This window comes from Silurus aristotelis (assembly GCF_946808225.1).
Source record: "Silurus aristotelis genome assembly, chromosome: 10".
NCBI lineage: Eukaryota > Metazoa > Chordata > Actinopteri > Siluriformes > Siluridae > Silurus > Silurus aristotelis.
This window is the reverse complement of record NC_139583.1, coordinates 24,785,200-25,031,575: the sequence shown is the minus strand read 5'-3', so window position 1 is coordinate 25,031,575 and position 246,376 is coordinate 24,785,200. Positions and strand designations below refer to the sequence as shown.

The 246,376-nt window shown below is 37.5% G+C and overlaps 9 protein-coding genes and 3 long non-coding RNA genes across 17 annotated transcripts; 6 read left to right on the top strand and 6 right to left on the bottom strand.

Moving 5' to 3' along the window:
• Window positions 1-27,671: 27,671 nt before the first annotated feature.
• On the top strand, window positions 27,672-46,677 carry LOC310732571. 2 transcript variants are annotated; one of them, XR_014535503.1, is made up of 2 exons: window positions 27,672-28,734; window positions 45,575-46,677. It is a non-coding gene; the product is annotated as an uncharacterized lncRNA (long non-coding RNA). The 2 variants fall into 2 exon arrangements; XR_014535504.1 differs by having other exon boundaries at window positions 45,572-46,677.
• An 11,132-nt stretch (window positions 46,678-57,809) lies between these two features.
• On the top strand, window positions 57,810-81,431 carry rasgrp4 (RAS guanyl releasing protein 4). Its single transcript, XM_083552967.1, has 18 exons — window positions 57,810-58,551; window positions 59,042-59,181; window positions 65,973-66,145; window positions 67,298-67,403; window positions 67,693-67,755; window positions 67,851-67,979; window positions 69,862-70,003; window positions 70,297-70,470; window positions 73,756-73,872; window positions 74,434-74,709; window positions 76,537-76,617; window positions 77,320-77,424; window positions 77,576-77,685; window positions 79,046-79,196; window positions 79,315-79,351; window positions 79,465-79,599; window positions 79,742-79,935; window positions 80,191-81,431. Exons 2-18 carry the CDS (start codon window positions 59,084-59,086, stop codon window positions 80,299-80,301), a joined length of 2,202 nt encoding a protein of 733 aa, XP_083409093.1. The 5' UTR covers window positions 57,810-58,551; window positions 59,042-59,083; the 3' UTR covers window positions 80,302-81,431.
• On the bottom strand, window positions 81,022-100,271 carry hnrnpul1 (heterogeneous nuclear ribonucleoprotein U-like 1). Of its 2 annotated transcripts, none has more exons than XM_083552946.1 (16): window positions 100,017-100,271; window positions 98,095-98,299; window positions 97,790-97,996; window positions 96,313-96,529; window positions 96,131-96,204; window positions 95,887-96,026; window positions 95,539-95,638; window positions 94,914-95,026; window positions 94,542-94,808; window positions 94,174-94,296; window positions 91,130-91,258; window positions 88,240-88,408; window positions 85,761-86,018; window positions 85,263-85,411; window positions 84,571-84,750; window positions 81,022-82,880 (listed from the first exon to the last, which is right to left on the bottom strand). In XM_083552946.1, exons 2-16 carry the CDS (start codon window positions 98,276-98,278, stop codon window positions 82,773-82,775), a joined length of 2,418 nt encoding a protein of 805 aa, XP_083409072.1. In that variant the 5' UTR covers window positions 98,279-98,299; window positions 100,017-100,271; the 3' UTR covers window positions 81,022-82,772. The 2 variants fall into 2 exon arrangements, with proteins under 2 accessions (XP_083409072.1, XP_083409073.1); XM_083552947.1 differs by lacking the exon at window positions 100,017-100,271 and adding an exon at window positions 99,107-99,258.
• A 1,902-nt stretch (window positions 100,272-102,173) lies between these two features.
• On the bottom strand, window positions 102,174-106,366 carry opa3 (outer mitochondrial membrane lipid metabolism regulator OPA3). Its single transcript, XM_083553196.1, has 2 exons — window positions 106,207-106,366; window positions 102,174-103,302 (listed from the first exon to the last, which is right to left on the bottom strand). The coding sequence occupies exons 1-2, from the start codon at window positions 106,346-106,348 to the stop codon at window positions 102,971-102,973; spliced, it is 474 nt and encodes a 157-aa protein (XP_083409322.1). The 5' UTR covers window positions 106,349-106,366; the 3' UTR covers window positions 102,174-102,970.
• Window positions 106,367-107,866: 1,500 nt separating this feature from the next.
• ppp1r13l (protein phosphatase 1, regulatory subunit 13 like) lies at window positions 107,867-130,297 on the top strand. Of its 4 annotated transcripts, none has more exons than XM_083552948.1 (14): window positions 107,867-108,056; window positions 119,024-119,082; window positions 121,031-121,117; window positions 121,918-122,036; window positions 123,740-124,322; window positions 124,747-124,839; window positions 124,986-125,065; window positions 126,114-126,447; window positions 127,420-127,889; window positions 128,080-128,214; window positions 128,668-128,801; window positions 128,983-129,149; window positions 129,416-129,609; window positions 130,065-130,297. In XM_083552948.1, exons 3-14 carry the CDS (start codon window positions 121,084-121,086, stop codon window positions 130,098-130,100), a joined length of 2,379 nt encoding a protein of 792 aa, XP_083409074.1. In that variant the 5' UTR covers window positions 107,867-108,056; window positions 119,024-119,082; window positions 121,031-121,083; the 3' UTR covers window positions 130,101-130,297. The 4 variants fall into 4 exon arrangements, with proteins under 4 accessions (XP_083409074.1, XP_083409075.1, XP_083409077.1 ...); XM_083552949.1 differs by having other exon boundaries at window positions 107,867-108,061; window positions 119,030-119,082; XM_083552950.1 differs by lacking the exon at window positions 107,867-108,056 and adding an exon at window positions 113,751-117,917 and having other exon boundaries at window positions 117,981-119,082.
• LOC310732594 lies at window positions 116,490-121,506 on the bottom strand. Its single transcript, XR_014535527.1, has 2 exons — window positions 120,724-121,506; window positions 116,490-119,964 (listed from the first exon to the last, which is right to left on the bottom strand). It is a non-coding gene; the product is annotated as an uncharacterized lncRNA (long non-coding RNA).
• A 382-nt stretch (window positions 130,298-130,679) lies between the features above and the next one.
• LOC310732562 lies at window positions 130,680-133,279 on the bottom strand. Its single transcript, XR_014535495.1, has 2 exons — window positions 131,539-133,279; window positions 130,680-131,477 (listed from the first exon to the last, which is right to left on the bottom strand). It is a non-coding gene; the product is annotated as an uncharacterized lncRNA (long non-coding RNA).
• Window positions 133,280-161,832: 28,553 nt separating this feature from the next.
• Window positions 161,833-197,425, top strand: tmem91 (transmembrane protein 91). Its single transcript, XM_083553172.1, has 4 exons — window positions 161,833-162,180; window positions 179,993-181,444; window positions 186,719-186,865; window positions 195,436-197,425. The coding sequence occupies exons 2-4, from the start codon at window positions 181,034-181,036 to the stop codon at window positions 195,589-195,591; spliced, it is 714 nt and encodes a 237-aa protein (XP_083409298.1). The 5' UTR covers window positions 161,833-162,180; window positions 179,993-181,033; the 3' UTR covers window positions 195,592-197,425.
• A 4,384-nt stretch (window positions 197,426-201,809) lies between these two features.
• exosc5 (exosome component 5) lies at window positions 201,810-210,877 on the bottom strand. Its single transcript, XM_083553180.1, has 8 exons — window positions 209,731-210,877; window positions 207,341-209,615; window positions 206,338-207,031; window positions 206,052-206,165; window positions 204,225-204,346; window positions 203,724-203,864; window positions 203,544-203,633; window positions 201,810-201,966 (listed from the first exon to the last, which is right to left on the bottom strand). Exons 3-8 carry the CDS (start codon window positions 206,429-206,431, stop codon window positions 201,871-201,873), a joined length of 657 nt encoding a protein of 218 aa, XP_083409306.1. The 5' UTR covers window positions 206,432-207,031; window positions 207,341-209,615; window positions 209,731-210,877; the 3' UTR covers window positions 201,810-201,870.
• A 940-nt stretch (window positions 210,878-211,817) lies between these two features.
• On the top strand, window positions 211,818-214,286 carry LOC310732526 (uncharacterized protein). Its single transcript, XM_083553168.1, has 2 exons — window positions 211,818-212,371; window positions 212,678-214,286. Exons 1-2 carry the CDS (start codon window positions 211,931-211,933, stop codon window positions 212,975-212,977), a joined length of 741 nt encoding a protein of 246 aa, XP_083409294.1. The 5' UTR covers window positions 211,818-211,930; the 3' UTR covers window positions 212,978-214,286.
• Window positions 214,287-222,926: 8,640 nt separating this feature from the next.
• Window positions 222,927-224,544, bottom strand: LOC310732511 (uncharacterized protein). The gene is made up of 4 exons (XM_083553134.1): window positions 224,199-224,544; window positions 223,622-223,891; window positions 223,369-223,464; window positions 222,927-223,231 (listed from the first exon to the last, which is right to left on the bottom strand). The coding sequence occupies exons 1-4, from the start codon at window positions 224,508-224,510 to the stop codon at window positions 222,962-222,964; spliced, it is 948 nt and encodes a 315-aa protein (XP_083409260.1). The 5' UTR covers window positions 224,511-224,544; the 3' UTR covers window positions 222,927-222,961.
• Window positions 224,545-229,280: 4,736 nt separating this feature from the next.
• Window positions 229,281-242,279, top strand: bckdha (branched chain keto acid dehydrogenase E1 subunit alpha). Its single transcript, XM_083553066.1, has 8 exons — window positions 229,281-229,442; window positions 231,639-231,815; window positions 232,415-232,501; window positions 232,603-232,711; window positions 234,598-234,759; window positions 239,001-239,207; window positions 239,405-239,546; window positions 241,016-242,279. The coding sequence occupies exons 1-8, from the start codon at window positions 229,329-229,331 to the stop codon at window positions 241,356-241,358; spliced, it is 1,341 nt and encodes a 446-aa protein (XP_083409192.1). The 5' UTR covers window positions 229,281-229,328; the 3' UTR covers window positions 241,359-242,279.
• The last annotated feature ends 4,097 nt before the right edge of the window (window positions 242,280-246,376 follow it).

Sequence of the window (246,376 nt, the reverse complement as noted above, 5' to 3'; positions counted from 1 at the left end):
AACTGTGTTTTAAACTTTGTTGCAAAATCTTAATGAAGGCCTAAATACAGATCCGATGTTTACTTTATGTGTCCACATACCTTTGGTAATTTAGTTTATTTCAAACTTTAAAAAGAAACATATAAATGTATTGCATTGAATACTTAATATATTCATACATACATGCACATATTTGAGTACCATTTTTTCTAAATGTGTATGAATATATTAAGTATTTATTGCAAGAGCACTGCTCTTTTAGGGATTTTGTTTCTGAATGGGAAGCTTTCTGTTGTAAAGTTTTACTTAAAATAATGAGTGCACTAAAGTTTTCTCTTAATCTATTTTTCTCTCTGAGAGAACTTTTTTTGGAAGCTTTTTTTGAGAACACGTGAAATTACAAGTGAAATTATTTTAAAACTTCTAAACTATTAATCAACAAATTGTAAATTTTGCCAGTTTATGTGATTCCAAAGCCAAAAAGAATTCTATACAGTATTGAAAACTCAGTAAACAAAAAATTACTATACATATTAAATATGTATATAATATGTTTACTTGGGCTGCTTATGTACCACTGACCTGTTTTTGGAACTACAGCGGTGTGAAATTAAAAAGGATTGTAAAAATTTAAATATACTTAATAACTTCTCATATTCTTACACTTGTTTGTCTTTATATGTCTCTGCTTCATGTGTACTGTGTAAGGATTTGCAATCACGCAGTGTCATTTAGAAGAGAATTGGCTCCCCGAAGTTTTTCATGGCTTCTGGGGGAATTGTTATTTGCCACTCTCGTCTGGTTTGTTCTTTAGGTCTCATTAGATCCAAATCTGAATTTCTTTAAAGTTGCTTTTTGACAATGTCTGCCATTAAAGAGCGTTATAAAAAATAAAATGCATAATTAATGCAAATTAATAAAGCTACATATATTTTATTTAAAATTTAGTCACCTAGCAAATGCTTTCATTCCTTGTGACTTACTGTTGAGCTGATTACTAGCTCAAGCTGCTAAGCCACTTCTATAATTAACTCAAATTTGCAAACGTGGAACTAAATGATCTTGAACCATCGTTATCCCATTGTGTTGTTCTTATTTTAGCTTTGTGGACCGAAGAGATTGTTCTGGGTAATTTGTGGAAGGAAATACAGTAAACCTAGTGACTCACTTTTTCACCATGTGCAGACCTTCTGGAAATGTTGTTTGTGTATTTTGGCTATGGTTTAAACAAAAATGTCTGAGAAGAGGATCTTCACTTATAAGAATGTTTGAAATCTTGCCAGTTGTCTACTTCGAGAGCTATTAAAAGTGTTTTTTAACTATTGTCAAGATATTTGGCCTTTTTAACTATTTTTTCATACTTTTTTGGTGACACAGACAACTGAGAATGTTTTAAGGTCTTAAGACTAATCACACAGGCATTAATCTGTCTCCTAAGGGTGACTCAGAAGAAAGGCATAGTTTTGGCCTTGCTATTATCACTCATACTAGGGGTTAGATCAGTGGAACCTGACCTTACAAGGTAAAATAAATAGTCAAGGCAAATGTTTTTAATGTTTTTTTTGCCACAATACTAAGAACAATCAGTATTTATTAAGCAAGGATATCTTTATAACGTATTTCAATGCCAACCATGTATATAGGCAAGAAAACAAAGGAAAAAATATAGATGAGAACATGGATACAAGGTAATTTCTTTTTAATAAACTTGTTTTTTTGCCATTGAAAGAATACGTTGCACTTTCATTAGAAACAACAGATTATTCAAGAAGCAGCACGATTCGTCGTGTGGTTGGCTGTAAGAAATTTGAAAAAAAAATCAGTGGTGGCAGTAACAACGTTAATGTATAGTAATTTGTGACTGTACTTAAGTCGTTTTTTCGTGTATCTGTACTTTACTTAAGTATTTCCATTTTACTTCACTACATTTCAAAGTCAAATATCGTAATTTTTACTCAACTACATGTCAAAAACATTGTTTAGGCGACATGGGCAGCCATCTATTGCGGCAAATCGATCATTTTTGAAAAAAATATTATTTATGTACTGCTTATTTGCACAGTCGCGTCCATTATTATATCATGTCACGGTGAATGAAACAACAAACTTGCCACAGCACCTGTGGCCTTATTTGTGCGATTATTCTGAATTTGGTGAAAAGAAAGTTTTGGGCTCATTATAATTGATTAGATGTCAATCAGTGTTTGACTCATTAATATCATTATATTAATAGACTGTTGTGCTAAGAGTATCATTAGAGTCTTTTAACATCAACAAGCAAAAGTCTTGTGATAAAAAATTTAATAAGGCATTATAGCCATAATCCATCCATCCATTTTCTCCCGCTTATCCGTAATTCGGGTCGCGGGGGCAGCAGTCTAAGCAGGCCCCCGCCTTCGACTGCTGCCCAATCCTCACAGCACCCTCCTTTACGGTCCCTCTTGCAGGTGGTGAGCCCACGGGATGGCGGCCCCACGTCACTCCGACGTCACGGACCTTGATATTTCCCTCGTAAGGGACCCCCGGAGCATAGAGGGTTAAGGGCCTTGCTCAAGGGCCCAAGAGTGGCAGCAGGCGATACCGGGGCTTGAACCCCAGACCTTCCGATCGGCAACCCAGCGCCTTAACCGCTGGAGCCACCACTCCCCCATAGCCATAATCAATAACTAATAATATAATATTAAACTAATAATTATAACTAAAATAATAGGTACTTGTATACTTAAGTAAATTTGAACTCAAATACTAAAAACAAAAAGTTTAAAGGCAGCAATTTTACTGGAGTAATATTTTACCTACTGTAGCTCAACTTTTACATTAAGTACAAGAACAAAGAACATTATGTACTTCGTCCACCACTGATAAAGATGAGCACATCATCATCAAAACAGTGAAGAGTCCTTGCACACTCTACACAGCAGTCTTGCAAACATGTTGTCCAGACATTTCCTTTAAAAAATACTTATATCTTAATTGGCGCCATTTATTGCCATGTAGAGCAATAAAGAAAATTATTGCTCATCATTAAATTACTTTAATGACAATAAAGTTAAATCTAATCTAATCTAATCTAATCTAATTATGCTAATGACAGTAACCTACAGTATTGTAACCTACTGTATCATAATGTTATCTAATAGCCTATAGTGACTAATAACCTATAATATAATAACCTAATAACCTATAGTAACTAAAGTAATGGTATAGTAATAGTATAGTAACCTGTAGTACTATTGCAACTTATAGTACTATAACCTAATAGGTGGAAATGCAAACATCATAGCCGATAAAATTATACATGTACATGTAAGGTGAATGCTTTATGTAATCTAAGGCTAAAATTTGTTATTAAATATTAACAAACGTATTAATGTTGATATTGTTAAATGTTAGGTGAAGTGGTAGCTCAATGGTTAAGGCTCTGGGTTACTGAAGGTTGGGATTCAAGCCCAAGCTGCCACTCTTGGGTCTTTGAGCTAGGCCCTCAACCTTCTGTGCTCCAGGAGCGCTGTATCATGACTGACCCTGAACTCTGACCCCAGCTTCCTAACATAAATGGGCTACGCAAAGAAAGAACTTCAATGTACTGTAATGTACATTTGACAGGTATAAAGCACTTTTATATGGTTATATGTTTTCTGTAAGTAGATGCTTAGTAAACATTATGGGAGGAGCCTCCAGTGTCAGATGAAATTGTACTTATTGATTTCTTTGCAACACAACAAGCTGTATTTGTATTATCAACTTTGAAACAGAGAAAAGGAGAGGATGGTAAAGGAATACCAATTTTTATGTTTGTATGTAGTTGCTTTATCAGCAGTGATAATAGAACCTAACAACGTTGTGTGATTGGTAAATTAGTATAAATATAAGTGTATGTAATTATGAGAGGAATGAAACACATTGGGTTCTGCTGTTATCAGGTAATGCTACATCACACCACACAGTCACTGATTTATTTCCTATAAGAGAACACATGTTTTATTCATTATTCATTTCTACTAAGAACATGAGTTCTGTGGAATCATATTTTAATATGCACAAATATGCATTAGGTTTGCAACAAAAATCCTACTATCCAAATAGTTTACAAAAAGAAACACCAAATGTTTTTCATGCATTAATACATAAATGCTAGCTGTAAATTAATTCATATTAAAATAGTATAATTGTGGTCTCTCACCAGCTGCAATTGTTATGACATTCCATTCCTCAGTTCAATGTACTGTACATGACATGCTGATTCATTTATTACTGCACAAGCTGATAGAGCATGCATAAAGTGCAATTATAAGATTTCCTAATGTCTGATAGAAGCATCAGTTAATAATTTTAAACAAGATGATGCCTTTATACACAAAGTGCACTCCTCTTACTATCAAAATAGCTTAAAGATTTTAAGAAGGCATTCCTATAATGTAATCGGGCAATATTTACTATTACAATTCCCAAATCTTCCACCTTTGAACAATCCCAAAGAAATAGGAACATCAGGAACATATAACAAAACATTCCTGGAAGCAAATGTTTAAAAAAAAAAAAAAAAAAGAAGAATGGGAAAACCATATGGATTTCTGGAACTGATTTACTTTAAACTAGCACATGAGAAGTGAAGTATAAAATACATATACATATTAATTGAATCATTCTTCTTATAAGGCTCTCACCACTAAGATGATGAACATGTTTGTTTTTTAAGATGTTGACATTTAGATTTTCCAGTGTTGGCTCAGTGGTCTTGCTGCATGATTAAAATTAAATAAATAAATCTTTATCTTTAAGAAGGAATGCAAATGTAATGTTTTTTTTACAGGATTGAAGCATGTTGATCTTTTAAATCCTTCTCTTTGAAAAGCATACTTTATTAAGTTAACCCAGTCTAGTTTAGACATAACTGTAGACATTCAGTAAAATAGCTTTACTAAATGTATCACTTTCATCTGGATTCAGAGACTCAACAACCTCATTAGTAAATTCATAGATATATCTGCAGACAAAATCTTTATAGTGTCAAAATTCCTTAGACTTTTCCTGATGTGCAAGCTCCAGCACCCTAAAAGGCAAAAATGATAGAACTTCTATATTACATAAAGTTGATTATGGACATACAATATATGGACAAAAGTATTGGGACAAGAACATTTTCCAGTAATATGTGGTTCTTCCCCAAACTGTTACCACAAAGTTGAAGTCTTCAGATGTTGGAGCCTTAACAATAAATCTTCCCTTCACTTAAATTAAAAAACCCAAACATGTTCCAGTTTGACAATGCCCCAGTGCACAAAGCCAAATTGATAAATATATGGTGGAAGATCTTGAGTGGACTGAGTGCTCTGACCTCAACCCTACTGAACACCTTTGTTATAAATTGCACAGATCTTCACAAGCACACTACAAAATCTAGTGGATCATCTCTCTAGAAGAGTGGAGGTTATTACTATATATATAGGAACTAAATGTAAAATGGGATGTTTAAAAATCACATTCGAATCTAATAGTTAGGTGTCCACGAAAATATATTTGCATTCTGTAGCATTACATTATCCCTTTATTGGAACTAAGAGGTTAAACCCATGAATATTTGAAGATGACAATGCTTATATGCAAAAAGTGAGATGGCAGTCTATAACAAGAGCACTGAATGGGAGGCAGAAAGACAACCTGATTGCAAGGGCAACATGCACACACATTCTCTCACTCATTCACACCTTGGGGCAAGTTAATAAGAATGATGATAGAGAAACATTGGATGTGTGTATTATTTGAGTTCCTAGGGGCAATGCAGCAGAATGACCCCCACATACTATACAAACAATGAAGAACAATAGGCTGGGGTGAAAATCAACCTTGTTGATTTACGTATAGTCAGATGTGAATCTGGTTCTGAGCTTTGATCTGTGCATGTCGACTTGATTGTGTGCTTGCAGCATTTTAAGGCACATTTCAAGGTGGGTGATAAACACCCATGCTTCCACTGACTCTTGATTCTAGCACATAGCCATACTGTTGTGTAGCATTGCGCTCTGGCACTCCGTTAAGATCAAACCATTGCATGAAATGGAACATACAATTATTAAGACTTATGACTAAGCCAAAATATGGAACTTTGCATCATTTTATGCATTTTAGTAATAAATAAACAGTTGCAAATATGGGTCATTCGACTTTAATTAGCAGTGTAATGCATTATATTTCTAGCAGTCTGGATGGCTGTATTGACGAGCTATACATACAGTGACCATTACTGTCCCAAATTGAATCCTCTTGAACAAAAACTGACCCTGTGTGACTGTATAGCCTCTTTGAACAAATAACATCTTTCACTAACTTTCGACACACTCACACAGCCAAACTGCTTATCTGATTAGCTTGTCAGTAGAGAGCTCTATAATATCACAATGAAAATGTTTTTATTGTTATTGCCTTCTCTGTTAAAAATATCCTTATAAACAAATATATACAGCTCTCAGGACCTTAATTCTTTTAATCTAAAATACTGAGATATATTCAGGATATGGATTATGCCATATTCCAGGATTTTATTATGCAAACATTTATTATTGGAATAAAGAAAGAAAAACGTTCAATTTTAACCTAGATTTGGGTCTAATAAGATGGAGACAAACGTAAATCCAGATGTCATCTTGCACATCACGTCTAAAAGGCACAGACACACACCACTGCCACGACCACAATGTTGCAGACAGTTGCAATGATGGCCACCCACAGCCAGATGGCGTCGCTGGAGAATTTGCCCTCGTCCTCATGCTCCACAGGCTGGGAGAGGTTGGCATTCAGGTTAGATGCAGATGTCTGGAGGGATGTGTTGCCATTCAACGGGGAGTCCATGAAGGCAACTGCATAATGCTGTCAAGAGATATAATATGATTATATATATATATATATATATATATATATATATATATATATATATATATATATATATATATATATATATATATATATATATATATATACATTTGTGGCATTTATCAGACGCCCTTGTCCAGACCGATGTACAAAAGTGCTTTGAGTCTCTTGCAATGAATAATTTGTTTATTTATTGATTTACTTATTTGTTTGAACAAAGCAAACATGGAAAGTGTTGGTTTGACTGTTTCAGAAAGAGGTAGGTCTTCACCTGTCACTTGAAGATAGCCATGGACAGACATCTAGAGGATGTTCATTACACCACCTTGATGCCAGAACAGAGAAGAGCCTTTAAGTATACTTACCTCTCATCCTGACCTACCGACCTACGAACGCCCGAAGAAAACTTTCAAAATCTCTGTGTGCTATTTATACAGATTTGACAATGACACAAACTAAGGGAGAGGAAGAAGGACACCTGGCAGGAATGCATTGTGGGACTGAGACATGTAAGTCTTACTGTTCTTGACTTACGAATAATCAACTTATGAACACTTTTCCATTCCCTATCTAATTCATAAGTCGAGGGCTACCTTTGTGTTTGTATATATATATATATATATATATATATATATATATATATATATATATATATATATATATATATATATATATATATATATATATTTACTGTAAATTAGAATCTTTAATTTTATTTAATTCATTAACTATATAAGACAGAAAATGCTGGTAAATTTGCAATAACAGCAGCTCAGTAGTTTCGGGTGAAGCTAAAATTTATGGTTTATATTATCACACTCATTCTACTATGTTATCGTTTTTATAACAATAGTGCATTGACTTTTGTTTAAATAATATAAAATATAGAATTTTAACTTCAAATAATTTTGAAATAATTGTAGTGTGTTTTAATATTTAGAATGATTTTGTTGAGTCAAAAAATGGTGGCATATGGTTAACAAACACACACACACACACACACACACACACACACACACACACACACACACACACACACACACACCTGGAGAACTCCATATGCCGTAGCAAACTGCTCACTGTAGAGCTTGAATACAGACAGCTAAACAACAATGTCATCATTAATAATTCTAATTCCAAAATCCTTCAGCTTGATGAAAAATAACTTGGTTTCTGCCTCATGTATTCCCATATATCATGCAAATGTCTGATAGTTCTCATCTTGGCCAGCCATATGGTGACACCAGTCTGCTAGCACAGGTGTTCTCTGAGTACCTTGGTCTAATTCAGTTCCCTGCTGCTCTCCACCTCATCGACTCTGGCTTCCCCACTGCAAGAGGCTTTATTTATCACTCAAAGCACTGACAGCAACACGGTGAAGGACACAGAGGAACTCTTGTTATCTTGTTAAGCTATCTTGTTAACAGGACGGATCTTAGCAGAAGTGATTGAATGTTTGTGAAATGGAAGTGGATATATGTGAGTAAACCAATACAATGTTTTTTTTTAATCTTGCCATCCGAGCAGAAATGTGAAAGTTTATTATATTGCAACATGATGTCTAAAATTAAGCCTCGATCTAATAAAGGTGCAACGCATCATGGTAGAAATGTAAACCGTCCCAAAAAAAAGCAACTTCAAAGAGAAAGATATTATGAAATACAATTCTTTAATCAATAAAGAATTTTGTGTGAGGACAAGTAAATGAGACTGGTTAACTAATTTAACTGTTTTTGGTTTTTTTTTTTTATAGTTGTTAATGTCACTAGTTTATGACAGCTTTTGATGCGTTGCTGTTTATTCATTGTGTGGAACGCAGGGGATCCATGGCACATCTTTGAATCCACCAGGATGGGAGCTGACAATCTATTACACATAAATATTCATCTACTCATTTCCCCCCTAGAGGCAACTTAGATCAGCCAATCCACCTACTAGCATAATGTTGGCAGGTGGGAGGAAACCAGAGAACCCAGAGGATACCCACACAGTCACAGGACGAGCTCCACTAACAGTAGAGAATTAGTTCATAAGTGTACCAGATTTGGTAAAAAGTCAAGAAATGTAAAAGTTAATGTAGTTGTAGAAAAGTGCAGTATTTTATGAGATGTACAAATCAAAGTTCCATTAGGTTTTTTTACTCCCCTCATGTCAAGCATCTTTTGAAAGACTGACATCCAAACATGCACAAAAATTCTTGACTAGTAGCTACTTTTCATAGTGGCTTCATAAACCTTTCCTAAGGCTACAGATTAATTCATTGATTTTTTTTTATTCAGTTCTAAAAAAAGTTCAAAACAGACTTCTGCACCTTTAAATTGAACTACAGAAACAGACTATATAGCATTAAAGACAAATCATTGTGTGAAGATTTAAGGGCTTAAAGGGAGTTTCAGTTGATTAAGTAACTCTGGCTACAGTTTCAGAGTGAAACTCATTGTAGCAAGATCAATCCTGGAGATTGTGGGGTTCTGATGGAAATGCTCACCAACCAAGCAACACTTCAATTTGAGCTGTGTTAATGGCAGAGTGAACTGCAATCTCTAAATGGATCGCTCTAAACAGATGATTGTTAAACTTCTAAAAGGCAATAGCTTTTAATAGCTCTTCTTTCACATAGTTGTATAATTACAACTCTTACAGCTACAGACAGACAGACAGACAGACAGACAGACAGACAGACAGACAGACAGACAGACAGAGAAGTGTGGAAAATTTACATGTAATACATGAGTCTGTCATGGAAAACTTAGGTACTGTAAATTCTAGAACATAAATCAATAAAAATAGATAGATAGATAGATAGATAGATAGATAGATAGATAGATAGATAGATAGATAGATAGATAGATAGATAGATAGATAGATAGATAGATAGATAGATAGATTGATTGATTGATTGATTGATTGATTGAACTGAAACGCTGATTACACCCCAGGCCTCCTCACCCTACATCAGTACATGACTTTACTAACGCCAAAAGAGTGTTGGGGCTAAATGTGAAATAATATGTTCAGAAAGCACATTTAAATTCCATGCTCAGGTTTACACAAACCTTTGTCTGTATAGTGTAGGTGCAATCTGTAGTTAACTTGCAGTTTTATATCTATTTTTATTTTCATTCAAAGCTGTGACGTCTGTAAGGTCATGTTTTTTACTCATGTTATCCCTCATGTTGTCTCAGCTATAAGCAGTGACCAGCTTGTCATTTCACAGATAAACTAGAACACATAGAGCAAGTCCTCTGCAAAGAGTCGGGTGCAAAAACTGTACAAAGCACTGATAAAACAAGCTTCCATGTCAAGAATAATACATGTTTTTCTTGATTAATAACACACAGTATATTCATTGATAGGGACTACAAAGCACTTTTGTAAGTTTCTCGGGATAAGGGTGTCTGTTAAATGCATTAAATGTAAATGTAGATATAAAAATTTTAGTCAGTTGATTATTTAGTTTTGATGATGTTGCATCTACAATTCAGGTCCCCTGTGAATGAGCTGTTACTATTGAAAAAATAAAACTATTAAAAATAAAAGCATTAATATTGGCACTGTAGATCTAGACCACCCGCTCTCTCTGGAAAGCATTTAACAGAACGATGGCATATTTTTCAGTAGTTGCCATCACTCATCAGCTAACCGAACACCTGCTTTAGAAACTATCATCACTGTCCCATGCTGTGCTAAAAGAACCAATGCCAAAATGCAATCAGTGTGAGATGGAACAAATTGTAACTATAAATTAGACTCAGCATTCATTACAAACAGATAAGACATTTGAATGCTTTACTTGTGCATACTGTATTGTAAAATAATTGAAGTGACCATTAACTATATTCCATTTTTACAACTTAAATGGACATGGCTTTTTAAGCTACATCCCACATTGGTGTCAGTACCCTCTTTATTACATTTATAATTACAGTACAGGAGCGAAGAGAACAGATGTGAGCTGGTGCACTATTTTAATACTGATATTCTGTCATTTTATTATAATGTACAGAAAAGGAATCATAATTAAATAGCTTTTCCCATCTGTTTATAACTAAAAATTCCAACCTGCTTTAATCAGGAATACAATTTGAAGAAATACATTAACGACTAAGAAATTAAGTCAGTATCCACCTCAAGCTGATATACCCAGTATAAGTTCTGTAAATTTACCCATAGAAGATAATGAGAAAGCAAAATCTAACACATAAATGAAAAGTACTATGATATAGACCATTTTACAGTTAAACATGCAAACATAAAGTTCAGCACCTTATGCTGACTTCAAAATCACAAACGGAAATAGTTTGAGAAATTATTAAGGAAAAATTGAAAATGATATGTTTCCATATAGATTTAATATAAATACTCATGACCAGCTAGAATGAAATAAAGCCCTGTCATTCTAAAGAAAAATACAATTCCTTTAAAACTCAAGTTGTCTTGTGTAAAGTTTCTGTGCATGTTCACCCCATGGAAAACAGTCTGTTTTATTGAGACTAGTAAATAAAGTTAATTTGTAGGCACCAACGACTACACAAACGGACAGACAGACAGACAGACAGACAGACAGACAGACAGACAGACAGACAGACAGACAGACAGACAGACAGACAGACAGACAAACAGACAGACAAACAGACAGGCAGGCAGGCAATCAGACAGACAGACAGACAGACAGACAGACAGACAGACAGACAGACAGACAGACAGACAGACAGACAGACAGACAGACAGATAGAGATATAAATAGATAGAAAGATGACAAATGATAACACTAAAACATATAAATTGCCAAGCTTTAGTTTCATGTTCACAAATCTGGACAATAAAAGGCTTTTACAGCAAGAAACCCACATATAAACTATCATTCCAGTCCAGAATGTTTTTTTAAGCCACTTTCTGCACTTTTGTGCTGAAGCCATGACTTTGACCATCATATTTGATCAGGTTTTACATATTAACTAGATAATTTACAAATAACAAAAATAAAATTGCACGTTTAAACGCTAACAGTGTTAATGCACAAAAAAAAGCCATTACATATATTAGTTCAAAACGGAAAAGCAGGTGCTCTTACCTGAGCTGGGATCAGAGAGAACTCCATCTTTTACAGATACGATTATAATAACTGACTTGTAAAATTGTAAGCAAAAAATTTTTAGCTGTTTAATAGCACATTCTATGTTTGCCAGTATATCTATTCGTTTGTCTTCATGTTATAAAATAGTTATAACTAAGGTGAGGCTTTGGTTTCACAGCCTGGAGCTGACAGTGTAAGCAGTGAAGCTGAGGAGTCCATCTGTGAGTGTGGATGAACAGCCTTACCACAGTCACAGTGAACGTAACTCTAAACGTCATGTTCATAGCCACACCCACAGATATTTTTTGACCAATCAATGTTCATGCTCACCGTGCAGTTCGACAGTGGAAACGCACACCTGCATGATTAGTGTAGATGTTCTTCTTCTTCTTCTTCTTTCGGCTTCTTCCATTAGGGGTCACCACAGCGGATCATCTGTCTCCACACCCCCGATTGGTCAAAAAATATGAGATGTGAGAATATGGGAAATGAGTGACCTCTGAAAAAGTGCTTCAAGTTGAGTTATTGATTAATTGATTGACTGATTTATGGATTGATTTGTTCATGGTGATGTGGTGGGCCGTTTTACATACCTGACCTTCCTCACATCTGTGTTAGCTTCTGGCTCTTCCTTATATTTATGTTGTCATAGCTAGTCTTGCTGGAGTTCCTACTTGAATTCTTATAACATTGTACATTTACATTAATGGCATTTGCTAGATGCTGTTATCAAGAGCGACTTACAGTTATCGTCGTTATACAGCTGAGTGATTGAGGGTTAAGGGCCTTGCTCAATGCCAGCTGTCACCCCATCTTCTCTCTCTCTCTCTCTCTCTCTCTCTCTCTCTCTCTCTCTCTCTCTCTCTCTCTCTCTCTCTTCACAGTCTCTCTCTCTGTCGAGTTAAACATGCTCCTGAAATACCAGTGATCCTAACAATTTCTTCTTTCCAGACCTGCCTGATTCATCCAATTTTATATTAGAGTATCAATCAGTGAACAGTTAAACATAATAAAATATATAATTATTAGGGTATTTTGTGTCACCAGGTGAGTTCCCTTTTGAATCTGGTTCAATATTAAAGTATTTTCAAAATAAATTATGTGTAATGTTTCTTTTTGTTTTAAATGTAATTTAAGAATTCGGGTTGGTTTGGATGGACACACGAAAGATCTCTAACAAAAATAAAGAACTGTTGATGAATAGTCAGAACGTGACCATGACTGATACATTCTAAATCATCTAAAAGCCACCAAGGTCCACAGTACATTACACTTCTGACATACTATTGTCAAGTGTCTGGCTAGGTGTTATGAAAACAAAAAGGCTGTATTTGCATGTATTTTTTGTAAATTTAAGATTCTATGTGATCACGTAATAGTCCCTTAAAACATGATGTGATAGTAGATTTTATAGTGTTGGGCTTCCACAAGCCACCAACTTCAATATACCTTCAAACAGCTTTACTACAAGTTTCTGGAACTGTACTGGAGCTGGAGAACTGGATATACTCTTGATTGCTGGTGGTATAAAGATCAGAGATTTTAGTTGGCTTAGATCTGGTGACTAGGTTATAGCACTTGTTCAGTAGAGTTGTTTTTTTTCCTTAAGGATAGGGGAGAGGTCATCCTAGAAGAGATCAGAATCATTAGGATATTCAATCAGCAGAAACTTTGTACTGATTCATAGTGTGCCTACTTTTTAAGGAGAAAAGAGCACCAATATTTAATTAATAATTGTAATTTTTGTGTTTTCAAAAAAAAATTTTTTCCCAGCTCTTTCCACCTTTTAATTTCATTTGCGAACCAAAGAACATGAAATAGCATTTGAGCTCTCAACGAGCGTAGCTTCAAGATGATAGACATCTGTGTTACTAAAGGCAGTGCTCTGTCAAGGACATCCAGCAGGCAATGTGTTCACTTGGCATGTTTGTCAGTCCCGTTTTCAAAATGTCCTACACATCTGTCAGATGAAATGATGCAGCGACCCTCATCTCGGTGTACATTTTCATGATGAAGCCTACAAAATAAATGACTGAACAATGTGACATCTGTTCCAACCAGGTGATGTCTGGAACTGCAGTATATTCTTCTACCTATTATTAAAATCTAATTACAAAGCAGAAGAATGAACAATGAGATAATATGTAGATATAGTTGGTCAGAATATAAAATTTAAAGAAAGATACATTCTTGTGAATACATTCCTATTATGGAATAGATCATGGATCTTTACAGAGTTTTTCTTACATCCACGTGTGCCTGTGTTTTGTATTGACAGATGGATGCCGCATGCTTCATTAAGTCAATGTGACCTAAAACATTAACACAAATAATGCCTCGAACACTTTGTGTGTATTGGTGTACACATGTTCATTTGTGCTGTAGGCAGTATACCAAGCTCAATAATACAATAGATTTCACTGAGTTAAGAGCATTCTATGGACACCTGACCTTAAGATTCATATGTGCTTTTTGAACCTCCCATTTCACATTTAGTCCCCATTTGCTGTTATAACCGCCACTAACCTCCAATAATCTCCACTCCTCTGGGATGATGTTTTATTAGATTTTGAAGTGTGCTTGTGGAGATTCATCTACAAGGGTGTTAGTAAACTCAGGTACTGATTGAGGGTAAGGAGGCTGAGGTGCTGAGGTCAGCATTTTGATTAGTCCCAAAGGTTTTTAGTAAGGTTGAGGTCAGAGCTCTATTGCAAGCCACTCAAGATCTTCCACTCCAACATATGTGAAGCATATCTTCTTACATCTCACTTCGTGCGCAGGGGCATTGTCATGCTGGAACAGGTTTGGGTCTCCTATTTCAAATGAAGGAAAAATGTAGTGTAATGCCACAACATCTAAAGACTTCATATACAATTGTGTGCCTCCAACTTTGTGTTGAAAAACCAAAAATAGCTGGAAAGGTCAGGTGTCCAAATACCTTTGTCCATATTGTTTATTGTTTGAGAAAATAAAAGGTAAATTCCTATTTCTTTAATTTGTGTATTTATTTAAAAGTAAAACTTTTACAAGATCTTATTTACGAGATATTTTTGCGGAGGTTTCGCCTGAGGCAGGGTGACCTGTGCAGGCTGTATATGCTGGGCAATTTGTAATGCAAATGTGTTATAGAGTAAATGAAACGAACCAAAAGAAATCTTAGTATAATGACTACAAGAACTGATTAATAATATAACAGCGATGTTTGCAGTGGTTTGGAAATGGGATGGAAAATGCAACTGATGGAAAACAGCAGTTGTCTTTCAGCATGACAATGCTAACAGCATACTGCATCTATTACAATAACATGACTGTGTAGTAAAAGAGTCCAGGAGCTGAACTGGCCTGCCTACAGGCTAAACCTTTCACCATTTAAAAACATTTGGTGCATAATGAACAAAAAAATATAACTAAGGATATAAAGATATATAATGGTATATATTTTTGTTTAAATATTTGATGCTTTTTTAAATTTTTATTATTGTGAATAGAACATTGATTTGGAGACAAGGTGAGGGAGGCACGATTGAGGTGGTTTATACATGTGAAGAGTAGACACATGGGGTATATCTGTAGACGAATGCTGAGGATGGAGCTGCCAGGACGGAGGAAAAGAGGAAGGCCATGGTTTATGGATTAGGTGAAGGAACACATGCAGGTAGTTGCTTTGAAAGAGGCAGATGTAGAGGACAGATTAGTATAGAGACGGATGAGCCGCTGTGGCGCCCCCTAACGGGAGCAGCCGGAAGAAGAAGAAGGTGTTGTATTACATTCCACCAGTGTAACTAGACATGTTTTTTTTTTTTTTTAAGCATGGACCCAGTTTTAATCACCATGGATCACCATGTGTCATGTATGAGTTCTGTACATTTGTTGTAAGTTTTAAAAGTTGTATGTAAAAACCACAGTGGTGTGAAACTGAATCCAATTCAATTTATTTTTATTTGTACAGCGCTTTTAACAATTAACAATGTCTCAAAGCAGCTTTACACAGATAATGTGGGGATAAAAGATTAATATGTTCTTTATAAGTGTAAGTTTGTCCCTGATGAGCGAGCCGGTGGAGAGGAAGAAATCCCCGAGATGGCATAAGCAGGAAACCTTGAGAGGAACCAGGCTCAAGAGGGAACCCATCCTCATCTGGGTTGCACCGGATGTCCATTTATTGCAGATATACAATGTTGCGGGATACAGCGATGGTGATCAGAAGCAAACTGTAGTCCTAAATCAGTGTATCAGACTGTTGACATTAACCACAGTCCAAATCCATCCTCAAAGCTCGCATTCTTACTCCAGAATTTCATGGAACCACCCAAGGCATTGATGAGAAACCTTCCCCTGCTGCACAGAGTGGCCTCCAAACGAAGAGGACACTATCCAGAGGCAGGCCTGGACAAAGTGGAAAGATATGCAGAGGGAAGTAGGGCAGGAACAGTGGTCACTGGAACCTCAGGAGCATATTTAATTGACAGAGAGAGAGAGAGAGAGAGAGAGAGAGAGAGAGAGAGAGAGAGAGAGAGAGGGAGAGAGAGAGAGAGAGAGGGAGAGAGAGAGAGAGAGAGAGAGAGAGAGAGGGAAAAGAAGAATATGGATTATTATGTATCCTTGTTGTTGTATGAAAGTTAATGTCACTGTGCATTTTGAACTCCGGCAAGACTCGCTATGGCAGCATAACTAAAAGGGAGAACCAGAAGGTAACACAGACATGAGGGATCTCTGGGATAAGAGACGGCCCACCACACCACCGTCAACAAACCCGAGTGAACGTGTGAATGTGAGGGGACGACAGCATACAAATATCCCAGTTCACCAAACACTCTATAGCCATGATCCCTCCAGATCTGCTCCTTTACCTAAGAAAAATCTACTGATAAAAGATTTGACTTAATAAATAAGTTTTCAGCCTCGACTTGAACACTGAGACTGTGTCAGAGTCCTGAACACTGATTGGAAGACTGTTCCATAACTGTGGGGCTTTATAAGAGAAAGATCTGCCCCCTTCTGTAGTCTTCATTATTTGAGGTACCAACAAATAGCCTGCACCTTTTGATCTAAGTAGGCGTGGAGGATCATATTGGTACAAAAGTTCACTCAGATACGTTAAGTGCTTTATACGTCAGTAGTAGTATTTTATAACCGATGCAGGATTTAATTGGGAGCAGTGTAGACTGATAAAAACACGGGTGATGTGGTCATATTTTCTAGATCTAGTGAGGACTCTTGCTGCTGCATTCTGAACTAACTGAAGCTTAGTTATGCACTTACTCGAACACCCAGACAGTAAAGCATTACAGTAATATAATCTAGATGTAACAAAAGCATGAACTAGTTTTTCTGCATCCTGTAACGACATCATATTTCTAACACTAGATGGCACACAAACACAACATTATGTGATTCCTTGTTGACTAGATCTGTTTTAGGGAATATGGATGGAAGTGCAAATAAAATAAAAAATTTTACTATTGTGGCCAACAACTTTACTTAATATTAGTTTAATGAATTCCCAGTGAGAAGGGAACCTCTCTCATCATGCAGCATGGTACCACTGTGATTGTTCTGTGCTGTGGGTTGGTGCTTTGTTCGATTTTGCTGATGTCATGTGATTATTTCTGTAGATGTTTTGATTTTCAGTCATATTTTCATCCAATGTCTTTTTATTGGTATGTGCACAAATTATACTCACCTGTTCTCAGTTGAACCTATATGTTATTTATATGTTGTTGCAAGCCCTGTCATTAGTTCTGTCAGGTTTTATTACTTGGTTCGGGCCCACAGCAGTGGTTTTCTAGTTGACTTATAATGAATACATTTTATTATTCTCTGCAGGTATTTTTCTGAAATAGTTTTCCAAGGTTTGTTATTAAAATTTGATGATGATGCCATAAATAAGAATACTATAAACAAGTAAGATTTTAACATGTCATAAAGGATAAAAGTAACAAACCCAAACCAGTGAAAATTGTCCAATATTTGAATCGCCAAATCAGTTGATATTTCACTTGGTTTAAGATTTATCTTTAAAGCCATAAAAACAATCCAACATATATGGCCAAATGTATTGGGATTGCCAAACTCTTCCAGCCATATTTGGTTCTTTTGTAAACAGTTACCACAAAGTTAAAGGCATACAATTGTATGTCTTGGGATGCAGTACCATAACATTTTCCCTTTAATCGAATTACTAGACCCAAACCTGTTTCAGCATGACTATGCACCTGTGCAAAAAGCCAGTTTCGTAATTTTTTTTTTAATAGATTGACCTTGAAGCTCATGCAGAACTTTCTCCCAACAACATCCTTGAAAAAATAATTACTTATAATCAGGTGTTATCCAGATGAGGACCGGTTCCCTTTTGACAGCACTTACCTGTCTTCTTTCTCATATTGCTTATTAGATCTAAATCTACATCCTGATTTCTGAAAAGTTCTGTGATAATACCTATTTTTAAAAGCACTATAGAATTGAATTGAAGTAAAATGCATTTAGTATATACCACAAATCCTTTGCTTAAATACAGTATAACCACACTGGGACAAATATAATGATAAAATACCAATCGCCAGACCCTTAACATAAATGCGCATTATTGTGAGGTATTTATGAGTGATTGTGGCTGCAGGAGATACACTGATGAAAACTTTATGGTCACCGATCAGGCATAACATTATGACCATTTGCCTAATATTGTGTTGGTCCCCCTTTTGCTGCCAAAATGGTCCTAACCTGTCGAGCATTAACAGCATTAACTTCTTCAGCAATTTAAGCTACAGTAGCTCCGGAACAGACTAATATATTCCACCCACTAACAGGTGCTAAGGTGAAGAGATAATCAAAAAATCATTAAATAATTACACTTGTCACTTATCTGACTGTATTTATAATATATATGCAGTATCACAGCCATGCAGATCTCCTGTTTGTGCGATATAGCAAAAATGTAATACTCTTTGTATTAAGGACTTTCATCGTACTGACTTATTACAGCAGTGTATTTTCACTGTAAATATCATTAATCTCAGGTTTCTTTTACAAGCATTACAGCATTGATATTTATTTTTTTATCTTTTATTAATTTTTTTAATTATAACTCAATTTAGATTAGTCACAGTTTTGGATTTTGTGCTTACAATTTAACAGAGAGTGAGAGAAACAGAGAGAAAGAGAGAGAGACAGAGAGAGTGAGATTGGAATATTTATGCTGTACTACTTCTTCTTTTTCTTTAGGCTTCTCCCATTAGGGGTCGCTACAGCGGATCATCTGTCTCCATACCCCACTGTCCTCTACATCTGCCTCTTTCAAACCAACTACCTGCATGTTTTCCCTCACCACATCCATAAACCTTTTTCTTGGCCTTCCTCTTTTCCTCCTTCCTGGTGGCTCCATCCTCAGCATTCTCCTACCAATATACCCCAATCAATGTAGTTATTTCCAGAGGCATTATTTTGAAAAGTGTTTGATTTTCATACCATAATATGAATTTGATGATTGCCCTTCGTAAGATTACAATGAACGATGAGTAGAAGATTACAAATTCAATGCTAACATATACAGCAATTTGTTCAAGAAAAGAATTACGTGTATCACATAGTCCATTTGAGTTGTTGAGGGAACAGGTATTTTTTGTATGTGTCCAATAACAGAGAGTGCAAGAAGACGAGATGAAAATTTTAAATTGTTGCATGTTCGACTGTACCCCTTGCAACCTGCTGAATAAGGCTCATAATCATGCAACTGAAACTGAAACATCTAACACCTACAGCCTCAATGGAAAATTACTTCTGTGTGGCTAGGTTTTTTAAAGAACTGACAGGAATACATAAAGTTTTCCATATATAATAAAAAGAAAATCTGTGTATAAAGCTGATAAGAGGTTATTTAGCTTTTTATTGTGAGAAAATCCAACTAAATAATGTTTCATGGTGTTAATAATGTTTCAATAATGTTAATTGGATATTTAGGAGGATTTCAGAGATGTCTTAAATTGTTAAGACTTAAATGTCAGAAGCACTGAGGCAGAAAACAGGATGTACTTATGTAAACATGTACGTAAATGATGTCGTCATTGTAATGAGGGATTTATCCATATCTCACTCGTAACCTATTATATCCAGTTATGTACAAACAATTGGTAACAGAAGTAAAATTATTTAAAAAAACACAATGATGGGATTACTCCAATAATGATCTCAAAAGTAAAAAGGCATCATGGACAGTATGTGGATTATATTAATATATAAATAAAGGCACATTTCCATGTATGGCTCAGCCAAATGCTCTACATATCACATGGCAGAGAGAAAAAAAAAAAGAGTATTAATCTGTACCTTTCAGTGACTAATGTGAATGGTGTCCTGTAATGGACTGATGTCCAGGATAGGCTCTGACCATGATAAAGTGGTTAAGATATATGAACTCTCTTTTCTGTAAACAGGAAACGTCACCTACCCTGATTTGTCTTCATGCTTGCAAATTGCAACAAGAAACAAATAATTGATGTGACAGCCTGAGCACTGGAGAGTTTTTTTTCTTGTATTCATATGAGACATTATTTATTACCTAAGCAGCCTGCTCATTGCAAACATGCAGCCATACAATGCAATCTCTCTCTCTTTCTCTCTCTCTCTCACACACACACACACAAACAAACACACACACACACACACACACACACACACACACACACACACACACACACACGCACACACACAGAGCAGGCTTATTAAATCATAGTTCCTCTTTACACACCACTTTCCTTTCCTAGGCGTCTCTGTAAATCTGTTAGCTCACTAGCCGAGGCCCACAGGACATTTGTACAGAGATATGAGATGTTCTGTGCACACTGGCTGTATTAATGTTTTATTAGTCAGTCCTCTGCAGATGCCCTCCCCTCCCTGGTACCTATTTCATCCCCAAACAGAGCAAAGCTGCTAACTACATGTTGCAAACCAATGCTAGCTCCCAAGTTAGCCTGTGATCTAAAAACATCTTTTCCTAACATTTTACCTAGCTACCTGCTTAGAATAAATATCTAGCTGTCATTTTTTAACCAACTTTCTGCATTCATTAGCATAATAAACACCACCTATGTTCGAATACTATTTTTATTTTTGTAGTCTCTTCCACCGGTATATGCTCTGTGTTCCACTCATGGTTTATGGAAGAAGACACATCCTGTGGGATATCTAATGTCTCATTGCCATGACATCCATTTTCTGGGGTTTATGTTAGTTTGAACATTGAGGCGAGACGCTCATGTTGATGCTGTGCACTTTAACACAGTTCTCCACTTGCATCTAACGTGTATAGTAACACAGCATGAAGGCACACATTCATAATGCAGTAATCTCATTCTCCTTTCCTTTGAACAATAAATTCTTCTCATCAGTGCAGCGGACTGAACAGCATGCATTCGCTTGATAAAAATAGAATGACAAATGGGTTGTTTATTAATCTTTTTCCCCCTCACAAATAATTCGGTGCATCGTGTACAGTTGCCACCTCACTGTGTTATGGTTTCCAATTCAATCCTGTGCTCAGGTTATGGGTTTCCTCCAGGTTCTCTGGTTTCTTTTCTCATGTTAAATACATGCAGGTAACTGTTATGCTTAATAGCCCCTAGGTGTGATTGACCATAAGAATATATGTGTATGGTGCCCTGCAAAGAACTGATATACTATCTGGGAAAAGCTCTCGATCCACTGTGACCCTGACAAAGAAAGGCAATTACTAAAGTTTCACAAATAAATCAATAGTTGTAAACAATGTATTTTGTTTAATTTGAACAAAAAGTTAGTAGTTAGCATGCTTCATCATTTTTTATATCAGTATTACCACAATTACACATTCACTTAATATAAAACATTATAGGAAAATTATGTATTAGTGTTTGCACAGTTCTGCAATTTCAGCATCAACATTTTGCAGAAAATAAACAAACAAATAATATACATATTAAGTTTGGTATAGAATATTTATAGGCATTATATTGATGTAGCCTATTTAAAGCTTATTGTGAAAGGCATATTTATTGAGACTGAGGTTATGAAATGTATTTAAGCCCCATGTTTTATCCCTTAGTACTTTTTTACCAAAGTTTTGTCATTTTCTATAATTATTGTTGTTTTCTGATCTGATATAATTAAATTAGTTTCTCCTTGTGAAATAGGAGCTTTTCATATTTCCAGGACATTTATATATTTTGTAAAGAAACTTGGCAGATACAAATTACGTAACTGTTCTATTATTTCAATCCATTTTCTTTTTTAAAATATATATAAATGCATGAAAAGGTTTTGCCCTGTTTCCTTGTGTCAAAACTAATTACATTTCTCACTAATACCAATGAAATCACATTACTTCAACGGTGTGTTTATAAAAATAAGCAGTTATTGTTCAATCAATCTACTGTATGTCATTGCATAAGGCATAAATGGGGTCACGGGGGTCGTATTAACCAGCAGGAAGACAACTACTGAGACAATAATGCCAAACAGACACAACAACATTTGCGATGTTCAGAGACATAAAGCACGATTCAATATGCTAGTCAATTATGTCATGCTAGTCATGTCTCAGGCATAAATTATGGTCTATTTGACATCAGTAGAGAGCCAGAATGGGAAGTTACACTAGCATGAAGGTCAGTGATGCACAAGTAATATTCGTGGACTGAGGCAAAAATTACAATAGCAGGCCTTTTGGAGAGTCTCATAAATCAAAGGTTTATTGCATTTTTCAGTTTCAGGCAATTTCTGCCTGTGTTTCATCTTTTTCCTTTGCCCCTTTATAATTTTTTATTTATCTATAGAGCTATCCAGGCCTGCTTGGACTATTATTTTTGGAAATTTGCAGAATTTTTTTTAATGCATTAATTCTTACACAACTGAGTCAGTATTTTACCTATTTAAAAAAACATAACTTCCTCAAAGTGCTAGTGTGCAAGCTGAACTATTCCTCTTTCAGTGCAATATAATGAAATTGATACTAGTGTGACCTTTGCCAGACTACACATTTTTTCCAATTTAAGGGAGCCTGAAACCAGTTACAGTAGAAGTTACGCAGGACGCATTCTACTGAACACCTGTGATTTGTTTTCCTATTAATCACTTCTTTTATTGTCTTTTCAAAAGTCGCACCGTCCTTGCAGATTCAATTTTTTCTATGCCCACTGTTTTGTGTGGCTTCTTGTTTAGTATTCTATGGGTTTGGCGATGTTAATCATTCTCCCATTACCATTGACGTCAATTCGAATACGTAATTCAACTGCCAGCCTCAGAGTTTGTCAATTTCCTTTAATAAAGTAGATTTTAGCAGGTTTTTACTTGTCTGTGTTTGGGTGAATTTTGTGGTCTCCTTCAAATTTCCGTCAAAGTCCTCTTGACATTTGACGTGTTTAAAAACCACATTTACCTTTTACTTTATATTATAGCATCTGATGCGTCACTTGCAAAGCATTACAACTGCATTTCTTTTCAGTTCAAAAATAATCCATCATCTAAGAACTTGACATGTGGGTTTGACTAACGTGTCTGCTCTGTCATGCCACTGTTTTTGCAAAGAATAGAAAATACCCTTTATTGATGCTTCATCAGATGAAATTTAACACTTGTGAAATGCATGGAAATATACCATTAGAGTTTCAAACATGAATGTCCAATTATATATAGTTTCAGTTTTATAACTTGAATAGCAAAATGATTTCTGACTGACCATGTGGAACAGTAGCTAATGTTTCCTCCTCATGGCACCAGGGTCTACACTTTAATTGTATTAATCTACTGTAAAAGATAACTAGAACATCATCAAGGTTCATCTTCAATGTTTTTAAACCAGTGTATATATTTTAGGGGAAACAAATTGAAGCTAAATAGTACTTGTAAAGGATTGGTGCAAGAAATTATCAAAAAACAACCAAAGTTAAAAAAAAAATAAAAATAAAAAACATAAAATAACATAAATAAATAAACATTTTCAACACATCTCAGTAGCTTTGTTCCTACAAGTGCATAGTTTTTTATAGCTTGTTTTGCACTATTCATGTGGTGAAATTGTTATATGTTTAAAGTCTTAGGGTCTGTTGAAAGGTTATAATATTTTGGTGGTTACTATAATTTTGATAGTATAATATTTGGGTGATTACTAGATTATTTGTACATTTAATCTACAGCTTCAATTTATATGCCACATATACTACAAGCCAACTTACACCGAACAGTCATAAATAGCCACTGAACAGGCATTTTATTATGACCACCTAACTAATGTATTTTGTTTGCCCCCTTTGCTGCAAAAACAGTTCTGACCCATTGAGCATTAACAGCATTAACGTCTTCAGCAATTTGAGCTACAGTAGCTTGTCTGTTGGATCGGACCTCACGAACCAGCCTTCGCTCCCCATGTGAATCAATGAGCCTTGGCCGCCTCTTACCCTGTCGCTGGTTCACCACTGTTCCTTCCTTTGACGATTTTTGATAGATACTGACCACTGCAGACCGGGAACAGCACACAAGAGCTGCAGTTTTGGAGATGCAGGTTTTTTTCCTGCTTCTAACACATCAGTTTTAAGAACAAAATGTTCACTTGCTGCCTAAAACATCCCACCTACTAACAGGTGCCATGATGTGATGAAAAGATCATTAGTGTTATTTACTTCACCTGTCATAATGTTATGCCTGATTGGTGTATATAACAGTTCCTGGACTGTTATGATTCTGTGTAACTATAAAAAAAAAAAAAAAAGGTTTCCTTTTTACTTAGTGTTGGTTCCTCATTAAGTTTATACTTCCCATCTTTTTTTTTTTTTTTTTTGGCTTTTCTACCATGTGCATTGTGTGGCTCTGTGGGTTTCCCTGTAACACCTGAAAATTATATTCTACATGATCCTTTCAAGCCATTCCACCCCATCAAATAAGTAGCAGCTAAAACAATTAGTTCTCCTTCTCAGTCTTTTTTAATTTCCCCACTGAGACAATCACACTTTTGATGCTTTGCAAGAATGCTTGTAGAAAACCACAATAAGCATCATACTGAGCATTAAAACTGGGTTAAAGCTGCCTCAATTATCTGATGTGTCTTTGATATCGCGTCTAGCTAATCTGCAATATAGGTCAACAGTAGCACATGGAATTTAGACTGGGAAAAATAAGTTTTAAAACATTAGTAGCTTAAATTGATATATCGAAAATGCTCCAGAAAAGGATTTTTATTATCATAATGTTACTAATGATGAGCAAAGGGATACATGACTACACTATCTGGCCAAAGCTTTTTTGAACATCACACCCATATCCAGGCCTTCCTTAACTGTAACACAATGTAGGATGTGATTGTTTCGAAAGCCTTTGTATGCTGTGGCATTTTGATTTCCCTTCTCTGTAACAAAGGCATTGAAACCTGTTCCAGCATGGCAATGCCATTGTCAGCAAAGCATAAAGACATGGTTTACCAAGTTGTATTTGGTCAGATACCCAATTTAATTCTATCTTAGTCCTATGAACTGGCAAGCTAAAAACCTAAAGTATACTCTTTCTCCTGCATGCACAGAGATAAACCAGTCAGAAGCTGTTTATTAGTCTGAAGGCCTATACACATATAGGTCAACTTTTCTGTTTAGTAAAAATTTTGAAGCAATTAGCTATTCAGTGACCTGCATACACAACTTAAGCAGGATAGTATAACATTTGGCTCAATGTTAGGGCGCTTGGCTGGAAATATTTTGAGTGGCAAAATGTTAAGTGGCAAGTCCAACCGAGTGCACTCTGAGCAAACAAAGTTCTTGAAAAGTTCTGCAAATTATTTATTCAGTTATTCTCTATTTTAATTACTCTAGTAATTTAAATAGTTTGTGTGACTTATTATTTTTCCTTCTATTTTGCATTGCTGCAACAATCATATCCTCATGATAGATGCTTACATTTGTACCAAGAACAGTATGACCTTCAACAATGTTTTTGTTCGTTATGTATTGATATGTAACGCAATGGTAGTCATCACAGATGTCTAATAAAGTAGTTATTAAACTTTGGATATCTTTTATAAATGTCCTGGTGTCCATGTTACTGATATTCCCAGGCCAGTATTAGAGAGACTGAACAAAAACGGTACAGTAGCGAAAAGTTCTAAAATTTCAGCAAATACCATTCTAAAATGGAAACACCCGAGTAGTGTCAGACAGGTGAGCAGCATTTTTAGTGTGGAATTGTAGTAATCAATATGGCAAGGCTTTTAGGCTATTAAACATTTCAGACATGTTGCAATTACAACAGTGGATCCTACAGGTGGATTTTGAATACGATAAAATAAATCTACCTATTAGACATGAAATAGACACAAACCACCCATTCCATACCTCACTATTTGCCCCAAAGCAGTTTAATCTTTCAGAATTCACTTTTAGTTCAAAAATGGATCAGAAGGGGGAGGTTTCCCATTATTCCTACTAGCAAGGTTTTCTCTGGAAAAGAAATGCAGTAAAAGCCAAAATAACCAGTGTTTCACTTGATCAGCTATTCAGGAAGACAAAGATAACATGTTCGAGAGGATGTTATTAGAGAGCAGTACAATTCCTTAGAGTCTTAACCCTAGGGCAAATGGAAAGGAACTTAGTTCATAAAAGGAAAAAAATCAAAGCATGACCCCTTAGAACTTCATAGCAATCGAAGCAGGCTGCATGGCATGAAAACTACTGTGTGTTTGTGAGAGCAGGGTAGACGAGTGGAGAGAGGTTGTTCTGTTGGTAAGAGAAATAGTCTGAATATTTTATCAGCCTCCTCTCTAAAAATACAGAGAAGGGGGGGGAAAGGAATCAGAATTTGACAGTATTCAGCTGTACTTTGCCTTCCATCCCCTGACCACCACATCCCGAAATATCACTCTATCACTCCCTTTTTGTCATTTCTGTGACATTCCTTCACTCCATCAATCTTTCTTAGGTTGTCTCACTCTCTCTCCCATCTTGTCTGACTCACATGTCTTCAGCAGGCTTGCTTGTGATGCAGGAAAGGTCTCCCTGGAGGCAGTTGCTAAGCAACTGGCTGCTGTTGGATTATGGGTGAAGTTCGAGGCAAAGAAACACGATCATGCTAGTTGGGGTGTGTGTGTGTGCGTGTGTGTGTGTGTGTGTGTGTGTGTGTGTGTGTGTGTGTGTGTGTGTGTGTGTGTGTGTGTGTGTGTGTGTGTGTGTGTGTGTGTGAGTGTGTAATGGTGAAACATAAGGCATTGCCTATAGTGTTGGACCATTTGTGTCGGCATGCACATGTCTGTAGGGGTGTGTATGAAGCTATAAGTCGAAAGAGTCAGTGCTATAAAGTAACTGGTATTCCCATTGCCATTTGTACACTGTACACATGTACAGTATTAGCTAATCCCAGAAAATTATTGCCTGAGATGGAGTAGCAATGATTTGGTTAGAATTAGTGACCGACTGATTCACAGAAAAAATTTTGTGACAAAAACAGAAAAAAGTTCACTTCAACTTAGAGCCAATATGGTGTATAGAGTAGAAAAAGGTAGAAACACTGCCTGAAGGAAATGAATATTTCGCTTAGTACCAGAAGCTCAGGCCCTCCTGGCATCTCACAGGTCTGAAATGTGGCGTGAATCGATGAATCAAGATATAATCCATGGTAAAATGTACAATATGACTCAAAAGCAGATTTAGCTTGGAAGTGATTTCCTTCAATCATTTACTCTCGTCCCTCACACTTTGAATTATGACCTCAAAATGTGTGGCTATGCTGAATGTTGTTCTGTGTGAGTGTGTGCATGTGTGTGTAGTCTGATGCTTGTAATGTGAATGAATTCTGCTGTCACTCTTTAACTGCCTGCTGTTCTGGGAGCTTCCAAATGGAAAGGGAGGGAGCAAGTGAGGGAAAAGAATGGTAAGAGAAAGAGAGCAACATCAAAATGGGAGGGAGAGAGAGGAACAAGTGAGGAAGAGAGAAAAGAAGGAGAGAAAAAGGGAAGAGCTTAGAGCTGTACTGAGAGTGAAAGAAGAGACAGACCAAACAGGAAGTAAAATGGGGAGAAAGAAGACTTTAGGAGGATTTTAAGAAATATTGCTCCAGGAATGCTAACCAAAATCCTCCTGTTTTTCTGAAAAAATCACAACGAGCAAACAGAATAGCTGAAAAAGAAGACAGATTTCGACAGATTCTCCCACTAAGCCCCTGAAGCTTGGATACATTAAAGTTCCTGAACGAACAGAGGAAAAGAAATGAGAAAGAATGAGGAAGAAGTGTGAAAACGCATAGGTATGGATACTCTAAGGAGTTTGAACCTGTAGCGCAAGGATGCTAAAGGATGTACGAAGGTTTGCTTGGCATACTCATGCAATTTCAGTTCATTTCAAGAGACTTTAAATGAATGATCTATGCAGACAGGCATGCTGGAAGACAACACCACGCAGTCTGATGCCTAAAACAGGTAAACACATACAGAAGACAATATATCAGCATCTTTGAAAAGACCAAACTACTCACAAGAATTGGCAAAATCTTCAGAGTATTCCCTTTTCCTGTTTTTATGACAGGCTATAAGTTTTAAGAACCTGTCAGTCGCCTGCTGAGTGGAAAAGCCTTTCCACTGTGAGTTTAGAACGAGAGAGAGAGAGAAGACCACCGAAGCATCGGGGAAAAAGACACAAAGACCCAGGAGAAAGGGACAGACATCTAGAGCTGGCTGTGGAAAGAACAAGGGAGTAAGGGTAATGGATGAAGGAGAGATGGGACCTCAGGGGCTTTTGTGAAGGCTTGAAAGAATGGAAGCAGCTCAGAAATGAAAAAGCAGTCTGCATAAAAAAAAATGTGTGGTGAGTAAAATAATGAAACTTAATAAGAATTCTATTGGAATGATGGAAAAAGTGAGCAAAAAGGCTTGTGAGGGTGTTTGCATCTTGGAAGGTACTTCTGACAGGTACAGGTTTTATATTTTAGTCAAAGTTTTACACATGTCAGTGCTCTGTTTAGGTTTCTCAATCGATCAGGATATTAATTTCCATTTCTGCATTTGTTATTTGGATTAAATGGGTTTTTTTAAGTTATAAAACCAAGAAGTATTTACATATTTACAAAAATGTAACGGCCTTCTCCTTACTGCATTTCCCATGAAGTCACAGTGTCAAAGGTCATGTGGACTCGCCTGACCCAGTACTTGGTGAATAATATGCCAAGTGCATTAAATGATCTTTAAATCCAGCTTCCTGTAAAACCACTGACTTTGTAAAGCTCTATGTCTTTAACCATCTCCTAACTTATAGTTTAGAAAACAAACTAACAGAAGCAGATAATTTCTATTCAATTAAAAGTCAATTATTAATAGAATTTTGTCAGCATATTTCCTCAGAACATTTGTTTTAATTTACCAATATGGCTGCACCCCCTTACTATTATTATATCAGCGTCACAGCTTTAAAAAATAGCACTTGATCCAACACAAACACAGCATCTGTGGGAAAGCCACAAATTATTAATATTATTATTATTAATATTAATATGTATTTATTTATTTATTTTACCATAAGATACTAAATTCAAGGTAATCCTAATGTGTGCGTTGCATATATGTTACTTTGTCATGCTTTTAATTAGCTAGATTTAAAAAAAAATGCTAATATTTTGCTTAATTCATTGTACATCCTGTACAGAAAACGCATGGTTTAACTGACCAATTATCGATCTGGAGTATGCTACAGCTGTAACCCAGCATTAAGTTTGGTTCATAAATTATATCCATATAAAATTAAATCAGTATATCTGATGTCTGATGTTTCTGCTTTCTCCTCTAATTTCCCCCATGCCAGGAAAAAAAAAAACACTGTGGCCTTTCCAGGGACAGCAAAATTAAGTGTTGCCCTCAAATGGCAATTCATGTTTTGGTGATCGTCCAAAAGCTAAATTAAAAGGGTCACATATTGCGGGTGCAACATAATGTCATACAGTGACATTGGATTTAATAGTTCACTTCACTCAAGCCGATCTTGCACAAGGACACATGAGTTGGGCACCGTATGATATAGGACTTGTGAAATGTTTAATGTGGATATTTGCTTTTTATTATGTAATATATTTAAAATCAAACAGTATGTAGTGGTTTTTGTACAGCGTTAATATATTTAACTTTTATTTCTGTCATTAGGAAGAGAAGTCCCACAGTTGTAATGTTCGTGATTAAATTCCTAAAACAACTCGAGTCTCAAAGGAGATCATTATAAACATATTGCCAAAATATTAGTTACAGCAAAACCTCATTCAGTGCAAAATATCTGTATTTTACTCATCTTTCTTTTTGAGAAGACAGTATTTAATCGCTTTAATTTCAGAATTTACAGACTTTCGGCCGTTTTATTGATTTACAGAACCCTGATCAATGTTTGCCCCGGAGATACATTAGTGTCTTCATTTGCTGCCTTTTTTTTTTAAAGTTTCATCTGTTGCTGGGGTTGCCTGTACTTAATAAGTGAATGTAACTGGCATGTGGGTTAATGTTGATGTATTATATTCTCCTGCTTCTCTTGCTCTCAGAAATCCTGGTCCCTCTGAGATGAAGGACTTAATCTACGATCAATATTTTTCTGTCCTACATTATCGTATGTTTGTGTTTAAATATTTACGCTGTTCAAATAGTCACTTGGGAGCAATAATGTGATACGTTAAAGTGTTGCATTGTGTAAAAGAGTAGTATCTGGGTTTCTGGACGATTCTTTGCGGCGTGCGTGAAATCTTTTTAGATTGTAGATGCTTTTTTTAAGGTTTTTATTTTCTTAAGTTTGATATGTGGAATAACATTAATTAAAAGGTTTATAATGTTACACATACTGCATGGAAAGATAGAAAGCTTTTTGATGAAATAAATATGTTTTTTCAAAGATAATGCGGACAGAATTGCTAATAAGAATTTGTGTTTTTTTGTACAATATGTGATTTGGTTTAATGAGGCAGCAGAGAAGTGTGGAAAATTTACATGTAATACATGAGTCTGTGGGTTAACTTAGGTACTGTAAATTCTAGAACATAAATCAATAAAAATAGATAGATAGATAGATAGATAGATAGATAGATAGATAGATAGATAGATAGATAGATAGATAGATAGATAGATAGATAGATAGATAGATAGATAGATAGATAGATAGATAGATAAAATGTCTCACAATTCATCAAATGAATTTCAAGACGGCTTCTATATTGTGTAAGACTGTAGGATCCAGTGGTAAAAAAAAACATCTGTTCAAAGAAGATGCTTCATCTTGCTAGCTCATGCTGTGAATGTCATACTGTGATCATGTCTTTAGACATGTCCCACAGCAAAATAGACATAAGCTTAATAGATTCGGTTTGTAAATGGTCTAAATACCAGCTGTCAAATTATTCATGCACATGTGTCATCAGTAACAATGTAGAAATGGCAGAGGACAAGGTTTGGGTTGAATACTAATTTAAATCTAGGACATTTAGCTAAATGAGGAGCCAGTGATCATTCAGAGACTCATGTATGTTTATCATAGTGATTACAAATTCCATTTCATAAATGTGTAATTGTTTGTGTCACTAATGTTATTTTTACTTTAGTGTTTTAAGTAATATTATAGATGTATTGCCTTAATATCTTTTATGGGAATATTAATAATTGTAGACTATCTAGCTAGTTTAGATTTAGTAGATTTTGATTTTTTATTATATAAAATTAAAACTAATTTTCACCATCTCATTATCATACATGGTCGAAAATGTAAGAGCTTTAAGAGCTTTGCCAGGCCACTGTGCAATAATTAGATTTTGTAATGTAGGTATTTGTTAAATAGTAAATATATTAGTAATAGTAATTGCTATTAATAATAGTAATAGTAAACCTCTTGTTTACTATAATGCAAATTTAGATCAAAATGTAAATATAGAAATATACAGCTCAGTGATGAATACAAACATTAAAATAATTAAAATAATTCTGACTTGATTACATATGTGTGCAAAGAGAGAGATTAGTGAGACAGGAAGTGTATGTCTGCAATGTGGCCTAGATTAGCTGTTCTGCTGCACGTCAACAGCAGCTGGGACCTTCCCACATTTTTAATCATTTTTACATTCAGCAAATTTGGTTTGGTACTTGGAATGTCAGTTTTTATGAAGAATTGTTTTTTAATGTTTACTCGAAAGATTTCTAAAGATGGAAGGAAAGTGAGGAGTGAGTCACTTCCTAAACCACACTGTGGAATAGCTACGCTAAATTGCCTGTGCAAATGCATATATGTGTGTGTGTGTGTGTGTGTGTGTGTGTGTGTGTGTGTGTGTGTGTGTGTGTGTGTGGCTGTGTGTGAGGTGTGTGTTATGCCCAGCAATGGACTGTGTAAGTTGCATCTTGTACTTTATTCATTTACAGTGAATTACACAACAGCTATTTGTCTTGGCTGCTACAGACAGGTGATTAAATTAGAGAAAAATAACAACATAAAATGTCTTAGTAAGGTGTTGGCCAACCACTAGCTGTCAGAACAGTACACCCAGATATTGATTCTACAAGTCTCAGGAACTGTACCAGAGAACTGTTTTCTTTCCAAAAGATAGTCCCTCATTTGATGGAGTGTGCTGACCCTTACATTATGTATATGGGGCAGTGGTAGCTTAGTGGATAAGATGTTGGAGTTCTGATTGGAACTTCATAGGTTCAAATCCCAGCAACACCAAGTTGCCACTACTGGGTCATTAAACAAGGCCCTTAATTGCTCAGCTGTATAGTTGAGATAACTGACATAAGTCGGTTTGGATAAAGGTGTCTGCCAAATGCATAAATGTAAATGGGTGAGGTCATCTTGGTTGAAACAACTTACATCAGTATAAACTCCCATTAGGGGTCGCCACAGTGTAAAAGTGTAAAAGCACAGTGTATAGTGTAAAAGCTATCAATCAAAAAAATCATTCTATTCATTTGCACTAATTACTTCCCTCATACCAGAGTCACTATTTATTCTTTTAAATTTGTCACAAATCTCTATCTAGTCATTTTATTCCAACTTTAGTGGCTCACTAAAGTTACACTGAAGTGGGTAATGTTTAGGGATACTACGACTTATCACAAATCACAGGTAATATAAAAAAAATCTGATCACATCACACATTGATAACCTCAGCCTTATTACCACAGTGTTGTCCCTAAAAGAAAGAATATTATATTGTTAATTATAATTAGGCTTAATAATTATTTATTAATTAATAATTATAAAGAGGCTGATAAAGAGCTTGAGCATGTCCTAGTATTATAAGTCTTGACTCACTCCAACATCACTATATGAGTCATCCGACGATGTGTGTGGGGGCAGTTTGAAAAGATACATGTGTATGTTTGTGTGTATACTAATGAATCTTCAACATCATCGATTTTGCCCTTTGAAGCTCAGACCACAAAAAGCAGTAATGACTTATCATTTCACTCATGAATATGTATAAAAAATGTATAATGCCTCATTTTGAACAATATGGTTATGTTCAGCATGAGTTATCATTCTCTCTAAGGAAAGCAGCAAGTTTCGGTTTTAATATAAACACTGACTATGTCAACCGGAGCTAACTTTAAAAGCATCAAGCTGAGCCTCGTTCTTCTGGAATGACACTGTACAGAGTGTTTCTTGCTCTTTTCATCACTCCTAATCTCTCTTTCTCTCTCTGCTCATTGGCCCATACTAATCTAATTACTTCCTCCGTTATGCAATAACCCCCAACTCTTTAAGGACTAAGCCACTATTTACATGTAGCAAGGATCGTGTATTGTTTTGTGTGTTTGGGTAATGAATATATAAATTTGCTCATCAATGTAAATATAAGACATAGTCAATGAAAAAAAAATTAATACATTATTAGCAATATGGATTACAATGTGAACAGTGATTATATGGTAGATTATCATAGCTTAAAGGCCAGTATTAAAATTGCATAAAAGTAAAAAATTTAAAGACAATAAATCTATTTTGTTACATTTCAAAATTATCTCAGCATCTCATAATAAAGAAAGAGTTCCTTGGAATTATTCTTTACACTTTTGTACAGGATCCAGAAAATGTTTAAAGCAAGGTGTGGAAGGGATTTTTTGATTTCCTTACATATACCAATCAACAGAAAAGGAAAAAGCTTTTTCATTCGATTTGCTTGTCTCATGTACCTGACAGCACAGTGAAATTCTATCTTTGCATATCCCATTAATGGGAAGCTTGGGTCAGAGCGTAAGGTCAGACATGATGCAGTGCCCCTGAAGCACAGAGGTTTAAGGGCCTTGCTCAGGGGCTCAAGAGTGGCAGCTTGGTAATACCGGAGCCTGAACCCCTGACCTTCCGATCAGTAACCCAGAGCTTTAACCACTAATGCAATCTTTTGAAGTGTCAGTGTTTTTAGTTAGCACGAGATTGGTGTTTATGGACATATAGCAATTTTGTTTTTCGCTTTTCTGGGAGCATTCAGTGAATCGACATGAACTGATTTTTGTAGTATTCATGCACATATGTTGACAAATGGCAACCCATGAAGGGCAATACATGTTTGTGCTACAGCTAAAATTTGTTATAATTCCAATAATGCAGCTCATTATATAGTGTTTCATGTTCCAGGTGTCCTTGCACTGCTATTCTGGTGGATGTAGGTAATCCACCAATGTCATGGTTTATAGTTCAACCCACCAAGTAGACAGATCATTTAATTCACCCCAGATCGAATTTAACATAAAATCTGGACAAGACGTAATTATTTCCCAACAAATTTTAATAAGAAAGTAAATAGTATTCTCTTTTTTTCAAAACTGCAAGCCTTATTGTGCAGTACATGGAAAACACTATCAGTATGAGTTAGTAGTATGCACATGGGATCATCCACAATTCTCAAGGTGCACGCTTAAATGTCTGAACGTGTTCACCCACGACATATCAAGTCTCCATGAACGTGAGAAGGGACACGTCTTCTGTGATATATTTGAATTCTGTAACTGCATCTTTATTGCGCGCCCAGCAAAGTCTCGCCGCTCTGCAAATCTCTTTAGTGCATCTCTGAGGATGTGTGTGGCATTACAGACGAGCAAACATCTCGCTTTTTCTCATATTTGTAGCAGCCTGGGAAATCCTGATGGCTGGCACTGTAGCTGAATTCTTGCAAACAGAATAAAAATAGATTCTTCTGCTAGTAACATGCTTTGACAGCTCTAATTCAAGAAGCCACAGAAACAGCATATTTCCCCGCAATAGCATGGATAACTGCCTAAAGATGTCTTAAACCTTGCTAGATACAGTAGGTGTGATTGCCTCACACACTGAATGACTCACTAAATCATTTGTGATTATTCATTTTCTTTATTTTTTCAATGTTATGAAAAAAAAATAGATCCCATCTCATGTTGTAGCACATTAGCTAGTCTTAATCATTAATTGTTTTTCCAGGAAAATGCTTTCTTTCTTCATTTTCATTGTTCATATTTGAAGTCAAAAGTATTCTTGGATTCTTGTATCCGTTGCTATGTCTGCTGCTTATCTAACTAACTTTGCTCTGGCTTATTACTATTGTTGGAAGTATCATTTTATGTGTTACAAACATCACTTATTGGGTTACACATGTATAGATTGACTGGGTATTGACTTTTTGTAGTCTGTCAACTAAGCATCATTTCAACTGACAGACTGATGAGAGTAAGTAAAAATGATTTCTTTCTTTTCGGCTTCTCCCGTTAGGGGTCGCCACAGCGGATCCTCCGCACGTTTGATTTGGCACATGTTTTACGCTGGATGCCCTTCCTAACGCAACCCTCCCCAATTTATCCGGGCTTGGGACCGGCACTAAGAGTGGCTGGGGATGGTTCCCTGACCGGGAATCGAACCCGGGTCGCAGCGGTGGGAGCGCTGCATCTTAACCACTAGACCACCAGGGGACCTTCAAGTAAAAATGATTTCTAATACCCTAAAATTAAATAACCTGTCAGAGACTAGAATCTCAGATAGAATTAGTTTGCATATTCATTTCTATGTGTTTTGTCTTACAAATGAACATAAATGCAAATGAATTCAATATACAACAGATTTTTGACAATCAGGGTTTTGGGCATTTTTCAGTGCAGTCTTGAAAAGAAATGCAACTTTCTCCTTTTCACATTTAAATGAATTTTAGGATGCTTAAAAACCTGTAGAGTATCAAGAGCATGTCCAAATTTAAAGGGGTTTTCCAAGGCCATTACACATATAAGGGCAAGGAGGATTTTCCTACAGTGGATTCAACTTGTGATTTTTTATTGGTTGTGCGAAATTGTTTATGTCTTATGAAAGCAATAAGGAGTAGGACATTGCTATGTCAGCTGCAGTGTTTTTTTATTGGGGTTGTGAAGGCAAGAACCCAGACATTCTTTCTCACCAAGCAGGAACACACCGTACTGCATCTCTAGGCACTTCTTAACTCAGACAACATGAAGCTCTGATTAAGCAATATCTCTCTCTGTCTTACCTACATGCAATGACCTCGAAGGAAGGTGGACAGAAGTTTTTGTGGATATCTGCCTTTTCGGTTTTTTTGCTGGCTAGTTAACAGCACCTTAGAGCAACCCTGTTGAAAATTGTATCAATTATATTATGCATTATATTATTATGATTATGATTCCCTTAAAAAAGCCAGGAACACAAGTTCAATGAACTAACCAGAGTACAGACCGTGTGTGGTATCAGGAGCACTCCTTCCATCATGCTATGGCTGAGGTGACTTTGGAGGCAAACTGAATTGGGCTACAGACGTCTCATCAGGGGAACCGATTTTCGGTCATTACAGGCTGAGAGGTCTGTCTCCTGGACTAATGGCTTTCACTGGGGATCTGCAGAGAAATGTTATGTCTGAAAACCTAAAAACACAAAACAGTAATCCAGTATCTATCCATTTCAAAAGATCTAATCATTAACACCAGTGTTTTTTTAGATGATTCTTGCTGGACCAGTGCCAAACCAGTCTCACATGATTTGCCCATTCGTCGCTGCTATAACACGACTAATTCAACTCATGAGCTAATTATTGAGCCTTTGACTTGCTGAGTCAAGCATATTAAAGCAGGGAAAATCCCCCCCAAAAAAACCTCCTAGATCATGTTGACTTGAAAGATATTCTAAGCACTGATGGAGAATTAAGTTAATCTTTTATTCATTTTAAACATGCCAAAAGGCAGAGAGAGAGTGCTGCCACTTCACATTCATTTCGCTTACTTAATGTCTTTGCTAAGCTATTTTTGTTCTCTCAGTGCAAACTGATACAATCTGTGAGCAGTTGGACCTGATAATGACTCTGCTCCAATCGTGTGCAGAGCTGCAAGGATTACCTCGAGAATGAAGCTTAATCCCAGTAATTACTTTGATTGATTAATGTGCCAATTAGTGTCTCTTAGACTTCAGCAGAGTTTTCTAGATCTCCTGAACTGGACTGACTGTCATTTCACAGTCTGCATTAAATTACACTATGTGAGAGTGGTATTGTCACTGTAGCACATTTTGACAATTTGAAATTTCATGTGAACGCCATGTATATGAGTTCATGTATCTTGAAATATCATTTTGACATTAACACATTTTGTTGTACTAAGATACTATTATTACTCCCTATATCATTCTCTCTCCATCAAACACACACACACACACACACACACACACACATAAACACACTACAGGCCTGATGGCAGAAATATGGAGGTGGTGTTGCCCTGACTGGGAGCTTATTAACTCGGGTCAAGGTGAGTGGTGTAATAGCCAGACTCTTTATTACATCCACTGAACACTCATTGAAACATTTGCCACAAATCTATACGCGTCTCGACCTTCAAAGGTACTCGTTTGTTTCCCAGCAGCAGATAGAGTGTGCAACAAGAAAAACATTCAGAAACCACTTTAGATCTCAAGTCATCATGAAACAACTTGACAGCCATGATTTTATTTTGTATGTTGACATATTTCTTTTTAAAACAGGAAGTCAGGGTAGTGTACTTGGAAAATTGACACAACGACTGATGGTGTCTGAGATACACCACACCCCATTAAATTTATAGTAGCTTAGTAAACTAACGTTTAAAAGACAGAACAATAAAAAGTTTTATGTCTTTAAGTTAAGTTTTTAATCTTGCTTTTGACTGTGGAGGAGATGAGATACTATGTGTTTTCAGATTTATGTCATTATTTTAAACTGCAAGGTTAGTAAAAACAAAAAATTTAAAAGAGTTGTTCTTACTGATGGAAAAGTCATGAGGGTTCGATGAACAAAGCATGGTCTGGAGCAATCTGAGCAAAATTCCATTAAACAGAGCAAATAGAATCCCATCCAAACTCTAAAAACAACAATCACAAAGCTGCCAACATATACAGATTACACCCTTCACAGCCATAGGTTAAAAAAATATATAGAATTCATAAAAACTTTATGCTAACAAGCTGCTAGTGAAGAGCAAGACACACCTCAAATGCATTTTAGAGAGCATTAATTTGACAAACACAAGTACCAGATAAATGGTATATATTATAATTATAATATAACATTATAATTAGTAATATTACAATGCCTGTAAAAAGTTTGAAAAAATTAAATTAAATTTTTTGAGAGACACTAGCAGGTTTTTTATTTATATGCAAATTAGGTAATGTAGTGGTATGAAGATTACCTTTGACCAAACAAATATACTATATACATTTACAGATGTTCCACTTTGTTTTCATTTTAAAAAATTCTTGCGATCCAGTTCATCCCAAAACGGTTAAATAGGATTTAGGTGTGGAGACTAGGCAGGCCATTCCATAATTGAGAACACTCCTGCTGACTGTTTGCTCTATAATAACTTTTGTTATTAACAAATGTGAAGCTTGAATGCATGCTTCGGGTCATTGTATGTTGACGTTGGTTCCAATTTGCCACAGTCCAGTTGGATGGTGTTGCATTTTGTTAAAGTATGGAAAGGTTGCTATGTTGATTCAGTATTCCTTTCATCTGGAATAAGTCTCCAACCTTCCCTGCTCCAAAACAACCCCAAACTATGTGGGGGCGGCAGTCTGCTAACATCGTCTCTCCTAGTCTCTGTCTTACCTAAGTTCTCTGTTAGGGCCAAAATTATTAATTTGGACTCATCTCTCCACAGAACTTTCTTCCAGTCTTTTACTGTTCAATGTGTTTTTGCATTTCAACAAAAGGTACATACATGTGTCTCCAAAACGATAACAAACTATATGTTTCCATACAATGTATTATATTTTAGAACATTTAAGCTGATTCCCAGTTCAATTTAAATTCAGAACATCTACAAAACATTTTATATTGTTGTATTGGTGTCCCTGAAATGTCAGAAGCACTTAAAAGAGACTATACAGTGTAAAAACAATAGGTACCTCAGGTATCTGTTTTTTTGGGGGTTTTTTTTGAAGATTGAAGCGATAGACAGGAAAAGTCCATTTTGTCAATCTGTTTAGGTGTGTGTTCAGTTCAGTCATTTAGAAACTTAATTTAATAAATATTCAATCAACTCTTTTTAGACGCTGTTTAAAAATACACAGGATTTACTAAAAAATGTCCACACAAAAGGTTTATACAACACAAGTATGATTCACATCAAAGCACGTCATGTCAGATTTAAAGCAATTGCATATTCATGACTCACTGAAGTCTTAAATTAAAGTCATAATTACTACTTGAAAAGTCCTGAAAGCTTTGAGTGACAGTTAAGGCAGGTGCTAAAAACACAAACTAAACATGGCAGCAACTTCCCTTTGAAAAATAGAATATAGAAATAGAAATAATATTTCACACTCTTGATTTTTTAGTAGGCTGCACATAACTTTCTTTTATGAAACAAATGTATACAATGGTTACACTTTGGAGATGTTGAAAAAAACAAATTTTCCCAGGCTGAGGAGATGACATGATGTGTTTCAACAAGACATAACTGCACAACTAAGGGCTTTTCACACAGGAGGCAACAAATTGCTCTCCACTTCCTCAGCACAGCTTTTCACACAGCAGGCAAAAAAAGAATAAAATGCTTGCATCTCTGTCACAATGATGATACTGACGGTAATGCAAAACACAGCTAGCATTTCTTCATAAGCAATATTGTTTAAAAAAGAAGCACAGGTTTTAAAAATCAGACTTTCATGAATTCGCCGGCATTGCTTTATAACAATGTTTTTGCATGCATGTCGTTTTCACAATGTTCAGAGTGTTGCTCTGCTCAATTATACATAGTGTTCATTTTATATATTAACACTATTATATTAATGTTACATTGACGTAAAAGGAATGTTCAGAAATGCTGCATTCCTATGGAAAAAAAGAGAAGAGTACTAAAACATGCAACTGCCATTTGGAGTCATGTAGATGGTGGTGTACCTTTTCTCCAACAAGTAGCCAATCATGTCCCTGAGAAGAGCTAAATTTAGCCATAGTAAACATATTCTTGTTCATCCAGCTTCCTCCCTTATGGTATTAATGATGCAACACAGGCTCATGTAATGTTGCTTGTGTTGGAAAGCCATCTCTAATGCATGCTTTGTGGACAGAATGGATTGCATCCTATCAGGCTTTCATCCAATATTCTTTGTGCCTACAGACTGGCCTGCCAGTTGATCAGAAACGTTCTCATGAATATTTTGATATTTTGTTTATAATTAGGAGACATCTGTTTGAAAGGATAATAGCAAAGGACACACATTCTCAGTAACAACTGCATTCTTTTTGTTAAAAAAGATGAGGATATGGAGGTTTAATGTATAATGTAAAGGATGCAAAGCTGCATTTATGCATGAAGCAACTTGCAGAGATAATGTGAACAGAGACCATTTAATCTCTGAGAGCTGCAAACTTCCGGTGATTTAAGTTAGTGTTACTATGGCAACCATTAGTAGATAGACAGATCATGTTAGTAATCTTACATTAAATAGGAGGTGCATTTATAGTACTAGTGATGTCAATGTACAGCAACTGGATGTTTATATAAATGGATAAATTGTTGCATATGTGAATGTAATGTCAGTGTTTCACCATCATCTTAGAGCAATAAAAGTAACTATAATTAAAATAATTTTCTTTTCATTAGCACATTAGTAGTTTTGACATAATATTGTCATATAAAAGAAATAAAACTACTGTTGATTAAAAGCCTGTCATAATTTATTTGTTAACATTTCATAATGACTAAATATCTAAATATACTTTTCTATATTAAGAAAATGTTTAACGTATTTATTCAAACATACAAAAGACTAATCTCTCAAGAGATAAGTCTGCATCTATAGATCAATTTAATAGTGTTGCAATTTGTTTAGAATAATAAGCAATTGGCAAAGATGAATTGAATAAATGAGCCAATATGTACAATTCAAGCATTGTACATATTGGCCCTTTTATTCAATTCATCTTAGAGTAAGATGTTTAAAATCTTTCATACAACTGAATTGTAGTTAAAGATGTAGTGAAGATGGCAGTCATTGTCTCATGTTGATGTTTATCTGCCTGACACTGGTTTCAGGCTATGTGGTGATTCAGACCCCACTGCCCTTCTTGCATGCCTCTCCTTTTAACTCAATCACAGTTCCTTCTTACTCATAGAAAACATCCTAACCTGCCTACTATTGTTTTACCTCCACATACAAAGGTTGTTTTATTCATCTTTTTATTTCACCCTATATATCTTTTCTCTCCACACCTTGTTTGGTGTAGTGTAGTAGTGCTCTATCTCCCTCAGAACTGTATGAGTCATTTGGGATGTGTGTGAGCATTTTTTCTGACTGCTTCCTCAAGCCCTCCCTAATTAGGTTGGAACTAATCAAGTTTTACTGCTGAATGGGTAAACAAAAGAAGAGAGCAGGAAGAGTGACAGGAGCATCTTGTAGGGTCTTCTCAATCTATATACTACAACAACTGTTTACTTCCACTGTGTTCCAGCGGTGTGATTGTGGTGGTGTTCTTGTGCACCTGATTAGTTTCCTAATAAAGTAGAGGCTCATGCATGTAATTCAGTTTGACAGGTGAAATGTGGGAAACAATTGATAGAGATGGAGGCATCTGTCCACAGGGATTTTTTTTCCATTTAAACAAATTCCTGTTGAACTGATCATCCATATAAGACAGCTTGCTCATGCGGAAATCTACATGCCTTCTGAAGAGCAGCTTATCAGAATATTAAGGTACCAAATATAGAAAATTAAGCAGTGCCAAGTCTGATGAACAAACTATTTTATGTAAAGCATGGGTGACAGAAAAAAGGTGACCCAAAAATATATATATATATATATATATATATATATATATATATATATATATATATATATATATATATATATATATATATATATATATATATATATATATATAATTCATTAGTTTTAATGAAGTTAATATAATTCATTAGTTTTGACCTATTATGAATTTTTGTTGTTGTTTTAGTATTTATTTTGTGTTTCTAGGGACTAGGTTCAGAGATCATATTTACTTGGAAAAGATTAATTAGAAAAATAGGTTTCTTGTTTACATCTACAAATGCTACCAGAGATGCTTGGATAACTTAACAGATACAGACATATATAGAGATTTGTAGTTCTTTTATTTTATGTAAAAATGCTCATCAAGGTATAAATATTTCATAAGTACAGTATACTCAAGTTGATATTGTGATTTGTGGTGAGAGTCGGGAGCAGGTTGGGAAAAGCCTGGAGAGGTGGAGATATGCGTTGGAGAGAAGGGGAATGAGAGTTAGTGGGAGTAAGACAGAGTACATGTGTGTGAATGAGAGGGAGGGCAGTGGAGTGATGCGGTTGCAGGGAGAAGAGGTGGAGAAGGTGGAGGAGTTCAGGTACCTGGGGTCAACAGTGCAAAGTAATGGAGAATGTGTTAGAGAAGTGAAGAAAAGAGTGCAGGCAGGGTGGAGTGGGTGGAGAAGAGTGACAGGAGTGATTTGTGATAGGAGAGTATCTGCAAGAATGAAAGGGAAAGTTTATAGGACTGTGGTGAGACCTGCGATGTTGTATGGATTAAAAACAGTGGCATTGAGTAAAAGACAGGAGATGAAGCTGGAGGTAGCAGAGCTGAAGATGTTAAGGTTTTCGTTGGGAGTGACGAGGATGGACAAGATTAGAAATGAGTTTATTAGAGGGACAGCGCATGGAGGATGTTTTGGTGACAAGGTGAGGGAGGCGAGATTGAGATGGTTTGGACATGTGCAAAGGAGGGACATAAATTATATTGGTAGAAGAATGCTGAGGATGGACCCACCAGGTAGGAGGAAAAGAGGAAGGCCAAGGAGGAGGTTTATGGATGTGGTGAGGGAAGACATGCAGGTAGTTGGTGTGAAAGAGGCAGATGTAGAGGACAGAAGAAGAAGAAGAAGAAGTACAGTATACTCAAGTATACTAAAAGAAGCTGTGGGTTAAGTTTCATTACATCTAAAAAAACACTCAGAATAGTAGAACTTCCTGAAATGGACATATTGAACTGGGTTAACAGCTTACATACCTCATCAGGTAGTAAGTAGGAGAACCCCACATGAAGAACCCCACATGGCTGGAATAGTCTGGTGTCCCAATACCTATAATGAATATTCAAATTTGTTGATATTGTTGGTGGACATTGGTGATTCCATGCTGATATTACAAGTGTTAGACTGAGGTATTAGCAAGAATTTAAGCTTTGGAACCTGGTCTACTTGGACATAATGTACAGATGAGGAGGTGGTTGAGCTGAAATATTTTACTGCACTATTTTGAATCAGAGAACCTTTTCACACAGTACACCAGCATTCCATTATGCAGAAAGAATAGACCATAACATACTCAAACAGTATAAACATTATCAGTGCAATGCAAGTCTTATAAGAAAGTTGGGTTTCTGTATGTAGAGTATCTTGTGTTTAGCTGTTGGTGAACAGGGCAAAGGAAAAAGCAAAGTTGTGAACTCCCTGCTGAGCAAGCAATTCACACCTCTCCACAATAACACGGCTAAAGAGATGAAATAGACAGCACAGCTAAAACATTTTCAATAATAAAATACAGTATACCATGCCACAATAAAATCTTACAGTTTTACAAATAATTTTTTAGATCTATTCTTTAGCTGTGTGGGAATGAGATCTACATATGAATATTAGGTTTTCCTAAAGTAGTGTTTAAAGCAATGCATTTCAATTACCAAATTTGAATCAACACTAATCCTTTTTAAGTTGATCCACAGAGTATACAGTATATTTCCCTATAAAGCTATGAAATGAAACGTGATCCATGCTACCACTTTTCCAGATATAAAGCAATTAGAAGAGTGCTACATATGTTCTGGTAATGCTCCACCAGCTCTAAGGTCAAGGTTGGCTGATGATTCTCTATTGCAGCTCTCTGTTTTACAGTGCTCTGTAAATTCTACTCTGAGAAAGACAACTATCCCCCATGTGTGGATTATGGCTAATCTGCCTTCATTAAACAATAGTATTTCTAACATTTTAACATGAAGAAAATACACACTGGGTAATTGTAAATGTAATTACTGCTGTAGTTTTGAAAGTGGTCCAGGGACCCTCGATCCAGGTAGACATAATACTGGAATACACCTAGATTTAAAATTTCATTTGTGGAAGGAAACTGGAGAATTTGGAGAATATACCAAATGTTGGACAGACAGAACCCAACCCTGTTACTATGGCTTTTATTAATGTTTACAAATTGCAACTGTTGTTGTTTCCTGTGGTAAAACCAGTATATGCTAATGGTAAATTATATGCATCTCACACATAATTATCCACTGCATTTGAAACATCTGTGTAAAAATATTCTTCCCAAGTTGTACAAGTGACATTTCTCATGTGTTTTGTATCTCTTATATACATTATATATATAAAGTGGTATCAAAAAGTTTAGAGACTAGCTCGGTTTACAAGAAAGTACTTTATTTATCTACGTTTACACACTATCACCTTCAAAATATTCCCCCTGACCTGCAATACAGCTCTCCCAGCTTTCCTGCCACTTCTGGAATGTGTCACTGCAAGTCTTCGTTTTAAAACGTGTCAAGCAACTTATGGAATTTGCGCCGGATCTCCACAATTTTGTCAAAACGGTTACCCTTGAGCTGGATCGAAAAAGAAGGCAAAGTCTGCAGGAGCCAAATCTGGTGAGTAGGGTGGGTACAGAAGTGAGATCATGTGGATTGTTCTCTGACAATCATCATGCACAAGTTGCCAAATGGTTTCGACATTTTTGGGGGTTGAGCTCGATGAAAGTCTTCCTGATCTCTTGTCGTCTTCCAATGATGTTCTTCCGCTCTGGAAGTTTGCATGCCACTCAAAACAGATCGAATCACTCATTGCAGAATCGCCGAATGTCAAACGTATGTCATGTCAAAAGCAGAATTAAAAGTTTGTTTTTTGTTCTTACTTGCTGTCCATAATGAAATTGCAGACATGGTAACGCAGGTGGTCTGAATAGCACCACTTATCACCATTAGTCTTGAAGCTTTTTGATACCACCTAATATATAAAAAGCCAAATATTTTAGACAGTTAAATGTAGTTTATAATGTATTTATCTGTCTAATAATCATAAAGGTAGTTCAATAAAAACAAATGCAAAAACTTTACAGACTTGCTCACAGAGCACTCTGTCTACACTCTAACACTTCTGTTTCCTGTTTGCTGCAGCAGGTGTGGTGCCCGCTGACAGTGGAAATCACTGATAATAAACATGCTCCCCCATGGCCTTTCTCAAGCGTGCCGGGCCATTGAGGAGGAACAGGACAACGACAGAGAGGAGAGGATCTTGGCTATCCTGGGAATAGTTGGCACCATTCTCAACTTGCTGGTGGTCATCTTTGTCTACATCTACACCACCATCTGAAGACTGGATCGGGACAAGGAGATCCATCCAGAGGTTTGCAAATAAAGAAAGACAGACTGGAACGTTTCAGTATGGACAGTGCAAGATGAATATAATGGACTACTTCATTTGCCAAAAAAACTGCTGTTATATTTCTGAATTATCATTTATACCAAGTAAATATAAAATAGTATCAAATATATAAATACTGTTAACCATGTTCACCATTCATTTCAAAATTATCCAAGTTTGAACTATTGTTATTACATTTGAACACCTTACATATTGAGTTATTCTGTAAATATTGGACCATGGCATGGCATCCTAATATACTTCTCATGGCATGACATACTAATATATTTCTTATGCAATTGATTTTAACATTAAGACATTAAGTGTTTACCAGCTTTGACATCAACCCTGTCAACACAAAGCAATGCAGATCATGGAGGCATCTGCACAGGAGGCATCTGCAACACTTGCTGGACGGTTTAGTTTGATCAAATCTGGCAAAAGGAGGGAAATTCCTCTGAATTATGCAAACAGGACAGCATCCTCCGGCTCCATCTACAATACTGGAGGAGTAAATCTCAACATGTTCTTTATACTTGATGAGCATTTCTCAACTGAGAAAGTTGACAAAACATGATTTTGAGAATCCTATAGAGAAGGCAGACGTGCTAAGAGGTAAACCTAGCTTCTTTGGTTTCCAATTTACGGTTAGTCCAATGCCTAAGCAGGACCTGCAGCAGTGTACATGCTTTGCATCATTCAATGAGCAGAGAAGTGGATAATATGGGATGTTCTGTTTCACATGGCTTTTCTGTAGTGCTTTCAAACCATTAATAAAGGGGTAGAGGTTACACAGTATTTGAAACACCTAAAGCAAAATGGATTGGAATAAAGCTAAAAAGTGTTGCAAAAGTTTACAGGAATTTATTGTATGTGTGAAATTATTTTTGATGAGACACCATATTATATCTAATTGCCTCTGCATGCACAAGCACAGAGAATTACCATTATATACATTATTATTGCTGATTAGGTGAAATTTCTCTTTTTATATAAAGTCTTCTTCTACTGAGACTTCTAGGTCAGGCTTACATTTACATTTAAATTTACATTTGTGGCATTTAGCCGTCGCTCTGGACACTTAATCTAGCACCATCTTCTCCAGGTTTGCTTTAAAAACTAAAATCCTCTCAACACATTTGTAGGCTGTTCAGAGGATTTTTATTTTTAAAGCAAACCTGAAGAAGTGCTAGCTTAAGTGTTTCAGGATAAGCTAGGTCTTCACCCATCGCTTGAAGATAGCCAGTGACTCCGCTGTTCGGACTTCTTGGATTCGGTGCCAGAACCTTGAGCCTTGAAGTATACTTACCTCTTTCCCTGAGTGAAGGTGGTACCAGTGGATCAGTGCTCGAGGATCTCGGACAGCGTGGTGCAGTGCGAGCAGGGATGAGGTAAGATGAGGTGCTGGTAAGATGCTTGTAAGATGGTGCTGGTCCATTTTTGGCCTTGTAGTCAAGCATCAGTGTTTTGAATCTAATACGTGCAGCTACTGGAAGCCAGTGGAGGGAGCGTAGCAATGGGGTGGTGTGGAAGAACTTGGACAGGTTGAAGACAACTCACGCTGCTGCATTTTAGATAATTTGCAGTGGACGAATAGCGTTCAGAGGTACCAGAAAAGAGTTGCAGTAGTCCAGTCTTGAATTCACAAGAGACTAAACAAGCACCTGAGCATCCTTTTTGGACAGAAATGGTCAAATCATTCTGATTCGCCGTTCCTGAAATTTTTCAATCAAAACAAAAGCACTACCTTAAACTCACAAATAAAACAATGCACAACACATAATGACATCTGAAAAAATGAGAGCAGACCAAATGTAATTTATCTCCCTCTCGGAAAAAATGTCAGGTAGGAAAGCCAGAAATTAGTGGTGTGGTGGAGTAGAACATGAGAGTACCGAGGGAAACAGAAGAGCCTGCAGCAAACACAGTGCCATCTGCTCTCCTCGTGGACTACTGCATCACCCCTACCACATTTCAAACCCACACACACAAACACACAACCTCTGGTGTACACTGAATTGCTAATTTAGCAGTCACTAGATTGGTGTACTGTGCAATTTAGTGTATGCTAACAATCATTCTAATTTTCCAGTCTAACAGTCAGAGAACCAATTTATTTTTTTTAGTGCAGAAAAGAAATACTAATATATATATTTAAATATATCCAAAAAATACAATGCATCCAGAAAGTATTCACAGCACTTCACTTTCCACATTTTGTTATGTGTTATTTGTTATTCCAAAACGGATTAAATTAAATATTTTTCCCCAAATTCTACAAAATAACCCATAATGACACCGTAAAAGAAGTGTGTTTGAAATCTTTGCAAATTTATAAAAAAAAAAATATATCACGTACATGAGTATTCAGCCTTTGCCATAACCCTCTACAACTTGTTTCTACAACTTGATTGAAGTCCTACTATGGTAATTTTAGTTGATTGGAAATGATGTGGAAAGACACACACCTGTCTATATGAGGTCCCACAGTCAACAGTGCATGTCAGAGCACAAATCAAGCCATGAAGTGGAAGGAATTGTCCGGAGACCACCAAGACAGGATTGTATTGCTGCACAGATCTGGAGAAGGGAACAGAAAATTTTCTGCAGCAATGAAGTGACCACCAAAAGGCACCTAAAGGACACTCAGACCATTAGAAATAAAGAATGAACCTGCCAAGCATCATGTCTGAAGTAAACCAGGCACCGCTCATCACCATCCACACAGTGAAGCATGGTGGTGGCAGAATTATGTGGGGATGTTTTAAAGTGGCAAGAACTGATAGACTAGTCAGGGTTAGGGGAAAGATGAATGCAGCAATATACAAAGACATCCTTCATGAAAACCTGCTGCAGAGCGCTCTGGACCTCAGACTGGGGCGATGGTTGATCTTCCAACAGGACAATGACCCTAAGCACACAGCCAAGATAACAAAAAAGTGGCTACAGGACAAGTCTGAAAGTGTCCTTGAGTGGCCCAGCCAGAGCCCAGACTTGAACCTGACTGAACATCTCTAAAAAGATCTGACAATGGCTGTGCACCAACGCTTTCCATCCAAGGATGATGGAGCTTGAGAGGTCCTGCAAAAAAGTGAGAGGAAACTGCCGAAAAATAGGTGTGTCAAGCTTGTAGCATCATACTCAAAATGACTCAAGACTGTAATTAGTGCCAAAGGGTTTTGAATTTTTAATAAATTTGTAAAGATTATAAACACAATTCTTTCAGGTTGTCATTATAAGGTATTGTTTGTAGAATTGTAAGGTAAATAATGAATTTAATCCATTTTGGAAAAAGTCTGTAACATAAAATGTGAAAAAAGTGTTGGGAATGCATTCTGCATACATTGTATTTTAATACATATTTCTCACATAAAACTTGACCTCTAGCCTCCAGGAATTTTAGCACAAATAAGATAGATGATTGACCTTTACAAATCAGGTAATGGATATAAAAAGGATCATAATCAGAAAGAGGTTTTTTTTTTTTTGCTCTTACAAGGAATTTGTTTTGGTGACAGAAGTTGCCCATTGTTTTTTAAAAGATAAATAAAATAAAATAAAATAAAATAAAATAAAATAAAATAAAATATACAATTTGTGGTATTGCACATTTTATTACATAAAAAAATAATAATAAAAAGTAGCATTGAACAAAAAAATGCAAAGATAATAAATAAAAAGTGGAGAGCATTTTAATTAAATGAAATTTTTATTAAAAAAATGCATTAAACACATTAGTAGTTAATACATTTATAAATTTTAAATATAAATCCATGTTTATTATTTGTATTATTTGAATAAAAAAAATAATAAAAATCAAAAGTAATTTTAAATTTTTTATTTTGACCAACAATTCATAAATTATGCTTTTACAAGTTTACAGTTTACTTGTCAAGCTTCAAAGTAAAAAAATATATAAATATACTTTCAAAACAAAAATTATCTTTTTCTTTAATGGCCTTTAGAACTCCCATTGGCAATGCTTAAAGTGGGCTGGATGCAGAGAAAAATATTGAGGTGGACCCTTGATTTGATGGGTATGATTTGTGGTTGAAGATTCAGGTGTTCTTGATGTTCCAGAACGAGCCGTTTCCTTTTGCTTTTTGTACAAAGCCATAACCTGGCAGGGTGTGCATTTGTGTATTTTTGTTTGTTTGTTTGTTTGTAATTCGAGTCATTATTGTCAGTTATGTCTTAATATAAAAGCAGGTGCAAAGGGATGTCCTCATTAACATGTTTTATATGAACATCTTGAGTAAATATGCAAAATAGTAGGATAATATGCATAATAGCATTTACATAGCAATAATTATAAAATAACAAATTTTGCTAAAAAAATTTTGTTATTTCATTTACTGATAATTTGACATCATTTCAGAATTTAAGTCATTATAATATAAACAATTAAAATGACCCTTTAAACTATACCTTAAAATTTAACTTTAAACATAAAATGTTTCGAAAGCTCACATTCATCTGATAAATATCAAATTGTACAGACATTCTGTCTTCTAAATTACACCACACAGGATAATATTTTACCTCTGCATGCAAAATCTTTACAACATTCGGTCTGTAATGTTCTTGTGTTCTTTGTCTCTTTAACACACACACACACACACACACACACACACACACACACACACACACACAGACACTTTCAGAGCATGACACTCTTTACTCTAACAGAAGAGTAAATAAATCATTCACTTGGAGCAGACTCTATGTGCACAGAGCAAATATTTGCAACCAGAATCTGTAGCTATGTCTACACAGCTCAGTAATGAGGATAAGAAAGTGGTGTTCTGGTGGCAATTAAACACAATGTGGAGATGTTTGTGTATCCTTTGCATTTTTTTAAATATGAACCAAGAAAAATAGGAAATACTTTATTTTTGATAAGATGTATATTTTATTCAATATTATAGTTATTTTCAGAAAAAGTAGTAGTAGTAGTAGTAATAGTAGTAAGCAGTAAAATATTATAATTTAGTATTAATTAATTTATTCATTCCTATTCTATACTATTAATCTCATATTCTAATCTTTTACATTGTATAATAATATAATAGTATAATATCACTCACTGACAATATAATGCAATTTAATCTTATATATCAATGTGAATATTCACTTCTCAGTGACTTCCTCTGTAAAGGTAGATTGAGATAACTCCATATATCTATGGAAGTGTAGGATTTTCATAGTCACCTGTCTGCCTGACATAATCCTTATGGGATTTCTGGGTAAAACCTTTTGTGTTTACGGGTCAAGATGGTAGCAACCATGTGTCACTTTTATAAATCGACACTTAGGCACATAGACAGTGGCATCCGAACGTGAATGCTAAAGCAGGGTTAATGGAAGCTGTGAAAGCTTACCTAAACAAAAAAGTTCAATCAAGACCACCTGAATCACACCCAGCCCCTTCACTGAACAGATTTTTAGAAGCACTAATACTGGGTAAAGCCTCTTTTTACTTCACCTACATTTACCAGGGAATGGATTTCACAAGATGGACATATATGTTTGTCCATGATAATATGACTGCTTCATGCAATAAAAGCAGATTCTTCAGGTGCATTTAAAAATTTTCAATTATACTTCGGTAAAAGTACAAAAGTATTTGCTCTCAAATGTACTTAAGTATCTAAAATACTTTGATGTATTATGGCTATAATATGGCTATAACACTTTGCTAAATAAACTCAGTTTATGTGAATAGACTCTAATGTTACTCTTAAGACACCAGTGTATTAATAGAATGATATTAATGATTTAAACACTCGTTGATAACCAAAAAAAAGTATTATGAGCCCAAAGCTTTCTTTTCAACAAGTAAAAAAAAAAATCATGCAAATAAGGCCATCGGTGTTACAGTCAGGAGTTTCTACCATCATTTTCTGCTCTGAAAATGTTTTTTTGAACTGAGGCTAAACTGTATGTTCGTGATAAGTAGATATCACCAAGCGGCAATCGAAACAAACAAAGCTCTACCCTGATTGGTGGTTTGCTGCAAGTTTGACCAGTTACTTTTTTATCCACTTATAATAAAAAGAAACAACTGATTTCACTAAATGTAAATGAGTAAAAAGTAACTTTAAATGTAGTGAATTTAAAGAAAATGTCTCCCCAAATGGAAATACTTCTATAAAATACAGATACATGATAAAGGAACTTAAGTACAGTAAATAATAACATTTACTTCGTTACTGTCCAACACTGTCCCCAATAATAAGCTAACCAGACATGAACTGTGTTCAAAAAACAGGTTGGGTCCATGGAGTCATGCGTTTGGCATTTAATTCTTATACTACCTCTGTGTGCCTGAGTAGAAATCAACATTTTTCAAACCAGTATACATTTTTCCAGTCTGAATTTGGTGGTGCCTACTGCAGCCACAGCTTCTCAGAACCTGATCTGTAGTCATCTGCTATAACCTTATAATAAGCTTTAAGGTTCAACATCCTGTACATTCTGATATGCTTTTCTGTTCACCACAATAGTACAAAGTGATTATCTGAGTAAATATAGCATTTCTGTCAGCCTGAGCCAGTCTAACCTCTGTGAACCTTTTTCATCAACAACGTGGTTTTACTTTTCTTTTTTTTTTTTTTTAAATACAGTGTCATACTTGAACTGAATGAACATAAGTAATGAAGTACAGTTGTCTCCAAACATTTTACATATTGGTGGTCTAGTGGTTAGGATGCGGTGCTCTCATCGCTGTGGCCCGGGTTCGATCCCCGGTCAGGGAACCAACCCCAGCCACTCTTAGTGCCGGTCCCAAGCCCGGACAAATGGGAAGGGTTGCGTTAGGAAGGGCATCCAGCGTAAAAACATGTGCCAAATCAAACATGCAGATGATCCACTGTGGCGTCCCCTAATGGGAGGAGCCGAAAGAAAGTTTTACAGAGAATTATAAAGTTTTAAAATAAAACTCATTTATTAACAATGCTATCACTATTTACTGTAAGGCAGCTTGTTAGAAACACTATTGTTACACTAGGGTTAGGGTACGTCTCACTTTTCTCTCAAAACAGCTTAAACCAGGGGTCTTCAATCTTTTCCAGAAAGGTCCAGTGTGGGTGCAGGTTTTTTTTTTTCCAACCAAGCAAGTCCACACCAAATTCTACCTGTTCAAATCTAATGATCCTCATTTTCAATGACTATCAGGTGTGACCATTGATTGGTTGGAATGAAAACCTGCACCCACACTGGCCCTTTCTGGAAAAGATTGGAGACCCCTGGCTTAAACAGTTCATTCGGCCCCAGACCATAAACTAACAGGGGGGCATGCAGATTTCAATTAGGGGGCACACAATCAACAACAATAACTAACATTTTCTAATATCCATATTTTACACGATTCATAAAAAGCTGTACAAAAAAAAACCACTTGTTGCTTTCATAATGCACAACCAATTAGAGAAATAGGCTTATTTTTTTATAAAAAAAAAAAAAAACACAACAGTAGTTTCTGTTTTTTTTTTAATTAAAAATCATGAAACTTTCAATGTTTAATATGTTTAAATAATTCTTGATACATATTAGATGAATTATAAACTGTATAGGGGTCACAACAACCTATTTGGAGGGCACGGCCCACGCCCCCTCTTTGTAGCTTTTCTTTCTAGTTTGATCCTTCTACTGCTGCCATCTAGTGATCAAATTAAAACATTGCAAGACGTTCTCAATAATTACTAAGAAAAAAAAAAAATAATGCACATTTGTGTAACAAGCAAATCCATGAACTACTGTTAGGCATGACTTCATAAATAGAAAATGTAAAAGATTGTCTTTTTTTTTTTAGGTTCAGCCAGAGGTCAGAGTGTTACACCTGGGGCAGGATGTTTAATCCATCTCAAGTGAAAAGAAGAGGAACAAGTCTGTGGAGGGAATATGCATTGTCTTGGATGTCACCACCACCATGTTTAACCTTGTTCTGTTGGTGTTTGTGTATGCTTACACACAATAGTGGGGAGTTGCCACTATACTCACAACGTGAGTTGTTAAATGCCACCCAAGCCACTATTTTAGGGTATTTTAACTTGTTCCTAACATTCACTCAAATTTGCAGCACAGTGGTTCAGACATTTGTGTTGGTGGCTTGTTGGCTTGTTCACCCTGTGAGTTTCTTCTTCTTTACCTTAACTGATAGTCTAAACTGCCCCTTACTAAGTGAAAATTATCTCTTGAAGATCAACTGGGTTTTGTATTTTTTCCATGAAACGCAATTGGAGCTCATCGGTTCTGTGACTTCAACTAATGGCCATTAAAAACCTACATTTTCTAGTCTCACCAAGTAACTGTGGGTGCTGTAACACCAATTATTATTTTAAAATCATCAGCGCAACATTTTTAATTAATTTCTTTATACAAGTTGCTAAACTCACAACTTTCATTTGACTTTATTCACATTATATGTAAGTGTATTAGCTGCCACACACATGCCTGAGACTCATGATCTTGCATACTATGACCCATGACCTCATCACATGATTTCCCAAAAGACTTGTTTACACTTGTTTGCATACGGCGGTATACGCTACATATCACCATTGTGCTACACGGTTCATGATGGCAAGACTGCAAACTGTGAACAAATAAAAATCATCAATTATTAAATATCATTTATGGCATTAGGCAGACGCCCTTGTCCAGAGTGACTTACAATGATCAGCTAAGGGTTGTTAAAGGGTCCAGCAGTGGCAGCTTGGTGGTGCTAATATTTAAACTCACAACCAAACAAAAGGCAAACACCTTAACAACCAGATCTTTAAAGAACTTACCAATACATCTGAAGGCTATCGATATTCTAGACCAGAGGGTAAACAATAACTTTTGTTTTTTTTTTATCATTTTCTTTTAAAATAATCAGTTGATTTAGTTTGGAACATGAAATAGAGAATAAACTCAAACTTCTCCATCTTTTTTTTTATAAACATTGTTTTCATTGTTGGGCTTCATTGTTCTTTTCTTTGCATTTCCCTTTTTTGTATTTTATTTATTTTTTTATTGTAACTTCACTAATCAGACAAGTCAGACCAGAGATAGTAACCAGAGAGTAAATGAAATGCAATGTCAAAGAAAATCTATTCCTTGGTCTGATGAGCTGTCAGTGATTGGATGTACATACTTTATACTAATTGCCTCTGTTGCAGTATTATTTCCCCTAAGATACTTTGCTTCACTATGCTGCACTTTGTACACATTTACGACTGAGGTGCAATATGCCTGTTCATTATCTATATCAGTGTAAGCCAGTTGTCATAATTAGCATTTAAAAACGGTAAATTAGCAGCAGTGGTTTTATCTTAAAATCTCAATCACGTCATTGAAACAAGTGGAAAAAGAATAAGTCTGGACCTGCTGACATTTCTTGCGAAGTGACACAGAAACCATAATAAATCTGATTCATGCAATTTGCTCATTTTATTTTTATATTTAATAATAATGTTATGCGCATTACTGTATGTTTATTATGAACCTAAAATGGGAGACCTGTAAAGGTCACATTGTTATAAGGTTCAGTTTTACTTCAAATATTAAGAAACAGTTGCAATGTAATAAAAATGTATTAAAAGACAATGATTGGAGTGATCACAATATTTCCATGCCATCTTTAGATGTTTACATTACTAAATGCTTATTTAAAAAAAAAGCTAAAAGTCAATGTAACTAAATGCTTATCATGAACAGTCAGTGTGACAAAATCTATCAGTGTATCAGTTCCAGTAAAAGAGAATGAATCACTGAATGACGCCTTATTAAATGATGCCACTCATCCACTCTACAATACCTTATGCAACAAGATGGGAACCTGAAGTTGATGTTAGGCTACAAAGAAAAGAGGACCTGAAAACAATGTGTGCAACCAGAGCAACAGGTTAGTGCACATGCGGGAAGATTTAAATTTATAATCAGACGACGGTAACAGCACGCAAACTAATCAAATTTTTCTAGCACGATATTGCAAGCATTGCTTAGTTCCATTCAGTGGATAAACTGACTGGTCTGTAGAGCTTTCCTTTATGTGTAATTCAGTTACTACACTACAACTATTTATGATTGTTGTTGAAGCTTCAACAAATATGAATTACCCAATAAATCTAAATTAAATATAAATCATGTCAATAAGTTTGAACAACTTTAGTTTTAAAAACATGTATAAACTCTTACATTTACTATCAGTAAATGCTGAAGATAATGTTTGGAAAAGTCACTAACATCAATGAGTTTATTTAGTGAATGTTTAAATTAGTGCATCTTTTACCAATGAACCAAGGAACATCTGGAAACATCGCTATCACCAAGAAAATATTTTTTTCCAGTATATTTTTGACATCTACTGTAATTATTCATTGTCTCAGTGTAGTCTCAGACTACTTTTCTCAAAAACGAAAGTAAATGGAAAGGGTTTTTTTTCTTGAAGTGTGAATATATACATCGATCAAGCATAACATTATGACCGTAAAACATTATGACAGTAAAGTAAATAACACTGATTATCTCTTCCTGTTAGTGGGTGGGATTTATTAGGCAGCTAGTAAACATTTTGTCCTCAAAGTTGATGTGTTAGAAGCAGGAAAAATGGGCAAGCGTAAGGATTTGAGCGAGTTTGAAAAGGCCCAAATTGTGATGTCTAGACGACTGGGTCAGAGCATCTCCAAAACTGTAGCTCTTGTGGGGTGTTCCCGGTTTGCAGTGGTCAGTATCTATCAAAAGTGGTTAAAGGAAGGAACAGTGGTAAACCGGCGACATAGGCGGCCGAGGTATACTGATGCAAATGGAGAGCGAAGGCTGGCCCGTGTGGTCCAATCCAACAGATGAGCTTCTGTAGCTTAAATTGGTGAAGAAGTTAATGTTGTTAATGGTCAATGGGTCAGAACTATTATGGCAACAAAAGAAGGACTAACACAATATTAGGCATGTTTGTAAATGTTGGGGTTTTTTGGAAAAAAAAACGTTATATAACATGAAAACCGTCTTCATGCCAAGACTGAAGCGAGCATTATGAATTTCCTTAAGAATGTTTCATGGATATCATGGATTGTAAAGGCATATCATCCTTTTTTCCCCTGGGAATTCAATGTAAAGGACTGATAGAGACAGACTTGATATGGCTAATTTGCTTCAAAATAAGCATGTTACATATGATTTACGAGGACAAAGCTCTGAATCAAGCAGGACTGTGAAATGAAAAGGCGCATTTATTCAGAATTGACATGCGGAGCATCCCCGCACCAATCCGGCTGGGTGTCCCACCTGTAGGCAAACACCCACCCACCCACACACACACACAAACATACACACAGACACCCAGGTTCCCACACCAATCACGTGCACGGACACCAGCCTTTCCTATCAGCTCCTGTGGCCTCGGCTCAGAACAAGGCCGTCTTTCAGTCCATCATACAGCTGCACATGGCCGAGACACACTGGTTCACTGTTAGAGCAGAACTCACAGATAAAGAGGCTGAAAAAGAGTTAAGGTGGAGGGAAAAGGGAGCGAAGTGTCGTCTGTGCAATGCGAAATGCCAGAGACGGTATGCACTGGATAAAAACAAGCAGAGGCAAGCCGTAGTTTCTTAACTATCCACTTTTAGGCTGGTCTACCTGTACCCTCAAGGCTAGGAAAAACCCACAACACATGACAGTAATACGTCATTCTCTCCATAGTCGATATGCCAGCACTCATCTAGTTCTGATTGCTTGCTCTATTTCCCCTGTACTCTCGCCCCTTCTCTCCCCTCTTCTAACTGTCATTTTCAGTGATGTTTAATTCACATTGCTCACTCTGCCGTGTTTTACAAGAACTCTCTAGTCACCCACTTGCTTTTGTCTCTAGCAGTCCAGCCCTCCCTTTTTTTCACACACACACACACACACACACACACACACACACACACACACACGCACACACGCACACACACACACACACACACATATACACACACACACAGTCACACACATACATATACTTAACCCTAACACATGACAGTTTCCTTATCGCTCAGAGCCAGTGTGTTTGAATCCGGGACTTGTGTGTACTGACCAGTTTTGGCTTGCTGCTCATTTTGTAAGAGATTCCCTTCTTGACACATTTTATTTCGCTGACAGTGTTTCACCACTCTGTACTTGTCGTCACTCGAGTGGGAGTTTTTCTTCTTCTTTTTTTTTTATCTTGTGGTCGGCTCGTTTGTTTTTGCACTGTTGTTTACTCAATTAGGTAGAGGTGTGGTAGAGAGAGAGAGAGAGAGAGAGAGAGAGAGAGAGAGAGAGAGAGAGAGAGAGAGAGAGAGAGAGAGAGAGAGAGAGAGAGAGAGAGAGAGAGAGAGAGAGAGAGAGAGATCTTGCAGCTGCTAGTGTACAGGTTTGGTGTTCTGTGTTTTGCTGAACAGGACAGAGAAGATCCTGTCAGGCAACAAGAGTGTACAAGAGAGAGAAAAAGAGAGAGAAAGAAAGAGAGCGAGAGAGAGCGAGAGAGAGAGAGAGAGAGAGAGAGAGAGAGAGAGAGAGAGAGAGAGAGAGAGAGAGAGAGAGAGAGAGAGAGTTGGCCCCAGCATTTGTGTTGTGGGCATAAACACATTGTGACACGGCCAAACGATCAACAGCACAGCCTCATGAAAAAGTAGGGGCCCCAGGACTTGCGAACAGATGCCCTTACGCGTCCAGAGAACCAGAAGGGACAAGATCATCCTTGTGCCATGACTCAAAAAGAAACCCAAAGGTAACAAGGGACTCCTTTGCTTTTTTATTTACTTATTTCTTCTCACCTCAAACAGATGCTTTCTACAGGTTATGTGTCAGCGCAGGTTTTGGCTGCATTGCTGTTTATGTGGTGTATTTGCGAGGTCCGTTAGATCTGCCTGTTTGCAGTGCAGTGCAAAGAGGCACGATAATTGTGGTTACCAGACAAGCCTGTGGCTTCCCTTTGCGTTCGTTCGAATCTGCAGTTCAATTCTCAGGTCTCTGTAAGAGACCCATTTCTGAGACACAAACCCAGATATGCAAAAGAAAAGACCTCTTGAGTTTCTGAACTTCCAATTAGTTTGATCCGATTTTAACACTTTTTTAAAAAAAAGAAGAAAAATAGATTTACATATCTGACACTTCTGCGTTGAATCATCAACTTTGTTATCTCTGATCAGTTTAAGAAGGGGATTTTCACATCAGAGTCACTTTTGAACTTAACATTTTGCTGCCGTCATCTGCTGCAGATAGAGACTCCTGCCTTAGGGCTCGGCTTTGAGATCCGGGCGATGTCGTTTCGCGAAGATCTTCGCAAAGTGAGGAAGAAGGCATCGTTTTGTGTCACGCACTGGACACAGCAGAACGGCTCCAGCAACACCTCCTCGCAGTGAGTGCTGCAAGCCATCAGTGGCTGAATTTACCTCGAAATACTATTCAGAGAGAAATGACATGAAAGATCAGAAATATCAGCATTTGTTATGATAAAGTTTATCAGTCATGATGTGTGTGTTGTTTTTTTTTTTTTTCATGAACTCTCTAGGCTTTTATCTGATTGCTGAGAAATGACAGTCATTGCAGTACTAGATACATGCTGATAGTCATCGGCCACTGAGAGAACTAATTAGGAAGTATGTAGGACGAATGTAGTGCAGTATAAACAAATAAGTTGTGCTGATCTATCAGACATACTGTATATTAGCACATTTTTCTACTGTTCTGTGATAGCTTGTTGTTTGGGATACATATATGCACGCTTAACTAGATATAGTGAGTCATTTTCTTGTGTATAACATTTCTCCTGGTGCATTTTGCTACGATTCAACCGTTTCACACTTTATTCAGAGCAGTTTTGTGACATCACTGAGACAGGTGCATCAGTTTTTTAAGCGATATTTAATTGACTGCCTAATTATAGAGATATGTAAATAACATTAGCTTATTGTGTTTGTCAGGGTAGTATTTTTTTGCAAACGAGAAGTCTGAGCAAGTAAGGAAGTATATTTTAATTAGATGGCACATTTTGAAAAGCAGTCTAATGTCAGTCTATTAGACCTAATGCAACATATATGACGTCAATGTACAGGGAAAAAACACAGTCTGACACAATCTGAGCTGTCATGTTTTAGAATACAAAAATAAAAGCAGGGTCAAGTCTTGAATTAAAAAAACTGGAAAAGAGGAATTGTCCCTAATGTTTTGTTGAAGGCTGCAACTTTAATTAAAATATGCTTTAGAGGTTTTAGGGTAAAGCAAGTGAGCAAGTAAATATAATTGGGAAATAAATATAAAAACAGAATATTATAATTAAACTTTATAATATATTCTGGTTATAAAGGTGATGAATGTACATCAGGACTCTTATAAATATAAGTGCTGGTGACCGGTCTGTCCAAACTGTGTACTAAATGTTTTAAACACTTCGATGGAATTTCATTAGACAAGATAAAAGCATGACTTGACCTTTTTCAAGTTCTTAAAAGGATAATATGACTTTGATGAATTTTTTTTTTTTTTGCTAAAAGCTATTGATAACATATCTGGGGTCAAGACTAAGACTGACATCACAATTTGTGGCATTTGGTTTAACAGTGTGGCATATTTCTGGTTTAGTGAAAATTAATATGTAGACATCTCCCAGGTATTAACCCAGAATTTTTGTAGACCTTTGTGGCAGGTTTGTGGGATGTTCATTTCTCAGACCATTTCAGCAGGGAGTTATTTCATGAACATTATTTAAATGTGTACAATGAAGCCACAGGATTTTTTGTATTACTTTTGCAATGATTGTTCAATTAAATAGTTTTTAAGGTCGGCTGGACAGACAGGCACATATCACTGTTTATTAAATTATAATTAAATCATTTGGTTTAATTATAATTGAATAAACATATCACTGTTTATTAAATTATAATTAAACCAAATGATTTAATAATTTAATGACTATAAAAAATAAAATATTTGAATAAACTCAAAGCTGCTGGTACTTGACAGAAGCATGAGCTTTATAGAGAGTGCTTTGAGACACATGCAAAAAATGATCTCAAACAAACAAACAAACAAGCGAATAAATAAATAAATAATACTGTTTCTAACATTATCAGTTTGTGAAATTTATGTAGATTACTTTTTTTGCATGTGTGTGCGTGTGTGTGTGTGTGTGTGTGTGTGTGTGTGTGTGTGCGTGCGTGCGTGCGTGCGACAGTGCGTGCGTGGTGTCTCACTTCGAAGTAGTTAAAAGGGCCTCACTTCAATTGTGTCTATCATCAATTAATCAATTACTGGGCGAAAAGATCTGACTTCCGTGTGTGTTTGTGTGTGAGTGTTGGGGGGGGGGGGGGGGGGGTTGGGGGTTGGTCGATGCTGGGCTGGGCTTGGGGGTTGTGTTGCCAGAGCTGCAGCCAGGAACTGGGAGTAAAAAAAAAAACAAAAAAAAAAAAAACGGCTTCTGTGTCAGGGAAGAGGAGAGGGGAGTGTTGGGGGGATTTCCAAAGAAAAAAGGAGAAGTTGTTTTCTGAATGACCTGAATAGAGCAAGGGTGATGAAGGAGAGGAAGAGAAAGTGTGTGAGAGTGAGTAGGTGCTCTATAAGCTTGGAACAGGACAGATTAATGCTGCTTTATCAAATATGGTGGCCTGGTGAATCATACAAGGCAACTCAGGCCTTTCTGCCAATGGCTAGCCCGGTTCTGAATAATCCTGTAGAATTTTCCTTACTCGTAAAGCTATGACAGAGACATCTGCATATCCAAAATGTGTGTGTACTGTATGTAGGTGAATATGTGTGTGAGTAGATAGGAGTCTTCTTACCTGTAGTGTGTGCACTGTTGGTTTAGGCAAATAAGGGACAAAACTATGAAATGAAGTGTTTTGCATTGGATTCGACTTATCTGCATTAGGACCAAGGGAAAGTCATGAGGAAAGAAAAATTAATTGAGGCATGTGGCACTTTCGGTAGAAAAACATGCTTATGAAATGTAAATATGTAGTCTTTTCACTCTTAACTGTCAGATGATTGAAGATGCAGGATTAAAAGTGCGCATGTATGTGTACTTATGTATGTACCGCTGACAGGTTTAGGATATGAGAGTCTAAGCAATCACAAGAGGAGAATTGAAAATGAGCAAGTGCTACTGGATGATAGAGAGAGAGAGAGAGAGAGAGAGAGAGAGAGAGAGAGAGAGAGAGAGAGAGAGAGAGAGAGAGAGAGAGAGAGAGGGGGAGGGGGGGAGGTGTTCATTCTAAGAACTTGTTCCCACTTCTCTACACAGTTAAGTTCCTGTTGGTGTTGTGAATTCAACCATGAAGTCTGACCACACTAATACATGCTACTCTTTTTTTTTAGAGAAGCCTTTATGTCCTCTACCTGCTCTAACATAAACAAAAAGTCCTCAGTGTGTGAATACCGAACCAGAATCGAATATTACGCCAGTACTTTTGCTCCTGGATGTTACTCGTTGCTCCTTGTACAAGATTTACTGTATATTCTGTGTAGTGAGCACACAGTAGGTAGTGAATAGACACGGTTTTTAAAAGAGGGAACAAAAAACGAAAGGCAACTGGAATACATATTGGAATTTTCATGCTTTTTATATCACAAAGGCATTATTTCTATCCAATGTGGTAAGCATTTGTAGTAAACAGACTGCATGAGTAGTTAGCTATTGTTTTGCTTATGGATGCCAGAACACCTAAGAAATGTAAAATTGATAAAAAATATCAGAGACAAAAAAATTACAAAAGGGTAATAATGTGTGATATTAATTGTATATAATAGAATAAAAATGATGGTATTGTTCATGTGATATTGCTGTACAGATAAGGGCTGTTAAAATTGTTAGAGTTTCATAATTCAGGAAAATCTAATAATCGAAATAATATTTGTAATTTCAGTTTGTGCAGTATTCTTATTTTTAATTACTTATTAGATAGTAAGATGTAATTTTGTATGCACAATGTTACATGTGCATACATGTGCATATCTACTACTTAAATACATTTTATTGTGCTTACAGTGCAAGTGCAAGTACATTCTGTGCATCCTATGTAGTGGTTATATAATTGTGAATGTAGTAAATGGACATTTGGTGCCACCCAGCTGAGGATGGGTTCTTGTTTGAGTTTGGTTTCTTTCAAGGTTTCTTCCTCATACCATCAAAAGGAGTTTTCCCACTGTCGCCACTGGCTTGCTCATTAGTGATATTATGACAGGCTCTAATCTTATAAATTCAAATTTTATAACATCTTTATCGTTATAAAGCTGCTTTACTGCTTATATATATATATATATATATATATATATATATATATATATATATATATATATATATATATATATATATATATATATATATTAGGGATGTCAATAGATTTAAATATTTATTTGCAACTAATTACATGATTTGCATGAGTTAACTCACGATATTTTAATGATTAAAAAGTTATATATATAAATAATCATTATTCTTACATGTATGTGATATGAATAAATATTGTATCACTGCTAATGTTCTGGGTCTGTGTTATTATTTAATCACCTTCACATAATGACTTTGTGTTTTCAGTGTTCAAACTTTTTTTTTTTTTTTCTGGCAGCCAAAGTACACACAGGTAATGAAAGTATATACAATAAGATAATAAGTATTATATCATACACTGCTGTGCATTTTGTAGTCAGTAGCAATGATGAACCTCAGAGGTCGAGTGTAGAGCTAGAACTTTATCACGTATTAACACAAAGGGCAAATGTCGTTAGAACGTGACAGACTGCAACTATGTGCAAGTAATTTTAAAGTTAAAGCTTCAGACCTTTGAGGGGTGTGGGGGGCTGACATTGACAGCTTTGCAAAGTGACATTCACACACTGTGACTACCAATACATTGTGACTACCAATATATGTGTGTGAATGTGTGTGTGTGTGTGTGTGTGTGTGTGTGTGTGTGTGTGTGTGTGTGTGTGTGTGTGTACTGTGATACCAGGCAGGTGATGGGACACTAGCAGCGACAACAAACAGTGCAGTGCTTTTATCAAAACAATAGTTGGGATATGATCAGGGCAAACACAGGAGCCGACTTATTCCATAAACATTAACATACATGCCATGGTGGTACTCACACACACACACACACACACACACACACACACACACACACACACACACACACACACACACATCTGTACATGCTCATACCTGATAACTGAATCTCTGCATCTCTGTTTCATCTGGGCTACAATTTCAGTTGTGTTTCCGAATTTAAACTGTGACGATCTCTATTATAGTAAACAAGGAACCTTTTGAGTTGATCAAAAGAATGCACATTGTCACAAAACAGCGTTACAGAATTCTAGACATAATCTTTTTTTTTATTCAAATGCATCCCTAATCGGCAAGAAAGTGATAAAAGTAAGACATATTGGCTCAAAATGGAACCATCCTCATCTGTGACAGTGGATAGTGTCTTAATAAATTATTCCACTGTATTAATAATTTGTGTTCAAGGTATTTTGTAGTCATGTAGTCAATGTTTTTCTACATGTACTTATCTATGCAAACTATTTGCAGAGGATTGGGCAGCATTTAGAACACTGATAATATCCAAGCGAGTAGAAAAGATATACTCACAGGTACCTTGCAAATTGAAAGTAAAAGAAATGGTTGAGTGATTTAGAATGCTACCCCAGCTGGTGCAGAATTATAGTAATGATCTTGCACCTAAAGGTAATAAGGCCCCAATTTGGGGCATAATAATGCTTGTGTTGGGTCCTAATAATGAAACCGTCAGTTTCAAGTAAAAGGAACTTTTGTGTCATTCAGAATGCACCCTAGATGATTCAGAGTGTCCATAATGACCTTGTAATATCTAAGATATAAAGATATATGTTGTTTGGTACATTATGTACATTAGGTATTAGGGACTAGGGTGAAATATAGAACATTAGGAATGTGCCCTAGCTGGAGCACAATCCCCGTATTGACCTTGAAATTTATATTGACTAAAGCAGCATTTGAGACACTCTTGGAATTTGTACATTCTAGGAACTAGCGGGTCTTTTTTAAACAACTAGCTAGTGCTGACACAACAAAGACAAAGTAGGTGTGAAGGGCTAGGGCACATTTGAGACAAGAGAAATGTACCCTAGCTTGCTTTGCAATGTGTTGGGAAGGGGGACTAGGGCACTATTGCATGAACACAGAAGAAAATAATGAATTGCATTCCCATTTTCTATAAATATTGGTGACGTACTTTTTATCAGTACACCAATTGCGCAAATTAACATTCTTTTGGAATTTCGAGCATTTCGTATGTCTCGCTTCAACACTTTAGCTGAAACGTGAGTGATAGAAAGTGACTACGCGTGCAAGCTCAAGCTCACGCAACCTCTCAGATCACAGGACGTAGTTCAGAAGTTGAAGCCACAATAATCAGATAGTTGAGGCCCTGCAAACAAACTTGCACGCTTCAGCTGCACAGGTCAGCACAGTTTTCTTTGGTTAAAAGCAAGTGTTTAAATATTACATGTCAAACTTTATAGCGAAGCATCTGTAAAGTTTATATGAAAGTACCTATGATGCTTATCTACAGTGTTGCAACAAAAGGTGGAAGTACACAACTGTATAGGGATGTCTTTGTATGCTGTAGCACTGTAATTTCCCTTCAATGGAACTAAGAGACCCAGACATGTTCCAGTATGGTGACGACCCTGTGCACAATGTGAGCTCCTTGAAGCCATGGTTTGAGTAAGAAATGCAAAGTGCAAAGACATAACCTCAACCACAATCATGCACATGCATATATTCAGTTGAGACCAAGTATGACAAACACCATGACCGTGCTTACATTATATTTAATTATTTAAAAAAAAGCGTATAGTTGATGTTCGATTCAGATATAGAAATGTAGATTAAATGTGACCAATACACTTAAAAAAAGCCAAGTTGCAGTGTGACATGATAGTACATCCTGTATCATCTGTATTATTCATCTGTGTTATTTATATTGGGAAATTAACACTAAGCCTTCTTTTTGTTGTTAGTTGGAATGGGTACGCTATATAGAGCAGCATTCTGGCCTTTTGCTGTTGCACATAAAATTAATAATTTAAGCTCTTTGTGTGATACTTTGACTTCTTGTCTATTTCTTCATAAATTGATAATATTATTGCGTCTCTTTTCAAAAGCAGGAAGTCACATCAAGAAGGAGGAAGCATGAAGAAGACGAGGAGGCCAGTGCAGAGAAGGATGACCTGTCCGAGTCCACAGGAGATCAGCCGGGTGCTGCAAAGTCCCACCATACCTACAAGTGCCCGTGCTGCTAGTCTGGATGAGCTCATCCAGCGCTGCTTGAACTGCTTCGGTCAGTTTGTCTACCAGTGTTTCTAGCATTATGACTCTCACTTTCACTGTCTAAATGACTGTGTAGCATAACGATTTTCACTTTCATTGTTCAACCATCTTTCCAGGTGTCTATCTCACATAATGACATTTACTCTCATTCTCTAACTGTCTGTCTAGATCACTCAGTATACTATCTATCTATTATATTAACATTTACTGTCCCTGACTACCATAATGACATTCACTCTCGCTGTTAAACAGTATGTCTATTATAATGACCTTTGTTCTGATCATCTGTCTAACTACTATAATGACTATCACTCTTCTTGTCTAACTGTCTGTCTAGCATAATGCATAAAAGCAACAGAAACTGCAGCTTGTTACTAACGTTAGTCCTGAAGACACTGCTGTTTCGAAAAGCTTGCATTTTCATTCTACAAAGTGCTAACACTGGAGACTACTTCCAAAAATCTAATGAATTTTCATTAAACTCTTACATCATTTCAATGATGGCACACTTAAAAAAAAAAAAAATCTGGTTATATGCATCCAATACAAGACCCTGAGTTTGCTGTAACTATGGAAAATACTTTAATACAACATGATGTAAAGCTTGCAGTAGGGACAGCTGTCAGTGCAGCTGCTATAGAAAGTGAATATAATTCTGAGAATTCCGATTTGAGAAGTGCTGTGGTATAGAGTCCACTGAATCGTTGCAGTGTGCTCTTTATAAGGGCTTTTTTACTATCTTGTCATCTATCATCCAACAATGTGTATCTCATGTCACCACAATATCGATTACTGTCTTGTACCTTCATTTTCACAGTGTTAAATGTCTTCTTTCGCCTGAAGCCTGTCGTGTTTGGTCTTTCTTATACGAGCGATGATGTAGTTTTTTTAAATGAGAAAAAAATGACTTGAAATTGTGTTTAGCAAAGAAAAAAATCTATTGCCGCTTTTTCATGCTCTTTGTTTCTAAGCCGAGGACCAAAAGGGGTTTCAAAACAGCAAAACATTTGAAATGAAATAGAAAGACCGTATAAGGCTGAACACAAAAAGACTAGCATGACAAAACATTTATGCATATTGCACCTGTCTCACTTCTTCTTCCCCTGTTGCATTACTCTTCATTTGTAAAGTTATGATAATTTATTTTGTTTGTGTGTTGCAGACTCTGATGGGAAGTTAATCCGTGGCATGCAACTGGTCAATATGACTCTGATGATGCACAACTGGGTTGTGCCATCACACAAGTTCGCCCATAAACTGCTCTCTCTATATCTTTTATTTGACTTGGATCTGACTATTCACTTCAAGAGCATTGTTTTATATTCATGCCACAGGGTATGACTTTACCTAATCTTAATACTGATAGGCTGAGGTCAGGGTGTATATAGTATGTAGTTACAAAGAGCATCACATGGCATCTAATCTCCAAAACAATGAAACAAGAGCCTTGTTTGGGCATATTTACAAATCTGTGCGCTAATAGACTGGTTCCTTTGAGTGTGTAGCAATAAGGGTGTGTCTGCACTCGTCTCCTATAATTCCTTGACTAGGCATTACCTACAAGGACTGTCCGGTGGAGAAAAGAGCCCAGAGACGACCTCAGATTTGCCAGTTTATCAGGTCAGTAAATGAAAGACATTTGCACAGAAAATCTGAAAGATAAATGGACTATTGGGTTTAATGTCCTTAATATTTGCACTTATCCTTTCACTCAGGCACTGGATAGCTCACTATCCTTTGATGTTTAAGACCGACCCACTGTTGAAGAAGGTCATGGGGGATATGTGTGCTCTGGTCAGGGCTGAAAAGGACTCCCACTGCCAACTGATTGACACGCCATACCCGTGAGTGAGCACAAACTGACTGATCTGAACTGTACACAGCTGTTTTTTTTTTTACATGACTGCACTTGTTCAGACTGACAGTAATGAAAAAAAACTCAATGAAAAGAGATTTTTAAACTGTCCAGGTGCCAAGATTTTTGAAATTTTTTCAAACTCTATCTATGGGTGCTTGTGCTTATGACTTTGATAACATATATATAAATGCTACTACACTGTTAGTACAAACATTTTCATGATTGTGTAATACACACATGCACTAAGAATGCAGTATGTGCGCTAATAACTAAGGTTTGTTAACTAAGCCTAGGTAGTATGTAGCTCTTCAGTCTTCCGTGGAAACACTGTTAAGGCACAGTGACAGAAAAACAAGACATCAAATAGCAACATTTCTCCATGACATGTTAAGAAGTGACTAAGAAAAAGTCCTGGATGACTAATATTCTTTTTTAATTACTCTTAGCTATTACTTGCTTACTGAACTGCCACTTTCACTCATCTTTTTCGAGTAGAATAAAATTCTGTATATACTATAATTTTATAAATAATACAAAAATAGGCTGTTGACATCAGATCATGTCATAGATATGCTATAATAAGCATAAGATGGTGATTTAACTTGAACTTGATTTTAGAAATATTCTAAGATTGATAAAACCTTCACCAAAAAGTTTCTATTACAAAAGGAAGACATACACCATAATCATTGATTTTGTAAAGTTTTCTGTGAGGAGATTTTTAATTAACATTATTGAAAGGAGTCTCTAGTGTCAGAGCATGGTAACAGTCAGAAGTTTATGGTTTTGCACCATGTTTAGAACATGTTTAGTTATACAGTGTTACAGTGAACTGTATCTATAGCTAACTAGCCTATGCATGAATGTTCTGTACTATTAAATGTAACTGTGAAAGACTAGAAATATGATCCCACTTCAGTATATTGAAATGTTTTATCATGCTATAAAGTTAATAAAACCCTTTAGGGAAGTATGACCCCATTTTACACTACACCAGAGATGGCAAAAGTACACATATCCTTTACTCAAGTAGAAGTACAGATACACATGTTTTAAAAGACTCTGGTAATAGTTGAAATATGACTACACTAATCACTCAAGTTAAAGTAAAGAAGTTTGGGCTCTGACATGTACTTAAGTAAAAAGTAGCCTTTACTACTACCTGTTTTAGTGTCACACTTGAAACTGGACCTCACGTCATATTAGTTATCTAATGAATGTTTGCCAGGCTAAATAAAAAACACCACAACACAAGTAGAGAAAATGATCAGGTGATGTCTCAGGAATGTCTCTGTTTTCAGTCATGTTTACATCGCTGGCTCCCTCTGTCCATCCACGTTAGCCAGACTTCTTGTTGCCTTCTGACTTGCTCATTGTGAGCTTTGTAAACTAGCCTGCATCTGTGGTGTGTGAGAGCCAGGAAATGATACACCAGTGGTAAATTGAAAATGCCACGCAATGACAAGAAATAGGTTGATGGGCAGAAAACGGCACACAATAAGAAGAAAGAATATTGATTATGTCATCGAATAGATTAAAACTAAAGTAACAATCATGGTTTGAAAATATAAGAAGTAGAAAGTACAGATATTTGTGTAAAAAATTTAATGAGTGAATGTAAATAGGTTTTAAGTAAAAGAAAAATCTACTAAAGTACATTAACAAAGTATATGTACTCCATTACTTCCCATTTCTGCAGTTCACTGATACACACCAACTTGTTGTTGACTATTTTTACAATAACACCACACCCCATTGTGTTTTGTTCCTTGTCCATGAATCTTAGAAAATAACAATAATTGTGCTGTAAATCATTTTCACTTAAACATAGAAATACATGATTCCTTCTCTTTTTTACTGAAAAGCAGTAATCCTCCTGAGGACATCTGCCTGGCTCCTTCACCCTCAGTAAAGAAGAGGAAGGTGTCTCTGCTGTTTGACCATATGGAAGCTGATGAGATGGCAGAGCACCTCAGTTACCTGGAATTCAAAAACTTCTGCAGCGTTTCTGTGCGTGGGCTGACCTTAAACACTCGCCACACCTTGATTTCCTCTAGACACAGACTGTTACACAGCACAGAGCAAACATTGCCTCATACTAGTAAAGTCAATATAAGTAATGACAAATGAAACACCACTGATAACATTAAGAAAATCTATATTTAATCTATAAATCTATATTTCTCATGCATTCTCTCATGCTAAGGTAATCGAAACATTAATGACTATCACACTCTGAATGGGAACATCATGAACTGTGGATGAAGTTGTGATTGCTAATTGCGTGATGTTTACTGTCTTAGTTCCTGGATTACCGTAGCTACATGATGCACGGCTCAGTGAGAAATAACCCGGCGCTGGAACGCTCTGTCATGCTGTGTAACGGTGTCTCGCAGTGGGTCCAGCTCATGATCCTCAACAGACACACTCCACAGCAGAGGGCTGAAGTCTTCACAAAATTCATTCATGTAGCACAGGTACAGACCCACCAATACAATACATACTCATAGTAGCCTGGGTTAAAGGATGTACCAAGCTCATTGGCTAGCAAGTGATATGTATTTATGTATTTGTTGTTGCTCACTAGTTAACAAATTAACACCAAACTTGAGAATGAACTCAAAATAGAGGCAGAATTATTGTAGTTGTTTCAAAATACAATCGTAAGCTAGCTAGATAAATTAGGTTGCTGTTTATATGGCTCATGACAAATGCTGACTAGACAAAGATTGCTATCTATGGTCATGCTAGAGTTAGTATAAATACACAGTGACAGTACAAATGAGACAAAACCATCCGGAATAACATATTTCTCAGATGTTTTTGTTTAATTGCTAAATACATATTCTGCATACACTGCAATTACAGTAGGAATTGCCTGCCAAACTTACTTGCATGGGTTCTAAATTTATCTGTAAAAATAATTTTAATACCACAAGCCTAGGTTGATCTCACATATTCTTGTACACTTTATATCTCTTTTTCTCTGGCAATATATGTTTGTGCACAAATGTGATCAGCAACATAACTGGCAGCTGCTAAACAAGAAATGTAGTCATGAACAAAAAGGTGGTAACCAGTAATTCTGCTTTCAAAGTTTCCTTTTGGTTAATTGGAATGTTACGCAAGATTCTAGACATTAAATATGAAGCATACTCAGTGATTTTTAAGTTTTTACATATGCTTTTTTAGTTTCAGTTTTGTATGCAAGTTTAATTCTGGGGTCAGAGTGAAACTTGCAAGGCTTTTTTTTGTGCGTGAGATTTGAGAGAAGTACAAGAATACCCACTGCACATTGTGTAACACTCATGAAACAGGCGCTTTTCTACTGACATTTACCATTTCCACACTGAACTGGAAGTCATGTGAGCATTGGACATTGCAACACTAAAAACAGAAATCAGATATTGTCTGCTTTTTATGTCATTTTAAGTTGGCATATTTAATTTAATTAGTATTATATTTTATTTTATTTAGTTTAAGGGATCACTTTCAATGGTCCCAATTTGACCTAAAGTCTTATAATGGGCAGTAGCTATGGTAGCTGGTATGGAAGGTGGTAGCTTAGTGGTTAAGGCATTCGACTGTGGATCCAAAGGTCCTTCTTCAACCCTGCGAGAAACTACATAAACATGCTTTCATTAGTTGTGATGTTGAGTTAACACAATAGCTGAGAAAAAATTAAATCATTCCCATGTTATGACAACAGCTTTTGTGTACTGAACATCAAAATCAGCTCACTTTCATTTAGAAAATACTCATACTCATTACTTCATAAAACTGTCATAGAAATATGAAACACCCTAAACGGACAGAAAAAACTCTGTCAATACAGCGTAATGAACATTATTAGTGATTGTCAATAACCATATACTTACAAATTTATGACTTTTATGAGCATTGTGTCACAATGACATGTAATCAATCAATACAAATCGAATAATTAATAAATGAATACAAAGCTAAAAATAGATCATCTAAGATCATATAAGTTTTCTTATATACAATAATTAGTAATAATGCATTGTGTATTTATATATACCATTGTGTATATAAGTGTTTCTATGTGCTGTAATAAGTAATATTATATTACCTATATATATAATGAATGAAAGGTGAATAATAATAATAATAATAATAATAATAATAATAATAATAATAATAATAATAATAATATTACAAGTGTTCTAAAATACATAATATAATAAGTACATACACTGAGGATAATAATAATTAGTGCTATTAATAATATGCTATTGCATATTAACACGTTATATAATTACTTATCAATGTATAATTGAAGAACATGCATTGAGGGTTCATACAATCATAAGTAATAATGCATGCACATTCTTCTTTGCATTGATGAATAATAATATGAGTGCCATTATATAGTAGTGAATAGTAATACGTTTTTTTCTATACAATAATGAGTAATAATGCAAGAGTTCTTGTATACAGTAATGAAAAATACGTAATGTAGTAATGAGTAATAACAAGAGCGTTCGTCAATTTTCTTATATACAATAAAAAGTAATATGGTCTGATATACAGTAATACTGCAACTGTATTACTTGTATTGTATTCTTATATAAAATGATGAGTAATAACACAAATGTTCTTATATACAGTAATGAGTAATAATACAATGTGTTTGCTGTATATATGGAGTTATGAGTCATAATACAAATTATGAGTAATGATATGAGCATTCTTATATACATTAATGACTAATAATACAATGTGTTTCTATATCCAGTAATGAATAATAATACAACGTGTTCTTATATATAATAATGAGTAATAACACGTGTTTTAATATACAGTAATGATTAATTATACGGTGAGTGTTTATCTATACCGTTATGAGTCATAATACGAGCTTTCTTATATACAGTAATGCATAATATACAAGTGTAGTATTATATGTATGTAATAATGAATAAGAATGTTCTTATATACAACAATCAAAAATAAAACGAGTGTGAGTATATACGTTATTGACTAATAATACTAATAATAATAATTAAATGAGTAATAATAGCGTTTTTGTGTTAAAATAACACAAAACAGTAATAATGCGTGTAAACATTGTCATTAGTAAAATGTTAAAATGAACCTTGAAATGAACCAATGGATTTTCAGCGGAAAGCTGACGCAAAAACAAGATATTCCATCAAGACTAAGAAACTGAGTTAGCATATCACTAAGGAAGTAACTGTCACAAGAATTCCAAAATGTCAATGTCTTGGGTAATATATTATCCAAACAAGACAGTCATTTGTATTTTTGCAGATTGTCTATTACAGAAACAGTCAGTCGTGACTCATTCTGCAGAAGCCAACACCCCTAAAATTAATAATTATATTGTGATGTTGTTGTACCATTTGCTTTATCACAGGAAGTGATGTCACTGAGAAAGCCCTATGTTGTGCCCTTTAGCTGTAGCTGTTTTGTTCTGTACTGTTCCCTACAAACACGCAGCGTACCAGTGCTGACACGAAAACCTGTGCAAACACATGGGAAGTGAGGCGCTGGTGTGTCATGTGGTTGGTAATTAAATAAGTATGTCATTCTGATACCATGTTCCTGTTAGATAGAATTCTTACATGAACTTCCTGAACATTTCAAAATTCACAGAAAGCAGTGTGCACTATAACATGCTTAAACATTGCAAAGAAAAGTGCAGTATAAACTTAAGCTCATAGAATATTCTTCTCCTTTCTCTCTCTCTGAATGTGCGTGTGTGTGTGCGTGTGCAGAAACTGCGGTCCCTGCAGAATTTCAACACTCTGATGGCAGTCATAGGCGGTCTGTGTCACAGCTCCATCTCCCGTCTCAAAGACACAGCCAGTCTACTTTCCTCTGACATCACAAAGGTTTGCACAATCCCTCAAATTTACCCACAAAAGACAATTTTGGAGCTCCCCAGTCACACACACAAACACACACACACATACACACACACACACACACACACACACACACACACACACACATCACCACCAAACCAAAAAGTCACAAAGCAGTATAATAATTTGACATATATTTGCAATAGCATTGCATCAAATCTAAAAAGTCTTCCTTCCAAATGTTCTTTTAGAGTTGGGTTCATAGTTAGGATTATCTTATGAAATTGTATCTTATCGTATCACATTATATTGAATCCTATCCTATTCTATCCTAGCCTAGCCTAGCCTAGCCTAGCCTAGCCTATCCTATCCTATCCTATCCTATCCTATCCTATCCTATCAAAGCAAACTAGTCAATTGTGGGTGTCTATGAGCTTGAGTATGTAAAAGAGGGCAGATAGCACTTTAGCCTGCTTGCTTTTGCTCTACCTGGTTGTTGGAGGTTTTATGATGAAAGTCCTGGTGCTTAAAAACATACAACCAGCAATGTAAACTTAACAGAATAATATTCTTACTTTCTGTTTGCAGGCGCTGAGTGAGCTCACAGAGTTGCTTTCCTCCTACAGTAACTACACTAACTACAGACGAGTGTACAACGAGTGCAGCAGCTTTAAAGTGCCCATCCTAGGAGTGCACCTTAAAGACCTTATCTCCCTGAATGAGGCACTGCCTGACTACCTGGAGGGTGAAAAGATCAACCTGGGAAAGCTCCAGCACCTGTACAGCAACATCAGCGATCTTCTAGCCCTCCACAAGTGCAAGCCACCATTCGAGGCCAACAAAGACCTGCTGCACTTGCTCACGGTGAGTAAATCAATTAAACAATGCTGCTGAAGGAGAGAGGAGAGGAGAGAGAGTACGACAAAGCAGTGCAACTTGAAAACGTACCTTCAGGAAAGTGTTTGTATCAGTCAGGTCACGAGCCATGGTGTTGTTATAAATACACGGTCAGTTCAATGGCACGAGACCCCGAAAATAGTCCAGGAAAACACAAACATTTCTATGCACGTATACCTGATTACTTTGTTGAGCCAACAACAGCTGGGTTTATTTTTAACCCGCAGCAGTATTTTTTACCTCTATCTCGACTTGTCTTGCTGGTTTGCCTCACTCTGTTGCTCATGTGTGATTCTGAGAGGGATTCATATAAGAATGCTAAAAGACCCTTCTGCAATAGTCACATGACATCATAGACATGACATCTAAATATAAACTAGCAGACAGGTTATTTAGGAGTTGCGTTCACTCATTAGTTTGCTCACCTAGGAAAGAATTAGATATGGTACTTTTTTGTTTACATCAAAAACACATCACACTATACAAATGAGGTATTTACTTGATTAGCCTGTGCTACTGTTTCTGGTTTGACTGTGTATAAGATCAGTATCATTTTGTTTTTGGGGGGTTTTCGGACTCAGTTCATGCTTTTTGGCTGTATGTTTCCCCAGATTTAAATATGCAGAAATGAATAATTGTCTAGGCTACTAAGCTTGTTTTTTAATAATGTACGCTAGTTAATTAGAAATTAAATGCATTAGCTAGCTACAATAGTTTACTTGGATAGAACAGAGCTGCAGTGAAAAAGGGGACGTTTTGATAAAGTTTTTAAAAAAGCTACATAGGGTAACTGTTGTTTTCACACAACTAGGGTTGTCTGTAGGCAATTGTTCTCACCTAGCTAGCATTTCCTGCTTCGCTGATTGCTGTCATGAGTTGAACTTTGTTACTTGACATGTTACTTGACAACGATTATCATGATTAATATCATGAAATCGAGTATATCACACTTGTCTTTGTGAATAGTGTGGTATTAGATGTTGTTATAAGAGCAATTTTTTACGTTACAATGAGTCAAGAACATTGTATCAGATGGACCTGACAGATATCAGTTTCAATATTAAACCATACGTAGCTTCGACCATAGTTTTTGGCAGTAGTAGTATTAGTGGTACATTATCTGTGTATCACTGAAGTTGATTTTCGTAAACATTTAAGAATATTTGGTGCACATTGTGGTTCATTCTGTTTTGAAATGAGTATGATTTGCAGTTATTCATTTGAACGTTTTAGCTCATTCGATCTTAATTGTCTAATCTCTGGAGCCATGTGTAAACAGTAAAATATGCTAAAAGTCAATTGTCACTTGAGCTTAATCAAAAGCAGCCTTAAAAAAAATAAAATAAAATAAACGAAATCCGGATGCAGACATATTGTAGATCCCTAATGACCAAACCAGAGGCGACAGCAGCAAGGACAAAATGAGGAAGAAAGCATGAGAGGAACCAGATTTCAAAAGGGAAACCTTCAGAGACTTTAGAGTCAAACCAGATTGTGAGACTACAAGACTAAAAGACAATAAGGAGGTGGTAGCTTAGTGATTAAGGCATTCGACTTTGGCTCTAAAGGTTGTTAGTTCAAATCCCAGCTACAATAAGTTGCTACTTCTGGAGCCCCTTAGCAAGGCCCTTAACCCTATATCTGCTTAGTTGTATGAATGTGATAAAAGTCCCTCTGGATAAGGGCGTCTGCCAAATGTAAATGTACTGCAAATCATTACACACATTGAAGAGCTCAAAACAACTGAATGATTTCGTTTGTTTTAAACTCAATCTTAACATCTTCTGCATGCAGCTTTCCTTGGATCTGTACTACACAGAGGATGAGATCTACGAGCTCTCCTATGCTAAGGAACCCAAGAATCCCAAAATACAGGTAAAATCCTGCATTATTAAATTAAAAAAGGAAACAAAATTTTTAAAGAATTAAATTTTAAATTATTCAGTTCAGACACCGAACCACAGTAAGGGATTCTTGGTGTTTTTTATAGTCTATGTAGTTTATGTGTCACTAAAGGTGGATGTGGAAGATCTTTGATTTTTTTTTTTTTTTTTTTTTTTACTTTTGCATTTATATCCATATTTGTAAACATTATTTCAATGACAAGAATTTCACCCCACTAAAGAAATCACCACCAAAATAGAAACTTTTTTGGTCCTCTGAAGGTCCTTGTGCACTGTGGATATTAGGTTTCATTGTAAAAGTTTTCATGGTAAATGTCTTGACCTTGTGCGTGAACTACTTAGAAACAGGGAGTATCCCTGAGTACATTATGAGTACATTGAACAGTGTGTTCTTCTTTATGCTTACACACTTCAAAGAAAACCACAAGAAAAGAGCTGAAGTGCTTACAGGCGACTGATTGCTATCTTTCACTTTGACTATGGGCTTATTACATATGAAGATTCTTCTAACACCTTCTGATGTCTCGGCCTGTATGTTACATGTAATCTCACAGCACTGCACGTTTGTATTTTTCCACCGCCTCGAAGACAGTTCAAAACGAAACTCAGTACATATGATCTTTAAGCATAATTGTCTCAATCTCTGGCTTTCTCTTTCTTTGTCTCACGCTAGCCTGTAACCCCTGTGAAGCCCCCTGTGGTAGTCGAATGGGGGTCAGGCGTGACTCCACGCCTTGACCCCCACACAATCTCCAAACACGTCAAACAAATGGTGGATGTAAGTAAAAAGCCTTCTCACAGTGGTGGTAGTGACTGTAGCAACGGTTCCTGACTGCTCTCTTTCACTTCCTTATAATGTATTGTACAAAATGTTTAGACCTGAACTAGAAATGGTTCTCAGCTCATGTGGACTCTGTCTCCCTCTGCAGTCGATCATGAAAAATTATGATCTGAACATGGATGGCTACATCTCTCTGGAGGACTTTGAGAAGATAGCTGCTAATTTTCCTTTCTCCTTCTGCACCCATGACAGTGACAGGTACAGACAACTTTTAACAAGTATCCTGTATTGTAATATTCTCTTACACATTACATTTCTTCTTCAGCATTTAGCCAGAATTTTACGTTTTGTATCAGCACCCTTCCACTGTATAATGAAAATAGTTATCTAGCATCCAGAATCTAGTATTTTATACCTTTAAGCATAAATTATTAGTTTTTGTTTGGTGATCTATATCCAGATTTTTGCTGAAAAAAACTCACAGAGATGACAAATAAAGAGAAATCCTATAGAGAACTTGTGAAGACTTTGGTACAAACATCAGACTCAGTTGCTTTTAGTTATGACAGTTATGACAGAAGCTTGGATTGTTTAGTTAGTGTTCTATGCAAATACGAGTGCAATTCCATTGACGATGGTATAAGCATGAACACTGATGCTTTGGGATAGAGGTCGACTGATGGATTTTACCGATACCGATAGCTAGGTTGGATCGTACTTGCCGATAACCAATTAATTAAACGATTAAATTTTTATCCAGTACCCATTTCAAACTTAACACTCCATATAAAGTAGTATTGAACTTTATAACAAAAAAAAAACCAGTACTAAATCATTTAAATGTGCTAAATTAAATAAATGATATTAATTTTATTAATAAATATTGAGAAAAATAAGACATGCATTTAAACTCCAACAAAAAGTAACACAACAAATAAATAAAAACACAAATTCTAAATGAATATAAGACACTTAAAATATGCAGCACGTAGCGTCAGTTCGCCTATAGAGAGCGCTGTTGTACAGTATAACGCAACCCGGAGAAACTATCGGTAAGGATTTTTGCCAATAGCCGATAGCTCCAGCAATCAACTATAAGTGGTGATTAATCGGCAAAACCGATTAATTAAAATCGACCTCTACTTTGGAAGCTAATATGTTGGAGTAGATGAAATGAAAAGGGGAAAGAGTGGGAAACTGCAAAAAGGACACGGTAACAAATGAAACTTTTCTGAATATAGTCACACTTATGCAGTATTTTCTATATTACAAGGTTACAAAAAACGTAATATGAGATTGCAAATCTTATTTATAAATATTTGATTAAATTTTAAGCATAGGATTTTCTGTCAGATAATTTGGCTTCCTTCTCAAAATAAATGCAAACTACTATTGGTGAAACTATATAAAAGAAATATGTTAAATAATCTTATAATAACACATTCTAGACTGGTGTGACTATTTTTATTCCTACATTATGTAAAAATTCGTGTTTAATTTCTTTTTAGAAATTGGAGCGAATATATTGTTTCCATTTTTATATGCTTAATGAAACTTGTTTTTGATGATTATACTGATGATACTGATTTGACATGTATTTCCTTTTCTTTCTCCCAAGGGAAGGAGAGATTAGCAGAGAAGCGATCACGTCCTATTTCATGCGAGGGATGTCAGTATGTGCTAAGCTGGGCTTCAACCTTCACAACCTTCACAACTTCCACGAGATGACATTCAAGAGGCCTACCTTCTGTGACACCTGCCGAGGATTTGTGAGAACATTATATATTTTTATAGTTACATCCATGTTTTTCACCTTCACAGTATACAATGTGCACAATTTAATGCGATTTATAATGATGTAAATATTTTTCTTTTTTTGTCCAAAAGTTATGGGGGGTCATAAAGCAAGGCTACCATTGCAAAGGTAAGACCAGATACATTGATGTGTAAGATTATGATCTGAAAGACACTCGATCAGAATATACAAACAACTAAACACCATCATCGCATTAACTCTCTGTGTCTTTTGCTGTATAGATTGTGGAGTTAACTGTCATAAGCACTGTAAAGACCTGGTGTCGATGGAGTGCATGAAGTTCCAGGTTTCTGGAGGTTCATGCCCCTGTACTCCAGGTCCAGGATCTGGGCTAAGGGCAAAGGGAAACAGTTGGAGTGAGTGTTGCCTTCATAATGAAGTCAAAGACATCAAACTTCCCAGGCTTCCACACATATTCAGTAAATTTTTTTCAAGAACAATTAAAAAAACACTGATTCATTAAACTGTTTTTTTTTTTTTTTTTTTTGTCTTAACAAGGTTCAGAGGAAGAAGCATTTGTGTTTCCTCATGGAAATGGATCTGACAGCTCCAAGAGTCATAACACACAACTGAGCATTGTGGAGAACGCGTCGTTGTCGGACCGCTCCACTCAGACAGACCCTGGAGTGTGGACACCAGTAGCAAACCGCAGAGAATTGCACCATTTCAAAACTTCCTCACCCACTGAAAAGGTACAACAAACACATCTACACTAGGAAATGTGGATTTCAGAGTCACTGTCGTCTGGAATTCCTAAACGTTTGACAGGCAGGCTACAAAGCATGAAGGGAAAATGTATTGCTACATAATGTGATAATGTGTATATGTGTTTTTTTTTTTTTTTTTTTAACAGATCACATGAAGCTTATTAATACATTTGCTTTTAGATCTCTAAAAATGACAAGCAGCTTCTTTAAAATCACTTTTGTTGTCCTGTGTCGTTCCAGAGTGCCACACTGCCAATCAGAATGAGAGGTTCATCTGCACCCAGCTCTTTCCTTCAGGAGAAAATGGAGGAGCTCCAGTTAAACAAAGACAAACGAAAGGAGCCAGACTGAACCACAGGGAAATGTCCAAGGCAAAAAAAAAGAAAAAAAAAGACTGTCTACATTTAGTATTTGGAATAGACTGTTTAAACACACTGAACACATATTTCATTACATGTAACAAAGAAATGAACTGTGTATACACCTTATGCAGATGCATTAACCTCAAGAAAACTTGAACTGGAGCATCGTGAGTTCAGCTACACTTTCAGAGCCATGTTGGACAAGCACAGATTTGAGAGATAATCACCAGCATCCACTGCCAATACAATATAAATGAATATGCATGAATCATTTTTCAGAAAAATCCAAAGGTGGATTACCAGAGCACTGTTTTCACTACTACTGCCAGCATCAATGACAAATTAAGGATCTTTCCTATGCACATCTACACCACAGGAGAAAAAAAAGGTGCTTACTGCAATAGCTGTGTTCATGTGCACCAAAAAAGTTTGACATGTAACCTTTTGTGTTCACACTGACGCATGTGTTTTGTACTGTGAATTACATCGAGATGTGTGCAGGGTGTCTTGTGAGTCTCGTATCATAGGAATGTAAATCGCTCTGGCTTGCCGAAAGGCCACATCGACTGGTGCTGTACTCCTAGAAAGCATCACTGTGCCTTATGCAATGACCACTTTCACTCAGAGTAAGGAAGAATGATACCGAATACCCCGATTGAGCCGATCGAGGGATTCTGGAATTGAACACTGTGGACTTAATGTGTTTTTGTTGTTTGTTTTCTTTAACAACATTCCATCGAATGTATGGTTCCGACTTGAATGTCAGTCTTACTAAATCTCAAACTGTAGATGTTTATTTATTGAGATTTTATTCATATGAATCTACAGTATTTTTCACCTTACAGCACTGCCAGGTTGCTGCCATGTCTGGTTTAAAAAAAAAAAGTAAAAAAAAAAAAAAAGAAAAAGAAAAGAGACATTTGTTTTATTGTGTGCGGTCACATTAAAAATCCTGAAGGATAACATGATTTTGCTTCATTCGGCTTTATTTGAACATCGAACCGGATCAAGCAATGGGTGTGTGTACAGGGTCGATACTGTATTGTCTCTAAACTCGTTACTGTATGTGAATTTAAAAATGAGAGAAAAACGGCACAATAGATTACAATGAAAAAATGACTCAGTACCACATTCTTTGAATCTTTTCAATCACTGCATTCAAATCTCAAAATTCAGCTTACAAGAAAGCTTTCTAGACAGACAGTAACAAAAAAACAAAAAAAATATAAAATCACATTACAGACATGCATGTTTTCTTCAATTATGAACCATTTACACTGCATGTAGATGTGATAAATCAACACTATCATTAAAGGAAAACTCCACCCTGAAATATATATTTTATAGGTTTATATTTGAATCCAGAGCAATTTACTTTCTTACTCATCAAGCAATGTACACCATATAAATAAAAAATCCAGCGCAGAATTAATGTAAGCAGCAACATCACGGTTTGCTCTTGGCTTTGCTAGATAGTGTTCTATAAATAATGTTGATGAAAGTGTTAGAATGAACTGCAGGATGTGAAAGAGCTGTACAGATTAAAGTATAAAAGTGCTGCTGCATCGCTCTCTTTATCCTCTTTATCCCACTGGAAACAATATAAACAGTTTTTCTAAGGGCATTGTGGGTAATGTTAGGAAAACAGTCAAGTTTAAGCGACTTAATTATAATATGCATGCAAGTTATTCAAGGTGGATTTTTCCTTTACACAAGTCAATCGAGGTGTTTTTTTCTTTCTTCTTTTTCACATTAAATCATTTCTGTAAGAGAAATACGCTATGCATGATGCAAAATAGCGACAAAATGAGCCTAATAGAAATGAAACGAGCTTATATTATATTCATAATGTACAATTCAAACTAAACACACACACACACACACACTGTTCTTTCAGAAGGGCAGTGATCGCTCAGTGCTTAGAGCTGCACAATATATTAGTGACTAATTGCTATCACAATAATAATAATAATAATAATAATAATAATAATAATAATAATAATAATAATAATAATAATAAAGAAGCCACACAAACCAAATCTCTGACGTTCTGTGAGCATGTCACCTGATTAAAGAGGGTCCGGATGATAAGGTGATCGGCAGGATCATAAAACAACGCGTCAAATGAAAGCATTATATTGCTAGTTTGTCCATATGTGCAGCACTATCTCTAATTACTGTATAAATTACATTTCAGGGCTTCCGACAAGCCGTCCAAAACACTGTCATTTATAAGTCTCTTATGAACTAAATTACAATAAAAAGTTCTCTGACTGGACCAGATCATCAGCATTTCACAAACCAACTACAAAACAAATTTATCCGAAAAGCAGCCTGCTTGGATGACAAGAATGGCTGCAAAAGACTGGATTTAAAGAGAAAGGGGAAAATAAAAACAGTGTGTGATGACACATGGAGGTGCAAGAAAGATTACACGAATGTATCTGGAAGATGGTCGCTTCACTGGCCCTGGTTGCTGCCCTGTTGCCCAGAGTAATTGCCATACTGGCTGTAATACTGGTTCCACTGGCTCTGGTTCTGGTAGTACTGTTGCCACTGCTGGGCATACTGGCGAAAGAGAAAAGAGAGAAACAGACAAAGAGATCAGTGAGCTATAAAAGGTTTCATCTGATTTCAAAGAGAATGTGTTTTTTCCCAGACATGTCTTTGTTAAGTAATGTTGCCAAAAATATTGTAATTTGGGTTTGTATAGGAAAAGCAACCTCTATATATATATGAGTTAAGAGGGTCGGATCCAAACAAGAAAACAAAAAATTTTTTATTTAAAACTGCTGAATGAACGTCAATGCAACTCAGCTAAGGTATTCAGTAGTTAAACATATTCAAATGCTTTCCAGTGACCACACTTTTAATATACTATAGACATTAGTACATGTGAAAAGTACACGTTTTTAATGTTGCACTCACATGCCAGTGTCCCAATTTTTTTTTTTATTGTGGTTGTACATGCATTAGTGCATGTGGAACGGCAGCTTGCACATTTGAAAAGGCTTTATCAATGCTGAATGGTATATACAAGTTTTAAAGCAACAAATCCTTCCATCCAGAAAATGGCTTTTTCAGGGAAGACCGTGCATATTTAAGCAAGGCAATGCTAAATGCATACCGCGCATCTATGACAATAGCATAACTTCGTAGAAGGAGAGATCAAATGCTGAACTGGCCTGCCTGCATTCCAGACCTTTCACAATTTTAAAACAGTTGGTGCATGACGAAACGAAAAATACAACAAAGGACACCCAGAACTGTTGAGCACCTAGAATTCTGTATCATACACATATGGGACAACATTCCTCTCCCAAAACGTCAGTAACTGGTCTCCTCATTTCCCAGATGTATACAGATAGAAGACATGGTGATACACCGTTGAAAACATGGTCCTGTTACTTTTTTGAGAGCTGTATTAGCTATTAAATTCAAAATGAATTTTTTTTCCTTAAAATAGTATATTATCTCAGTTTAAAAATTTAATTTATTATTATTTTTTTTGCTTGGTTTTATTGTGAACAGAATATGTATTTTAAGGATATGCAAATTATTGCATTCTGTTTTTATTTACATTTTACATAGTGTCCCAACTTTTTTGGAATTGCGGGTATAATTGAGAAGTTTATCTTGTAACGTTATATTGGAAAAGATGGTCTTTGGTTTTCTTGATTGTTTCTTTGTAAAGCTATATTTCTATCAATATGGATATCAGGTTTCTCTGTTCAGAATTTCAGGAACAGACGATAAACCAAACGACAAGGAAAAATGCTGATGATCAAACCATTGTGATTCGAGTCTTCACACACCTAATATTAATACTGCTCGCTTTTTCCTTCAGTATATCTGCTTGGTGAATGGCATTAGAGTGCAAGTACATCACATGAACTTATTGCATGTAGACTACACCTGTTGCAAGGTGATAGTTTAACTCTCCCCCTATCCCTTTAATTGTTGTCTGCATTTTGTTAGTGTTTTACATTTGGCTAATAGCCAGAGTTAATCTGATTTCTGTAGGAGTTGAAAGACAGAGTTGCAAAAAACTTCAGTAATATAAAGATTATTTTTCAAATATTCATATAATTCCTGAGATTTCCACCAGTCTAAATGACTGAAGTTGTCATTGTGTACTTTACCTTTAGGCCTTTACCTACCTTGTTAATGCGTCATCAACACAATTTTGAGAATCGCGGCTCATGAATGTATTGCAAAGAGAGAAAAAAAGATAAAAATAATCTGATTAGGGTCTTACCTGCTGGTACTGCTGGTTGTAGCTCTGTTGCTGGTTGTAACCAGAGGCTTGATTATCGCTGTAGCCTTGACCATATCCAGGATACTGGCTGTAATTGCCATAGTTGTAGGTTCCTTGGTTGTAGTTGCCTTGGTTATAGTTGCTCTGGTTGTAGTCTTGGTTATATCCTTGGCTGTAGCTCTGCATGGATCATATGTACGGGTTGCACAGATGTTACTTGTATATACTGAAGTATAATTTTAAGTATTTCATGTGTCAAAGGCTTTTATTAAGAGTCAATATTTGCATTGTTGACTGTTCTTTTTCAAGACATCTGCAATGCACCCTGGCATTCTGTCAATCAACTACTGGGCCAAATCTGAGTGATGGCAGCCTATTCTTGCATAATCAATGCTTGTTTGTCAGAATTTGTGGGTTTTTGTAGGTCCATCCACTTCTTGAGGCTTGACCAAACAATTTAATTGTTTTGTTCCCCAAGCAGAAATAATTTTTGGGGGAAATTATGTTAATTTTTATTAACATAATTAATAGGGACTTTGCAATTCATCTGATCACTCTTCACAGCATTCTATAGTAAATGCAAATTGGCAAAAACTTTGTGAAAACTAATATTTGTGTCCTTTTCAAGACTTGTGGCCACGGCTGTACACTGGCTCTTTACTGATGTTTTCTGATGGATGACACTTACGTACCTGGTTGTATCCGTCCTTATTGTAGGAACCTTGGGGGCTGCTGTTGTAGATTCCTCCATAGGTCTGGTTACGATTGTAGCCACCTCTCGAGCCGTTGTCTCTGTAATTGACACCCCAGCCATTCTGGTTGTAGCCGCCACGCTTAAAACCTGACCAATACATGTAATAAACTCCATCAAGTACTGACACTCACAAGATAGTGTTTGCTATTGTGAAAGAATTGTGTGCAGCAGTCAGCGATACGATAAATACAAGAGGACATTTTAAGAGAAATGTCATTTTAATTCTTATTTACTATTGCTCTTTAAAAAAAGAAAAGCTACTTCTTATCCGATTATTTGATTAATAATAAACGATGGAATAATCTTTAGAATAGTCGATTACTAAAATAATCGTTAGCAGCAGCCCTATTTCCATGTAAAGGGAAACCATGGAAGTAGAAAGAACACAGGTTTAAAATTAGATTTACAAAACAGGCTTGCTTAAATAATTAAAAACCTGGTCTGTATCCTCCTCCAGAGCCTCCACGGTTCTGATAGCCTCCTCGTGGACCTCCGCGGTTGTCATAGCGCTGGAAGCTGCTGCTCTGGCCGCGGTAACCAGTCTGCCGGTTATCGTAGCGTTTTTCAGGTGGAGGTGCAGCCCTCCGGCCCTCCTCGTTGTACTGCTTCACCAACTTCTCTGCCTCGTCTCTTTGCAGCTCAACAAAGATCACCTCGTCCAGGATATCTCCGGACTCCGGCAGCACAAAATTAGCTTCGTAAGGACGTCGGGCCAGAAAGAAAAAAGGGAGGACACACAGGACACAAAGAGGGAGGAAAGACAGACAGGGAGAAATGGAGTAACAGAGAAGGGAAGAGAAATGGTGGAGACAGGAGTCACACCACCAAGAGAAAGAAGAATCGTAATTAATATCATGCAAGAGGAGATATTTCATTACATCCGAAAAAAATTAATAATGACACATTTAAGTGAAGATGAGACGAACAATAAAACCTGGAGCAAACATGGCCTCCCATAAAGAATGGGATTCAATACTTGCTCTAGTTTACATAGACAAGAAGTGAAAACATCAATGATGCAAATAGGCAAAACTTTTCGATTTCAGAGATGGCAGAAATGAACACTGCCGCTGCAAACCAAGAGTTAACTCAATTTTGTGCTGAATATGAAGAAATTCGATTGAACCAAGAGCATTGCGTTGGATATTTCACTCGATTTAATGTCAGAGAATATGACTGATTAATTAATACTCTGCTCAGTTTGCAGTGCTTTAGCAAAAAGGGAAGATGGGGAAAAAGAGGTGGGCGATATAGCCAATATTATAAATATTATAAACGAAAGTCACGTATATACCTTTTTTCTTATGGAAATAATGAAGATAATCGTATACAATAAATAAAAGAATGACAAAATCAATTTCACACAATCTAACAAGCACAAGTCAATACATACAAGAATAAGAAATTCTATGGTCATCTACAATACAAATAAAATCAGAACCACTTGCAAAAATAGGTTCTTATTGTTCTTATTATTTAACTAACTTTCCCATTTAAATACCATTAAACCTTCATTAAGCAGGTGTTTCAAGAACACAAGGGAATTATCGCAGTTATGTTCAAGCACATCGTTATTCATTGTACTCAATGTATAATTAGTACAGTATATGAAATGTTCATTCTCTCCAAAATTAAGACTATAGGTTAAATGAAACAGACAGAAGAGGGTTTTTTATTCCTCTCAAACCACATCGATTTGCAAACAAGTACACAAGTTTTTGATTGGTTATAGTTAAATCTAATGTTGTAGAATGTCTGGAAAAAAAAAAAATCAGACATCAATTTAACTTATCACACACATCAATAGCAACTATTACCAAGATCTTTTTTTGTCTCTCTGTCATGTGTAGCATTAAATCTTCAAATCAGTCAAAAAATTAATAAAATAAAAATACACAGCTTTGCCCCTTATACAGATACTGTAAGAATCACATATTAGAACAAGTGTATTTATAGTAGAGTTTGACCAATAGTGGATTTGGCAGATGCAGATAGCTAGGTTGGATCGTACTTAATTAATCAACCGATAGTGTTTAAAATGGATACTGGATTTATGTACAAATTAAAAATAAATGTAATTTTAATGCTTTGGACTTTATGAAGACATTTTATACAGTCTGTGAAATGTTAACGTTCCATTTGTAACATTTACTGACGTTAGTAAAAGCTTTAGAAGTATTGTTTAATGTTTGCTGATTAATTTCCACATTTAATAAATTATTATTCATTTGTTTTGTTAAGTTTTCATGTTAACTTTAGCTAATGCACTTTGAGCTAACACAAATGAGATACAACACGCAAAACTAACAGCACGTGGCGTCAGTGATCCGCCCCTAGTGGCCGCTCTTGTTCTGTATAATGACAGCGGACCATCTTAGCCGCTCCAGAAACAGACGCAACCCGGGAAAAATAACGGTATGGATTTTAGCTGATGGAAGATGGTTTTAGCAATCAACTATCAGTGCAGAATAATCGGCAAAATCGATGAATCCGTCGACCTCTAATTTATATACATCTATCACTTGAATTACAGCCAATAATACCATTTTTTAGAGCCATGTTGCTGTACAAAACAAATTAACACTCGGATTTAAGAAGTCATCAGTGCTGTGGTTTCAGATGTTTAAAAGTAAATACATTAGTGCCTTTAGTGTTTTGCTCAAGCTTGATAGAAACCATTATACTGGTATACCGCCCACCACTAATGGGAAGGGGTGAGGAGGGAAAAATAAATAAATAAAAATCAAAGGCCATTGGCCCAACAGACAGTTCTTATTTCAATGATGAAAGGGGTAGGGGGCATCGTCCAAGTTTGACTATAAAATAAAAAAAATAATAAATATATATACAAATAGTTGAGCAGAGATCTTGAATCGGTTTTAAAAGTGGTTTGCTTTTGTCCACTGCATTCCTACCTTTCATTTCTAAAACAGCATGATCGGGCACATCCTTCCCTTCCACATCAGTTTGCTTTAACGTTCGCTCTTTTAAGTCCTCGTCCGTGGGACAAATTACAATAGCCTTGCGTTGAAACCCTTCAAAGGGACGCATTTTTCGTCTCTGGGCTGATCCATATACATTTGTCTAGCAATGGTGACAAGAAAGAAGTAGAAGCTGTTCGTTATTGTTACTTGGTGTTCTGGTTTGGGAAACGCTAAGCCTGCAATGATGAAGTGAGAGTGGGGTTTTTCTTGACGAGCTACTAACAGCCTCTCACAACTCCCCCCCCCCACTTACCTTGCGTATCTGCTCAGTTGCACCTTCAACAGAGCTGTTAGCAGGGACCCTTTCACAGTTCTAAGACGTAGCTTCACGCAGAGCAGAATCAGAAATTCTTACATTAACGACCTAAAGATGGGGTGCCAACTAATTTAAACTTAAAATAGTTCAGCACCGCTTAGTGAATTGTAAAGCATCTCCAAATGATAAGATTTTATTTTACCATCCTGGGAAAATTGCCAAACTTGGATCAACAAGTCTCAATTTAAATATAATTTACTTCGCTTATATACTGTACAGACCAAAACACACTTTCTCATTCAAAGAGTTTTCTTTATTTTCATGACTATGAAAATTGTAGATTCACACTGAAGGCATCAAAACTATGAATTAACACATGTGGACTTATATACATAACAAAAAAGTGTAAAACAACTGAAAAATGTCATATTCTAGGTTCTTCAAAGTAGCCACCTTTTGCTTTGATTACTGCTTTGCACACTCTTGGCATTCTCTTGATGAGCTTCAAGAGGTAGTCACCTGAAATGGTCTTCCAACAGTCTTGAAGGAGTTCCCCGAGAGATGCTTGGCACTTGTTGGCCCTTTTGCCTTCACTCTGCGGTCCAGCTCACCCCTAAACCATCTCGATTGGGTTCAGGTCCGGTGACTGGAGGCCAGGTCATCTGGCGCAGCACCCCATCACTCTCCTTCTTGGTCAAATAGCCCTTGATGCCTTTAGTGTGACTCTACAATGTTCATAGTCATGAAAATAAAGAAAACTCTTTGAATGAGAAGGTGTGTCCAAACTTTTGGTCTGTACTGTATATTTCGCTTTGCACAGTACAAATTGTTTAACGAACTACAAGGACTTTAGAATCAGAGCTTGCAACTGATTTATATTACGTGAATCTGTAAACAAATTTTCACCTGCCAAAATCTTTTCATGTAATGCAATAAAAACTATGTGGCAGCATCAGAAACCACTAGAGATAAAATAGGCCTAACAGATAGAAGATTAAATGTAAACTTGCTGTTTCTATAGGTTTTATTTTCAGGCTTGAGTCAGGTGTTAAAGCCTGAATAAGACACCAAACCAATCCTTACGGCTGGTCCTATCAGCTCATTATTCTAAAGAATGCAAAAAAAACCCCAACTTTGACCTATATAAAGTAATTTCAAAGAGATATTATAGGAAAAGCAGAAAGAGTTTCTGCTTTGCAATGTTGCATCCTTTTGCATTTGTAGGAATCAGGGTTTTCTTTAGCAAATAATTTACATTCAGTTTTAGAGTTTCTGGCAACGAAAAGAGAACTCAAAAAAGCTCATATCAAAAGTGTCTAAATGAGATAAGTTTAGATTTTTACATCATTTGCTTGAATGAATATATTAAAATATAGGGGTTTTTTTTGGGTTGACAAGCAAACCATGAACCTCAAATAAATAATTTTAAAAAAGCGCAAATCCCCATGCTAGCTAGCAGACATCATCAATTAGTATAATGAAAGAATTATAAGTAGCTATTGTAAGGTCTCAACTAAAATATAATGAGCAACACTAAATAAATGCTTTAAGTCTCGGTTGCAAAATGTACATGCATACACTCAACTGTCCAGCCTAGACCAAACCAAAGCTGCCAATCATCTCATCAACCACACCCTGTTTTTTTTACCATCAAATAATTCGTAAAAAGGTACTGGGAAAGACATGCTGAACTTGTAAAAACTGACAAGTTGCTATTCCCAGATATAATTTGTGGAAACATTTGCTTCAGTTTTAAATCCCTACTATGCCTTTCACCCTTAATAGAGTCACTGGTCATGACCATGCAACTACACACTTCAGTATTCATTTAAAATCACAGGGCAAACACTATTGTGTTTTTGCTTCTTTGTTTTTGTTTTTTTGTTCCTCAATATTACAAGTAATAGTACTGCAATATCCTGAAAGGGTCCCATATCTCACCCTTACTTACCTGTCCAGCACTGGTACTTCTGTCCCATAGACATATACACATATACACTACATACCTGATAATACTTACAATTTCCAAAGGCAAGCCAAAGCACATCCATCTAACCTGACTTACCTTACAAGCCCCATGAGAAGCTCCTAGAAATCGAACAATGTTAGTTCTCACTTACCTTGGTGCTTTACCAAAACATTAACACTTAACATTTCCAACTGCACATGATACTGAAGGTTACTTCTGGTAATTACCAAAGCAACAAAAGTTGTTTTTCTTACTCACCAGGTAGAGCTTACTTGTCTCTCAACATCTTAACACTGAAATGGATTTACTTGTACGGTATTGAAAATGCTCACAAGACAATATACAAAGTATGAGAAATAAAGGATGCCGAAAAATACTGCAGCAATAACAGCAATGACTTTCCTCTCATTTTATAGAATAGCATTTCTTTACAATACAGGGCAACAAATCTACGAAAAAAAAGAGAGGCTGATGCTTCTTCTACTCTAGCATATTTTGGCTCCCTGAAAGATAAATAAATAACGCATTAGAAAGAAGGCATTAAACTTCATCCACAGTTTTGTCTTGGTAGAGGATTAAGGGGCTGGATGCAGTACCTGGTCCAGAATGTAGTTGCGTTTCTTGCGGGCGGCGATCTGGATGAGTCGGTTCAGACACTGTGTGGCTTGCTGAATAAGAATGTCCCAGCGACCCGTGTAATTCCTCTGACGCCTCAGACCCATCACCTACAAAAACAACAAACATTTTAACATCAGGGGGATACTAAATAACAAATAAATAAATAACAACATGTAAAATAGTACTTAACGTTATTACAAGAAAAAAAAGTAAAAATCTGTTCTAAAACACACACACACACACATATATATATATACATACATACACACAGTGGAACCTCGGGTTACGAATTTAATTCGTTCCGGTACTTTATTCGTAACCTGAAAAGTTCGTATTCCGATACAAATTTCCCCATAAGAATAAACAGAAACTTCGGTAATTCGTTCTGGACAACCAAAAATATTACTTTAAAAATAAAAATAAAGCCAATATTCACTAATACTATTTACTTCTAACATGTTATATTGAAATCATATCATATAAAAAACATATAAGAGAGAAAAAAATTATCTTTACCTTTGAGAAGACTGGCATGCTGGCGTTCGTAGAAGGGGGAGGAGGGAGAGTTATTGTTTGGAAGGAGAATCTCCTTCCATTATGATATCGGGCAGACTGTCACCCAAATCATTGTCCTCACTTATTTTTCTTTTTTTCAATTCACTTTGCTTTGTTTCATTACGATGGCTTTTTTCAACTTTCGCAAAGAATTTTTCAATTGAAGGTTGCCTATGGCGACTTTTTAAAATATCACTGAAGTGAGACATAGCGCCATTAAAAGAGTTTATAGCCCTCATTGCTAGTGCCTTATCAGGGTGATTTTCCTCTAAAAATGACTGCAATTTTAACCAGATTGCAGTGTGTTCCCTGATTTCTGCCGTTGTCAATTTCATATTTTTCTCTTCCTCATCTCCTTCCCCTAATGCCTCTTCAAGCTGTTGGTGTTGCTGTCGATGCAGTTCCTTCAGTTCGTTGATAGTGAGATCTTCACTATGTTCTGCAACGAGTTCTTCCACGTCATTTTTGTCCACTTCAAGGCCAAGAGATTTTCCTAGGGACACGATTTCTTCGACAGGCTCCTTTTCGTTCACGAATCCCTCGAAGTCGCGTTCAAGAACACACTCCGGCCATAATTTTCTCCATGCGGATTTCAGTGTTCTCTTTGAGACACCCCACCATGCAGTATCAATGAGTTTAAGACACCCCACAATATCGAAGTGGTGAGACCAAAACTCCTGCATGGTAAGTTGTGTCCCCTCTGTGACATTAAAGCAAAGTTCAAAGATCACCCTTTGTGTACAGCTTCTTAAAATTTGAGATAACCTGCTGATCCATGGGCTGCAGTATAGGCGTGGTGTTAGGAGGAAGGTAGACTATTTTAATAAATTGATACTCTTCCAAGATGTTATCCTGAAGTCTCTGGGTATGAGCAGGAGCATTATCTATAACAAGCACAGCTCTCAGTGGCAGATTATTGTCTAGAAGATATTTTTTTATTTGAGGACCACAGGTAGAGTTTATCCACTCAGTACACAGTTCTTCGTTTACCCATGCCCTACTGTTTGATCTCCACATAACAGGCAGCCTGTCCTTTTGCACCTTACACCTCTTGAATGCTCGTGGATTCTCGGCTGTCTAAACAAGAAGAGGCTTAATTTTCAAGTCTCCACTCGCATTAGCACAAAACATGAGGGTCAGCCGATCTTTCATTGGCTTGTGTCCAGGCAGCTTTGTCTCATTTTGGGTGATGAAAGTCCTCCTTGGCATTTTTTTTCCAAAACAGGCCTGTCTCATCACAGTTGAAGACCTGTTGTGGAAGATACTGCTCCGAGTCCATAAGCTTCTTGAACTCGATCACAAAATCCTCTGCTGCCTTTACGTCAGAGCTCGCTGCTTCGCCGTGCCGTGTAACGCTATGGATACCAGTTCTTCTCTTGAACTTCTCGAACCATCCTCGACTTGCCTTAAACTCTGTAGCATCACTTGAAGTACCTGGTAAATCTTTCACTAGGTTCCCGTACAACATCCTGGCCTTTTCACAGATTATTGCTTCACTTACACTATCACCTGCTAGCTGCTTCTCGGTTATCCAAATGAGAAGCAACTTTTCCACTTCGTCGAGAACGCGTGGCCGTTGCTTCAACGAAACATTCATCGTAACACCCTTTGCAGTATCTAGATAAACTAGTTTATCCTTATTTTTTAGTATGGTGCAGATAGTGGATGCTGACCTGTTATAATGCCTTGCTATATCAACAACACGCATGCCATCGCGGTGTTTCTTGATTATCTCCTTCTTCATTTCCACAGTGATGGCTTCTTTCTTCTTTCCACCTTCTGCATCAGGCTTCTTCGTTGGCGGCATGGTGATAGGAATACGTACAGTATTTAAAGTTTAGTAATTCCACACTAAATAATACTGTACAATGGATATAATTTCTGTTACAGCGACGAGCTGCGTGAGAGCGCGTGGATGGCGATACGGAAAAAAAACCAACCTGTGATTTTTTGGCGCGCGTCGTTCGTATGTTCGTATCCCGAAATTTTGTTCGGAACCAGGGGAAAAAATTTAAAGAACTGCGATTCGTAACCTGAATTATACGTATGCCGGGGCGTTCGTAACCCGAGGTTCCACTGTGTATATATATATATATATATATAAATAAACAGCACATGGCATCAATGATTCACCTTAAGAGGCCGCTCTCGAATTGTATAACGCAACCCGGAAAAACTATCGTTATGGATTTTTACTACGTTATAGATTTCTACTTTAACAATTATGGTTGCTTTTCCTCAGTTTTCTGTAAACTACCACAGCTGAGAAGAGATCAATGTTGAAATTGTCTGGGAAGACAATGTTTTAGAGATTAAAAATGATTTTTAGTTTCTCACACACACACACACACACACACACACACACACACACACACACACACATATATTTGCACTGCGATTATATAGCATGCTTTATATATACTATTATCCAGTGGAATTACAACACATATAAAACTGTAAAGAGCACCTTCATCTTTTCCATAATGGCGTTGGTTCCAAGTATGTTGTATTTCTTATCAGGATTCATCTCTGCGTGCTTGATTGCCCAAGTGGTTTTGCCACATGCAGGCAGACCCACCATCATCAAGATCTAAATCAAAGGCACAACAATGATATCAGCAGGGAGAAATTATATGGAGTGTATTTGCTCAGCCAAAATACAAAAAATAAAATAAGAGCCAAGTCACACACAAAAAAAATAAATAAATAAATAAAAGCACTATGCAAATTAAGGTGCACAGATTTTACCCCACATAATGGAAAACGTGTCTAAATGAACACCTGAACAACCTGCAATTAATACAGAAACAAAATAAGACCACCATCAGCACTGACCTCACAGTCGGCCTTGGTTGCAGGACCCACAGTGCCTCTAGTCCTGTCCTCCAATGCAACATTTTGGATGAACACAAATCCCTCAAGTGAAGGAAAGAAACTCTCCTCCTTCTGACCAAAGTTAAACTCCACAGCACAGTTCTTCACCAGGATGTGAGGGAAAAGCGCTCGACCGGCCAATTCCTCTTTCCTCACACGGAACGCAACATCCAACCACTTTCCATTTTTTGAAAATGAAATCTCCACGTCGTGACTGCTCTCAAAATCCTGTAACATGAGCACACAATTGTATTATTGCACTCAGTCATTATGAAAATATTATTGCACAAGTCAAGTCAAGAGGCTTAAGTAAAAAATTCCTTAACAACTTACAATATAGCATCCGATGATGTCGTTTTCAACAAATTTCTGACCGTAATCTTCAAATTTGCAGTTGGAGGATTTTTTTCCTGTTCCACCATATCCGTATGAGAACGGCTCTTCGCCTAAAGTAGACACAGAAAGAATAAGAAAGTAAAAGAAAATGTGATATTTAGACCATCTGCAAAAGAAAGACCATAATGAGGGAAAAGGAGGAGATGTGTCTATATATTGCTAGTAATTTAATTAGACATTAGAAAAAAAAGCTCATATGTATTCCAAAATTTTTAGAAATAAATTATTACAATAAAACTGTAAAAATTATTTCAATACAAATATATATATATATATATATACATATTTTGAATCCAGATGATGGCACAGAAATTCGAAAGCAGCAAAACAGCATGTGCTCTTTATTATCTATACAATTAGATCAGTTGGTGCTTTCCTGAATGTGCTCTGCTCATGATCATGCTGTGCACTACATGATCAATAGTTCATAAAGACACAGAGACCAGCTTCAGATCTTCACGTTCCCTAGTTTGTAGATGCCGTATGATTGCAGAGCTCTTGCTAGGTTAGTGGGTGGAATTAGATCAAATTGGGTATGTGAATGTGTGTGTTTTCAACTCACCTAACTGTGTGCTGCAGGAATCCAGAGACCAGCCCACTCTCACTACATGTGGGTCAGGCTCACTGCTGGCAAGATGTTTGACTGAGATCTCTTCTGTTATCTGCCATAACAAACACATTTCACCAGGTTCAGTGTAAACACCCTTTACAAACACAATGAACAGGAAAGCATCTATAGATCGCAATTTTTTCCACCAAACTTCAGATTTCAGTGTAGTTCTGTGAGTAAATTCCTGGTGGAGACCACTGTGCTCTTCTCTTGTAGCTCAACACGCTGTGCATTTGGTGATGCTTCATAAATCTGTTTACTATGGGTGCAAAAGTGTGGTATTTAGGATCATAATCTTACCCTCATCTCATAGCAGACGCGGCCCTTGTTCACACCGTATGAGGCTCTTGCGCCGGACCACAGGTAAGCAAAGCCTTCAATGGTGAGAGGGTAGCCACTGTAGCGGTCTCGAGCTACTTTGAAGTGCAGGTCACAATTATCTGCAAGAGTCTCAGAGTCTTAGAGAAAAAAAACAAAACAAAGAAACTACCAAAAAAACACATTTGAAACCCTGCTCCAATAAAAAAAGAGAAATGACACTAACAGGTATCAATAGCCACCAGAGTGTCATCAAAATCCTCCTCGTCTTCTTCAGCTGGAGGTTGAGGCGAGCGGGACCTATAAGCAAAGAAAGAAAAGAAAGAGAAGTACAATGATGAAGTCTAAATCTTCTTTCAAACACACAACTGAAACTAGTGGATACTTTGGGACAACCACAATTTTGACCTTTTATCCTCTCGATGCTCGTAGTAATTATATCCGTGGGAGTCATCGTAGTGTCTTTTGCGGCCACAAGGTGCCTGGTTTTCCTGATGGGATGTGTAATGTGAAGCCTGCTGAGACTCTTCCCACTCGCTGGCTGTTCCAGGGTCCTGCTGCTCTTCTGGCTTTATGTCCTCCTCCTCCTCCTCCTCCTTGAGCTCATCTGGTTGTACATTTTGCTCTGTAGAGAAATATGAATATTGTCTATGTACTTTGAGATGCCTGGAATAAGAGTTTTCAGCTGGGTGGCTGTTTTTAAGTGTGTTAACTCAAACTTAGCCACTTTATACAACTTGTAGATGTAGTAACTGTAATTCTGTCTCATAATTTTGTAGACAAAGTCACAGGCATAGAGACTATGGATGGCAAGATTCGGCAAAAAAGTTACCAGTGTGATGCGGCGATTTAAAAAAGTTTACCAGTTACGGAGATACCAGTTGGAATTTGTATCACGATGCATCATTTATAACAAAATTGCATCAGTAAAAAACTAATTTATTTATAAGTAGGGAGTAAATTTAAAAGGTTATAGACGATGTACTACAACTTTTAATAAAATCTAGAGATAATCCCACGAGAACAGAACGATTTAGAATTGTGGGAAGGAACAGTTTGCACAGTTTGCGTAGAGGGAGAGAGGGAGAGAGGGAGAGAGAGAGAGAGAGAGAGAGATGAAATTTACAGTTTTATCAGTTGTGGTTAATGTATGAGATTCACCGCCCGGTGTTCAATGAACTGAGCGTTGATCTCCCAAGTTCTTGCCAAGAACCCACGAACAAACGCGGTAAGAACAGTAAAGCTAGCATAGAACACCATGCCGTTACATATATGATCGTTATTAGTGGATACACTATACTTTTATTTTTTGGAAAGGGACCAATCCCTGGTGAAATGCAATTTAAATCGATTTCTTTTTCCGCTAAACTGTTTCTCGAGAGCGTTCTCTTGTCATACGTGAAAATGACTTATCACATCACTACGGAGAGACCGTGAGGTGTCATGAGAGTAACATAGAATATAGATTAACATGGTAGAGGTAGAGCTGCATCTTTCTAGAGACAGAACAGGAAAAAACACATCTGATTTTATTGATTATTTTTGCACTCCAAAGGCCTGCTTGTGATGCAGCCATGTGTTAGAAGTCATAAGGCAAATATACGTTAATGTATGATTTGCTGTCCGTCTGAAGAAATAAAAGTGAACTATCTGTATCATAGTGAACTACATAGCATCAGATTTGTTTGTATTGCCGTGAATCGCATTGTGTTGAATCAAACTAAAATCGGATCGCAGTGTGTGTTAATGGGGCGAATCGTATCGCATGGGTAGCCGCATCATATGTATCTAATGCATCATATATTGGCTATGCATCGATGTGTGAATCTCATCGGCCTCAGTTATGGAGATGCACATCAATAATACAGACTGAACATAATCTGACCTTCTGTGTAGACAGGCAGCGTCTCCGTTTCAGGTTTAACTTCAGGCTCCTCGACACTCTCTCGTCTGTACACATTGACATCTACAGAGAATTCAGGAACATCATGATCTTGATCAGGGACGCCTTTTGTCTCATCCTTGATCTGAGTGCCCTCGTCTTCCTGCTGTCCCGGGGGAGAGACGTCTTCATTTCCAGGCTCCTCCTCACCTTGAACATGCAGTAGAATAATTATCTCGCACCACATTACGTAATTGGAAATTTTTTTTTCCAGCTGTTCTGATGGTTTTAGTGATTTTTGTTATTACCTTTTTTAGTTTGAGGGCCATCATCATGTGTGATTTCCTGAGCATCCTGTGCTGCAGTTTCACTCTCTAAAGCAGCTTTCAGTCTGTCCACCAGGTCCGCCTTCAGCCCGCGGGTGTCCAACCCCCTCTTCTGCAGCTCCTCCTTCAACTCGTTCACTTTCAGCTTCTTCACATCAACGTCCATGGCAGATTAAGATACACCGGTCTTCCAATTTTGCACATGGAAAAAGTTAACAACAAGATGTCATGCAAACTTTCAGAGAGATAACAATTTAAATTCAATTCAGGGTTGTTGTTGTTTTTGTATAGCGGTTTTAAAAATAAATCTTAAATGATCTTTAGGCTGTGGATAACCAGCTGAGGTAGATCAAGTGGATGACACGCAAATTTGTGAAGCGTTCCTCGTTTAGCATTCACCATCGACCTACAGAACTCTACCCTACGCTAGGACACAGATGCTTTACTAATTCTACTGCCAGTGATCATGCAGTTCTGCTCCATGCTGATTATTCTATATCATCCAGATCATTTATTTGTGTATAATTGTACATACATAGAACATTCTAGATTATCTCCAACATATCTATTTATACACTGTGTATACATTTGTACATATAAATGTACATCTCATATTGTGAATTCATATATCCTATATTTCTCTGCATATATTGTGCCTTAAACGCATCTTCGCTCGCCACGTGCATTAATAAACCTTAGTCGTCCATGACCCTGTCACCGGTTCACCACTGTTTCTTCCCCGGACCACTTTTGAGAGATACTGACCACTGCAGACTGGGAACAGCCCACAAGAGCTGCGGTTTTGGAGATGCTCTGACCCAGTCGTCTAGACGTCACAATTTGGCCCTTGTCAAACTCGCTCAAATCCTTACGCTTGCCTATTTTTCCAGCTTCTAACACAATAACAAAATGTTCACTTGCTGCCTAATAAATCCAACCTACTAACAGGTGTCAAGATGACGAGATAATCAGTGTTATCTACCAGTCTGCCTACCTATAAGCTCAATGTCACCCCGTAATCCACGAGCTAGGAGAGTTGAAGGGTTTAAATCACCAAGCTTCCACTTTTTGGGCCCTTGAGCAAGGCTCTCAACAAACTGTGCTACAGGGGCACCTTATTATGGCTGACCCTGCGTTCTGAGTGCAAAGAAAGAATTTAACTGTGCTGTAATGTACATGTGACAAGAACAAATCCCTGTTTCTTCATCCATCCATCCATCCATCCATCCATCCATCCATCCATCTATCTATCTATCTATCTATCTATCTATCTATCTATCTCCTAGTCTTTCACAAACTAGGTACCAGATGCCTAAAAAAACATCAAAGCACAAAAACAATAAATAAATAAATAAAAAAACATTGTTTTTGCTCATTCTTCAGTCACGTGTCAATGCAAAAAGGTGTATATATAAACCCCCTACATGCAATGCAACAGGCGATTGTGTTAATGATGCACCCTACATCCTGATCATAATCTGGGGACAAGGTAACTCAGTAAAGCTGCAGAATCCTGCAACATGGCTTTACCTGCATATTTAAAACATATTGTAAAAATATATATATATATATATTAGTTATTGTAGCAGTTCAGTTAAACTTCTTAATCCACCTGACTAGCTGAACAGTTTCTATCACTATTGCCTCAACATCATCATGTTTACCGTTACATCATAAGGCCGCATCACAAATAGATAGACATCCCCTTAGATAAGTGCCCTACGTAAACCCGGATTAGTCCTTTCCTACACCTTACGTAGTCTACTAGATGTACAAAAAAACCTCAATTGGAACACAGCCATACACCATAGCTAGCAACACAAATTAATGTGAGAAACGTATTAATGGCGCAGTGCATGCAAGTCAGCTGCTTTAAATAAATAAAAAAAACAGCAGGATATTACCTTTGGAAACAGCCACGTTAAAAGACTGGCCTTCTAAACAAGTCGCCAGCCCTTTATTATTGAACAGCCCCCGCCTGAACAACACTGAGCTAGCTGGCTGGTAAATGCAGTGATGTCATCAGGCTGCGCAGTCGCCCGTACTTGCGTAATAAGAAGTGTACAACGAACACCGTTCCACATAGACGGAAAAGTTCCCGGATGCAGCCTTTGAATACTTAATAGGAGAGTACAATTCAAGTATTTATTTTGACTGCTGGCTCTATGCTGACACCTACCGAGCTTTAAAGGTGTCGCTTCGTTTTCTAAAGGGCATTAATGTGTCCTACCTGAGCCTCTTAATACCAGCGTTATGACGATATTGTTATAGAAACCATCAATATTACCGAGAAACGCAGTATAACAGAGCGCTGCATTACATGCAATGAGAATAAAGGCCATTACTAAAGCGAGAAACCCAATGAACACAATTCAAAAGTCTTCTTTCACTGTAGCCACAGCTGCACCGCCCGCATACATAATCTCTAGCAAAAGCATAAATATTAACCTCATAAAATGACCCTGGGTTTTCAGAGAATTTTTTTTAGTGCATCACAGTTTTTCTGGGGATTTGAAATTTGAGCAAGTTGTGCGTCTTTGTGCAAATTCTACAGGAAAGAAAACGCAAAAGTACAAATGGTTCATGAAAAAAACACTCCTTCACCTTCGGCAAGGCAGTTGTCATCTTGGCGGGGTGTTTGGGGTCTGCCGTTCAGCCCAATTTCTGAATGGAGGGCTTTATGTTCTGTTTCAGAATGTCACAGTACATTTTACATTTATTTACATTTAATAAACCGCAGCTTCACAGTACCAGCAGCACTCATGCAGCCCCAGACCATGATGCAACCACCACCATGTTTGATAATTTTATATCAAACTTCAGACTTCGTTTGCTCGGCTCTTGACATAAACATTGTTTCTTTGTGAGCAGCACTTAATTTTTCTGTGTATTTCCCACAAAGCATGTTCTAGAGGCATCATCATGGATGATCGCTTTTGCTTTCACTTTGATCAGGGACTCCCTCAAACTGAAATAGCTGTGTGTATGTCAGTGATTAACAACTTACACATAAGTAATAGAAGGAGAGATATTCTTTACAGCAACGGTGTCATAATCAATCATAGAAAGGACCAAGTCCAAAAACTCAATATTTAATGACCAAGAACAGAGGGGATACAGAATAAAGTGTAAAAAAATAAAACATTAAGTTAAGTAAAGTAACAGTAAATTCTGCTTTTATGCACATTTGCCTGAGCAAGATGCTTAGTGTCGTTTTGGGTTGATTCTGTGGCTGTGGTGACTCTCAGGATACAGTGAAGGTGTGCATCAGTAACATGACAGCTGTGTGAGATTTAGTTCATCTAGAGAAATGTTTCTCACACAGATGTGTACTTTTAAAACCGCAGAGCGTTTAAGCAGCGGAAATGGGGCATCGTTTCAGGGATGACGGAGAAACTGTGCAGCGCCCACAGCGTAAACCTTTGCCAGTTATAATAAAAATAAGACATTACCTCTTGGCCAGGATATAATGGATCCGCAGGCTGAAAGGCCTTGAGTTTAATGTTTGAAGTGGTAAAAAGTTTTAAAACTAGCTCTGTTTACAAGAAAGTCCTTCTATGTTTGCACACTATCACCTTCAAAAGAGTCCCTTTGCACAGCAATACAGCGTTCCCAGCATTCCTGCCACTTCTGGAATGTGTCCTGCATGTCTTCTTTTTGAACAGCGAGCTTTGAGCTGGATCCTCATCGTCGGGAAAAGGGTGAAGTTCGCAGGAGCCAAATCTGGCATGCAGGGTGGATGCAGAAGTGAGATAGTGTTGTTTCCGGCAAAAAAAAAAAAAAAAAACTCACGTGTGAGGAAAGCTCAGTGTCAGGTGACAGGATTGGCAGACTAACTTATGAAGGTTGGTGCATCCTGTGACTGTGCGTGCAGCCTTGTGCTGCCATCTGTTGGCATGATACAAAACTAGTCTCAACACTTATTGAAACCGCCTTGTACATTATTTTTGTATTTTAGTTGCTAATAAGACTGAGAACACTCAGACCAAATATGTTCAAATATGTTTGTCAATCCTTTCACGATGATCACAACAAAAAACCAAAAAAAAACCCAACAGCTATTATACAGGGTATCCATTTTATTTTACAATCAATATAAATTTACATCCTTCGTACATCCTTTACGTCAGATCTCAAGACAAACAAATCACACAAATGGGGTTGAAATCACAAGTCTAATGTATACTGTTTTGTCAATCGTATTATTTTTGTAATTATCCAGAGTCTATTTGAATTGCCTTAAACACAACTAAATCATTTTTATTACCAATAATGAGTAAAATTGTATTGTATTAGATCATGAACCTAAAGGCATCACTAACTCAGCCGAACGCATAAAACAGTCCAAACAACCACCCGAGTGAATTGAAACATCGCTCTCTTTCATAGCTACACGCAACCAATATAGTTTAAACAAATGTAATAAAATGCAGCAAATTCTGATGCAATTATTAGCAAATTTTGAAAAGCAGAATGTCAGAGACTAATGTCAAGCTTAGGCATCAAATCCAAACCACTGGAATGAACTACACAGTTGCTAAAGGGAAATATAAATTGTATCCGCAGAGCATGTTAAGAGGAGAAATGAACTCGGGTTAAATTGGGCAGATAAATGAATATGTTCTCCGCACATGTAATACTGCACCAAGTTGCAAAACGAGTACTCGTATCAAACCACATGCCCACTTAAGTGCCGATCCCAGGCCCACATTATCGTGTGTATGTGGACGGAATTTCATTAAGTGTCATATATACAAAGGGCGTGTTTCTCTGTATTTTTGGTATTTTATTTATTTTACGGCCCACACACACAGATTGAGTTCGTCCGATCCACTAATGATAATTAATTAATGCACTATTATTTGCCACTCGGAGTAGATGGCAAGGACACTAGATGCCGGTTCATCTCCCGTAGCTGAGTGTCTAGAATTTCCGTGGTTAAGGCCAATTCTCCAATTTGAGTCTCCAGATTCTTGATCCAAAGGTTGAGCTCCTCTTCCTTTCTCCTGCTGTTCCACGCCTGCCTGCTGTATTCGATGACGAGGCATCCTCCGCCGATGAGAAAGATGATGGTCTCACCGAGCAGCTCGGCTCCCAGCTCTGCAGCCGATTCCTCGTTAAGTGGTTTGATGGCAGAGCCACGGAAGCCCATTATCCTCATTTTAGTTCTCATCTCGATCCAGTGGTACGCTTCAGAAGGAATAGAAACAGAACATGCTCCAATGCTACATTTATTAATATAAATTGCAATATATTAGCAAAAAAGGGGAAAAAACAATCAGGGTGTGCTGTTATAAGAAAGGAATCAATGATGCAGTAGGATGTTGAAGCGAAGGCTGTCCCAAAGAGTGTTATTCTTTGTATATAACAACAATTTGCCAACATTTTTTCCACCCACGTTATACTTTTATCAATTTGTAGTTGACTGGTGGTGGAAATTCTTCCACAAACACTGGAGTCTCTTTTTATAAATATTACATAAATGTCTCCTATCAGAAAGATTCACTACTTCAGTGAGTATACTATTTCTGTTGTTAAATGACAACGGTTTATTGTCCACCATATAAGTTCCTTAAGTTGTGAATGAGATATACTACGAAATATACCTGTGATTTGAATTACAGCCAAAGCCACTGTCAGAGCTGCTGTTATAGTAAGGTAAATACAAAACATTTGGGTCTAAAACTGTAGTAAAGATTATATATAACAGAAGTATAATTGGGGTTGCAAAGGAATGGAAACTGTCCATGGGAATTAATGGGAATATATGGGAATTAACAGTAACAAACTGTCAATTTACAAAACTGCAGGTTAGCCAATAACAGGGAACTTAAAAAAAATTGCAGGATAATTTTGGTTAAAACAACGAGATTTAATGCAATTTCAAGTTGAATTTTTCCCCTGCACATTTATCATTCACACAGCACATGGCACACTTTCTGCAGGGCTACTGAGGCCACACCCCCTACATGCACTGTGCATTCCTCCATCACATAAATCCTGCACACAGAGTAATGTTTAAAAAAAAAAAAAAACATTTCGGTAAGTGTTCATGTCAATTACATAAATCATACATACATGTATGTTTAAAACTTCCGTGTGCTGTGTGTTAGCTATTGTGCAAAAAAATTATACTAACAATTACGCCAAAAACTTTATTTTTTAAAATCTGTATTAGTTTGCATGCATGTCATCCTATGACCAAACTAAATTATACATACATGATACAGTTTAAATACATTTCCCAAAAATTTAAATTCCCAGAAATTCCTGCTAAGTTCCCAACTTGAAATATTTCCATAAGATGAAGTTTGCACAGAAAGTTGTCCACCCCTTTGCAACGCTATGTATAAAATTGCTTGATGATTTATAACATCAGGAGAATGTATCCATTTCTATCCACACAGACCACTCGAGTGCCTGTTTAATCCGTCATCATCTCATCTCAAGAGTAAACTAGTGCAACTTGTTCCCTGGCAGATTTTTCTTTAAAAGACAAAGACGCTGAATATGCTCCAGAATGCAACCCTCCAACCCTCTACTACACCACTCCACTGCTACGATCCCTCACGTTCCCTCTTATAGCTGCCCCAAATCAAATTTAAAACACTGATGCTTGCCCGGAAATCCAAAAACGTACCTGTAACCCCCGACCTCTCAGAACATATCCCATGCCACACTGCACCACCCTCACACTATTCTCAATCACCATTTGGCCAGTCCCATCATCTCTCAGATCACAAGGAAGCCATGCTTTCAAACTCTTTTTTGTTCTCCGATACTGATGTGATGGAACAAACTACCACTTGATGTGTGAACCGAAGAGTTTTCAGCAGTCTTCAAAGGACCTCTAAAGACTTACGTCGTCCAAGGGTTCTTAAATGAGCATTTCTTGGGGGAGAAATTTGTCATCCTACCTTTTTTCTCTCATAACTGAGTTTTGAACTGATGTTATTCTTAGTCTGTGAACCAGTATCAGAATGAATTGGGAAATTCATGTGGAAGCCTGGTGGTTTGATGGTATAAAGATTGGCAGACATCTTATTTTATGATAGAAATGATAAACACTTTGAGGCAGGATTATTAGTGATATGCCATATTAAATACACGTTTTCCATAAGCAACGTGTGACTATGCTAAGTCAACCCTTCCCTGATTCATAAAAACGAAAAATTCGATATTGTTCATGTACAGAACCAGTCCAAAGTTTCCATCAGTTTTTTCTTTATGTTTATTATTTTCAACAATGTACATCAATATGAAAGATCACGTGTGGAATTATGTAGTAAACCGAAACATGTTAAACAACCCAGAATACGTTGTATATTTTAGACTGCCATGACGTTCTCTCATCAGATTCAAAACGTAGTCATCTGGCATCAGTTCCCAGAGGTGTTGAGTGCTTGTTGGCTGCTTTTCATTTACTCTCAAACCAGATCGATTGGATTTTTTTATCAAGTGATTGTGGAGGCTGTATGGAGCACTCAATCTCTTACCCTTTCCTGTGTACAAGACGACTGATTATTTAAAACAAGTAAAGTATTCAACAAATCTCACACCTGAGAATTAATAATTGTTCCAAAAATTGACTGTGAATCTGATGAGAGGAAGCCATGAGTTTGCAAGCTGTCATCAAAACTACATGTAGATACTTTGAACAATCTAAATTATTAAACGTGTTATTGAACACTTTTTTGGTTTACTACATAATTCCACGTGTTCTTTTATAGTTTGAATGTCTTCAGTATTAATGCACAATGCTAGAAAATAATACAAATAAAGAATAAACAATAAAGAAGCAATCAAGGAGGTTGACTGGTACCATATACAATAAAGATATTTGGCATTTCAATAGAAGGCACTTTCAAATGTTCATTGCACCCTCAATGACGGCTCGGCTCCACCCCATCACATTTACTCAACGCCGATTGGTTGGTTTTAATGCTAAAGAATCCGCCCACGGCGTTGATTGGTTAAACGAGGTTTTTCCGGAAAAGCCTATTGGCTGCAAATAGTGCTGTTCTGCTTCCGTCTGTTCCCGAGTTCACGCTTACTATCGCACATTAAAATCTGCAACTCCGGAGCCGTTCTCACCATGTGCCGGAGGCAGACATATGTAAGTCTTGAAGAATTCACTTCTCCGCGCTCCTGCCTTAATCCTGTTGGCAACCGGTTTGCTGAGCTGGCGAATGCCCAGATAGAGCAGCTTTGCGATGGGAAAAGCGCCTACGACCATCTTGGCGGAAGCGCGTCACTAAACAGAGGCGGGACATAAAGAAAAAAAAAAGGAAAAGGGCAAATCAGGGCGCGCTTGAGTGCGAACTGGTTGCGTAAATTTTGCGCAAGATTGGTTTCGTAATGTCTAATTAATTGCTTTCTTTGGAATACTCGCTTCAGGAAAGAGGGTGTTTAGGAATGTTCAGATAACATATTTAACATACTTTAACATACTCGGATGTTCTGTGTTTTTTTAGTGCGCAAATCCCTGGAAATTCGTTTTATGTTATGCAGATAGATGAAATCTGCGCAAAGGATGCGTTGCTTTGTGGCTATAGTATTGTATTATGTATAAATTAATTAATTAAAAAGAATACAATGTTATAATAATAATAAAGGGCTAGTAAAGAGCAAAATGATAACATGTAAAATAAAAATTATAAAATAAGTTAAATAAAAACTATTTATTGTATATTTAATGCATTAATTTAAATGCTAAAATGCCTTAGACTGGCAAAAACAATATATAAATATATTATAATATAAAAATGCATTTGTAAATAAAACTATAAAAACATTTTTATAACCTATTTGATGTTTTTTTAGATACTTTTATTATTACTTTATATTTTAACTATTATTATTACTATTACATTTTGATACACTAGACTATTTATTTATTTTATGAACATAAATAAAGTATGTTATATATATTATACCCAAATAGTGTGTGTGTATATATATATATATATATATATATATATATATATATATATATATATATATATATATATATATATATAAATAAACTTATTTTATTTATTTATTGGGGTTTCAGTAAAGGGCTTTTGGAATGCAATCCTTTTTACTTGCAAAATATAGTTAAAATCTGAGCTCCGCCTCGCACTTTGAGTGCCTTTTTCAATTATTAATATAACACAATGCCAGGGGTATAAATAAGAAACTAAAGTTAGCACAGTGTCACTGTGGCTACTTACTCTGTACCAGAAATAAGATTTGTTTTGCGCATGCATGAAAAATAAAGAGTAAAAATAAAGAATCCATAGCGTTAGCTATGTTACATACACATCTGTATTACCCAAATAGGGTCTAGCAAAAGTAAACAAAAGTATTTGATAAATTAAATTTGTGGCAATTTAATTGATGACTTAATACGTATATATAATATATCTATATTTTAATACAAACATGTACACATACAAATATAAACAATAAAAATATAACTAGTTATAATAAATATTACTAATTCCAAATAGTATGAAATAATAATATCAATAATAATAACGAATATTATTATATTATTATTTTGTTTGTTTGTTTGTCCAGGGCAATAAATATGCATTTACAGTAATAATGCTCTTTTTTTTTTTTTTTTACAATAAAATAAAATGAAGACATAACGTTAGAGCTGTGTGTGTATATATACCTGTCTCTGAGTCCTGCACGCCCACGCCCACACACACACACACACACACACACACCTGGGTGGAGTTTAAGAGCAGTGAAAGCAGTCAGTGGGCAGGACTCAGTCCGACTCAAACTCCTGAGCTCTCAGAGGAATGTTCTGCTGTTTTCTCCACACTAAAGACATGCAGTGTGACACTGTGATCTGAAGGCCACATACTGCAGCTGTTATCCAGCAGAAGGAGAGTCTCTTTCCCTTCTCATCTGCAGGATTAAAGCCGCGGTGCGCTTTTCTAGGACAGGTAAAGTGGCGTGATTTTCCTTTTGGAGCGTGGAGAATAATCATGCGCGTGCGCATTAACTTCAGCTGCGTGTTAAAAGTGAACATCTGGAATCAGGGGGTTTTGGTTGCACCATCTTGTGGTACAGGGTGTAGTTTAATGTCATAGTACAAACAAAAGAACTGGATTTACCCCATTTTATACACCACCACACTGTGTGTTTGTATGTGTGTATTATGTGTGCGTGCGCGCGCGCGCTAGAACAGCGACTGTAAATGTCCAGACATTCCTCTAACTTTCTCTGTCCCTTTTTCTAGTTTGGGGGGTGTGTGTGTGTGTGTGTGTGTGTGTGTGTGTGTGTGTGTGTGTGTGTGTGTGTGTGTGTGTGTGTGTGTGTTCATGGGACCTTAATCAGAATCAGATGTTGGCAGATCTCAAGCATCCAAAAATGGCCCAATTGCCTACTGAAAAAAGAAAAGAAAAGGGGAAAAAAAGGACTATAGTTTTGTAGAGGGGAAGTTTATTCATCATACCTTCTCGTAAAACACCAACTAAAGTAATAACATGTGACTGCATCTACATGAGATGATAGAAATTGCTGTCAAGTAAATTGGAACGTGAGTGCACCAGGACCACCAATAGTTGTACTAAAAACATACAGTTTGGGGCTGATTCTTTTTAGTCCAGACAGTAGATTCATGCATTCATGCACTAGTAACCGTTGTATTAGGTGATTGTGATACGATCTTCCTTTGTGCTGATGTTTTGGTCACCATCACTAATTAAGGAAGAGATATGTGAACTTTAGCTGTGGCTGTAATTAACGTAAATGCTGTGTACACCGACCAGGCAAACATGACCAGTGATATTCTAACCAGTGAATATCACTGATTTTCTCATCATGGCACCTGCTAATGGGTGGGATTTATTAGGCAGCAAGTGAACATTTTGTCCTCAAAGTTGATGTGTTAGAAACAGGGAAAATGGGCAAGGATTTAAACGAGTTTGACAAGGACCAATTGTGCTGACTAGACAACTGAGTGAGATCATCTCCAAAACTGCAGCTCTTGTGAGGTGTTCCTGGTCTGCATTGGTCAGTATCTATCAAAGGTTTTTGAAGGAAGGAACAGTGGTGAACCAATGACGAACCAGCGACAGGGACCAACACAACATTAGGCAGGTGGTCATAAAGGTATGCCTTTTAGGTGTATTTAAAGTACAAATTACACATGAGGACAGATGACTGGACTGTTTGAACAAAAGGGAACCGACTTTTCTGTTCGCAGTGTTTGGTAGTTGGACGATACCCAGTCAGGTATTGCAGATTTGAAGAGATTTTGTGCTGCAGTGCTTTGCTCGATCCTAATTTTTATTTTTTTATTTCGTCTTTACATCTAATACCAGGACCAGCATCAGTCCATCAACCTTTGTTTACCTCATGACAACCTTTTGGGGGCTTTGTATTCTATTAGGACTAGAAGCAATCGCATTTGTTGTGATTGCTCTAAATGTTTATACAGCCCATGCATTCTCTCACACCAGTCACGTCACTGTATGCTAAGCTGTGTCATTTTTCCAAGATTTAATTTAGTTTTGCTTTTCACACCATATTACTCTTTATGGGATGTGCTGTTTTTTGATATATACTTTATAAAGAACAGGTGTACTCTTTTACCCATTTAGTGTTTCAACACTGCTGCATATTTTCAGATTCACTCCCACTGTGCTGCAATAGAGCTGTCTTATCCAGCTTTTAAAATCTTGGATCTAAAATGATCAGCCCTGTTTTTGTGCACCACCAGTTACTCCAGAACAGAGGTAAGGATCCAGGCTTAAAGGTTACAAATAAAACATAAATTATTCATCTTATGAATTTGACACTCCAGCAGGAGATGTCAAAATGCCCATCCAACTGCATTACTGGCACATTTGAAGGAAAATAAAAGACGTTCCCACTGTTGTTATCCTTTAGTTTTTCCAGATAGTGAGATGGATGGATGGATGGATAGATCGTTCGATCGATCTAATAATTTGTGTTCTTCTCCCTCTTTTAATGTTATGACTGGTATTAGATTACAAATGGAATTCATTAGGGTTTTGTCCTTTTTCCTACAGTTTGTAGTTCACCAAAAAGTCTATAAAATCATGAGAAAAACAAGGTTTTGGATTTCTTTGCCCAGACTGCCTGATTTACTCTTTTCCTAAATGTAATTGCAAAATAATTTCCGCTCAGTGTGGTTACAGCAACTATTCTCTACCTTACATATGTGTCATTAATCCTAGTCAGTGAATTTCTTCATATAACAGATTTTCTGCTGGTTGAGAAGCTTATTAAAGGAGTGCTAATGATTATGCACCAGAATTCCTATGTAAAAAAAAAACCTTATAATTTAGGATTAGACTAAATCTTATTTACACTGCACACATTTAAAAACGAAATACTTGTGTATTTTCTGTCCGTGTTGAACCATGTTTTTACAAGCAGTCTTTTGTTCTCTCCAAAGAAACAGGTTACGGTTCCATTAAGATGAAATGAGTGAACGTTCCTTAGGCATTTTAAGCAAAAATGTTTGAGAATTATAATATGTATAATATAATATGTAGAGAATTATAAGCTAAATCAGAATTTTGCGAACAGTCTGTTGTGGAAAGTGTTTTACTATTTTACTTGTAATGCATGAAGTAATGAAACATCAAATCTAGATCTAATCATGTAAATGAGTTTTGCCAACTAAATCCACAGTAAACATTTAGAAGAAACAAAGCTCATGTCAGCTCGTTTTTTTCCCTACACATAAAGTGAAAGGATTAAAAGTATATTTGTTACCTGGAATCCTTCGACAAACACATCTGGATGTTTCAACAAGCAAGTTTTGGCATATAGCCTGAAGCAATGAGATCCAGCTAAGCAGCATTGCTCTGTTGTTCTGTTTACCTGCTCAGACATGCATCCGATGATCATTTCCTTTGATATCTCACAAGTTTTATATGATCGTAAACACACACTTACACAAATACATATATTGTACCACATGTATTGTGGTTAAAGTACTGAGGCTAAACAATTCTGTAATCATATTAGAATACATAGAAGAGCCTTATCTTTACATCAAGTAGTGTTGTGACATACAGACCAGGAGGTTCATTTTCAAAAATGCAAATAACAATAATTTTAAATATATGAATCCTGAAGTCTCAGTCACAATAAATTAATTTGAATTGTGAAATTTCACAAGCTGAATCACATTAATTTGAGTGCAATTTGCTGCCATCTGAAGTAGTAGTGATTCAAAATGGAGGAAACAGCAAGTTTAGTTTATTTATAACAGTGGCTGTAATGATGAATACTCATTAAATTGGCAGTATTTCTGTCTGCAAGCGCAATTTGTATGCACTTGTTCTAATAAATTATTGTTTCTACGGAAGCAGCTTGCACTGGGAATTGGATGGTGGTTGCTCTGCATAAACAGATGAAACGCTGTGTAATTGTTTCAAATCAAATCCAATTTTATTTGTCACATACACATACATACAGAGTACATATACAACAGTAAAAATTTAGGGTGGTTGATGTGATTGTCCTTAAAGTGACCGTGTGTGCGGTATGGTGTGGTATAAAGTGCACTGTACTGTGCAAGTCCAGAGTTAAAAGTGACAGTCCAGAGATTAAAGTGATTGTTGACATAGTGAGATTTTCTGTGGGCAGAAGTTAACATTAATCAAATGAGTTTCCAGGTGCTTTTTTAAACACTTACTAAAAATTGTAGAGCTGTAGCAACTAGAACTTTTAACAGTAGATACCTTGTTGTTTTGTGGACGTTTCACAACATTTAACATAAGAGAAAATGCATTGAAAAAAGTTTAATCTTTCTTTAATATACAATAATAAACGCTGTTGGGATGTTGCAAAATAGCAAGAAAATCATCAGAAAAGTAAAAGTGACCTTTTCCCTTTTACTCTTATGGTGACCATTTTGTTATAACGCCAGACCCCATTGTGACTTATTCTCTACATTATTTAGAGTGTAGTGACTGATTTACACGTGCAGATACGTGCAGTTGATACAGCTCTAAAGTATGTGACCATTTCACCTGTCCCTGTTTTCTTTCTTTGTACAGTTTCCCCGCTTCCTCAGAGGGAGAAACTGATAACAAGCAAAGGAAGCAGGGAAAGGAAGTAGGAGGTGCCCATAGAATCTAGAATCTGGTCAAAAATACATAGATACAACTTCTAATGTCAGTGGATAGAACAGGTACACAGAAGCAAAATGCAATTTAGCATTTACAAGAAAAAAGTCTAACTCGGATGTATTAATGTGTGCAGAGAGCCACACACTTGTTTTGCTAGTCGAACTTGTCTGTAACTGATCAAAGGCAACAAAAATAATAAAGCATTATTGAGACATGTGTCCTAGGGGTATATTGTGAAGCTTACCATGGTGATGATTGTGGGGGAAAAACTGGACCTGAAACTGCCGGTTCTAATGTAAATGCTTCTGTATCTCCTTCTTAATGTAAGGAGGTTAAACAGGTTGTGACTGGGATGTAACGATGATGAATTTTGCATCTCCTGTGGTAAAGATGCTCAATGGCAGGTAGTTTTCACCACTCTTTGCAGGGCTTACCATTCACAGAATTTGCTTTGATGACCAACAAATGCAGAGAAAGTCTTTAAGATATGACCTCTTTTAGTTTCTAAGAATTTTTCTCTACTTGCTATTACTTGCAGCATTGCGTCAGTATAGATAATGTGCCGCAAAACAAGGTTTTTGGAATGCAGCCCTGATAATAATAATCCAGGAAATATCATTTGCGTATAAAAAACAACATTTTACTATTAAACTTTCTAAGGAAAGCATCCTGTATATGGGTCTATACCTGGGTCTTGGGTAATGGTCTCTTGTGCAGATTTCTCAGTGCTTCTTGAAGACATGTTGCACAGATATCATGCAAAAGGTAGGAAAAGAATAGTCAGGTTTTTAGTTTTTTAGGCAAACATGAAACAAATTCAAATATTCCAGACATTGGATTTTTTACAGATTTGAAAGAAATTCTCTTGTTTCTCATCATTCTTTGGACTAACATGATAAAGGTAAGACTGATGCATTGACTACTTAAATACTTTGTTGCAGGGTATGGAGTTGTTGTTAGGTTTAGAGGGCACAGCATTTACTAGGATTTAGTCCATGATTTTATTTTCATTAGTGTGTAAATATAATTTTTTTTATTATTGCAATTTTGTTGTTCAATGTTCACTAGGTCGGGGAACCAACCCCAGCCATTAGGGTTGCACAAGCCATGGTGACGGTCCCAAGCTTGGATAAGTTGGGAGGGTTGCGTTAGGAAGGGCATCCAGCGTAAAAACATGTGCCAAATCGGACATGCGATTGATCCGCTGTGGCAACCCCTAATGGGAGAACCCGAAAGAAAGAAATGTTCACTTTAGGTAACTTTTAATATCATGTAGCACTCCTCAGCAATTCGGGTTTGAAAGGAGACTGCTCCAAAAACAGAGATCCAACTCATGAAATGCTGCTATATTGTATAATGTGGTTGGCTTTGTGGTGTTTAGTTTTGTTTCTGTTTTACACATGAGCTACTACTATTAAATGGTTAAATTACTTTATTGTTAAAAAAAACACAAAACCATAACAGTTGGAATATCAATGAGTTAGCCACAAGGTTTATAGCCACTATGTACTTTATGGTGATTTTTGAACAGAGTTTGTTTTTAACATGAGTTTTTTGTGAATTAGCTTATGCTTATGCTATGGGATGTGGTTAAGATGTTGGATTTCTAAACGGAAGGTCTTTAGTTCAAATTCCAGCACCACTGATGGGCCCTTGAGTAAAACCCTTAACTGCTCAGTAGTAAAAATAAGAATGCCAGTCGTAAGTCGCTCTGAATAAGGGCGCCTACCAAATGTAGTGAATGTAAATGTTATGCAAATTAACATATGCTTGGGTTTATATAGGAAAGATTTTGTTTGAATTTAGTTTATATGCAAGATTTGCTTTAGCTCTTCTGGCCAGTATGTGAGTTTTGGTCTGTGTCAGTTGAGGTTTCTGATTTTGGAAGTTGCAGTGCAAGCAGTGCAAGTTTTTGACTCTGGGTTTGCATGTGAGGTTTTTTTTTTGTTTGTTTGTTTTTTTTTGACTGACACGTTTTCTTTTAAAAGAGAAAAGATACAAAAACAAACTGCTCAAAACAACATAGCATGGCACAGTGACAATAAAGCTAATAATAGATATTCACACTCAAAAGATTTATGAATTTGGGTTTGCATTTAAATTTGGGTAAATGTGCAAGCTTTGGTTCTATTGCATGCATAGGGTTTCATATATAGTTTGTATAGTATAGGAGTTATGAGTGATTAGTTTTATTAGATTTTAAGTACTTGTACAGATTTATTTTTGCCTGGTGTGCATTGTTCTTGTTCTGTGTATGTGTTCATTTTGTACTTCCTCCTGTTTGAAGATTTGTGTGTTTTCTAAAGAAGTGCCTTAATAGTAGCAGTGTTTTGGGTGGATACTTAGTGTAACTACTGAGGAATGTTTGGCACTCGACAGATTCCTGAATCACATGATGGTCTGCAGAGTGGACTTGGTGTGAAGCCATTGTACCACAGGAATGCCAGTCGATATGTCCTATCTGCTTATTAATGCTGGTGATGGTCATGTACTTCACCCGTTTAGTATTTTTCAAAATAGTATTTGCATTAATGTATGGTGAAAGCTTTTTTTTTTTTTTTTTTTTTTTTTTTTTTTTTTTTAGTGTAACCAGTTGCACCTGCTATCCAAGTTAATTTCCTAATACACCTTGCAAATAAATGATTACGGGTTAGAATGTTTGTGTCTACTGAATCAGTGGTGTGTCGAAGGACAGTTTTTTGTGATCTTTAAATATTAAAAATTCATTTTTATTTTTATTTTATATAAATATTGTCACACCCTTGAGTGTTTCCATTAATTGTTTCTCACCGAAACATGCTAATTAATGCAATGCTAAAACAGATAGTAAGCTAGTTAGCTATTTAAGTGCCTTAACTAGCAGACTAAAAGTTATAAAGACTAAGGAAAACTAATTGATATTATCCTCTTCTAACTAAATGATTGACTAAGAAAAATCATTCAGAAATCATTGGCCAACATTTACTATCTCACAGTCCACTCAAAATGTATCATTCACTTCCAGCTAGCATCTTTTCTTTTGTGTTTGTGTGTTGTAAGAATGTTACATGAAGATATATTACCTGATGCTATTAAAGCTTGTTTTAACAGTGTTTTTACATTCTTGTTCCTAAAGCATCCTAATCTAATCCGTTTGTTAAGTAAAAACATATTCTAGCATCAACTCGCTTGATGGTGTGTGGTGCGATTCAGAATAAGCTCCTGCTATAGTTATTTTTGAATAATTTATATTTAGCATTAAGGTGCATCATAGCTATGATAACTTTCGGATGTAGTTTGTTTTCCTATGGCTATATGATATAGCCATAGGAAAGCCATAGGATATAGCCATTCCTGGGCTTCTGATATGTCCATCCCTACCCTGTTGGTATGTCTGCCTTCCTGAGAGTCTGTGTGAAATAACTTAGCAAATGTAGGACTGTAGGTTTTTTTGGTCTTAGGCAGTTGGAAGCTGTTGAAACGTGTACTTCTGCAGATAAGAATCTGACTGTATGCCATAGGTGAAGGCATGTTAAGGAGTGACCATAAGAAGGTCAGGTTTCAGGAAGGCTAGTTGAAGGATACAGATAAACACTCCTGTGCAAAGAAAATAGGCCAAACCCAAAATGGTGAGATCGGAAGCTTTTACTGGTCTTAACAACAAAACATGGGTCTGGAAATGGGCAGGAATTAGACAAATAGATAAACACATTTGGTTGGTAGCTGTTTTTTTAATGTTTGTCTTGTGGTTAAATTTGCAGACAGCTTTTTAGAGAAAGAAAGGTCAATGTGGTTGGATTTTATGTTTTAATTAGTAAGGCAATCTTACTTAATATCCCTGTGTCTAGATTTTCCCAAACAATTATCAAGCTAGTGGGGGCACTTGGGGTGTCAGGAGTGCATTTGTTTAATTCTTCCAAAGTTTCTGACCAATAATTTGTTGCTAAGATCATCAAAGGTTAATATCTGGTCAGTTTAGGCCAGGCCTCCCCAGTTATAGTGAAAAGTATATGTTTGCTTTTAATGTTAGCAGGAATGGTCACCCTTAAATGTCATGAGAGGAAGGTATATGTTTACCTCATGCCTTGTGATTTTACTAATACTGACTCATCCTTAAATCATTTGTCTTGTTCCATGTCTCATATTTAATGCCTCCTACTTTTTTACTCTCACACCTTTCCTGTCTTTATCTCGCTCAACTAGATATGAATAAGAACCCTGCCTTAATATGACTCTCTACACACATACCTTTTGATCTCACGTATGGATTCAGTGCTTGTATCATTGTTTTTTTTTTTTTACATACTCTTGTCATAAGCTTAATGACTCAGTCCTAAAACCAGTTTAATTGCAATCACTTAAATTTCTTGAGCAATGGTGAGAGTAACAGTTTTGCATATAAAGGATTAAAAACTGAAATCTATGTTCAGTCACTAAAAGTGTATTAAGCATACAGTTATCGATATATATCAAATTTTGCCCAACCTTGTTTATACTTATCGCATACGAGCGCTCACAGTATCTTTGGCTAGCTTATGTAGCATGGAACGTAGAGTTTAATAGTTAGAAAAACTCCACAAGCTCAAATCTGAGCCAAGGAAATGGTTTGGGAAACAGAAAATTGCAAAGGCCAGGACGGGACCCTGTAGTGAAAGATCTGGATATGACGAAAGCTTTCCACTCTTTCCAGTTGCTTTGTTCTCACATAGGTGGAGAGAGAGAGTAATTCTCTGAGTGAATTACTGGGAATAAAAGACATGAGGGAATGTCAGATTTGATATATATTCGGATTATAATCCTAATCCGTTAATCCTCTTTGTCCTCCCACAGCAAATTTGTAATGAACTAGCCCCCCTTATCACCTGTCTGCCCTTCACCGAGGCTCAACGGTGGATTGCAATAGCACTGACTTCACCCAAATTATTAGTCATGCATCTGAGAAAGAGCTCTTATATGACTAAGAACTGCAGTATCGAATACAGCAAAGTACAATAAAGGGTGCAAAGCTGAATACAAAAACAGTGCTGTGAAATCTGATCTTAGATCAGACACATAGTTAAAGACATTGAATCACGAGCTACAGAAGTCTTTCAGAAGGTGTTGGCACTTAAGACGACTCTGTCAGATTGGTCTAAGTGATTGTGTGTGTGGGGGATGGTGTGGGAGAGTAAGTGAGACACTGTCAAATGTGCAATTGACAAGCACTGATAAGAGCAAAATACTGCTTTGCTGGAATGTACCACACACACCCACATGCACATATACTTCAATACTAAACCCAGATACAGTTTATGCATACTGAAGTTAAAGTTGAAGTTGAAGTTTATTTCAACTTTGTGATTAAAGTGAGGGGACCCTAGGGGTAATGGTAAGGTGTCCATATACCTTTAGCCTTTTTTATTATATATATTTTTTGTTATTAAACCAATTTACAATGGATGGTGCAAAACATAAGTAACTATTAGCCAATTTTTCAGGCAGAAATGCCCTGTTCAGGGGAGACTGGCCAGACTGGAAGCTTTCAGGAAGGCTAACTCAAATAATCACCCTTTACAACCGTGGCAAGCAGAAAATGCGTAATATATCGAACCTTGAAGTAAATTGGCTTCAACAGAAGAGGTACACGGTGGGCTACACTTCTTAAATCCAAAAAAGAATCTGACACCACAGTGAAAACAGGTTCCCCAAAACAAGGTAGCATAACTTCATCTGGCTCTTTTTTTATTTTTTTAACCTTGTCTGACCTAGTTTGATAAGATATCAAGTTACACAAAGTTTCGCATGAAGTATGGTTACCAGTTTTGTGTAGCATGTTGTTATTTAGGAGTTGTTGTTTTTTTTTTGTTTTTTTTTTACTTTAGATTGTCTCTCAGCTTATTCCTGATACACAGTTTTATAGATTACGGGTGCAGCCATATTATAAATATAGTTACTGGGTTACTGAAACCAATTTCATAGTCAGTGTCAACTCTTACTTTTGTAAATGACTAAATCTGTCTACATTTTCCCCTCCCTCTACATCCTGAATTAATATTCGTGCCAGACTAAGATTCATAAGAACTTTAGAAACCTGATTCATCCCATGAATAGCATGAAAACTTTAGCTAGTAGAAAGCTAACAGATGGTGTCTGGTGCTCCAGATGGAGGAATAGGTACACATCATCAGTTGCTACAGGTGTTTCAGGTTTTGGGTACATTTGTCTAGACTTGCAGCTTATCCACCCAGGATAAGCACAACGACAAGGAAAAAAGAGCCACTGATAATGAATACTGTGATTACAGAAGCACAGTCAGGCTGGAGCAATGGGGCAGGATCATAAATCTCGGATTTGTTATTGGGTGTTTGAATTCTAGTGGGATGTTTTGATGCGAGTTCGGTTATGACTCATGTTTGTGTGATTGTGAGGATGTGTGGAAGAATGATGGTGTTAAGCTCAGAGACTAAAATAGAGACCTGTTTGAACTTGAACTGCTTTCTCTCTCTGAGGTCACAAAATGAACGGGTGCCCGAGTTGAGTTTGAGTGTGCAATCACTCGCAGGGTGAGGCCAAGAGCAAGAGAAAGGAGGGAAAAAAAAGGAGGAGCTGTATGCCTCACTGATTTGGCAAAGCAAAACAGACCCATGGATTTATGGGATACTGGAGGAGGCCTAGCAGCACCTTCCTGAATAGAAAGCAGATTAAACAAAGCTGAAAGTTCAAGATTACAGAAGCGTTTAATAAATCTCTCCTGCAGCCTGCAACAGATTTCTAAAAGTTTCTATGTTTTGAAGAGTAGCCAGCATTATATAATCTATATTGTATTTGTTTTTGTTTAGGTGAAGGCATTTAGTTTGCATGGAGAAACTTGTGACATCCCAGTCTCAGCTTTAAAAAGGTAACATTCACTTGCATAGTCACATTGTTCTTTTAGTTAGATGTACAGTGCTTTTCACTATAACTGAAGTTGACACCAGTTATAGCTGTGGGTCTTCTGAGCTATGGCTCCATCAGCTTTACATTTTTGAATACTGTTTTTTTTGCCTATTCTTCTTGGGAAAATTTCTAAAGATCTGTAAAATCATTAGAGAACATTTTCACATCTTGCCAAAGATTCCTAAGTAGATTGAATTATACTTATTTCAGGTTCTGAGCTCACTTTGTCTTTTTGTTTCTAGAATTTGCACAATATCTCTTGCCCTTGACCCAGTCTCTGCTGAAGTCCCAATCCCTATTTCTCAGTTTCTGCTGATAAAAAAGCATCCCTTTAACAGAATGCTACCACCATCATGTTTCATTATAGGAACAGTGTCCTTAGAATGGTGAGCCAGTGTTGGGTTTCCACCAAATGTTCCGTTTCTTTGTTCCAATGTTAACATTTTGGAAAATCAGACAAAATAAAAATTTTAATGTATTTGAAGACACTTTAAGCTGTGTTTTTTTGTTCAATGGCTTACTGGATTGTCTGGGAGATGTCTGTGCACAGCCTTCTTTGACTTAAACCTTCCTAACTCAGTTCTAACCTTTTTTTCTCGGCAAATTCACATTTATGATTGACACATTCTTTTCCATTTTTTTAAATAATGGAAATACTGATGCTCTGTGGGAAGTCCAAAACTCAGCCTAACACCTGACTGGTGCTTTTTCCAGAACTTTGTGCTGGATTGTTTTAATAGCTGTTAGGTTAGGGATTTTCTAAAAACAAATGCTGCCACCTTCTAAGACGTGTGTATTTCTATTGAGAACAAGTGACATTTTAATTGCACGCAATAATCCTATACTTTTTTCCTACGTTTTGAACCCCGCAGCTTAAACAACGAAGCGGCTTATTTATGAATTTTTCCTAGGTTTTTCCCGGTTTCACAAACTTCAAGCCAAAAAAACTGAGCGACATAACATTAGACCAATGAAATTTCCGAACGGAAACGAAAAAACGCACCTCACCTGTGTTCTGAGCTGCACGGCATCAGGAGAAAAAAAGTTTTTTTAAACGCACGACGATGCCAAAAGATAAACTCCCGAGAGAAATAGTTGTGAAAGGAAGGAGCAAGACAGTGAACAATCATTTTCCTGGTCAAGTACTGTTTAGATACAAGCCGTTATAACTCGTTGAGTCAGGGTGAAGGGAGAGCTCGCTAACTCCAGTTGCAACAGAAATCATATAAGCACAGACAGGTTTCCAAAACTCGTGCTTTTTTATTTTTCTTGGCAACAGCGTTACGGGATAGTCAAAGAAACTTAGAAATGAGCTTTAGAAAATAATAAAGACATATTCCTTGTCTTGCACACACGCAGTAATACCGGAAAAAATGCAGCAGCAGGCAATTCCCAAAATACTGCTATGCTCCTAAAGGAAGTGCAACATATTTCACCCGTTACACCGCGTGTAACGTGTCTCTCGTTAAAGCCTGTGTAAAGTTCATTAGTGTAGACAGCGGCTTATAGACAGGTGCGGCTTATTTATGTTCAAAATAAAAATATTTGTAAAATTCAGTGGGTGCGGCTTATATAAGGGTGAGCTTTATAGTCCGGAAATTACTGTAATAATAATACTGTGACTCCTGATGGTAGCTGGTTGCACTAGAACTAAAACACTGGTTTAACAAACAGGGATAAATATATGTATATGTATATTCCCCATCAATATGATGCTTCGTAGTGTAGATTCATAACATATAATGCCAATTCTGTTCATTATTGTTTCAGGTTGTAACTTTATAAAATATGAAGCATTACAAGGGAAGGAATTATTATTAAGGCACTGTTGTGTACTTGGCACTGTACATGTTGTGGAGAAGGCTGTCTGAATTAAACTGTTCTAACTTATTGTCTCTTTAATCATCCAGGAAGTGTTTCGAAAGCATAGAAGTTCTGCAGAATCCTGACAGATCCTGAAATCATGTCGAGCAACTCGTTTGGCAGCGGCATACTGTGTGAGAAAAACAAACTCAATAATTATACAATCATCATTTCTAATAAACTTGTTTATGACCATAGTAACTTTTTCCAGTAAGTGCAATAATAGAGGTTGCATGCCAACCTTTTTTCACCATCAGGAAAACGGATGTTTGTTGAAAATATAGCAGATCCTAATATTTAGAAATCAAAGCCATTAACTCTTTGCTTAGTATTAGTAGTAAATGTAGTAGTAGTAGAAGTTTTGATTGTTCATTTAATATAATGCTCTCCTCAAGTTTTTAAAAATGTTTATATAATAACTAAAAAGATTTTAAACCACCCATAATCAATAATCACTTAATCCATAATCAAATATGGAGTGATGGGCCATCAGGCTTTTGATTAACAGATAGATAGATAGATAGATAGATAGATAGATAGATAGATAGATAGATAGATAGATAGATAGATAGATAGATAGATAGATAGATAGATAGAAATATGCCATGAATACATTATCATTAAAGTTAAATAACTATCTTGATCGTGAGTCTCTATTGAATTCCTGATCAATTCTGTGTAGGGAAACTCCAACTGCAGCACCTGTACTCAATTAAAATGATTTATTTGGCCAGAGTTCTTGATTTCTAGATTGTCTTCTCTAAAGTCTAACGAACGTCTTGAAAACATTAACGTTGGCTTAAAAAAAAAAGTAGAACTGGAAGCAGTGATAATAACATCTATTGTTGAAAGTAGTGCCTGTGAGAAGTGGTCTGTTCTGTGTAGTTTGGACATCAGTGTGTGTGTGTGTAAGACCGTTATTTTCGACTATTAGTCCAGTCCATCACAGACGACCTGAATGCGTCTTTGGCGACGGCGGATGAGATGTCACGAGAGTTTAGTTCCCTCCTGCAGGATATATCCTTGAGCGGCACTGAAAGCTCTACAACACAGGTAACTAATTATACTCATTCACAACCTCCTGCACTACTATGCAATTTTATTTACTTTAATTATAAAGTAACCATTGCAGAGTCTAGCTCAGGATTCTTAGAGTTTATAAGCAGACAAAACATATATAAAGAGTAGCGAAATGGCAGTTACATCAGGAAAGCAGGCAGTAGGGAAATTACATAAGTGCTCCACCAAAGATGGGTTTTTATTTAACTGCATGATCACTGGTTGCTTTTAAAGCGTCCTCGGACTTTAAATGGACGCTTTATTAAAGTGGGATAAACATGTTAAACATGTAGTAAAAAAACTAACAAAGCATGCAAGTATCAGTTGTTAGAAAATGTAGTACATACGACTTCAGTGAAGTATTGAGATGTTTATTGTGACCTCATCTCCTATAACGCTCAGCCTTGACTCGATCTCAGCTAGTCCTAGTCTTGAAATTGACAATAGTGCATATATTTTAAATATACACTGAGTGTCATGTGCACTTAGTATATACAGTGTAGGTATACATGTGCAGATGGTTCCCAAAGTTACGATTGTTCAACTGAAGATTTTTTAATCTTACGATGACGATCGCGAAACAGCAAAATCGTAAAAATGTTCGTCAGTCACGAACTGCCGCTCGTCCATAGTTCAATTTGTTAACAAATAACCGTATACTACCCAATACTGATCACCATTCTTTAAAACTCCTAAAAAGGCTAGGCCATGTCTCGACTTAAAGTTCTTCAAGTTACGATGGGGTATTCGTAACCCATCTCCATCGTGAGTCGAGTACTACCTGTACATTTTTTTTGTCTAGTGAAACTGGAATAGCTCTGACAATATATTATATGGGTGGTAAACTAGCTACAGCCAACAGCCTAATTTGTGGTTTGGTCAAGTTCATTCCAACCATTAATTTCACATCGTTTCATCCCAGAAAATTTACTAAACAAAATGTACTAAATGGAAATGTTGGCTGCCAAAAGATTACCTGCTTGTGAAATTAATTCAGCAGTCATGCTCCTTGGATACTACAGTGAACTAGCTTAATAGTATTTAACCAGCCTATATTTGGCCTTTTTTATATGGCTTTGCTCTGTAAAACATATTTATTTGTTTTGAAGTCCAAGGTGCTTCTGCCAGTCTTTTAAGATTTCAGTTTCTCCACCCCTCAAAATTATAATTTGAGCTTTGCATTAAAATCATTTGATGATGATTGAATCTATTGAATTATTTAAAAAATATGGAATTTATCTATATAATATTTATATTTTGATAGGCATCATACATTTGACCGAAACAACTCCTTTGTTTACAAGTTAATCCATTTTATTATTTATTTTGGTCAAATGTACATACCTAACTTATAGCCAATTTCCGGGCTGATATTTGTTCCTCCCTTGCAGACACTGACATAGTAGTGCGGTACAGTATTTGTGGTGTCTGGGTTTATGGTCAGACCCTGAAAGGGACAAATGTTAGTGGATCATAAGACAATTTGTCCATAAAGGAGCCTTTTAGTACCTGTTACTACCTGCAACTACCTTTATGCTGTGTTGAGAAAGAGGTACACTCTGAATACTATACAAATACCTGCTGCAGATTTCCATTTTTTATATATATTTTTTTTAATAATAATTTTGTTCAGTAGTCAGACAACCTACCAGGATCTGTTAACCTCATCATTGTACTCCTATTGCTTATTATGATAGAGCTCCAGCTCCAGACCACAGAACACCACCAACTACACTCAGAGTGGCACCAATGTCAACAGTGTTTCCTCTGCCAGTACCATCAGAGATGCAGTTGGAAGTGTCGTCAAAAGAGGCACCATGTCTTTCCCCCAAACCACACCACCCATCAGAACTCCAGAGCCCAGCACCCACTCATCAGACTCGTTCTTGACCAGTGGTAGAAACGTCTCATCCTCCCCGAAACCCCAGGTCTTTCAGTATGCATCTATTCAACCTAGAAACATCCTTGCATCTCAAGGATCCCTGACGCCCCCAAATCAGTCTCCGCATCTCCAACGCCGGGCATCGCCAAACCCAGCCAGGTCACACGAACGAAACCTGAGCGGCTCGTTCACTTTCACAGAGCTCTCACCTAATTTCAAATATGACCAGCAAGCTGTTGCTAGCATGCTTCAAATCCCGGCTAATCCAGTGTCTTTGCATGACACATCCACCAGTGGACGTAGGTCACCCAGGATCGACAGAGTTCCTTCTCCTGGACCTTTCAGCCAACCGACTGCGAGCACTTTACCACGAGGTTTCACTCCGTTTAAAACTACAGGTAGGGGGACGAAAAACTGTACAGCATAGCAAACAATGTTTTAAATGAAATTCAAGGTAAAACTCTTGCTAATTTCTTGAATTTGTTATAGTAACACAATAACTCAAATCTATGTCGTCTATTTTCATCGTTCTGTTTCACGCTCGTAGTTTGGCTACACCCAGGTCAAATGTCAAATACAAAACAAACAGGTTTTCTCTAAGAATTTCAGTCCAATGTTCAAATCGCCTTATTGCTGATTGTCGTGTGTGTGTGTGTGTGTGTGTGTGTGTGTGTGTGTGTGTGTGTGTGTGTGTGCGCGCGCAGTGTACGTAGTGGGTGTGAAGTGTGAGTTCTTTCTGAAAGCAGCATTGTCAAGGTGTGTCACATTTTTGTATTTCGCCTTTATAATCCCTCGTTAAATTCACTTTCAATGTTTTCTCAGATGAAGCTGTATCGAGACAGAACAGCTCTGCCAAATGGAACGAATCAGACCTGGATGTTTCATATGAAAGAAAGTCACACCAAACATATGACAGTGAGTGTACGAAACATAAGAATGCAATTTCCCATCAGTGCTCTGGAGCAAATCTTCAAATTTCTCTGAGATAAAACTAAGCCTACAATAAGTACTTGGTTAGAAACAGCAGAGCATCAACTGATTTTAAAAACCTCCAATTCCAGAGAACGAGTGGATCAGACCATCTGTCCCTAACAGCAACTGGAGGGAGTCCAACCTGGACTCACCCACTGTACCTCGGAAGGTATGTGTATGTATGTGTGTGAGTGCTTGTATGCATAGTTGCATGTCTGTTTAACGTCTGGTAGAATAGCAATATCAAGATCACTAACATGGTGTCCTGCCCTACAATTAACCTGTTAAGTGGATATCAGTTAATGTATTATTCATTCAATTCATTTTTATTTGTTTAGCCTTGTTTAACAATGGAGATTGTCTTAAAGCAGCTTTACAGAGATAAAGAGGTTATAAAAGTGGTATTATCAAGTGTTATATATGCTTTGTTTTAATCTTTTTGTCTTGAGAGTGACGGGGAATACAGACAATAAGAGGCTCTGGGGCATGTTTCAAAAACAATACTCATTTTATTTGGCCTTTTTTTTTTTGTAGAATAACATATCACTTTACATTTTTACATGATCTACAATTTAGTACACCTAAATATATTTATTAAATATAAAACATTAAATATTAAAATCATAAATTATGTCCCCCATGGCAACTTTACCTTTATTATAACACAGTTTTGTATAGCATATACAGTGTATTATAAAGAGACATATACATTCAGCTCACAGCCCTCAGTTAAGTTTGATTTTTGGCCCTTTATAGTTAAATGTTTGGGCACCTGGTGTGGTTTAAAACACATCCTCGTCACATAATTGCCCTCTTACAGAAAACATTTACATTTTACAACACTAAAAATGTTGATATGATGCTTCCTAATAGGATTAGTTATAGATTTAGTAGACTGTTAGGTAGAGCCTGTTTAATTGAAGCCCCAATAAATATTCCCTTCGAACATCAAAGTCATGCAATCAAACATCAATGCCTACTTTAGAATTATTCATTTATTCATTTATTTATTTCATAAACCGTCTGGTTGAGATAGAGGTGTCCATCAAGACAGGGACCCAATTGGACTCTAACATGTGCTGAATGTTGTAATTTTTATTCTGGTGAATTTTTTATTAGAATTTAATTAAATAATAATTATTATCTTTAATGATTATACTGTTGCCATAGAAGCAACCCACTTTCACATCTTCATCTTCTTTACATTGTGTCAACAGGACACCGTGCTCCGTCCGTTCGCATCAGCCATTGACTCCCTGCAAAGGAACACCCGTATCTATGTGCCCCCTGATAATGCTTTACCCACCCAGTCACCTTACAACCCTCAGCCAATCATCTCTCGTGTGTCCATTCCTCCTACATCACCTGGGCATCGCCCACATAGGCCCATCCCTCTGTCTGTCATCATGAGGCTTCAGAACCCATACTATGCAGCAACCAACAGATTTCCACGTGGGACAGAGGGACAGCCTTTGCCTCTGCCGCGCGAGTTGCTTTACCACTTTCAGTCTGTCTCTCAAGAGCAGAGACCTCTGGCATATTATGCAGAAGGTATTAAACAGTTTTTAGCTATATTTCTGTGGATGTACTGTGAGTTTGAAGTGTGATTTTCATTAGCAGGTGTTAATCAAATTCTTAAAATAATTTTTTTTTTTTAGTTTCTTCATGATCGTGCCTTGACAGTGGTACCTCAGAATATGAATTTAGTTTGTTCTGGAACACGATTCGCACTCTAAAATATTCGTCTACTGATACGAATTTCCCCATAAGGAATAATGTAAAGTGCGATAATTAGTTCCGTATGACCCCCAAATATTCATATAAAAAAAAAAAAATTATTGTGCACTAATATAATTTAATATTTAGCTTTTAATAATAGTGCCTTAACATCTAAAAGAGGAAAACATAATCTTTACTGGATACTTTACCTTTGAGAAGAGTTAATGCTGGCCTGATGGAGATGACGTTCGGAGAAGGAGGAAGAATTATTGTTTAGAAGGAGACGAATCTCCTTCCACTATAATATTCGGCAGACTGTCACCCGAATTACTGTTATCACTTATTTTTCTATTTTTTTATTTACTTTGCTTTGTTTCACTGCTTTCACTACTGTCACCTTTTTTCAACTTTTTAAAAAAATGTTTCTATTGAAATTTGCTTTTGGCGACTTTAAAATAACACTGAAGACAGTGCTCTCACTATGAATTGAAGACGCTAACTGAGGGTTGAGAGGGTGGGAGGTGGTACGGAAGAATGTATTTAGAATTTTTTTAGGAACATTTTTATACATTTTGATTTGTATTCCTAATTATATGTATTCTGTGGCATTCATATTCAGAGGTACCACTGTACTTTTATTATAACAGCCCTTCATATATTAGTCTTTCTACAATTTATACATTTAAAGTCATGGCCTTATTTTTCCCAGAATTATACATACTATTCCCTGGAGAATTTCAGACATTTTATAGGTAGTTAAACATTGTTCTACTTCTTAGGTTTGTGCAAATGTTTCTTTTTCAGCCTCCAAGCCCCCCTACATGGAGCTGATCAAAATCAACTCGCAAAACAAGCCGTCCACAATCCCAGAATCCCCACCGACCTCAGCTGAGCAAAGCAAAGAGCCCAAAGTAGAATCGAATAACGATGATCCTAAGGTGGATTTGGATTCTCGGCCCCGTAGCCCAACTCGTTTGCAACCGGTTTTGGACCCGGAGGCTCCTGTGGTCCCTGACATGGACGTGTTGATGCAGATCCGAGCCGAGATCCCACGTGCTCTGAAGAAACGTGGCTCTGTCGACCAGAGCAGCAAGACGACCCCCATCATTCAGCCCAATCAGTACAAGCAGATGATTAAAAAAATGTTTCACAGGAAAGGACCACAAACAAAGGACGAGACAGCGAATGAGAGCAGCTCCTCTGATGGAGAGGAGAACACACCGTCGATACCAAGCTCACCTTTACCAATCACAAATATGACCCCTCAGCAGAAGGTGAGTCAAGACTTCACAAGTTCAAAAAGTAGTTTTAAACCAATACAAATGATTCGTCACTGTGGTTAATACTAGAAACAATTGAATATTGACTATAAAAGCTGGTATAAGGTCAACTGACAAAAGCAGCATCACAATATTTCAGAATCAGTAGTATTTAATCATTTGTTTCTGTCTATGTGTGTATCAGGGTCTACAGTCAATCCTGCGGAAGCCAAAAGGCAGCAGTGTAAAGGGGCCCCGTGCTCGTCTCAGTCCTCTGGTCCTGCTGCTGGACGGATCTCTGGTTGGCGAACTGGACACAGTACAGAGAGCTGTGCAGGAGGTCAGCAAACACACCACACACTGACTCCCAACAGAAATGTATCAAAGTTGTCACGTAATGTCACATATACATCAATTAGGCATAACATTATGACCAATGCCTAATATTGTGTTGGTCCCCTTTTTGCTGCCAAAACAGTTCGGACCTTTCGACTATTAACAGCGATAGCTTCTTCAGCAATTTGACTTACAGTTGCTCGTCTGCAGTTTTGGAGATGCTCTGACCCAGCCGTCTAGACATCACAATTTGGCTCTTGTTAAACTCGCTCAAATCCTTACGCTCGCCCATTTTTCCTGCTTCAAACACATCGATTTTGAGGACAAAATGTTCACTTGCTGCCTCATAAACCTCTATCCGATAACCGGTGCCAGGAAAAAGAGATAATCAGTGTTATTCACTTCACCAGTGATAATGTTATGCCTGGTCAGTGTATGCCATTTCAATTTGCACTAGATGAGTGACCCGAGCCAGCCGAACGACGAGGGCATCACCGCCCTTCATAATGCTATCTGTGGTGGGCACTATGGTGTAGTGGAATTCCTCGTACGCATCGGTGCCAATGTCAGTGCTCCAGACAGCCATGGCTGGTTAGTTTCACAACTTCACTTATTTGTATTGTAGCTTATATATGAACAGAATACACATACCTAGCTGATTTCTACTTCATTTTTTCTGCCGATGTCCAGTGTTTCCAGGGTTTGGGTTTTATTTAATTTACAAAAGAAGCAATGAAAACCACTTTCTGTGTGCGTGTGTGTGTGTGTGTAGGACACCCTTGCACTGCGCTGCCTCTTGTAACGACCGGGCCCTGTGTGAGTTTTTGGTGCGTAACGGTGCAGCTGTCATGGCAGTGACCGAGAGCGACGGAGCCACGGCGGCACAGAAATGTGACCCATACGCTGTGGGTTATCAAGAATGTGAGAGCTTCCTCAGAGGTGAGGATGAGCACAACCTTCATGTACATGTCAAAGACAGAAATGCAGCAAAAAACAAACAGAACCAAAGACCTTATGGCATTTCACGTCTTTTATTAAAACGATATGATTGCAAATCAGTTAATCTGATTAAAGAGTGGCAGTATATTCAGAGTTTAATGATCCATCTCTGTAGTTCTAGCTCCTAAAATAGATGTATTGTTTTTAACAAATAAGAAGCCACATGCATTTCTCATCTCATTTGTATTTATTCTAAATGATGTCAGGAGTGGACGAGGCGATGGGTGTGGAGAACAGTGGCGTCGTGTACGCTCTGTGGACTTACCCAGCCCAGGCGCCTGATGAGCTGAGCTTTAAGGAGGGAGACATGGTGACCATCCTGCAGAAACCAGAGGGATTGGACTGGTGGTGGGCTTCACTCTGCGGCCGAGAGGGCTTCGTCCCAAATAACTATTTTGGGGTAAGGGGACATTTATTTATGAGATAAATGTAAGTCGTGCTGGACAAGGGCACCGCCAAATACCATATAAATGTAACCCAGAAAATCAAAAGCTACCTAGCTTTTGTGGGAGGGGGTATCTTAGTGATTAAGGCATTGGACTTTACATATGAAGGTCGAAAGATTAAATCCCAGCCACACCAAGCTCCACTTCTGGGCCCCTGAGCATGCCCCTTAACCCCATAGCTGCTCAGTTGTATGAATGAATGGATATAATGAATAAATATATTTGTCACTCTGGATAAGTGATTTAAAATGCATTGTACAAAAGAACTGTGATATATAGTATCACATAGTAAATTACCAAATACCAATATTGCTGTTGATCCATCCCTATCTTAGTGTGTTTAGCCTTTTTTTTCTTGTTGTCTGAGTTTTAAGGTTAATGTCTGATCTCGTATTTCTTTCCTTTACAGCTTTTTCCAAAGGTGCGGCCAAAATCACTGTGCTAGAGGTTCTTCTACATGCCAAGCTCCTTTTTTCCGAGGTCGCACAATCACTACGATATGTTTAAGATCCTTTTTTTATGTTGTCATTGTATTTTTGCGATTATGTTATAAGTTATAGCAAGGGTTTGGAAGTAGAGGTGTGCAAGTTACATTTCAGACAAACATATATATATATATATATATATATATATATATATATATATATATATATATATATATATATATATATATATATATATATATATATATATATATATATATATATAATGTGTGTACAAGTCTAAAATATTTAAAACTTCTGACAGGTTGAAAAATTAGGTTGACCTAATTTAGTCACATTGTTGTTAATGTTTGCTTTTGTTGTTTGGCAAATTTCCTTTTCATCCATTGGCATTTCCTGTTCTACTATAAATAAATATATAGATACCTATAGCACATTTCAAGCTGAGCAATTGTTTATTTAGAGCTTCTTTAACTTGCTTTTATGAAATGATTGTGACCTTGTGTGGTTCAACAAGTATTGTAAACAAAATAACTATAAAGCATTGGTGTGCAGGCCTGGGGAACCTCTTTTTTTTACTATGTAATATATGTAGATCTGAAAAATACATATAAAATGTTTCACAATAGAATTCTGGTTGATTCCATATCTAAATTTATAACAAGGTATAATAATGTAAAAACAACATTACAGGCAAAATTGAAAGACTTGAATGTGGGAAATTAGATCACACTGATTATATGCATCGTCCAGATCAGTATCTCTTCTATGTCTTAGGTAAATTCGCATGTAGTTCAACACCAAATGTCATCAATTTCGTCTTTTTAATTACTGTACGCTAAGATCAACCAGGAAATTGCTGCTGATTAGTTCAGTCACTTCAGTTCTACTGGGTTAATTTTGTTCTGAATGTTTTGTTTATCATCTACACATTTTTTTAAAACAGTATTTGGAAGTGCCCACAAGAGCTGCAGTTTTGGAGATGATCTGACCCAGTCGTCTAGACATCACAATTTGGCCCTCGTCAACTCGCTCAAACTCTTACGCTTGCCCATTTTTCCAGTTTTTTTAAAACATCAACTTTGAGATCACTTGCTGCCTAATAAATTCCAGGTGCCATGATGAATGTGATAGTGTTATTAATTTACCGGTCATAATGTTATAATGTCATAATATTATGTCTGATCGGTGTAGTTATCTAATAACTTACAGATAGCCTGAAATTTACTTTGTGAGGAAATTACATTTAGCTAGCAAGGGTTTAAATGGTAGAATGAGTAGCTAGAACGGTAGAATAACCTTTACCCAACATGATCTTCTGCTGGAAGACAGCCAAGGCACAATTGAAACCTACTCTAAATTAACATTTCCATATTAATCTTATTAATCCTATGTGTCATCTTAAACATGACATGGGAGACTGCGTCGATTCCAATTAACTCGGTATTTTAATTAATTCTGCATTAATTCCAATTTGTATAGTTCTTATAACAGTTCTAACCACACAGCATGATACTGCCACCACCATGCTTCACTGTAGGGATGGTATTGGCCAGGTAATAGGCAGTACCTGGATTTCTCCAGTCATGACGCTTGTCTTCCATCTGGTCACTACCATACAGGCCTGATTAGTGAAGTGCTGCAGAGATGGTTGTTTTTCTGGAAGGTTCTCCTCTCTCTACAGAGAAACGCTGAAGCTCTTTCAGAGTGACCATCGGGTTCTTGGTCCCCTCCCTGACTAAGGACCTTCTCCTTCAAATTTTCAGTTTCTGTCCTGGTGGTTCCAAACTGGTTCTGATCATGGAAGCCACTGTGGTCTGTGGGACTTTCAATGCTGCCAAAATTTTTCTGTACTCTTCCCCAGACCTGTTGCCACGATACAATCCTGTCTCAGAGGTCTACAGACAATTCCTTGGACCTTATGGCTTGGTTGGTGCTCTGACATGCACTGTTGACTGTGAGACCTCATATAGGCAGGTGTGTGCTTTTCCACATCATGTCCAATCAATTGAATGTACCACCTCTAATTAAGTTGTAGAAACATCTCAAGGATGATCAGTGGAAACAGGATGCAACTGAGCTCAATTTTGAGTGTCATGGCAAAGGCTGTAAATACTTTTTTCATGTTGTGGAGAATAATGAATTTAATCCATTTGAATAAGGCTGTAACATAACAAAATGTGGAAAGAATTAAGCGATGTGAATACTTTGCAGATGTGCTGTATTCGTTCTATTCAAACTTCCAGATATTTGAATGATGTTATTTCTTCCAGAATAATAAAAATTGAGCACATACTCAGTAACTGTTATCAATTTCTGTAATGTAGCTATAACAAGTCTCACCAGCAGAGAGCGCCATAGACACAGAAATGTATATCTGCGGCTTCAATCTAATCTTGTAATTGTGGCTGGATTAAAATGTCTTTTGTTGTAATTATAATAAAAAATCTGTGAATAGGAATATAATTTTTCTTTTGCTGCATGTTTAAGTAGTGTATTTTCTGAGTGTTGCATAGAAAGAAACTAGAGTCATTGTTGGCTGCTGAAGATTAACAAAATATTACTACTTATACTAAATAATAATAATAATAATGACATTACAGGCATTATCAACTTTTAACTGGTATGCTTTTGGATATTATGGCAATTTCTCAGATCTCCCAGATCTATAAAAAAAATATATATATAGAATAAATATGAATTACCTTAAACATGCATCAGTTACCATTGCTTTATCAAAATCATATATTCACGGTCCTGAGCAAAAGATTACCTTAATAGGTTAATAGTCCCAATAGTATAATGTTCAGAGTGCTCTGGATGAGATTTCAATTAAGGATGTATCTGTACATTGCTGCATTCATCTTTCCCTCTTTCCTGACCAGTCTCCCAGTTCATGCCGCTGGAAAAGAACCCCACAGCATGATGCTGCCACCACCATGCTTCACTGTAGGGATGGTATTGGCCAGGGGATGAGCGGTGCCTGTTTCCTCCAAACATGATGCTTGGCTTCCATCTGGACACTCTACAATACAGGGTTAGGGTTAGGGTGCTGCAGTGCTGCAGAAATGGTTGTTGTTCTGGAAGGTTCTCCTCTCTCCACAGAGAAACGCTGGAGCTGATTCAGAGTGAACATCAGGTTCTTGGTCACCTCTCTGACTTAGACCCTTCTACCCGAACTCTGAGTAGTATGTTTTGGTGACAAGGTGAGGGAGGCGAGATTGAGATGGTTTGGACATGTGCAGAGGAGGGACATGAGTTATATTGGTAGAAGAATGCTGAGGATGGAGCCACCAGGAAGGAGGAAAAGAGGAAGGCCAAGGAGGAGGTTCATGGATGTGGTGAGGGAACATATGCAGGTAGTTGGTGTGAAAGAGGCAGATGTAGAGGACAGGGGGGTATGGAGACGGATGATCCGCTGTGGCGACCCCTAGTGGGAGCAGCCGAAAAAAGAAGAAGAGATGAATTAGATATGCTAAAATGCCTCATGCTTACAGAAATCAAAACAAATTCACTATATATAGAGAAACATTTGTGGAGACTTAACCATAAGATTAGTCTGTGTTTTTTAAACTTCCCGTTCCAAAATTCAGTCCCATTTGCTGTTAAACCATTAACCTTTTCTGAGAAGATGTTCCACTAGATTTTGAAGCGTGCCTGTGGAAATTTGTGGAGATTTGTATTTCAAATCAGGTACTGATTTAGGGTGAGGAGGCCTGGGGTGCAATCAGTGTTTCAATTCAATATTCAATAGGTTTGAGGTCAGAGCTCTATAGCAGGGCATTTAAGATATTCCACTCTAACCCATGTAAACTATACCCTCATGGAGATAACTTGTCTATAGGGGTATAGTCATGGTGGAAGATGTTTGGGTCTCCTAGTTTAAGAGAAGGGAAAATGTAATGCTATCACATACACATTATATGCAATTGTGGGCTTATCACTTTGTGGTAACAGTTTGGGTTAAGAACCACATAAGGCTGGAAAAGTCAGGTGTCCCAGTACCTTTGTCCATATAGTGTATGAGATTATTCTTTCTTAGTCTGTTTAACTAGTACTAGCACATCCTTTAATAAACTGGTAGGCAAAATGTGTTGTTTTACGCTAGGCTGCTGATTCAAAAGGCTCCATTCAATGCCATCAATCATTCAGTCTCACTCCCTTCATTTTGTTATTGTGCTCCAGGAACACCGTAAATATTGTAACACTCAGGATAATAATTCGCTCTAACAACAGTAAACAGGCTTCATTTATTTCGTCCTCACATTCAAAAGTAACATCAATCAAAGTTCTGTCTTTTGATGAATGACTTCCCATAAGCTGTTTACTGCTGTGTGGTGGAATTCATATAATTTATCAAATACGTTGAAAAGCCAGTGACATGTTTATGTTTAATCAGTCAGCTGTGGAATTGTAATAGTGCCCATGAAATCTTGACTAAAACTAACTAAAATATAACACTATTTGAACAAAGGTTTTGGGACACCCAGCTAGGAGCACCCTGTGTTCCTTTTGAACATCCTATTCCACATTTATTCCACATTTGCTGTTATAATAACCTCCACTCTTCTAGGAAGATGTTCCACTCGGTTTTAAAGTGTGCTTGTGGAGATTTTTTGCTCATTCAACCTCAAGAGTGTTAATAAAGTCTGGTACTGATATAGGATGAGGAGGTCTGGGGTGCAGTCAGCTTTTCAATTCATTACAAAGGTTTTCAATAGGATTGAGGTCAGAGCTCTATAGCAGACCACTCAAGATCTTTCACTCCATCCCATGTAAAGGATATTTTCATGGAGCTGGTTTTGTTTTGGTTTTAAAGCATTGGCATGCTGGAAAAGTTTGAGTTTGAGAAAAATGTAATTGTCCCACATCCAATGATATACTATACAACTAGGTGTCTCCAATTTGTTGTGAATATTTGAAAGAAAAAAACAATTTGGCTTATTATCTTTACATATGTGGTATCTGCAAGAGTGAAAGGAGGAGTGTATAGTCAAGTCAAGTCAAGTCAAGTTTATTTCTAAAGTGCTTTTCACAACAGACTTTGTCTCGAAGCAGCTTTACAGAATTTTAAGTTATGAGGAAGAAACCTTGAGAGGAACCAAACTCAAAAGGGGAACCCATCCTCATTTTGGGTGACATCAAGAGTTTGATCATAAATCATTCAACAATACAGAACACTAGAGAGTGAGAACTAACATGAGCACTGGAATGTAAGATTATGAATAATGTTCTTTCTACAGTCTTATACAGTATTTGTGGTTATAAAACTAGGAGCTAATGAGCAACTCATAAAATAGCTGAACATTTGCAGTCATCATAGAACCAACAACAGCTTCTTAATGCCAGAGCCTTTAAACACTCAAGGGGGTCCAGTGTCCAAACTCCACATCCAATTGGCACTGGCACGTCTCTAGATGGTTCGGGTTATAGGACTGTGGTGGGACCTGCTATGTTGTATAGTTTAGAGACAATGGCATTGCCAAAAAAGATAGGAGATGTATCTGGAGGTGGCAAAGTTGAAGATGCCGAGATATTCAGTGGAATTAAGGAGGATGGGCAGGATTAGAAATGAGTGGGACTGTTTTGGAGACAAGGTGAGATGGTTTGGTCATGTGCAGAGGAAGGACAACGGGGTATATTGGTAGAAGAATGCTAAAGATGGAGCCGCCAAGGAGGAGGCTTATGTATGTGGTGAGGGAAGACATGCAGGTAGTTCATTTGAAAGAAGCAGGAAGCAGAAAACAGGGTGGTATAGAGATGGGTGATCCACTGAAAGAAGAAGAAAAAGAATAAGAAGACGACCTTGGGCTGCAATGCCAAAAAAGTATTACCACCTACACCTACATTTCGTACATAGTAGTAGCTTGGTTGACAAATTTTTTCTCTCAGCTGATAAAAACAAAACTGACTGGCATGGCATTACTACTTGCATTGAACTACCACTTATTAGCTTTTGAGAGGAACAGTGGTGCAGCAGGTAGTGCTGCCACCTTACAGCTCCAATGTTCATTCCCTAGCACAGATCACTGTTTGAGTTTTGTGAGTCTACATGGGTTTCCTCCAGGTTCTCCAGCTACTGTAAAAAAAAAAAAAAAAAGAAAAAAAAGCAACAACAACAAAAAAAAAAGCTGAACTGGCTTTTTATCATAAGTGTAAACATGTATGAGCATAGTGCCTGGTGATGAACTGGGCATCTTATTCAGGGAGTATTGTAACTCTTGCATGGGGTTCCTGAGAATACACTCTGGTTCTAGTAAACCAGCTCTCCAGTGCAATTGCAATTACCCAATTGCAATTACAATCAATACTCAATGAACACTTTTCATAATTGAGACTAGGATACCAAGACTAGACTTTCAGCTCTCAGCCTGTGTGGTGCTGATGTGTATTGCTGTTAAGAGCAGTGAACAGGAGAATGCATTAGTTGAGCTAAAGGTTTGATTTTGTGCAGTCAGAGCACATTGCAGCCTCATTGGAGATCCATTATAGCAGCAGCGAGGGGGCGGATGGAGGACTGCAGACGTGGGCTGCAGCCCAAAGCACCGATGTTTAACACATTCCTCTTAGAAACATGGACTGTGACCATGGAGTTGTGTGTGCTTGTTCTTTTTTGTATCTCCCTTCACTTTTTCTTTTATCATCAGTTAAATGTCTTTTCATCACATTGTGATTTACTGTTGGCTGTAAAGGTGTCACTTTTCAGTTACTTCTGTTTTGTGTTTTTATTTGTACTACATTTAGATATAGTGATGATTTTTTTTACAGCAGTATAAACCTAAAGAAGTATTGAGATTCCTTTTTAAGGCAAGACACGGATACATAATAATAATAATAATAATAATAATAATAATAATAATAATAATAATAATAATAATAATAATTTGTATTAATATATATTTTTTTAATATCTTACACTCACATAATTCACTGCATTCACAAAATTCTTCTTTTTGTTTCTATCCTTGTTTATTATTACTTTTTTTAATGGTGATGTGTTGTGGTAAATGACAATAAATGTATTTTAAAAAGTGTTTTTATAAAAAATAAAAAAATAAAAAAAATTTTATTCGAGTTTTATTGTGGACATTTACAAAAAATAGATAAAAAATAGATGAACCTCATTTGAAAAAATAACTGCAAATAATAAAGCTTGAATAAAAAATGTGTGCATGTGTGTATGTCAGCATTTGTGTGTTTTATCTAGATTTATTTAGTTAGGTCCCCTGGTGGTCTAGTGGTTAAGATGCAGCGCTCCCACTGCTGCGACCCGGGTTCGATTCCCGGTCAGGGAACCATCCCCAGCCACTCTTAGTGCCGGTCCCAAGCCCGGATAAATTGGGGAGGGTTGCGTTAGGAAGGGCATCCAGCGTAAAACATGTGCCAAATCAAACGTGCGGAGGATCCGCTGTGGCGACCCCTAACGGGAGAAGCCGAAAAGAAAGTTTTAAGTTTATCTAGATTTATTTAGTTATTTTTAATGACAATAATTAATAGTTTTTCTTTAATAAAGGTTCTTCTAAGGGTCATAAATATAAAACAATTATGCAATGTCAGTACTGTATGCCACGGCAATTGTACTGTTTAACATTTTTGTATTGCTGAAATTTTTGCAAATTTTGTCAAGAAAATATATATTCATTTGCATTTGTAATATATCAGGCATGCTATAAAACACATTTTACAATGTTAGTGATAACAAATCAAATGATGTAGTTTTGCATTTATATCTCTTCTGTCTCTCTGCCATGTCTTGCTGTGTGTTAATTCTAAAATAATTACTCAATAAATAAAGCAAAAAAATGTATGGATGTTCATGCTATCAAAAGCAATCTCGTAATACTTTGTGATGGTTATTAGACAGAGCAATAATCTTGAGTCTGATGATGAGATCAGTGATGATCAGCGATTGCATTTTAGTCCATCTCTTCCCGACAAGCCTGTTTCACATGGCAGGCTGTGTGCTCCAATAAATATATAAAAAATTGTCAACAGATGGGCTTTTTCTACAGCTTAGTGAAAATTAATTAGAGAAGAGAGGTGGTCTTCAACTACAGAAAATTCATTCTTTTACATACAAATTGGCCAAGTCTTTGTTAACACCTGACCAACATCTAGTGAACATTGTTGAAGAAGAGCTGGATGTTATTTTAATTTTCAGCATTTAGAATATGCCCTTATTCAAAGCAACAAGTAGGTTGTCATGTATTTGTGGGAATTGAACTCGTGACCTTCTGATCCAAAGGCTAATGCCATAACCACTGAGCTACCACCTCCCTACAAAGAGTGGTAGATTATGCCATATTTTTGGGTTAACTTCAACTTTTTAGTAGACACCTTTACCCAGAGGGACTTACATTTAACCAGGTAAGGCTAAAGAGCCCAGCAGTGGTAGCTTAGTGGTGCTGGAAATTGAACTTGTGACTTTTTGATCCAAAGCCCAATGTCTTAACCACTAAGCTACCACCGCTCCTATTCTTTCATTTGTTATTATAAGAGCAAATGGGGACTAAATGTTTAATGCACTGTTGAAAAAGCACATACCAACCTCTACAGTACATAATACATAATATATTATAAATATAAAAAAGAAATATATTTCACCTGGTGTATGAAACATTGATCTCAGTGTTCAAACGTCACCTCTGTATAACTCTTACATAGACCTCAACAACCAGCATTTCTTTCTATAGTCCTTCAGATGTGTTTGAATGGATCAACCTTGTGAGATATCGTCACCATGCACATATATTTATAACATCACCATAAAATAATATTTTAATCTAAGAGCAAGTTACTTTAGTAGTGTACAGTTCTGGGTTAACGATCATAGTGTGCAAAAAAAAGATCATAAATAATAAAATAAATAAATGATCATATTTAAATAAAAACTAATTTTTAAAAAATTGGAATTTGAATTTAAACATGATTCTTTAGCTTTCTTCTCTTCGGATCTGCCCGATTCATCCTGACCCTAACCCTAGTTCTCTTCAATTGGAGACCCCTCTGTGCAACTGAGGATGGTTCCACATCAACAACCTAAAGATCTATAAAGTTACTGAGTAGCTCAAGAACTTCGGATGAAATTAGATTGTCGGTAATATCAGCAGTCTTCTACAATGGATTAAGTTAACAGTATTCTTCTTCTTCTTCTTTCGACTTCTCCCATTGGGGGACGCTACAGCGGATTAAGTTCACCTTAAGTACACCTTAACAATGATGAAACTGTAATGAATAGACATTTGGTGGTTTTCCTGAAGGCTTCTTCCTCATGCCATCACAGGGAGTTTTTCCTGGCCACAGTTGCCACTTGCTTGCTCATTAGGGATAAACTTAAACATTTTAAAGAACAAAACTTATAGGCACTCAATTTATAACTTCTTTACTACAACTTTATAATCTTTTTGTCTCTGTAAAGCTGCTTTGGGAGAATGTCCATTGTTAAAAGTGCTATACAAATAAAAATGAATTAAACTGAATACATTCATTTGTTTGTTATTACTTGTCATCATGAATCATTTTGTCATGCATTTACTATCTTCTTAATTCCAGACCATGATTCTTGGATTCCTTCAAAAGAAACACGCTTTTTACAGTTTTTACACCCAAATCCTATCAATACAAGTGTTCATTTACAGTATATCTCTCATTATTTCCTGAAGCAGTTCTTGTTCTTGTTTCTGGACCTTATAGTAGCATGCATTAGTCTTGGTTTAGTATAAAGTGGTGAACCTCAAGCATCTCTTGGCTGATTGATTCTACCTTTTACTTCCTCTTAAATGGAGCACACGAGCAATGATGAAGTTTCCATGACAACAATATTGTGCAGTAACCGTTGAATATTGTGATATATTGTGCAGCGAATTATCAGCACATGCCTGTTAAAAGCAAAATCCTATATTTCCTTATGTAGGAGACTCACTAAGGCTAATATCCTGGCGTTATAATTTGCACACTAATCAATTACAGTGAAAGCAATTAGAATGAAGGATTTACCACACACACACACACACACACACACACACACACACACACACACACACACACACACACACACACACACACACACCATTAATATAATGTGTGCTCACATATTTAAGCTCCAGAGAGCCCCTCCTTTTCTCTGGCTCAGATCCAGGGTCATAAATGCTTTAATGGCTGTTTTAAAGTATTAAAGGTGTTAAGGCCTGTGTGTGTGGAGAGATTGCATCTGTCAGATCAGCACCACACAATTCTAATGTAAGCTCAACAAGTGCAGCTTTTAATTATTTAGACAACAAAATAGCAAGGGATACTGGTGGATCTGTAACCACTCTCTACTGAAAAGGAAGATCTGTGCTGCAAAGGAAATATAATGGTGACTGGACTATCGGTTTGTCGCTAATGAGCGAGTCAGTGACGCCAGAAAAAACTCTCGAGATGGCAGATGGAAGAAACCTTGAGAGGAACCATAAGGGAATATATCCTCATCTTGTTTGCACCGAATGTCTATGCATTACAGTCAGTGGTGGACAGTAACAAAGTAAATGTAATAAATTACTGTACTTAAGTTGCTTTTTTGCATAACTGTACTTACCTGTAGGAGTAGGAGACTTCAATACATTTTAAAGTCAAATATCTTACTTTTTACTCAACTACCTTTTGCTATCAGTCGTTCCTTTTTATTTATGAGTGGATAAAAACTGATCCAGGATGCAGCAATCCACCAATCAGGGTCGAGCGTGTGCTCTGTTTTAAACTTGTTTTAATTGCCGCTTGGTTTTATCTACTTATCACCAACATACAGTTCAGTGTCAGTTCAACAGCAAGCAGAACATTTTGATAGTAATAAATGATGGAAGGAACTCCTGGACACCTGTAGCATAATTTTTTACATACAGTGATCCACCCGAACTCACGTGGGTTACGTTCTAAGATCTGCGAATTTTGGACGAGCCCCCGCTTAAGGTACATTAGTGAATTCATCTAGATGTTATGTCACTTTAATACAATAATGTGTTTAAAATGTTTTTTAAGACATTTGTTTTTCGTGAAAACATAGTTTAAAATGTTATTCCTAACGTTCCTGATTTTAAGATAATGCTGTTAGTCAGGTTACAAATGAGAACCCGCAAATTTTCCGAGCTGCGAGTTCCCAACCGCAAATTAACGGGGGTTAACTGTAGTTGAAAAGAAGGTTTTAAACTCAGGATAATTTTAATAGATATAAATCAATGTTCGAACCATTAATATCATTCTAGTTGCTTAAACAAGAGTCATGTGACAAAAATAATAATAGGACATTATAGCCATAATAAATCATAGTACTTACATTTGAAGCCAAATAATTTAGCACTTTTACTCAAGTAAACGTTTAAAGGGAGCACTTTTACCTTTACTGTAATATTTACATATTGTATCTCTATTTTACTCAAGTACGTGGTTGTGTACTTCGTCCACCACAGTTCATCATTGTTACAGTGTGCAGTGTTAGGTGATTAAATGCAAATTGTGGTCCTGGTCCATTGTAGTAGACTGTTGATATTAATTACAGACCAAATCCATCCTTAAAAGTTCTTGTGTTGCTCAGTAACTTCATTGGTCTTTAGGCTGTTGATGTGGAACCATACCCAGCTGCATAGAGTGGTTAATCTCCAAATGAAGAGAACTCCATCCAGCAGTAGGGCGTTAGGATGCATCAGGCAGATCCTAAGGGAGAAAAAAAACAAGAGAGAGAGAGAGAGAGAGAGAGAGAGAGAGAGAGAGAGAGAGAGAGAGAGAGAGAGAGAGCAAATGGGTATTAATTATCTTTATTGTTATATAAAACAAAACATATGTTTTCATTGTTGTTCATAAACGTATTACTGTCAGTAATGAAGCTAAAAAAAATACCATGCAAAATGGTATAGATGATCTACCACTTCCTGTATGACTCACGACTTTCAGCACATGCCAAGTGCAGCTTTCATGTCATGCGTTTTGTTTACAATGCCATATGCATTTCTGATTTAGTCCTCATCTTGACATTGTTTTTTTACCCTATTTTTTACACCTGTTCCATGTTTCACCACTGATTCATTTATCTAAATTGCACAGTATGACGCCATAATAACATCGCTCTTTTTTTTTGTCTTGTTACATAACTAATACTTTTTTAATTTGCACAAATGTCACATGCCTTTCACTGGTAAGCTTGGTCTTTGTTTTGTGAGCTGATGGAGGGGGTTCTGGTTTTTTTTTTCTTCTATTTTTGGATTTATTATTGCGGTTTCAGTTTTAGTTTCATATCCTGTCTATCCAAGGGCACAAGCCAGTCAGACACTCTATCACACCCGGGGCAATCTTGAATATTCAATCAAACTTACTGGCATATTTTTAGAAGGTGGGAGAAAATAGCCCATGTAAATGTGAGGAGAACTGTGAAAAGTGAAACTCTACACAGATAGGAACAGGGGAGTTTTACAAGAAATGTATTATGTGAAAGCCCTTTTAAGGTTAACAATGAGATATAGCTGTAATCTTAGGTTCTTCATTTAGCATCCCAAAACACAGCTTTTAAGTCTTAATCACTGACCCTGGTATGTCTTTTCTCCTCTTCCCACCCCCACTCATCTTCCTCCTTTTACTCAGTCTTTTAGCCTTGTTCTATTAATTTCCTGCTTCCAACCCCCACCACATTCACCTAGACAATGTACACGATTGACTCTGTATCTCTCTATCTCACACACACACACACACACACACACACACACACACACACACACACACACACACACACGCACGCATGCACGCACACACACAGTTGCCACCGCAAACAGCACTAAAACAGATAAACCACAGCATGCTGTACAAAAATATCTCCGCTTTACTGTCCTCTCTTCCCTCTTTTCCTCTGGAGTGATGCATAATAGAGGGTTGCTTGTTCTCTCTCCCTCCCCCGGTTAATCAGGCCTTGCCTGGCTGCCCTCTTCTCTCCTCCGCTCATCTTCCTCTACACACTTTAATAAATCATTCAGTACTTCGGTAAGACAGGAGCATCGGCTTCAAGTAGAAGCGGCAAGCTCAGACTTACTGACCCTCTTTCTCTCTCACTATTTCTGTCGCTCACACATTCTCCCTGGGTTGTCTGTCTGTTCTCTTTTCTCTTCCTTTGCATTTATTTCTTTTCCAGTTTTTGGATGTGATCTTGTTGTTCTTGTGCTTTTACTGTTTACCATATCTTACTAGAAATCCCACAGGCTTTGTTTTGTACTAAAACAATGCTATAGTGCAGGAAACGTGTACCAGGACATGCACATTTGCTAGAAATAATTAATAGTAATAGCAGAGAAATAGAAAAAATAAAACACTTTATCTTGAAAAGTTAATACACAGTAAGAGAAACACAAGGTTCCCCAAATATGCTCTTTATTTTCTATCTCTCTCATTCTCAGTGGGTCTCCTGGGGAGTTTTTTTTTTCCATTTCAGCCCCATTTCAACCCCCTCTATTTTTAATCTACCTTTTTTTTTCTCTTTCTCCTTTTCTCACGGTCCCTTCTGTGCTCTGTGTTTGCTGGCCTACTCCCAGCAATTGCAGCATTCAAATCAACTCCTCTTTGGTGCCTGCAGGTACACACATGACAAAATAACCTTTATTCCCTTTTATTATAATGAACTGTCAAATGTACTAATCCATCATGAAGGTGAGAAGAAGAACAAGATTAGAAGAGAACGAGGAATACACACGCATCTACAAATCCACATGCGTGAATAATTCGATCCCAAATTTCACCAACCGTTGCATTTTAATAAAGGCCTTATTTACAATTCCATTTATTTTTAATGTTGGTTTGAATAGTGAAAAACTAATTTGTTTTTAAAACTAACATCATTTAATCTATTGCCCCTAGTGGTCAAAAATGACAAGTGCATTAAGATCTTATCCAGATCCATTGGGGCAGGAATCATGCTGCTCCATGCTTGAGAAGGAGTAGCAAGAAACACAGTGAATAAACAGGGTTGCCAGGGTTGCATGTTTACATATGTAAATTTTTTGTTAAATTGTGAAAAAAATTATATTTATGGTACTATGGAAACTTAAAAATGTTCCTTATTCTGTAACAAATAGTTGGACTATGATGTTTGCGGATGATGTTGTGATTTGTGGTGAGAGTAGGGAGCAGGTTGAGAAGAGCCTGGAGAGGTGGAGGTATGCGCTGGAGAGAAGGGGAATGAAAGTCAGTAGGAGTAAGACAGAGTACATGTGTGTGAATGAGAGGGAGGACAGTGGAATGGTGCGGTTGCAGGGAGAAGAGGTGGAGAAGGAGAAGGAGTTTAGGTACCTGGGGTCAACAGTGCAATGTAATGGAGAGTGTGTTAGAGAAGTAAAGAAAAGTGTGCAGGCAGGGTGGAGTCGGTGGAGAAGAGTGGCAGGAGTAATGCCAGTAAGTCTGTCAGTAAGTCTGAGCTTGCCGCTTCTACTTGCCGCCGATGCTCCTGTTTTGCCGAAGTACTGAATTATTTATTAAAGTGTGGAGAGGGAGATGAGCGGAGGAGAGAAGAGGGCAGCCAGGCAAGGCCTGATTAACCGGGGGAGGCAGATGTAGAGGACAGAGTAGTATGGAGACGGATGTTCAGCTGTGGCGACCCCTAACGGGAGCAGCCGAAAGAAGAAGAAGAAGATCTGTTATAAATAATTGTAATTACATCAAATTAATTTGGAAGCAGACTGTGTCTATGATGTACAGAAACAGTTCTATTGTAAGAAATGCTGCGAAATTGGAAAAAGAGTTAAAGGGGATTATGAAATAGATAAAGTCCAAACACCAGAAATGCTTATGCACTATAGTAACTTTGTTTCCCCAGGCAAAAAATAGCATTAAAAACTTGTCTCTTTTGTCCAGTTCCTCAGATTTATATTGTTTCAGGTGTGGTTTTTGAGTTTGGCTGAAATATTTGCTTAAACCTGGCAACCGTAATTTATATTTTGTATTAGTTCAATAGTGTATCAAACATTGTGTCGAATTTAAAGTTGTTAGCTGTGAGACACTATATGCTAGATGATTGTACAGAGTGTATGTTTGCTCTAAATATTTAGTACTTAATAGTCTATACCTGAGTAAAATGTTATATCTTTTCAGCATAATTTTTTTGCCTGCGTTGTTCTTAACGTCGATCCTACCCTATCCAAATCTATAATCACAAGCATCCTTCCTCTTTTCTTTCACGTCCGTTTTATAGTTTCTCATCACCCTCCCCATTATTATGTCTTCCATTCTGTCACTGCTCTGCAGTAGCAATTGCCCTTAATCTGCCACCATTAAGAGCACGCCTTCACTCCTCAGCACACACTATTCATTACTTTCAGTACCAGAGAGACTGAGAAACACCCAACCACACACACACACACACGCACTCTCAACCCCCCACCACTACTACCAACAACCATTTTATCTGCATCGTTCTTTCCGTTCTTTCTTTCTTTTTAAGCCTGAAGGGCTCATGAGCCATTTTCCCATCTAAAAGCTGTTTGCTTTGTGACTTTAATCCCTCTAAATGGCTACTTCAGCAATTATTTCATTATTTTTCCATCATCTTTACAGTCATTAAATTTTAAAACAGCTCAAGAGATCCACAGCTTGTGCATGAGACCTTGAGGTGTGTGTGTTCTCTGAGGAGTCTCTTTGTGTTGGTGTTCCATGATAAAGAGTTCTGAATCTATGCAGCTATACAGGCAGCGTTTGCTGTTGTTTATGTACTAAGGAAGCTAGTCTTTTTAAAGAAACATTGTATGATAATCATTAATATGTGCAAGGGTGAATTTGTGTGAATGAAGTGGCACGTGTGTATATGTTGGGTGAAAATGTAATAGTTTTGCACATTCAGGTGGGCGTGTGCATGAGTGGAAGAGCACGTTATACCATGGTGATAGCAATTCGTTCCTCTTGATTAGTCTTTGTTGTGTTCTTCCTTGTTTCTCGTTTCTAATGAAGTGCTATTTCAGTTCCTACTGAGGTTAATGGAAAAAGAGGCAGGGAGCAAAACTGCTGCGCTCATAGAAAACACCCACACATGCTCTCTCTCTCTCTCTCTCTCTCTCTCTCTCTCTCTCTCTCTTTCTCTCCATGAATTAAGTTTCGTTTTGGGCATGATAAAAATCTAACACCACTTTAATAGGAACACTTGTAAACCTGCTCATATATAATTGGACAATTATGTGACAGCAGCACAATGCACTTTATCAGATATCGGTCAAGCACTTCACATCACACAAAGTGTGATCTTTGCCAATGATTTAATTATGGCACGGTTGTCTGTGCCTGATGGGACTTTCAGACAACATAGGACAGCTCCATACTTTACATAAAATGGTAAGGAAAACAAAAAATAGTCCCTTGAACACCAGTACTGTGAGTAGGAATGCACTGGTTATGAGAGACAACCAAGGAGAGACAAGTTTGAGCTTTCCAGCTATGGTGAGGAGAAGCCCATCTCAGAAGTACATGTCAAAACTTGAGGGCTGCTACAACAGCAGCAGATCATTTTTGGGATCCACTCCTGTCGGCCAAGAACAGAAATCTGAGGCTACGGAAAGCAAAAGCCGACTGTAAACTACCCAGTTTCACTGTGCTCATTTTTAAAATACTGAAACCAGCACTTCTGATACAAAAAGCCATGCCACACCTACTGTAGTACATGTTTCTAATAAAGTATTTAGTAAGTATATATTACTTATTGTTTTTTCAAGATTTACGCAACTCCAGGCTAGCCTTCTTAATACATTGAATTCTGCAGCATGGGAATTGATGGATTGTATTAGTGGCTGCCTCATACAACATGCCTTTGTTAACACACACACACACACACACACACACACACACACACACACACACACACACACACACACACACACACACAAACACACCATTGCAGCCTGAAAATAAAGCTGCATGCTAACAATATTGCTGCAATCTAATCATTCCTGATGTGTTTTTTCCATAATATCTGCATGCAGCCATACATTTGATACAAAGATCATGTTGAAATTGGCAGATTTGCCTCAGATGCAAAAAAATGCATTATTGCAAGCAAATAGACTGATTAAGAATTTGTGATTTTTTAAGCATTTAAAATCTTTTTAGGCGATTTAAATTTAATCTAATTGTATAGTTTCACTATTTTTACATACTAATTTTGTGTTTACATGCCACCCACAGGTTTTTTTAAACAACAAATGTTAAATCCTCTTAAACCACAACCGCCACCAATTACAATGACAAGCAATTTAGTCAAGGTTTATTCATTAAAGAGCAACACGTCATACAACACATTTTTGGTTTATAGTAATATTTAATTTAAATTCTTATTATCGCTTGTAGTATTACAAGCATTCTTCTCTCTCTCTTTAAGCTAATAATATGCACAAAAACAACAACTTTATAGCTTGTTATGCTGCAAATAAATGGTTTTTTTTTACTTGTCAGGAAACATTTAAGTGTCTCTCTCTGTTAACAATTATATGCATTTTTTTTTTTATTTAAGTGTCTTTTTCCATCTCTCTCTCTGTTCACAACTATATGCATTTAAAAAAGTTTTTAAGTGTCTTTCTCTATCTCTCTCTCGCTCTGTTAATAAAATTATATGCATTTTTTAAATGAAATCTAAAGGATTTGTTATAAATGTTCCTGTGTAAGTTGTCATTACAGAAACAATAATGCATTAGAATAAGTATACTGACTTTCAAAGAAGATGAATCAACACCTCCTGACCAATCAGAATCGAGCATTTAATAGGACTTTGGTATGCACCAATCAGCCATACAATTAAAACCACTGACAGAAGAACTAAATCACTTTGATCACCTTGTTTTCAAAGGCACATGTGGGAGATAACTGGAAGGAAATTAACATCTCGGAAATTCCCAAAGTTAATGTGTTGTAAGACTGGAAAAATGAGCAAGCATGGGAATCTGCGCAACCTTGGGCTAAACTGCGTCGGTGCAGCTCCAAAACAGAAGGTGTTGTTGGTGGTTTGTGGTATTGGTTTGAGAAACATGACAAACAGTTCAAGGTGTTGAATGAGCCCCCTAATTCTTTAGATCTGTTTAAGCATCTGTAGAGGTGCGATCATACGGGTACTTTCTTTGCAACTTGCAACAGTACTGGCAATAGGGCGTAAAGGATCTGACTTTAACGTCATGATACCAGATACCAGAAGACAACTTCATAGGTTTTGTGAAGTCCAGTCCTCTACTGAACAAAGCTGTCTTGTTAGCACTAGAAAGACCTACAGAATGGCTGATGGGCATACACAGTAGTATACAAAACCAATATAGCATAGGCCTCCTTTATTACTTTCCAAAAGAGATTTTTTGTTAGCTGAAGGACAGTGAGGACAAAGTTTAAGGTAAACAAATCATTTTCAATTATTTGAACTTACTTTGTGCTGAAGCTTAGGAGTTCACTTATAACAAGACATTGTTCAGTCCAATGACCCCATCTGTTGTTTTCTCCATCTCTCTGTTTCACTTATTTTCAGTAATAAGCTGTTCTCTTAGCTTTTTCTTAAGGAGTCAGGTCTGTGTTTTGCAGTATTAGTATTATTTATTTATATGTGTTTGCTATCACTGTATCAATGCATTTGCAAAGTTTTCTCATCTCAAATCTCATCTCTTATCCTAACCATTTCTGTAGCATCCTGTTTTAATTCTAGAAAAGAAATCAGGTTAGATTCCATTGAATATAAGTATTTAAAAAAAAAAATTATTTAAGAAAATATATTTACATTTGTTTTGTTATAAAATAGTTTTGGTTCTTTCATTAGAAATTCTTTTTTTTAATAATTTTCTGCCACTCTTCATTTTTCACATGTACATCACATTAATTATCTTAGATTGTTAGAAAGCCAGAGTCAAAGTGCACGGTAAGTCATGATACAGCACACCTGGAACAAAGAGGGATATGGGCCTTGTTCAAAGGCCCAAGTGGAACAGTATTGGGATTTGTACCCTTAACATTCTAAACAGTAACCCAGAATCTTAACCACTGAGCTACTACAACCCGATATTTTAAGAACATATTCTTAAATTGACATTTAAAAATATGTTCTTAAAGGTAAGTTTCATGTGGTCTGGCATGCAGTCAGCATTCCAATTCAGTCCAAAAGGGGGTTTCATAAGGTTGAGGTCAGAGCTCTATTGCACACCACACAAGGGCTTCCACTCCAACCCATGGACACCATATCTTCATGTAGATTGCAGTATACTCAGGAGCATTGTTATGCTGAAACAGGCTTCAGTTTTACTTCAACTTCTATCACATTCCATACAATTGTGTGCCTCAAACAGCACCAAGAAAAAATGTCCCAATACTTTTGTCGAAGTTTCATATGAATCTGTTCAATGGTTTTAAGGATTTTACTTAGTATTAAAAAGCTAGTAATTTATACAAGAATTGAAAAAACTATTCTTGAAAAAATTCCTTGAAAGTTGCCTTTGATCAGAAAAGTGTCTCCATGTGTCTTGAAAGCCTGTGGTTTGTAGTGTATATATATTTATTGATAAATAGGTGATGTCATCGTTACCACTTATGAGCCTTTGTATTCTCCAAAGTTTTTACAGCAAATATTTACACCCAGCGTTCTGCTGTGCGTTCAAGTCTGAAGCTTGCTTTGAAAACATTTAATGCTGGATTGATGAATACTGCATGCTGAGATAATGGCACTACTTGCAGGAGGAATGTTGCGAGTTTTCTGTAAAATTGTATGTTGCGCTGGCGTTGTCACTATGGAATCCCTTCTTGAAATCCCTACAGTGAGGATTTATGATTACAGATGCTGTGTGAGGCTGTATTGATGTTTGCAAAATGAACGATGTTCATTTTTATCTCAAGCTTCCCAGGGATTCCTGTAGTACAAACCAAAATCAATACCTTCCCCATTTCCATGCTATTGTAAGAAGCATTGCATTTCTCACTGGATTACACATATTGCTGTCATCAGAGGCATTTTCTTTTGAAATGAGTTTGTGTAGAAGCTATATTTGTTTGCTACCTGACATTGTTTAAATGTAGAGCTTCCTTGAAATGTCCTGATTTCACAGCAGATGCATTTTACAGTCAAATGTTTTTTGATGTTCAGCTCTGGTCTGGAAGAAAATTAGGAGGAGACTGTAATAAAGGAGCGGTGATAAGTATACACCCATTTTAAGCATTGTTGTACTGAATGAAAACATTTCACCAATCCAAAGCTTGTCTGCTCATTCAAGAGATAAACCTGCATCATATTAGAAATTGCGCATGCAACAATATCCTCCAGCTGGGAATAACCCTGAATTTCCAGTGTAAATGGAAGTAATTTCCTGTATCTTTACCTGTTATCAGAACAGCAATAATACAGTGATTGTGCACCCAAGACATTCAGCTTTAATGTTTGATAAAAAAAAGTCTTTCCTATATAGATAACATGGACAAGTAATGATATATGTGTATACAAGCACACTTTGGGTGAATACTGTGTGTCAAAAATGTCAGTTGTAAAGACTTAATAAAGTCACTTTATTATCAAAGGAACAACATATTTTCCTAATCACTCATATTTTCTTCCACAGATTCCAATGTATTTAGTTTTTTATTAACGTAATATTTCTAATATTTGTATTTATCCATCCATTCACAGTTTTAGCAATTCATCCATCCATCTATCCACCACCCATCCATCCATCCATCCATCCATCCATCTATCTATCTATCTAATACTGTAACATACATTGATGTTACCATACAGCAATCCTTTACCTTCCACTCCAACCATTCTATCCATAAATAGTCCTTCCATCTATTCATATTTATCTATCGATTATAAATACAGCACACTTCAGTCCTTCCTCTCAGGCTTATTTGAATCTGAGTGGTGACGCGTTGATGCCTTTCCAAAAATTAACCAGAAGAGAGCATGGATTGTCATGCAAGATTGAAAATTTCATGGATGAAGTGGTAAACAAATTGGCTGGTAATGAGATTGTTCATGACACCACTAAACACAGAGTAATGACTGAATGTGTTTCAGATTCATGGCCATCTGTTACAATTATACACTTGCTTCAAAGGATGTCACAAGGAAGAAAACAGCTGTAAAACATTAGAGATAAGCCATGGAGATTCGAACTGGGCATGTGTGTATAGGTGGAGCTTCACAAAAGACAACTCAATCACACTAGGAAGATGAGCTCTCGTTTTAATGTCAGTGGAACAGGAAAAAAGATAGAAGGGCAGAAACAGAGGTGGCTCTATTATGAAAAGAAAGATGCAGGATAGTCGATTATTTAGACGTGCAAAGGGAATTCAGTTTCCCTGCAGTTTCTCTACTCAAATGTATTCTTTATTATCTCAGTGTGAGACAAATATTCAAAGTGTTCTATTAAAGTGTTCTATAAAAGGAGTGTTCTAGAAAAGCATGCCGTGTGTCTGTGTGTGTGTTTGTGTGTGTGTGTGTGTTTGTTTGATAAGAGCATATAGTCCCCAGTATTCCACACTGGAACAAAATTCAAGTGAAGAGAAAATTAAGTTCTAACACAACCAGAGACAATCATACAGTTGTGTGCCTCCAACTTTTCTGGAAAAAACACAATTAGCTGCAGAAGGCAGGTGTTCCAATACTTTTGTCCATATAGGGTACATGTATGTAAAGTCAGGCCAGTTGCTATGCTCTTTGAACAAACATGCTTAAACAGCTTTGTATACCTAATTTGCACATGTGTGTGTTTGGGGTGAGGGGGTAGGTGGGTGAGTGTATTCTCAGGTGTAACATACAGCAGTACGAAGGAGGGCTGAACTCATTTATCTGTGTGCTGTCAGGTATGTGAGCTTGCTCAGCTGTCGCTGGAAATGATTTCACGCTGTCTGCACTACGTGCTTTATCTGATTCCCTTCAGAATGATGCCTGGTTCACTATACAATGTCTTTCAATGTGTGTGTGTGTGTGTGTGTGTGTGTGTGTGTGTGTGTGTGTTTGTTGGGGTTGTTGTCTTTGTTCCCTCCTCCATTTTTAGCTTCATGTATGTAAAGGTCAGTATCCGTAGGCAATGGTTTGCTTGCTGTAATCACTGCACCAAAATGGTGATAAACTCTGAAGATGTTGCCTTTAGGCAAGGTCAATCTGCTGTAACCTTACAGGCTTTGTTTACATTTACATTTGCGGCATTTGGCAGACGCCCTTATCCAGAGCGACTTACAACTGAGCAGGGGATGGTTTTAGGGTTTTGCTCAAGGGCCCAGCAGTGGCAGCTTGGTGGTGGTGGGATTTGAACCTGTGACCTTCCGATCCAAAGTCAAATGCCTTAACCACTGAGCTACCACCTCCGTTTCTCTTAGACCACCTCTGTTTCTCTTAGTTAGTTTACTAATGATACAAGATGCGCCATTTAGTTGCCTATTCCTCACCAGCGCTATTCAATTCTCAAACCTGAGTGGTCAGAAATCGGCAGGGGTGTACAGTAATTAAGTATTTGTTCTTGACTTATGTAATTCTATTTGGGGAGACTTTAACTTCACTACATTTCCAAGTCAAATAGCTTACTTTTAACTCAAATACATTTAGCAAAATCAGTATTTCCTTTTTATTTATGAGTGAATAAAAACTTAGCCACCGATCAGTGTAGAGCGCACGCTCTGTTTGAACTTGTTTCGATTGGCGCTTGGTGGTATCTATTTAGCATGTACAGTTCAGCATCAGTTCAAAAGCGAACAGAACATTTATAAAGGAATAAATAATGGTAGAAAATCCTGACTCGAACTTGCCACAACACTTATTGCCTATTTTTTTACTTGTTAAAAAGAAGGTTTTGGGCTCATGATAATTTTAATAGATATCTAACAGTGACTCAATAATATCATTCTATTAGATTGGTGTGCTAACATTACTATTAATAGTTACATTACAGTCTTTTCACACAGAGTTGATTAGGTAAAGGTCTTGAGACAAAAATTATAATAGGAACATTATAGCCATTATAAATCATAGTACTTTGGATACTTAAGTACATTTGAAGGCAAATGCGTTTGTACTTTTACTCAAGTGAAAGTTTAAAGGGAGCATTTTAACTGGTGTATCTCTAATGTAACACTTGTGTGCTTCATTCACCACTGGAAATTGGGGATCTAGCAGCACATTCAAAAGGACTTGTATTGTGATGTGCTGTTAAAAGGTCCAAAAATGTCTTGTTAATTCGCAAAAGATAAATATATAGTAGGTGATTTGGTTAAGGAAATGTTTACTGATGTGTATTTAAAGTGTCATTGATTGGTCACCAGCATATATATATGATCAGAGGTAAAGAATTTTATGCTTTCCACCAAGAACGAATAAAGGAACCTAAGATGTTGTGTTTTGTAGTTTCCCACTAACAAGCTGCCTTTTTTTTTGTCTTATTAACTTCAAGAAAATGTGAGGAAACATTTGTAATATGCATAGACAATATGACATTGTCATTGATCAAGTGAATTGTTTCTATTGTTACCATACAAAATTGAATCAGCATCTCAAATAATTTGACTATTATGATGGATATTTGATCCAATTTTATTGATGTAGTATGCACAGTGGATTGCGTATCTTCTGTACAGTATATACACTACATAAGCTGGTGTAAAGGTATTCATTGGATGGGGAGGATTGTATGACTCAGCAGCCATGAGTAAAGCTATGATCTGCAGTGTGGTGTGTGACTCAGTGGGCTCAGTCATCAGTCTCTGGTTTGTGATTGGCCTGATGTGCATTTCACATACTCACTCCATTTCTGGCACACACATTTACACACACATACACATGCCTACGCACCCTGTAGTCAGTATCTAAATGACTAGAATTACAGCTTTTCCAGTAATTCTCCGTTTGTGTTAGGATGGTATCAAATATTTTATATTTAATAGTTTTTCTAGACCATTTATATCTATACCAGGTTGTGGGGAAGCCTTGAGCTAATGTCAGGAACCTTTGGACACATCACAAAGCAATTCAGACACTATGGATAATTGGCAATCAAGTCCTGGGAAACCAGACTACACTATTGCTGGAGGTATGAAGCAAATGTGCTTCAGATACAGATGCATGTAGTAGATTAGATTATATTAGATTAGATTAGATTAGATGAGATTAGATTCCACTTTATTGTCATTACACATGTACAAGTACAAGGCAACGAAATGCAGTTTGGGTCTAACCAGAGTGCAATATCAGCAAGTGCAGGATATACAGTTTTTACATGATTTACATTAGTTAAATATAGGAATATATAGGAATATAGGACTATAAACAGTCATTTAAAGATGTATATGTACTAAAAATGTAGTATACAGATGAATATATATGTACTATGAACATAATATACAGATTAATATATATGTAGTATGAATATAATTACAGATGAATATGAATATATATATGTACTATGAACAATAATATACAGATGAATATATATGTACTGTGAACATGATATACAGATGCCTATTACTATACACAGAGATTTACAGAAGGGTGTGAACAGTGAACATAATATATTTCTATTAATAGAAACAGTCAAGTCAAGTCAAGTCAAGTTTATTTGTATAGCGCTTTTCACAACAGACATTGTCTAAAAGCAGCTTTACAGAAAACAACAGTGAAGGTGAATGGTGTGCGTTTGTCCCTGATGAGCAGCCGTGGCGACAGTGGCAAGGAAAAACTCCCTTAGATGATATGAGGAAGAAACCTTGAGAGGAACCAGACTCAAAGGGGAACCCATCCTCATATGGGTGACATCAAAAGTTTGGTCATAAATCTTTCAACAATACAGAACAATTTGTGATCATCATAGATCCAGCATCAGCTTCTCCATGCCAGGGCCTTTAAACACTCGGCATCTACTTCTCCATGATCATCCATAGGTCCACAATCTTCACGAGGTGGGACGTGACTGGAGCTGGCCAAACCTCAGGAAGCCTCGGGATGGGGAGAGAAAGAGAAGCAGTGGAGAGGAATTAGCGTAGCTGCTGTTCATGATATTAACAGCACAAGTTGATAATGTGCATGTGATCAGATGTTCTGGAGCACAAGGTTGTGATGTGATGTGTGTGATGTGTGTTATGTGTAGGCTTTGCTAAAAAGATATGTTTTTAATCTACACTTAAACTGGGAGAGTGTATCTGAACCCCGAACACTGTCAGGAAGACTATTCCAGAGTTTAGGAGCTAAATGTGAAAATGCTCTACCGCCTTTAGTGGACTTTGCTATTCTAGGAACTACCAGAAGCCCAGAGTTTTGAGATCTCAGGGAGCGTGACGGATTGTAGCGTGTTAAGAGACTGGATAGATACATGGGAGCCAAACCATTTAGTGCTTTATAAGTGAGTAGCAGTAGTTTGTAGTCTATTCGAAACTTAATAGGAAGCCAATGTAGGGACGATAAGATTGGGGTTATATGATCGTATTTTCTTGACCTTGTAAGAACTCTTGCTGCGGCATTCTGAACTAACTGAAGCTTGTTTATTAATGATGCAGGACATCCACCTAGTAATGCATTACAGTTGTCTATTCTAGAGGTCATAAACGCATGGACGAGCTTCTCTGCATCAGATATAGATAACATATTTCTTAGCTTAGAAATATTTCTAAGGTGAAAGAAGGCTGTTTTTGTAACTTGATTGATGTGATTTTTAAAAGATAAGTTGCTGTCTAAAATAACTCCCAGGTCTTTTACCGTTGAACTAGTAGTTACAGAACAACCGTCTAAATGCAGGCTGAGATGCTGGAGCTTCTGTGTACTATTTTTTGGGCCGATGAGCAAAATCTCCGTTTTATCAGAATTTAATAGCAGAAAGTTATGGGTCATCCAATCTCTTATTTCTTCAACACACTCAGTTATGCGAGCTAATTGAGCTGTATCGCCTGGTTTGGATGAAATATATAGCTGGGTATCATCAGCATAACAATGGAAGCTAATTCCATGCCTTCTAATAATATTTCCTAATGGAAGCATGTATATTGTAAAAAGCAGGGGTCCCAGAACTGACCCTTGTGGCACGCCATAATTTACTAGCATTATCCTGGATAGCTCTCCATTTAAATCTACGAAATGGTAACGATTGGACAGGTAGGATTTAAACCAGCTTAATGCCTGTCCCTGAATACCGATGTCATTCTGTAAGCGATCGAGGAGAAGATCATGATCTATAGTGTCGAACGCAGCACTAAGATCTAGTAAAACTAATAGGGAGATGTAGCCTTGGTCTGAAGCTAAAAACAGGTCGTTAGTGATTTTAACTAGAGCAGTTTCTGTGCTATGATGGGGCCTAAAACCTGACTGAAACTCTTCAAAGATATTGTTCTCCTGCAAGTGGTTACATAGCTGGGCAGCGACAATCTTTTCTAAAATCTTAGACATAAATGGGAGATTTGAAATTGGTCTGTAATTCGATAGCGTGTTTGGATCCAGATTAGGTTTTTTAATGAGGGGCTTAATAACTGCTAACTTGAGGGATTTAGGGACATGACCTAACGATAGTGAGGAGTTAATAATATTTAAAAGAGGCTCACCAGCTGTATATAACACTTCCTTCAGTAGTTTAGTGGGAATTGGATCTAACTGACATGTTGTTGATTTAGCTTTCATAATAGCATCATACAGCTCTTCCTGTCCTATACATGTAAAACAGTGTAGTTGTGGGGTTGTAAGTACGATTGTGTCGGGAGATGCTGTCAGAGGTTGAACTGCCACAATTGTTTTTCGAATGTTATCTATTTTTTCAGTGAAGAAATTCATAAAGTCTTCACTACTAAACTGTGATGGAACACATTTTTCAGATCCCTGATTTGTTGTTAATTTAGCGACTGTACTGAAAAGGAACCTGGGGTTGTTTTTGTTATTTTCTATGAGTTTGCTCAGGTGTTTAGCTCTAGCAGCTTTTAGCGCCTGTCTGTAGCTAAGCATACTGTCTTTATACGCAATTCTAAATACCTCCAATTTAGTTTTCCTCCATTTTCTCTCCAGATTACGTGTTGTTCTCTTTAGGGCATGCGTATGACTATTATACCAAGGTGCAGGTGCTTGTTCTCGAACCTTTTTTAACCGGATGGGGGCAACAGTGTCTAAAGTGCTAGTGAGGATAAGGTCTATGTTGTTTGCCATCTCATCAAGATGATCAGCAGTTATGGGTTTAATATAAAACTGAGATAAATCAGGCAGGTTATTTATGAATCTGTCCTTAGTGGTTGGAATAATAGTCCTACCAAGTCGATACCGTGGTGAAACACGGTTAATCTGCTCTACCGGTAGTGTGTACAGTAGGAGATAATGGTCTGTGATGTCATCATTCTGAGGTAAAATATTTATATCAGTGACGTCTGCTCCGTGGGATATTATTAAGTCTAGTGTGTGGTTAAAACGGTGGGTTGGTCTGGTGACGTTTTGTTTAACTCCAAAAGAGTTTAGTAAATCGACAAATGATAATCCTAGGGCATCGTTTTCATCATCTACATGAATATTAAAATCTCCTACAAGCAGCACTTTATCAAAGCTGATCAGGAGAAACAGAAAACAGGTATATATACAATGGTTCTAAGTTAATGGCACTGCTTAAAGATTTGCTGTTAAATATAGTTATATATTTATATGTATCATTATGTAAGAAAATAAAAACATTTCATAGGTTTCTTATTAAGTTTCTTTTTTATCCTGAAGTGCTAATGACCTACATCAACTACATTTCTGAAAGATTTATTTTTAACTAATCTATCATTCCGTAAGCACCAGATGTGTTTCAGCGTTCTCTAGTCAATTTCATGCCATGCAGCAGTGCTTGAAAAACATTTCGAATTGGCAACATCTGCTTGAAAGATCACAGAGACGTCTATACATCTATGAAGAACTTTGTTTTTTTTTTAACCAGTTATTTTAAGATGGAATTATTTTTTTTTTCACAAAGATTCCTGCTAACAGGAAGGAATGTTCACTTCAATATAACATTTTAGCAATATAATGATTACACGTGTGGAAATGGCTTTGCTTGGCTGCTTTTTGTGTGATAAGAACATTACTATCATAACATTCCCAGTTACATACAGTAATGTGTCTGACAACCAAATATGTTTTCAGCAAAATCTGAATTTAAGTCTATAAATTCTGTAAGTGTTAATAAACACTTTTCTAATAAGTTTATTTCTAAACTAAAACTGCTAACTAGAATGATGGTTTCACATACTGTGAAAGTGACCTTACTTTTAGTGGGGTAAAAGTTATTCAACTGTAAGATAAGTAATTAAGTAAGAATATAAGTAAGATATTCAACTATGCTGAAGCAAAGGTGAACATTTACGTAGTTGAGTATTTGAATGTCATAAACATTCAAATACTTAAAGATACTTAAAATTTACAAAAATATTTTGTTACTGTCCACCAATGATGTTTGCATGTTTTCTTGGGTTTGACTGAAGTCACATCCAGAGTGTGTTTCTACCTCACACCCAGTGTTCTTTGGATTTAACTTTGCAACTCTGACCAGGTGGTTTTAAGTGGTTACTGAAGATAAACAAAAAGTGTTAGCATTCATATACTAACAATGTCGTATAAACCATTAAAACCTTTATGTTAAAACCCCTTTAAACCTCTTTGAAATCTTGTAAACATACTTTAAACCAAAATAGATAAAAATAGAACCATAACATAAAATAAAATAACAAAAAACACAAAAAAAAAATTACTTAAAAAAAAAATCCTTTTAGTCTATTTAGTCACATGTTTAGTCAGGAAAGCGATCTGTGAACTGAACTGGGAACTTAACATGAACTGTGTTTGTAGCACTCAAAGAATGAAATCACTTATGTTAACTAATGCTGTTTGTATTTGCTTAGTCTTCCCTCTAGCTTTGTGTTTATCTGACTGGTGTGTAAATGTGGACATGATTTAAAGCTGGAAAGGCTATTAATCCTTGCTGTGCCAAACAACTGCCACAACAACAGAGCCAGACAAATGATAAGTCAAACAGACTTTCGTTACGCCACCTGACACAATCGCAAAAGTGATGCAAGATCATGTATATGAGGCAGACAAAAAGGAGAGACTGTGCAATGTCACAGAATACAAAAGTCTCTAAAATTACTGAAAACATTCATTTTTAGTCTCTGTATCAGGCTTTCTGCTTTTTACCCCAGCCAAGAAGAATCCAGGACAGAGCAGGAACATTTTCCCTCCTTGTTTTCTTCTTTTTACATGTAAATATTAGTAGTATGGTTCGTGCAAGATAAAGTGGGTCGCTTATAAATTTGCTAGGGATTTATTTGTAAAATCATACAACATTATAACATTATATTATAAGCTTATTTTTCATGCGCTGTCCCTGTTCTCTGCCTCCGTCTTATTTAATATTAATATGAACATACTGTGGAAATTAATATTTTTTAAGCACTCTGTGTCTGTAAATTCTACGAGCATGCATGCCTGCATACAAAGGCCTATTCATGTATTTATTTTTTTTACCAAAAGGAAACTAAGAAAAACAAGCACACAAAAGATACAACATCTCAAAAGATATGTTCATCATTCAGAGACATCAATTGTGGACCTGGTTAAAAGAATACATTATTCATTTGGCATCTGCAAGGACAACAGTGTGCTCCTTTTCACAAACTAAAGATATTTTTTTGTAAGCTTATTTTGAATGGGACACATTTTGTTTACAAATTTTTAAATATAGAAATAGAAAATTAGGTTTCAGGACAACCAACATATGGCACTGGACAAGCACATTAGCCCAGAAGTGCTACGTGGAATCCTGAGGTAATTTCCTATATTGTATGCCCCTCTGTGCCTTTATTACTTTCTAGATTGGTCATGTCAGTGTTTACCTGAATCCTCCACTAAAGAAGATTACATTCCCTCAGTGCTCATCTGATCGTTTTAGTCCACGATTGTCTAGACTAAACAACACTTCTCGAATCACAAAAGGAAAAACTGATTCTTATTGAGTGCTGAAATAAGAGACAGCATTGCTTCTCTAGTCTAGAGCCTCTTCTTCAATCACATGGGCACAACGTTGTGACTGGAGCGTGATTATATCATCACAAACACCACAGCTTTTAAAAAATCAACCAACAAGAAACTAACTCCCTCTGTGGAAATTGTATTGCATTTTATCATGGATACAGGAACTTTATCACTGGGGAGACATAGAAAAAGTAAGACAGATAACCCATTATAAACAAATCCAATCCAAATAGAGCTTTCAGAGATAGGCTGAAGTAGCAAAGTATTTTCGTCTTTATTACGATACTTAATCACATTTTGATTACAGTTGTCAACAGTTTGTATTTTTTGTATTTTCAGAAACTTTCACTTCTAGTTACAGTTGTATGCGCAAGACCACAAACATAACCCTATAGCTCTAGCTAAGGATCAGTATGTTATGTTTCGATACATAATACATTAAAAATTCAATACATTTAAGTACTTTTTTACTTTTATTGATGTGCAAATGTAAAAAGACAACTTCAACTTTTGTTGGAGTTATATTTTAGCTGTTCATATGTACTTTTATTCAAGTTAAAAATGTCAAATACTTTTTATTTAATTTATATTTTTGCTGTGTGTATTTTCATTCAAGTACAAATGTCAAAGGAGTACTTTAGTTTTGTCGAAGTTATATTTTATCTGTGTATCTTTCAGTCAAATACTAATGTTGCTAATTGCAGAAGGAGAAATATTGGCAAGAATGCAGTTTTTTTACATGGATAATGTATTGGCAACATGTTATGTAATACTGCACGGTGTTGGGTGTATTATTTAATTCTGTTAAGGAAAACATTATATGATGTATGACTGACCTCATTTTTTTCCCCCTGTAATATGGAATTGTTGTTTTACAGAATTTAAAGGTCATTCCTCCCAGGTGACATATATTTTTACTTTTACTTAAGTATGAATGTAAAAGAAGTACTTTTGCTTTTGTTCAAGTTATATTTTAGCGTCGTGGTTCTATTTTTAACTTAAGTAGAGATGTAAAATAAGTACTTTTGCTTTATTTGGAGTTATAATTTAGCTGTGTGGTTGTAGTTCTTACTTAAGAACAGATGTTAAATAAGTATTTTTGCTTTATATAGTTATATTTTAGACGTGTGGTTGTACTTTGTACTTAAGTACAGTTATAAAAGACCCTATGTTGCTTTTGTTGTAGTTATATTTTAGCTGTGTGGTTGTATTTTTTTACTTAAGAACAGATGTAAAATAAGTACATTTGCTTTTGTTGAAGTTATATTTAGACTTGTGGTTCTACTTTTAACTTAAGTAGAGATGTAAAAGAAGTACTTTTGCTTCATTTGGAGTTATATTTTAGCTATGTGGTTATATTTTTTACTTAAATACAGATGTAAAATAAGTACTTTTGCTATTGTTGAAGTTATATTTAGACGTGTGGTTGTACTGTGTACTTAAGTTCAGTTATAAAAGACCTTATGTTGCTTCTGTTGAAGTTATATTTTAGCTGTGTGGTTGTACTTTTTACTTGAGTACAGATGTAAAAGGAGTACTTGTGCTTTTGTTGGCGTTTTGCTTTGGTGTGTTACTCGAATAAAAGCTCAAGCACACATTTGAAGTTATATTTCAGATGGGTATTTGTACTTTTACTTAAATACAAATGCAAATGTAATGCCTTGGTTGGAGTTATATCGTGATGGGTATTTGTACTTTTCTTCAGGTACACCACTACGAGGCTGTAGCTAATAAATATTTTGTTGTGCACCCCTGATTATGTTTATGTCAGGGATAGAACATGGGCAGGCACTAAGACCCTGAGCTGCAGGATTCCTGTGGAATATAACTGAGGGCAGATAATAGAGGGAGATAGAGTCACGGAGGGAGAGAGGGAGATGACAGAAGAGGACAGAGTGCTTATAAAGAAAAACCACTGGAGTTTGAAAATGTTTGCAGAGAGACTTATACCGGCACAGGTGATATAAATATTCCGCTTTGACCCGGATTAAAGCCCCAGCACTTCATTTCCCCTCAGAAAGTCCTCGAGACTGTGCTGTGGTGAGGAGGAACCGGGCGCGCGCCTCCCCAGCGCGTGTGACAGGAGGCTGGTTCGACCATTGCTGTTAACTCAGGTAGCTGGAGATCATCTCACACACACACACACACACACACACACACACACACACACACACACACACACAATCAGCTTCAACTGAACCCCAAATCTCTTTCACACACTCATACACACACACACACACACACACACACACACACACACACTCACTCACTCACCACAAATCCTCAAGCAACAACAAACCCCACCATCCCAGGTATGAGACAGGTAGGATCTTATCTATTATATTAAATTCCTTTCATTAAAACGACACAAAGTGTGTTAGGGATATTTTATATTTTATTTCATATATATACACGTGTGTATTGATATAATAAATAGGCTAGAAACAATGGTAATGTGTCCTCAAAGCTCCAGTAGATATACTCTCAAACGTAATCTAGCTATTATTTATACATATATACATTTTCCTAAACCATAATAAACATGACTAGATATGACAGGTTCTTTCACCTAATTAAATTTGTAAAAAAAAAAAAAAAAATAGGATGAAAAATAAATATAACACCACCATCTCAGGTATGAGACAGGTAGGATCTTATCTATTATTTATCTATTATATTCAATTCTTATATATATTTATATATAATTAAATGCATGTATGTTATTACTAAATAAACATAAATGAATATATTATTAATAATAAAAGATTTACTCCTTTGTTTAGAAAACGAATATCTACATATATAATATTAAATAAAAAAAATATATGGTTCTTAAATAAGATATTTTTGTAAATTATATACCTCTAAATAAAATTTGAAGATAAACACTATAATCTAGATCTATAAATCTAGCATCAATATTCTAGTTTAGGATCTGTTTCCTGAGATCACGTCCTGTCCCGCTTTATTCTACACTACATGGCGGTTATACGATAATACTGTTTAATTAAAACGATTCAAGATTTACAACAACAAATTACAAATTCAGATTATCTGGAAATATAAAACACAGAGGTGACCGTTTTACAGCTATCGTAAAGCTGCCTTGTGACATTTTCCATTGTTAAATTGGAAAATAAAACTGCTGAATAAAATACAAAAAATTAAGCAATTATGGTGCTTAATAATATTTTCTTTAATTATATTCCTATTAAAAATGTAGAAATATATACCCTAAAGGTACCACTATCCATTAATACCTTAGTTTAGTCCCTAATCTGCATTCTCAAGTATTTAATATATTAACTGTAGTAGTTTTTTTTTTTAAGTTTCTTCTCATAAAACTTCTCATCTATCAAACAAAGCACAAAATTTTTGTCCGGGTTCACTCGTGTGAATTCTCATCATCAGCGATGCATAAAGTGCTCATGTACTGTAGGTCAATCTGACACTAGTTCCCCCCCCCCCCCCACACACACACACTCATCGATGTCCTGAACTCGGATTCTGATTTGCATACGAGTTAATGGGCGCCAGTTTCTCTGCCCAACAACAAAGGGCAGTCTTTTTAATCTGATCATTTGCGGGTATTTTTTCTCCCTGCGTTAACACAGTGCCAGGTTGATGTAATGAGGATGCAAGGTTCACGCTGATTGCACACACTGCATTAGGGTTGGGTTATTGATGCTCTGCAGTGGCTGGTGTTGGCAAGGACACTGCTGAAACACTGCACTCGTTCCACTACTTCAGTACATCAGCATGCTCGAATATAAACAATGTTCATTTCCTGCTCAGTGTGCTCCAAAGGACCATACAGCCACGCATTATTAATATTTAATATAATTGTTTTATTTATTTTTTCAATTTAAAGCATAACTTACACACTTAATGTTGCCTGGTGTTCTACACACTTTGAGACTTTCTTTCTCATAGCCACACACTTTACACACACACAAACCTTTGAGCCTGGTCTCCTTGTTAAAACCATATTTCAGATTACAGTTAAAAGGGATTATGAGATTGCATACGGTATGCACGCGTCATTGGCTTTAACAGCAGCCGAATCTCATTTCCTTCTTTTCAGGGAAAGCGGAATAACACTTCACTGGAATGGCGTGCAGGACAGAAGAGTGTGTGTGTATAGCTCGATCACTTTATCCCACGCTGTGCGCTGTTGTATTTTGCAGCTCCCGGTGTGTTAGCAAGATCCTAGCGTAGGTGACAAACAATTAGCAGCCACTTATGTCCTACACTGATTGCAATGATAATTATAATTCAGTAACACTCGTTCATCCAGACAGGAATTCAGCCTTGCATATCTAAGCATGTGCTCATTCACCAAGTGTTTGGGAGTAAGGGTATAGTAGATTAACCAGCGAAGGCTGTTCATGTAATTACACGAAAGGGATAAAATCTAATATCTATAAATCGCCGGACAAAGATATCAGGTCTCCTCAGTGGAAAAATCAGGGGCAAACTATTGCAGTCATTAATCAGTTCAATTGTTTCAGTTAAACAATTTATTTAGATTATTTATTGAACTTTCCTAAATCCTGCCACCGTCTAAGCCAGGTTCGATAGTTCACACTATTCACTGAATCACTGGAAATGTTTTACCTCATACCTAATGGGCTTAAATAGGCCTTGCTGAACTCTCAGAATTAACTGAGCGGCTAAATGAGAGAGAAGAGAATCTCAGGTATGAGCAACAAAATTACTGATTTGAACACTGACCCACTGAAAGAGAGAGGGCTGTATATCGGTCCTGACAAAAAATCAGTGACATAAACACATTGACTTATACAGGAGAAGAATCCGTAATGAGTCAAAGAATCATGGACTCACACAGCACCTCGCTGAACAAAAGAGGACACTATATCGGTCATTACCAAAAGACTCACCGACTCAAACACTGACTTACTGAAAGAAAGAGAACTGTATCTCGTTTAGGTTTAAGAGACTCACTGACTCAAACACTGACTAACTGAAAGAAAGAGGACTGAATCTCGGTTATGGCTAAGAGACTCACCGACTCAAACACTGACTTACTGAAAGAAAGAGAACTGAATCTCGGTTATGGCTAAGAGACTCACCGACTCAAACACTGACTTACTAAAAGAAAGAGGACTGAATCTCGGTTATGGCTAAGAGACTCACCGACTCAAACACTGACTTACTAAAAGAAAGAGGACTGAATCTCGGTTATGGCTAAGAGACTCACCGACTCAAACACTGACTTACTGAAAGAAAGAGGACTGAATCTCGGTCATGGCTAAGAGACTCACCGACTCAAACACTGACTCACTGAAAGAAAGAGAACTGAATCTCGTTCAGGTTTAAGAGACTCACCGACTCAAACACTGACTCACTGAAAGAAAGAGAACTGAATCTCGGTCATGGCTAAGAAACTCACCGACTCAAACACTGACTCACTGAAAGAAAGAGGACTGAATCTCGTTCAGGTTTAAGAGACTCACCGACTCAAACTTTGACTCACTGAAAGAAAGAGGACTCAATCTCGTTCAGGTTTAAGAGACTCACTGACTCAATCACTGACTTACTGAAAGAAAGAGGACTGAATCTCGGTCATGACTAAGAAACTCACCGACTCAAACACTGACTCACTGAAAGAAAGAGGACTGAATCTCGGTTATGGCTAAGAGACTCACCGACTCAAACAGAGACTCACTGAAAGAAAGAGGACTGAATCTTGGTAATTAGCAAAAGACTTGTTGACTCAAATACTCACTTAATGAATAAGAGAGGACAGAATGTTATTCTTGACAAAAAACTCAAATAGAGACTCACTGACTTGCTTAACGAGGAGAACGAGGGGACAGAATCTCAGTCATGAACCAAAAATTCACAGACAGAGTCACTAAGTTTGCTGTTGCCAGAGAGTGTTTGTTTGTTGTTTTTATTTGTGAAGTAGCAAATGAACAAGATACAAACAACTGGAATTGAAATCTTTGACCTCAGTGAGTCGTTTGAAAAGACCGAATCAGTCAATCAAGAAAATGTGTCTACATGGAATGCAGTATAATGAGGAATATTGTGAGAGCACATTATGATACTAAATAATAATTAAGGGTATTATTAGTGCTTTCATAATAGTGACACTGTTTCTACACTAAATAAACAAAAGTATTGGGACACCTGACTTTTCCAGCTGTTTGCAGTTTTTAAACCGTTTCGACGAAATTGGACAAACAATAGAATTGAATATCTCTTCATGCAGCAGCATTAAATTTTCTTTTCATTTGAACTTCGAGACCCAAACCTGTTCCAACATGACAGAGCCTCTGTGCACAAAGCACATGAATTATATAGTCTACATGCGCTGGAGTGGAAGATCTTGAGTGGCCTGCTATCGAGCTCTGACCTCAACTCTTTTAAACATCTGTGGGTTTAAATGGAACTCTGGAAACCCAGGCCTCCTCATCTTACATCATGACTTTACTAAAACCCTTGTGGCCGAATGAGCACAAATCTGCACACCACATTTCAAAATCTAGTGGAACATCTTCCCAGAAATATGGAGGTTATTATGAAGCAAAAGGGGATTGAATGTTGAATTGGGTGAATGAATCATAGATGAATCTTATGGTTAGGTGTCCACAAACTTTTGTCGTTCATATAGTGTTGTAAAATATATGAAGGTACTGCATGTACTTATTTATTAGGTACATACCTGGTGCTGAGTACCACCGAGTTCTTGTATGCTCATCTCTCTGATGTAGACTTGAGGTCTTGACATTGACTGCACAATCCTCACGTCAGCTAAAAAGGGAAAGTGCTTATGCTTGTCTCGCTCATCACTTTACTGCATTAACATCAACAGCATTCTGGAAACATGTTCAGTACAAAAAAACACTGGAAGTCGTCTTTAAAGACGATTGGACCAAGAAGTGATTATTCTCTGTTGAAAGCAAATACGTGATCCGTTCAGTCATCTGTTCATCCACTGCAAGATAGATAGATAGATAGATAGATAGAGAGATAGAGAGATAGATAGAGAGATGTGAGGAATTCCTAGCATTTAAATACCGAATAAACACATTCTTTTTTTTCTATAGAAAGCAGGATCGAGTTCTTTGCAGTATAAAATGTTTGTTTTGTTTTTACTTTAAGTTTTAAAGATCTTCAAACAACAAACAATTTATGTAGCATTTGTTCTAAATGTTTATAGTAGTATGCACGCATTTACCATTTTTTTAGGGATTTACTCCATAATTTTTCCTGGAAATTCATATCATTATAGGAAAGTTGTTTAAAGGACCCCATGTTGACTCGAATCAGAACTTTGCAGTACAGTTTGTTAGCTTGTTCAGCGAACACTTCATACACGAAACGTAATGGAAATCTGATCAAATATCAGTTAATATATATTATATATAAAACCCCAGCCATTAGGGTTGCACAAGCCAGTGCACTCTTAGTGCCGGTCACAAGCCCGAAAAAATGGGGAGGGTTGCGTTAGGAAGGGCATCCAGCGTAAAAACATGTGCCAAATCAAACATGCAGATCATGAATATGGATTATCCGCTGTGGTGACCCCTAATGGGAGAAGCTTTAGCATGAATAACAGCTTTACACACTCATGGCATTCGGACGGCTCATTTCTCCAAACATTGAGCTAAAATACTTTGCCATGCCTCTTGTATGCCTCATGCCGCGGTCACTGAAGAGGCCATTCCATTCTAGATAACACTCCACCTGCTGTTTTAGATCAATCTGAAAATCTCTCCTGTTCTTGATCTGACCCAAGTTCTTCTGCTTATAAACAAAAGGAACATGCATGAGTCTCAAAAACGATAAAGATAAATAGGTGACCAGTAAATATTTCTGATTTTCCCGGCTAGTTATTTGGACTTCCAGGCAGGTATACAAGCATAACATGAGACCGGACAGTACATTGGAGCAGGACTTTGGTTGGCATGATGAGCTAACCAATGAATTTGTAATTTATGCACACCTGGACCAAAACTATCCCGTAGACCTGGAAACCGTTTGGAAACGGATACTGACGAAGGGCGAGAAATCCACGCGGATTAACATGGTGTTAATACAGTGTTAAGCAAGTGTAGCTTATATACACATAAAATGCCGTATACTCTTTGCACATGCTCTGTGAACTGCAGTCTTGTGGAAAAACCAAACAAAAGAGCTGAAAGATTTATCATCAGCACATTTCCGAACACCACCATCTCTCTCTCTCTCTCTCTCTCTCTCTCTCTCTCTCTCTCTCTCTCTCTCTCTCTTTCTTTCTCTCTCTCTCTCTCTTGTGCCAACGACGCCTGAGGGTGGAAGAAAATCACCCAAGTTCTTCACAAATGGCTACTCTATAATATTGACTGCCTTTCACTAACTCGAGAGAGGAGCGTGCACATGTGGGAGAGGAAAGAGAAAAAGCATAATAAGGCGAAGTTGAGAGCTGACTGATTAATGTGCTCATTTGCAAACACATACGCCGTGCAGCATGATTTCCGAAAAAAAATAATAATCCCCTCACTCCGAATTCGTTCCTTCATTATAATGTCATTTGGGAAGAATTATCCAGCTTCCATTCCGCTCATAATGTGACACCACTGAGCTCGAGGCATTAGCGTGGTGGAATTAGCGAAGCGGAGAAGTTCGCCGGAGTGCAGAGGTGGCAAATCAGGTTCTGGTCCATTAATAACAGGAAGTACCGTACATACACACGCCGGATAGCACAACTAATGCCTGCGCACACATCTTGTGTGCTAATGAGCAACGCCTACTCGCTCTTCATTGTGCCAAGGACGGGGTGTGAAAAGACCTGCTTCATTACTGAAACTCCAATACATCCTGCGTAATAGCAGCTGCATCATACATTTTTTTTGTTGTTTTTTTTCCTGCTCAAATTTGTCATGGTGCAGCTGAAAAAGGTTCGCATAGGGCAACTAAGATGACTGTACAGTGGCGACAGCGGTTATTTCAAATTGTGTTTTTGCACATGCAGTATTGGCGAAGCATGAAAAAGTAAATCGAGACAACATTCAGTTCAATTACTAGGGAGAGTGTACGACAAATCTATTAGTGTTATGGTTGCAATGAATATGTTAAAAAATACAATAAACTAAATGAGAAATGTAGAAAATTTACACTATATGGAGAAACGTTTGTGGACACCTGACTTTAAGGTTCCTACTTTCATTTTTTTTCAAAAGTGTCAGAAAACACTGGGGGCGCTATATTGCTGTGCAAGAGGACTATTTTAAAGGTGATATTGTGTAAATGTAAACTCACATCATGCTGATTTCACACACTTATCTGCACACATCAACATCGTGTAGCTGTAATAAATGGACATTCGGTGCCACCCAGATGGGGACTGGTTTCCTCTTGAGGCTGGTTCCTCTCAAGGTTTATCCTTCTGCTGTCTCAGGGAGTTTTTCCTCGTCACAGTCGCCCCCCCCCCCCCCCCGGCTCGCTCATTATAAACAAACTTAGACTTAAAAGAGGAATCTCATTAATTTTTTCTTACCACAATATCTGTGTTAAGATGCTTGGAGACAGTGTCCATTGTTAAAAGCGCTACACAAATAAAAACGAATTGAATTGAACTTATATAGTTAACGGATGTCTCTGAATTCAAAACAGTCATAGGAGCCATGAAGCGGAAATCAATTTCTTTCTCAGCACAGAGTTCAACGCGGTGTTGTATGCTGGATTGAATGTTTTTTCCGAAATCCCACTCCTGCTTTGCCGCTGAAGTCATTTTTCTAATTAAGTCAGTTGGTTCAGCGTTAAAGAAAAACAAATACATATAAACCAGTCGTTTAAACATTTTCCTGAGGTTTCTTTTAGGAAAAGAAGAGAACCGACAAGACTTCAGAGCTGTCTCAGTTTTCCTTCAGGGAACTCCAGTTTTCTTCGATCTCCCTGTAAAGTGGATTGACTAATTTAATTTCCTTGTAAGTGTTGAAAAAGCCTGGAAGCGTATATCTTTTTTTGGAAACTTCACGACCCTGATCAGGATAGAGTGCTTACTTAAAAGCAAAAATGTAAATATAAAATAAAGCAAAAGAAAGTAGACAAATGCAGGATACATAATTCCACATGATAACAAGTCAGGAGTGTGCGATTGAACACAAATTAGGATGCAATTTCATTGAAAGAGAAAGGACATGTTAATAATTCAGTCTAGTTTGGACTAATATATGCACATTAACATTCGATTGAACAGTAAATACTCGGTTACTGTAATAAATATTTGAATACACATTGGGCGCATATCAAACCTACGGGTGCAATTTTATGGGAATTTTCAAGACTGGAAACTTCCCATGGTAATTAATGGAAATATATGGAAATGAATGTTAATAAACTGGGAATTTAGGTTAGCCAATAACAGGGAATCACACATCGCACTTACTGCAGGGCTTCTGAGGCCACACCCCCTACATAACATAACACAGATCATTTATTCAATCCCTCACACAAAATAATGCCCATAAATGTCCATTTTGGGCAAGTACTTTCGTAAATTACATAAACATTACATCAATTTATGTTGCGTAATGCTGCGTGTAAGCTATTGTACAACAAAATTTACTAAATTAAAGTCATTTTTTAAAAATCTGTATGAGTTTGCATGCATGTTAACTTATGACCAAACAAATGTTTGTTTGTATATGATACAGTTTATATACATTTCCCAAAATTTCTAATTAATTCCCGTGAATTCCTGTAAAGTTCCTAAAATTCTTGAATTTTGTAAATATGCCAACTTGGAAACTTAACAGGAATTTATGGAATTTACAGGGATTAATAGGAATTAATTAGATTTTTTTAGGAAATGTATATAAACTGTATCATATATGAACATAATTGTTGGTGTATGATACAGTTCCCTGTCCCCTGAACCCCCCCCCCCCCCCTTTCTTTAAAGCCATTATCACAGCACCCTGTCATTGGTGTTTTATTCAATCTGTCAATTATACAGTAGTGTATTTTAGCTATAAACACTTTCACTTCCCGGCCTCTAAGCAATACATGTCATGTTTCCTCCGAGTGTTTCAAAGCACTGACATTAGAGACTCCTTCTAAAGAAATGTATCCTCCTTTCATCTCCTTATAAATTTTTTTTTTGTTGTCCAAATATCAACAAATATCATCAATGTATTTCCAATAAAGCTGAGATTTTAAAGAGATTCTGCCTTTCCATGGAAACGAGATCATATTACAGCGACTGCATTAATATATACGGTTTGAAGCTGCCACTATAGAAATGTAGTCAAAACCTTCTCAACCAATCAGATTGCAGAATTCAAGAGCACCGCTGTATAACAGATTTCCACCAGCTGTGCATTTTGATATATTCAATTCAGAGGCAATTTTTGCTCAGTGTTTATGTACAGATAGATTCAAGTTAAGCATGTTTGCAAAATCATTGCCAAACTGGTAGCAATTCAACTTTCCCTCGTTTGTCAGTAAAGCTCCTCTGGTTCAATAAAGACACAAACTTCAGGCTCTAAACATGCCTTGGTTGTTTCGACTTGTCCCGGAACATAGATTCTATTTGGAACAAGGGGCGAAATGTGCTTTGTCTGTTCCTTTAGCGCTCTCCAGAGAAAAAAAATGGCACACAGATATCAGTGAGATGAAAACCGGGAAAAACGCTGTTTCGAATAAAAAGGAACTGACAAACAGAGCTGAGGGAGAAGGAAGAAACAGAAAAGGACACTGGCCATGACGTACATGGTGGAGAGAAAGAGAGAGAGAGAGAGAGAGAGAGAGAGAGAGAGAGAGAGAGAGAGAGATGTAGGAGTGACTACAAAAGTGTCTATGGTGATTTGTCGTCCTGTCCTTGCAGCCTTCTCTCCTTTGAGCCGGGGGGGGGTTTATGTGCTCGGGAGGCAGTAATCAGAAAGAGAGGCAGTGCTGTAATGCAGCTGACAGCAGCCTTTTACAGAGAACTGGGGTGTGTGTGTGGGGGGGGGGAGGGGGGTGCAGGGAAACAGTGCAATAAAGCTGAGTGCTTTTGTCCTGGACAATAGTGTATAGAGGGAGAGTGTGGGGTTATGTGTGATATGCTAATGAAATTAAATGATGGCTCTGATAATATATGTACGTGTGAATGCAGGCTGGTATAATTAAGGTAGCAAGAGCAAGGCAAAGCCTTCCTGTGTTCGAAAACAGCAAGACTTTGTTGCCTCGGGATGGATTATTTAGTGAAACCAAGCGGAACAATGGTACCAGTAGCCCAGGTTGTATATTAATTTCATAATGACATGATCAAGCCTAATCGTTTCACAGAATCAAACATGGAACATGAAACAGGAATTCGAGTTCCATAAAAGATTAGGATAATTAAAATTGACTTTTTTTTTTTCTTTCTCATTCAGCTACAACGGTCATTAGTAAAATCAGGTACTGATGTCTGGGGACGCTCCAATTCATCCCATAGCTGTTCAATAAGGTTCAGATCAACGCTCTATAGCAGGTCAGGATGAAAGATCTACCCATTGGTATAAACGGGAATATATGGGAATTATTGGGAATAAACTGCGAGTTTACAAAAAAAATCTTGGAGGATAATCTTTGTTAAAACAACCGGACCGAATGCTGTTTCAGTTGAATTTCTAACAGAGGTCGACCAATTAGATTGTACGTTCTGCGCTTGCGTGTGTAACAACTTTTCCATAGCTGCAGGTGGCAATAGTCTGTATTCCGCATGCAAATGGGGAAACCGGAAGAGCTAGAACTGTAAATATATAAATCAATCAGCGTTCACACCTGACGCGATTATTACTAACGGATTCCTCTAGCTTTTTAAAAAATGACAACAAGCGTGTTTCTTTTTTTTTTTTGGTGTGCTTGTTTGTTAAGCTAAATAGCTAAACGGAGTTCTTTTTCTTGCCGACGAGCTCCGCCGTCACTCAACATGCAGAAACAGCCGGAAAACCGCTGACGCCGTCCGACCACAGCCAACAGTGTGGGGAAAAAAGCTGACTGGCGCTCCCAGAAGGCCGACCGCCAGCTTGAAGTGTCCCGGGCTTTAATTTCTTATCATTCTTTTTTAATCTTGCCTTATAAATTTCATTGGATAAATATGATGCTATGTTTTCTAAATATCGGCATCGGCCTGCTACTGAGGCCACGCCCCCTACATAAACTACGCATGCCTTCATAACACATGTATTTTCTTAAATTCTTACGTCACAAATTGTCCATTTTTGTGAGTATTCAAATAATTACATAAACATTACATACATTTATATTTAAACCGTCCCTGTGCTGTGTGGAAGCTAATGCGCAACAAAAATTAGATAAAAAATTAGACAATTAGATCAATGTCTTCTTTTTTATATCTCTATTAGTTTGCATCCAGGTCAACTTATGACCAAACAAAATGTTTATATTTATGTTTGTACATGATACAGTTTATATACATTTCCTTAAATTTCTAATCAGTTCCCATAAATTCCTATAATTTCCTGGTAAGTTTCCAAAATTTCCCAGATGACCTTCCCTTCTAAAGTTTCCGGAAGGTTTTTCCCACCCCTTTGCAACTCGAGTCATGCTGGAACAGGTTTGGTCTGAAGCTTCATTTTTAGTTCAAATGAAGCTTCAGAATGTCACAGTAAATGTTGGTATCCATGTTTCCCTCAATGAACCGCAGCTCCCCAGTACCAGCAGCACTCATGCAGCCCCAGACCATGATGCTACCACCACCATGCTTGACTGTAGACAAGACACAGTTTTCTTGGTGCTCCTCACCAGGGCATCACCACACATGCTGGACACCATTTGAGTCAAACAAGTTTATCTTAGTCTCAGTAGACAACAGGACATAGTTCCGGTAAGTCATGCTTTTGGACAGGTCGACTTCAGCAAAGTTTCTTGTGAGCCAGTTTCAGAAGAAGTTTCCTTCTGGATGACCACCATACAAACTGACTTGTTGCAGTGTGCAGTGTACGATCCGAGCACTGACAAGCGGACCTTCAGTTTATGCAACCTCTAAAGCAATACTGGCAGCACTCATGCTTCTGTTTTTTGAAGCAGCTTCAGCACGAGGACTCGACTGCTTTGATGGACTCTTGTGAGGACTGTTCCAAGTGGAACCCATCTTGAAAAAACCTCTGTATGACCCTGGCCACTGTACTGTAACTTAGTTTCAGGGTGTTACTGATCTTCTTGTAGCCTCGGACATATTTGTGAAGAGCAACGATTCTAATTCTCAAATCCTCAGAGAGTCTTTGCCATAAGGTGCCATGTTAAACATTCAGTGGTCAGTATGAGAGAATTGTACTCAAAGCACTTCATTTTAGAAGCTCTAATACAAGATACACAAATATGTATGGTCCTGTCAAGCAGACAAAAACATGAACATGATGAATAGGACATGCGGCTTTGAGACGTGCAGCTGTTATCACTTTTGTTGTCAGCTATTTTGACTAAGTAATGTTTAGAGGACAGTAAATCTTTACTGCTAAACAAGCTGCACATTCATTACTCTAAAATATATCTAGGTTTCAATAGTATTGTCCCTTGAGAAGATCTACTAAAATGGTTGCTGAAATTGGAGGGGTGTACTTACTTTTGTGAGATACTGTACGTGTATATAGGTAATTTATAAAATATATTTGTTAACAATGAGACACAAATATGTAAATTTGTATATATGTTTACAAATCCCATTAATCAGCAGCGCTGCTCTGCATCTACACTCACAAACAGCTCTGATGTTGTAGAGGTTTCCATGGAAGCATTTTGATTTAATTGACATTGGTTTCACCTACATAGAAATAAAAGATCCCTTTAAGTGAGTGGATTTTCTTTTTTAAAAACGAGGCGATGATACGTACTTCACTCACGTGACCAGGGCGTCAGAGCTCCGTCTGTTACGTGCGGGTCAGTGAATGTACCACCAGTCCCTCTGCTGGATGTTCGCCTCTACTTCACCATTCATACAGAATCAGTGGAGCAGAAATGTACTATAGCTGGAGCATCACTGAGAGCTTTACTATATACATCTAATCTGCTGAATGGATTCTCACTTACTATACAGCTTGATGAATTATACATCAGAGCTTCTGCTCGTAAATCTTAGCGATGCCTACTCGGCTCCTCAATCCCACATCCTTCAGCTGAACATTAATCAAATCCGGGATCATTAAACATTTAAAAGAACACTAAAGAAACAGTGACATTTACACAGTTTTCTCCTAAGCATACATCACATGTTGAGAAACAAATTAGTGTATCATTTGAAGTCAAGTTTATTTCTAAAGCGCTTTTCACAACAAACATTGTCTCAGAGCAGCTTTACAGAATTTTAAGAGTTAAGATGAATAATGTGTATTTATCCCTGATGAGCAGCCATGGTGACTGCGGCAAGGAAAAACTAGATGTTATGAGGAAGAAACCTTGAGAGGAACCAGACTTAAAAGGGGAACCCATCCTCATTTGGGTGACATCTGCTTCAAACTGCATGCTGGCCATCTTATAAAACTTACTTTTTGAAGTAATTTGATTTAGGCCACATGTCTAAACGAAAGATTGCTAGCAATAAGCTAATTCCTAGCTAATTAAGCATTTATTAATACCACCGTACACGCATTCATACCGAACCGTTTCAGTACAGGGCTTTCTGTTCGGTACACATGTACCAAATGCAATCCCTTTTATGTGCGGAACATAAAGTTGAAATCCGAGTTTCCTTACGAACATATCAAGTGGCGGATCGCAAGTTTGTTTAGTCTCCGCCTCGCACTTTGAGTTCAGTATCAGGTTTTTTTAACTGTTGATGTTCACAAATGCTTATACAAATAAGTTTAGCTAATTTACATGCACTCAACATTTAAGATTTTATTAAGACTTTTTGTGGTTATTGGAATTTTTTAATCCGAGGCCGTGGTTCTCAGTCGGAAAAAGGTGGCTTGCCCACTTCAGGTTGGTGGAGAGTTACTGCCACAAGTGGAGGAGTTTAAGTATCTTGGGGTTTTGTTCACGAGTGAGGGAAGGGTGTAACGGGAGATTGACAGACGGATCGGTGCAGCTTCTGCAGTAATGCGGTCGATGTACCGGTCTGTCGTGGTGAAGAAAGAGCTGAGCCGCAAGGCGAAACTCTCGATTTACCGGTCAATCTACGTTCCTACTCTCACCTATGGTCATGAGCTCTGGGTCATGACCGAAAGGACAAGATCCCGGATACAGGCGGCCGAAATGAGCTTTCTCTATGCAGGGTGGCTGGGCGATCCCTTAGAGATAGGGTAAGAAGCTCAGTCACTCTGGAGGAGCTCAGAGTAGAGCCGCTGCTCCTCCACATCGAGAGGGGTCAGCTGAGGTGGCTCGGGCATCTGTTCCGGATGCCTCTTGGACGCCTCTCCCGGCTGGCCTGGGAACGCCTCGGTGTCCCCCCGGAAGAGCTGGAAGAAGTGTCTAGGGAGAGGGAAGTCTGGGCATCTCTGCGACCCGGTCTCAGATAAGCGGGAGAAGATAATGATGATGATGATGATGATGGAATTTTGAAAGTAGTTAATGCATTTTTTGTCAAATTTACAAATTAGGATTGTGAATTTATAGCTGGTATAACATAAGTGATAACAGTAACGTACTGTTTATGCTGATGTTAATCCGCAACATTAAAGCTGTGCATTGCTAAACAGTTGTGAGTCAGCAGAGAGAACAGCAGTGGGCTGAGAACACAGCCCTGAGGGCCCCCAGTGCTCTGTGTGATCGTGCTGGAGATGCTGTTCCCGATCCGGAATGACTGAGATCTCCCTGTTAGAAAGTCCAGGATCCAGTTGCAGAGGGAAATGTTTAGGCCCAGTAGGCTCATATTTTTAATCAGCAGCTGAGGGATGATTGTGTTAAATGTTGAACTGAAGTCTATGAACAGCATTCGTGTTGATGGGGAACAGAGTGCTGATGGGAAAAGTAGGAGGTTAAGCATGACAGACAGATGTCGCTGCAGATGTTGTGCGGTCTGTGCTGCCATCTCAATTTATTTTTTCATGCTGCCTGACAGATAGGTATAGGAATGAGGTGTTATAGTCCTCACAGGTACCCTCCTGCTATAACTCCTGAAACGCCTGCCTGCCTGCTGAAACACTGACACATCTGGGACATTGTGGAGTTTTGCACTAATGTATTACTAACAAGCTTACAGTCATATTTCAAACCCCAGTCAATTCTTTAAAACACATTGCATTGCCTAAAAAAATCATGAGCCTGATCTCAATCATATAAATGATTTATACATGAGAGCATAGTCATATGTATGTATGTATTTTGGGGCAAAAAAAATATTGTACAGATCAAATTTAAATTTAAACATATACAGTACAACACGCATACAGCATACAGTTACTGCTTGTAACAACTGGTCCATGACATAAAATGTAATACAAATAGAAACGGGAAAAGAATTAAAGAGTAGAATTTCATAAAAAAAAAGAAAAAAAACTCTAATCATAATAAAGAATATTAAGAAATGTTTTTTAAATAAAAGAAAAAAGTAAATCTGAATTTACAATGAAAATAAGAATAGAAATCACATACAGAAGAGAGAAAAGTACGACTTATAAGTATTCCTAATAAAGTGTCAATAAAAATATACGACAGACAGACAGACAGTCAGTTAGTATGATGTAATTGCTTTTGTTGCCCAAACTATTCATCTAATTTAAATCATTGTGACTCTGACCAGTCAGTTACTAAGGATGAATACTTGAATACTCTATATTACCAAAAGTATGTGGACACCTGGTAATCGCATCCATGTGCTTTTTGAACATCCCATTCCAGTTCCAATCCGTGCTTTACTGTTATAATTATATCCACTTTTCTGGGAATGTTTTCTGGGAATAGCCCTGTGCGCATTTAGCCCCTGAGGTCAGCAGTTAATGCTGGGGGACTAGGACTGTGATTTTCAGAGGGGTTGGGGTCAGAGCTCTCGCAGGACAACGTAGTCCACTCAAACCTTGGAAAAACCTTGTATTCATATACATGGGGGGGAGGGAGTTCCTATTCAGATCCGTGTTCCATTCAAACACACTATATATATATATATATATATATATATATATATATATATATATATATATATATATATATATATATATATATATAATTAATGCAAATTCTGTTACATTCATATCATGAAGTGACATAGCCACAAAGTTCACTCACTGGCAAATCTGTCCAGCCCACACAATAAATATAAACAGGGGCTACAGGGAATTTCGCAAGTGGAATGCATTTCCTGATGACATCAGAGAGCGGGGGTGAGAATATCGATCGGATGCTTTACTGCTTTGCCAACTCAGTGGACTGGCAGACTGGCAGAGCTACAAAGAGAATAACCAATGTCCTTAACGCCAAGGTCTTAGAAAAAATGGGTGTGTGTCTGTATGTATATACTTTATGTAGGTATTAGGGTTGTATCGGTACACAAAATTCACGGTTCAGTAGTCCGGGTCGATTTTGGGACAGTTAGCACAAAGAAATTCAACACATAAAATTGCTTGTTGTTTTTATTCAAGGAAATTATTGTTATTAATAAATATAACATTTGTGATCAACAGTTTACAGTTTAAAAACAATTTTGAATAAAATTCCTGCTTGGTAAAATAATATATAAAATAGCATTTTATTAAAATAAAATTTATACCAATAAAATTGATCATAAAATGGATTAAACTTTTTTATAATATTAATTAAATTGTTTAATTGATTAAATTGCCATGAATGAAATAAAGTCCACTAAACAGAACAATTGAATTAAATAGTTTACATTTGTTACACCCCATTTAGTTTGTGTGTGTGTGTCTTGTTTTACATTTAATATTGAATATCTTTTAAATATTATACTTAACTGTTCTACTTTATTTCATCATACTTTAACAAATGTCTTCATTCCTTCCATCCTCCAATTATTTACTCCCTCGACATATGTCAGGACTTTCTCATTTTATGAGAAATTCTTAAAGCTGGACGTTAAATGAAGAATCCATATCAATAGACAGTCGTAAAAACTGAAGCGGCAGTGATTTCGTGCATGCGCAGAACAAAATTTTGAGTTTTACAACGCACCATAAATCGTATTTCGGCTTCGTATATTTCCTGTACGCCGAGTAGCCACAGTAACACTGCGCTAACTCTAGTTTCCTTGTTATACCCCTGGCATTGTTGTGTATGTTTTTAAGTTTAATGATAATAATAATAATAATAATAATAATAATAATAATAATAATAATAATAATAATAAAGACAAACAGACTAAACAGACTTGCTGTCTGCCACTTAAAACGTTTGTGAGGGAACTCTGATTTTCCCGCATGTAATATATATACATATATAAAATGTATACAAAACATGAATGATCACTTTTCTTTTAGACGGCTGGCATTTGGATGTCAAAAACAGACTTGATGCTCTCTTCCTTGCATTCTTTGTCTTTGCCAGTATATTTACTTGGCTTGGTTTCAGTTCTTTTGGCTTTAGAGATTTGTATGCTGAAAGTGTGAAGCCACTGACACGCAGCACATCATGTGCTTGAAGTCAGGCTGAAAGCCCAGAATGGGGTTGCAATGATAAATGTTTCAGTGCTTTACCAACCTTTGGAAGCAATCCAACCCTTTTAAAGAGCCTCAACAAGTCACCCTCTGCCCTCGCTTTGCCATTATACTCCTTTGAGCGATCCACGTGCCTGGAATAGCCCACATACAAACATAAAGCAATGCCCACACACACACACACACCGTGCTGCTCGAAGGCTGATGTTCTGTGATTCAGCATGTGACCTCTGGTGCTGTTTGTCCAGTCGTGCAAGCAAAACGCGTGGTCTTTCCATTTCAGAGTACTCGCGTATCAGTGATTGCAGTGCATTGAGCATTAGGACGAGATAAAGACTGACCTTGTTTTCTTTTTTTGTTGTTGGTGTTGTTAATGCAGAATGGTGTGCTGACATGGGAGCAGGAGAAGTACACTGGGTTCAACTTTGGATCTCTTCTCACCAGCTTGGACTGAAGCTCTGGCCAGGGCAGCATTAAAAATACATGTCCCAAAGGAAGACTCTGGCTTCACTTACTCACTCACTCTCTTACACACACACACACACACACACACACACACACACACACACACACACACACACACACACACACACACACACACACAGTAATAAATCAATATCCTAAAGCTATGATTTCTTCATCACTTTTCCCTCCAGCAACACATTGAGTGGGCAGCAAAAAGACAGGCTGAGCAGCTTCTATTTCTGCAACACTGAAACACTGTCCAGACAGAAATGTTTCCATCATTTTTTTTTTCTAGTCGTAGGATCAATTTACCAACTTTTACCAGAACATGTTTTCTGCAGCTTTGTTTCTTCTAAGACGTCTTTCCTATTTTTTTCATCATCATCATCTGATGATCAGAGTCTAGACAGTACTAGATCATTAGTCGAGGACAATACGTTTAGATCAGCAGTGAGACCTGACAGATCTTCCGGAAAGTTCGCAGTTGCGGTCTCTGCCTGCAACCCCGTGCTAATCGAAGCGTTCCATCACTGAAATTGACTACCAGCCTTTCTTTTTACTCAGTGCAATTCTTATTAGCATATTTATAAACCAGAGATTCAGCCCATCACATGGAATGTGGAACGTGACATCGACCACACGTTTGGCCCTCGTGGCCCGGAGCAGGTAGCTTGAAAGTGAAATGTCGCTTAAAGCAAGAGCTCGACGAGCTTATAAGCACAATAGTACCTGACGCAATCTCTGAGGGAGGAAAGGACGAGAGGAAAAGGAGGGAGGAAATTCAGGCGCGCATCTTTCTCTTCCACCCACAAGATGATTCATGCTCGCATGAAGCAACAATTAAAAGAGATATCACATATATTAAAGACGGATTAATCTCTCTAGAATAAAACAAAGAGCTGCACTCGACTGTGTCGGAGATCTCCACGCAAGAGTCACGTACCTCCAGTTTAGGATGGAGCGCCTGGATGAATTGGAGCACCCGCTTCTGGACGACAGCCCGACACACTCCTCCCGAACGGGCAACAGCGGCCTGTTCAAGGGCATTTTTGTGAGATGCGAAGAGGAAAAAAGACCTCACTCTCTAGCATGGAGGAGCTATTCCGGTCCTACAGATGTTTCTCAGCAGCAGCTGCTGGATCCATGTTCGCTCCCTAGCACACTGGAGTCCTTCTACACTTCTTCTGCTCCAATATGGGGCCCTGCAGACTCGCTGGGGCTCCACAGCAAGGAGTATCTGGAAACCACGTTCATGGACATCGGGCCTGGATCTCCTCTGGAGAGGAAGCTGCTGGCAGTCAGCAGAGACGTCCACAGTGTGTCCTACAGCATGGAGGACGAAGACGACCTGCTGCCAGAATTCGAGGTGAGATTTTTATTGCATCTTTCTCTCCTTGTGTGTGTATATCGCGTGCGTGTTTCATTCACTTAACTAAAGGGGATCATGACTTTGACTCATAACGTGTGAAGGCTACAACCTTTACAGGGAAAAGGAACAGCACTCCAGCATCATTTTTCAAATCAAATTTGTATACCTAAATTTTATTCTAACGAACAGATGAACAGATGGACAAAGCAGTAAAACCTTCCCCATGCTGTTTACAAGCTGCCAATATAATAATATTCGATTTAAAACACCTGTGGAACAAGGTTTGAGTTTGATCATACTTTTATCAACAAAAATAAAACACTGAACATCAGGGTAAAAAAATTGGTTACAATTTAAAAAATACACAAAAGGTAATAACATGATAATAGAAATGTTAACATTTTGCACTTCAAAAAATGTATTGTGACTTCATAAAACAAATCAGTGGGGTTGGGTTTAGGGTTCTGTGCAAGACATGCCAGTTCTTCCACTCGAACCACCTTGAACAGTGTTATGTCATTATAAGGCTGTAGAAAGGACATTACTCAATCACACACTGGTGCTTATGTCAGTTCTCACTCTCCAGTGTTCTGTATTATTTTAAGATTTATAATCACATTCTTGGTGTCACCCAAATGAGGATGGATTTCCTTTTGAGTCTGGTTTCTCGCAAGGGTTCTTCCTCATAACATCTAAGGGAGTTTTTTCCTTGCCATGGTCACCCCAGGCTGCTCATCAGGGATAACCACACGTCATTCCCGTTCATTCTTAACTTCTGTTAAGCTGCTTTAAGACAATGTATATTGTGAAAAGCGCTATAGAAAAACACTTGAACTCGGTCTGTGCACATGGGAGAAATGTGTTATTTCCAGTGAAAAGGAGATAGAGAAAGCTTTCAGCCAATTCTAGGACTATTTAAAGTGTCAGGACTGTTTAAAAGACAAAGTGTCAAAGTCAAGATTTTCCTGTATGACTGCAAGACTTAGTTTGTTCCTTTTGAGGACTAGCCTTTACTTCAACTAATTGTTCTTATTTGTATTGCACCAATAAAAAAGCCATATCTTTAGAAGGATGAATCAATTGTTGTCAAACTCTCAGGATCAACCCTTAGGATCAAACCTCAGGATCAACCCTTAGGATCAAACCTCATGATCAACCCTTTGGATCAAACCTCATGATCAACTCTCAGGATCAACCCTTGGGATCAAACCTCATGATCAACCCTTTGGATCAAACCTCATGATCAACCTTTAGGATCAACCCTTAGGATCAAACCTCATGATCAACCCTCAGGATCAACCCTTAGGATCAACCTTAGAACCAACCCTTAGAATCAGCCATCAGAATCCACTCTCAGGATCAACTCTCAGAACCAACCCCTCAGCATCAACCCTAAGGATTAACCATCAGGGTCAACCGTCAGGATCAACTCCAAGAATTACCTCACAGGATCAACCCTCATGATCAACCCCAAGGATCTTATTTAGTGATGTTGATGCCCAAGCCAAGTCAGGACAAACGCCAAGACTGGCTTAATGTAGAAAATGTCATAAGTCCACACTTGGGTCCTCAGCTTCTTCTAAAGCCGGCCTCTAGCTGTCAATGTTCATTACACTTGTCAAAAGTGTTTTTTTTATCCGGAGGTCTAATGTAATGCGTGTCTAATTGCAGTCTATCAGAACCTGGCTTGAAAACTGGCAACAGAAAATCGAGCTGTAGCTGAGATGGCAGAGCTCATCACACATAGAAACCATATTTTATGCAGGTTTTCGATTCACATCACCTTCTTTTGCCAGTACCATCAATAGACCAGTGGATTATTATGTAAATCTTAAATGTATAAATCTGCCTTCAAAGAATGTTGCGTGAGATTTGGTATGAATGTAATACGATCAAGTTTTTTTTAATTACAAAAAGAAAAATGTAATAGCAATCAATATCTTATTCTGTACATAAGAAATAAAACACAACAGGGATGCTCTTATAGACAGGATAGTGTAATGTTAGTTATAATCCCAAAGCTGATCATGCTTCTATAACAGTTCTATGCTTTTACAGTGATTAAACAATAATTCAATTAAGGAATAGATTTACCTATTAAAGAACAAGACATACCGTTTCTCTTTTTTATCATTTAGTTACATTTATTGTTGCACAACATGCCAATCAAGTTGGTTTCCGTCATCACATACAATATAACAGCTATAAACAACTGCTGCTTTGCCAGCTGGTATTTTTCTCTGTCCTGAATTTAGTAACACAAAAAATGTACACAAGTCTCTTGTTTTTTTGGGGTTTTTTTTGGATTAAATAACAACACATTCTTTTATTACTAGGCTTGGCATTAGATAAATTATTCATGATTCGCGGGGTGGAGGAAATAAACTTGATAGACTGAAACGGGAAGAACAGACAAGGTCAGAAAGCAGTAGAGAGAGATTTAACGCTCTTAAAAAAAAAAAAAAAGAACGAGTCACTATTTGCCTGAAGGGAAGCTCGGCTCCCTCACCTAACCTCATTCAGTCACGTTAGCTGAGAGGCTCCGGCATTACGAGGCATCACAAAACAGGATGAAGCAACAATGTGAGCGGAGTGTATGAATATGATGCGGTATGAGCTAAATGAACATTTCGTAATGATGCAAATTGTAGTTATATCGAAGGTTATCAACACTGGGGCTTCATAAAACATGATTTCCTACAAGGTAATGAAAACTTGTGTCGAAGCAGATGCAGTTCATAAGTTACATTAATTAAACTTGATTAACATTAATAAGGCTCACCTACGGACTTACAGTATATGGACAAAAGTACAACAGTAGTCATTACTATCAAGTTTTTACTACTATATTTGTACTACAGCAATGCGAATTTTTACTATAAAGATATTTACTGCTTTCAAGACCAAAGTTATTAGAATTAAAATAAATAATAACTGAACAGATCCCATAAAGTTACAATAAAGTGGTGTTACTATAAAGAAATAATGTGAAAAGGATTATGATTATTAGGTTACTACAGAATAAGGAAGAGATAAACATTAGATTACAATCGAATGGAAAGATAGCAGATTTATAATAAATCGAAGTAATTTTGTAGTTATTATAAAAATAAAGTTAACAGAAACGTATTAGACAGTTGCTACTGTAAAATAGTTATTGTTAAGTAACCATAAAGGATAAACAGTAAAATACTATGTATTCTAGATTGACAGGAAGCTGGGGTCGGAGACCAGGGACCTGCTCAAGGCCCTAAGAGTAGCAGCTTGGCAGTACTAGAGGTCAAACCCTGAATCTTCAGATCAGTAACCTAGAGCTTTCGCTGTTAAGCAACCAATGCCTATAAAGCTGCAATAAAGTAGATCTATTAAGGATACTACGAAGTAAAAAGTTACAGTGAAACTTCTGTAAAGTAGATTGTTGCTATAAAAATACGAAGTGGTACAGAAAAAAAATTCAAGAATAGTTTTGTAACCTGCCAACAGGTGGCAGCACAAGGCTGCACACACAGTCACAGGAAGCACCAACCTTCATACGTCAGTGTGCCGAAAGACATCTTCCTGTTAACATCAGGAGCTGTGCAACTGGTGCTATTGTGACCACGTGCGTTATCACGTTTGTGTTTTAAGCATGGACAGCAAATTAGAACAAAAAAGCAAACGTAAACATTCAGCATTAAACGGGGCAACGCTTCCCCAGAGATGTTTGACATGATTCAGCAAGTTTATGCTGATGTTTCAATGAGCCATTCAAGGTGTTTTGAGTGGCACGCGTGCTTCAAGAGTGGAAAAACATCACGGGACGACCAGATTCAACATTGTGGAAACAGTTTGGGGAAGAATCATATTTCCGCGGACAATCTGGTGTCCGAATATTTTTGTCCATATAATGCATATGGAAGAAAAATACAATGTAAATGCTGAGTGGTGTGATATTAATTTTTTTTATTCATTAAAAACTGTTTATAAACAGAATTTGCCTTACCATTTATCTGGAAAGTATTTACAGCACTTCACTTTTTCTACATGTTGTAATGTTACAGCTTTATTCCAAAATAAATTTAATTCATTATTTTACTCAAAATTCTACAAACACCCCATAATAACAATGTGACATAAATTTGTTTGAAATCTTTGCAAATGTATTAAATATAAAAATAAATTAAAAAGTTTTATGTCCTTTGCCGTGATAATCAAAATTGAGCTCAGGTGCATCCTGTTTCCACTGATCATCGAGATGTTTCTACAACCGGATTAGAGACCACCTGTGGGAAATTAAGTTGATTGGACATGATTTGAAAAGGCACACACCTGTCTATATGAGGTCCCACAGTTAACAGTGCATGTCAGAGCACAAACCAAGCTATGACGTCCAAGGAATTGTATGTAGACCTCCAAGACAGGATTGTTTTGAGGGACAGATCTGGAAGAATTTCTGCACTATTGAAGGTCCCAATAAGCACAGTGGCCTCCATTGTCCGTAAATGGAAGAAGTTTGGAACCACCAGGTCTTCCTAGACTGAGGCCGCCTGGCCAAACTGAGCGATCAGGGGAGAAGGGCCTTAGTCAGGAATTGTTGTGCTGAAAGAGCTCCAGCATTTCTCTGTGGAGAGAGAAGAGCCTTCCAGAAGAACAACCATCTCAGCATCACTCCACCAATCAGGCCTGTATGGTAGAGCGGCCAGACAGAAGCCACTCCTCATTAAAAGGCACATGCCCACACAGCCCACATTTTGGACATGAAGAGCCCAGGGACCGCTTATCAGTAAAGCATGGTGGTGGCAGCATCATGCTGTGGGGATGTTTTTCTCTGTGAATTTCCTTGAGTGTCCCAGCCAGAGCCCAGACCTGAACCTGATTTAACATCTCTTTAGACTTAAGACTGTGCATTAGGTGCTTCAACAAAGTATTGAGCAAAGGCTGTGAATACTTATGTATATGTGATTTTGAATTTTTTTTTTATTTACAGCTTGTTTCAAATTCCTTTGCTCTGAAGTCTTATCCATTAGGGAAAATCTAAGAAAACAGCTTTAGTCTCATCTCTTATTAAAAGAGAACATTTTTATCACTTATACATTAGACCCAGCACATTATTACAAATATATGAACATTTCCAAAACATTCCCCACTTGTATGTTGACTGCTTTAAGTGCATTGCTGGCTGTGACATTCTCACTTAGTTAAGACAAGTCCTGCTCTCTCTCTCTTTCTCTTTCTCTCTCTCTCTCTCTCTCTCTCTCTCTCTCTGTCTCTCTCTCTCTCTCTCTCTCGCAGGATTCCTCCAGTGACGACTTTACTGACACGGAAAGCGAAAGCAACTTCCCGCTCATGATCCCACAGGATCACCTCGGCCTGGCCTTCTTCTCTATGCTCTGCTGTTTCTGGCCTCTAGGCATCGCTGCCTTCTATTTGTCTCAGAAGGTACAAAACTCATCTAACAAGCATATATTACTCTAAAAAAATACTTGTCTATATACAAGTGTACACCAACCAGGCATTGCTTTATGGCCAAGGATCAGGCGTAACGTTAAGACCACCTGCCTAATATTGTGTTGGTCCCCTTTTGCTGTGAAAAACAGTCCTGTAATCAAATTTCGCCTTTTTGAAATTACAACCAGCACCAAATTACGGTCAGAGCAGAACTTTTCTAGCCATCTGTGGTTCTTCTCCAACCTGTTACCACAAAATTGGAGGCACACAATTGTTATTGAATGCGGTAGCATTCAATTTTCCCTTAAGTCGAGCTAAAGTGCACAAAGCCAGCTTCATGGAGAAATGGTTTAGATGGGTTGGAGTGAAAGCGTGATCTGCTATAGATCCCCAGGCCTCCTTACCCTACATCAGTACCTGACTTTACTTAAACCCTTGTAGCTGAATGAGCACAAATCTCCACAAGCACACTCCAAAATCTAGTGGAACATCTTCCCAGAAAAGTGGGTGCAAATAAGAAATGAATGTGGAACGGGATGTTCAAAAAAGCACAATGCCAATCTTATGTGTCCACAAACTTTTGTCCCTATTGTTTATGTTTCTAGCATGTTTAATTTGGATGAGCCAAAAGTGAATTCTAGCAAAAATGTGGATAAAACGAACATAGTTATTGTTGCACCTAATCAGAAAGAACATACTACTGATTTAAAGTACAAATATGAATATTTATTTATTCCGAAATATGCATAGAGACATATAGAACAATGACGATTATTTTGTCATTAAACTAAAATGGGAAAAGCACATACCCATCGTATAGTCAGGATTCCACTTTTGTCCATATAGTGTAGTATTGAATAGACAAAAAAAAGAGACTCTTTTTAAACAAACATTGCATCATGAAGACGTGAGATTATGCTTGTAGATGTAATGTTTTAACTTTCTTGGCACATTACTTTTGTGGTTGTATTAAAAACAAAAACTATAAATAGGATCTGAATTTCTGAAGTTAGAATCAAATGATGGAATTTATTACAAACAGAAAGCTACAACTATATTAAATACCTTAGTAACGTTTTTCGATAACAAGTCAACTCCAGGCATCTGGCACCGAATTCCGTCTGTTCCCAAGATCTGAGAACAGTGAGAGACGCTACACAGGAGAAATAAAGATCGAAATGTTGAATAATGAACACGAGGTGGAAATGGAGCTGGAGTCATAAATCATGCTAGAGGCCAGCTGACACACACACATTATTTTTATTTCTCCAGGAAACAAACAGTACTTTTGTAATAATAATAATAATAATAATAATAATAATAATAATAATAAGCAAAATGAGTAGAAGATAATTTTAACTGAATATCAGTAAATATTTTAGACACAAGTACACTGCATTTTGACTACCTGGCAAGCGTGCCCACCTAATCATAAGATTAGTATGTGCTTTCTGAACATCCCATTCCACATGTAATCCCCATTTGCTGTTCTAATAACCTTCACTCTTCTGGGAACATGTTCCACAAGATTTTGGAGTGTGCTTGTGAAGATCTGTGCTCGTTCAGCCACATGCGTTTTAGAAAAGTCAGGTACTGATGAATGGTGAGGTGAGGTGGCCCTGGTGTTCAGTAGGGTTGAATCGGAGCATACAGCAGACCAATCAAGATCTTCCACACCAAACAATGTAAAGCATATCTTCATGAAGCTGGCTTTGTGTACAGGAGCATTGTGTTGCTTGAACACTTTGGGGTTTCCTAGATCAAGTGAAGGGAAAATGGAATGCTCCTGCAATGCTCCTGCATACAAAAACATTCTATAAAATTGTGTGTCTACAACTTTGTGGTAACAGTTTGGGGCAGAACCACAAATGGCTGGAAAAGTCAGGTGTCCCAATACTTTTGTTGATAGATTGCGTCCACTTGCAATATCAATAACTTTACTATAGTACGTTTTTTAAAGTAGGAGGTGAAATTGTATGAAGAGTAAGATTTAAGAAATCTTGGAGAACTTCTTCAATCGAGTTCTAAATCAGTCCGCAGGTGGAATCCCAGAACGTCTTCCATGATTTATATATCTGAAAAGTGCTCTATTATTGAAATTTTTTTCCCCTTTCTTTAATGACACCCACAAAATTCATTCAACATTTAACATCTTTTTTTGTTTTTTCAAAATGAACGATTGAAAATCTCAAATTTGCTCTTTTCTGTTGGCACACTAATAGAAGATATAAAATAAACATCTGAGATGAAATCGCTAGCAAAAATATAGGGCGCCTAAACAGGTATATATAATTTATTATTGGAGCTGTGAGAAAGGCAGTACGGCACTTGGCAGTGATTTGCAACTTTTGGATACAAGCACAGACATGATCATTTAATTCCGCTGACAATACACCTGGATATACGCTTTAAATCACGAGAGATCGTTGTGTTTTACGCTATATTATAATATTAAACATTGGAGTGATCTTGCTGTGGTGCATGTTGAATGGCTGGTGTTCCAGTTAACATGGCTGCTTTACCACTGAAGAACTTTAAACCCTGGGATACTTTCATTTTTTCATTTTAGAACTATAGAAGCCTAAAATATATCAGTAATAAAAGTATTGGTAATAATAATAGTGGTAGTAGTAGTAATATTGGCAGGAACAGTAGCAATAGGAATGGCAGTAGTGAAAGTTCTACTAGTAGTAGTTGTTGTACCAGTAGCAGAACTAATAGTAGTATTGTGAGTAGCAGTAGTAGTGATAGTAATAGTAGTAGTAGTAGTGATAGTAATAGCAGTAGTCGTAGTGATAGTATTAGTAGCAGTAGTAGTGATAGTAATAGTAGTAGCAGTGGTAGTAATAGTAGCAGTAGTAGTGATAGTAATAGTAGTAGCAGTAGTAGTAATAGTAGCAGTAGTAGTAATAGTAACAGTAGTAGTGATAGTAATAGTAGCAGTAGTAGTAGTGATTGTAATAGTAGCAGTAGTAGTGATAGTAATAGTAGCAGTAGTAGTGAAAGTAATAGCAGTAGTCTTAGTGATAGTAACAGTAGCAGTAGTCGTAGTGATAGTAATAGTAGCAGTAGTAGTGATAGTAATAGCAGTAGTCGTGGTGATAGTAATAGTAGCAGTAGTAGTGATAGTAATAGTAGTAGCAGTGGTAGTAATAGTAGCAGTAGTAGTGATAATAATAGTAGCAGTAGTAGTGATAGAAATAGTAGTAGTAGTAGTGATAGTAATAGCAGTAGTAGTGATAGTAATAGTAGCAGTAGTAGTAGTGATAGTAATAGTAGCAGTAGTAGTGATAGTAATAGTAGCAGTAGTAGTAGTGATAGTAATAGTAGCAATAGTAGTGATAGTAATAGTAGCAGTAGTAGTAATAGTAGTAGTAGTAGTGATAGTAATAGTAGCAGTAGTAGTGATAGTAATAGTGGCAGTAGTCGTAGTGATAGTAATAGTAGTAGTAGTAGTGATAGTAATAGCAGTTGTCGTAGTGATAGTAATAGCAGTTGTCGTAGTGATAGTAATAGTAGCAGTAGTAGTAGTGATAGTTATAGTAGCAGTAGTAGTAGTGATAGTAATAGTAGCAGTAGTAGTAGTGATAGTAATAGTAGCAGTAGTAGTGATAGTAATAGTAGCAGTAGTAGTGATAGTAATAGTAGTAGTAGTAGTAGTAGTGATAGTAATAGTAGCAGTAGTAGTGATAGTAATAGTAGCAGTAGTAGTGATAGTAATAGCAGTAGTCGTAGTGATAGTAACAGTAGTAGTAGTAGTGATAGTAATAGTAGTAGTAGTGATTGTAATAGTAGTAGTAGTGATAGTAATAGTAGCAGTAGTGATTGTAATAGTAGTAATAGTAGTGATAGTAATAGTAGCAGTAGTAGTGATAGTAATAGTAGCAGTAGTAGTGATAGTAACAGTAGCAGTAGTAGTGATAGTAATAGTAGTAGTAGTGATTGTAATAGTAGTAGTAGTGATTGTAATAGTAGTAGTAGTAGTGATAGTAATAGTAGTAGTAGTGATTGTAATAGTAGTAGTAGTGATAGTAGTAGCAGTGATAGTAATAGTAGCAGTAGTAGTGATAGTAATAGTAGCAGTAGTAGTGATAGTAATAGTAGTAGTAGTGATTGTAATAGTAGTAGTAGTGATTGTAATAGTAGTAGTAGTGATAGTAATAGTAGTAGCAGTGATAGTAATAGTAGTAGCAGTGATAGTAATAGTAGCATTAGTAGTGATAGTAGTAGTAGTAGTGATAGTAATAGTAGTAGTAGTGGAAGTAGTAGTAGTAGTAGTAGTAGTAGTAGTAGTGATTGTAATAGTAGCAGTAGTAGGGATAGTAATAGTAGCAGTAGTAGTATTAATGTGGTGTTAATAGTAGTACTATTTGTAGTGCTTGTAGTATTTTTCAAGTAGTAAAAGCAGTAGCAGTAGAAGTAGTAGTGATAGTAATAGATGTTCTTAAAGCCTTGGTCCAAATCTACGTAAAGATTCAACAGAACTACTACTATACAAATAATAATAATAATAATACTAACACTAATAATTAACAGTTGTTGTTGGCAGTGGTGGTGGTTTTGTTGCTTTAACAATAACTTATTGAACAGATTTTTTTCACTTAATTAAAACCAGGTAAAGAGAAATTTTTAAGTTTGCGAGCTTTTCAGAGAGGTGATTATGGCTGCAACAAACTAAATTTTGTATGTTTTATGTCTAACTGCCTGGTGGTAGAGGCATGATTAATGCAGGTTGTTTCCTCAAGTTTTACAATAGCAGACAAATACAGAATAAGAAACAAGGTTCAGGTCAACGAACAGGCAGAACTCTGACAGGCTGTGCATAAACAAAGATACTTGGGCAAGACACAAAGGCACAAACCAGAAATGTAGTTTGTCAAAATTTGGATATTCTTAAAACTAAGTTCAAATAAATTACATCAAGCCTTTCTTCCCTACTTCAAAGCTCTCTGACATAAGCCTTCAAACTGCTGCATAAGCTAACATGTCAGAATGGTAGTATAAGTCCCTGTGTCATACATCCTGCCTTCTGTATCTCCCTGCTCACCAGATAAAGTCCAGACCTGTGGAAATTCCCATTTACCCATCTCATGGGGTTGGACTGTAGCCTGGTGTTCTGGTCAACCAAGCTCTAGATTTAATTCAATTCATAATGTTCAGTCTGTGATCATAGATTTCCAATGGAGGATGAAGTGCTTTTGGAAACATTGGCTGTTAATGTGGACAATGAGTTAGAGATAAGAGGTTTCGAGTCCCAGAGGTGAGGGAATGTAATTAAACTGAAAACAGATCTAACAAAATAGAGAAATAGGAAGGAAACAAGAAAGAAATGAGGAAACCAGGATACAAGTGTGAGAAAAAAGAATGCAGTAGAAATATAAAATAAAGGAAAAACACATATGAGGTAAGACAAACATGCATGAAACAAGAAGCCAGAAACAATGTCAAGCCCAGTCACATAAATTATATATATATATATATATATATATATATATATATATATATATATATATATATATATATATATATATATATATGCATTGAAATCACATTGCCCAAAGAGGTCATCCATTAGAAAGGAAAGCACAATTGTTTGTTTTGTATCACCGTGAATCATATTTGAGTCCTTATGTAAAAGCTGTCCTATTTGGAGATTTCCCCATTTTCTTTCCAATGCAGTCGTGCCAATCTCCTCCCAGGGCAGATAAAAGTCTACTGAATAGTAATAAGTGGTTCAGTTGAGCCATGTTAAGCCAACTATTGCATCTTTTCTATTGCATCACAGAGGAAATGTTAACTTATATTTACAATATCTCACAAAAGTGTGTACACACCTTGCATTTATGCAACCATTTTAGTATCTTCCCAAAGGACAATACTATAGAAGTGAAACTTGGAGATATTTTAGAGTAGTCAATGTGCGGCTTGTATAGCAGTACACATTTACTGTCCTCTAAAAAGAACTCAACATACAGCCATTAATGTCAAATAGCTGGCAACAAGATTGTTAATCACCTTAAGGGATAACAGCTGCTCGTCACAAAACCATGCAAAGCCACACGTCCTATTCATCGTGTCCATGTTTCTGTCTGCTTTGAGTACAATTCTCTCATACTGACCACTGGATGTTCAACATGGCACCTCATGGTAAAGACTCTCGGAGGATTTAAGAAGTAAAATTGTTTGCATGAGTGCTGCTGGAACTGGGGAGCTGCGGTTCATTGAAACATGGATACCAACATGTACTGTGAAAATCCGAAGCAGAACATGATGCCCTCTCTTCAGAAACTGGGCCGAACAGCAGATTAGAAGACAGGATAAGGGATTTAGTGTTAAATGCTGATTTAAATGCAGATTTTTTGAGTGTAGGGAAATTAATACACCAAGAAAGGGTCAGTAGGAGCAGTCTGAGCTTACGCTAGTGAGATAACATCAAGTCTAGGAAACATCCTACTTCAGAAAAAGCCACACTGGGACTCAACAGCACTGAGAATGCGTGTTTGGGACTTTCGCCTCTCATACATGCTATTTTCGACTTCAAATCATTAAAGGTATCTGCGCCTTCACGTCACACCAGAATTACGGTAATTACGGGATGACAGCTCTGAGATTCGACTCGGAGACGTTCAGCTAATCACTTGGAAATAAGACTTCATTTTAAACAAGATTGGAAACTCATTCCAGGTGTAAAGAATAATAAACCCATATGGCTATTATTGCAATTCCATCTGGACTGCAGCTCATTGGAACCAAATTCATCATACAACAAGACAATGACCTGAAGCATACATTTAAGCTCTGAAAGCGTTATTTAGAGAGCAAAAGGTTGGCTGAAGTGTTCTAGATCACAGAAGAGCCTGCCCAGTCACTGCTCCTAAATCCTATTGAACTGCTCTGGGATGAACTAAATCGCAAGGTCAGAAGGAAATCTCCAAGCAGTAAAGAACATCTTTGTCAAATATTTCAGCTGAATGTTTGGAGAAAGGAAATTGTCAGTACATTAATACATTTGTTTGTCTCTAAAATAAAAAAAAAGGAGTTTTTAAACAGGTGCTCCACCTCAGCATTACCTTTTCCAGGATAGATGGAGTTCATTTAGATGACAAAGTAGATACTTCTTTATAGGAATCTTTGTGTACTGCGGCATACTACAACATTTTAGGGCCAGGGATGCTCGTCTCAAGTGGCTTATCCATCTTCAGACTCGCACCGAGAGCTATACCTTAAATTGTATCATGTAAGCATGAGAAGGTCACAGAGGACGAATCAGTGGCAGGCTTGATAGTTTCTTTCTACCTTGATGAACTTGATTGGATGCTAAGACGCAATCAGTGGAGGCTAAACTGAGCCATTTTAATGATATACCATATCATTAATGATATACTGTGTCATTGGCTGTAGCTAAGAGAAAAAGAAAACTATATTGACAAAAGTTTGCTGACACCTGGTTCCACATTTAGTCCCAATTTGCTCTTATAGTTTCCTTCACTCCTCTGGAAAAATGTTCCAGTAGATTTTGGAGTGTGCTTGTGGAGATTTATGCACATTCAGACAGAAGGGTGTTAGTAAAGTCAGGTACAGATGGAGGTGAGGTGAGGAGGCCTGAGATGCAGTCAGGGTTCCAAGTCATCCTAAAGTGTTCAATAGGGTTGAGGTCAGAGCTTTATAGCAGGAGATCTTCCACTCCAACTTATGAAAAGCGTATCTTCATGGAGCTGGCTTTGTGCACAGGTTCATCGTCATGCTGGAACAAGTTTGGGTCTCCTAGTTCGAGTGAAGGGAAATTTCATGATACCGTTTGCATCCAATGACACCCTGTATAATTGTGTGCCTCAGACTTTGCGATAACAGTTTGGGAAAGAAGCATATATGGCTGGGAAAAATCAGATGTCCCAACACTTTCGTCCGTATAGTCTACAAATACTAATCTCCCCGTGTAATTCTGGGCTGATCCCTCACCTTTCTCAGAATCTTCCTTACCCCATGAGGTGAGATTTTGCATGGAGCTCAAGAGTAATTGATTTATCTTGTATTTCTTCCATCTTCTAATTATCGTGGAAACAGAGGTCTATTTCTCATTTAACTTCTTACTGATGGTCTTGTAGCCCATTCCAGCCTTGTGCAGGTGTACAATCCTGTCTATGACGTCCTTTGACAGCTCTTTGGTCTTGCCCATGGTGGGGGAGAGGTTTGAATAGAAGAGGTTGATTCTGTGTCTGTTGTCTTTTATACACACAATGAGTTGATATTAGGAATTCTTTCTTAAAGGTACAGGACCAATTTGGGTGCGTAGGGGCAGAATTGTTCCTGGTTGGTAGCAGATCAAATACTTATTTAATTCGATCAAATACAAATACATTTATATATAATATTAATTAATTCTTTTCTGGATTTTTTTGGCTTTTCATTTCTTTATAAGGGGTAAACTCAGTAAAATAAATCAGCAGGGGATCAAATAATAATTTTTCCCCGCTGTATATATACACCTGTGATTTCATCATAAAAATGTCTAACACGTGAACTAACGATTGTTCTAATCGAAATGTTTTTGTTATATCCAGACGAACAAAGCGTGGGCGCAGGGTGACTTCCAGACAGCGAGCAAAGCATCTCGACACACTCTGTGGCTCTCCATCATCTCCATCATCTTCGGCATCATCACCTACATCTGCGCCGTCGCCGCGCTCATCTCCTACCTTTCCGGCAAGCCGCCTTAAAGTGTGTGCTGTGTTTCAGGCCCCTCCCCCTTTTTACCTCCCGTAAGACACGATGAGATTCTGTGCATACACTCACACAGATCTGTACTATGTATTAACACTGGGCTTTTATTCTAATTAACCTTCCCGGATCGAACCCGTCTGGACCTGTATAGGGATGGACGCTAATACGACAGATGGGGAATTGATCTCTGGACAAATCTAACAAAAGAAGGAAAAAAAATTGCTCGTTTCTCTGGAACCCCTTACAGCAGTGCAGCAATGGCACAATGCCATGGAGCAAAAACAGCTTGCGTAGATAAGAGCGCTCCCAAATGATTTCTGAGACCTGAGGGTTTGTTTAAAGGACTTAACAAGGACTGAAACTTTCTGCAGGTCAAATTTCTCCTGTTCCTGTAAAACACTGACACGATTTACATCTGGATTCAATTCACATGTCTGTAACACACACACACACTAAAATTTGTGATATTTTACGTCTCAAATACGTTCAACTCTTTACTTTTAGTTAACGTCTTATCCTGGTAAAGTGTTTGGTGTATCTGGAGAACATGGACACTAACTCACACAATCATTTACACCTTTTAGAGGAATCTCTAAATCCACCGGAATGCTTCCGTGTAACCTGTGTAACATAGACACAGGAACCAACACACCAACTGTAAGTCGAATTGAGGATCACGGGACCCTGGGACCCGGCGCTGCGAGGTAGCCGTGCTACTCGCCGTATCATAATGCCATCCTTTTTTAGATTCAATCTGTGCCAAAAAATGTCTCTGTCCTAAAAGGGCCATTAAGGACAACAGATGGACCAGCGGACAGACTTTATGCAGCAGGTATAACAGCATCTGTTTAGTTGGACAGCCAGTTATGTGGCGGCCTGGAAAAACCCTTGATGCGTTTTGCGGTATACTTCTGAAAAAACACCGATTTTGTCTCTTCAGTGCATCTCGAGCATAAAATTACCCCAAAAAATTAAATGCATTAATGCCTGCATTTCTTAGAGGTCGACTGATATGGGTTTTTCTCCTGCCGAACGCACAGACACTTGTCATTAGCAGACATGATTGAAAAAAAAGCTACACGAATCCTCTAGTAATGATTGTGGCAGGTGTAAAACACTGCTCGCTTCATATATTCACAATTATAGCTTTTCCAATTTTCCAATTTTTAAGACTACCGCCACCTGCTGGTATGGGAGTTATATTATCTCTCACGCAAAACTTACGTGCACAGTTTGGGGTGTCAGATGCGCCTGCCTAATAATCAGCTTCATTTAGAACATGATCGGACCATGTCGGTTAATTAGAAAATGCCGTCTCAATTTATCGGCCGGCTGATCAATCGGTGGACCTCTTATCATTTATACAAAAACTACATTTCAGAATCATTTGAACAAATCCGGAGTTTACTATGGGAAATGAGTTCTCGGTTCGATTATCAGCATCATTCATGTTTATTCTCTGTTTTGTCACCTGGAATAAATATTATTCGCAATCCCCTTTCAATAATCACTGATTAATTCATTCCGGTCGACCAGATATGATGTTGTTTTATTGGGTGGTTTAAACTCTGTAAAAACCCTGCCTGGTTTTCTGTTTTGATGATGCTATCAAGGTGCAGGATGCATTGTGGACAATATGACAACATCTTCTGTCTAAATCAATCTCAACTGATTAGGCGTACACATAGAAACTTGTTCTGAAAGTGACGCGCCAGTGAGGGTTTGTTTTAGACAGACGCGCATTAACTGGATCTTTGCCCACGATGTGTTTTTTGCAACAGAAACCCAAGGACAGAATGTAGCCTAAATTTAAAAAAAAATTTCACATGATTTTTGGATGAAAAATACTGTATGTTTATAGACAAAGTTAATTATTGGCAGAGTTTCATCATTTCTGCATTTTTTGCTGCAGTGAAATTTTTCCTGGACCGCCACATAAATGTGACCCACTTTCAGTATACCATTAAGAGATGCCTCTCCACAATCCTGTCTAATAATAACTGCACTGATACACAACGGTTTTCAGCGCTCGTCAGTGTCACCTCAGATAGTGACTTATTGAGCGGTTGAGGGTTAAAGATGTTGGCAATCAAGGGATTTGAACTCGTGACAAAAACTTTCCAGGTCGACTTTTTCCTCACTTTACCATCAATGTTACTTTACTTGTCTCCTTCTGTGAGATTATGAATTGAATGAGTGTTTTGGGTCTGAGATTTTACACCAAGTTTGTCCTTCTATCATAAAGACAAATACAACTACTGTATATGCATGGGAATTGTGCACCGAGACCATTATATATATATATATATATATATATATATATATATATATATATATATATATATATATATATATATATATATATATATATATATATATATTTATATATATATATATATATATATATATATATATATATATATATATATATATATATATATATATATATATATATATAAAACCCTGTACCTCTAAGAACAGCCTCAGCGTGTGTGGGTGTTTGCTTTCGCCTCAGAAATCTCTGTCAGGTTCCAGAAAATGGCCCTGCTTGAATGAAGCGAGCCAAACAGAGGGGGGTTTCGAATGAAGCCACTAATAAAAAGAAGAGCTGAGTGCAAACATATTGTTTGTAATAGTTTTATGCGAGGCGTCTATTGTGATGTTTTTCTGTTCTGTTGTTCGTGAGGTTTTTTTGTCTTCTACACTGTTATCTGTAGCTGTAGCACTGTTCTACAGCTCACAAATCCTATGATTCACCCTCATGTGTTTGGTTATATAATTACCAGGAAGACAGGACTTATTATTTACGGCATAAGTGTGGAGGTGGAATTCTCTGCACTGTCAGAGAATACGCAATTTATTTCACTAGGATGGAGGATACACTCGAGTCATACTATTATAACCAAGTGAAAACCTTTTAACCATTACTAAATCTAGGAAATATCTGGAAGGACAAATTTAGCTGATTAATAGTCAGTTATGGCATTGTGTGCTAGTATGAGTTATTAGTCTAAAAAATGATGATGCCAAAATCCCATTTTCTCTCCTAATTAAAAAAGCTCAGACAGGTGTGAAGGTATCTTGGTATGACTGTATCTTGGATCCCATCCCGAGGCATCCTGAGGTTGCTCCAGCCCCAGTCACGTCCCACCTTATGAAGATTGTGGACCTTTAAAGAAGTAGATGCCGACCCCGCAAACATCCCAAACCATCTAGAGACGTACCAGCGCCAATTGGAGTTTTGACATTGGACCTCTGAGTGTTTAAAGGTTTAAAGGCATGAAGAAGCTGGTGTTGGATCTGTGATGATCGCAAATGTTGAGATATTTTATGAGATTATGATCTTACATTCCAGTGTTCATGTTAGTTCTCACTCTCCAGTGTTCTGTATTGTTTAAAGATTTATCACACTCTTGATGTCACCCAAATGAGGATAGGTTCCCCTTTTGAGTCTGGTTCCGCTCAAGGTTTCATGCTCATCAGGGATAAATGCACATTGTTCACTTTAACTCTTAAAATTCTGTAAAGCTGCTTTGAGACTATGTCTGTTGTGAAAAGCGCTTTAGAAATAAAAAGTGTTCTTTTGCAGTGTAATTTTGTGGTGAGGACGCAGTAGAGCTTTTTATCTGATGACTCTTCCATGAAGGCCATATGTGTGCAACTATAGAGTCTGACAAATCTTTCTGGAAGTCTTTTGCAGCCAGACGGGGGTTCCGACTTGCTTTTCTAGCAATCCAACGAGCAGTTCTCTCTGATAGTTTTCTTGGTTCTCCAAACCGTATCTTGACCTCCACTGTTGCTGTTAACTACCATTTCTTAATTACATTCCAAACTGAGGAATTCGGTACATGAAAACACTTCTGCTAACTTCTAATAGACCTCTCTTGCTTTGTGCGAATCAATCATTTTAATTTTCAGCGTTCTAGGCAACTGCTTAGAGGAAGCCATGGCTGCTGATTGTTGGGAAGGTTAGGAGTCTGGGTATTTATAAAGCTTTGAACTTTGCATCACCTGGCCTTTTCTAACGATGTCTATGAACAAGCCGTGACCCTAATAGGCTAATTAAGCTCTGAAACCTTGGTCAGTTATCTGAGAGCTTAAGTCTCCTGTGGTTTTCATTCATTTGCAGGGTCCTGCTTTTCCTTTTTCACACTAAGATTGTAGAAAACACAATACATTACAATGTTGCAAAAGAGTGCCTTTAACAGACATTTTGACCAGGAGTACCCAAACTTCCGCATGCCACCGTATACACTATATGGACAAAGGTTTGTGAACACTTGACCATGAATATCTCTTTTCATATTTATTGTACATTTGCTGTCATAATTTCCTTCTGAGAAAATCTTCCACTCCATCTTTGGAGTGTGTTTATAAGGATTTGGGCTCATTTAGTCTTAAGGGTAGTCTTAGTAGTCAGGTACTGATGTAGATTTTCAGTAGGGTTGAGATCAGAGCCTCAAGGTCTAATAAAGGGAATTTTAAGCTACATTATACAAACACGTGGCATGAAATCCCCTTCATTGGTGTTTTATTAGGGGTAAAAAAAATAATAGTGCATGGAAAAGTCAGGTTTCCTAATACCTTTGTCCCTGTCCATGGGGAAGAGGTAGCTTAGTGATTATGATCCAAAACGCAGCTGCACAGCTTGTGTTCAATCAGCCCAAGTTCCCCCACACCACCCCACTGCTGCGCTCCCTTCACTGTCTTCCAGTAACTGCACCTATCAGATTCAAAACACTGATGCTTGCCTACAAGGCCAAAAATGGACAAGGCCATCTTACCTCAGTGACCTCATCACATCTCGCACTGCACCACGCTGTCTGAGATCCTCCAGCACTGCTCAACTGGGACCACCTTCTCTTAGAATGAGATGCAAGGAAACTTCAAGGCTCTTCTCTGTTCTGGCACCGAGGTGGTGGAACGAAATTCCCCTAGATGTCTGTACAGCGGAGTCCCTGGCTATCTTCGAAATAATGGTTGAAGACCTACCTCTTCCTGAAACACTTAAATTAACACTTTCCAAGTTTGTAGAATTCAAGGGTTATATTTTATAAGTTTGTAATCTTGTGTACCAGTGTAGATTTATTCATTACTAGAGACTCAAAGCACTTTTGTACGTCGCTCTAGATAAGGGCTTCTGCTAAATGCTGCAAATGTAAATGATTAAGGCCCTGGACTTTGGATCTGAAGGTCATGATAGTTGCTCAGATTTATGAATAGGAGAAATGTTTTTCCAGAACCTTTTTCTGAGACTTGTTTTGCTTTTTTCTTGTCTCTCAGTCCCTTAGACTTATAGATTTAATGACATCATCCTAATAAAGTCCATTTCCAGGTTTGTTAACGCTACAAAACAGTAGACATTTGATAATCATAGGACATTCTCTCAGCTGCTACTAAGGACAATTTACAAACCAAACACAAAAATAATGTCCTGTCAGAGCTGTACTCATCTTCTAATGACTCAGAGTAAAATGGCAACCGTCGCGAGAGATTAAGTCCGGAAAGCAGCTTCCGAGCAGATACGTTCAGACCCGTGTTCCCGCTGAGCTCAGAGGAAATGGGCCAGATCACAGTATGGAGCAGTGCGCTACATCCACAGCTACCGGAGCAACCTCCGACCGGAGACGAGAGATAACATAGACGCCGCTGTGCTCGCCGAGAAGGCAAGTGGCTACACGCTGACGTTCCACGCTTCGGTAAAAAGGTCAAGGTGCTTCGTGTGGACGTCCCCAGGAGCTGGGAGATGTTTCTGAATCTGATACGTACACTGTATGATTTCCAAATGTACATAATAATACATTACGAAGGTCATTTAGAAAATCCTTGGTCCTAATCAACAACCCAGAATGCAAATTTATAAACCTTCCATCCTCAATCTTGTTTTCTGGGATGAACAGTGGTACCATTTCATCTTTTGTCCTTTTGGCTGAACATTATTAGTCTAAACTTTTTCTTTTTTTCAGCATTAACTAGAAAATACAGACTTTAGTGCAAAGCTGCATTTTTTTTACATCATAATTATATCCCCAGTGCATTTGAAACACCGTAAAGCAATACACGTTCTATACAAACAAAGATTAAGAATCAGGGGGGAAAAATATAAACAAACAAATAGTTTGGTTTCTGACATTGATAACTGTTCCCCATCCACGTTAACAGTGCTTAAGCTCTATTCTTGCAACTTTTTTCTCAGTAAGTTAAAAGTCAAACATTACATTTCAGAAGTACATTTATTATAAAAATGTAATCAGAAAAAAAAAAACAAGGGAAGGTCATAACACTTTGGAGTATCGTCGCTTCACGGAATCCCTATAAAACTGGAAGATCCGCTCAGACGCCTTCTGGCTGACAGCTATACACCGCTGCATCTGTGTGGAAAAGACGGGATTTAAAATAAAAATTTTATACAAAAAAAATGCCAAACATACTCTAATTGGCAAAAGTATTGGGTCACCTGATCTTTCCTGCTATATGTGGTTCTTTTCCAAACTGTTACCACAAAGCTGGAGGCACTCAATTGTACAGGATGTCTTTAGATGTGCTATAATAAACTTTTACATTCGCTTGAACTTGGAAACCCAAAACCTGTTCCAGCATGGTGATGTGCACAAAGTGAGCTCCATGAAGATCTGCTTTAAATGCTTTGGAGAGGAAGATCTCAAGTGGCCTGCTATAGAGCTCTGATCTCCTCCCTACTGAACACCTTTGGGGTGAAGGTGAATGCTGACTGCATCCCACATACATCAATACCTGCCTTTCGGCTGATGAAGACAAATATCCATAAGCACACTCCAATATCTAGCAAAACATCTTCCCTGGAGAGTGGAGGGAATTATAAGAGCGAATTGGGACTAAATGTGGAATACACTGCTCGAAAAATCACATACCGTACTTATGACCCAATACTTGTGCCAATATAGTGTATATCAACTTCTAAATTATTGGTCAATATGGGGTTTAAAAGATGTACTTCATCGTATATTCAATATAAAAATAATTATAAAGGTTTACCTGTAGTACATTTTTGAAAACAAAAAAAGGACACCAGACCAAAGCTTGGTATGTGCTTTTTACATCCTGTTTCACATTTAGTCCCCATTTAGTGTTAGAATAATTCTGGGAAGATGTTCCATTAGATTTTGGAGTGTGCTTGTGGAAATTTGGGCTCAATCAGCTACATGGGTAAGTAAAGGCAGGTACTGATGTAGATGATGTGAGGAGGCCTGGGGTGCAGTCGGCATTCCAATTCATCCCAAAAATGTTTGAAAAAGGGTTCGAGGTCAGAGCTCTATAGCAGACCACTCAAGATCTTCCATTACAATTATTTGGTGCACAGGGGGAACGGTCATGCTGGAACAGGTTGGGTTCGATTGGAAATTGAATGTTACCGACTTCTATACAATTGTGAGCCTCCATAATAGTAGGAAAAGGCAGGTGTCCGAATACTTTTGTCATTATAATGCATTTAATGGGAAACCCTGGAGTTTTTCTCCCCAAACAGCCGACATTTTCACTGCTGATCTGCTGCTCGATGCGTTTTGCAGACGCAGGAAAGCAACGGGAACAAGGTGGTTTTAATTTTCATTATTTTAAAATAGTAATTTAATTGTCTTCTCTTTTTTGATTATTTTTTCCCCTAACATATTCCTAAGAACTATATTTTCACTTGTTAAACCGTTTTTTTTTTTTTTTTTACACATAAATGAAACCAAAGGCACGAAGTAGGCACTATTTTTAAACAGAAAGGATGAAAATGAGATGAGAAGAGAGCACCGCTAGGAACATAACTATTGTGAGGCAAGGAAGGAGGGGGTGTGGCTTTCACAGTGTCCGTTAATATGGCGAATGTTCACAGCACTGATGCAAGTCCATGTTGAGTGTAAATATAATCAATTTAATTTATCTGAGGAGAAAAAGAAAATGATGATGATTCATGCTCGCTCACCTCCTTCACTGAGAAAGAGCCTTTTGTCGATGACATCAGGATGTTGTGCTCTTTACTGTCGATTGCAAAAGTCATTAGTGCTCGACTTTCCTGGAATAATGATAAAAAATAATAATCTGTTATAACATATTGCCTTGAAATAAAAGCTTAGGATCCGAGAGTGAAGGAAAAGACTCGCACCTTCTCCTGCTGAGCCGTGGGGTCTGTGATGATTCGGCTCTCAGGGTCGATGGCGCATGTGACTCCGCAGAATAGGCGGCTCATGGGAAGTCCGGCGTCCATCAGCGCCATGCATGCGGCATTCAGACAGCACGCTAACAACTAAACACCAGATAAGGACTGATACACACAGGTTTGGGTCTTGCACTATCCCACCAAAATCTAGTGGAACATCTTCCCAGAAGAGTGGAGGGAATATTAAGAGCAAATTGTGACTAAACGTAGAATCGATGCTCAAGAAGCACAGACCATAACTTATGATCAGGTGTCCACAAAATTTTGCCGATATCGTGTACGTGTATGGAGTACGTAACAGAAAATTATACACTACACCTCCCACCGTCCAAACTGATTCTAAAGAACGTGCTGCATGTTCCTCTACTCCATGTACTATTCATATTTCACTGCAGCAGATCAACCACATAAACACGACACGCTGAGGCATGAAGATCGGAAGGATACCGAGCCGTCATCGTGCACCACCTGCAGGACGAGCGTGAGCGAGGAGCGAGGATGAAGAGTGGACAGCAGAGCGGCCTCACACGTCTCCCGCACACACTGCTCTCTCGTGCGCTCCCGGACACCTGAGGACATGGGGAATGAGAGCGTTTACTTAACAGACGATCATCGGAATGAAGCCTGGATGTGACTGCCACCATGAGGTGGAAAGGTGTAATCGCATTCATGACATTAATTTCTCCAAAGTGCAGACTTCATGGTGGTTTCTGGAATCGCTCAGGTTTGGTTCGAACAAAAAGTGATTTGAGTCTCTATCAATGAATAACTTAAAACACCACTCTTTAGAGAGGAACTATAGCCCCTTTTCTAAAAATATAAATAAGACTAAACAAATAGGGGGGAAAAGTGCTAGTATTGGTGTTTCAGGGGAAAAAAAAAAAAGGTAGGACAATTTAGTCAGAAATGTTGCACTTACCCTGTATTAACATCTCTGGTATATTGTAAAACAGTAGGTTGTTTCTGTCCCATTTGTTCACCATTATGTTAATAATATAAAAATATAACATTTATTTAAGAATAAAAAAAAAAACAGGATTCTGTGTCACTTAAAAAAAAAAAACCATACACTTCAGAATTAACAAGTATATGAACATACTTTATGCACAGAACATTGTTGCTGTCAGTCTCTATGTCCTCGAGCTGACTCCAGACATATAGGGCATAAAATCTTGTCCATCTCGCTAATTTGATCATTTTGCTTTTTTTTTCCCCTCAGGAAAAGATTTTCTTTTGTGCTGTACAATGGTACACTCGAAATCATTGTGGGTTGAACCAATGCAGGGAATGTTGTTAATTCGGAATTCGGAGCAAATGATATGCTGAATACAACGAATACCAGCTTCGAGATGACCACCTGAAATACAAGGATATATAAATTTCTTGTAAACAGAGCTAGTTTCGAGACTGACTCGAGTCTGTTTGAAAGAAGGTACTTTATTATCTAAATGTACACACTATCGCCTTCAAAACAGTCGCTTCATACAGTAATACTAATTCTGGAAAATGTCCTGGAAGTCTTTTTTTTTTTTTTAGGATCTACACAGTGGTGTCAAAATGGCGAGCTTTGAGCTGGATCTTTGTCTTCTGGTGAGTAAGGTGGGTGCGGGAGCGAGATCATGTGGACCGTTCTCCGAAGATCATTATGCACAAGTTGCTGAATGGTTTCGACATTTTCGAGACTTGAGTTTGTTGAAGGTCTTCCTGATGTCTCGTCATCTTCCAGTGATGTTCTTCTGCTCTTAAAGCACACGTGCCAGTCAAAACACATAACGACTCGTTGCAACATCTCCGCGTCATTTCAAACGCCTCTGTGCACGGTTTGTTGTTTTTAATGTCTTAAATAAATACAGATTAAAATGGAACAAAAAAAATGCTGTTTAATTAAGGTTTTTAAAAATTGTCATATTCTTTGCCTTCAGTTCGAAGGATTAATATTTTTTTTTGATTATTGTACTACTGTTTTTGCAGATAGTTTTGAGCTCAAATATATATCGAGATGCTGTCAGGTATGATTAGATATTTTTGTAATAACAATTTTCTGCCCATTAGATTTCATTGTTTTCCCCAGCCGACATATCATATGCATGTAAAAACATGTGTAAAACATATTTCCGCTAAACGAATGGGTGAAACGTGTGCAGTAGATTCAGAAGATTAATGAAGATTAATTAATCAGTTACAGTTTGGTTGAATCTACTTAGATCTGAATGCAAATGGACCAATGTGATCCATGAATCTGAACCAAAACACACATACTGTATAAATACATACTTGGCATGCCAGCTTTGGGTTGGATCAGGACCTCCAAAGTGGCTCGATCATAGATCTCCTTGTTCACTTTGACCTCAGCTGGTCCGTACACCCCTGCCAACACACTGGTGTCTCCTGTCAAAACAGTTCCCAGAGGACAGAAACCGGAAATGATTCCCACACAGCAGTTTTATATCATGTACATAATCCTGGAGTAATAAACGCTATCTGTGCTGTTACAAAGGCTTTTTTCCGACTCGTATTAGACCCTAGCTTTGTCATATTTGAGCAAATAGGAAGAATAAACCTTGCACAAACGTAGCTGAACCGTCAGGCTTGGATAATAAACTCTGTTCGCTTCCGAACTCCCTCAGAATGGGATTACTGCCGTCCAACTCCATCACGGCGTGCTCAATCACAACAAGAGGCGTCGCGCCTTTCAGTCGTCATCGTTTTCCGGGCGCTCATTGATGACGACATGGACGTCGACCTCAGGATTGAAGTAATGATTGCGAAAAAGGTTAAAGATGCACAAAATGTTTACTTTTACGATGTTCAATCACGATTTTTTTTAAGCGCTTATTGTAGATTGAATCGCAAGAGCAATTATTTCTATATTGCTATAAAAAAATGAAGATTATATAGTAATTTTATATATCCAAATAAAACATTTACATGCAATTTGTTTAACACAAACATTAATATTCGTTTACTAACTCATTATTACATTCACTGCTGATCAATGATTTAATAATGATGAACATCATCATCGTAATCATCATCAACGTTCTTATTTTTATCATTAGTATCTTTATCATCATCGTCATCAACGTTCTTATTTTTAATATTAGCAACAACAAAAGACATTGCTATAGAACTGCATCTTTGTTCGTATATTTTCATCAAAGAATTTCTCTTTCTCATACAAAGATGTTGTTTACGGTATCAGGACTTTGATATAAGCCAAAAAAATAAAATAAATCTATATACTTTTGATTAACCTATTTATTTTGATTACACATACTTATGTACATTTCGGTGTACTAAGCCGTATAGTTTTGTGTGTTCTGTTTAGGAAATAAATCCAACCTGGACCAACTGTGGAATCTGTTTGACATTTTTGACACAATTTTAAAATATGTAACTCTAGTTTCTGTCTCATATCTGTGACATTGTAATGTATGCTTTTAACATTAAAAAAGCATCACCACCACCACCACCACCACAAGGCTCTCAGGTCATCTTGAGCACTCTGTGATTAGTACAGATAATGGATGATGAGTCATATTGTATATATCTGACTCTATTACATGATATAAACATGCAAGGAAATGGATGGCATTGCAGTGTGTAGCAGTCAGTGATGTGTTGAGCCAGCAGGATTAGTAACTATCGATGAAATCCAACTGTGAAGCACACTGGATTATTATAACTGATTAATATAACTGCAATAACCAATGACAGGAAATAATTACTGAATATGCACCGATCAGTGATGTGAAGAACACTGATTATCCCTTTATTATGGCACCTGTTAGCGGGTGGGATTTATTAGGCAGCAAGTGAACATTTTGTCCTCAAAGTTAAAAATGGGGCAAAAGTAAGGATTAAAGCGAGTTTGACAAGGACCAACATGTGATGGCTAGACGACTGGGTCAGAGCATCTCCAAAACTGCAGCTCTTGTGGGATGTTTCCGGTCTGCAGTGGTCAGTATCTATCAAATGTGTTCCAAAGAAGGAACAATGGTGAAACAGTGGCAGGGTCAAAGCATGTACTTGAGTTAAAGTATAGAAACAGTGGGAAAAATATGATGCACGTAAAAGTAAAAGTACTCCATTTGAACTTTTTCTTACAAAGTACAAAACCTTTTGCCTTCAAATGTACTTAAGTATCCAAAATACTATGATGTATTATGGCTATAATGTTTTATTATCATTTTTATTACAAGACTCTTTGCTTAATCAACTCAGATTATGTAAAAAGACTCTATTGTTACTTTTAGCACACCGATCTATTAATAGAATGATATTAATGATTTTAACACTGATTGATATCTAATAAATTATAACGAGCCCAGAATTGTAGCCATAAGATACAGACAACAACTATATCCTTATAATATATGTCTTTTAAATGTGACTTTTAAGCTGCACTGAAGATTCCCCTCACTGAACTCAGCTCAGGACCTGTTCAGTACAATCACAGAAAACCTTTATGACATCACCTCAATTAAAGTTAACCAAACCAATAAGTGCTGTTTAACTACAATCCAAATAGACTAGATAGGCTGTAATTGTTTTATTGTTTGGACATGTGCAGAGGAGGGACATGGGGTATATCGGTAAGAGAATGCTGAGGATGGAGCCACCAGGAAGGAGGAAACGTGGATGACCAAAAAGGAGGTTTATAGATGTGGTGAGGGAAGACATGCAGGTAGTTGGTTTGAAAGAGGCAGATGTAGAGGACAGGGGGGTATGGAGACGGATGGTCCGCTGTGGCGCCTCCTAATGGGAGCAGCCGAAAGAGAAAGAAGGCTGTAATTTTGTTTCTACACACATGATAATAAACTACATACTATAAATCAAAAACTAAAATTGCTTAAGGTCCAGTAAATAAATCCTCCTCCCCAGCTGAGGTCCGGAAAATAATATACCTAAAAAACCTGAATTGCTGTTTTTTTGCCAGACTAAAGAAATAAGTGTGGACATTTTTATTGGACACATTATACATGAATAAATAAAAGAAAAAGCTAAAGTGATTTTATTTCTGCTGAACTGAGATTACAGATCATAAGTAATAAACGCATGCCTCTCTGGTTAAAAAAATTTAACAAAACAGAAATCTCATATCACATTTAAACTTCACATAACTAAATGAATCTAATGTTTAACGTTGCTCTCTTCCACGCTTCAAGTTGCATTGGTCAAAATATCATCAGCAATATCATTCAGAAACACAAACAGGCAAAAATAAAGTGCCAATGTTGGAACAATGAAAAAAGGGCAAGAAACCCTTCATCTGTTCATTTGTACAGTTCCAAATAAACGTAAATGAAATAAAATCTGTAAAGGGCTTATTATTTTTTTCAAAAAATCCACTGTATTCTCAGTGAACACTCATATGCTCCTTGTTGACTGCTGAGGGTGAGTTTCTTCAAAGTGTCTATGTTTAGTTTCGTAATGGCCTTCAATGTTTCTACTTGTGACAACCGCAACAGACTCCGAGCAAATGAGACACGCAGGCCTCGTAGAGCTCAATGCATCGCTCTGAGCTGTCTTCACTCCATGTCTGATCGTAGCAACAGTGAGCATCGTAACTGTGTCTTGATGTTCATGATATAAATGAGATTTTATTAGAAAACAGCAGGTGCCATATATTGATTTCATTGTGTGAAAAGGCTGTGCGATCCGGATTTGGACCAGTTAGTAATCCGCCAGTTAGTGACCTCTGCTATAAATTATGATGTTATGCAGCAAAAAAAAATAGTGTTGCTTTATGCGTAAAATCATAGCAGGCAACACAGTATAACCTAAATGATATTCAGTTTTTAGTCTATTTCATTAAATGCATTACTGTAGCTTATACTATCCTCCTAACAAGATGAGTGATAGAGCTTCATACACACCTTTATCTTTTGCACGTTTCCCCACTACTTATTTGATCTTTTTTTTTCTGAATTGGGCTCCTAAGGGTTTAGACCAGGAAGGGGCAAACTTTTTGACTCACGGGCCACAATGGGTTCTAAACAATGGGGGCCGGGCCAGGATATACAGTATATATACACCTGCAATGCACGCGAACAAGGTCAATGTATCTGAAGTGCGACATCTTTTGGGGAAACGTGGCCATTACAGGGGAAAGGTAAATTGAACGAGGTTTACCCGGACCTATTTTAATAGAATTTGGTCACGTTCGGCGGGCCGGATTAATAAAACCAACGGGCCGTAGTTTGCCCATGTCTGGTTTAGACCTTTTTTGTTCATCTATAATTTTAAATTAGATTCAGTTCTCCTTACTGATACCCCGCTTCTCCTTTCTGAGTGTATGAGTGAGGGAACTTCTCCGGGCGGTGGGTGCAGAATCCGAGTCCCGAACAGATTCATTGACTGTGAGATGATATAATAATTGACTCGATAAAACAAATAAATAAAACAAAACAATGATCGATTAGGTTTTTTTTTGTGTGTGTGTCGCCCGCCTGGAAGGTGCACATGTCATCTCTGCCTGAATGCGCCGTTGCCAAGCAGCAATCAAAACAAGTTTAAAACAGCGCGCGCTTTACTCTGATTGGTGGCTTGCTACGTGTTTGACCAGTTAACGTTTTATTCGTTCATAAATAAAATTTTTAGCTAAATGTAGTTGAGTAAAAAGTAAGATTTTTGACTTTGAAATGTAGTGAAGTTCAAGTAAAAGTCTCCCCAAACTGAAATACTTGATTAAAGTACAGATATGCGAAAAAAAAAAGAGACTTAATTACAGTAACCGTGACAACAGCAGGACATCGGCAGGTCAACTGTGACGTCAGAACTTGAACCCTATAAAACCCATCTTATTTACTGAACACACATCATACTGTACACACAGAGTAAGCGAAGAGCAATAGTCAGAAAGTATTACTACTAGGGATACTTTGCATGACTTGTTCAAAATGGTAAGTTAGAAGTAGATAATTTCTGCAACTAACATGTATTTTACTCTTTATTTCTTAATATACGCTGTTCTTGCTGAAAAACAAACAACTTTATTCATTTCTACAGTTGCTGAATCAGGTAGATCTTATTTCAAGATCTGTTATAAACAAACCCCAATTCCACCTCATGCATAATCCAGTTATAAACCATCCACAATCCTCCCACATGCATAACTCTGTTATGCCACCCCAATCCTTCTACATGCATAACTCTGTTATGCCACCCCAATCCTACCAAATGGCCCACCACTTCCTGCCACATCAATTCTATGGGGCACAGATGATTCCAATGCAACCCCTGTCCTTCATCCCACTGGTCCAGGTAAAACACGCTATTCAAGTCTATTCGATCAATCGATATTTTGATATAAAGATATTTATCTTTTAATTAATAAATTAGTAGAAAGACTATAAAGATATAATTGTTATTTCGTCAGCGAAAATGTCTACTGCATTTTTCAAGATGAGGTTTTTTATTTATTAATTTATTTTATTATTTTTTTATCATATTAATCATAGCATGACTATTTGTTTAGCAACAGAATCCAGCAGAGATACCTGGGACCTTTTTCCATGCTAACGGTTACATGAATGGTAAGTAGCATAAATACAGTTTCATTTTCTCCATATAATTCTGCACAGTAGGTGATTTGGGACATTCCATGAGAAATTACCAAAATGTGCTACAGTTGGTTGTTTTTATGTTGTTTCAGCAGAAGAGTTTTATTTCACTCCTCAGCCTCTTCAGCACAACCTGCCAGGTCTGGTTAAAAGGCAGAGTAAACCAGTAAGTAACCAACGAAAGTACTACTGAAAAAATATTTAACGTTCTCAGTGGAATATCCTCCTTGTTTAATGTCCTACACTTTCACAGACTCTTTGTTCATTAAATGGATCGTCTCAACTGCCTTTATATCTTTTCTGAGAACCATTTATATATCTTCACATTTTAATTTCAGTCTTTAACTTGTATTCCCTATAGATTAAAATTCAAGACCCCGATGACGGAAACCGAGATGTCACCCTTCAAGAGCTTCGGGGAGGAAGACCTGCGTCCTCTGTGACATTTCTTCCTGTACGATTAGTGCTCATTAGCTCAGTTATAAAACAGATTTCCAGAGGTCAAATGTAATTAAGTTACACAATTAATTAACTTTGTTCATCTTTTCCCTCTATTAGTTTAAAGATAATGGGGTTCAGGATGAAAGCATGAACACTCCTCAGCTTATGTCTAAGCCTGAACCTCAGCCCACGTGTAAGTCTGAGCCGCAGTCTGACTCCGAACTGCCTTCAGATCAACCCGATGATGAAGTTTCTGAAACCTCTGTAACAACAACCCCAACTACAACCGAACTTGTTCAGACAGAAAGTGTGAATAAAATGGACCTTCAGGTGGAGGAGGAAGAGAACAAGAAGAAGAAGCAGAGTGAGCAAGTCGTGGAGCAGAACAAGCAAGTTGCTCCGTCCACCCTCCCAACTCTGGAAAAACCTACATGGGCAGAAATTGTGAAGCATCAAAAGCAGCCCGAGAACGTTCAGAAGATCAGGGAGGAGAAAACACAGATTGAAAAAGCTGAAGTGCAAAAAAAGGAGGAAAAACAACAGCTGTCTGAAAACAACAAGGAATTACAGCTCTGCAAGTCTACTAAGGTAAAGTCTGTCTGTAGATCACTGGGCTGAGAGGATGTGGCTTCGGTTTCATATCTGAACATGATGGTGTTTCTGTAGATGGAAATGTTGGCATGTGTAAATTTCAAGCAAATAAATAAATAAATACGTTTTATATTGTTTAAAATTTGTAATAGTTCACAGTAAATCTGATTACCATGAAGCCAGAGGCACAGTGTTACTCAAAAGTTTCCAGTGCTGCTTTGTTATTTTTAATGCACAGATGTATTATGGTGTCTCACATGCTGAACAATTTGATAAATATTGACTTTGCTTTCTGTTTTGTAGCCCGTTCAGGATAAAAGCACGGAAGAGAACAAGAAGGAGGAGCAGATTGAGGAAGTCGTAGAGCAGAACAAGCAAGTTGCTCCGTCCACCCTCCCAACTCTGGAAAAACCTACATGGGCAGAAATTGTGAAGCGTCAGAAGCAGCCGGAGAACGTTCAAAAGATCAGGGAGGAGAAAACACAGATTGAGAAAGCTGAAGTGCAAAAAAAGGAAGAAAAACAACAGCTGTCTAAAAACAACAATAAATCCTTCCTCAGCACGGACAGTAAGGTAAATTCTGTCGGCAGGTCACAGGGCTGAGAGGATGTGGGTCTATATTTGGACATGGTGGTGTGTCTGTAGGTGTTTTATTCAAAAGGTTTCAATAATGCTCTGTGATTTTTTATGCACATATATGTTGATGTTGATCTTTTAAATGGATGTTGATTTTGCCTTCTGTTTTGTAGAATAGAGAGCTTTACATCTGGAACCTAGACTATACTGTAAACAATGAGCGCCTTTACAATGAGTTCCTCCCATTCGGAACCATCATCCACGCTAAGGTCAGCTACTGATCCCTCCATTCTCTTCCTTTTCCAAACACTTGTGTTCACCTGTGTGATAATAACTGTCCGGTTTATTTTTAGTCAGCATGTAATGCTCATTCTTTAATTGTGTTTCTCCATGCTGTCTTCTACAGGTGATAATGAAGGGCCTCCGCTCCAGGGGATTTGGCTTCGTTAGCTTTTCCTCGCCAGCCGAAGCAGAGGAAGCCCTTAAAAAAATGAATGGAAAGATTTTGGGAAGAAGGACATTGTATGTGTCTTTCTCTGAAGCCAGAGAGGGTCGAGAGCCATACCGCACTCAGGAAAAGAAAATGACAGAGAGTAGCTCACTATCCAAACCCCGGCAGAGTCCTCCTGGGAAGACAGAGAGGGTCCAGCCGTAGCGTGAGTCACATGCTGAAGTGATAATTTTTTTGAAATGCAATAAATTAAGTCAGAATAGTGTAATGGCATTATTACACACCATATTATTATTATGTACAAATATCTAATATTTCTACATGTGAAACACACCTACACTTTGGAGTAACACAACTTTGTCTATCTTTTTCGGGTCCTCACTGCCAGGAATGCAATGAATAAACTGAGAACCACACAAATCAATCGATTAATATATTAATCAATGAACTCAATGTAAAATGCTGTCTTTTTATGACAGAATATATAAATCCTGTGTATGGCTCACACAGCAGCAGCTGTATATTATTATTTTAACATTCAGCTGAAATACTGAAATGCCTCCTGTAGAACATGCCAAGGTGTTATTCAATAGCTGATAGATGACACTCCAGCTGGCTGCTTGCTCTCTAAACAACACTTACAGAGCTTGGACGTACGCTTCGACTCCTTGTCTTGTTGTATGGTGCAGTCGGTATTTCCTTTTACCATTTAACCAGTGGCGTCATTTAGGGCCAGCAAAGCCTTCTCTGCTGGCAAAAACACTATCAGAAGCACTGACCTACATTTACAACCAAAATTCTACTATTTTCTGTTTATTTCAATAGCGCTTTTCACAACAGACTTTGTCTCAAAGCAGCTTTACAGAATTTTAAGAGTTAAGGTGAATGGTGTGCATTTATCTCTGATGAGCAGCCATGACGACTGAAGCAAGGAAAAACTCCCTTAGATTTTATGAGGAAGAAACCTTGAGAGGAACCAGACTCAAAAGGGGAACCCATCCTCATTTGGGTGACATCAAGAGTGTGATTATAAATCTTTAAACAATACAGAACACTAGAGAGTGAGAACTAACATGAGCACTGAGCTGCACACATTAATACATCAAAGTTAGACTTTTTATGCCTAAGGAGGAAGATACATTTATTTTGTTCGGACATATTTAAAAATACATATTTAAGAAAAGCTAGACATCGTGAGGAGAGGTCGGCCAACCAAGGAGCTAGCAAGCAGTGCAAATTATGACTCTGCATGTCTGGTAAATAGGTTGTATTTTATTTCAATTTTTAATGTTTTTGTCATATCATTAGACAAATATTGATCCTGAACTGCTCCAGATGATGTAGGTGCACAGTTGCGGTTGTAGTGTAGAGGTTTAAAGTCTCAACTGGGTTTCTTGCTTCAGTAAAATGGCATTCACCCTCCTGTTATATTGCGTTTTTGTATTGTATTGATGGTTTCTATCATTTTGACGTGATAGTGGTGGTATTAAGAGGTGGATTAAGTCTGGTAAGTCCCCACTGAAGGCCCAGGTTCCAAATGTACGGCCCACCACTGCATTTAACCAATATGTATATAATAATGTAGCAGGTTCTCGATATAGTTTTATGAAACAAATATAAAATTTAATCTAAAACCTACTGCACACACCAGGATTCAGGAACATTTCTAGCTTACTAGTATTTGAATGTGACTGTTGGTAGATAAGAAAATTGGTAGATTGTTCACCTATAATTAATATTTTCCATTAGATTTCACCTTTTTATTGAATCAAGTTTGTATGATTTTTTTATTTCTTCAGCAGAGATATGGTGACTATATGCATATAGATATACAGTCCTAGTAGTGCCTGACTCATGCAGTTAATTAATCATGATCATGAAGTTAGTAGAGATATATTTTGGAGGAATGTTTCTGTTCTGACCCAAAATCTAGATTGTTCAGAAGACGTTTATTAAACTACCAGAGTCTTATAGCTTACAATTAAGCTTTTTTAATTTTTTTTTATCAAAACATGAAATCTGTACCTATTCATATGCATTGTAGGTGTATATTCACATCATACCTCCCTTCAAATATGAGTCACATGACTTACAATCAGTAATGTTTAGATTGTTGTGCAACACTATGATATTCTGATATTTATTTAAAGATTTTATTGTGCTTAATGTCATGTGTTTTGTTTTTAATGTATCGATATTCTCTTTTACCGGTTCCGAAGACTTCATCTAAGTTTTACATTTTCAAAAAGTCTTGTTCATCTTAACATTTTTGTTCTAATGTTACGATATACAAAACTTTTTGAAAATATAAAACTAGTCAGAAGACAATGTTGCATATCCTAAAAAAGTAAAACTGAGAGTGGTGCTGAGTGTAGGACTGCTCTTGACAAGAAAATCATGGCAGCAACATATGGTAATTGAAGACTTGATGTGCGTCTGAAGTCGCACACTGTGTTAGTAGGTGTTTGAAATTTGAACTTACTTTGTATCCACAAAAAAAATAAAACAATGTTGTATATGAATAAAAATGTGTATTTACTAAATTAGCCATGTTGTTACTGTCATGTTACTTACCAGCATCATTGGCATCCTTTCCTACCTACCATTCGTAATCTTTCTTTTCATAAAAATGCACCGATACCAGACAGCATGTGAACAGTGCTTGTGTTAAAGGTTTGAGGAAACACGAGTTTAGGATTTACGAGTGCAATGTTATAGGATACAAAAACCAACAGCAAGTATGTCATCTACAGCTTCTTCTAGGGTGAGACTTGAAGCTCAAAGGGTAGAGTTGTCGGCACGAGCTAATGCCTTAAAACAGAAACAAAGGCTTGAGAGGGAGGAAGCTGAGCTTAAAGCCAAGAAGGAACATTTAGAGCTACATACTGCTATTGCTGCAGCGGAAGACAAACGTCAGGTTTTGTCCATGTCCGAACCAGCTAGTGGCGTTTCTGGTATTTCTGGTGGTGGAGCAAGAGCTGCCTCAACAGCAGGCAATCTTAAAGCTACATCTAATAACGTGGTACGTCCAAACCCACAATGCCGTGAGTTAGCACATGATGCTGATGCAGGTCCAAAGGTCAACAGTGTTTGGCTAAATCACAGCCATCAGGGGCAGTGTTCCTGTGCATGTTCATAGAGGAAGCTTGTTTAACATCATGCAACACCAAAATTATATTAGTGAGATTTTCATAAAACAACAGTCTTTATCTTCTCTCCCACTTATAGATATTCCAGTTTTTAGTGGAGACCCGCTCGAATTCACATTCTTCATGTGAGCTTTTAAACATGGGTTGGAGAATAAGACAACAAATAAAAATGACAGATTGTACTTTTTAGAGCAGTTTACCACAGGGCGACCAAAGGTTCTACAACGCAGTTGTCAACACATGCCTTCTGAAAGGGGCTATCAGGAGGCAAAGAAAATACTCTACCAACATTTTGGCAATGATTACACTATTGCCACCGCCTATGCAGAAAAGGCGCTGAGGTGGAAGGCTTTAAAGCCCGAGGATAACAAAACGTTAACAGATTTTGTTCTCTTTCTTACTGGTTGTTGCAACACTGTTTGGACAGTGTGGAATATGTTTATGAGATGGAGAGTCCAAGCAACATGCGTGCTATTGTAACAAAACTACCTTTTAAATGAAGAGAAAAGTGGAGGTTTTTTTGCTGCGAGCTGCAAGAAAAGACTGGCTTAAGATCAAGGTTCACTGACATGGTTAGTTTTGTAAACAAACAGGCAAAGATTTTTTACTTCCACTGTTTGGTCACATTCAGGATAACAAAATGGCAAAGGACAATCCCAACTTCAAACCAAACAAATCGAATAACTTACAAAAAAAAAAAAAAAAGGAAAACCACATTTGCAACAAGCACTATACCTGTTCCAAAATTCAAATCCCAAAGAACAAAGGAAAGGGATGGAGCAAATGCAAGACATGGAACCCTTTGCTTATGCTGTAATGAAGGACATGAATTGGATGTTTGCAACATTCTGAAGCAAAAGCCACACAAAGAAAAACTTGACTTTCTAAACTCTAAAGGGTTGTGCTTTGGTTGCTTGTTACCAGGTCACACGAGAAAAGGTTGCATGCAAAGACTCACTTGTCAGAAGTGCTCATTAAGTAATTAAGGAACTAAGGGTAACTGGTGGGAAAACAAACATCCTTCTGCATACTATGGGACAAGAAAGGTCTGTTAGTACATGTTTTTACCCAATTAGAAGTAAGCAGACTGAATGAGGAAACTTTTGTGGATCTCCCTCAGGTGTTCTCACAAAGAGAGATCCCAATAAAAAAAGATAATAATCCGTTACAGAAGGATGTTAAGAAACGGAGGTACCTTGAAGAGGTGCATCTTCCTCAGATGGATGCAGGTATTGACTTACTCATAGGAACTAATGTACCCAAGATTCTTGAGCCATGGAAAGTCATCAACAGCAAAGGTAAACGCTGTCAAGACCATCCTGCGCTGGATTGTAAATGGACCTTTGGAGAGAGAGAACATCCAAACTAGCAGAAGCACAGGATGGCCACAGGTTATGACAAATAGGATTTCAGTGGTAAGTCTGGAGAACCTAATTCAACAGCAAATGAGTTATGATGTTCCTAAGTATAAACAAGCTGAAAAATTTGAAATGTCCATAGAGGACAGGCAGTTTATGGAGTCAGTATCACAGTCCATAGAGCTTGTTGATAGACATTATAGCATTGATCTTCCTTTGAAGACAAAGGATGTAGTGTTTCCCAACTATTATGGTGTTGCTTCTCTGCATGCTCAATTTCTAGGAAGGAAGTTCAAATGGAATTTAGATTTCCACAAGGATTATTGTAGTTTCGTGGAGGACATGTTATTGAAAGGTCATGCTAAAAGGGTCCCTGCAAGTGAAATAGAAGGAAACCCTGGCAGAATCTGGTACATCCCACATCATGGGGTGTATCACCTACAAAAACACAAACTTCGAGTGGTGTTAGATTGCGCAGCTACCTACCAAGAAAAAATACTCAACTCTCAGCTGTTACAGGGACCCAACTCGAATAGTTATTTTATTAATGTGTTGATGAGATTCAGACATAAGCCCATAGCCCTCGCAGCAGATGTAGAAGGGATGTTTCATCAGGTTAAAGTTTCTGCTGGGGAAGACCTGTTGAGATTCCTTTGGTGGCCTAATGGGGACACTGCTTAGGAAATGGAGGAATACAGAATGACTGTTCACTTATTTGGTGCCACATCCTCCCCAAGTTGTGCGATCTTTGCTCTACAGACCTGTGCAAAGGACAACAGTGCACAGTACAGATCAGAGGTAATACAGACAGTTCTTAGAAATGTTTACGTGGATGACTGTTTGACTTCTGTGGCAACTGAACAACAGGGTGTTGCTCTGATGCATGAGTTAAGAAAGGTGTGTGCATCAGGAAGATTTATTTTGACCAAGTGGATGTATAATAGTCGTACTGTTTAGTGACTTTGGTGAAATCACTTCAGCACAGCTTCATCATTTTGCATATGCCAGTGAGTTGGGTTATGGCACGGTGTCATACTTGCTCCTGGAGAATTGCAGAAGTAACAAACGTTGTGGCTTTGTTCTGGGTAAGGCCAGGGTTGCTCCAGTAAAGCCAGTTACCATGTCGCGTCTTTAGTGCACTGCAGCTACCATGGCCGCTAGAATGGACAATATGCTTACATCTGAATTGGACTTAATTCGTCAGGAGTCTCTATTTTTAACAGACAGTACTTTAGTCCTGAAGTATCTCACCAATGAAAGCACACAGTTCCGTACATTTGTGGCCAACAAAGTAACTTCCATCAGAGCGCTCTTTAAGGGGTTTAAAATGGAGATATGTAAATTTTTATCTCAACCCAGCTGACATTGCCTCAAGGGGACTTACTGTAGATGCTTTTCTTAAAGCAAATGTATTATTGTTACATTGAATTGAGTGACATTGAAACTGCTAAGAAAGAAATCTTTCGCTACAGTCAAGCAATCATGTTCCCTGAAGAAATCAAAGCCATTTAGCAATGGAAAGCTGTGAAAAACAGTAGCACTCTCTACAAGTTGTCACCAGTTTTACAAGACAAAATCCTAAGAGTAGGTTGTTGTTGTCAAGGTTGCGTCAAAAATACTGGATTCCAAAGGCACAAATGGCCATCAGGAAAAATCTGTCACAATGCTCTGCTTGTAAACGCCAGTGCAGCTTTACAGGCAAACAGTTAATGGCTGACATGGCACTATGTCGGTTGTGTGTCTGCCTTTGAGCACCGGTGAGAACTCGTTCGAGTTGCAAACGGTGGAGTTGGAGCTGGAGGCTTTGGAGAAACAGATTCGCGACCTACATCGTTCACTTCACTTTCCTTTTCAGTACAGTAGCTACATTTACAACCAATCAGGTATCCGAAAAATTTATTCATCACAGTTTAGTAGTGAGGAGTTTATGAAATTCTTCACTGAAAAAAATTTATAGTATTAGAAAAACAATTGTGGCGATCCAACCTCTAACAGCACCTCCTTACCCAATCTCACCTAAAACTTCACAACTACACTGCTTTACATGTATAGGACAGGAAGAGCTGTATGATGTTATTACCAAAGCTAAATCAACAACATGTCAGTTAGATCCCATTCCAACTAAACTATTGAAGGAATTGTTACATACAGCTGGTAAGCGTCTTCTGAATATTATTAACTCCTCACTATATTTAGGTCACGTCCCTAAACACCTCAGGTTAGCAGTTATTAAGCCCCTCATTAAAAAACCTAATCTGGATCCAAACACGCTATCAAATTACAGACCGACTTCTCCCATTTACGTATGTCTAAGATTTTAGAAAAGATTGTCTCTGCCGAGTTATGTTCCTACTTACAAGAGAACAATATCTTTGACAATGTTGGGCAGTAACGCGTTTCTGTAATGCAGTTACTTTTGACAGTAACTAATACTGTAACGCATTACATTTTAAATAAAGTAACTCCGTTACCATTACTGTATGGTGCGTTGTCTGTTACTTTTTAAATGAATTAATTTTGGCTGAAGTGTAGCCTACAGTCTAGCCTGTTTACAGCAGCGACGCATTGTAGGATTGGTGGATGATAACCACTGTAAACACGAAGAAGACGCTCTGTGGGCGTGTCTCCGTTTATTGAGGTCTGTGCGGCAGTAATGGCAAGTAAAGGCGAGAGCAAGACTAGTTTCTCAAAGTGGAAATATGCTCATTATTTCACTTTAGTTGAGTATAAAGACAAAAACTTTTTAGTCAAATGTAACTGTGTCTTTCTGGTTCGAAGGTCGAGTTACTGTGATAAACATCAACTCCAATTTGTCGAAGCTCCTTCAGAAATTTTGTGTTTCTATAGACCATAACGCATAAAAGGCATTTAAATTAACTAAAAAGTTACTTTTAACAGTAACACATTACTTTTTGGTGTAAGTAATCAACAAAGTAATTGAGTTTTTGAATGAAGTAACGAGTAACTGTAACTAGTTGCTATTGCTTAGTAACTAGCACAACACTGATCTTTGAAGAGTTTCAGTCAGTTTTTAGGCCCCATCATAGCACAGAAACTGCTCTAGTTAAAATCACTAATGACCTGTTTTTAGCTTCAGACCAAGTTTTACAAGATCTTAGTGCTGCATTCGACACTATAGATCATGCTTTTCTCCTAGATCGCTTACAAAATTACATCGGCAACAGGCATTAACCTGGTTTAAATCTTAAGACTTAAATGGAGAGCTATCCAGGTTAATGCAAGTAAATTATGGTGTGCCACAAGGTTCAGTTCTAGGACCCCTGCTTTTCACAATATACATGCTTCCCTTAGGAAATAATATTAGAAGGCATGGGATTAGCTTCCACTGTTAAGATGATGATACCCAGCTATATATCTCATCAAAACCAGACGATACAGCTCAATTGACTTGGATAACTGAGTGTGTTAAAGAATTAAAAGATTGGATGACTCATAACTTTATATTATTATATTCTGATAAGGTGGAGATTTTGCTCATTGGCCCAAAAACCAGTACACAGAAGCTCCAGCATTTCAACCTGCATTTGAAAGGATGTTCTTCAACTATTAGTTCAAAAGTGTTTCTTACTTACAAAACACTAAATGGTTTAGCTCCCAATTATCTATCCAGTCTTCTAACACGCTACAATCCGTCACGCTCCCTGAGATCTCAAAACTCCGGACTTCTAGAAGTTCCTAGAATAGCAAAGTCCACTAAAGGCGGTAGAGCGTTTTCACATTCAGCTCCTGAACTTTAGAATAGTCTTCCTTACAGTGTTCAGGGGTCAGACACACTCTCCCAGTTTAAGTGCAGAATAAAAACTTATCTTTTTAGCAAAGCCTACACATAACACACATCACATCATAACCTATCATGAACAGCAGCTACGCTAATTCCTCTCCACTGCTCTTTCCCTACCAATCCGGAGGCATCCTGAGGTTCCTCCAGCCCCAGTCACGTCCCAACTTATGAAGATTGTGGACCTTTAAAGAAGTAGATGCCGACCCCGCAAACATCCCGAACAATCTAGAGGCGTACCAGTGCCAATTGGAGTTTTGACATTGGACCTCTTTAAATGTTTAAAAGCTCTGGCATGGAGAAGCTGTCGCAAATCTTGAGCTATTTTATGAATTGTTTAGTAGCTCCACAAATGACTGTAAAAGACAGTAGAAATAACATTACTCATAATCTTACATTCTAATGCTTATGTTAGTTGTCACTCTCCAGTGTTCTGTATTGTTTAAAGATTTATAATCACACTCTTGATGTTACCCAAATGAGGATGGGTTCCCCTTTTGAGTCTGGTTCCTCTCAAGGTTTCTTCCGCATAACATCTATGGGAGTTTTTCCTTGCTGCAGTCGTCATGGCTGCTCATCAGGGATAAATGCACACCATTCACCTTAACTCCTAAAGTTCTGTAACGCTGCTTTGAGACAAAGTCTGTTGTGAAAAGCGTTATAGAAATAATCTTGACTTGACAAAAAATAGTAGAATTTTGGTTGTAAATGTAGGTCAGTGCTTCTGATAGTGTTTTTGCCAGCAGAGAAGGCTTTGCTGGCCCTAAATGACGCCACTGGTTAAATAATAAAAGAAAATACTGACTGCACCATACAACAAGACGAGCCGAAGCGTACGTCCAAGCTCTGTAAGTGTTGTTTAGAGAGCAAGCAGCCAGCTGGAGTGTCATCTATCAGCTATTGAATAACACCTTGGCATGTTCTACAAGAGGCATTTCAGTATTTCAGCTGAATGTTGAAGAAATAAACTACTGCTGCTGCTGTGTGAGCCATACACAGGATTTATATATTCTGTCATAAAAAGACAGCATTTTTCATTGAGTTCATTGATTAAAATATTAATTGATTGATTTTTTTTGTGGTTCTCAGTTTATTCATTGCATTCCTGGCAGTGACGACCCGAAAGAGAAAGATAAAAATGTGTTACTCCAAAGTGTAGGTGTGTTTCACATGTACAAATATTAGATATTTGTACATAATAATACTAATACCATTACACTATTCTGACTTATTTTATTGCATTAAAAAAAATGATCACTTCAGCATGTGACTCACGCTACGGCTGACCCTCTCTGTCTTCCCAGGAGGACTCTGCCGGGGTTTGGATAGTGAGCTACTCTCTGTCATTTTCTTTTCCTGAGTGCGGTATGGCTCTCGACCCTCTTTGGCTTTAGAGAAAGACACATACAATGTCCTTCTTCCCAAAATCTTCCCATTCATTTTTTTAAGGGCTTCTTCTGCTTCGGCTGGTGAGGAAAAGCTAACGAAGCCAAATCCCCTGGAGCGGAGGCCCTTCATTATCACCTGTAGAAGAGAGCATGAAGAATCACAATTGAAGAATGAGCATTACATGCTGACTAAAAATAAACCGGACAGTTATCATCACACAGGTGAACACAGGTGTTTGGAAAAGGAAGAGAATGGAGGGATCAGTAGCTGACCTTAGCTTGGATGATGGTTCCGAATGGGAGGAACTCATTGTAAAGGCGCTCGTTGTTTACAGTGTAGTCGAGGTTCCAGATGTAAAGCTCTCTATTCTACAAAACAGAAGGCAAAATCAACATCAACATATATGTGCATAAAAAATCACAGAGCATTATTGAATCCTTTTGAATAAAACACCTACAGACACACCACCATGTCCAAATATAGACCCACATCCTTTCAGCCCTGTGACCTGCCGACAGAATTTACCTTACTGTCCGTGCTGAGGGAAGATTTATTGTTGTTTTCAGACAGCTGTTGTTTTTCTTCCTTTTTTTGCACTTCAGCTTTCTCAATCTGTGTTTTCTCCTCCCTGATCTTCTGAACGTTCTCCGGCTGCTTCTGACGCTTCACAATTTCTGCCCATGTAGGTTTTTCCAGAGTTGGGAGGGTGGACGGAGCAACTTGCTTGTTCTGCTCTACGACTTCCTCACTCTGCTCCTCCTTCTTGTTCTCTTCCGTGCTTTTATCCTGAACGGGCTACAAAACAGAAAGCAAAGTCAATATTTATCAAATTGTTCAGCATGTGAGACACCATAATACATCTGTGCATTAAAAATAACAAAGCAGCACTGGAAACTTTTGAGTAACACTGTGCCTCTGGCTTCATGGTAATCAGATTTACTGTGAACTATTACAAATCTTAAACAATATAAAACGTATTTATTTATTTATTTGTTTGAACATTTACACATGCCAACATTTCCATGTACAGAAACACCATCATGTTCAGATATGAACCCAAAGCCACATCCTCTCAGCCCAGTGATCTACAGACAGACTTTACCTTAGTAGACTTGCAGAGCTGTAATTCCTTGTTGTTTTCAGACAGCTGTTGTTTTTCTTCCTTTTTTTGCACTTCAGCTTTTTCAATCTGTGTTTTCTCCTCCCTGATCTTCTGAACGTTCTCGGGCTGCTTTTGATGCTTCACAATTTCTGCCCATGTAGGTTGCATGTGGGAGGATTGGGGTGGCATAACAGAGTTATGCATGTGGGAGGATTGTGGTGGCGTAACAGAGTTATGCATGTGGGAGGAAAGGGGTGGCATAAAAGAGTTATGCATGTGTGAGGATTGGGGTGGCATAAAAGAGTTATGCATGTGTGAGGATTGGGGTGGCGTAACAGAGTTATGCATGTGGGAGGATAGGGGTGGCATTACAGAATTATGCATGTGGGAGGATTGGGGTGGCATAACAGAATTATGCATGTGGGAGGATTGGGGTGGCATAACAGAATTATGCATGTCGGAGGAAAGAGGTGGCATAAAAGAGTTATGCATGTGTGAGGATTGGGGTGGCGTAACAGAGTTATGCATGTGGGAGGTTAGGGGTGGCATAACAGAGTTATGCATGTGGGAATATTGGGGTGGCATAACAGAGTTATGCATGTGGGAGGATTGGGGTGGCGTAACACAGTTATGCATGTGGGAGGATAGGGGTGGCATAACAGAGTTATGCATGTGTGAGGATTGGGGTGGCATAACAGAGTTATGCATGTGTGAGGATTGGTGTGGCATAAAAGAGTTATGCATGTGTGAGGATTGGGGTGGCATAACAGAGTTATGCATGTGTGAGGATAGGGGTGGCATAACAGAGTTATGCATGTGTGAGGATTGGGGTGGCATAACAGAGTTATGCATGTGTGAGGATTGGGGTGGCATAACAGAGTTATGCATGTGTGAGGATTGGGGTGGCATAACAGAGTTATGCATGTGTGAGGATTGGGGTGGCATAACAGAGTTATGCATGTGGAAGGATAGGGGTGGCATAACAGAGTTATGCATGTGTGAGGAATGGTGTGGCATAACAGAGTTATGCATGTGTGAGGATTGGGGTGGCATAACAGATTTATTCATGTGGGAGGATTGGGGTGGCGTAACAGATTTATTAATGTGGGAGGATGGGGGTGGCATAACAGATTTATGCATGTGGGAGAATTGGGGTTGATTTGTAACAGATCTTGAAGAAAAATCTACCTGATGCATCAACTGCAGAAATAACAAAAATTGTTTTTTTTTTTTTTCAGCAAGAACAGCGTATATTAAGAAATGAAGAGTAAAGTACATGTTAGCTACAGAAATGAAGAGGATCTACTTCCAACTTACCATTTTGAACAAAGCATGCAAAGTATCGATAGTAGTAATAATCTCTGACTATTGCTCTTCGCTTACGCTGTGTACAGTATGATGTGCGTTCAGTAAATATGCTGGGTTTTATAGGGTTCAAGTTCTGACGTCACAGTTGAGCTGCCGATGTCCTGCTGTTGTCACGGTTACTGTAATTAAGTCTTTTTTTTTACTCTGTACTTTAATCAAGTATTTCCGTTTGAGGAGACTTTTACTTGAACTTCACTATATTTCAAAGTCAAATATCTTACTTTTCACTCAAATACATTTAGCAAACGTTAACTGGTCAAACACGTAGCAAGCCACCAATCAGATTAAAGCGCGCGCTGTCTTAAACTTGTTTTGATTGCTGCTTGGCAACGGCGCATTCAGGCAGAGACGACATGTGCACCTTCCAGGCGGGATAATAATAATAATAATAATAATAATAATAATAATAATAATAATAATAATAATAATAATAATAATAATAATAATACATTAACAAATACATTTATTAATAAAAATCGATCATTGTTTTGTTTTTGTTTTATTTTTTTTGTTTTGTTTTATCGAGTCAATTATTATATCATCTCACAGTCAATGAATGTGTTCGGGACTCGGATTCTGCACCCACCGCCCGGAGAAGTTCCCTCACTCATACACTCAGAAAGGAGAAGCGGGAGATCAGTAAGGAGAACTGAATCTAACTTAAAATTATGAATGAACATAAACCCTTAGGAGCTTAATTCAGAAAAAAAGAGGAAATAAGTAGTGGGGAAACGTGCAAAAGATAAAGGTGTGTATGAAGCTATATCACTCATCTCGTTATGAGGATAGTATAAGCTACAGTAATGCATTTAATAAAATAAGATAAAAACAATATCATTTAGGTTATACTGTGTTGCCTGCTATGATTTTATGAATAAAGCAACACTATTTCTTTTAGCTGCATAACATCATAATTTATAGTATGTAATTTATTATAATGTGTGTAGCAACAAAACAATTACAGCCTTCTTATTCTTTCGGCTGCTCCCATTAGGGGGCGCCACAGCGGATCATCCGTCTCCATACCCCCCTGTCCTCTACATCTGCCTCTTTCAAATCAACTACCTGCATGTCTTCCCTCACCACATCCATAAACATCCTTTTTGGTCTTCCACGTTTTCTCCTTCCTGGTGGCTCCATTCTCAGAATTCTCTTACCGATATACCCCATGTCCCTCCTCTGCACATGTCCAAACAATAAAACAATTACAGCCTATCTAGCTAATTTGGATTGTAGTTAAACAGCACTTATTGGTTTGGTTAACTTTAATCGAGTTGATGTCATAAAGTTTTTCTGTGATTGTACTGAACAGGTCCTGAGCTGAGTTCAGTGAGGGGAATCTTCAGTGCAGCTTAAAAGTTACATTTAAAAGACATATATTATAAGGATATATTTGTTGTCTGTATCTTATGGCTACAATTCACCAAATTAAAGTCTTGCGGGTTTCGAATGACATATGGCTGAGTAAATGATGAAAAAAAATTTTTATTTGTGTGAACTATCCTCTTCACTGAATTTCTTTGCATCAATTTTTCCTTTTAACTACTCTGCATTCGAAAACAAATACTTATCTCATCTGTATGGATGCACAGATACCACTTTTTCCAAAACGAGTCCAATACTTAAATTCTTTTGTATTTGCCAATACTGATACCTGCATTTTCATAGCATTTGTTCTAAAAAAATACTGGGAACAAAAACAAATAATAATAAACGAATATCTCTCTTGTTTCTCTGCATGCCCACCCCCCCCCCAACACTCTTATACTCACGACACCTATGACACCTAGTGCACAGCGATAAAAAAAAAACCAGAACAGAAATTATATATTGGAAGCATATGAAATAATACAGATATACATATAGCTTTATAAAATTTAACAACTTCAATTATGACTATTAAGTTGTTTACATGCAAATCAACACTCTAGCGTATGGTTATGATATACAAATTATTAACATGTCAAATTATCTCTTACATACCAGCCCCTAATTGTTTAGTGTTTAACAAACAGTTACCAACTTACTTATACCAAAGAGTCAAACAAACCCCTAAAAGACAACATGTAGTTTAGATGAATCTCAAACAAAAACACTTGAAGGTGATGTTGATCTGAAAGTAGGCAGTAAATCTGTAACAGATCCTTAAATTAGAATATTACAAAAGAGACAAATCCTTCTGAAAGCAAACAAAGCTTTGTAACAGGTCATAGAAGAGTGTTCGTATTGGTTTTCACTTGGGCTTGTCGCACAAGACCCCTGTTGTCTGTGAAACTTTGTAGCATCCGGCCCATTACCCAAGAGATTCTCGGTGCGGAATCAACAGCAACTAATACAATGTCCCCAGGCTTTAGATTTTTTACTAGACTTTGCCATTTTTGTCTTGCAAGTCTGGCAGGTATTCCTTAACCCTTCCAAAATAGGTCAGCCATATACTGAATTTGGTATGTCAGACATTGTCTCAAAGCAGCGTTACAGAATTTTAAGAGTTAAGGTGAATGGTGTGCATTTATCCCTGATGAGCAGCCATGGTGACTGCAGCAAGGAAAAACTCCCTTAGATGTTATGCGGAAGAAACCTTGAGAAGAACCAGACTCAAAAGGGGAACACATCCTCATTTGGGTGACATCAAGAGATTGATTATAAATCTTTAAACAATACAGAACACTGGAGAGTGAGAACTAACATGAGCACTGGAATGTAAGATTATGAGTAATGTTCTTTCTACAGTCTTTTACAATCATTTGTGGTTATAAAACTAGGAGCTACTGAGCAACTCATAAAATAGCTCAACATTTGCCATCGTCACAGATCCAACACCAGCTTCTCCATGCCAGAGCTTTTAAACACTCAAAGAGGTCCAATGTCAAAACTCCAATTGGCACTGGTACGTCTCTAGATGGTTCGGGATGTTTGCGGGATCGGCATCTACTTCTTTTAAGGTCCACAATCTTCATAAGGTGGGACGTGACTGGGGATGGAGCAACCTCAGGATGCCTCGGGATGGGTAGAGAAAAAACAGTGGAGAGGAATTAGCGTAGCTGCTGTTCATGATAGGTTATGATGTGATGTGTGTTAATTGTAGGCTTTGCTAAAAAGATAAGTTTTTAATCTGCACTTAAACAAAATGCTAGTAAAGTTGTTTCTTTGCCTCCTGATAGCCCTTTTCAGAAGGCATGTGTTGACAACTGTGTACCAGATCCTTTGGTTGCCCCGTGGTAAACTGCTCTAAAAGGTACAATCTGTCATTTTATTTGTTGTCTTATTCTCCAACCCATGTTCAAAAGCTCGCATGAAGAACGTGAATTTCGAGCGGGTCTCCACTAAAAACTGGAAAATCCATAGGTGGGAGAGATTTTTTGGCATATATAGATGTATAGATGTTCCTTGCTTGATTTGTGAAACGTGTTGTATGTACATGTTTTAGACATATAATAAAGATTTTCTTAATGGTTCATATGAATGTATTTTTTTCGATTAAAATATTTGGAGGACAAAATATTTTTTTTGAAAATATATTTAAAAAGAAATATACAAAAAATGGGAACAAAAGTGTGTATATATAAAAAATATATTTTGTAAATATATTTTGAAATACATTTCAAAATATTGTTATTTTTATTATATGTAAGTTTCTGTCGCCACCAACACCACATGGCGCTCAGGTCATCCTGGCCTGTAGAGGGCGCACGTCACGCTGCCTGACCCCGCGCCACCCTGCAGAAACCAGCCGAGCGAAAGTGAGGACAGTCATAGGGAAAGATGGCGGCTGTGAGAAACATGCAGAGACTTTGGGGACTCGGTGTGAGTGCAATCCGTCAACACGCAGCTCTGAAAACATGCAGGGTGGTTCAGCAGAAAGCTTTTCGACTCAATGTAAGTGTAAAATATCAACATTTGACTGGGTAAAAGTTATTAACATTGCGGGAAAGTCTCTCTTCGGTGTGTCGGTGTGTGTGCATTATTTACAAGGACTAATTCATTGCCAGCGATCTATAAAGCAGTCGGTGGTTAGGAGGGATCCGGGGACATTTATGGTACTGAAAGATGAAAAATACTGGTACTGATTCTATCACATGATGCATTAATACATAGTATAGTAGTTTATAGTTGTGTATAGCAGTGTGTGATGTGTTGAGCCAGCAGTATTACTAACAAATACTGTCACGCGCACTGGATGTTCATAACTGATGAATAAGACTGTTATAACCACTACATGAATAGATTACTGAATGTATTTAACGTGGATTAAACTTAGACTGGCATATGACGTTAGCCGGTGGTCACTGCGCATGCGCGTTTTGCATGTCTCGGTGCGTTTGCCACCTGGAACGGCGCTGATTGGTTGATTTTAGGAGGCGTGAACACTTACCTTTTCAGTCCTTCACCAAATCTCCTGAGGTGTTTCTAGTAAAAACAGACTGTACACTGGTCATGTCTTGTCAGATCCTCCCAGAGTCAATCCACCATCATTATGACTTTTAGAAGCTATTAACATGATAGAGAAATGCAGTATAACAGAGCGCTGCATCTCAGACAGGAATTTCATACAGTGAAAATGAATGCCATTACTGAAGCAAGAAACCCAATGAACTCAATTCAACAAGTCTCCTTTCACTGCAGCCACAACTGCACCGCCGGCATACATCATCTCTAGCAAAAGCATCAATGTTAACCTTTTAAAATGACCCTGTATTTTCCAAGCATTTTTATGCATTTTTTTTTCCATCTGTAACCTTTTCCCAGTGGATTTGAAATGAAGGCAAATTGTGTTTTTGTGCAGATTCTACAGGAAAGAAAACACAAAAGTATAAATATTTCATAAGTGTATCTGTGAGACCCAAGCAGTTTCTTCTCCTGTACATAAATCCATTTGAGTTCGTGCGGTATGCAATCTCTGACCAGTGTGCTTTCTGACTATCCAATCAAATGACACGGAAATACAGACTTGATTGTACGCCTGCTAGACGGCCCCATTGTTGCCAACTCAAAATCTGATTGGTTCAACCAGACAAGCTTCAAACAAACATCTACTTCACGCTACTGGTGTTTATCTTGAAGCCCTGAATGTAGATTTCTTTGACCCTGGCAACATGTGACGGCTGAAATATGATTGGATAGTAACTTTACCTGAACATACACTTACAGAACATACAGAAAGCTATGAAAGGAGTGGACAGTGGTTCTGAAAGTGTTTAGGCCAGCAGAGAAGGCCTTTCTAGCCCTCATGGCCCAACATTGTGTATATCAGAGATGTTCATTTAGGAGATGCAGGTGATGAGGCAGGGCTTCACCTGTTATATTCCAATAAAAAGTAAATGTAATAAAATCGTACATTTTTTCCGTCCGTTCGTCTGTCCGTCCGTCCGTCCGATCTGTTATACGCCATTCCTCTATGATCGTTTTTTTGTCAAAATCGCCAAGTTCTGTTACAGGGCACAACGGAATCCTGAGTTGGCCGAGAGCTGTGTGGATTGCACAATCCCATTCCAACTGAACAGTTATTGTAACAGCAAATGGCGATTAAATATGTTGTTCAGAAAACACATCGGAATCTGATTTTCAGGTGTCCACAAACTTTTTCCCATATGGTATATGCATGTAGGTATGTCTATTCGCGATGCGATGGATCACAGAACTCGCCGTTCGGATCACATTATGGTTTTTGAGTCGCAGATCGGATCATTTATCGGTTTGGCAAAAAGAAGGGGAGGTGAAAAATATAATTTGCTTTCCATTTATTACAAGAAAAGTTACAGAGTGGCTTTTCAAAAAGTTCTGCTTCTCTGCTAGCCATTGTTGTTGATTGACTAACATGTGCAGTTCACGTTAACAAATGACTGCTCTGGTATAAAATTACTTGAAGGATCGTAAAAAAATAAAATTAATAAAAAAAAACAAGCAATAAATCCGCGGTTCACGTGCGTGCTGAACCGTGAGTGGATCAAGAAGTTGAAAAGATGGCATGATTAGCTTTTAGATTCGTTTTTGATTTCTGTATGATCTTTTTTCCCTTATACATGAATCCTGTTTTTTTTCTGAGCCATATGACCTTCCTTTCCCATACAACAGGCGGCTCAGTGCCAGCAATCTTATGATTCATCCATGGAGAAACCTCAGTTTCCCGGGGCCTCGGCAGAGTTTGTCGATCACCTGGAGTTCATCCAACCCAACGTGATCTCTGGAATCCCTGTGTATAGAGTCATGGACAGACAGGGCCAGATTATCAACCCATCTGAGGATCCACAGGTAAGACATACAACTTCAGAGTAGTAGCTGCGGTTGTGTTTTGTAATGAGTTTATACCATGACCATGAAAATGTTCGTTTCTGATTGGCTGGCATTTAAATCACAGATCTAAATCAATGCTCCTGAGACTACAGTATGTAATGTTGTGGTTTGTTATAGTGCTATTAAATAAATAAAAAATAATAATAATTTACACATTGTCTAAAAATCTGATAAAGAAAAGCCAGCTATCGTGTGTCCCGTAATGTAACCATAGCAACAATTACAAGGGAGTAGAAATGATTTAGCTTTCGTTAGATAATGTTTGGGGGGTAAATCGGATGAAGCCGATTTCAAAAAATCTAAAAAGCTGCGCTGTAAACGAGATAACGTTCCCCTGCGGCATACTTTCATGCTGTCTCGTCTGTTATCTGCTGATTTCAGGATGTGGTCTTAGGGGTCGTATTTTTAAAAATTTTAATTACATTTTTTTAATACATTTTTTAAATTTATTTTTTGTGTGATGAGTCGTACCGGTCAGCTGATTCGCATTGTCGGATAAATAAAAGATTTTCCTCCAGTTCAATTCAGGCAATCTATTCTTCTTCCTGGCTCTATAGCTCTCTAAAGATACAGTGTTGAACTTCTACCAAAAGATGACACTCCTCAACACGATGGATCGCATTCTGTACGAGTCTCAGAGGCAGGTACGAGCTACAGCCTTTTTTGGTTTCCTCTTTGTTTGCCGTTATGACCTGGCAACGAGGACACGGTGTGACTCTGACTTCTGTTTGATTCCGAATTCAAGGGCCGTATCTCGTTCTACATGACCAACTATGGTGAAGAGGGCACTCACATCGGAAGCGCCGCAGCCCTCAACTCCGATGACCTTGTGTTTGGACAGTATCGAGAAGCAGGTGAGGGTCAGCTTTTAAACCAGTCTGGTTTATGAGGTTTTTGTTCTCACTTGTTATATTTTCTCAGCACTCTCTCTTCCACTCTCTCTCCGACTATGTGAATGTCTCTCTCTCTCTCTCTCTCTCTCTAATTTTCTCAAAAAACGACAGTGTGCCTTATAATCCGAAGCGCCGTATATATGGATTAATTCTGGTTTTGCTTACTGACCTCTAAGCGATTTTGTGTGGTACAAGGCGCTCACGGCGCTAAGTCAAAATGTTTTAGTACGACTTTGGTAAACTACAAAGCCGCACCGCTTGCAGCATTACGGCTACCGTAGCCAGGAGCGTCACGGAGCAATACATACTGTGCTTCACCATAATATTACAGTGTGTGTATAAGGATCCCAAAATGGCACCTGTCAAAAGACACGCCTACGACGCGGACTTTAAACTCAAGGCTATCAGTCACGCAGTAGAACATGGGAATAGAGCAGCTGCGAGAGAATTCAACATTAATGAATCAATGGTACGGAAGTGGAGGAAGCAAGAAGATGACCTGCGCCAAGTAAAGAAGACCACACAGAGTTTCCGCGGGAACAAAGCGAGATGGCCACAGTTAGAGGACAAAATAGAACAGTGGGTTATTGAACAGAGAGCAGCAGGTAGAAGCGTCTCTACAGTCTCTATTCGACTGAAGGCAACAGCGTTAGCACGGGACATGAATATCAATGACTTTCGAGGCGGTCCTTCTTGGTGCTTTCGTTTTATGAAAAGACGTAATCTCTCTATCCGCACACGAACTACCGTCTCGCAGCAACTGCCAAAAGATTACGAAGAAAAGTTGGTCATTTTCCATAAACTGAAAAAGTGAGTGTATTGTGTTATATTTTACGTGTTACAACTGAACAAGGTTGGTAGTTATTGCGAATACGCTCATTAACGTTTGAATAATGTTGAGAGTTATTGTGAACGCGTTTAATAAAGTTTGACTGACTTATCTTTTTTTTTTTTTTTCGCCTAATGCACCTTATAGTCCGGTGCGCTTTATATATGAAAAAAGATCGAAAATAGACCATTCATTGACAGTGCGCCTTATAATCTAGTGCGCCCTATAGTGCAAAAAATACGGTATATATAGCCTATTACATAACATTATAACATACCAGAACCCGGAAAAACTATCGGTATAGGTTTTTAACGATGGTTTCGACTATCGTTGCCTCGACCTTATCAATAACTAAGGGAATTTTTTATTTTACCAATACAGGGACCCTGCCGTACACCTTTCATAAATGTAAAACAAAATCTTTTCTTAAAAAAAGTTTAGTTAGTAAGATTTAGTCTCAGTAAAGCAGATTTCCTTCATGCTCACTTGTCGATTGAACTCTACATGGTTTGTGTACTTCGTTCACTACTGGTTCTAACCATAGAAATTAGAACAAGACTGTTATTACGTTTATTTTATTAGTATGTGTGTGTGTGTATATGTATATATGTGTGTATATATATATATAATGTGTGTGTGTGTGTGTGTGTGTGTGTGTGTGTGTGTGTGTATATATGTGTGTGTGTGTGTGTGTGTGTGTGTGTGTGTGTGTGTGTGTGTGTATATATATATATATATATATATATATATATATATATATATATATATATATATATATATATATATATATATATATATATATATATAAAATGTATATGTATATGTACATAAAATTGCTGTAATGTATTGGAATAGAGATGATTTTTGCCATATTTTAACCCTGTTAGTTGATGATTGATTGAATTTCAAAAGGATTTCAGTTTCAGGAGAATTAATGCCGACGTAGTTTTGTTGGAGAGTTTCTATTTTTAAAATTGTGTGTAAATTGGAGCATGGTGCTGTGTGTCCTCGTCTGTAGGAGTGCTTATGTACCGCGGATTTCCTCTGGACCTGTTCATGGCACAGTGTTATGGAAATGCTGATGACGTGGGGAAGGGCAGGCAGATGCCCGTCCACTACGGATGCAAAGACCACCACTTCGTGACCATTTCGTCTCCTCTGGCCACTCAGATTCCTCAGGGTGAGAGAGTAATCTTACAGCACGCTGGGCTTAATAACCAGAGTCAAGAAGCTTTTATTGTCATTTCAACCGTATATACTGTAGCTGATGCAGGATACAGTGAAATGAGACACCGTTCCTCTAGAACCCTGGTGCTACATAAAACATTATAGAGCGACATCACACAACATAGAGCTACATAACAGAACACAGAGGACTAAAGCGTGTGTCCTTGCCACATAAAGTGCATCGTATTCAAAGAGTGCAGACAAAAGGCAGTGCAAACAGACAACACAAGACTATGTGGGAGAGATACATAAAAACAAAAGATAGTGCCGACCACTAAAACCTACTGTATTATGTCATACAATACAATGTGCAAAAAAACGAGTGTACATATAAATAAACACAAAATGTAACACAAATGCTGTGCAAGACAGCAACAGCAGCAGTCATGTAGACATCGATAACTCGAGTAATTCAATTACAAAAATTAATCGAGCATTGTGTTTCCCACGGACCATTATCACTGACGAACCGGCCGCTAAACTCTGGAGCGTTCTGGACAGTTAAACACAGAAGACGCTGTCCTCTCCAGGGCACTCGGTGCACTCGAAGCAGTCCTGAAGAGCAGAGGTGACTCCTGCTGGCCAGGTTCACACCTGCTTTCGAACTGCTCTTGAACGCCTGTTGAGTGGTCTGTATGCTGGAATTAGCATAACAGAGATGTGGTCTGAGTAGCCGCGGTGGGGGCGGGGCTTCGCCCGGTATGCGCCCGGGATGTTTGTGTAAGCAACATCCAGCAGGTTTTTCCTTCTGGATGCAAAGTCCACATTCAGATGTAATTTAGGGAGCACACACCTGAGTTTTGCAATATTCAAACAGTGGCCTCTAAATTTACACCCTCAAGCAAGCAAAATATAAAAAAAAAAACAACACAGTGGATTCACGTTTATTATTATATTTTGAAAACACCAGTTTTTATGCCGGTCGTTTTATTTTATTTTGTTGTAATTATCTACCACACCTCAAAGGCCGTTCCGTTAAAATATTGTCTGACATTAAACCGGTACGTGGCGCAAAAAAGGTTGGGGACCACTGCCTTAGAGTACACAGAGTACACTTGTTAGCGTTAGTGCTCAGTGGAATGTGCCCTTCAGGTACGATAACGGTGGTGAATTCACAGGGTAAATAAAAAGGTCATACCACAACCATAAACTCCACCAGCGGTGAGCAATAGAGTCAAACCCTGCAGTAGCAGGGGGCGGAGTCACAGGGCGTGCAGGGCAGTTCTGCAGTAATTATTTACACTAGAGTCCAAAATATAACCATCATATAGAAATATCACTTCACTACTCTGGCACTATGAGTTAAATATTTTTATGAGTACTCTTTCTTTTTTGCTTTCTTTCTTACTCGCTTTTTATCCATTTGTTCATAATTTTTTTCCTTGTGTATTCTATTTTTTCATTCTGTCAGTTCATGCATCTTAATATTTTTTATATGTTCCTTTTTTATTATTTCTTTTTTTTTTCTTTTCCCCATCTTTTTTTCTTGTTTTCTTTTCTTTGTCCCTTATCTTTCTTTCATATCTTTGTACTTCTGTTTGTTTACTCTTTTATTCATTGTATACACTATATATATTTATTTTCCTGGTTGTTTCTTAGCCAGTCTGTGTATAATGATCTGCATTGTGTAGAATCCTTTTTTTTTTTTTTTTTTTTTTCTCACATCACTAAACCCTAAAACTAAAATCTTACCCATAATATGATCCACATAGAATTCAGTGTGAAAGTGCGAGAAAACACAAAGAAACATCTCGCATCTCAGCTTTAACGCCTTTTCAGTGAACCGCTCACATTTTCACAGTCATCAGTAATTAAATGCTGTGGTGTCCCGCAGCATGTAAAATAAATCTCACAATAAAATGTAAAAAATATATACAGCTGCACTGCAGGGAAAAGCAGAAGGATCAATTATTATACCACAGAGCTCCGAGTTTATATGTTGCTTTATGTGCTGCCTCGTTTTTTTTTACTGATACCGATATAAATATAAATATACCGATATATAAATTAATATAATTATATCAATATATAAATTAATATAATTATATATTCAACAAATATACAGTGAGGAAAATAAGTATTTGAACACCCTGCTATTTTGCAAGTTCTCCCACTTAGAAATCATGGGGGGGTCTAAAATTGTCATCGTAGGTGCATGTACACTGTAAAAGACAATCTAAAAAAAAATAAATCCAGAAATCACAATGTATGATTTTTTAACTATTTATTTGTATGCTACAGCTGCAAATAAGTATTTGAACACCTGTCTATCAGCTAGAATTCTGACCCTCAAAAACCTGTTAGTCTGCCTTTAAAATGTCCACCTCTACTACATTTATAATCCTAAATTAGATGCACCTGTTTGAGGTCATTAGCTGCATAAAGACACCTGTCCACCCCATACAATCAGTAAGAATCCAACTACTAACATGGCCAAGACCAAAGAGCTGTCCAAAGACACTAGAGACAAAATTGAACACCTCCACAAGGCTGGAAAGGGCTACGGGGAAATTGCCAAGCAGCTTGGTGAAAAAAGGTCCACTGTTGGAGCAATCATTAGAAAATGGAAGAAGCTAAACATGACTGTCAATCTCCCTCAGTCTGGGGCTCCATGCAAGATCTCACCTCGTGGGGGCTTAATGAACCTAAGGAAGCTGAGAAATCAGCCCAGAACTACACGGGAGGAGCTGGTCAATGACCTGAAAAGAGGTGGGACCACCGTTTCCAAGGTTACTGTTGGTAATACACTAAGACGTCATGGTTTGAAATTATGCATGGCACGGAAGGTTCCCCTGCTTAAACCAGCACATGTCCAGGCACGTCTTAAGTTTGCCAATGACCATTTGGATGATCCAGAGGAGTCATGGGAGAAAGTCATGTGGTCAGATGAGACCAAAATAGAACTTTTGGGACATAATTCCACTAAACGTGTTTGGAGGGAAAAGAATGATTAATACCATCCCAAGAACACCATCCCTACTGTGAAGCATGGGGGTGGTAGCATCATGCTTTGGGGTGTTTTTCTGCACATGGGACAGGGCGACGGCACTGTATTAAGGAGAGGATGACCGGGGCCATGTATTGCGAGATTTTGGGGAACAACCTCCTTCTCTCAGTTAGAGCATTGAAGATGGGGCGAGGCTGGGTCTTCCAACATGACAATAACCCGAAGCACACAGCCAGGATAACCAAGGAGTGGCTCTGTAAGAAGCATATCAAGGTTCTGGCGTGGCCTAGCCAGTCTCCAGACCTTAACCCAATAGAGAATCTTTGGCGGGAGCTCAAACTCCGTGTTTCTCAGCGACAGGCCACAAACCTGACTGATCTAGAGAAGATCTATGTGGAGGAGTGGGCTAAAATCCCTTCTGCAGTGTGTGCAAACCTGGTGAAAAACTACAGGAAACGTTTGACCTCTGTAATTGCAAACAAAGGCTACTGTACCAAACATTAACCTTGACTTTCTCAGGTGTTCAAATACTTATATGCAGCTGTATCATCCAAATAAATAGTTAAAAAATCATACATTGTGATTTCTGGATTTTTTTTTTTTAGATTATGTCTCACACAGTGGACATGCACCTACGATGACAATTTCAGACCCCTCCATGATTTCTAAGTGGGAGAACTTGCAAAATAGCAGGGTGTTCAAATACTTATTTTCCTCACTGTAATATAGCACTCTTCTTGACATCTTGAATGAAAAAAACAAATAGCACGCAGTGTCAGTGATTCGCCTCTAGAGGCCTCGTAACTGTCTATGGATTTTTGCAGATCAACGGCCGATAATATCGACCGAATAATCGCCAAAACCAGTTAATCTGTCGACAGAGTTCATGTGTGTATATATAGTGGGAACGTAACCACAACCTGAATGTACTTTTCACGTCACGTGTCCTTTTTCCATCAGTGAAATTTGTTTATTATTGTCTCCTTTACAGGTCATCTATATGTTCATGAATTAGATAAATATTATCAATAACTGCACAACTAATCTTTTTTTTGTTTTTTTGTTTTTTTTTACAAAAATGCCAAAGCTTTCAGCTGTGAAACAAAATAATTATTAGCTAAAGTAAGTGTGTGTGTGTGTGTGTGTGTGTGTGTGTGTGTGTGTGTGTGTGTGTGTGTGTGTGTGTGTGTGTGTGTGTGTGTGTGTGTGTGTGTGTGTGTGTGTGTGTGTGTGTGTGTGTGTTGTAGCGGCGGGAGCGGCGTACGCTATAAAGCGGGAGAACAGTAACCGGGTGGTGGTCTGTTACTTCGGGGAGGGAGCTGCCAGCGAAGGAGACGCTCACGCCGGCTTCAATTTCTCCGCCACATTGGAATGTCCGATCATATTCTTCTGCCGCAACAACGGCTACGCCATATCCACCCCCACCCACGAGCAGTACCGCGGCGACGGCATCGGTCAGCTCTTCTCTTCTGTACCTCTTTTTTCTTTTCATTTTGCACATTTTTCTCTTTTTTTACTTTTACTTTTTTTAACTTGATTTCTTTCTTTCTGTCTGTGTCTTCTCATATTTATTGATCTTAATTTTCCAATTATTTTCCTTGTCTGATTTTTTTTTTTTGTTGTTGTTGTTTTTTCCATCTTTCTGTTTTAGCTGCTCGAGGACCAGGTTATGGCATGCTGTCTATCCGTGTGGACGGGAACGATGTGTTTGCTGTCTACAACGCTACCAAGGAAGCACGGCGCAGAGCAGTGGCCGAGAACCAGCCTTTCCTCATCGAGGCCATGACTTACAGGTAGAACACAAACTCAAATTCATCATATAATAATAATAAAAAGAATAATATTATAAATAATAGTAATAATAATTAAATGTACTGAACTTAATTTTTTTACTATTATTTTACCCATAATACCCTGTTTTGTTTGTGTATAAAATCCAGAAAATTGACAGTCAGGCTCATAATTTAACTGGATTAATTTACAGTAATATTTACCTAAATACATAAAAACCCACCCTCTCTCACACCCTCTCTCTCACTCTCTTTCTCAACTTCTCACACCCTCTTTCTCACCCTCTCACCCCCTCTCTCACACCCTCTCTCTCACTCTTTTTCAACTTCTCACACCCCCTTTCTCACCCACTCACCCCCTTTCTCACACCCTCTTTCTCACCCTCTTACCCCCACTCTCACACTCTTTTACTTTCTCTGACCCTCTCTCTCACCCGCTCTCTCTCACCCGCTCTCTCTCACCCGCTCTCTCTCACCCGCTCTCTCTCACCCGCTCTCTCTCACCCGCTCTCTCACCCTCTCTCTCACCCTCTCTCTCACCCTCTCTTTAACTTTCTCTGATTCTCTCTCTTACCCTCTCTTTTACTCTCTCTCACCCTCTCTCTCACCCTCTCTCTCACCCTCTCTCTCACCCTCTCTCTCACCCTCTCTCTCACCCTCTCTCCCACCCTCTCTCTCACCCTCTCTCTCTCTCACTCTCTTTCTCAACTTTTCACACCCTCTTTCTCACCCTCTTACCCCCACTCTCACACTCTTTTACTTTCTCTGACCCTCTCTCTCACCCGCTCTCTCTCACCCTCTCTCTCACCCTCTCTCTCACCCTCTCTCTCACTCTCTCTCTTACCCTCTCTCTCTTACCCTCTCTCTCTCTCTCTCTCTCTCACACCCTCTATCTCTCTCTCTCTCTATTTCTTATGAGCTCTTTTTTTCTTTCATTCTCTTTTTACGGCTTTAAAATGATTATTGTAATGACTGTAACATAAACATATTAGATTTAGTAGTTTTCTTCATGTCGCTACAAATTAGAAGCAAGGAAACAGAAGACTTGATGGTTGTCCTAGAATTTCATTCTATCTTTTCTTTCTTTCTTTGTTGTTTACAAGCACATTCCAGTATTTTTCTTGCACTTTCTTTTTTTATTTCCCACTTTTTTGGAAGTGTGTTTTTCTTTTGTCGTGTGTGTGTGTGTGTGTGTGTGTGTGTGTGTGTGTGTGTGTGTGTGTGTGTGTGTGTGTGTGTGTGTGTGTGTGTGTGTGTGTGTGTGTGTGTGTGTGTGTGTGTGTGTGTGTGTGTGTGTGTGTGTGTGTGTGTGTGTGTGTGTGTGTGTGTGTGTGTGTGTTACAGCAGTCTAGGCTGAATTCTTATTTCCCTCCGAGCTCTTGCTGAATCTTATATACATTTGTTTGTGTAAATATCCCTGGCTGTATGAGAAGCTATTTCTTCTTCTAACTCCTCCCGTCCCCTCGGTTCAGGATCGGCCACCACAGCACGAGTGACGACAGCTCGGCTTACCGCTCGGTGGACGAGGTGAACTACTGGGACAAGCAGGACCACCCCATCTCACGCCTCCGCCACTACATGAGTGCTCGTGGCTGGTGGGGCGAGGACGAGGAGCGCGCCTGGAGGAAGCAGTCGCGCAAGCTCGTCATGGAAGCCTTCGAAAAGGCTGAGCGGCGTCTCAAACCGAACCTGGAGTTAATGTTTACTGACGTCTATGACGAAATGACCCCGGGCCTCACCAAACAGAGGGAGAGCATGATGAGGCACCTGCAGCAGTACAAGGAGCACTACCCAGTAGACCTGTACGAAAAGTAATCACTACGATTCGATTTTAGTCAGTTCATCCAGACCCTTCAGTTCAGGGGGATTTTGGTGGTCTAAAACAAAAGAGATATTCATAGTGTTTGAATCCTAAAGCACAATTACTTTCATGTAGATACCTCGGTTTGATTTAAATCTGCGAGTAAAACATCGAATTGTTTTCCATTTTGAAATGCGAGAAATCGATTCGAGACGTTAGCATTGCGCATACAGATATTTCCGTTCAAACTTCCCAGACTCAAAGAGGATGTGTGTGTGTATATATGTATGTGTATGTGTATGTGTATGTGTATGTGTATGTGTATATGTACATACATACATCTGCCACTAGTGGCCACTCTGTAGTGCCTTTTATGATTGGACACTACTGGGGCAGGGCAGGAGGAAGCGAGGCTTTGTCTCGATCAGGATATTTTACTATTCAGTCCACACCGAATATCACAGTTTAACCCGGGCTTTTTAATGTGATTCTCTCAACAGTTACAAATTAATTCTAATACTGTACATCTACAGCTGATCTACTTGAGCTGTATATACACCTTCACTGTAACCTCGCTACAGAAGAACAGCATGTTTAGAGTCACTTATTATCATAGTCACTTATATATTATAGTTTCTTTTTCAGTGACTCTCTTGCACATGTGGGAGGATTGGAATAAAGTCATTAGGCATTATTTCTGGGAGTTTTTGTTGTGTCGATTGGGATTGTATAAGCTGTTTCATGGTGGGTTGATGTAGTCCGTGTCCTTTAGTATGGCGTATGAATTTGAAGGAAACGTATTGTTTTTTTTAAACAGAAGTGCTGCTCTGTCACATTTTCCTTTGCTGTTACATTATATTTGGGATGACTTTTTGATCAGATGTTAGGGGGATTCGTTGATTGTTTGAAAGAGTAATAAAATGTTTGTGAAACAATAGCTGTACATGCCAATTATTGTGTATCTTTGTGTGTTGGGGTTTCTTATTATACATTTAATTAGGAATTTATTATATTTAATATTGGGGAGGTGGTAGCCTAGTGATTAAAGCATTAACGGTCATACCAGGCTGCCACTCTTGGGCCAATGGGAATAAGCGTCATGGACGATCCCATGCCCTGCTGCGAAAGGAAGATGGGTGGGCGTTGGGCTAGCAACCCGACCCCGTAAAAAAAACTGCTACGGAAACGGTAAATAAGCCATCAGGCCCTTTCAGCTCAATGCGCCTCATGACACGGGAGGACTAAAATTTTATTTAAAAATATATAAATAACGTTATCAGTGAAAGCTTTGTTCTTTGAATAAGCAGGAACTCTGTTTTCATACACAACTAAGTTGAAGAACCATATTTGTTATAATACTCTTGAGGTGGTATAAAAAAATTTCAAGTCCCGTTTTATAAAATGCCAACAGATGGCAGCACAAGCCTGCATGCACAGTCAAAGGGAGCACCGATTTTCATAACTCAATGTGCCAAAAGACCGTCTTGTGCACATCTGGAGCTATGCAGCTGGTGCTATTCTGACCACGTGCGCACTCCGCTCTCCTCACGTGCCGTAAACACGATCTCACCCACCCTTCTTGCCAGATTTGGCTCCTGCGGACTTCACCGTCTTCCTGAAGATGAAGCTCCGGTTCAAAGTTCGCCATTTTGACACAATTGGGTAGCATAAAATCTGCTTTTAATTGCCACATTACATTACAGTAAAAAACTATTTTCCTCACATATCCAAGCTTGTTAGAGAAGGTTGGGACCAGAGCTCCAGGTCTAAAGAATTAAGGGTCTTGTGCAACCTTTTGATCAGTAACCCAGAGCCTTATGCAGTACATTGAGGCAACAATTCCCAAGGTGATCCTACTTAATTACATTACATTACTCGTGCCTAAGCAGCACAATGGTGCTTGTAAGTGTGCTGATAAATGTCCAATTCACAGGTTGGCTTTTCTCAGAACGTTCACGTGAAATTAATTATCATTTGGGGGGGAAAATAAAAGTCATATATACAGAACTGGTTCTATAGAACATAACTGTAGCTGCATTTTCCACTCATTGGCCATTTTAAAGTATGCATTTAATATCATTCTTGATATGCATTTAATAAACAAATCTAGCCAAGTGTTTCTGTGTATAATTATGTCTAGATTTTTATTAATTTTTTGTTGGTTTGACATAATAATGGTTACTAAAGACAGAGGGGTTTTAAACACTTGAGACATTTACCTCATTGTTTTATGCAATAGGTGTGGAAGTCTATCTCCACCACATAAAAAATTCACAATTCTGACTTTTTTTCTTCGTGCAATTTCACCTTTTTTATCTCAATTCTGACTTTTTCAGCCAATTCTGAGTTCTTTTCTAATAAACACGAGGTATTTAGAGCTATCACTTCTGCTTTGTGGGAAAAAAAAAATCAGATTTATGAGTAAAAAAGTGAGAATCGTAAAAACATTAATTCAGATTTGCAAACCTTGATTGTTTTAAATGTGGCGGAAATGTAAATTCCATTATTAGGTGTGGAACTGAAGATTCAAAGGATTTCCACCAAATAAAATCCCCTTATCATCTCTATTTCTTACCCATTATTTGTTTGGAATAGTTTTATGTGGTGCTCTTGTTTCCTGACCCTTCGATGACACTGTATAATATTGTTCTGCCATCATTAACCCACACAGCTAACAAAGTAATATCATCGTTTCATTAAATCTCCGGCTTAATTAAAAGCCGAGTACTGCAGGGGTTTGTTCTCATTTACACGTTTGTAAATGACAGCCAAAGGGGTTTGTTGACTCAGACCTCGGTTCATCTGCTACCCATTTTTAAAGGTGCCCTGTTTATTTATTGTTGTTAATAGCACAAAATTGTATTTCTTTCATGCAGCCAGTCTTTGACCTCCCAGGAGGAAATCATCTTTTCCTTGGATGCTCAGTGGTTTTTAATTATCTCCATGCCCTTATGGATTGCTAAATCATTTTGAATGTGAAATTGCATTTTAGGTTGGTTTTGTCACAGTGGATGTTATTCATTATGGTAAAGTGGGTGAAGCCAATCCTGGCTTTAACAAGATGCTACTGAGGGGCCGTCGAGCAAGGCCCTTAACCCTTTAACTGCTCAGTTGTAAGTTGCTCTTAACCCTATTGAACACTTTGGATGAATCGGAATGCTGACTTCATCCCAGAAATCCTCACCCTACACCACTGGACCTTACTTTTGTGGTGACTATAACAGCAAATGAGCAATAAATATGAAATGATATGTTCAAAAAGCACACACCAATCTTATAGTAATGTGTCCACAAATTTTTGGCCATGGAGTGGATCTACAAAAATATATTGTGTGATTATATTATTTCAAAGAGCTTTTTATTTATAACACAGAAGCACTGCGGTGGCACTTCTCTTTATTTTGTATAAATGTAGTGTTTTTTTTGTCCATTAGGGGGAGATATATCACAGTTCTGGACCTGAACCCTGACCAGACCTCCTTGTCTTTTTAATAGAGCTATAGAAAGAGTAAACATAAGATTGCATTGTTTCTTGAGTAAACAACGAGAATAGTTTTCATATACAATAAATGTCAAACAGCTGCAGTAACAGTGAAAGTTATATTTGATTTGGGAAACACTTTCTAAACAGACTTTTTAAAAAGTCTCTTTGCTTCGAGTAGTTTAGAGCATTATTTCTCATTATTTCTCTCACTCTCTCTCTCTCTCTCTCTCTCTCTCTCTCTCTCTCTCTCTCTCTCTCTCTCTCTCTCTCTCTCTCTATTTTGGACATAAAACAATTTTATATCTGTATTAAGACTTGTTAACGATAACAATTTTTATGTAATGCTGATGATATTGCTAAATGCTTGGTGGGTTATTTCTGTGTTTTTTTTTTTTTTTTTTTTCAGTTGTCTTGAGTGTGTAATAATAGGGTTTTAATGCCCTGAAGGTGTGTAATATTTCTGTGTTCACAAATTTTTATAATTACATTAACGGCATTTGGCAGATTTCCTTTATCCAGAGCGATTAACAATTATCTCATGTATACAACTAAACAGTTGAGACTTGAGGAAGACTAGAGACTTGCTCAAGAATCCAAAAGTGGCAGCTTGGTGGTGCCACTGGGAGTTGAACTCATGACCTTCTTATCAAACGTCCAACAACTTGAGCACTGCAGCCACTACAACCACTTCCTTTATTTACTTCCCCGAATTCACTTATTTATGAAACCCATATACCACATCCCTTTATTAAAGTGATTTAAACCTTTTACATTTATAATGCTGTTATGAAGTGCTATGCATAATGTAACAAATGAATATCTTATGAGCATTGAGGGTTTTTCTGTCTATTGTGTAAAGACACAGTTATAAAGAAACCCTAATTACACCATAGGAGTTAGTTTAAAAAAATAATAAACCATAAAGGCAGAGCGATAGCTACAGGGCAGGCAATGCCGGTAATTGCTTGGGACACTATGCATGAAATTGCCAAATCTGAAAGTGCAGAGCTCCCTAAAAACGTTCCATGCGTAATACCTGCCCCCCACCACCCCCAAAGATCTGCTGTCTTACTAAATGTGGGCGAGCACATGTTTATTTCAGTTTGTTGGGCTTTCAAACTAAAGTGGGTGTCTTACCAGTCTGGAATCTAGAAAAGAAAGAAGAAAAGAGGGAAAAAAAGGGAAATAACTGTAATAAGATACAGAAGACTTTAACTTCACTATATTTTAAAGTCAAACGTCTTACTTTTTACTCAACTACAGTGGTGTGAAAAAGTGTTTGCCCCTTCCTGATTTCTTATTTTTCTTTCAAGTAATTATTAGGTTTAGGGGGCAAACACTTTTTCACACAGGACCATGTAGTTTTGATCTTTGCTTTCCCTCAATAGTAAAAACTTTCACTTAAAAACTTCATGTTGTGTTCACTTGTGTTATCTTTTACTAATATTTAAATTAGTTTGATGATCTGAAACATTAAAGTGTCACAAACATACAAATAAATAAGAAATCAGGAAGGGGGCAAACACTTTTTCTCACCCCTGTACATTT

What these genes read in the sequence shown, in the direction of transcription:
- rasgrp4 (XM_083552967.1), top strand. Translation starts at nt 59,084, where the DNA reads ATGTCGTTTCGCGAAGATCTTCGCAAAGTGAGGAAGAAGGCATCGTTT. An exon ending in CCAAGAATCCCAAAATACAG is followed by an intron (nt 76,618 to 77,319) that starts GTAAAATCCTGC and finishes GTCTCACGCTAG; the next exon opens with CCTGTAACCCCTGTGAAGCC. An exon ending in GGCAAAGGGAAACAGTTGGA is followed by an intron (nt 79,600 to 79,741) that starts GTGAGTGTTGCC and finishes TGTCTTAACAAG; the next exon opens with GTTCAGAGGAAGAAGCATTT.
- LOC310732526 (XM_083553168.1), top strand. Translation starts at nt 211,931, where the DNA reads ATGAACACTCCTCAGCTTATGTCTAAGCCTGAACCTCAGCCCACGTGT. An exon ending in AGCTCTGCAAGTCTACTAAG is followed by an intron (nt 212,372 to 212,677) that starts GTAAAGTCTGTC and finishes TCTGTTTTGTAG; the next exon opens with CCCGTTCAGGATAAAAGCAC.
- LOC310732511 (XM_083553134.1), bottom strand. Translation starts at nt 224,510, where the DNA reads ATGCATAACTCTTTTATGCCACCCCAATCCTCACACATGCATAACTCT. An exon ending in CCCTCAGCACGGACAGTAAG is followed by an intron (nt 223,465 to 223,621) that starts GTAAATTCTGTC and finishes TCTGTTTTGTAG; the next exon opens with AATAGAGAGCTTTACATCTG. An exon ending in GAACCATCATCCAAGCTAAG is followed by an intron (nt 223,232 to 223,368) that starts GTCAGCTACTGA and finishes TCTCTTCTACAG; the next exon opens with GTGATAATGAAGGGCCTCCG.
- ppp1r13l (XM_083552951.1), top strand. Translation starts at nt 121,084, where the DNA reads ATGTCGAGCAACTCGTTTGGCAGCGGCATACTGT. An exon ending in CACTCCGTTTAAAACTACAG is followed by an intron (nt 124,323 to 124,746) that starts GTAGGGGGACGA and finishes ATGTTTTCTCAG; the next exon opens with ATGAAGCTGTATCGAGACAG. An exon ending in TACAGAGAGCTGTGCAGGAG is followed by an intron (nt 128,215 to 128,667) that starts GTCAGCAAACAC and finishes AATTTGCACTAG; the next exon opens with ATGAGTGACCCGAGCCAGCC.
- tmem91 (XM_083553172.1), top strand. Translation starts at nt 181,034, where the DNA reads ATGGAGCGCCTGGATGAATTGGAGCACCCGCTTCTGGACGACAGCCCG. An exon ending in ACCTGCTGCCAGAATTCGAG is followed by an intron (nt 181,445 to 186,718) that starts GTGAGATTTTTA and finishes TCTCTCTCGCAG; the next exon opens with GATTCCTCCAGTGACGACTT. An exon ending in CCTTCTATTTGTCTCAGAAG is followed by an intron (nt 186,866 to 195,435) that starts GTACAAAACTCA and finishes TGTTATATCCAG; the next exon opens with ACGAACAAAGCGTGGGCGCA.
- exosc5 (XM_083553180.1), bottom strand. Translation starts at nt 206,431, where the DNA reads ATGGAGTTGGACGGCAGTAATCCCATTCTGAGGGAGTTCGGAAGCGAA. An exon ending in ACCCAAAGCTGGCATGCCAA is followed by an intron (nt 204,347 to 206,051) that starts GTATGTATTTAT and finishes CCATGTCCTCAG; the next exon opens with GTGTCCGGGAGCGCACGAGA. An exon ending in TGGTGCACGATGACGGCTCG is followed by an intron (nt 203,865 to 204,224) that starts GTATCCTTCCGA and finishes TCTGGTGTTTAG; the next exon opens with TTGTTAGCGTGCTGTCTGAA.
- bckdha (XM_083553066.1), top strand. Translation starts at nt 229,329, where the DNA reads ATGGCGGCTGTGAGAAACATGCAGAGACTTTGGGGACTCGGTGTGAGT. An exon ending in ACCCATCTGAGGATCCACAG is followed by an intron (nt 231,816 to 232,414) that starts GTAAGACATACA and finishes CTGGCTCTATAG; the next exon opens with CTCTCTAAAGATACAGTGTT. An exon ending in ATCGAGGCCATGACTTACAG is followed by an intron (nt 239,547 to 241,015) that starts GTAGAACACAAA and finishes CCCTCGGTTCAG; the next exon opens with GATCGGCCACCACAGCACGA.
- opa3 (XM_083553196.1), bottom strand. Translation starts at nt 106,348, where the DNA reads ATGGTCGTAGGCGCTTTTCCCATCGCAAAGCTGCTCTATCTGGGCATT. An exon ending in ATGTCTGCCTCCGGCACATG is followed by an intron (nt 103,303 to 106,206) that starts GTGAGAACGGCT and finishes TTCCTTCTGAAG; the next exon opens with CGTACCACTGGATCGAGATG.
- hnrnpul1 (XM_083552946.1), bottom strand. Translation starts at nt 98,278, where the DNA reads ATGGACGTTGATGTGAAGAAGCTGAAAGTGAACGAGTTGAAGGAGGAG. An exon ending in GCTGCCTGTCTACACAGAAG is followed by an intron (nt 96,530 to 97,789) that starts GTCAGATTATGT and finishes ATTTCTCTACAG; the next exon opens with AGCAAAATGTACAACCAGAT. An exon ending in TGCTGTTTTAGAAATGAAAG is followed by an intron (nt 86,019 to 88,239) that starts GTAGGAATGCAG and finishes GTCCTTACGAAG; the next exon opens with CTAATTTTGTGCTGCCGGAG.